Genomic DNA, 288,358 nt, shown 5'->3' with positions numbered 1-288,358 from the left:
TGCCTAATATGAATAGTACAGCATGCACTTAACTTGTCTAACTTTGGGCTCTATTCCCCAAGGGACGGTTGTGAAGAGCCTTGAGTTGAGAACTGCTGATTTAGAATGAAGTTAGTACAGTCTTGTGTTCAGAGATGAGAGCTCGGTCTGCCGAGTCTTGAGTCAGCACTCGTACAAACATTTTCTGTCTTGTTTGTCTCCTAATGATAAAGCAGAAAACATCTGATAGTTCTGAAGACCCAGACAGTAAAAAAAAAGCTTGTGGCACCCCAGCAACAGGTAGGCACCTTAGAGTTATTTTTAAAGATAGCTTATTAAAAGTGTAGCCTAAATTTAGTTGTTTTTGTTTTGTTTTTTTACAAAGAACAGCAACTGTTGTGCTACTAGAGGCTTAGACTCTGGGACAGATTCTGATCCAATTTACACTGGTATAATTCTGGGGCACCTTCCTTCACTGAACCTGATGGGGATGGACTAGCTTTACCCCTGTCTCTGTGTGTGTTTCTTTGCTTTATTACCTATGTAAATTTCATGGTGTTTTGGTTCACTTAAAAAAAAATCAAGGGGCTTTTGGAACACACAGGAAAATTAGTGTTGGTTTAAGTTGAATTTTTAAAAGTCTAAAAGATTTTTTTTTAACTTTGGAAGGAAATAGTAGCACTGGAATTCTGGCACCTTTGATATGGCTACTAGTTGTGAAAAGATTCAGAAAGGCAAAATCCCACTTCAGATCTTTCTGTCATATGCCCTGTGGTACCTACAAGCACTGCATGCCGGCCTTGCAGGTCTATCTGTTTACCAGAAAAACTATATGTGGGACCTGATCTCTTTTAAATTGTTGAATATTTTATTATCTTCTTGGGCCCTTCTGACTTCATTCTTTACATTGGAAAAGGGAGGTCTGCTGCATCACCTCATAACATGACTCCCCGAGATCACATGAGAAAGATGTCTATACTTGGGGAACAAGGGACGTTGGACGAAAAGCACTTATACCGATTAGCAAGTGGCATGGCAGCAGGAGGTAAGCTAGAACTAGAACTTTCCAAGACCGTGTTTAAAGTATTCACAATATGTATACAATACGTGAGGAATAATGTCTGACGGGTCTAATGTCCTGGAAAGATTCCCTCCAGATTCCTGACCAGGACTTGGGAAAAACTGAATAAATGGCTTACAAAAAGTTCACACCAAATTTTATATGGAGCCCAGTTTATGTTGGAGTGGATCTTTGGGAGTTTAAAGTTTGATTCTGAGAGGTGCTCTAGCACCTGGGAGGGCACTGCTCCTGTAACTCCCATAGATCTAGGGCTCAATCCTGGAAGGTGCTGGGTACTGAATGGAGCCCTGACCTTGCACCATTCAGTGGCAGCTTTGTCACTGACTTCAATAACTGTAGGATTGTCTCTTACAGGAGGCACTTATTACTTTGCAGGATCAAGTCTTTAGTCAACTATGAGCAAAACTGATCATTATGTTCCCCAATGCACAGTCTTTAACTTGGTTCAAGAAACTCCCAGAACGCTGGGACACTATAACAGGGCATGCACAAGCTGTGTGATACAAACTTAGCAGCACACGATGTGCATCTTTCTAACAACTTATGGTCATACAGGTGTTTTTTTTTATAATAAATATGCTATTAAATAACATTATGTTACTAAGATATTTTTGTTGGTTAATTTGCAGGGGGTAATAATTTTCCAGGGATATTAATCATATAATCTGAGGGGCAAATTTTCAAGGAATTGGTGTCTCCTATAGGTACACATTGTACTACACTCTGGGAATGGTGCCCATTTTCAAAAGCTCTGTGGAAAAACAGGCTGCTTACTGGTGAGCCCTATAAATGAAAAGACCAAGTCCTGGATATGTACAAATGAGGGAATTTTGAAAGGAGGGTCTGTGACTGTGCCTTTGCAGCCCCACCCTGGCAGACCTAAGAGCAGCAGAAGTGTCACTAAGTTGAATCTGTTCTCATCCTTGATTCTCTTTTGTTCCCAGACTGCTGGTGGGGAGCTTGAAGCTTACATCTGTTGGAACATGCCCCAAATGATACTCTGTATATAGGGCATTTGAACCAAATCAGACGTTAATGGTCCCACTTTATATTGGGGGTTATGTTTATAAAGGGTTAACAAATCATTAATAGATTTACATATACAATGATAGGGTCTAAATTAGCTGTTACCACTCAAGAAAGAGATCTTGGAGTCATTGTTGATAGTTCTCTGAAATCATCCACTCAATCTGCAGTGGCAGTCAAAAAATTGAACAGAATGTTGGGAATCATCAAGAAAAGGGTAGATAATACGACAGAAAATATCATATAAATCCTCTATATAAATCCATGGTACGCCTGCACCTTGAATACTGCATGCAGATGCGGTCACCCCATCTCAAAAGAGATATATTGGAGTTAGAAAAAGTTCAGAAAAGGGCAACAAAAATTATTAGGGGTATAGAACGGCTTCCGTATGAGGCGAGATTAATAAGACTGGGACTTTTCAGCTTGGGAAAAGAGGCAACTAAGGGGGGATATGATAGAGGTCTATAAAATCATGAGTGGTATAGAGAAAGTAAATAAGGAAGTGTTATTTACTCCTTCTCATAATACAAGAACAAGGGGCCACCAAATGAAATTAATAGGTAGCAGGTTTAAAACAAACACAAGAAAGTATTTTTTCACGCAACACACTGTCAACCTCTGGAACTCCTTGCCAGCGGGTGTTGTGAAGGCCAGTACTATAATGGGGTTCAAAAGGGAGCTAGACAGATTCATGGAAGATAGGTCCATCAATGGCTATTAGCCAGGATGGGCAGGAATGGTGTCCCTAGCCTCTGTTTGCCAGAAGCTGGGATTGGCTGACAGCGCATGGATCACCTGATGATAACCTGTCTGTTCATTCACTTTGGGGCACCTGGCACTGGTCTCTGTCGGAAGACAGGATACTGGGCTTGATGGACCTTTGGTCTGACCCAGGATGGTTGTTATTATGTTCTTATGTTATAAGCATGTCATAGACATGAGCAGTATATTATAGATGGTTATAAGCACATCGGTAGAAAGTGTGGAAGGTTTATAAGCCATGGTTATAAACAGCCTTTTGACCTGTTGGATTCTATAACAATTGATAACCATTTATTAAAACATCTATTAATAATTTACTAAACTTTTATAAACTATTACTCCAATGAAAGTGTGACCACTTTAATAGCACACTTCAATAGCTAGCACACTCTCAGGGTCTAAGGATGTTAAAGGTCCTTGGACCTGTGGAACTTTTAATTCATTCAAAATTTAAAAATAATTAAAAACAATCAAAACAAATAGTAAAAATATATTTCTCTTTTACCTCACTTCAGTGGAAGCCAAGGGTGCGCTGAAAATCAAGTACTTATGTCCTAATCCAAAACCCATTGAAACACACTGAAGCACAGAGAAGTCTTTCCATTGACTTCACTGAACTTTGGATCAGATTCTTATGAGATGCTCATATATGGAATTCTGTATTTAGCTTTCGACACCCAAATCTGAAATAATTCCTGACTCATAGCCCCATGCTCATTCCATTAGATTATGCTGTTTCATATCAGGACAGGGTGGCATTTTTCTTAAATAATTAGAGTCTTCCATTTTTTCATAGAAGTGCCCTATCACTAAAAATACAAATTTCCACAAACAGAGCACTTCCTATATGTCACTACTCCTTCACACTTTAATAGTGGTGAGGTATGCATCAATATGGACTGTATAAACTGTCACTGTGTTTACATGAGGCTCTGCACGTCTTGTTTATTTCTGGTGCAATTAAAGATTGTATAATATTAGGGCTGTCAGTTAATTGCAGTTAACTCATGTGATTAACTCAAAAAAATGAATTGCAATTAAAAAAATTAATCAGGATTAATCGCAGTTTTAATCACACTGTTAAACAATAGAACACCCAGTGGAATTTATTAAATATTTGTAGATGTTTTTCTACATTTTTCAAATATATTGATTTTAATTACAACACAGAATACAAAGTGTACAGTGCTCACTTTATATTATCATTTTGATTGCAAATATTTGCACTGTAAAAATGATAAATAAAAGAAATAGTATTTTTCAATTCACTTCATACAAGTACTGTGGTATAATTTCTTAATCATGAAAGTTGAAGTTATAAATGTAGAATTATGTACAAAAAAACCTGCATTCAAAAATAAAACAATGTAAAACTTTAGAGCCTGCTAGTCCACTCAGTCCTACTTCTTATTCAGCCAATCGCTAAGAGAAACAAGTTTGTTTACATTTGTGGAAAATAATGCTGCCTGCTTCTTGTTTACAAGTAGGACTGAGTGGACTAGCAGGCTCTAAAGTTTTACATTGTTTTATTTTTGAATGCAGGTTTTTTTGTACATAATTCTACATTTATAACTTCAACTTTCATGATTAAGAGATTACTCTACAGTACTTGTATTAGGTGAATTGAAAAATACTATTTCTTTTGGTTTTTACAGTGCAAATATTTATAATAAAAATGATAATATAAAGTGAGCACTGTACACTTTGTATTTTGTGTTGTAATTAAAATCAATATATTTGAAAAATGTAGAACACATCCAAAAATATTTAAATAAACGGTATTCTCTTATTGTTAACAGCGTGATGAGTCGCATGATTAATCACGATTAATTTTTTAATTGTCCAATTAATTGTGATTAATTTTTTAAATTACTTGCCAGCCCTATTATAATATGCTACATTGATCAATGAGATGCTCAGTGTAACTAAGGGGGGCTATATGGCTACATTTTTTTTAAGTGGCAAGTACTTTGTGTCTTATTTTCCTTTTTAACAGGTAGAATATAAAGAAAGATTATATGCTAACTAATTATTATATTTCTGGTAAGGTTCATACTGGATATAGAATCACCTACTGAACTTACAATAGAATTTTATATGCTTTGTGTTAGAACTGCGACAGCGACAAGAAATGCTAATGAGAAACCAGATGATGGCAGTAAACCCTCAGCTAATGGGAGCAGGCCAGCAGAGAATGCAGGCAATTCCTTCACAGTTTGAACCTCGCTTTGTAGACAGGTATTTCTCCCCACTTCTCCATTGCATTTAAAGAACAGCAGATCACCTTATATTTGTGAATATGTAGAGTTTTAAGATTTGAGATTATTTTTAACACTTTGGTCTCTAGTCTTTAAAATAGCCTTAATAACTAAGCTTATTAATAATAATGAATAATGAACTTAATAATGAAGCTGTGTGCGTCTCCTTAGCTCGCCCCATATATAAATTTAATATCCCTGTCTTTGGATACAGAATACTACATTGTTCCTGCTATGCTCCTATCCACCTTTGCACACAGCGCTAAGTTCCACATGGACAATTGCTGAGTCAACTGTCTAATACCAATTACTCTGCTCTGAAACATATTTATTAAGTCCCCCTCAAATCCTAAGGTGAACATAGAACATTTTCGGACATAACTGGATGTCCTATTCCATCAGTACCCAGAAAGACCGATATTGAAAAGACATGCAATTACTGACTCCTACTGCCAAGGACAGGAACGTTTAAGTTACTTCCCTAGGACGTAATGCCCTTTCTGACCACTATTGGTACAGACCAATCTGCCAGGAGAGATGTCCAAAGAGCCAATGGGCATCTAAACATTACACAAACAATATAAACCAAACAGGGCATTAATTTCTTTGACAAATGTCTGCAGCCACTAGTACCTTAGGCTGTGATCTATTCTAAGGAGACTTGTGGTATGTCTACATTGAGATAAAAAAACACCCTGGCACCAAGTCTCAGAGCCCAGGTCAGCTGATTTGGGCTTGCAAGGCTCAGGCTGCAGGGCTCTAAAATTGCACTGTAGGTGTTCTGGCTCAGGCTGGAGCCCGGACTCACCTAAGCCCAAATATCTACACTGACATTTTATAGCTCCGCAGCCCAATCCCTGTGGGCCTAAGTCAGCTGACCCTGGCCAGCTGTGGCTATCCCACGGGTCTTTCATTGCAGTGTAGACATATCTTTTTGAGAATCTAAAGAGAGTTGTGGCTAGTCAGTACTTGCATGGGAGACCTTGAAGAAATGCAGACTGTTGCTATATGTGGCAACATATAGTAGATTCAGTAGATCTTTCCTCTGAGTCACTTAAGAATCTGTGCTCGAGGGCAGGGTTCGGACACTGTGTTATTGGTGGTGCTGTTTTTAAGCTGAAAGGTAAAATTGAACGTGACCACTTGGGCTTGTAAAAAACCCCAAGGCCTTTTATATAAGAATTTAGGTGTTAATCTGAGTTATTTTATTACTTTATTACTTTTTAGCAAAATTTTTTGAGCAAATTCTGCAAATAGCATCCCAGTTCTGCCTCAGTCAAATGTGCCAGTCCTGTTAAAGTCAATGGGATTTGAACCAATGTAAGTGAGTGTAGAACATGACACGTTAAGTTAGAGCATATACTTTACATATCTAACTGTAATTTTCTGTCTTTCCCTAGAGATTTGTTGCCTTCTACTGAAATGATGGCACCAGCTGACCCAAGACAGATCCATGTAGCTTCCCACCTTGGACCTTCGGTCCCACAGCATGCAAACATGCCAAACATACTGCCCAATCGGGTTTACCCTGGTCCAGGTAACAGCCAGTTGAATGATCCTGTGAAGTAATAAGGTACTACTGAAAAAGTGGATACTCCTAGCTTTTCATCAGGTTTGTCACTGCTGATGAAATAAGCAGTGAATAAGTTTTACTGTATTTACCTTTGTAAAATAGCCGTGAGAAAGGGAGCAGCCTGCCTAGCAGAAATCTCAATCTGCATAAATATGAGACTTCAGACATGCAAATTAGAATTTATTAGGTACACTGGGCTTTCAAGATCCCGGTCCATCCTATATGCTCCCTCCCCTTGCTTTTGCATTTTCCAAATAGTATGGTATTGTCCATCTCTCTCCATGTAAACAGAATGTTCTAGCCAGCAACATTTATCTGACTGGCAATGTTCTTTGTATTACACACATTTAACTCTCTGTAATAGGATGTTTTTTCGTCTTAGCTGTTTTAAGGAGCTGTTTCACTGATCACTTTATTTGATCCTGTTGCCAGGACCCATGCTACCTGGATATAAATTTATTCCCATATAGGATGGCTACATATTTGTTTTAATAAAGTTTACATTTTGGAGCTCAGTCCTAAAGCAAGGGGTGGATACAGTAGCAAATTTCATGGCTGCAGAATTGTGCAACACATGTCATGCTGGGAATAAGAAGTTAATAATGGATCATTTCTTGAGGTTCTTACTCAGGTCTGAGTGAAAGCTGAGCAAGGACCCCATATTTGGTCTGAGATGAATAAAAGAGCACTCGAAGCCACGAAGATTCAGAAACAGGAACTTTTAGCTTCAGCTTCTCTCCCTTCTCTGGTTCTCTGCCTTTGATTTACATTTGGGTCTGAAACGGGTCTCAGAGAGGAAATGCTATTAAAAAATTATATGTAAGACCATGGCAGCCAGGCTGTAAATGGACTTTCAAGGAGTATACTTACATTTCTTTCCCTTTTTTAAACTATCAGTTATTATGTACTCAGTTGGCCCTGCATGTACTTCAAAGACAGAAGTCATCTCATAAATGTCACTGCTCTGCCTTGCCTTAGAAGTATCGATGGCACGTGTTCCTGACTAAGGTCCTGACCCTACAAACACTTGTTACTGGGCTTAGTTATTACTACTGTTAATCCCATTGAAAAGAGAAATGTTTGCAGCATCTGGCTTGAAGTTATACCAGTGACTCTGAAAAATATTCCACAGGCTACATTTTCAACAGGCCTTTTAACTGTTAACTTTTAACAATACTTTTAGGAGCATCCACCTACTTCAGGGCATGTGTGAAGTGTGAGTGCAATTCTAAGCCTTTCTAACCATATATATTTATTTTTTCTAGGATATAGTTTTCTCCAGCCAGAATCCATTGAAGCTGTGGCCAGAAGGCAAGAGTTGGTTCAAAAACAAAATATTGCCAGGTACCTGAATGTAAATTTGCACTGAGGTGAAGGCCTTTAGTGGGGAGAAAGGAGGCTGACTGGGATGCTTAAGCTGCAGATTTTGTAATACATAAATTTTGGTGCCCTGTTAAAAGTAATTGCAGTACTTGTTCAAACCATCCAGATCTGTAAAAAATCCTCTATGTTTCAGGAAGCCAGGGACACAGAAAAACTTTCTGCTTGTTTCACTCATTCTGCTTTTAGCTGTAAATAGCAGATTTAAGAGAGGTTTCAGGCCAAAGCTGGAACATCCAGAACTTGGTTAAAGATTGGATATGGATCTAGACTTTGCAGCTTGGAACTCTGGATTCAAATACCCTTGACCTTGGGAAAACTCAGAACCAGATCTGAACTTGGCAGCTTGGACCCATCACTCATAGTATTTTAAATTCTACAGCTGGAGTTCTGGGGAGGATTGGAAATCCCTACACCATGAACAGGATGACCAGATGTCCTGGTTTAGTGAAGCAGTTTTGGTGTCATGGATGATTATCTGGAAATCTGGTGATTTGTCCCAGTTTCAATGTAATCAGCTGGATTCCTTTTCCCATGTAGTGAACCCCTCACCTTAATCTTGAAAGAGGAACTTGAATCCAAACTAGGGTTACCATATTTCAAGTTCCCAAAAAGAGGACACTGCTGGAGAGGGGAGGGGAAACTGGGAGGGTTACAACTGGGGATGCTGGAGGGAGTACCTGTAGTGTGAGTACTCACTAGAGGTGGGAGGGGAGCCAGTCACAGCTTCCTGCTTCTGCACTGGCCTGTCCCTAAAGGATCTAATGCCAGGAGAGGACTGGCATCGCACAGTGGAGCTCTACCTCACCTTCAACATCTCCCTCCTTTCTCTGGCAAGCCACCCTATGCCAGATACTGTGTGGGGAAGCTGGCACAGGAATCTGTTCCATTGGCTTTAGGTCAGTGGGTAGTTCCCTCCACAAAGGTAATTCTCAGATTGTCATTTACTGCCAGAATACAGCCCTTTGCACCATCTAAGCATTAGACAGAGACCAAGGTGCATTGGAGAGTTGACCCAAGATCTTTACTTTCTGATGTTAACTGGCTCCGGCAGTATAGTCAAGGCCCCATATATAATACGATTATATTGCTGCATCAATTGCCACATAAGTGCCCTTTTTCAAGGTGGTATATAATTTTCTGCTTGGAATCTAAGCTTTTTAAGTCTCTAGCCCTTGTGGTTGTGACTTGAGTGTAACTGATGCAGGGATGCCTGTGTTATCAACTTACAAATCATGCTTTCGTCAGAAAATATTTCATCCCTTATTGTCACAAGCATAATATTTTTCTGGGGGTTTTCTTTTGTGCATTTGACAGCACTTTGTCTATAGTCACTTTCTCTGTTTCCTCTGTCATTCATATGGATCTTTCACACAAAGCAACATGGGAAAGAAACATTTTTCAATTTGTGTATTATATCATTCTAGTTTAATCTGTCATTGAAAAAGAAATGACTAGAGAACTGATCAGTCCTCACTGCTAATGCTCTGTTTACCTCTTAGGATGGAAATGGAAATGAGTGCTATTTTTCAACAAAAAGAAATTGAGAAAGCTCATCGTAAAGGGCTACTAAGTTTGGAAGCACCTTTCCTTTATCATGGAATCCCAGCTAGCCCAGTTGCTTTCCGTGGCAGGAACAGACTTCCCGAAGGTCACCTTCCTAGCGACGTATATGTTCATCGAACCACCCTTGATGACCTTCATGGCAACACCATGCTCATGGCAACCAGCCCGTATCCTCCTATCAGCAGTCTGCAAAGGGAGAGAGGCCGCCGGCCAGGGAGAAGAGCTGGGAATCACAAAACTAGTGATTGCAATGCCAATGGCGCCAAAAGCCAAGCTGAAGACAAAAATGCAGACTCTGCTTCCACCACTGCCGATGATGAGAAAGAGGACAAGAAAGAAACAGAGCTTGAGATGCTAAACAAACATGAGCAAAGCAAAACCCATGTTGAGCCATCTGCTACAGGTGTGAAAAGCTGTAAAGAGTATGAACACAGCCTGAGAAAAAGTTGTGCTACTCATGAAATTCCCACTGAAACAAATGGCTGCAGCAGTGCAAATGAGAAGGATCCCAGTAATTCTTGCACAGCCTTTGATGACAAGTACATGTATCCTCCTGCAATCCCATTCTCAGCACTGCCATATAGCTTCCCAGTATCCAGCAATCCATTACTGCCTCCAGGTTTGTCAAGTTGGCCTCTATTTTTTTTTTATTGATTAGCTTTCTCATCATCCTCTCCTTATTTAAACCCCACTTACAATGATAGAGTCAGGGTTTCAAAATGTGGACTTCATTAATCAGGGCATGTGCTACAGCTAACATAACCTGATAAGTACACGTCAGTGATGGCAAACATAGTTATTTCTCCCATTTATAGAGATCTTCACATGTTATTTGCTGGCATATGAAGGTTTCATTCTCTAAGACAGTGATGTTCAATCTTGGAGAACCACATGGGAAGTAGATGGAGTTACAGAGGAGCAAAGTCACAAAGTAACCTCCTGATGCAAACATCACAATAGTGTGTCATGCCATTATGTTGTTGCAAAATGATCTCATCACATGCTGATGGGATGCTAACACATGTATCATGTCAGGATAATGTGGTTCTCTGCAACCCCATTTGATGCTTTCTATCCTCCCATCTCCTCCAGGCTCCCTTGTGGGATCCTGGCAGCAACTGCCCATTTGAGCAACACTCCTATGCGTGTGTTGGGCAGCACAGGGAATCCTCACATCAGCTGCCCTCTGCTTGAGACCAATCCATGCCTCAGGTTTGCTATGTACACACTACAGCTTACATCGGTAGAAATTATGTCACTCAGGGTGTGAATAAGGACTTGTCTACACTACACAGTTTTGTTGACAAAAGTCAGCTTTTGTCAACAAAACAATGGAAGTTTACACGCTGAAATGTTTCTCTCACCAATGTAACTCCACTGTTATGCCAACATAATAAAACCACCTCAACAAGCGGCATAGAGCTTTTTGCAACGTAGTTAGAGTGACGCAGCGGCAGTGTAGACACCTCACTTGGTTATGTCACCCTAACTCACCTCCAGGAGGTGTTCCACAATGCCCATCATGACCACTCTGATAAGCAGTTCAAACTCTGCTACCTGAAGGTACACAGGTATGCAACCCTCCTCCGTTTAAAGGCCCGGGATTTTTTTAAATTCCTCTTCCTGTTTGCTCGGCATGAACAATTCACATAGCATCTTTCCAGCTGACCATGTTGGCTTTATGCAACAGACGTGCTTCCATGTGGAGTACACCAGAGCTGTTGGATCTGCTGAGTATATGGAGAGAGGAGGCTGTGCAGTTGCAGCTTCACACAAGCCATAGGAATTTCGATAGCTATGGACTGATTGCTGGTGGCATGCAGGAGAAGGGGCACGAAATGGACACACAGCAGTGTTGTGCTAAAATCAAGGAGCTGAGGCAGGTGTACCAGGAGGCCAACCATTGCTCTGGTGTGATGCCGAAGACATGCTGCTTCTATAAGGTGCTGCACGCCATCCTCAGTGGCGACCCCACCTTCACTGTCAACAGTCCCATGGATACTTCGAGGGGAATAGAGGCAGTGGCCAGCAGACTCAACTCCAATGAGGAAGTGGTGGATGAGGAGATGGAGATGGAGAACTATGTGGAGCACACGGTGGTGTTGTCTGGTGGTGTGATGTGTCAGGACCTCTTTTCCACTCCAGAGGGGTCTAGCAGGTCCCAGCACTCCAGCTCTGGAATGAAGGATGCAGGAGACGGGAGCTTGGGAAAGTGCTCATTTTGCTTTCATGCTTCATAGTGAGAGGAGATTGAGCTCTCATGTACTTTGTTATATGGTAGAGGAGGGATAAGGGACAGAAATTAACACCAGAGCTTGTCCATCTACGCAGTGGGGCTGTGGTGGAAAAGTTTGTTAATATACACGGGGATGTTTCTGGAATCCTCCATAGTGATCTTCAGGAAAATTTCCTGTAGGTATTCTGCAATCCTCTGCCAAAGGTTCTTTGGGAGGGCTGCCTTGTTTCTCCCCACATTGCAGGAAACTTTCCCATGCCGCCCGGCAATTATTTCTGCGGGGACCAATGCGGCACACAGACCAGCAGCATATGAAGCCAATCTGAAGCGACACGAATACAGGAGATACTCCCTGGCATCCTAGGTTACCCTTAAGAGTGAGATATCAGGTTTGATTGCCCTTGCCTGTGGAAACGAGTACCAAAATTCAGATTAGGTTCCTTACCACCTTATAATAACCCCCTTCACAAACCACCCTTTGTCCTTTCTTGCCCTTTCCGCCTTTCCCATCCCACCTCCCCGGGAACTCACCATAATTGAGACTTGCAGCAACCTGTGTGCTAGCCAAGGGGCTGTGAGAAAGAGGTGTGTGCGACTTTTTTGATTCAGAGGTGTGAGTGCACTCACAATACTGTCTTTCTTCACTGTTTCTTTGAGATCTGAAGATGTGCCCTTGAGAACACACTCCTCCACACCGGTAGAGTGCCTCCATCAGATAAGGCAGCAACCCAGGAGGAGTAAGGAGGATATGTTTCGTGAAATACTGCAGTCAACAGATTCAGCACACAGCAAAATAAGAGCATTGAGGGAGACAGTGAAAAACTGAGGCTGAAGAATAGCCAGGAAAGGACACAGGGGCAGGATCAGATGATAAAGCTCATGGAGGACCAGATGGAGATGTTGAAGTCCCTCATTAGCCTGCACTCAAAGCTATCTGTGCTCAACTCCCACTCCAGCCACTACAGAACTCCGATCCATGCCCTCCCTAAACTCCTGCACCGCATTCATTGAGTGTTCCTGATCCCCCACAGTACCCCGTGCGCTCCATGTCTGGGGACTGGTTTCCAATGAAAATGGGAATTTCACCCAGCTGTGAGAGCCGTAACCATGAGATGTTCCTCATTTTTGTCCCCTGTTTGTCCAAAAGTTTGTGTTTTATTTCTATATTAAACTTGAGTTTTTGAACTACAATGAGTCTTTATTTGTGAAATACATATATCACTCAGTGCTAACATTGAAACACAGTGGCTATAGGTAGGAATATTTGCTCCTTGCAGTTAATGCTCAAGAAGCAAGCGCTACAGGAGTAATTCATGGCAGTAAGTAAGCATTGCTTGGTCAAATGCATCACATACAGACACATTACTATGAATCATTGTTGATACATGGCTGTATTTTAAAAAATCCTTATTGAGGTTACAGGGACAAACCATCCCGATGTGTAGAAAGAACAGTAAATATGGCAGGCGACCAGCTTGGCTTAACAGTGAAATCCTTGCTGATCTTAAATACAAAAAAGAAGCTGACAAGAAGCGGAAGATTGGACAAATGACCAGGGATGAGTTTAAAAATATTGCTCGGGCATGCAGGAGTGAAATCAGGAAGGCCAAATCACACCTGGAGTTGCAGCTAGCAAGAGATGTTAAGAGTAACAAGAAGGGTTTCTTCAGGTATGTTAGCAACAAGAAGAAAGTCAAGGAAAGTGTGGGCCCCTTACTGAATGAGAGAGGCAACCTAGTGACAGAGGATGTGGAAAAAGCTAATGTACTCAATGCTTTTTTTGCCTCTGTCTTCACGAACAAGGTCAGCTCCCAGACTACTGCACTGGGCAGCACAGCATGGGGAGGAGGTGACCAGCCCTCTGTGGAGAAAGAAGTGGTTCAGGACTATTTAGAAAAGCTGGACATGCACAAGTCCATGGGGCTGGATGCGTTGCATCCGAGAGTGCTAAAGGAGTTGGCGGATGTGATTGCAGAGCCATTGGCCATTATCTTTGAAAACTCATGGCGATCGGGGGAAGTCCGGGACGACTGCAAAAAGGCTAATGTAGTGCCCATCTTTAAAAAAGGGAAGAAGAAGGATCCTGGGAACTACAGGCCAGTCAGCCGCACCTCAGTCCCTGGAAAAATCATGGAGCAGGTCCTCAAGGAATCAATTCTGAAGCACTTAGAGGAGAGGAAAGTGATCTGGAACAGTCAGCATGGATTCACCAAGGGCAAGTCATGCCTGACTAATCTAATTGCCTTCTATGACGAGATAACTGGTTGTGTGGATGAAGGGAAAGCAGTGGACGTGTTGTTCCTTGACTTTAGCAAAGCTTTTGACACTGTCTCCCACAGTATTCTTGCCAGCAAGTTAAAGAAGTATGGGCTGGATGAATGGACTATAAGGTGGATAGAAAGCTGGCTAGATTGTCGGGCTTAACGGGTAGTGATCAATGGCTCCATGTCTAGTTGGCAGCCGGTATCAAGTGGAGTGCCCCAAGGGTCGGTCCTGGGGCCGGTTTTGTTCAATATCTTCATAAATGATCTGGAGGATGGTGTGGATTGCACCCTCAGCAAGTTTGCAGATGACACTAAACTGGGAGGAGAGGTAGATACGCTGGAGGGTAGGGATAGGTTGCAGAGGGACCTAGACAAATTGGAGGATTGGGCCAAAAGAAATCTGATGAGGTTCAGCAAGGACAAGTGCAGAGTCCTGCACTTAGGACGGAAGAATCCAATGCACCGCTACAGACTAGGAACCGAATGGCTCGGCAGCAGATCTGCAGAAAAGGACCTAGGGGTGACAGTGGACGAGAAGCTGGATATGAGTCAACAGTGTGCCCTTGTTGCCAAGAAGGCCAATGGCATTTTGGGATGTATAAGTAGGGGCATTGCCAGCAGATCGAGGGACGTGATCGTTCCCCTCTATTCGACACTGGTGAGGCCTCATCTGGAGTACTGTGTCCAGTTTTGGGCCCCACACTACAAGAAGGATGTGGAAAATTTGGAAAGAGTCCAGTGGAGGGCAACAAAAATGATTAGGGGACTGGAACACATGACTTATGAGGAGAGGCTGAGGGAACTGGGGATGTTTAGTCTACGGAAGAGAAGAATGAGGGGGGATTTGATAGCTGCTTTCAACTACCTGAAAGGGAGTTCCAAAGAGGATGGCTCTAGACTGTTCTCAGTGGTAGCAGATGACAGAACAAGGAGTAATGGTCTCAAGTTGCAGTGGGGGAGGTTTAGGTTGGATATTAGGAAAAACTTTTTCACTAGGAGGGTGGTGAAACACTGGAATGCGTTACCTAGGGAGGTGGTAGAATCTCCTTCCTTAGAAGTTTTTAAGTCAGGCTTGACAAAGCCCTGGCTGGGATGATTTAATTGGGGATTGGTCCTGCTTTGAGCAGGGGGTTGGACTAGATGACCTCCTGAGGTCCCTTCCAACCCTGATATTCTATGATTCTATGATTGTCAAACTGCTCCTTCAAAGCCTCCACAATTTGAATTGCCTCCTGCGTGTCCCTCTAATTGCCCTTGTATCTGGCTGCTCAAAATCAGCTCTGCCAATCAGCCTCAGCAGCCCATCCCTTGGGAAACTTTTCCCCTTTTGATTCACAAATATTATGGAGAGTACAGCAGGCCGCAATGACCATTGGAATATTTTCCTCATTGAGGTCTAACCATCCAAAAAGACAGCCCCAGTGACCTTTTAATCGGCCAAAGGCACATTCAATGGTCATTCGGCACCTGCTGAGCCTGTTGTTACAGTGCTCCTTGCTGCTGTGTATTCCCAATGTAAAGCTTCATGAGCCATAGGAGCAAGGGGTATGCAGGGTCTCCAAGGATCACTATGATCATTTGCATATCCCTCATTGGAATCTTCTGGTTTGGAAAGAAAATCCCAGTGTGCTGCTTTCTACACAGTCCAACGTTCCGAAAGATGCGTGCATCACCTGACCACCCCTCATTGATATTAGTGAAATGGCCCTGGTGATCCACCAGTACCTGCAAGAGAAGTAGCACTTTTGGTTGATGTACTCTGTCGCAAGATGTTCGGGGGCCAAAATTGGGATATACATTCCATCTATTGCCCTGCAGCAGTTAGGGAATCCCATTGCCTCAAAGCCATCAATTATTTCCTAGACGACAGACCAGTAGCAGTCTGGAGTTGCCAGCTTCCACACACTGATTGCCACCTGCTTTTGCACAGTGAGGGCAGCTCTCACTCTGGTGTCCTTGCACTTCAGTACTGGCGCAAGCTCCGCACACAGTTCCAGGAAGGTGGCTTTGTGCATCCAAAAGTTCTGTAGTCACTGCTCGTCATCCCATACATGCATCACGATGCGATTCCCCACTCAGTGCTTGTTTCCCGAGCCCAATAACGATGGTCCACCATGGCAACCTGGTCCGTGAATGCCAGCAGCAATGTTGAATTGTTTCCAGGGCAGACAGAAAGGCAGGCATCGCCGATTCACTGTCTGTTTTGCAGCTCATGAAATACTGCAGGACCAACCGTATTGTGTTCATAATGCTCATCACCAGAATGGTCAGCAGCTCAAGATCCATGTTGTCCGGCAGAGATGGCGAGCACCCATTTTACAAGGGCTGCTGAAAAAAGGCACAAAACGAAGTAGGAAGCCCATGGAATGGTGGGATGGAAAGTACTGCATCACAGGATTACGAGCAAGTCCCCATGATGCACCGCAATCCGTTCCCAGAGCTCCCAGCAGCAGAGGGCGACAGAGATTGGCAAGTTTCACTGTGGGATAGCTACCCTTGATGCACTGCTCTCTCTATTGATGCAAGAGCAACGACTGTGGATGTGCTCAGCTGACACAAGGACCATTGTGTAGACGTCCTCCAATGATGTTATTAAAGAGACTTATGATTGTTGACAAAACTTAAGTTGACTTAACTCTGTAGTGTACACCACCTAAGCGCCGGCATGGACAGCGCCATGTTGGCGGGAGAGCTTCACAGGATCACTGTTCTAAAGTTTTGCAGCCATTGCTAAGTGCTCTAACAGCAATGGGTCCAATCCTGATAAAACTTCCATTCACTTAAATGGCAGCCAGTTCAGGTCTTTATCCTAAAACATCCAGAAATGCCAGTTTGTATTGCTGCAAAATGAATTAATTAGCTTGCAGACTTGCCTTACATGTTTGTTTCCTGTCTGCAAAATTAATGCAATGCCAAACAAAACAATACAAAAATTGTTGAAGTCTCTGAACTAGCCTATCTCTTCTGCCCATACCCTTTCTGCATGCCTTTACAGCAGATACTAGTTGCGATGGGCTGAATTTTGGTGCGTATATAATCTGTGTATAACTGCGGTTCTCAAACTTTGGGTCGGGACCCCAAAGTGGGTCATGACCCTGTTTTAATGGGGTTGCCAGAGCTGGTTTAGACTTGCTGGGACCCAGGCCAAAGCCAAAGCCTGAGGGCTTCAGCCCTGGGTGGCGGGGCTCAGGTTACAGGTTCCCTGCCTGGCGTTGAAGCCCTTGGGCTTCGGCCTTGGCCCACCGGCCTGGGCAGAGGGGCTTTGGCCCCTCCATCCGGGGTGCTGTGGCTTGGGCAGGCTCAGGCTTTGGTCCCCATTCCGGGGGTCCTGTAGCAATTTTTGTCAGAAGGGGGTTGCGGCGGAATAAAGTTTGAGAATCCCTGGTGTATAACATGCATTCTGACTTTGTTATATTTTTTTATGAAGTGCTATTTTGTCATTTTACAGAAGATGTCCCTAGTACAGTGCTTCACCTAGAGACTGATGTGCCTTCAAACAGTATAGAAGATGTTGCCTTTTAGTATTTACCTGGAGACTGACACACATCATGCAGTTCATGCTTCGTCAGTACCGTGATATGAATGAGTGTGACACAGAGCACTCTTATCGGCTTGTCTGTTTGTTCACTTGAAATATTAGTCAGTCAAGTTAAAATAGTGGTAAGGTATAACAAACTGAAAGCATCAGATAATGTAGTCTTTAGAGAAAATGCTGCGGTGTGGTAGGCATGTACAGTACCATCAGCAGAGAAAATAAAAGTAATTGAATAAAAGAAAAAACAAAACTCTTCAGAATTAGAAAGTGATGAGTGATTATTTAGTATGTTGCTTAGGACTATGCTATACATATGTGACCACATAGTATTGTTAGTATATGAAATAGGTCCTGTAGATGTGTATAAACTCTTACTTTTAATAAGGTTTTCCTATTGTTTTGCCTGTTGAGGTCATACAAACACAACATTCTTGTTTCCTTCTCAAAGGAGCGCATGGCCTGATTCTGAGTGGAGAAGATATTTCTTCCATTGAAGATATTCGCAAATGGACTGTTGATGATGTATACAATTTTATTATTAGCCTTCCAGGTTGTTCAGACTACGCACAGGTGACCATAAGTATTAATCATACTTACATTTTTAGATGTTTAAAGATACATGCCCTGGATTTAAAGTTCTGCTAACATTATTTTATCTACTGAAATTAAATTATTATTACTATTTATTATTTGCATTAGAGTAGTATCATGAGGCCCCTTTGTGCTAGCTAGGCAATGTACAACCATGCAGTAAAAGACAGCATACAATGTAGGTTAATGCTTGTTTGTGGTTGTATGCTGCAATACAGAGTGTTCTATCATGGCGTAATATGAAAATGTCAATAGGAAAGAAACTGTATAAGGAAGTGTTTTAATCGCCCACACTCTGCCAGTAGAGCACTTGTGCAACTTTCACACACGCAGAAGCAATTGCATGTTATTGTGATGTTAAGCAATGTTTTAAGCAATAGTGAAATTACTTCATTCAATTTCATGAAAAATCATAAGCAGTGTAAACAGGAGGCTGAAAATCTGCATATTCATGGATAAAGAATGAATGACTCAGATGTGAGCCTCCCTTTCATTGATCACTTTTGTTAAAATAAAACTAAATAATGTTGCAACATTACACAGCTGGAACTCTCTGAGAGCAACTGGATGTGCTGCAGGCACAGATGAAGACAGCCACATTCATCTGCTCTCAGATTAAAATAAAGCTGAATTACTTCCATGTTACTGTTTCCTGCCTTTATTGCCTGGGTATCAGGATTAAAATAGAAGACATAAAATAGTCTGTTTTAACAAGCCATTGTGTGCATTTTATTGTTTGACAAGATATTTAAAGATCATGCTATTGATGGAGAAACCCTGCCACTACTCACAGAAGAACATCTGTTGGACACAATGGGATTAAAACTTGGACCAGCACTAAAAATTCGATCTCAGGTACTGAAATGCTAAATGGAGGGAGAATGAAAGATTTGTGTTTCATGGGAAAGTGACAAAATTTTGTTGATTTTCTTTGAAGTTATATAACACTCTTTCACCCATAAAATATCTGAAATAGTATTGTGACAGGGTGCACTATCTAGTCCCAGTGGACAACACATTAACTCCAATTCAGCTTCCCTTTGCTTTTCAATAGTGCCCCGGGGAAGAACTATGAACAGCTGCTTGAGAGACACTGATGGAAGGGAATGCCTTTGGGAAGGTTGGGATCCATAGCCAGGGTCATAAGATTGGGTTGGAATTAGAAATGAGGAAGACTTGTCTGGTCAATTAGTCCATCTCCCCTATTTCCCTCCCTCCCCTGACCAATGGAGGATTGTTCTCTCCTGTAAATTCTCCAGTACTTTGACTTTTCCTTTAAAATAACGCAAGTGATGAAGCTTCCATCACTTTCCTTGGGACAGTATTCCACAGTGTTACAGGTCTCACTGACAAGAAGGTTTTCCTGCCCATCAGTTACAAATGTCCTGTTCTTAATTTCATCCACTGACTTCAAATTTGTTCTCATTTCTATTTGTCTCATCTATCTTTCTCCTAACCCATGTTCCTTTCCTTCTTCTTAACCCTTGTATATCTCTCATTCTCCTCTTATTAAAGCTATTTCTCTCTTTTCTTAATCATTTGTCTTATGTACCACCAATAGCCTGCATTATGCAGGCTAAAGCGCACCACCTACTGGGAAGGAAGGAATTTGTTGTTTAGATTCAACAGGGTGCTTGCTCCCCTGCCCCCACAGATTTTGCTGAGCACAGCCAAACCAATTCTGCAGAAGTTGGTAGTAGCTGAAACTGAGAGGCAGGGGCAGTGGAGGCCATTTCTGAACTTTTGCTAACCATCCTTAGATCTGGCCCTATGAGATGGCTGGAGGCCATACAACCTGAAGGCTCTGAGGCCATGTCCCCATCAGCCCTGTGGATAATCTGGACCTTACATTCAAATGTAAGGTTAAGATGAGCAATTAGTTAAATTGACATTATTTGAAGTAATTACTGTAATTGCTTATGTCTTTAAAGGTGAGTCGGCGGCTGGGCAATGTGTTCTACATGATGAATCTTCCTCTGCCCATGCCCCTTCCTTCTGCTACAAGCAAACCATCAGATCAGCCCGCCAACATGGCCTCCCCTGTGCACTGCAATAGCAGTGGTGATACACTGGGCAGTCCCTGCTCCCAGGACCCAGAAACTTCAAAAATAGTGGAGCAGACTGTTTCAGAAAACAGGGAAAATCCATGTGACACAGCTGGAGCCCAGGCTGACTTTCAGATGATCAATTTTCAGAAGAGCTGAGCTGGGTCCAACGTGCATAATGTTTTCAGTAATACAGTAGAACCCCTATGTTACAAATGGTTTCAAGGGACATCTGAAACCTTCATAAAACCAGGGATAGTGAAATAACCTTCAAATGCAGCAGGACTTAGTAAGGTATTTTTAAAAGCATTTTTTAAAAAGTGCAAATACACAGCAGTGCAATTAATTTCAAGTGCAATTCATACAAGTGAATATTAATGCAATTAAAGCCTAAATTTAAATCAAAACTCCAAAATTATCATTCGGAACTGTTAGGATTCAAAGAATACTGTCTTAGGGCTTGATCCCGCAGGCTGCTGAGTGCTGAGGAACAAGGTGTGAGAGGGAAAGGGATAGCACTGAACAATTGGCTTTTGCTCAGCATCTCTGTTGAGAGCCCAATTCTGTTTCCACAGAAGTCAATGGCAAAATTCATATGAAATTTAATGGGAGTATATGGGAAGAGTTTCAAACTATAGAGAACTTTGCTTAGTGCTCTGCAATTTGCGTAAATTTCAATGCCCTCCCTGAACTGAGCATTTTTGTGTAGTGGAGAAGTGGATGCAGGGTGTGAGTAGGGCAAACTGGTTAAATTCTGGACATTAAAATGATGCATGCAACTGTCATATTCATTATTCTGGGATACTCCTGCTGCTGCCCTTGAGTGGTGTTTTGCCTGATTGCACATATGAGCTGAGTTTAGGAGAAAGTGAGAGCAGAGTCTGTCACGAAGATGAGCCAAGAAAGAAATGTTTCCCAGTTCTTGCAGCTGCCTGGCTCAATGCCTCACAGTCACAACCAATGATGGGCTCAGAATTCCTGCTGGCCTATTGACCTGCAGCAGCACCCATTCCCCAAGTCTTGATTTACCTTATTAGACCACTTATTAAAAAGCACCATGCTCAGCAGCATACCTTTTGAGTATAACACATTTCAAGGGACATCACTCATTTTAATGCCAAAGTTATCTATGTTCTGCACTAATTTGGTGCCCCCTCACTTTTTCTGTTGAAAATGATTGACAACAGAACAAACAAGGATCATGAAACTGAGGTTTTAGAAAGGGATACATCTCTCAGCATTTGTGATGTTTCCTACATTAATTATTTTGTGTGTTCCTCACTGTAGGTTTTTGTCACACACTTTGTCCCACATTCAGGTCTTGGCAGGCTGAGAGGTACAGTCAGTAGCCTTAATGGTGCTCTGCAATGCTCTTTCCCAGTCTCATCTGCATCCCTGAAGGACTGAGCCCTTATGCCAGGAAACACACACATTTTTTGGATAAAATGGAGTTTTGTAAATTGAGTGTTGATAAATTGGGGTTTTACTGTATGTCATTAACAGAGAGTCTCTTTCCCCTACTCTAGTTGATATGGCCTTGAGTAATTAAACAAAAGGAAAACTGATGCTTAGGACACCTCTAAGTGTCTAAGTACGTTTTTAATTTACCATGGTTGTGGGGGGAAAGTAATTTAACATTTTAAATTATGGGCACCTGTTCTTTTGTTTTATCTTTAAGTAAATTATGTTATGTCTTTGGTCTTGTAGATCACACCTTTGTACATTAGATAACGTGTGACAAGATGCTAACAGCAGCAACTAAATGAAGATGCTTATCTTACTGTATTGTACTGTTCATATTGTGTGGCCTTTAGGAGTATTCTCTTTCTGAAACAGCAAAGTTTTGGGCTAAAAATTGTATGGGCCTGATTCTGCTTTCAATGGGAGTTCTGTTATTGACTTCTCTATTGGAGCAGGATTGGACTCTAATACTTTTGATATATTTGTGTATTTCTCTACATACTATAACTAGGGTTTCCGGTTTTAGGGCTAAATCAGTAAAACCCAATAAACCCTACTGATGCATATGTCTGATATATATATAACAAAACACCCCAAATTTGCCATTTTTGCAGTATTTAAAACTATTTATAGTGCCGAAGGACCCTAAAGTCCTCTCTCACGAAAGCCCCAATCCTAATCCTGTTGAAGTAAATGGGAGTCTTTCTATTGATTTAGGGTTTTAGATCAGCTCTTTGGAGATCATCCCTGGGAGTAAAGGGCTACAAAGGGGAACAATATTTGATATAATTCAAAGAAAACAATTGTTTAAACTGAGATAAAAAACCCCTCATATTGTTTACTCCTAAAATATGAGTCAAAAATTCCCTAAAAATAAACACCTATAATCAGGGAAAAAAAATAAAAATAAAAACCTGAAGCCGGAAAACCTAAGTATAACTCCGTAAGGTTCTCTACAAAACAAAACAAAGTAAGTAAGTGTTATTAAACTTAGAATGGCAATTAGTTTGCTGTTCAATTTTTCTCAGATAACTTTAGCAAGTATTGACCTCTACCCTTTTCATTAACTTTTCTGTATTTTTCACAGCTAAAAACTTTCTAAGAAAGAATTTTGGGTGTTTTTGTAAAATAATCAAAATTTACTTTTAAAACTTTTAGATAAATGGCCACTGTCAACTTAAAAATCACATTCTTCCTGAAACATCTTTACCTACTACTCTAGTCAGTAATGCCTATGATTACAAAAAGTGAAAGAGATTAGAGTAAAAAATTATTCTTCATTCTTTCATTTGTGCTCTTGACAGCTGTTTATTTGTAGTAAGTTTCACTGTAGTCACTTTCTCTTTTGTTTGTGTAGGTTTTCAACACAGCAACAGGGGAGACAATTTAAAAAAAAAATTCAATTGTAAAACCACAAAAATTGTCAGGGAGACTCAGGGATAGGTGTAGTACCTGAAGTTATTTTTAATTTTTTTTTTTTTTTTTTTTGTAAAATTGACTACATTTCCATTTGGCAGTGTCCCTTTGTCATATTAAAAACAATTAATGCAATGGTCTTCCAATTGCTCCCTTTCCTCTCATTGTATGGAACATTCCATTTGTGACTTAATTTTAAGTTGCAAGACTTTCAAACTTGTACCTTCATGAAAGCCTTGCTGTTTTTCTTTTTATATAAAAAGCGTTTATACAGTCCCCATGACATTCTCCTCCACATGGGAGGGTAGAGCTCTGCTATTCTCTCAGGTCAACTGGTCACAAGATGTCACTGCAAAGCTAAAAGAGGCTAAGGTGACATCTCTTTGCAGCTTAGCAGCACCTTTGCAGTATCTATTAAGGATAGGGATAGAAAGGAAGCCAGATTTATTTTTAAAGAAACCAGAGGGGAACTTAACACAATATATCCCGTACCCTAGAATAAGAAGATTTCAGATCCGGAGCTGAATTTTGTGGTTTAGGCCTATCTTTCTAAATGGGCTCAAATCTGAACAATTCATAGATTCATAGATATTAAGGTCAGAAGGGACCATTATGATCATCTAGTCTGACCTCCTGCACAATGCAGGCCACAGAATCTCACCCACCCACTCCTGCAATAAACCTCTCACCTATGTCTGAGCTATTGAAGTCCTCAAATCATGGTTTAAACACTTCAAGGTGCAGAGAATCCTCCAGCAAGTGACCCGTGCCCCATGCTACAGAGGAAGGTGAAAAACCTCCAGGGCCGCTGCCAATCTGCCCTGGAGGAAAATTCCTTCCCGACCCCAAATATGGCGATCTGCTGAACCCTGAGCATGCGGGCAAGATTCACCAGCCAGATACCCAGGAAAGAATTCTCTGAGGTAACTCAGATCCCACCCCATCTAACATCCCATCACAGGCCATTGGGCCTATTTACCATGAATAGTTAAAGATCAATTAATTGCCAAAATCATGTTATCCCATCATACCATCTCCTCCATAAACTTATCGAGTTTAATCTTGAAGCCAGATAGGTCTTTTGCCCCCACTGCTTCCCTTGGAAGGCTGTTCCAGAACTTCACTCCTCTGATGGTTAGAAACCTTCGTCTAATTTCAAGTCTAAACTTCCTGATGGCCAGTTTATATCCATTTGTTCTTGTGTCCACATTGGTACTGAGCTTAAATAATTCCTCTCCCTCTCTGGTATTTATCCCTCTGATATATTTATAGAGAGCAATCATATCTCCCCTCAGCCTTCTTTTGGTTAGGCTAAACAAGCCAAGCTCCTTGAGTCTCCTTTCATAAGACAGGTTTTCCATTCCTCGGATCATCCTAGTAGCCCTTCTCTGTACCTGTTCCAGTTTGAATTCATCCTTCTTAAACATGGGAGACCACAACTCCAAAAGGTGGGGAAAGTTGGGATCCAAACTTTGCAGCTTGGACTGTGAAAGAAACATGTGATCATTTTGCACACATGGGATTATTCTGCCCATAGCTGAAAAAATAATTATTTATTAGTTTTCTATGCCTGAGAAATTTCACTTAGGGCAGCCAAAATATAATGAACACAGGTTTGCAGTACGGAAATCTGTGGTGGGATGAAGTGGGAAGAAAGAGGATTCATATAAACAGACACATCCATTCTCTTTATATACAAGGAGAAACCTCTAGTGTTGAATGTTCTCTTTCAAGATTTCCCTACCAACTCCAGAAATAAGAATGAAAAGCAAAAAAATTCTTCACAGCACTACTAGACAGGGCCACATATTCAGCCCTTGCTGTGCTTTTCAGATTATTCTTATATATAAACATTAGAGGCCTTATTGATTCTCAATACCTGCATGTTCTTTCTATATTTTTAACAAATATTACAAGTTTCAGAGTAACAGCCGTGTTAGTCTGTATTCGCAAAAAGAAAAGGAGTACTTGTGGCACCTTAGAGACTAACCAATTTATTTGAGCATAAGCTTTCGTGAGCTACAGCTCACTTCATCGGATGCATACTGTGGAAAGTACAGAAGATCTTTTTATACACACAAAGCATGAAAAAATACCTCCCCCCACCCCACTCTCCTGCTGGTAATAGCTTATCTAAAGTGATCACTCTCCTTACAATGTGTATGATAATCAAGGTGGGCCATTTCCAGCACAAATCCAGGGTTTAACAAGAACGTCTGAGGGGGGAGGGGTAGGAAAAAACAAGGGGAAATAGGTTACCTTGCATAATGACTTAGCCACTCCCAGTCTCTATTCAAGCCTAAGTTAATTGTATCCAATTTGCAAATGAATTCCAATTCAGGAGAGTGGGTTGGGGGTGGGGGGGGGGAAGAGAAAACCTGGATTTGTGCTGGAAATGGCCCAACTTGATTATCATACACATTGTAAGGAGAGTGACCACTTTAGATAAGCTATTACCAGCAGGAGAGTGGGGTGGGGGGAGGTATTTTTTCATGCTTTGTGTGTATAAAAAGATCTTCTACACTTTCCACAGTATGCATCTGATGAAGTGAGCTGTAGCTCACGAAAGCTTATGCTCAAATAAATTGGTTAGTCTCTAAGGTGCCCCAAGTACTCCTTTTCTTTTTGCAAATATTACATGCTGCACCAGAGGTGTAACTAGCAGTCTCAAATATGTACCCATATTGGCTGAGCTTACTGGTGTTCCAGTGTCCATGCCACCTCTGTGTTCTTTTGTTCTGATGTGCCACTGAAATCACAGTGGAACACAGATGATGCACCTGAATACATGTGGTGGCACTGGAAATGATTTACTTAATATATCTGCCACATTCGGCAGCAGTGAAGCAGTTAATGAAGGGGAGTATGTATGTCTTATATGTGTCCAACTTATTTTGCCTGTGTCTGCACTAGATGTGTAAGCTGGGGCAGGGACTGTGACTTTTGTTTGTACAGAACCAAGCCCAATTACAAGGCTTAATAAATAAAGTTTAATACTGGATGTGTTGAAAATCAGTCTGTGCTAGGAATAACTGAATTAGAAATTCTTCTGACAAGAATTAAAAATAGAAGTTGGAAGGTCCATCAATACCAGTCTTCTCTCACCCCATATTGCAGAATTTTATTATGTGAACTATGCCCATATAGTCTTAATAGATATTCCATTCTTAATAGTCCAGAATAAGGTGAAAAATCTCAAAAGGAAACTCAGTATGATCAGTGAGAGGAATTCCCACCTGACCCTGAATCAGATAATTATTGTAATTCAGTGCATCAAAGAAAGAATTGCCAGTTAAGAATCACATACCACTGATGTTTCAGGCCATTTAGTGACCGAATAACTGCCCATTTAAAAAAAAAATCCTAGAATTGTGGAATAGTCTTCACAGGACAGAGAATTCAATATGTTAATTTTTTTGCGTGTGGAGGAGAAAATAGCATCTGAACTTTTTAACCTAAATTTATGTTTTCTGGGCTGTCCACATATTCTCTTACTATTGCTTAGTTCAAACAGATCCTCACCTAAACTTTTTAGGTCTCCTTTAAGTACTGTATTATGATCCCGATAAACTTCTCTACAAACTCTATAGGCTTCTGCTCACCAACCTGTTGTCACAGCTATGACCTAATATAACTTTTATCAGTTGAGCCGCTCTCCTTAGAATCTTCTCCAGAATTTGAGCATTCCCACAAACGTTTTACAGAAGGATACTGAAAACTGGACACAGCACTTCACATCGTACTTCCCTCAGATGCTGTACAATGGTATAATGGCTTCTCTTGTTTTGTTTGTAATATTTCTGATGCAGCTCAGGAACTGATTAGTCTTCTTTGCTGCAACTGAATAACACCTTCCCATACAGCTGACTTGAATCCCTATCAGCATAGGCAGCTGGTGGATCGGGCTAGAGGAGGTCAGTCCCCACAAATTGCTCTCTGCCAGGCGCACAGAATCTTGATGCTTCTCATCTCTGCCTCTGACCTGTTTCCCCCTGGACACAGGATCAGTCACAAGGGGCAGAGCCTGGGACTAGGAGCAGGAGTCCATGCACCAGATCGCAGTGTCACCCAAATTTGGTCTGGCTGTCCCTTCATCATGCCAGCAGGGAAGGGGGTCCGCCCTTACACCACTGAGCTCTGGTTACTGCCTCCCCTTGGCAGAGGTACACCTGTCCTGCCCACGATCACGCCCCATTGGTGGAAGTGTGCCCTGCCCTCTGCTGGTAGGGGACCCTGGTCATATTGGCTCAGCTCCCAAACAATCAGCCAATGCAGAGGTGCTAACTGGAGCAGGGTGGCATGGGACAGAGTTGGACTCAGTGCTGATGGGAAAACAGAGCTGAGCTGAATGGTCTGAGGCAGCAGCAGCTTCACTAAAAGAACGTGCCCCTCAGCACCCCTGCTCAATCTGGGGTTGTGACCCCCACCCCCTTACTTTAAGCACTTTCCTGGTGCTCAGATTTTGCTGGGCCTGGGTGCTAACAGGAATGGGCCATGTGGCTGTGGCTATCCCCTGCTCAGACCCAACCCCAAGAATATTTGCAACAGTCATCTATGCCTGTCAGTATATTCCAGCTCTTTACATGGCATCATACAGGTTGCTTTATGATTCTTAGAATCAAAATGCCTCACTTTATATATGCATACATTAAAATCCACCAATCGTTACTGTTTAAAGCTCATGGAATATACTACCAGTTTTACCATTGGTTGTATGTAAAATCTCACATATGGGATGTCACCCCCAATTCCTAGTACCTATTTACTGGTTTTTATATGTAAAATGTGCCCATCACATTGTGTCCAAGTGCAAATATAAAATGACTAAATTCATACACAATTTATTGACCAATATAAACAAAAGTAGAATAAATTTGCACCCCTACACTGTGAACTGTGTCCATCCCTCAAAATCAGATCCTTGAGATAAAAGCCTGTGAAAATCGATCCTAAAATGGTCAAAAAACTGTTTCTGTCAGACCAGCAGAAATATACATATTAGAAACAAAGGCCATGACTCCAGGTTCAAGATGTTTAAAGCTAATGAGGTACCTGGCTCACCTCAACATTCTAAATTACAAATAGCACAAGGTGTCATCTCAGTTAGGCAGATCCTAAACAGGAGTCATACACAGTTTTATAGATCATTGTCAATAACCTGAATTTCACTTGGAAGCAAATAGGAAGCAAAATCAGACTGGAAAACTGGTGTTAAGTTCTCCTTACAGTTGGTCAGCTGCTTTCTGCAGCTGTTGTAGCTTCTGAGTTGTTTCTTGAGGGTATCCCCTTAAGTTCATTGCAATAATTAATCTGGGAGAATGGGTAACAGTAGCAAGGCCTACACCACTGAAAATGGTTACAGTTTTAGTTTCCTAACCAGACTTGGATGAAAAAAAGCATTTTCGGCTGTAGATACCACTGAGAATTCAGGAGCAAAGTGGGATCCAAAAGTTTCCTCTGCCCAAACTGCAAACCACATTGACAAAATGTAGTCAATCCTCCTCAGTCACGGAGGCAGGTACCACTCCATCTTGCCTTCTGCTAGATGCTGCCCCATCCTACCAGCATCAACAACTTGTCTGGACTGAACTGCAACCACCCCACCCTATCCACATTCAATCTTAGCCAGGCACTGGAAAATCGATATACTACTCCATCTACGCTCAATAAAAATCAGATATAGAGCTGTGTGTCACCTGAACATTGATGGCAACATAGCCCTTCCTGCAATGGCCTCACATACTGTACACATTAACTTAAGCAGTGACCGAATAGTACTGGATCAGTGGATCCCATATGAGAGAACTTTTAGGCATTTTGAACAATTCTGTAACCCCACAATTTAGGATGTATTTGAGAAGAATAAAATCTTCCCATCTATCCTAGCCAGAATCTGCAGGTGTGTCAACAGAACTTCATGGGCACTGGTATCAAAAACTGCTGACAAATCTTTAAAAGAAAAGAAAAAAATGAAAAATCAGCTTCGACATGTACTTTGTCTATTTCTAGGACATCATCAGCCAATGAGACCACTCTTCCTGACATAATCAGGTCCAAAGCCAGACTGAAAGAGATCAAGGAAACTTGACACCAGGGGACACCAAAGTTGCCCAGCTATAACCTTCTTAATAACCTTCCTGGAAAGAGAAGGTTAAAGACTGGGCACGATAGAGTATAATTCACTTGCAGTCATGGTCTTCTCTTTGTATTTGATCTATACTTGTAATGCAATGCACGGTATGCATTTTAAAATATATTTCATGTTTTTTGGCAAATCTGCATTTATCACTTCAATATCAAATTGCACAAGGATTTTTTGTTTTAATATGGAGCATTACTGTTCATGTTGTCTGGATTCTCTGATTAAAGTCTCCCTTTCTATACACTGATGCAATACAGCTTTAAAACATCTGGTAAGGCTTAAAGTGCCAGTGATCTGCAGATTAAGTTGTCCCAAAGTATGTGTTACATGATGGACCATACTGGTTCCATTCTTTTGTCTGGGCCCTGTAGTGGGTTACTGAGTGACTTCTGAATTGTCCCTTTCAGTCAATTGTGTATTATTTGCCTGAAAGGATACAGAAAGCTGTGCTAGGATTTCCCTTAAAAAGAAAGCAGACCAGTTTGAAAGCAACTATGAAGCCAGGTTTATTTGCAATGTCCAGAGGAAGGAACTCCAGGCCTTATTGGAAATCCACATCTTCAAAGACTCATTGTCATTTTCTAATGGCCCATTAAGGCTGATTGCTTACTGTCTGATGGGCGTTTCCCAAGTATACATACAGATGTAATTGTTACGTAGTCAATATTTCTTACTTTAGATACAGAAATGATACATGCATACAAATTGGATAATCACATTCAGTAAATTATAACCTTTCCAATGATACCTTACATGAGCCATCTTGCATAAAATATATCTGTTATGCCATATTCATATCATAACCATATTTTTATGAAGAATATGGGGTGTAATGTCACAATAGCCATCTTGATTTTTAAGAGCAGCATCATCTGTAAAATCGGAGTATGAGAAACCAGTATCAGGGCTTGAAAAGACGTCTGTAAAGACTGCTTCCATAGTTGTGGATGACATTTTACAAAGACATTGTCTGTGCCCCATGCAACTTACTATCTAAATCAGATAGATACAATAAAGAACAATCTTGACTATTTGAACTTCACATATCCAAAACCCACTTTGTAAGCTGCTTGTATTCCCACTCTACTCCTAACACAATACACAAAATTCAGGACCTAATTCCTGAAGTCTTATGTTGCTGCCAGCAGATCCAGTCTCCTCCTTACCTACAACATTTCTCTTACTATGCCCTGTTGTCACACTCCAATGGCCCCCTCTCTCAAGTACCCTGGGGAGGCAGATCAGTATTGTATGTTGCTAACGTTGTTGCAGGCATTGCAAAGTATTTCGGAAACGGTTAAAGGTGTGAGTGTGAGTGAAAGGTTCCTTTGCAGGTTACAAGAGGCCAGAGGGGGAAGGAGGAAGAGAGCAGAGAACGGGTTAACTCGATACCCCAGCTCGCTCAGTCAGGAGATAAGGCACTGACTCCAGTTCAAGGCCACAGCTCACAGCTGACGCTTGGCTGCCTGCCGAAAAAGACGGGGTCTAGAATCCACCGACCAGCTGTGAGAAAGGAAGATGCAGCTGAACAGACCTATAGAGGCAGTGAAGGCCAGCAGGGAGGAAAACAAAGAGGACAACAAAGTCTAGCCCGTGTGTTTTGGGAAAGTTGAGGATACCACAGAAAGCCGGTTTGGACTGGTACAAAGAGCACCAGGAGCAGAGGTTGCTGAACAAAAAACCCCCAGTGGATCCCAAGACTTAAAAACCCTCCTGAGAGCTGGAGCAATTCAGAAATTAGCAGCGGACCCTGGACGACCTGTACGCACAGGACAGAACTCCTGTCCACCCCTCCCCCTCTTCTTCTTATGTTACACCCAGGCCAGGCCAGCCTTGGGTGGTGCGTGTGTGAGTATGAAAGTGGGTTAGGGCTTGGGGCACTAACGCTTTCTTCCTTCCTCTGAGTGACGTGGGGAGCACCCATCACTCTCCACTGTTATTTTATTATTTTATCAATCAAGCTTTAAAACTTAGACACTTGGTGTGTTCCATCATCTCCTCCCTTAACAATTCTGTGGCCTCAGCCTGATCACCTGACACTTCAGGCAGATTGGTAACAGAAATCTGTCATGCTATTCAAACTCCAGCAAGGCAAGAGCATGATCCCACTCTCCTAAAGACAATAGGCCATTGGAACAAGTGAGATACTCACATTATGAACTGACCCATCTGACTCTCTTAATAATAACTAAGTTATACATCTGGAATCCACATGGACACAGATCACCTTGAAAGGTTCTGCTACCTGCAATCACTCAGTTTTGACTAAGCCCTATCATACTAAAGTCTGGACACACCCCAACTCCATGAAGGTTCGTACTACCTCTTTCAGCTGCACTGGCACAGGAGGTCACCTGGCAGCACTAGACTTTGTGACATCTGTAAAACAACGTCTCTCCATGGTCAGGTTCCACCATGGGAAATAATTGTTTTATATGCCACATATCCACCACAATAGAAGGCAATTATAGGAAAGGCCAATAGGTCCCTCCTCGATTCTTGGTATGCATTCCTATTCCTATTTGGTTCATCCCTGGGAGTTCCAAAGTCCCTTCATTCTTCTCTGGGATGTCTCTACCACCTATCCAACTCCCCTTCAGTTCAAGGTTGTGGCCACAACAGTTCCTCTGTTTTGTTGGCCTTCAGGTAATCCTCTGTTTGTTGCATAGCCAAGTTCACCTAAGTTTGCATTCTTCCAGGCAGACTTTCCAAGTGCGGCTCCAATACCATGAATTTCCCTACTATACAGGTTTCCGAAATTGTGTAAGATGCCTTTTAATGAAAGGTCAGTATGTAGATTGAATTAAGAAACTGTGCTGTTCCACTTATTTAAATTCCTAATATGATGATGACTTAGTTAACAAGTCTGCTGTTTTAGCAGCAGAGACATGCTACCTCACACGCACAACAGAGAGATATGGCACCAGACATAGTTTGCTGTTCCAGGGAGTGAGAGCATTTTCTTCCTAAAGCATTTTGTGTGTGTATGAACCTGAGTAGCCAAAGCTTTCTTGCAGTATTAGCAGAAGGCTTCTCATAAGACAGATTTAAGCATTACATCACATGCCATTTGTCATTATTCTGCCTGTCAAGTCATGTTTCCACATCAGTGTCCTGGCATTCCACCACTTCTGTGCCAAGTAAAGTGTTGTTATCCTTGGTCATTCAGGAGATGGGCAAAACCTCTTCCGCAGGTAAGTTAAACCAACAGCCTCAATTTGCACCTGCTGTTTTGTCACTTCAACAGCTAAGCACATTATATAATTATTAAAAGGCTACTGTCAACTTAAAAATCACACTTCTGTCTGAATATACCTTACCCACTATTTTTAGAAGAAACACCTAATTTTACTCTATCTAAAATAGATTAAAACTTTATTTCCCTATATTTTCAGTTTGTGCATAAGTCCCCACTACAGTCTATGATGAGATAACTGGCTCTGTGGATATGGGGAAAGTAGTGGATGTGATATATCTTGACTTTAGCAAAGCATTTGATACTGTCTCCCACAGTATTCTTGCCAGCAGGTTAAAAAAGTATGGATTGGATGAATGAACTATAAGGTGGATAGAAAGCTGGCTAGATTGTTGGGCTCAACGGGTAGTGATCAACGGCTTGATGTCTAGTTCGCAGCCGGTATCAAGCGGTGCCCCAGGGGTCGGTCCTGGGTCCGGTTTTGTTCAACATCTTTATTAATGATCTGGATGATGGGATTAATTGCATCCTCAGCAAGTTTGTAGATGACACTAAGAAGGGAGGAGAGGTGGACACGATGGAGGGTAGGAATAGGGTCCAGAGTGACCTAGACAAATTGGAGGATTGGGCCAAAAGAAATCTGATGAGGTTCAACAAGGACAAGTGCAGAGTCCTGCACTTAGGAAGGAAGAATCCCATGCACCGCTACAGGCTGGGGACCAGCTGGCTAAGCAGCAGTTCTGCAGAAAAGGACCTGGGGATGACAGTGAACGAGAAGCAGGATATGAGTGTGCCCTTGTTGCCAAGAAGGCCAACGGCATATTGGGCTGTATTAGTAGGAGCAGCGCCAGCAGATCGAGGGAAGTGATTATTCCCCTCTATTCAACATTGGTGAGGCCACACCTGGAGTACTGCATTCAGTTTTGATCCCCACACTACAGAAGGGATGTGGACAGATTGGAGAGAGTCCAGTGGAGGGCAACGAAAATGATTAGGGCGCTGGGGCACATGACTTACGAGGAGAGGCTGAGGGAACTGGGGTTATTTAGTCTGCAGAAGAGTGAGGGGGGATTTGATAGCAGCCTTCAACTACCTGAAGAGTAGGGTTCCAAAGAGGATGGAGCTAGGCTGTTCTCAGTGTTGGCAGATGACAGAACAAGAAGCAATGGTCTCAACTTGCAGTGGGGGAGGTGCAGGCTGATATTAGGAAACATTATTTCACTAGGAGGGTGATGAAGCACTGGAATGGGTCACCTAGGGAGGTGGTGGAATCTCCATCCTTTGAGATTTTTAAGGCCTGGCTTGACAAAGCCTTGGCTGGGATGATTTAGTTGGTGTTGGTCCTGCTTTGAGCAGGGGATTGGACTAGATGACCTCCTGAGGTCTCTTCCAACCCTAATATTCTATGATTCTATGATACAATCAGTCAGATTAACTTGTAGCTGGTGTGGATCCGTTGTCCAGCAACAAGGGAAAGAAAAACATTTAAAAAAAAAAAAAGGAAACTGTGATTATAAAATCACAGAAGTGGGCAGGGTGATTCAGGGGCAAGTATAATATCTGAAACTATTTTAAACTTTTTTTTTCTGTCTGGTTTTCAGTTGAGAGTATAATTTTCATTTGCGCAGGAATACAAACTGAGACAGGCTGAGCGCTTCCAGATTAGCAGGAATAACCGCGTACAAGGTTTGGTGTGGGTTGCATATTCTGGCACAGAACTAAACATGCTTTCCTAATATATATGGCCTATTAGTAAAAGCATGTGGTGAAACAATCTCAGATAAAAAGGTATTTGATTTTTATGTAAGATGTATATCTGCACCTATTGCTTAAACTATGGGCAAGTGTCTGACTAACCTAAACAGGTACAATGCCTTCATGGACATATCAAAAGGCAACTACAAATAGAGGCACGGTGCATCAGCTATCTTTGTTTTGATCTAATCTCTCATCTAGGAATGCATAGTCAATTGTCCATCCTAAATGTATGTGCCTATATTAAAAAGAATGGGTTATTACTAATCTAGCTTTGCGGCAGACTTTCAAGAGAGAGAACAACATCTATGGCCATTTACGGATACTCTTTGGTTTGTTTAATCTATTGCCTGGCATAAAATAGTGTACCTGGCAGAATGTACCTGGAGTGCTGCCACACACATTTGGTGCACCGTGACGTGCTTTGTACTGTACATAAATAGAACACATGAACACAGTAGGCAGAGATGAAGAAAAACACCTGAGTAAATATAGATTTAGGAGCTTAACTTTGGACCTTCCGTTTAAAAATTCTGACCAAGGATTTTTAGCCTTTTGTATACAAATTCAGGACCTTTTAAAAACAGGATGCCTCTAGCCAATGTGCAAAAATGGATGCACAATTGGGCACCTACATTTGCGGGCTCATTTCAGGCAATTGTCCTAAATTGTGATAGCTGCATACATCAGTTTGTGTATGCTGACACAGAGTCGGAGTTGAAGGCCAAAAGAGAACATCCCATCAGGTTCTAGGCTGACCTCCTGTTTATCACGCAGTTATCCCTTGAATTGAACCCAATAATCTGGATTTTAGACTAAAGCATTACAGCTCTCAACAGACTAAACTAGTGTCAGAGTAGCAGCCGTGTTAGTCTGTATCCGCAAAAAGAAAAGGAGTACTTGTGGCACCTTAGAGACTAACACATTTATTTGAGCATAAGCTTTTGTGAGCTACAGCTCACTTCATCGGATGCACTCAGTGGAAAATACAGTGGGGAGATTTATATACATAGAGAACATGAAACAATGGGTGTTACCATACACACTGTAACGAGAGTGATCAGGTAAGGTGAGCTATTACCAGCAGGAGAGCGGGGGTGGGGAACCTTTTGTAGTGATAATCAAGGTGGGCCATTTCCAGCAGTTGACAAGAAAGTCTGAGGAACAGTGGCGGGCGGGGGGGGGAATAAACATGGGGAAATGGTTTTACTTTGTGTAATAACCCATCCACTCCCAGTCTTTATTCAAGCCTAAGTTAATTGTATCCAGTTTGCAAATTAATTCCAATTCAGCAGTCTCTCGTTGGAGTCTGTTTTTGAAGTTTTTTTGTTGAAGAATTGCAACTTTTAGGTCTGTAATCGAGTGACCAGAGAGATTGAAGTGTTCTCCGACTGGATTTTGAACGTTATAATTCTTGACGTCTGATTTGTGTCCATTTATTCTTTTACGTAGAGACTGTCCAGTTTGACCAACGTACATGGCAGAGGGGCATTGCTGGCACATGATGGCATGTATCACATTGGTAGATGTGCAGGTGAACGAGCCTCTGATAGTGTGGCTGATATGATTAGGCCCTATGATGGTGTCCCCTGAATAGTGTTTGTGGCACAGGTGGAGAATAGGAGGGCCTGAGGTGCACCAATGCCCCAAACTGGTGGTGACCCTGGTGATCATGACACACAAGGGTGAGAAAAGAACCCCAAGGATCTAGCCACACTTGAATGGTTAGTTAATTAACGTGTTATCTAACACTATTGTGAGCGCTAGTGTAGACACCCCACTAGCACCTACCATCGGCGTCTCGTCCAGGGGCGCTAGGTAAGATGCAGGGTACATTCCCCTCCCCTCAGGCGGGACAATGAGGGAGCAGGAGCGCGCTACTGAAGGGAGACGCGAGGGAGGCCGCCCAGCGGGGTGCTCGCCCTCGCCGCGCCGCGCCGGGCAGGGCAGGAGAAGCGCAGGGCACGTATCCTGGCTCGAGCCCCGCTCCCCGCCAGGACCCCGCCAAAACTGCCTCCCCCACCCTAGCCGGCGGAGAGAGGCGCTCTCCGCCCCGTCCCGCGAGCCGGCCCCTAACCCAGCCCCCACAGCACCTGTAACCCCTCCCACCAGTCGCGAGCCCCAACTTAACTACCAGCCCGCTCCGCCCCACTTACATAACGGCTCCCGCAGCCTCTCGCGAGACTCCCGCCTCCACGTCACCGGCAGACCAGACGGCGACAACATGGCGGAGCGGAGGAGACATAGGAAGCGGATCCAGGTAGGCAGCTTCCCCCGGGGACTCGTGGCGTCCTCCTGCCCTGTCTCTGCTCCCGCTCGAGCGCCCTGCGGCCGGCCCTGCTCCCCGCCCCCGACGCCTGGAGGCCCCGGCCTCCTGCCCACCCTCGGGCCCCCCACCAGCCTCTCGTCTCAGCCCCTGACTCCCTCCCGTAAGGCCCTGCCCGAGTGCCCCTCTCCTCCCTGGAGCACTCCCGCCTGGAGCCTGCGCGCCCCACCGCATACCCCGCTCCCCGCCCGCGTGCAAAGCCCAGCCCTGCGCACAGCCCACCTGTCCCATTGGCACCCTGCCTCATGTGACCACACACGGACCACGGCTGCATGCTACCCCTGTTGTGGTACCGTAGCAATACATCACCTCCGTGCTGGCCTGCGTGCCCCCGCCCAGCTCCTGTGCATGCTCACACAGCCTCCCCCACCGACACACCTGTGCAGAGGTGCACCCCCAGTGCGCTACACCTGTCGCAAAAGCGCAGCTGTGCGCTGGCCATTGAATTAATGGGAATAACCATTTTCTTCCTTTTGGAGGAGGTGACGGAAGGGGTTTCCACATTTAAAAGACCGTCTGAATTTCTCATACCTTCTTGCAGCTTAAAGACCTGTTCAGTTGTAAGCAAAAATATGTGGAAGGGATTTTCTTCATAATATGGCTTAAAACTTTTCATTATCTTTTCTTAAAGAGGCAAGGTGGGTGAGGTAATATCGTTTATTGTACCAACTTCTGTTGGTGAAAGAGATGAGCTTTTTTGAAATTTAGACAGATAAATGATTACTTTTGTGAATGGTGGGTGTCTTTTCAGGTACAGTAAATCATCCCTCCTACATCCCCCCCCACCCCTCAAAAAATCCTGTGGTCTTTAGATATTAAAAAGTTTATTTAGACAAATACTAATGAAATGGGGAGAAGCTGTTTTCAGTAAATATTCAAGTGGGGGAATAAAGTATTTATTACAGCTGGAGCAATAAAGGCATCTGTAGTTCAGGTTGCCAAAACATATTGGGTGGGATCCACAATGCTACTTAGGTTCTTAAATCCCAGTTTTGGTGCCACTGAGATCCATAAAACACCCACTAAATGCTGTAGGTGTCTAAACTCATTTGGTACCTAAGTTTTCAGGGTAAAAGTTCTCCTTTGTGCCTATGTTTATGTCTCTGAGAGTGTACATGTCTGCCTTCCTCAAGGGGTTGAGACACCATCTCCTGCCTAAACCCCAGAGCAATTCACAAGATCTGGAAACATAGGCATTTGGCTGCCTATCTCACATGCGTGGCCTAAACTGGTAGGTGGCCTCTGAATCTGCTTACCAGATTGGGTCCCATTCAGTATCTGGCCAGAGGAGGCGGTGTTCCCATCTTATAACTTTAGCCCCCTGGTTAGAGCATTCACCTGGGATCTGGGAGATTCCGGTTCAATTCCCCCTTCTCTAGCAGAGGGAGGATTTGGATGGGGTATCCCACATCTCTCAGGAGAGTGCCCTAATCACTAATGTTAGGTTCCCTCAATGTCTCCTGCTGAAGCTGGTCCACTGTGGATAAGTAATAAGTGAGTGGAGCAGAGAGACTGAAGCTGGGGTCTCTGATTTCCCAGGTGGATGCCTTACCCACTGTACTACAGTCATTCTCTCCCCCTGTTTCTGGCCCAACGACGATTTAATGATTTATCCACAGTGGAACAGTCATTGAGCGAGAGAGAGTTTGAGAATTTACAAGTTATTTTGTTAAGTTAGTTTAAGTTAAAAACAAACCTTTAAGAAATTAAGCAGCTATCAGTCTTTTCTTTGTCCAAATGATTTTAATAGTGGAATAATGCAGGCATTTCAGACTTCCCATACAGTTAAAATTAATTGAAATCTTGTGCAGGAGCACAGGGGGAACCCTGGAAGCACAGAGAGTCTCACCCTCCTTCACATATCACCAGTTTTGCTAATACAACCCTCTCTCTCACTTAATAAATCAATTGCAAATTAAGGGACAGATTCTGCAGTATGCTTAATTCTGCTCTAATGATGCTAAGCAGCTGTAAAACCATCTTAACTAGCTGACGTGCTCTGGCTGTACTGGTGAATTTGCCCCTAAATTTCAAAAAAAGATTTGAGGTTGATACTACAGATCTTCAAATAATTAGAAATGTTGTATGGTAATCTTCTTCTTAGGTTTCTTGTTTAGTATTCATGTATGAAAAAACCCTAGAGAAATTATGAGAGAAGAAACTGCATTAACATGGAATTAAGTTTGAGCATATATATATCAAATAATCAGTAACTTCCCAGTTGAAAACATTATAGAGAAGTTGTAATTATCCTAAAACCAAGCATTACAAACACAGAAAATGATGCCATGCAGGGAGGGGAATATGTAAAAAAATCTGTCTTTAGAAATAAATTTAATCTGGGATCACAAACTACATTACTTCAGGGCAGAGATAAGGTTGTTTAAATTTCTTCACCGTGTATTTTTTTTAACCTGAATATGTTTGGAGTTCTTTTAAATGTAACCTTAACTCTGAATTTCCTGGGTTTGTAATGTATCTTTTGGGAATAATTACACCATCCCTGTAATGTTTTATATTGTTACATTACTGATATATATTCCCTGGCAAAATATACTAAAATGAAGTTAAGGTTGAGAATGTGTGTGTGTGTGTGTGAGAACTCACGGAGGCAGTGTTCATGTAATGAATTGTAGAGTCGTACAGTTTGTGTATTTATTCACTTTGATCATCTCACGTGCCCTGTCCCCACTAATCTATCACACTGGGACTTATTCTAGCATGCCACGCCCATGATCAGTGTCAAACGGCCGCCATTAAAAAAAGAAAAAACGGTCAGAGAAATGTTTCTTCTTTCTTCCTCCCAATATGGAATTTTCTGGGGGAAAAAAATCATACCTGGTTTGGCCCAAGAAGGGCAGGATTCATTCTTGTGCTTGTGACCTGTTCTTTTTTTTAAAAACTTTAAAAAAAATTACTATTAAAAAAAGAAGAAACTGGAAAAAGCATAGTTAGAACAAGAAAATAATTAGGTGCTTACAAGTTAGAACTGCATCCATTGCAATAACAATTTAAAGATGACATTTAATGTCTGGTGTAATAACAACCTAAGGCTCCAATCCTGCAAAACTCATACGTGTATTTAAAACATTTAAGAAGTACTCCTGAATTTAACAGGACTACTCATATGCTTAAAGTTAAGTATGTGTATAAGAGTTGGCAGGACGGAGGCCTAAATTTGTAACACAAATATATAGATAAACATATGTTGCCTTCTTAGCAGTTTCTCCATCATATATCAAACAGAATGTAGGAGATGAGTCCACAAAGAGAGTACTCTTTAATTCGCAGAGTTCTTAATTGGCCAAAATGAGTCAGTTGTTTTTCTTAGCTTCTTGGACTGATTTGGCATAGTTCAAAAAGGAACACCAGTTTTCAAAGTAATACTGCAAGCTGCCTCTATTAAGGTAGTCAATTTTTCCATTATAAATGTATATCCGATTTTTCTGGAACCAAGGGTGAATCCATGAAGCAATGTAGGCTCCTAACTTCTATTGTAATCAGTGGAAGTTAGGAGCCTTAATATAAGTTAGGAGTCTACGTTGCTTTGTGGACTCCACCCTAACTGTTTATTATAGGCTGGTGTTTAAACTTCCAATCATTTGCCATCACTAAAAGTTTGCAGATGACACACACATTGGGGGAATGGTAAATATTGAGGACGGGTCACTAAAACACAGCAACCTGGATTGTTTGTTAAACTGGGCACAAACAAACAATATGCATTTTAGTATGGCTAACGTAAATGTATTCATCTAGGAACAAAGAATGCAGGCCATACTCACAAGAGAGGGGAACTCTATCCTGGAAAACAGTGACTCTGAAAAAGATTTGGTGTCGTGGTGGATTATCAGCTGAATATGATTTCCCAGTGTGATGCTGTGGCCAAAAGGACTAATACAATCCTTGGATGCATAAACAGGGGAATCTCGAGTAAAAGTGGAGAGGTTATTTTATCGTTGTATCTGGTACTGGTGCAACTGCTCCTGGAATACTGTGTCCAATTCTGGTGTCCACAATTCTAAAAGGATGTTGAAAAATTGGAGAAGGTTCAGAGAAGAGCCATGAGAATGATTAAAGGATTAGCAAACCTGCCTCATAGTGGTAGACTCCAGGAGCTCAATTTATTTAACTTAACAAAGAGATGGTAAAGGGGTGATTTGATTTCAGTCCACAAGTATCTACATGGGGAATACATATTTTTATAGTGGGTTTGTCCATCTAGCAGAGAGGTATAACACAATCCAATGGCTGGAAGTTGAAACTAGACAAATTCACACTGGAAATAAGGTGTAAATTTTTAACAATGAGAATTATTAACCACTGGTACAATTGATCAATATTCATGGTGGATTCTCCATCACTAGTAATTTTTAAATCAAGATTGGATGTTTTTCTAAACGATACGCTCTAGGAATTATTTTGGGGAAATTTTGTATCCTGTGCTATACAGGAGGTCAGACTAGATTACTACAGTTGTCGTTCTGGCCTTGGAATCTATGAATCTAGACCTAAAACAATGAAGGAGGTTAGCCTCTTGACTTAGGCAAAATAAGAAAAAAACCAAGTTTCTCATATCCCACCAGGATTTATTTCCTTTCCATAGTTATGTAGTCTCTCATTTTCCCCATATCTAGTTGTGTTGTTTCTCTCCCTCTTGAAATCCCACCCTCATCTCTTTTCCTTTTTACTCTGTTTCCACTCAGTGGTGTTTCCCTGCCACACAGCTCTCTTCTATGTAGTGTCCTGGCAACAAGGTGAAATTTACTAAAATTTGAAGGATCAATAAAAAGGATTTTGGAGGTAAAGATTCTAGTAAATCTTACTTGGGTGGCAGTTTAACTGAGGTAATAGGAAGAGCACCATATTAAACAAAATGTTGAAAAGAGAAAATCCTGAGGGAATCAGATTGCTAAAAATGGTGTGATACTTAGTGATATTGAGGTTTCTGAAGACCCAAGACTTTAATTTTTTGAGAAAGCTCTATCTGTGTGTGTATATATAAGGATGTATTTAAAAAAATAAAACTTTTCCTTTACAGTCTGCAGATTAACATCTGTTTAAAAAAGTCTAAATACATATGTTCAAAAAAGGTATGGGGGGGGGAGTTATTGTGTTTTTCTGTTACCCAAGAAACCTGATCCAAGGTGTTCTTTCATCTCGTTAACAAAACAAACATGTTTTATAACCTACAATGAAAGTATTCACTTAAACACAAAGTTGTCTTAGTCCAGTTCATTTGGACAGGTGTTCAGTTGAACATCACAGCTGGAACTGCACTGGCCAAATTCTAAAGTGGATAATTATATGGTGCCTACCTAAAATTGTGCTTATACTTGTATTTGGATAAATAATTAGTACTTATTAAATGCCTCATCTTAGTGTCACTGTATTTCACAAATATTAGTAAATATGACCACTATTACATAGATGGAGAAACTGAGGCAAAGATTGTGATTGGCCAATGCCTCAGTCCAAGTTGGTGGCAGACTTGGGAATAGAAATCCAGATTTCTTGATTTTTTCAGTCAGTTTCTCTAACTGCTATACACAGGTTTTTGGGATTCAACTAGATGAAAGATGTGTTGGTCATTATTTTTATGAAGCCGTTAACTTCATAATCCTACAGTTGGTTCTTCCACATTTGGGTTGGAATCTGTGGGTAGGACATTGTACAATAGCTTGCACCACTGTTTCTGTGGTTTACCCTTTCAGTGGATGAATAAAGGACTGGTCTTCAGAAGTGACAATAGAACACTTTTCACTAAAACTAAACCAACTTTCCCATTTGTTAGGGCTCTTTTCGGTTAGTTTCAGGGTGATTTTTTCAAAAAGGTCAGATGCTGGCTGGAGAGACGGAGGGAGAATGGCAAGAGGTAGAGAGGAGTGTATGCACAAGAGATGTCAGATAGTGGAGGAGGAAGAAAAGAAGAACAAGAAAAACAGGAGAAGTAGCAAAACAGGATATGAAGACAAAGATAATTTATTCCATGATAACAGCACTTACTGTCAGACAAGTAGTATGCTCTTCAAAAAATCCAAGTCAAGTGTGGGGAAGGGGCCAAATCACCTGGCATAAGGCTAGGAGAAAAAATTAGGCATGACCTTTGCTTTTAAAATGTTGTCCCCTCCTTCTATTTTGTCATTAATTATTAATTTTGAAATATGATACTTTTAGTTGTTGCACAACAAAATTAAAGCTATGACTGAATATAATAAAGGAAAAAATAGATGATTCTTTTTTAGTGAGAGATATTTATATGGGACACAATGTCAATGAGCAATAGTAGAGAGAGAGAAGGTGGGTGAGGTAATATCTTCAGTTGGACCAATAACAGATATTACCTCACCCATCTTGTCTCTCTATTTACCTGGGACCAATACGGCTACAAGAACACTGCAATGAGCAATATTGTTCATCTTTTTTCTTAAAGGATGCATTTCTTATGTTAAAATATAGTACCCCAGTAGTCTGGAAATCTTGCTTCTAGGCCTGGTTCTGCAACAGGCTTCCTTTGAGGGACCTCGGGTAACTCTCATATCAGTCACTTAGTCTAGAGCAGGGGTCGTCAATCTATTGCACGCGTGCCAAAGACGGCATGCGAGCCGGTTTTTAATGGCACGCTGCTATCTGCCAGGGACAGCAGCGTGCAATTAAAAATCCTGCCCGGCCTGGCCTACTCTTCTCCGCCCACTGCTGTCTCCTTGCAGGGCAGGCAAGCTTCCCCCTCCCTGTGGCCGATCAGCTGATGGCCCTCGTTATGGAAGGGGAGAGGGAAAAGCAGAGCCGCAGCAAGCTCTCTGCTCCGGTGATGTTGGGGAAGGGGGTGGAATCGGCATATCCCCTCCAGCCCCCTGCCGTGAGCCGCTCAGGGCAGGGGGCTGGGAGAACCCCCACAATCCCAGCCCTCTGCCCTGACCCCTGTACCTCCCTCAGACCCCCAGCCTTCTGCCCTGACCCATGAACCCTCCTCACAAACACCCAGCCCTCTGCCCTCAGCCCTGCAACCCCCACACACCCCAGCCTCATGCCCTGACCCCTGCACCCCCCCCCCCACACCCCGTGCCCTGACTCTTGCACATCCACACCCACGTTCCCACCTGCACCCCTTGCACCAAATGGGAGCTGCCCAGGTAAGCGCTCCACACCCAAACCTCCTGCCCCAACCCTGAGCCCCCTCCCTCATTCTAGCTCCTGGCCAGACCCTGCACCCCAACCCCCAGCCTGCTCCTTCACCCCCAGCCCTGTTCTCAGTGCACTCCCACCCTCATCTCAGAGAGAGGAAGAGAATGGGCCAGAACCAGGGAGAAAGTAGGTACCTACTCTGTGTGGACAGGGCCGGGACCCCAGACCGGCAGCGGGCCGAGGGGGGCCGGCAGCCAGGACCCTGGCTGGAAGGAGCCGGCGGACGGAACCCCAGACCGGCAGCGGGCTGAGCCGCTCAGCCCACTGCTGGTCTGGGGTCCTGGCCACCGGCCCCGCTCAGCCCACTGCCAGTCTGGGGTTCTGGCTGCTGCCCTTGCCAGTCGGGGTCCCGGCTGCCGGCCTAGGTGAACGGAACCCCGGGCCGGCAGCGGGCTGAGCGGACCGGCGGTATAAAATCAGCATTTTAATTTAATTTTAAATGAAGCTTCTTAAACATTTTGAAAACCTTGTTTACATACAACAATAGTTTAGTTATATAATATATAGACTTATAGAGAGACCTTCTAAAAAACGATAAAATATGGTATTGGTATGTGAAACCTTAAATTAAAGTGAATAAATGAAGACTTGCACACCACTTCTAAAAGGTTGCCGACCCCTGGTCTAGAGTTAGTCTTAGCTCATCACTTAGGGCTAGATTTTCAGGGGTATTTAGGTGCTTAAAGGTGGAGAGAGGCAGTTTTGTAAATCCCACTAAATACCTGAAGATGTAAGATAGACACCTAAATAATTCTGAAAATCTGACCCCTAGCCTTTGTACCTGAGTTTCCAATACTGACCTGCCTGTTAGATCTAAACTCTAATTAGATGCCTGTAAAGTGCTTTGAGATCCTTGGATGAGAGGTGTTTTAAAATAGCAAAGCTTTTTTGTTTTTTTTTCAGAGTGATATTTTTACTTTGACACATTTCTTAAATAAATGCTAAAGATGTTACACAAACCAACAAAGGCAAACAGAAAATAAATGTTCTCTCTCTAGGACACAGTGTAAGCTTTAATTTTTAATTTTGTTATTGTCTCCCATCTTTCATATGATTTAGTCAAGATAATTGAGTTTCACAAGCTTAGACATGCTGTGTGATTGAATTTTGTATAAAAATGTGTCCTGAATGAGTACATAATTTTTTGAAAGTGAAATTAGCTAGTTAAATATAAATAAATAAAAATTAACTCATAAGTGAAGCCTGTCCCAGGTTCTAGCACCATTGTCATCCATTAAAAACACTGATCAAATACAGTCCTTTTCAGACTAAACAGGAACACATTCTTTTCTCCACTAATGTCTCCCACCAGAAAGCAAAACATCTGGACAGGCAAGTGAGTGAAAACTGGGGTTTACCATAAACTCGGCAACTCACAACTGTAACTTGAGCCTGTACATCAGAGGTGGGCAAACATCCGGCTCGCGGTACCCTCCTGCCCGGCCCCTGAGCTCCTGGCCCGGGAGGCTAGCCCCGGCCCCTCCCCTGCTGTTCCCCCTCCCCCACAGCGTCAGCTCACTGTGCCGCCAGCAGTACAGCTGCAGAGCCATGGCCTGACCCGGTGCTCTGCTGCATGGTGGCATGGCTAGCTCCAGCTGGGTGGCATGGCTGCCTGTCCTGGTGTTCTGGGTGGTGCAGCTATAGCTCCGCCAGCCACCGGTGCTCCAGGCAGCGTGGTAAGGGGGAGGGAACAAGGGGTGGGGGGAGTTGGATAGAGGGCAGGGGAGTTCGGGGTGGTGGTCAGGGGGCAGGGGTGTGGATGGGGTTGGGGCAGTCGCAGGGCAGGGAACAGGGGGCATTGAATGGGTGCAGGGATCCTGGGGGGGCAGTCAGGAATGAGAGGAGGGGTTGGATGGGGCAGCGAGGGGCAGTCAGGTCCGGGGCTGGTCAGGGGACGGAGTGCGGGGGGGGGGGAGTGGATGAGGCAGGACTTCTGGGTGGGGGGGCTCATCAGGGGGCGAGAACCAGCCCTCTGGACAATTTTGGAAATCCGATGTGGTTTCCAAAAAGTTTGCCCGCCCCTGCTGTACATGCTTATTTACTTTTATAAAATATGCACTACCGTAACTCCTATTAGGAGACCCATCTTGAAATGATTAATAGCTTATCTAAATAAATTTATTTCAAATTCTTTCAAAATAGTACAGATCCTTAGCCCAAACTAAGTCCTATTTGTGCCACTACACTTAAGGATGTTGTGAAGGTGGAGTTGGGGAATACCTTGGTGACCCAGATCTGGTATAATAGAATGCTTGGGGGACTTTTGGGGGATAGCATGGTGCTGTACTCTGGTGATCCTATGTCAACAGAACAACCCCTGAGGACTGTGGCTGCTTTAATTTATGCCCCCCAAAGTGGGAGGAGGTGTTGGAAAGATAGTATAATGACACCTCTTGCCTCCTCCCTAGTATACACTGAATAGAGCTCTGGTGTGCCTTAGGATCCATCCCAATGTTTTGAGTGTAAAAACAGCATTTAACTAAAATAATTTTAACACAGTTGCAGTACTGTAATAATAAGAGAGGAGATGTTAGAACAAGGGACTGAGAGTCAGGCTCTATATCTGACTTCCCAGCTCCATCACTTGCTGTGTAACCTTGGACCAGTCACACAGGGCCTGTTTTTTCAGACTTACTGAACATCCACAAATCCCACTACAGTTAGTGGGACCTTTGAATGTCAAGCAGCTCTGAAAATGAAGCTTGTAAATTCTCTCATTTCCTCATTTGAAAATTGAGTAAAATATTTACTCTACTTCATAGATGTTTTCAGATGTTTTGAAATCCTGAGAAGGTGCTATAGAAGTACAAAGTATTATTACTAAATATTCATATGGATAAATTCAAAGATTATTTAGAAGTGTGATCACTTCTTTAGTGTTAGAAGGGCACCAAGATTCTTAATATTTTGTCTTCACATTAAATATCTTGTTAATGACAGTCCTCATTAGTTCTATTCTGTTTTTCCAGAAACTTTGTTTATGTTGTGACAGGGAAACATCCTATTTTAGGTCATGTCGATCATCTCACAAATGAGAAGAGCCCCAGTGAACAAGTCACACCTACGTGGGAACAAAAGAGAGAGAAGCTTAAGACCAGTGTAGCATGCACAGGTTTTAAAAACTTCAGAAGTTTTCAATTTGTCAAATATCTATAGCTCCGTTCTCTGTTTGGGTCCATGCAGAGCCATCATTAGCATCAATGGAAATTACAAATGCATGTTGAGGGGAGATTAGAGTACATAGGGTTAACGGTTTCATCTGGATCTTCACCAGGCCTCCATTTGCAGGAATAGTTTTGAACCTGCAATCATTTGAGGAAATAATTTAGGCTATTTGTGCTTGCAAATTACATACGTAATCTGTTATTTAGGCATTTAGATGACATAAAATGTGCCTACAAGAAAAGGAATGTGCATAAATGGAAATTAGGGCTGAAATTCTGGCCCTACTCAAGTTAATGGGAGTCGAAATATTTATTGTTTTGATATTCTTAGGTCTGAAATAAAGGTCTGTCAAATTGCATCTTTAAAAAGAGCAATATATTTAAGTTTCTGACACATTCTGTGTTTTGGTGCGGTTTTTTTGTTTTGTTTTTTAAATATATGCCCGTGTACACTTGGTGTCTGTCACTTCAGCTTTTTTCATTCAGCAGTCTATTTTAACATTGCAGTACAAATCTGGAACTACAAGCAATGGGATGAAACTGAGAGGGAAACATGTAGGCTAATTATCAGGAAAAACTTTCGAAGAGTAAGAGCTATTTAACTCTGGAATGGCCTCCCAAGGGAGAGCCCTATTGCTTAGAACACTGAAAACTAGACTGGACAGAACATTAGAAAATGCACTGTAGGTAGGGAACAATCCTGAACTGGCCGGATAACAGACAGGGGAAAAACATAAGCAAGACTAGCAGTAAAATTAAGCATTGATGGTAAATGTGAATGATGATAATTTTTCCAAGAGAGCAGTTCCATACTCTGCATTGTGAAATAAGGACATTTGTCCTGTAGGGAGCTATTGTACTAAATATAGGTTATTTGATAGGGTGGAAACTCACAAATATTACAAAAGCTTTAAGGGAAAATTAACCCATTGTATTTATTCCTCCGTATTTTTAACATCAGTATGCATGTCAAAGTATCAACACAATAGAGCGAGTCAGTTCATATCAATTATAGTTGAATAGTTATGTGTGGTGTTTGGGTATGTCTGTTTGTATAGATTTTTTGTTTATGCATTGCTATGTGATAGATTTACAAAGATTTCAAGTGAATATTTAGAAATCAAGTATGAGCATGGAGAAATGTTTCATTTTGCCTATATAAGGGCTAATGTACAATCATCCATTGTAATACAGTACAGGCATGTGTGTTCAACCTTACGTGTGTTGCATATATATGTGTGTACAAGATACATGCTCCAAAGGATTTAGTCTGGAAGATACTGGCATTCTGAGAATTACCCAGTACATTCTGTCATTTGGTAAAGTGTGTGTCATATGTTAAGTGTAATTTCCTTTTAAAGTTGTCCATTCAGATAGGAAAGGCAACAGCGTGCTCAGATGGGATGACCACTCATCAACCAATTTATTTTACAAGCTCTTCCTGTTTGTGTAAAAATTGTTTAATTTTGGTAATACCCTCTCACTCTGTCTAAAACTTTTCAGTTTGGTTTTAAAAAAATACTTGATCTTTGCATTTCCATTTAAAGTGTTTATTGCAGAATTAAAATGTATTGCTATAAGTGCAAGACCAGAAGTGGTTCATGACAGGCATGTTATGGATTAAAAATAACTAATACATCTATAGAGCATTCATATTCCATACTGCCATGTAAGTGACCCAGCCTGATCTAGTGCCATGCTCTGCAGTCCTGCAAAGCAAGCACAGGCACAGAGATGATACTTTCAGTTTCATGACATAGCATTATTCTGCAGTGACTGATCTCGGAGTGGTATTTGGGCTGCAGAGACACTCTAATATATTTGTAAGAATGTAAAGTGATATGTTCACACATGCAAAACAGCTAATCCTTCTCCTCAAATGCCCATTTTTGTGAGGATAACTGAGGTTTCTACATCTTAGCCCAGCACATTTTTGTCTTGTTACTTCCTTTCTCCAAACTGGTAGCATCTCTTCAATTGTTGTCTCAATTTCTGCTTGTAAAGTCATTCTTAAGTCATGTGGTATCACCTACAGCTACCAGTCATAAGATTCTGTAAGTGCCTCCCTACCTTTAAAGACTTCATCAGTTTCTACTCCTTTTCCACATTAGGTTCAAGCTTCTCATTGCATTAAAGGTTTTGTGCCACTCAGCTCTGCCAACATGTCTGCACATTTATCATCTGACAGTCTCTGACTCCTGGGTTCTCGATTTTGTCTCTTTCCACTCTCAACTTTATAATTTCTTTCATGCGGTCCTGTATGCTTAGAACAGCATACCACTTTCCATGTGCCAGGCGCCTTCCTTCTCCTCCTCAGTTCCTCCTTTAACTCACTCTTGCAAAGCCTTCAAGCTTTGATCTCATGACGTGGTCTTCAGACTATCTCAGAACTGAACTTTTGGCTCAGTTTGTCTTATGCAGACTGAAAGCTCTTTGGAGCAAGGACCATGCTGTTCATTATTTATATATTGCCAAAAAAAACTTGGTGCTTTTTAAAATAATTGAGATTTAAGTTAAAACGAAACTCTCTTGGCTGTGTTTAAACCAGTATTAATTTTATATTTTTATATTATAGGAAGTTGGTGAGCCGTTCAAAGAGGAGAAAGCTGTAGCCAAATACCTACGTTTCAATTGTCCAACAAAATCTACCAACATGATGGGCCACAGAGTTGATTATTTTATTGGTAAGATTATCTGTAACCAAATAATGATACTGCATATTTACTAATATTGTACTTTTTTTAAATTTAAGTTACTAGTATTTTTAATGAGTAAGCTGTGTAAGGTTTATAGCCCAGGAAAATTAACAAGGCACTTACTAGTCAGAAGATTACATTTACCAACCTGAAGCAGGTGCAGAAGACACAGTCAGGAAAGCAGAAGTGAGGTCCAGAGTAAGACACCCTGGTGAAAAGCCTGGTCTGTCTTCCACCCCTATCTGCTGGTAAGGGAGGAGGATTGAGATTTCTAACAGGCAGTTGTCCCTGCACCCTGCTTGGGGGCTCTAATGTTCACGTCGGTCACTGAGTAGTAGGTGTCTGATAAATCTGACACCACATCCCACCTCTAGCTGCTGAAAGGGAGCAGTAGCTTTCTGTCTCTTCCCCATCCTCTTGAGTATCCTGGTTGCTGTGAAAGGGACAGACTCTGCTACTTTACTTCCCCAGAGCCTTCAAGCTGCTGGGGGGGAAGTGGCAGCAAATTTCCACTACACAACCCCTCTCTTAGTCTCCAGTTTTTGGGTCTTTTTTCTCTGTGAATAAAGCCAGAGCTTTGTCAAACAGCAATAGCAGCATTAAATTAATATGATTAAAATTAATATGACCCCTCTGGGGTCTGAATGGAAGCAGGAAACTAACCAGAATCTTGTTAATTTAATTGTCTTGCTGCCTCTCTGAGCTATGAGGAGTAGCAGAGGTACTGTTTGCAGACTTTGCAAGACAATACTACATTGGCTATTCTGTTCTCATCCAGAAACTTATTTGTAATAAGGGGTATAAATTATCTTTTAATATGAAATTGATGGCGTAGTCTCTCATAATCACCAGGGAAAGCTTCCCATGTGCCATGGCCAGTGATTTTTTTTTTTTTCAAACTCTTATTTTTAGTTCACTTTTCATTATGAAGTAATGTTACAAAAATTGTGAGGGGTGGCGTTAGGACTTTGAGACAAGTCGTCCTACTTCTACTTCATACAGACTCCTTTCTGTAGCCTTGGACGAGCTTCTGAACCTTCCTGCTCTAGTTTCTCTATCTGTAAAATGGAAATGAAGGTAATTACATACCTCAGATGGGTGTAGTGAGGTTCAATTAAGCTTCATAGTGTTTTTCAGATATAAAGGGCTATGTAAGGGCTATATACTTGTATTATAACTTTCTTGGTAGTTTGAATGGTTATATTTTTCAATCACTTATTTTCCTTGTAACTTTTGGAGATGACATTGTATTACTGGTAAAATTTTATACAAAAATGGCAGTAATATAACAGCAAATTCCACTCTCATCAAATGAAGGCATTTCTTGCTTGAGTGTTCAGTAAGTCATGCTGGTGTTTAAAATATTTATGCTAATCATTTTGTTTTATTTTTTGAAGGGCGTCCATCACCTCCTTTCTCCACCCCTCTCCCATCCCACCCTTAAAAGGCCCAAGTTAAGGTGACCGTCCTGGCTGAAGGGGTTAAGGATACTACTTTCACTTGTACCCATCCCCTACTGGCTTAGGAGTAAGGCATGTGTGGTGTGGTATCAGGATTACTCCACCTGTATTTGGTATAATGGTGCTGTAATACTATAGTAGTTCAAAGTCTCAGTTTTGCCTGGTTAGAAAAAAAGTGCTCTATTGTGTATCCCTCAGTGTTGCAGGGAAACCTCAACATGGGCACCCCCCTGGTGCCGACATTGGTAGCACAGGCATAGCCCACGTCAGTTTCCATTTCAGCTGCCTATGCAAATGAATATTGTCTCTCTCAGCAGCAAATTCAAACCCTTTTATTCATATAAAGTGCCACAATCTTCAGATCCCTCATGGTAACAACAGTTTCTCCCAAAACAGAACACAGCATTCTTCCAGGTTACAACATAGAACTCTTCAATCCTGTTCAGAGGTCACCATTCTCTGGTTGCCCACCTGAGAGTTGTCAACCCTTCAACCCCAGTTTCTTTATCCCTGTTCTAGAATCCTCACTCTCCAGGGCATTCACCTGAGAGTTCACCTGAGACCAGTTTCTTTCCCACAAGTCGTCTTCTGTAGCCCCACATTAGATCCCTGCAGCATTCCACTCCCCAGACCTCCTTACCTATGAGTTTTACCTCTGGTCCTGGGGATCTTCTTCTAGAATCAACTCCTTGCATCTAGGTCTGGCTTGCACTGATCAGACTGGTTCTTTCCCTTGTTCCTAAGGCCTCTGCACAAGCTTTCCTGCAACTCATAAAGGTTCCCCAGCGCTAGTCAGTCCTCCCAACAGCTTTCCTCGGAACTCGTCACCAGCAGCTCACAGTTACTGTTTTCCTAGTGTTCTTTCTCTCTAGCCACTCTTTGCTACTCTTCTGTTTCTCCTCTGGTCTCAGGCTGCTCATGCCCCTTCCTGACTCTGACATGCTCATACTCTTTCTTTGTCTCAGTCTCCTCCTTGTGATATGGCCTTGCTCTGAAGCCCAATTGGGAGGCACCTGACCAGTCACAGGTGCAGTGGGCCCCTCTCTGTCTTAAAGGGGCAGGTTTCACTGTGACATCCAGAATACAGCCAAGATGATCAGTGTATTCCTAACTGTTTGTTTTTTTTCTTCTTCTTTTGCTTCAGGTTCTCCTTCTAAACCATTTGTCTTGTATTGATTAGGAAATAATTTAATTCTTACTGTGGGATATAAAACAGAATTGTAAATAGGATGAAATTCAAAAAGGACAAATGCAAAGTACTCCATTTAGGAAGGAGCAATCACTTGCGCACACACAAAATGGGAAATGACTGCCTAGGAAGGAGTACTGTGAAAAAGGATCTGGGGATCATAGTGGACCATAAATTAAAAGTGAGTCAACAGTGTAACCTTGTTGCAAAAAAAGTGAACATCATTCTGGGATGTATTAGCAGGAGAGTTGTAAGCAAGACACGAGAAGTAATTCTTCTGCTCTACTCTGCACTGATTAGCCTCAGCTGGAGTACAGTGTCCAGTTCTTGGCATCACATTTCAGGAAAGATGTGGACAAATTGGAGAAAGTCCAGAGAAGAGCAACAAAAATGATTAAAGGTCTAGAAAACATGACCTGTGAGGGAAGATTGAAAAAATTGGTTTTGTTTAGTCTGGAAAAGAGAAGACTGAGCTGGGACCTGATGATTTTCAAGTACATAAAAGGTTGTTACAAGGAGGAGGGAGAAAAATTTGTTCTTCTTAACCTCTGAAGATAGGACAAGAAGCAATGGGCTTAAATTTCAGCAGGGGAGGTTTAGATTAGACATTAGGAAAAAATTCCAAACTGTCATGGTGGTTAAACAGTGGAATAAATTGCTTAGGAAGGTTGTGGAATCTCCACCTGTCATAAATATAAAGGGAAGTGTAAACACCTTTAAAATCCCTCCTGGCCAGAGGAAAAATCCTTTCACCTGTAAAGGGTTAAGAAGCTAGGATAACCTTGCTGGCACCTGACCAAAATCTCCAATGAGGAGACAAGATACTTTCAAAAGCTGGGAGGAGGGAGAAAAACAAAGGGGTGTGTGTGTGTGTGAGAGAGAGAGAGAGAGAGGCTTTTGCTGGGGACAGAACAGGAATGGAGTCTTAGAATTTAGTAAGTAATCTAGCTAGATATGCGTTAGATTATGATTTCTTTAAATGGCTGAGAAATTAAGTTGTGCTGAATAGAATGGATATTCCTGTCTGTGTGTCTTTTTGTAACTTAAGGTTTTGCCTAGAGGAATTCTCTATGTTTTGAATCTAATTACCCTGTAAGGTATTTACCATCCTGATTTTACAGAGGTGATTCTTTTTTACTTTTTACTTCTTCTATTAAAATCCTTTTCAGAAACTGAATGCTTTTTCATTGTTAAGGTCTAAGGGTTTGGGTCTGTGGTCACCTATGCAAATTGGTGAGGATTTTTACCAAACCTTCCCCAGGAAGTGGGGTGCAAGGGTTGGGAGGATTTTGGAAGGAAAGATGTTTCCAAACAACGCTTTCCTAATAAATAAACCCAGATAAATGTTCGGTGGTGGCAGTGGAAGTCCAAGGGCAAAGGGTAAAATAGTTTGTACCTTGGAGAAGTTTTAACCTAAGCTGGTAAAAGTAAGCTTGGGAGGTTTTCATGCAGGTCCCCACATCTGTACCCTAGGGTTCAGAGTGGGGAAGGAACCTTGACACTATCTTTGGAGATTAAGAGCAGGTTAGACAAACACCTGTCAGGGATGGTCTAGATAATACTTAGTCCTGCCATGAGTGCAAGGGACTGGACTAGATGACCTCTCGAGGTCCCTTCCAGTCCTATGATTCTATGATTGAAAGAATAGTTCAGCAATATATTTTGCCATGAGGCTGTTCTAGAGTTCCAACAAACTTGAATTTGGAGTAAGAACTTAACTGTGTTCCATGTGATTGGACTGGATTTTGGAAGTGTTTTCATTAAGTTTACACTTTTCTGGTATGATGCTCTGGCATTGTACAGAGCATAGTTATGACATTGTTTTTTTTTAAAAAAAAAACCCTCAATAATAGGGATTGTAAAACAAAAATGTGTAATATGCCTGACTAAAGAGTGAAAAAATCCTAACTCTTTTCCTAGCTACACACACAAACAGCTGCGTTTGTGTTTTAAATTCATACAGCCTCGAAGTGGGAGATCACATGGTATAATCAATACCATTAATAGAATGCTTCAATAATGATTGGCTGAAAGCAAAGGCTTTCAGTTTGGAAGTGATATAATTGGAGTCCAGACCGGCAGCCTGTTTGTGCAATAGCTATTGCACAAAGTGTAAATATTAAAAAAGAAAGGAAAAAAGGATGTATCATCAGTTGTGCCAGAGCTCCAGTCAGTGCAGCTGAAGGGTTGGACAAAAGTAGTTCTCCTGTAAATTACCTTCTCACTAAACACCTGACTGCAGCGGCCCCCACAGAGCCATTTTGTAGCCAAGGAGTACCAGAGCACAGCAGCACTCCAGCCAGGCCTTGTGTCCCGAAAATGCCCTCTATGATGAGACTGGGAAGCAATGCTGTGGGACTGGCTACATTATCTTTCCACCACCTGAATATTCCACTATGCCAGAGAAATTCCCATATTCTGGTATCTGGTTAAGATGGCTTGAAGGCTGCATTGTACTACCAGGGCAGAGTAACTTTATTGGGGGCCAGGATCTGTCCTGGAGCCTTTAAACTTCTAAAGTAACTAATTGGATCTCTCAGAGTTCCGTTATGAGAGTTGAGGTTTTGTTTTGTTTTAAGCTTTAAAATCTTCGTTATGATTTCAGACACTCTTTCTGAGCCTGTATGCACATGCTTACACCTTCGTACATGTTTGGACATTTGGTGTCTGCAAGCCAGTTTATACAGAACGTGTGGGACAGCAATTTCAGGGGACAGGTTAATCAGAATTTTCCAGGATAAACGAATATCTCTACGCTTGTTCCTTTGATCTCATCTGCTCCATGATTAGTGTATTGCTGTTACTTTTACAGCCTGGACATAACAATCCATTTCATATTTTGTGCCATATTTTTGCTTTAGATAGTTACATGGCTCCCTTTCATAGAATTTGGCCAAGAATATTTAAAGATTTAACTGTCACGTTAAAAATAAAAAATCATGCCTTGAAATACATTTTTAAAATCTGACTTTTTTTAACTACTTACATGTTTTACTTCCTGCATTTCAGCTTAGATAGTAAAAATGGACTAATCAGTTTAACTTTTTTGATTTTCATTCACTAGCAGCACAAACTACTGTAGAGGATAATTTTTTTTTTTTTAAGGTTCCTTTGGAATTTCTTAAACAGAAAATCCCCACACCTTAGTTTTGGAATTATAACAAAATTCTTATTTAGGATAGGATTTGATCTTGCAATGTCCTGTTAAAATTGGTTTGTAATATAATATTGTAAAAAGTATGCATCTGAACCTGGATTCTTTATGTAGTCGAAGTTCCCATTGGCATCAGTGGGAGCTCTGTTGCAATAGTGTGGCCTATCTCTCTAAGAGTTGGGGGGGGGGGTTGTTTCATTATGCAGGTAGGATTTTTTTCCTGTATTTAGCAAAACTGAGAGAACTAATTACAGATTCTGTTTTTGTAGTATTTGGGTGGATCAAATATTGAAGTGGATCAAATATTCTATATTTTATCATAGGTTTGTTTTTCCTTTTTTCCTTTCAGCCTCAAAAGCTGTGGACTGCCTTTTGGATTCTAAGTGGGCAAAAGCCAAGAAGGGAGAAGAAGCCTTATTTACAACTCGAGAGTCTATAGTTGACTATTGCAACAGGTATGGCCTTTTAGTCAAGATAAATAGTCTTAATAACAAGTACAATTTTCAAAAGCATTAAAGTCCCATTTTCTGAAGGTCCTAAATCACTTGGGCCCTTTTGAAAATGGGACAGCTACTTTCAAAAATTATGTTTTCACTGTTTTTCTTATCCTTTTGTGTGTACATTATAGTTACTTAAAAAGAGACTGCTGAAGCAATGTATGATTAGAATGTTTGAAAAAATATTTGTGGTGTTGTATCAGTGACATAGAAATAATGTAGTTTAATAATGGTAATTATATAGTTGTTAACAATTAGAAGAACTTATTGGGCCCGATCCTGAAATAACTGGTGGCTTTGCCATTGGAGCAGCACCCCTGGAGGAAAAAGGAGACAGTAAAATAATAGCAAAGTGAAAGTATCTTTCTCCCAATTCCACAAACATTGTAATGTTTATCTAGCAGAATAGCTGCTCTTTCAGATGAAGAAAGTATTTTTTCACACAACACACAGTCAATCTGTGGAACTCTTTGCCAGAGGATGTTGTGAAGGTCAAGACTATAACAGGGTTCAAAAAAGAACTAGATAAATTCATAGAGGATAGGTCTATTAATGGCTATTAGCCAGGATGGGCAGGGATGGTATCCCTAGCCTCTGTTTGCCAAAAGGTGGGAATGGGCAACGGGATGGATCACTTGATGGTTACCTGTTTTGTTCATTCCCTCTGGGGCACCTGGCATTGGCCACGGTCAAAAGACAGGATACTGGGCTAGATGGACCTTTGGTCTGACCCAATATGGTTGTTCTTATGTAAGAATTCTTGTGGGACTGCTGCTCTGAAGGCCTGGGCTCTATAACCCACAAATATCCAGCAGCAGTCAATCAAGAAACTGTCAGCTGCATTGGCGGGCAGCAAAGATAGATTTTAAGTTTCTACTTCATGACTTGTAGGAGCAAAATGAACTTTCCAGTAAAGACTGAAATTGGGAGAAGCTTTAAATGCCTTATTGTTCTTCAAGTGATTGTCCACATGGATTCCACCTTATGCACACCGGATTGGATTTTTTTGGCCAGCAGTGCTTGTTGGGGGTGGGCCTGTGCTCTAGATGTCCTCCAGCCCCCACACTCAAGGGCATAAGGGCAGAGCGGGCCCAACAGTTCCTACTTATCAGTCACAGCCTTACTGGGCTGCCTGGTGTATGCAGCCGTATGCCCTCAAACCAGCATCCTCTGCCCTCACTTCTAGGATAAGATCACCTTCCCCTAAGAGGGAGGAGGCTTTAACAGGCAGGGGTAGAGGAACAGTTGATCCCGGCAACAATTTCCTCCTCCTCCTCTGATATGGCAGCCAATCTCTCTATGTTGTCCAGCAGATGACTTTAAGGCATTCCAAAACTGAAGAAATGTATCGCCAAGACCCTTGACATCCCGCAGAAATTAGTGCAAGAGAAATTGCAAAAGCTTCTAGACATTCTGCATCCTTCCATGTCCGGTAGACTCTATGCTTATTAACAAGGGATTATTAGAACTGCAGTGGACTAGTGGCGGGCTCCAGCATCGATACCTGCCACTTCCAAAAACGTGGATCGACAGTATGAAGTTCCTCCTAAGGGCTTCAGGTATTTTTATTTGCTTCTTAATAGGCATCAGGTTTAAAACAAATATAAGGAAGTTCTTCACACAACACACTGTCAACCTGTGGAACTCGTTGCCATGGGATGTGGTGAAGGCTAAAAGTATAACTGGGTTCAAAATAGAATTAGATATGTTCATGGAGGAGGGGTCCATCAATGGCTTTTAGCCAGGATGGTCAGGGATGCAACCCCATGCTCTGGGTGTCACTAAACCTCCAGCTGCCAGGCACTGGGACTGAATGACAGGAGATTGATCGCTCAGAATTGTCCTGTTCTGTTCATTCCCTCTAAAACATCTGGCGCTAGTCACTGCCAGAGACAGGTTATTGGGCTAGATGAACCATTGGTCTGACCCACTATGGCTGTTCCTGTAGTGCCAAATTCACTTGTCATAGTGGCTGTTACAGAAAGATCCAAGCAGAAAGGGCCTCCAAAAACATCACCAAGAAAAAGGACCCTAAGAAACTAGATTTGTTCAGCAGAAAAGTTGTCTTCTCTGCCAATCTCCCAACTATGACTATTTGAACTGGGACAGATTCTTTGTTTATGGAAAGACTGCTGCAGGAGCATAAGGAAGAATTAAAATCCTTCCTGCGAGAGAGGTAGCTGATAGCTTTAACTTCCCTGTAGGCTGCTTTGGATGTATCCGATATGTCCGCCTGCACCATGGTCACATTGGTGGTGGTTCAGAATTGGGGAGGTCCAAAACACTCATCAAAAACTGATGAGGCCCTCCCCTTGTTAAAGGACTCCTGAGTCACTTTGCGTTCTCTGGGTTTGTACACCTCAGCCCCAAGAAGAAAGCAAACCAGACCTCAAGATTCCTTCACACATAGTCGCTCTGCTCCATACTGTTATAACTTTCTGAGGACATTGGAGCCAGTAAGGGAGAAGCAGAGCTTCCAGAATAGAGAACCCACCGCCTCTTCCTCTGCTACAATGCACTCAACGTCTTCCTCTCAACAGCAGTTTTCATGCTATAGTTGGGCCCTTTTGGCAACTGCCTGTCTTTTTTCAGGGAAGCCTGGGCTGGGATCATTGTGGACCAGTGGATGTGAGAGATTGTCAGCAACAGGTATTGCATGCAGTTCCAGTTGCTTACTACCCTTCAGGTACCTTCCCCATTCCTCTTCTGAGACACTCTCACAAGATACTGTTGAAGAAAGAGGTGGTTTCTCTCCTGCATCTCTGAGCAGTGGAACGAGGTGCCCTTTGAGTTTGGGGGAAAGGAGTTCTTATTCACACTATATTTTCATTCCAAGGTGGCTGGCATCCCATTCTGGACCTTTGATGTCTCATCAACTTCATCCACCATTTCAGGTTCAGGATGGTGACTCGAGCCTCCATTAGATCCTCAAGACTTCCATGGCTCTAACCTTTCAAGACACCTATTTTCAGATATCCATACATCTGGCTCATCGGAAATACCTCAGATTCCTAGTAGGAACATCTCATTACCAGTACAGTCTTGTCTTCTGGTCTTTCCACAGCACTAGTACTGTTCATCAAGGACTTGGCAGATGTAGCAGCTCACGTAAGGAGAGAAGGGATCCAGGTCTACCAATATCCCAGTGACGGGTCGATCCAGGAAAGATCACCGCAACAAGTGACCAACTTGATTAAAGTAGCCTTAAAGTTCTTTGCCACACTGACTCAAAGCGGAGAGTTCACAAAAGTTTTGTTAGATTTCAGGTCAGCAAGAGCCATCTTCTTCCACAAAAAAGATTTTACACTATTTTGGTCCTCAACAACTCTCATTTCAACGAATTGGACAGTTTACTAGACCTGAAACAACTTTTGGCCTCCTATTATTTCCGTAAGGGTTTATCTAGCAATAATATCTGCACATCACCCTGCTATCCAGGACCAAACTGTATTTTTTCCATCCTGGAGTGGCTAGATTTCTTAAAGGCCCTATTCATTAGTTTTATTTTTTTTACCCCCTCCAGTTCAGGAGTCACCAGCCTCTTGGGACCTCAATATAGTTTTAACAGGATTGATGGGTCTCCTTTTAGAGTCTTTAGGTGGTGTAGGGAACAGGTTGCTATCAGTGAAAACTGCCTTTTTAGTTGCCATTACGTCAGCTCAAAGGGTTTGGGATTCAGACCCTTATTATGGGGACACTTATTCTTTGGCAGAGGCTTCCAGAATGGATGCCTATCTTGGTAGGACTGTCTTGCCATTTTTGTTTAAGTAGGATACCTACAAGCAAATGGATTGTTTGTTACTCACCAAGTGTAGAATCTGTGTGAACAATCACTGAAAGAAAGAGAGCTTACTTACCTTACAGTAACTGATTCTCTGAGATGTGTTGCCCAGGTGAATTCCACACCCTGCCCTACTTTCTTGCTATTAGAGTCGTATTCCTCTGGGATTCTGTTTTGGCGAAGGACCTGAAGGATGGTTGGGGTCGCTCCACCCTTATGCCTGAGGTGGGGGGGTGGATGGGAAGCAAGGAGATCTAGGGCACAGGTGCGGCCCCAATGGACACTGCTGGCCAAAAGAATCCAATCTTACAGGCATGAGGAACATGTGCACCAAGAGTGGAATCTATGTGGAAAACACATCCCAAAGAACTTCAGTTACTGTAAGGTAAGTAACTTTTTTTTTTTCTTTTGAATAAGGGATTGAGGACCTGAATCTGCTGCTATTTTGCATTAAATATTCCAACTGGCTTTAGTGGGAGTTTGTGTGTATAGGAACTGCAGGGTCAGGCTGAAAGCAATGCAGCTTAGGATCAGATTAGCAGAACTGGACTATTTTTCAAACATATTCTTACTAAAATTACTCTGCCTTAAAAAGGAAAAAAGAATGAAACCTTGCTTTTTTTTTTATCTGTTTAATTTGTTGTGCCTCCAGCTGTGTATGTTTTATTTTAATATCATTCTGCATATAGTTTTTCCAATGAAGTAGTTCAGCTGATTTCTTTCCCTGTAAAATATTTAGGTAAATTTAACATAAATAGCTCTGACAAAGACACCTGATCTACAATAATAATAGATAAATGAAAGGACAAGAATCAGTTACTGGGTGAAGATGGCAATAATTCAAACTAACTAGACCACAATGTAAGAGCCAGATTCTCTGGTGTTTTAATCCCTGCCTCCTGCAGCCCCTACCCTTGTAGTGGCAGAGGCCATGACCACAGTATTCTATGCTGTGGTTATCTCAGTTGGCATATGCTTGGTTTCTCAGATGTAAAAGTCTCCCCAACACTTTCCCCCTCACTTGGCACCAAGTTTATGCTTGGGACAGCACAGAATGTGGTTGTCTAAGTGTGTTACCTTGGTTTCAGTAGTACATCTTGGGTCAACCTACAGCTCTGAACCACATAGCCTGGAAAGTTGTATGTCCACTTCCCATGTCTCCTGCTGCTGTGGGAAATGTTGACATGTAATTAAAGAGAAATGTTGAAAGGAAGTGTAAGAAAAATTTAAATAATGGACCTGATTTTCCACTCTCTTGCTCCTGGTGTTGTTATCTACATCTCTGCAAAATGCAACCGAATCAGGAAGCTAGAGGTTTTACTTCCACTTTGCACAGGCTTACAAAGAAGGCACACAGGTGTGAGGCAGAGGAGAATCAGGCCCACTATGTTTATTAATAACTAGTCCTGCTTGGTGTGATATTGTCTTTGCATCATGCTGTCACAGATATCCAATAACATAACTGTGTTCTAAACATATAACCGCACCATTAACTCCGAATTGATTTCATAATATAACCTTTTTATTGTAAGACTTCTAAAGAAACAGTTCTTTCACCGAGCATTGAAAGTGATGAAAATGAAGCCTGATAAGGACACAAAAAAAGAAAAAGAGAAAGGAAAGACTGAGAGTGGGAAAGAGGATGAGAAAAAGAGCAAGAAGGAAAGTGGCAAAGATGAAAAGACTAAGAAGGAGAAAGAGAAGGAAAAGAGAAAGGATGGTGAGAAAGAAGAGTGCAAGAAGGTAAGTGCAACCCAAAAAGAAGACGGTCAAACCTATTAGCAGATACTACTAACTACTGCAAAAAACCTAGTTTTTAAAAGGGTAAGGTGGTTCGACCCAAAATTTAACCTACCATCTCCTTGCTATTCTGTTACTTACTTACTTACTTAAAATATCTGGATCTAAATTTTCCAAGGGAGCCCAACCTGGCCTCCAATTGTGCACCTCATCATTTTATCGTAATGACAGAGAAGATGGAATTTACGCTAACAAACAAAACACATTTGTCTTTGGTTGGAACATGCAGTGATCCTTTGTACCAATTGTGATGGGATCTCTGGGGTACAACCTGGAACTGGGGTACCACTGTGCCCCCTTAACTCTCCAGCCTGGGCTATCTCTCATATTGCTTTGATAGTGATAAGCAGCAAACCCCTCCAGGCACTATCATCACTTAGCACAACAGCATGTGGAGCCCCACACCCAGCTAATTGCATGAATGCTCCCTGAGCCACTCATGAATCACACAGAGAAAGGCCCAGCAAGTCTCCCAAGCCGCCAGCCTTGCACCCCCAGAATATACCGTCTTGCCCAAGTCAGAAGCCTGACCAGTGTAAGTTTATTACCCAGTCCACCCCTCCCTCGATGTGGAGAGGACACACACTAGCCTTTGTAAACTGAGCTGAGATTTCCCAAGCACTTCAAGCAAAATACATTGTTTTAGGTAAAATGTAAAACAGCTTTATTAACTACAGAAAGATAAATATTAAGTGATGATAATAAGTGGTAGGCAGAAAAGGTGAGAGATAGTTACCATTATTATTATTATTATTATTATTTTTTTTTTTTTTTTGGTAAATGCATGGTCTAAATCTTAGTAGACTAGGCAATATTTAGATTAAGCAGTTTTTCTGAAATCACTGGATGTTGCAGGTAGGTCACAGTTCGTAATACACAGGCCCCTCCTTTAAGCCTGAGACCAGTCTCTTCAGTTCAAGTCTTTGTCTTCACAGCTTTCAGAGTAACAGCCGTGTTAGTCTGTATTCGCAAAAAGAAAAGGAGTACTTGTGGCAATAAAATTGGTTAGTCTCTAAGGTGCCACAAGTACTCCTTTTCTTTTTGTCTTCACAGCGTTCTTGTTGCTTCCAGCGTAGGTGGGGGATGAGAGAGGTAGAAGCATGATGCCTCTCTCCCCTATTTGATATCCTCAGTCCATGTGCCTGGAAAACACTAGTCCAGATATGTCCTGGTGGGCTCTGCCGAGTCACAGAGTTGAGCAGTTCCCCATTGTGTGATGCTTGTGCAGCACTCTTACAGCATTGTAAACCCCTTGTTTACCTCTCCCCTGCTGATTAAAGGTCTCTTAACACCCTCCTGGGAGAGGATAACCTCCTTTGTTGTCACTGGAGAACTAGCACCCGACAACTCTCAGGGTATGTCTATATTGCCCACATTACAGTGCGGCCGCAGCAGCGCTGTGACGTGGGCAATATAGACACATTTTATCGCCGAGGGAGAGTTCTCCTGGCAATGAAAAAACCCACCCGAACGAGTGGTGGTGGCTTTATCATCAGGAGCACAGCTCCTGGCAATAAAGCAATGTCTATACTGGCACTTTTCAGTGCTAAAACTTGTTGCTCAATGGTGTGTTTTTTCACACCCCTGAACAACTTAAAGTTTTAGCGCTGAAAGTGGCCATGCAGACACAGCCTCAAACTTACAACATATTTCAGTAGCAACCATATAGCAAAATTACATAACTTCATACACACTAACAATATACATACTTTGATAGAACAGTCAGGTTCACCAGATTGTGACCTTTCATATGATATCTTACATGGCATGTTTTGTATGAAATATATCATAATTGATATGACCGGGGTGAATATGAGGGTTCCTGGGTGCTGCGTTGAGGTGCAGAGTGCTACACCGATATTTTAACATTTGTATATATGTAAGACAGTGCACCAAATTTGTGTGTGCTGTTGCATGTGTAGAAATGGAAGTCCTATTTTGAAATGTTGGCTAGTAATAGGGAGTGCTTCTGCAGTAGTGTTCTTGTTGTTCAGCACTCATAAGCAACTTTGTAATGAGGATATATGGATGCAGCCAAAATTTCAAAATGGAACCTATGAATCTGGAGCCTTTTACAGTCTCTAAATTCCTTTTTAATTATTCCTTCTGTTTCATGATTGATATGTTCTTAGGATGAGAGCCCAGGAACACCCAAGAAAAAGGAAACCAAGAGAAAATTTAAACTTGAGCCACATGAAGATCAAGTTTTTCTGGATGGAAATGAGGTGAGGTTTGTGTGTAACTTATATTTCTACACTTCCTACATTTATCGGTGACCAGTACATTGACAATAAAATACTGAGGCTGATTAATTTCTCCAGACTTTTTCCTTCTGCCCTTTTGATAGTTACCAGCATGGGTGGAAACCTTGCTGGCCTTTCTTGCTAGTAAAGTCATGCCATATTGAAGTATTTTTAAACAAAAGTTGGAGCTTCAAATTCAGTTACAGGGAAGGGAGTCCAAGGTGGCTGCCATCTAGAAGCCTCGTGGTCTGAACATGGGACTGGGAGTCAGGCACACCTGAATTCTAAACTAGGCTCTGCCACCAAATTTCTGTATGGCCTTAAGTTATTTAATCTCTCCGTGCCTCACTTGCCTCTTCTTTAAATCAGATGATTTAGTTCTCTAACGATATCAGACTGGATTCCTGCTCTTGCACTTATATCTTGAGACAAGAGGGAATTCCTGTACTTTTCAGTGATTTTGCCCATTTAAACAGAGGGAAATGTCTCATACATGGGCCAATGAGACACAGCAGTTGGTCTCTAGAATGTTTCCTTAAATTCCTTTCTGATGGAGGTCAGCAAAGGAGTGTCCCATTAGGACTGTGACTGTTATGACTGGTTCCAGTTCCCTGCCTATCCTACAGACTATACATCGAGAAAAACTTTCTTCACAAAATTGGTGAGCACCTACAGTAGTGGGTTTGTATATGTCTGGTATGCAGTTGACATAAGTCACCTTCTTTTCAGCTGTGAAGGTCACCAGTTACTGCTGTCAGGTACTTGGAGTCTTCACTACTAGACGAAGATGCTATCTGCGCTGACATTCATTAATCCTACTAGTTCAAAGTATATATTTTTTCCCTTTTGGGCACATGAGTTTGTTTTTTACTGGAAGTTATGGCTTCATGGCCAGTACCTCCAAAGCTCCATAAACACTGTGATTTAGTGTTATTTCTGATGCTCTTTCATTTCCATGAGTCTGTTACCTAATGTGAACTCCTGGAGAAAACATCTTTCATAAATTATTCTTAGCTAAAGCTTCTTTTAAGTAGTAACGCTTCTAGGAATCCATTCAGGAAAGTGATTTTTATGGCTTAAGAGAAGGGAAAATTATTTACCTGTAATTCTCTGAAGATATCCTTTGATGTGTTCCTACTTCCTTACAGTTGGGAGATGAACCCTTGATTTACCTTTTGTCCATTTAGCTATTTTTTTTTTGCTCACAAATGATTCTCAGAGGTTAGAGGGCTCCGTGCTTCCCACTTATTAAAGCATTACAAATGAATGCTCAAGTGGGACATTGAAGCACCACTGATTGGTCAGTAAATGAGACACAACTATCAGCACTGGAAAATGTTAGTCTTTGAGAGCTAGGGAAGTTTATTCCAGTCTCCATGCTAAACTTCAAGTAGAAATATACAGCTAAATGGTATTTTCAGCTAAGCCAGATGAAAGTAACTTTCCTTTCTTTACCTCTGGTGGAGCTATGAAGATTAATGTTTGTAAGATGCTGAAAGTGTAAAGGGCTATGTATTATTAATGGAAAATAATATACTCCTGTGGGAATTCTGCGCCACTGCACTTGCGCAGAATTTATATCCCCCTCAGTTTTCTTTGCTTCCCTGCAGCAAAATGACTTTCTGATGGCGAAGCCACAAGAGCAGTCATATGACCCTCCCCAGCAGTATGTTTTGAGTGCCCAGGGCAGCTGGCATAGAGGTAGATCACTGTGGGGCAAAGGGCAGGACTGGGGAAGACCTGGCTGGTGGCTCTTACCCTGCGCTGGGCTCAGCTGCTAGTCCCAGCTGGGCTGGGGAGGACGGGACTTCCTCTTCCCCTGCACGGTATCTGGGGCTGTGTCAGATCCACCCCCAGATTTCTCCCCTGGCTGTAGGAAGCTCTGCAAACTCCCCACTTCCTGCACCCATCACTCCTCAGCTGCAGCGGGAGGGATCACTGTACAAGGAGCTGCTCCCCCATCCACCCAACCCCCATGCATCTAGACCCTCTCATACCCAGACCCTCCTGCCAAGCCTCACTCTCCCCACACCCAGAACCCTGGCAAGCAACACTCCCCCTGCACCTGGACTACCCAAGCGAGCCACCTGCACCCAGATCCCCAACCTGCTGAGCCCCAACCACCTTCACCTGGACCCCCCTGCAGACTCCCATTACTGTTGGACCCAGATCCCACACAGAACCCTCTCAACCCACACCTGAATCCCCCCACACTAAGCCCCTCCACACTTGGATCCTGCCTTGCTGAGACTGCCTGCCTACACCTGGTGCACGTGGCACTGAGGGGCATGGTCCTGGGTTGTTTCTGGGGCAGGCCCAGTCCTTGAGCTGTGTCAGGGTTGGGTGCAGCCTCACTACTGAGTCACCTACACCTACTACAGGACAGGCCCAACAAAGAAAGTAACAGAACGCCACTAGCAGTGACCTTCAGCCCCGAACTAAAACCTCTCCAGCGCATCATCAAGGATCTACAACCTATCCTGAAGGACGATCCCTCACTCCCACAGATCTTGGGAGACAGGCCAGTCCTCGCTTACAGACAGCCCCCCAACCTGAAGCAAATACTCACCAGCAACCACACAACAAAAACACTAACCCAGGAACCTATCCTTGCAACAAAGCCCGTTGCCAACTCTGTCCACATATCTATTCAAGGGACACCATCATAGGACGTAATCACATCAGCCACACTATCAGAGGCTCATTCACCTGCACATCTACCAATGTGATATGCCATGATGTGCCAACAATGCCCCCCTACAATGTACATTGGCCAAACTGGACAGTCGCTACATAAAAGAATAAATGGACCCAAATCAGATGTCAAGAATTATAACATTTAAAAACCAGTCGGAGAACACTTCAACCTCCCTGGACACTCAATTACAGACCTAAAAGTCGCAATTATTCAACAAAAAAACTTCAAAAACCGATTAATGAGAAATTGCAGAACTGGAATTAATTTGCAAACTGGACACCATTAAATTAGGCTTGAATAAAGACTGGGAGTGGATGAGTCACTACACAAACTAAAAACTATTTCACCATGCTAATTCCCCCCCACACACACACTGTTACTCACACCTTCTTGTCAACTGTTTGAAATGGGCCATCCTGATTATCACTACAAAAATTTTTTTTTTCCTCCTGCTAGTAGCCCACCTTAATTGATTACTCTCATTAGAGTTGGTATGGCAACCCCCATTTTTGTCATGTTTTCTATATATTGTGACGGGGCAAGGCCAGATGGCTATAGAAAAGTAATGGGAGATAGATATATTAGCTCCAGGCTAAACAAATCCTCGGTACCAGGATAAGTGAAATGGCAGCTGCTCCAGTTCAATTAAGACACCTGGGGCCAATTAGGAACTTTCCAGAAGGCAGGGAGAATGCTAGGTTGATTGGGACACCTGGAGCCAATCAGGGGCTGGCTGAAACTAGTTAAAAGCCTCCCAGTCAGTCAGGTGGGTGTGCATGTCAGTAGCTGTGGGAGGAAGTTGCGCTGTTGGAGAGACTGAGTAGTACACACCATATCAGGCACAAGGAAGGAGGCCTTGAGGTAAGGGTGAAGTGGAGCTTGAGGAAGTGAGGGCTGCTGTGGGGGAAGTAGCCCGGGGAAGTAGCCTAGGGAATTGTACATGTCATGTTTCTAAAAGGTCAGCTACCATAGCTGATACTATTAGGGTCCCTGGGCTGGAGCCTGGAGTAGAGGGTGGGCCCGGGCTCTGCCCCCCCCCCCCTTTGCCCCCGATTAATCGCTGAGACTGGGAGACAACAGAGTCTGTGCAAGGAAGGATAACTTTTCCTCACCTCCCTCGCTGGCTTATGATGAAAATGGCTCAGTAGACTGTGACCCTTGTCTCTAGAAAGAGAAGAGTTACGTGGAGGGTCACAGTGAGCCTCTGAGGCTAGCGAAATCCACCAGGAAACGCAGGACCCACGGAGGCAAGGACAGAGTTTTGTCACAATATATATATCTTCCTACTGTATTTTCCACTGCATGCATCTGATGAAGTGGGCTTTAGCCCATGAAAGGCTTATGCTCAAATAAAGTTGTTAGTCTCTAAGGTGCCACAAGTACTCCTCGTTCTTTTTGCTGAAACAGACTAACATGGCTACCACTCTGAAAGACTACTGAGTTTGTGTCCCTGGGTGGGAGCTGCACAGTGATCTCCCACCTCTGTGCAGCCCGTGGCCTATGCTCCCCAATGCCAAGCTGGAGCCTCCACATTTATTTGACAAATAAAATTTGCAGAATTTTAAAATACTGTGCGCAGAATTTTTAATTTTTTGGCACAGAATGCCCTCGGGAGTAAATAATACTAGTAAGTCGTCAAAATCATTAAAATATTTTAAATAAAGGCACCAACACACACCAGGGTGTGAGCAATATATCCTAATAAAAGCATTTATCAGATGCTGGAAGCTCCCAGCCTTCATCCTTGTGCCTGACAAGATATGGCACCAGTGTAATATTTGTATTATACATCCTTCTCCAATAAAAGTATTATGCTTAGGCCTTCTGCTCACTGAGTCAGATTAAGGTCAGTGCATTGCTGAGGCAATTTGTGTAGGCTTAAAGGGGTGGTAGTCACAAGATTATATATCTGCTTCTGCAGCTACTTCACTGAGCAGAATTGGCATAAACCTTGGATTCATGTCTTATCCAAAAATACAGAACCTCCAACAATACAGTGCCCCCTCACCACAATGCTGTACTGTGGTTCAGTGCTGACTTGGAGGACAGAGTGGCACCTGGTGGTGAATGTAACCTAGTACTAGAGTAATATGGTAATACAGAAACATGCAGATGAGGAAACTAATCTGAAAGCTCTTACCAAAGATCTTTATTTTGGAATATAACTTGTTAATTTTAACCTGATTATTCTTACTGCAGGTGTATGTGTGGATCTATGACCCAGTTCATTTTAAAACATTTGCCATGGGACTTGTTCTTGGTAAGTAAGAATGGATGTTAATGTGTAGTATAGGCTATAGTACCAAACAGACACATCTGTTCCTTAAGACATCTGTTTCTTTCCCATAGACAAACTCCTTTTTATTCTCTCATATTCAGACACAGAATTAACATTTTTATCAATTTGCACCTCGCTTACAGTTACACCTGCTAACTGATCTGTAGATTTCAATTGCTCAGCACTAATAGATTGTGTCCTTACTAGGTAACTGAACACTCACAATTGATACCCTTTCCCTTCCACCTCCCAGTATTATTTATGTAGATCATTGGCCCGAGCAATTTTTTTTTAAGGTCTAGACCAATTTTAATGTTTACACACAGGTCTATTATTCTTTCTTAGATGCTGCTGTGTAAGGGGAAATGGAAAAAGTTAGGGCCTAAAAGGCACCCAACTTCCCTGAGTTTAAAAATCATGGTAGCACCTTTTTAGAGAATCCTGTTGACACTTTATGCCTAACCACTATGGTGATGGGCACCTTGGAAATACCTAAGGTAGATGGATAAATATTTTTGATCAGTATATAAAGGGCCTAACCATGCTACAACTAGTGGGGTTGTAGTGTACAGTATACTTTGTATATTGGGTTCTGTCTACACTTACCAGGGAATACTTACTACTTACATGGTGCTTTTTATCTTGAGAATTATACAGATCATCTTTTCAAACCATCTCTGAGGCAGGTAAATATTGTTTATTCCAATTATAAGATGAGGAAAACTGAGGCAGAGAGGTGAAGTGACTTGCCAAGGCAAGGCCACATGGGTAAGTCAGTGTCAGAGCTGGCATTAGAATGTAGGAGTTGCTGGCTCCCCGTTCCATGTTCATATCATTTCTCCATCAGCACAGTTCTCTAAGGAGATGATATAATTTATATGACCATGATATATTTAGGGCTTTGAAAGGTAATGTGCTTAGCTTCTAAGGTGGTGTTGGGAGCCAGTTATGTGATTACGCAATCTTGTAGACTTCAGCAAATAGCAGGAGGACAGAAACTGCACAACTCTATGGAAGACAAGGGGGGTGAGGGTGGGGACTGAAAAACAAGCAAAAAATGAAAGGGTGGGGATATTCACTTGCTTTCTAAACTTAAGCCTGTTCTACTGGGTTTTTATGGCCTAAGCTGGTCGTTTATATATGCGTCTTTGTGGGCCAAGAGAAATTGGACTCTGTTTCTGAATGGCAATCAAATAATGGGAATGCCTATTCAAAGTACTGTACAAACATTACTACAGACAACACCACCAGACCACTATTGCCCTTTAATTGGTAACTTATCCATGTTTCTCAAACTCTTCTCTTCATTTTTAGTGATTGCGGTTATAGCTGCAACTCTCTTCCCACTTTGGCCTGCAGAGATGCGAGTAGGTGTTTATTACCTCAGTGTAGGCGCAGGCTGTTTCGTAGCCAGTATTCTCCTCCTTGCTGTTGGTAAGTGTCATTTGTTTATCAATAGAAGTTACCTGAACAGGACAAGTAGGGTAAAATTTTCAGACATGTCTAAGTGACTTAGAACCCTGTCTAATCTGTAAAAGTGGAATAAGTACTTAGGCTCCTAAATCTGTCAACTTCACTTTTGAAAATTTTACCCCTATTCTTTAAAATAGCCATAGACCAGTGGTCCCCAGTCTGTGAGACATGCACCCCTTTGGGGAGCATGGAGGAATATCTGGGGGGGCCTTGGCCAGCTCCCATAGGGGAGTAAGTGCCGCCCAGCCCAACTCTGCCCTCAGCTCCGCTCCCGTCCAGTTTTGCTCCCGGCCCCGGCTTGACCTCCCCACCACAGCTTAACACCCTTCCCCCCTCACACACACACACAAACCGGCTTGATCTCCCCACCACAGCCCTGCTCCTGGCCAGGGGAGCATGAACACATTCCATTACTGGTAAAGGGGTGCGGTACGAGAGGAAAAGCTTGGGGACCACTGCCATAGACTTATCTTATGTGAGTAGTTCCTTAATGGCTACTAAATGTCACTATTGTGGCATTGGAAAAAAGTATTCCGCAGGGTCCATTTCAGGCTGCAGGCTTACACTAGCACGTGCAATCTGATTCTTGCACAGTGGAGATCGTAGTCCTTAGGACAGCACAAGCACTCTCTCCGATCAGAGCTCTCTGGTCCACTGTTCATGTTCGACCTCTCTTGCTGCTTCACTCTTGTTTTAGGCACTAGTGCTGCTGCTGCTATCTAATGTGAGATGTGTTAGTAAGATTGGGAGATAAGAGAGGTGCCCAAGGTGGTGGGGTATTTAAACTGGAGGAGAAACAGTGGCTAAGGTGAAGAGAAAAAATTTGAGACAACAGGGAGGGGGAAAGGACCATCATATACAAATTAGAGGCAGTGCTTCTTGTTGGCCAGAGAATGTGTGCTTCCTCCTGAAAAGCCAGTTCAGGCTTTGGGCAGAGGTGGAATCACCTTACCTAGAAACAGTGTGTTACTTATAAACTTATGGGCATTGCCTGTAGCTAGAATACAAAGGAAAGGAAAACCACTTGAGTCGCATTCAGGTATGTATTGCATCTTGATATCAGAGGCCTGCATTTTGGCCACCTGCCTTTCTTCTAGGCAGAATTAGATGCAGTGCCCTTAAGGAATAGCTCAGGACCAACACATAAGCACTTGCAAAAGAAATAAAACTGAGAATGTGGCTCACCTGTTAAGGATTTGGGCCCAGATCCTCAAATCTGAAATCAGTGGAAGTTAGGAGCCTAGCTACCTTTGAGGAGCTGGATGCAGGTAATCAAGCTTTCTTTTTGATTTGTATGGTGTGTAGCTGAGCAAAACAATGCTTAAAATGCAGGTGGGAGATCACTGACCCTCCTATTTTTCATGGAGATTTACAAACTGTAATAGAGAAAACTTGGTCTTTGGCTAAGATCAGATGATCATATCCCATTGCAAGGGAATAGACTCTTCTGTCTATTAGCTCTTTACTGTTTCTAACTTTTATCATCAGACTTTTATTTTTGGGAGGGAGTTGAAGCATGGCACCTTTTAATTCTCCCCCTTTCTTACTTCTCCATCACCACCATTAAGTATCAGAACATGCTGTTAGACCCATCCTTCCAGCCCAGAAATTTGGTTTCATTTGTATTTTGCGTGTTTTGTCTGTCCTCAACTTGATTTTGAGTGCAGCAGGGGAGAGGCAACTAATAAACACAGTTGTGTTATGTTGTAAATATTTATATATAATATTTGGGCTCTCTCCTCACAGCCCGCTGCATCCTCTTCCTTATTATTTGGCTGATAACTGGAGGAAGGCATCATTTCTGGTTTTTGCCAAATCTGACAGCAGACGTGGGTTTCATTGACTCCTTCAGGCCCTTGTACACACACGAATACAAGGGACCAAAAGCAGACTCAAGAAAAGAGGAGAAATCAGAGTCCAAAAAGCAGCTGAAGTCTGACAGTGAGGAGAAATCAGATAGTGAGAAAAAGGAAGATGAGGAAGGAAAAGTCGAAGCAACAGGCAACTCAGGAGCAGAAGGCTCTGGAGGAGAGCGGCATTCAGACACAGACAGTGATAGGCGTGAGGATGACAGATCCCAGCATAGTAGTGGAAATGGAAATGATTTTGAAATGATCACAAAAGAGGAACTTGAACAGCAAACAGATGAAGGAGATTGTGAGGAGGAGGAGGAAGAGGAAGAAGAAACTAGGTCTTTACATGAAAAATCCTAACTCACTGTAGTTTTGAGACTGAATATGTGTAAAACAATTGGATTTTCTTCATTGGCTGATCACCAAAATGTAGTTACAGTAACATTCTTTCCATTTGTTTGCTGAAATACATGTTATCCAAACAGTTTTATATCTAGTATCTTCATTTTTAAAAAACTATTAGCTTGATTACTTGGTACAATCTGAAGTCATTAATACACATTTACAAAAGTTTTGTCAATTTGACAAGTTTTCTGTCAGATCCTATGATTTGTCTAGATAGTCCTCAAACATACTGAAGAACATAGTTTCCCTATTGTCATTTTCTGATACTTGCATAACTTTTCAATAAGTATAGCCTACTCAAAATAGCTTTGTAAAATGGTAAAAGTTGAATGACCAAATCTCAGATTATTCCTAGTATATTCATTTAATAGCTAGTTAAGTAAAGCACTTCTTAGCTGATGGCTCTCTTGACATTCTTCCTGATTTTTATAAAATTGTAAGAGAGAACTTTAAGACAACTAGTTTTAGCAGAAGGTAATTTTAAAGTATTTTGCTAAAGACATACAAGCTGGTAGTGCTTATTTGGCTGCAGTGTTTTCAGTTGTGTACAAATTGTGTACCACCAACTTAAGAAATCCAAACTGTTTTGTACATCTGGTTCAGAGAAAGGTGTCATCTCGAGGAGGCAAAGGGAACAGCAGTTTGGAAACTCTGGCTGTTGTCTTTTCCCCCTCGCTTCCCCCGCCATCATAATTCAAGAAGAAATTTTTCTGTACATAATTTTAAAATAAAGCAACCCTTTTTATTTTAACTGTTACTTATTATTTAGAAGTTTTATCCAAATTTCAATTTGTATAATTGAAGCCATTTCAGGGTGTGTTTATTAGAGAAATGCAAGATGGAGGACCTCACAGAATCTGTACGTGATTGGTAGATTTGTCCCAGGAGCTTTTAGTTTCTTGCCAACATTCCATGTATTTGAGTGAGTAAATTGATCCTTTATTAAACAAAAGCAGATAACACAGCTGTCTGTATGCCTTAATGTTAATCTTAACATTTTCTATATTCAGAAACTGGAGTACTGTATTAACTGAGGAGTAGGCACTGCTTGAGAGTATTCACCTGTTCAGGAGTACAGATAACAAAAAAGCTAATTCAAAAGACAACCAAGATCAAATTGTTTTTAAAACTCCTGAAGCAGTTTGAATGTTCAGTTTGTCTCACACATCTCTTATTTGCTAGATTGTTGGAGGACATTTTGTTTAGTTATATAAGCATTTAAAAAGTTAAGATTTGACATTCTTCTGAATTGTTCAGTTTCAGACTGAAGTTGAAATAGTGAATACAGATGATATTCCTCCCTGACACCACTGTGAGGAAAGAATGCTAGATATTGCTTGAATTTTCAGTGGTTGACAGATCTTTCTTTTTTTCTTGAATTGCTCTTTTCCATCACCAGTGTTTTGAATGAAGATGTTAATTTTTCTGGTTGTGCAAATATATACATTTTACATGTGCATTGATAAGGTCTGATTTGCTTACTACTTCTGAATATTTATTATATGGGGAACAGAGATTGGATCTGTTATGCATTTTTCTGTTAATATGGAAGAAATTTTTATTAACCTGTTCCCTGGCAAACTTTGACATTTGTGTGTTGTTGCTGTTTACAGTGACTTGTTTTAACAGATCCGTCACTACCATCCACTACCTTATTAAGATGTGCATGTGTAATGGGATAGTACACTGGCTCAAAACTCTTCTCTCCACTCAGTTTAGCAATTATTTTGAACAACACACTGCCTTCAGGCAGAAGCTAAAATCTACCATGCTTGCAGTTCCAATCTCCGTTGCTAGCATTGGGAACTGACCTGCAATCCTTTGTGTACAACACTCTAGCTATTTGGTTCTGTGATGTAGCTCAGCACCACCCTAAACACCCAGTATTATCATATATAAAATGGTAGACATACATCCTCCTTTCAGCTGAGCAGGAACAGCACGGAACCCTTGCTTTTACTGTAAAATGCAGGGTGGTAAAACCATTTTGTAGTCGACGCTGAAGCTAAATCTTGTCTTTATTCAGGTGAAACTCCCATTGATTTCAGTGAGTTAAAATCAAGTCAGACTGACATTTGGCCTCTATCTAGTTTTTAAAAACCTGGAGAACAGAACCTGAGGTAGAAAGTGTGTAATACATAAGCTGAAGATGGTTTAACTAATATTTGAAAATAAGGTCCAGCATTTTTCCAAGAAAAAAACAATTAGGCTCCCCCAGTTTGAAGCCTTTAGGGCAATGTATTATATAGCTCTAGTTCCCCAGCTAAAATGAAATGACATCTTAATAATCTTGTTGAATATTAAGTTTAATCATTCTAAATTGGAATAATATTAAATACCTATTTAGTAAAGCTGTCACCTGCTGTCTGTGCAGTGACCTATTTGAAATGAGCTTGTGGTGGAAGTCCATTTCCTAGTAGACAGGTGTCTAGATCTCAAAACCCATACCAACCCTGGGGCAGGAGAGTTCATAGCTTAACTAGGCATGGAACTGGAACTATCCTCCAATCCACTGGCTCCCAAACTTTATTGGTTCACATATCACCTTTAAAAAAGAACTTGTGAAGTGGATGGAACATCCAGCTCATGTACACATTGAACCCCCGATTACCCTTAACCCTAAATTTGCAGTGATCAACTCAGACACAGTGACAGGGTAACTTGAGAAAGGGTGCACTATTGTTGGGAGCTGTTCTGTGGAGACACAAAGCATTTCACTGCCCAGTTCTATTAGATATTTCCACAAATCCTAAATTCACTGCACTTATTATAAAAATTATTTTAGGGTTAGATAGGAAATGAGTGGCTACAATTTGATATGCCAGCAACAACTAAAGAAAAAAAGGATCAGTGGACTTGTGACATTTTGCATATATTCTTCCAAAACAGACACAGGGTCCAAATAGAGATATGGACATAATGAAGGTACTGACCAGCATTCAGTTCTCAAGATATGTGGCTACTTTTTAAATCAAAGTATTTCAGAGTAAGTTGCTTCTACTCCCCTTACCGGTTTTGACTTAAACTTCATAACTTATATGCCTGTCTAGTAGGATGACTTTAATGGGAACAATTTTATTTATATTAGTGGAACATTTAAACAGTTACTCTATTAAAATTTCCTTATTGCAATACAATTTTAGTGGTCTCATTGATTTTTCTCCCTCTAGCTATATAACAAGTGTAATAAAGTTATTCTTTTCTGATAAAATGTGATTACCCTTAGTTTAACCAATTTTGAAAATAAATTATTAAAAATTTTAAACTTAAGCAGAAAACTATGCAGGTCAACATCTAGAGGAGATGTTATACTGAAACCTGCTCTGGGTACAGGGTAGACTAGAATTTTCAACCTAATTTCTCTATCAACTAGTGTACATTAATTTTTTTCAGATCTTTATCTGGTAATGTATACAAGACTCAAATATTCTTCAATCAACTCATTCTCAAATCTGTACTGTATGCATTAGAGAGTATGGCAGTGGGGAGGAGGCTACTAGTAGCTGTGGAAACTGAGCAAATATACGATTACTAGAAATTTAGTAGAATTAATACATATTAGACAAATGGGACCGTGACCATCCTGTAATGTGTGTATCAGATTTTCTCTCAGAAGTATTTTAAATATTAAAAAGTCTTTGTTATTGCCTCAGTTGAGGCCTGATCCAACTTCTAGTGAAGTCCATGGGAGTTAGATTAGATCCATAGAGTGTAATGTAGCTTCAAGGAGAGACAAAGGGGAAGGGGAATGACTCAAATGACTGGTAAATTATACTTTAGCCAGGAGACTTTATGTCTGATTAGGGAAAGAGCCTAATGGCAGAGATGCTGTAGGAATACAACGTGCTGACTCCCTGAACCTACGAGTTCATAATCCAGCTGTCTTGACTTGCCTCTTGAGACAGCTAAGTTACTTATCATGCATTTTACCATATTATGCTAAAATACAGAAACTTATTGCAAATTTAGTTGTATCTCAGCCACTCTACCTCCACCTTTGATGAAGGACAGTCAGTGAATGCTGCTTTATAATTGGTCAGATTAGTTCCAAAGCCCATTTCTCTTGGAGGCAGCATGTTCATTTGCTAATAAGTCCTAATTACTTGGTTGACTTGAGTTTCATATCTGATGCCTTTTAATACATCTTAACAGCAACCCCAGAAACACTTGCAGAGGTGCTGGAACAATTTTTATAGTATGGTGCTCCATCTCCATTGCTGGCATTGAGAACTGAACTGTAGGCTTTTGTGTTCAACATTTTTTATCCATATGGTACATTACTATTTAAAGCAGCTGTCAAACCTTTTGAATCCAGAACAAAGAGGGGATCAGTTCTATTCAATGTATAGAACTGGGAACTAGAAACCCCTGTATTCTAATCCCAGCTTTGATACTGACTCATTCTATGGCACCAGTCAAACCCATAGGGCCAAGTTCTTCTCTGTCAACCTATCCAACACCATTGCAAGTTGGAGGAATGACTTGCAACTCCATTCCAAGTCATATGACGGAAGGAGAATTTGAGTCTTAACCTCTCTGCAACATGAGAGTAATATAGTAGTTATTTACCTGCCATACAGGGGCATTGTGAAGATGTATGAATCATCCTTTGTAAAATACTTGGAAGTCAAAATTCGTTTTTATTGCTGTGCACATTTTTATTGCAGAGTTGGTATGTATGTGCCTTAGTGCTGAACTCAGTTTATCATTGATTTTGATCATGTGCCTTGAAAAGTTTGTGAGGAGAATGGCATAAAATGGTGCAAGGCTGTATTGTACACGGAGTTAGACTGTAGCTTTCTCATTTACAGACAGAGCAGGACAAAATAACCAAAGCAATGCAAATGAACGCTTGAGTCTGTTTTCAATATACTTCCTGGTATAATTTCACAGTTGCTTCTTGCTTTGCTTAATAAAAAACATTGGATGATTTTATTCATAATGTAGCAACTGAACAAACCCATGAAAACAAAAAGGTATAGCTCCTGGTTGTGTATGCAGCCCATTATTCCATGGGTTGACACAGTGGTCATTAGTGCTGAACTTATGTTTAGTTAGTGGAAAAAAGGATTTCATAAAACATTTATTCCCCCTGCAAAGAACTTCAGAAAAAGTGTTAGGGTTGGTGATGAGCATCATGCAAATAATTCCAGTATAAGTCTCAAGTAGAGAGGGGTGGGGAAAAGAAAAAAGAGTTCTGTGCAATTGTGTCCTGTTTCAGAGCTAGATCAAACCACTTCACAAAAGATCATAAATGTCATTATCCTTATTTCATAAGACGGGGGCCAAAGGCACATGGGGCAGATCCTTAGGTATTACCCCATTCAGCATTGCAATGCCTAAATCCTAGGCAATCTGCCACGCAGTGGAATTTTGAGCCCCAAGTGCAGCACCCTGGCTCCCCCCTACAATACACAGGAAGAGTTAGGCACCTACAGAAGGGATTTTTCACAAGCCAGCCAGCTGAGTGGGGAGCTACTGAAGTTAACCAGGAGTAAATTATTGAGGAGAGGGGTTTAGGCACTTATGTTGCTGACAGACCAGAGACAGACACCTCCCTCTATTTGGGATCTTCATCTGTGAACCCTATCTTAAAATAAGGCACCTAAGCAGCTGAATGGACTTAGAGACCAATGCCCTAACAGCTATTTCTCTCTCTGCTGCTCGCATTCGATACCTCTCTCACACCTGCCCTGTGTTTCCCTGTGCCCCCAGCTGTCTTCTGTGCAGTCCTCTGCTGTCCCTCTACCTATTAGTGGCCTGCCTCCACGCACTTGATGCAGTGGCTGGTCGATAACAGCTCGCAGGCATTCTCTGAGCATGCCTGCAGGGTCAGGCCCCTCTGGTGAGAAAGGCACTCCCCCACACCACTTTGTTTGAAGCTATAAGATCTCCTGGCCTTTGGCTTGTGGTTCTTGATATAGCCAGGTGCTTATGACAGACAGCAGAGAAATGTGCAGAATCATTTATAATGAACCCAGTTTGCTGAATCCCTTATTATATTTCCAAGATATGTGGTGCAAATCAGCCATGTATAATAAAACATAAAGTACACGTAGGACATTTCAGCCTATCTGCTATACATGCAAAATTCTCATGTGACGGTATTACTAAAGATTAGAAGACAATTCTCATTTGGATCAACAGACAACCCTGCCTTATACCAGTGAAGCACTGATTCTTCTTCGAGTGCTTGTTCTCGTGGATTCCAATCAGGTGTGTGTGTGCCGCATGCACAGTTGTCAGAAACTTTTCCCCTTAACCCCTCCCGTCAGGTTGGCTAGGGAGCCCCCTGGAGTGGCACCTTCATGGTGTTCAATATACAACCCTGCTGACCTGACCCCCCTTCGGTTCCTTCTTACTGTCCATGATGGCCGTTGGAACGGTGCTCAGCAAGTTCTCCCTTCGCTTCTCTTGTTGGTGTTTAGTTTTATTAGTAGTTTATTGGATATAGTTAGATAGTGGGTGTGGAACGGGGTACCTCCCCAATCCTTATCCCTTCCCTGGGCTCCGGGGCATGCTGCAAGCCCAAGGCTTTAAGCTGTGCAGCACTTGTAATAAGTCTATGCCAATAAGTGACCACACAACTTTTGCCTAAAGTGTCTGGGGGAGGCGTGCCAAACTGAAAGGTGCAGAATTTGTAAAGCTTTTCGGTCAAGAACAAAGAAAGAGAGCGTGACTTCCACCTGAAACAGCTTTTAATGGAGTCTGCTCTTCGCCTGCAACCGGCCGCAGAGCACCAGGATCCAGCACCAAGCATGTCGGTACAGAGTGCCCCGGCATCCGTACGCAACATGGGGCCAAGGAAGGACTCTAGCAGAAGAGACCCCCCAGCTCTGGCGCCACAACCAGGATCAGCGAGCCGGCACCGCTCAACTTCCCTGGTGCTGCACAAGAAGGCTGAAACGGGGCTCACTGGCCCCGAAAGCAGCAAGTCATTCAGGGGAGGTACAAGGGCACCCTAGAAAGGACCCAGTTCCAAGACAGTGCGAGTCACTGCCATCGACTTTGGTGCCCCAGACGGGACCACTGAGTCTAGCACGCAGCGACTCTCCAATAGACCAGTGCTAGGTGACAGAGCCACCCTCCACCCCGGATACTTCTGAAGCCGCCAGGGACTTGATAGAGATGATGGTGGCACAGCACCCAGCTTTAAGGGACAAGCCTCTGGTGCCAATGAGGCTGGTACTATCTAGAGGCAAGCCAGCTATGATGCGGCACTCCCAGTCCCTGGCTCAGCACCATCCTTGGCACTGCTTGCCCTCGCTGTGGTGCTGCTCCCTGGCACCAAGCCTGGCAACAGACTCACTAGCACCGGTGATGTGACGCCCCACCTCTCCAACACCACGGTCAGACTGACATCGATCCCCCACGCTAGGAGATGATCGGCACCGACCTACGGCACCAGGTCTTCGTCCGCCTTCGCTGGCACTGGACACGCAGTACTGGTCTCCGTCATTGGATTCCAGGCACCAGTCCCAAGCCCTTAACCTCAGGTTGTGGCCGAGACATCTCCGCCACAGGACCAGCCCCAGGTATCTACTGTAGTGGCCACAACAGTCTGTACTGACCAAGAGGAGGTCAGAGACTTAGAGGGACAGGAGGACCCAATACCTCCACTAGCCACCTCGTCTTCTTCCCCAGACAAAGCTGTAGCGGGGCATCCTTTGGGGCCACCTCCAATAGATCACAGGGCGCACCAAGACCTCCTCAGGCGAATCGCCCGCAACATGGGGTTGCAAGCGGAGGAGATTGTCGAGACCAAGAACCCCATTCTCGCCCCCAAAGGTCCATCACGGGCGGCTCTGCCCCTAATCAAGACAGTGCAGAACAATATAAAAACTCTGTGGCAAACCCCAGCCTTGATCCCGCTGACTGCTAGAGGCGTTGAGTATAAATACTTCGTCCCTTCCAAGGGATATGAGTATTTGTTCTCGCACCCACAACCATGCTTGCGAGTTGTGTTGGCGGTCAACAGGAAGGAGCATCAAGGACAGCAAGGGCCAACGCCCAAGTCCAAGGAGGCAAAAAGGATGGGCCTCTTCGGCAGAAAGGTCCATGCCACGGGCAGGCTACAACTGAGGATAGCCAATCAGCAGGCTATCCTCAATAGGTACAACTTCAATTCATGGACCGCCATGTTGAAGTTCAAAGACATGGTCCCGGCAGACTCCAGAATGGAATTCTCCACTATAGTTAAGGAAGGGAAAGTGGCTGCACGGATCAATCTGCAGGCGTCCCTGGACTTGGCAGATTCGGCCGCCCATACCCTCTCCTCAGGAATAGCCATGTGACAAACACCCTGATTCCATGCATCTGGGCTACCCCCGGAAGTGCAGCAAACCCTGCAGGACCTTCCCTTTGAGGGCGCAGGGCTTTTTTTGGAGCAGACTGACTCCAAGCTGCACAGCTTGAAAGATTCCAGGGCGACCATTAAGTCGTTGGGGATGTACACCCCTGCAACCCAATGCAAACACTTTAAGCAACAGCAACACCATATCATCCTTAGCCGAGGCAGGATTTTTATAGGCAAAGGGGCAGAAATCACAGGCGCGAGCCTTCAAACCCGCCTTCAGCGGAGGATCAGGGCCCAACCAAGCCATCGTTGGGCTCCAAACAAACAAAGTTTTTGAAGGGAAGCCCGAGGACGGTGTGCTCGCCAATATCCTGGATCCTGCCCCGTGCTTCCTGAATCGTCTGTCCCACTTCTACCATGCTTGGTCGCAAATAACATTGGACCACTGGGTGCTTCACAAGATAGAAGTGGAATATTCTCTCCTTCCCTCACTCCCTCCCACCCCCCTTCCCCATCCCTCTTCAGGGACCCTTCTCATGATCAACTCCTTATTCAGGGGGTTTAATCGCTCCTGGCCATAGGGGTAGAGGAGGAGGTTCCTCAGGAGCAAGGGATTCTACTCCAGATACTTCCTTATCCCCAAGGCGAAGGGAGGTCTCAGACCCATTTTAGACCTAAAAGGACTCAACAAGTTCATGTGAAGTTAAAGTTCCACGTGGTCTCCCTGAGCACAATCATACCTTCCCTGGATCCGGGAGACTGGTACGCCACCCTTGACATGAAAGATGCATACTTTCATATAGCCATTTGTCTGGGCCACAGACATTTCCTGAGGTTTCAGGTCAGCCACAAACACTACCACTTCATGGTGCTCCCATTTGATCTATTGACAGCCCCCCGAGTGGTCACCAAGTGCATGTTGACGGTTGTGGCCTTTCTCTGAAAGAGGGTACAGGTGTATCCCTACCTCAACGACTGGCTGCCGCAGGGGTTCTCCAGGGAGCAGGTGGAGTCCCAAGTCCGGTTAATCAGAGACACCTTTGAGACTTGGACTCCTCCTCAAAGTGAACAGGTCCACGCTTTCACCAACCCAAAGAATAGAATTAATCGGTACAGGCCAGAGCAATTCTGCCAGAGTCCAGATTTCTAGCAATGACAGGTGGTATACCACCACAACTGAAAGGGGATGCCGGAGTCTCCTCGGTCACATGGCATGCCAGACTGATGCTCAGGGTGCTCCAGGCATGGCTCGCCTCAACTTATTGCCCAGGTTGAGACAGCTTGGACCCAGGAGTGACAGTACCGGAGTGAGCTCTAGAATCCCTTCGCTGGTGGCTAGACCCTCGTGTGGTCCGTGAAGGAGTCCCATTCAGCACCCCTCAACCCTCTATGACCCTAGTAACAGATATGTCAGCTCTGGGTTGGGAGGCCACCTAGAAGACCTACAGATGCAGGGTTGGTGGTCGCAGGTCGAGCTCTCACTCCACATCAATATCAAGGAGCTCAGAGCTGTGTGTCTAGCCTGCCAGACCTTCCAGGCCAGAATGCAGGGTCAGTGCATGGCGGTGATGACCGACAATACCACCGCCGTGTTTTACATAAACAAGCAGGGTAGAGCCTGCTCCTTCCCTCTCTGTTGGGAAGCTCTCAGCTGTGGGATTTTTGTACAGCTCACTCCATTCACCTCCATTCCAGGCATCCTATCTCCCTGGAGTACGGAACAAGCCTGCAGACCACCTCAGCAGGTCGTTTCACAACCACGAGTAGTCCATCCATCCGGACATCAAACATTCCGTCTTCCAAAGGTGAGGGTTCCGCCCGGGTAGACCTATTTGCCATGAGGAACAACAAGAAGTGTCCAATGTTTTGCTCTTTCCAAAAACACAGTCCGGGCTCTCTCTCGGATGCGTTCATGCTACCCTGGGCAGACCGTCGAATGTATGCCTTCCCACTGATACCACTCATCCACAAGGTGCTGCTCAAGATCCACAGGGACAAAGTGGAGGTAATTCTGCTGGCCCCAGCATGGTCATGCCAACATTGGTACACGATGCTTCTGTAGCAGTCAGTGGATACCCCGATAACACTGCCGCTCTACCCCGATCTGATCACACAGGACCACGGTCACCTCCTTCACCCGGACCTCCAGTCCCTCCATCTCATGGCTTGGAAGCTTCATGGTTAAACCAACGGAGCTTCAATGCATGGAATCGGTGAGGAAGGTGCTGCTTGGTAGCAGGAGACCTTCCACCAGGGCTACTTACCTAGTTAAGTGGAAAAGGTTCTCATGCTGGTGTGAGCAGCGTCACGTACCTCCACGTCAGGCATCTATACCATTCAATCTGAAGCAATAAGGTTTGGCGGGATCATCCATCAGGGTACACCTTGCGGCCATCTCGGCATTCCACCGAAGAGAGTTGGGGCACTCGGTATTCACCAGCCCTATGGTGGGCCATTTCCTGAAAGGCATGGAACAGCTATATCCACAGTCCCAACCGCTGGTACCTGCTTGGGATCTCAATCTGGTCTTCTCTGAGCTAATGGGGGTCCCATTCGAACCACTGGCTACATGCTCCCTTCTTTATCTCTTGTGGAAGGTGGCATTCCTGGTTACCATCACATCAGCCAGGAGGGTGTCTGAGTTAAAAGTGCTAACTTCTGACCCCCACTACACAGTCTTCCATAAGGACAAAGTACAACTCAGGCTGCACCCAGCCTTCCTGCCCAAGGTGGTATCCCAATTTCACATTGGCCAAGACATTTTTCTACCAGTCTTCTATCCCAAGCTGCATGCTGATGCACAGGAACAGAGGCTTTACTCACTAGATGTCCAGAGAGCACTAGCATTCTACATTGAGTGCACAAAGCCTTTCAGGAAGTCGAACTAACTGTTTGTAGCAGTGGCAGACCGGATGAAGGGGCTTCTGATCTCCTTAACACATTTCTTCCTGGGACACGGACTGCATCCGTACCTGCTATGACCTCGACAAGGTCCCAGCCCCGGCTATTACAGCCCACTCAACACTAGCTCAAGCCTCTTCTGCCGCTTTCCTGGCCCAGGTGCCCATCCAGGAGATCTGCAGAGTGGCAAACTGGTCTTCGGTGCACACGCTTACCACCCATTATGCCATCACCCAGCATGCTAGAGAGGACAAAGCTTTCAGCAGGGTGGTTCTCCAATCAGTGATTCCTTAACTCCGACCCCACCTGTGGGGGAAAGCTTGGAAGTCATCTGATTGGAATCAACGTGAACAAGCACTCGAAGAAGAAAAAACGATTACCTTCTTATAACTGTTGTTCTTTGAGATGTGTTGTTCACATCCATTCCAATACCCGCCCTCCTTTCCCTCTGTCGGAGTAGCTGGCAATAAGGAACTGAAGCGGGGTTGGGTCGGCAGGGTCATATATTGAGCCCCATGAAGGTGCCACTCCAGGGGGCTCCCTAGCTGCCCCAATGGGAGCTGCTAAGGGAAAAAGTTTCTGACGACCATGCATGCGGCACACGCACACCTGCTTGGAATCGATGTGAACACCACATCTAGAAGAACGACAGTTACAAGAAGGTGAGTAATCATTTTTTCTGCTTGCAGTGGGTATAATGCACTAGATCTCAAACCAATCTCTCAGTTCATATATAGCACCCATCACCAGTCTGAGCAACTTCAGAAACAAACAAGGAGAGAAAAGTTATTGGTAAACAAGTTATTTGAGTTAATGCTCCAGCTGCTGAACAAACAGCATTATAAATAACTGCACCTCTCACTTAGGACTTGTCCGCCTGCTAGCTCCATCTGTGTTTACCAGTATGATTCTCATCGCAGGGGAGGCAGAGACTTACAGTATGTACCTCTGCCTATCCATCTACCAAACCTGTTACAACCAGATAAAGACAAGCAGAGAAAACTGCAGTGTCATAATATATAGAAGCAATGTTTACACTACAGATGGGGAAACATGCTGCAGTTATAAATGTTAAGGAAACTTGCTAGTTCAGTAAATGAAATACTGATCATGATTCAAGGCTGGATTTAATATCATTTGTGACCTGTGTGAAAGATGAGCTGCAACATGCAGCAGAAGAATACACCATTGTACAGTAGGGTTTACTGGTCTTCAACTGAGTATCTGGAAACAGATTACGACTAAGAGAAGCTTTTTGAATTAAAAGTTGACAAAGGAAATTGTTGAAGTATCTACTTAAGAAAAAACAATCCAGGAACAAATGGGAGGAAATGTGTCTGATCAGGAGCCCTAATTAATAGCAGTAAGGAATCCCTTAAGGGACAGATTATAAGAAACAGAAAACATCCTTTTAATGGAACAGTAGTGCAGTATTTTTCTTAGATGTAACAATTTTTTGTATAAACACATGGCTCTTTTTTTCTCAGTCAAATAAATAGTTTATTAAGTTTCCATTAATCCATTAAAACCTTTATCACCACATACTGTCTCAGCCCAACCGCTTTGTTTTGTTTTTTAAACATACTAGTTTCTCATACAATTCTCCTGACAGAAGTTCCTGCTACTCTCAGGTCCTTTCATTTCTCCCATACCTGCTTACATTATTAATCCCTTTGGAAGTTTGAAGCTTAGATATGCTTCTGATCACCATCTCTTGCTCCCTGAGGGTCAGATTATAAAACGTCCAACGGGGGGGAGAAGACTCTGTGAGCCTATGCAGAGGCCAGTCACAACTGCACTCACTGTTCTTTTCTGGGTGCAAGAACTGTTTTCAACTAGCCTCTTGAAGCACAAGACACCCCAAAAAGAGGGGATGGGAGAAGATGAGGCAGCTATGAGAAGAAAACAGCTTGCACCTTTCTAAAGCATGGCACTGCAGCTGGGCTCTTTAGGAAGTTTAAGGAGATGTAGGGTCATACTGCATGGAACTATTCATTACCTCCAATATACCCCAGTGCCTAATGAGAATAACCTGGCCTGAACCAGCCAGAGCTAGGGATGATGTGGATGCAGCACACAAACCTCTGATCATGGAAGCAGGGAGTCCATTCTGCTTTTCTGTGCTAGTCCTTCCAAGCAATTTCAGAACAGTCTCAATGAGCTGCAAATGGAATCTCATCAGACCATCTTTTACTGGAAAGTTGGAGTCTGCAATATAGAGCCTTGTTGGTGGAAGGGTTAAAGGATTGAAGACATGGAGGAGGAGGGTCACTGTTCCAGAGGAGGGGGCTCACTGGATAGACTTAAGTCTGTTTCTTTTCTGGGTGTTTTTCTTCCACTGGGGCTGCCTGCTGGTTTGTGATGGTAGGCTTGTTGGCCCTGAAGTGTTTGTTTAGTGGGTGGGGGACAAGGAAGCAAACAAACTCAAAGGACTGCATGAACAATGCAGAGAAAACCTTGACTGCATCCAAGACGGAAGGTAGAGTTCCCTGTCCATTCCCCAGCATAATCTCTAGTTCATTCCTGGGAGAGGAAGAAAAAGGAAGGAATCAGCAGTGGTGGGGAAGTAAAGTCTGTTTCTACACACTGGTCAACAGGAAGCTGATCAACCAACAAACCACAGCTTCTCTTGCAACAGCCTTTTGTGCTCTCTGCACTCATTGCAGGACAATGACGGTTTTTAAACCGCACAAATTTGAGGAAGCTGTGACATGAAACACACTAGGACCAGATTCACTGCAGAACCCAGGCTGCGAGCTCCCAGTAGCATGCTGTGCATGCTAACTCCAACCCTGGCTCTATCAGGGCCCTGCCTTGAGCCAGTGCAACAGTACCTGGATGATGCACTGATTCAGCCCATCCCCTACTCTGCAGCTAGAAGGGTATCTGCTATGAAGCTCCAGCCAACATTTAAAGCTGCTCTTCCCTGGCACCACTTCCTGCATGCCACAGTCCTGGGTGACTTCCCTCTCCTGCCCAGCTACGCTACCCCTAAGCAAATATAACTGCCACCACCCTAAAATGTTTCCACAGTTGCAAGCAGGTGTAAATGCCAACATCCTAAATCTGGAGGCTCAATCCAGCCCATTATTTACAAACCTTACTGATAGATTCTTAACAAAAAGCTTGTGGGCTTTGTTACATAGTTAAAATCAACATGGTGCTAAAAAAGAGATAGTGAAGAAGGGGCCAATCCTGTGCCGCACTTAGGGCTCTCAGCTCTCACTGCAATCAAAAGAGGCTGGCAGAGCTCAGCTCAGGACTTCACAGGATAGGGCCCAAAGTGACCTCTCTTCTCAAGTGCAAGGTATTTAATTTTTGAGAAATTTTATTCTACGTAATCTATTCGTTTGTTTTAAGCACTCAGACATGAGACTGCATTTGGAGTAATAGCAATTACTATATTAATTCAGAGGAGATTAAACAACAAGCAATAAACAAACTTTCAAGCACCTACCACACTGACTGTTGGGGAAAGGGATGGATAGGGAGGCATGGGAAGCAAAGTGGAAGCAGCCTTGAGGCTGCTGTAACCCATGCTTGGGCTATAGCACTTCCAAACAGCTCCAGAATACATGGAATGAAAAAGTGGCTTAAAGCCATCTTCCCCACGCCCCCAGCCACCAATCCATTTGTACACTCAGCACAGAGAAAAAACTGGGACCCAAGTCTCTTATGTAAGTTTTATAGCACTCAGATACCATGAGCTATGGTGATGCACACCTTCTAAATACCTATACAGGTCTCATGGATATTTCTAAGGCACCTGACCTTCATAGGCGCTGACTCCATGGGCTGGAGCACTCACAGGGAAAAATTGGTGGGTGCTCTGCACCCATTGGCAGCTCTCCAACCTGCCCCCCCACCCCAGCTCACCTCTGCTTCCGCTCCGCCTCCTCCCCTGAGTGCGCCGCCACGTCCTGTTTCTCCCCCTTCCCTCCCAGTGCTTGCACCTCGAAACAGCTGTTTCACACAGCAAGCACTGGGAGGGAGGGAGGGGGGGGAGGAGGAGGAACGTGGTGTGCTTGGGGAAGAGGCGGGGCCGGGGCGCGGATTTAGGGAGGGGTTCAATAGGGCAGGGAGGGGGCGGAGTCAGGGCGGGGCCGGGGCGGCACGAGCACCCACTGGTGCCAACGAAAGTTGGTGCCTGTGTCTGTCTCTGCAATACATAAGTGCCAGCTATATACAGTTAGTGCCCACCCAGAAAATCCTCATTTGATTCCCAACTCTGTCAATCTTCTAGTCCAGGTGCTGTGTCCCTATGCCCCTGTGATGCTCTCTACCTCGGGGGAACACCCTGCACCCCCATGTTCATCTTTATAAAATGATTATGTGGTATCCAATGCAAAGTTTGTCATGTTGGGTGTCTTCGGAAGGCTCATAATGCACTGAGCATGGTTGTTATATTGATGTTATAGTAATTGTTATATTAATGTCATAGTAAGGTTATAATTTTGTGTATATAGTTATGAGGCTGAAAATGTATCCTCATGGCTTAAAGCAAGCCCAGGCAAAAACTTTCCAAGAGCAGAGAGGCAGTTCACACCTCGGCAGGGCATGTATGGGACAAACCCAGCCCAGCCTCACAGGAACAATGGACTCTGGCTCAGGTAGCAACAAAAGATTCTGTTAGACCTTCGAGGGAGTCACCCCCTTCCTTTGGGCAGTTTGGGAGTGCAGTGAGGTAACGTTCACCTGACTTTGAAAGGGTGGGGGGGGGGCAAAGCCAAGAGGAAAGAAAGGACAGGATAAAAGGGAGAGACATTTTGCCATGCTCTCTCTCTTCCACCTGTGTCTACAGACACCACCACCACCACCACCACCACCAAGCGACTGAACCACTGATCAAAGGGGAGAGCCTGGCTGAAGAGCCAGCCCGTGGTGAGAAGCATCTAAGTTTGTAAGGGCACTGAAAGTATTAAGATCAGCTTAGAATGCATTTTGCTTTTATTTCATTTGACCAAATCTGACTTATTGTGCTTTGACTTATAATCACTTAAAAGTCATCTTTGTAGTTAATAAATCTGCTTGTTTATTCTACCTAAAGCAGTGTGTTTGGTTTGAAGTGTGCCAGAGACTCCCTTTGGGATAACAAGCCTGGTACATATCAATTTCTTTATTAAAGTGACAAACTTATATAAGCTTGCAGCGTCCAGTGGGCATAACTGGACACTGCAAAATGGAGTTTCCTAGGCTTGTCTCTGGGACCGGGGATACTGGCTAGTGTAATTCAATTGCAAATAGCTGGGAGCAGCTTACATGCCAGAGGCTGTGCGTGAACAGCCCAGGAGTGGGGTTCTGACAGCAGAGCAGGGTAAGGCTGGCTCCCAGAGTCAAGGATTGGAGTGGCCTAGCAGATCACTGGTCCAGATAACACCAGGGGAATGTCACAGTCCCCAGTATTATATTATCTTCCTTTACACAAATGACTGCAGCCTCTCCTAGCATGTAGGGCCCTACTTCATTCTTATGACGAGGCACCTATGAGCTAGATAGAGGGAGCCCAGCAGTTCTGTGTGGTTCCACAGAAATGCTGCCTACCAGAGCTCAGAGCCAGGGTATCAAGCTAGAAGCATTAAACTGTCAGAACATGCTTTGGCTGTGATTTCCCTGAAGATATCACACTTCTGCAAGCTGCCTGTGTAAAGCTGCGTAAGACATAGCCTTGAATAAATTAACCCTTTGAGATGTCACCTATGCCACATCAGACAGATCTAGAGACCCAGGAGAAAGAGGAGAGAGGAAAACAAAAATGTCCAATAGAACATTTGGGATTTTCACTTATACAGACAGGGACACTGAAAGGTCTGAATCTTCTCTTGATTCTGCACTGAGAAGAACCAGGTTTTAAAATAGGCTCCTATAAGTAGGGAAGATGTCTTGGTAGCTTCCCTGTTTAGGGAGATAGAGCCATTCACCTCCACCATTTCAGGAGACCTGTAAAAAATCCACATCCAATTTGTATAACATTGTTCCTGAGACATAACACTCAAAAGCTTTAAAGAGAACCCCAGAACCCTTATGAGATCAACAGAGGCTTCTATGGAAGCACATGGCCTACCTGGCGATAACCAGTTCTCACAATGACCTGAGTCTGCCCAGTTCAACTCACAATGCATGCATGAATGAGCAGAGAGGATAACTTTTCCAAGAGGTTATCCATTCAGATCTAAAAGGGAGATGGGTCAGTAAGAATCTAAGTGATCCTCAAGATTTCTTTCAATACAGGATCAATGCCTGACTGGAGGAGATGAGTAATGAGCCACTATCCAGAGACACAACTACGTTTAGTTTTTGTATTTTTCTAGGTCAAAGCCATCTTTCTTAGGTACATTCCTTGATTTCAGTCCTTCAATGACCTGAGCTCTCACCCCACAGCTCAATTAGATGCAAGGGACCCCCCTAAAGAAAAATCCAAAGAGCCACCCAATCAAAGAAAGAAAATCATTTTTGTTTTAAAGTATAAATAAATGCTTAAAAAAAAATCAAACATAAGAAACCAGTGGTTCTCACCTATGCTGCATTTTATTTCCCTAGGATGGGGCAACATCCCACGGTCTGTCCATTTTGAGAGCACAGTTGATCAAATGGGGATAGTAGATCAAGATAGTGAGTCATAGACAATGATAGTAAGACAGAGTGCAATATGAACTTGGTTCTCTTCCTTCACACACCAGTCCACACACATGCACACACCAGTCCAGCCAAGTAACTTGGAAGGAGGCATCTTCACTTGAGATTCTTTCTAAGGCAGGTTTTAAGTGCTTTCGTACTGAGAGGGAGGATTTTGCAACACATTCCAATGAGACAACTAAAATCTCACTCATTCCAATTGTCACAGTTCAACACAGTGGCACACGGGTCATATTGCATAAGAACCTAGTAAGTTATGATAAGATGGAGAATACATGTGGCATATCCATTGATCAGTTATGCTGGAAGGTGCCTTTCCCCTAACTCATTCCTCAGCGTACTGCTTTGTTATGTTTTGAGATTTGGTAATAGGAAGCAACAGGAAATGTCACAATGTAAATAAGTCAATGTTTCAGGTAACAACAAGAAAAGCCACACCACTTCATGAAAAGAAAATGTCACCTCACAAACTTCTTATGTAATTTGGTATGTTTTGTGAATTCAAGAATACAGAGAAAAAGAAACGGCGGTGAAGAGGTTTATTAACCTATCAGGGGATTTCAGCAATTTATTTATGTAAGCAGAGTCAGAATGAGCTCTACCTGAAATCTGGTGGTGAGCTGTGGAAAAGGACTTAAGGGGCTGATCTTGTTTGCATGGGCACACCCCCCCTGCCTAACATGATGGTCTGCCTGCCCGAATAGTCACTTTGGCTGCTGTGGGATCCCCAGTCTCTTTGTTATTGGGGCAGGAGTAATAAAGGTTGCTATCCTGGTTATGTGAATCAAGGACAGTAGAACTGTACTTGGCATGTTATGACAGAGGGACTCGCCCTCAACTAAGCAGCACTCACTAGGCAAGGGACATGGGTTCCAAAACCCAGTTAATTGAAAGAGGCTGGGGTCAGGTATTTATACCTGGTGGTATGGGCACTAAACACCAATTTCACCCTCTCCTTGCCCCACTGTGTAATATCAGAGCTAATTTTGATTCTATTAGGAGTCTGGTTACAGGCTGCTGAACTGAATTCACTTGGGGAAAATGGTGTACTAGCACTGAGGCTTCCCCTACTATGAGCTGAAATCACTAAAGAGCTAAAATTACTAAGAGCTGAAATCACTGAGTGCTGTTATATGGGAGGCCTGAAGACCAGTCGGTGAGTGGCTAGCAGGACATGGAGTGGAGCAGATAGCACGGAGACTGGTGGCAAGCATAGTGGATAGCACAGCGGCTGGCAGAGAGGAGCGGCAAGCAGGATGGCTGGCAGAGAGGTGCAGCTGGCGGTGAAGACTGCAGCAGAACCCATGGAGAGGCGTGGCACTCAGCCGTTGACCTGAGCAGCGGAGCATGTAAGATGCATCCCCATACCTCCCTCCACTTCCACCCAGGCTGGGAAGTGAACTCCGCAGATGAACTCCTGAACTCTGGGGGCTGCACTGACCAAGGTCAGAAACTGTGCGTGGGGTGACTGTTGGGTTGACGGACTTAAGACTCTAGGGGAAAGGGACATTGCCAAACTTACTTGGGGGTGGGTCTTTTGCTCATGGTTTGTGTTATGAATCCTGTTTGTGATGTTTCCCCAACATAATGCCACACTGTTTCCTTCCTTTATTAAAAGGATTTTTGCTACACTCAGACTCTGTGCTTGCGAGAGGGGAAGTATTGCCTCTTAGAGGCGCCGAGGGGGTGGTATGTAATTGTCCCAGGGGTGGGGCGGGTCTCAAGCCGGTTTTGCATTGTGTTATTGAAACGGAACCCCTCGATACCGAACCCAGCCCTCGTTGCTGCCAATTCCGATGGGCAGAAGGGCTACATTTACTTTCAGAGCTCTGATCACTGATGTCATCCAGGTGTGTGTGTGCAGCCAGTTACTTTCTAGCTGCTAACTTCAGGATATATGACTTGCTCTGGTTTGTATCTAATTGCAATTAAACCTGAAGCACAATATTAAACTCTATATCAGGGCCCTATCCTGCAAACTCTTACTTGTGGACAAAAAGTTTACTACCTCACAGCGTACAGCAACACCCAGTAGTAAGTGTGCTTGTTGCATGGGTACTTTTTGTAAGAGTCCCATGGAAATGGTGATCAGACACCTGACTCTCACTAGGCTAGCTTGTGGCATCTTTCCAAACTACAAGAGTGATCATCTTTTTAAAATAAAGAATTAGTGAATTTCTCATTTTTCACAAGTTTATTTAACCACAGAAATGAAACGAAACAGCAAACACAATAAAATTGAGCACTAATTCTTCTGAATTTACCTCCTGTGAGTGCCAGAACGTCACTTGCCATTGGTAGGTGCTCTACTGGCATTAAAAACTTTCCACACAGAGTAAAACATGGACTCTCGGGTCTAAAGTAATAAAGTCTCCATGAGACAGCAGGAGTGTTTCTCCATTCTAATAGGCTACACCAACACTGAGTAGGGTTGCCAGGTGTCCGGTTTTTGATCAGAGCGTCCAGTTGAAAAGGGACCTTGGTAGGACCCCTGCCCCAAGCGCTGGCCCACAGCTCCCATTGGCTGGGAATGGGAACCGCAGCCAATGGGAGCTGCAGGGGCAGCACCTGCGGACAGCGCACCACGCAGAGCTGCCTAGCCACACCTCTGTGTAGGAGATGGAGTAGGGACATGCCGCTGCTTCTGGGAGCTGCTTGAGGTAAGCGCTGCCCGGAGCCTGCACCCCTGACCCCTTTCTGTGCCCCAACCCCCTGTTCCAGCCCTGATCCCCCTCCAGCCCTCTGAACCCCTTGGTCCTAGCCCGGAGCACCCTCCTGCACCCCATCTCAGAGCCCGCATCCCCAGCCAGAGCCGTCACCCCCCCCGGACCCCAACCCAACCTCCAAACCGCTCAGTCCCAACCCAGAGCACCTTCCTACACCCCAAGCCCCTAGTGGTTAGGGTATCCTTGGGTCAAGTCCCCCTGCTCCGATCAGTCTCATTATTTCTCAACAATGATACAGCTTCAACAGGAGAGACTGAAGGACTGCCATATCAGACTCTCTTAGTTCAGTGGTTAGAGCACTCGCCTGAGAGCTGGGATTTGAACTGGGGACTCCCTTCTCCTGCTACTGCAAGGAGGGGGAAACTGAACCTGGGTCTCCCACATCCTAGGTGAGTACTCTAATCACTGGGCTAGAAGTTATAAGAGGACTGCCATCTCCTCCTCCTCTTCCTTTAGCTGACTTCTGAATGGGGCCCAATATGGTAGGCATACTCAGAGGGTACCTACCTGATGGGGCCCCAGTGGCAAGACTGGCAGTCGAATGCCTATCTTTTCCTGGTTCATGAATTGCCCTGGGGCTTAGGTGGGGGATAGGCATCCAGACACCTAGAGCGAAGCAGCCGTGCATAAGCCCAGAGGCAAAAACGTAGATGCCTATGGAATTTTCACTTCGAAAAAACTTAGGCAACAAGTGAACTTCGGTGCCTACAGCATTCAGCGAGAGTTTTGTGAGTTGCCGTGGGGGACTTAGGCCCCTAAATCCCATTTTTAGATGCTGAAGTATTTTTGTGGCTCCCACCCTGAGTTCTTAGAAATGTAAACCATCAGTACAGAAAAAGAAAAATACATAACAGTTTCATAGCTACATTCAACAGAGGCAACTGTCCTTGGAATTCACCATAAAGGACTGAGAGGGTATGTACATAGTATAGAAACAGCACATCCAAAAATCCATACAGCCTCAGGTGCTTGGACACTGAGTGAAGTTACTTAAGTACAGTAGTTAGGTGTAGCCTATAAACCTAGCTTAAAGGTAATTTATGTATCAGTAATGCAAGAAACCTACAGACCTACATCCTGCTAGCTTGAGCAGTTATCATAAAGCTTTGAGGCCTATGAGCCTTAGCATGAGTGAGTTACCAAACAGTGACCCTGAGTTCTTGGGGAACCGGGACTATTACGCTTAGGGGATTTTTTGTATAAAATGGAACCAGGTAAGCAAAGGAATATGAACTGATATAAGCTTTTTGATATTTTAAGATAGGAACATCCGCAGATATCTGATCACAAGAGTGCCATGGCAACTAATGGATGTATATTCTAATAAGCTTGAGGTACAACACCTAGTAACCTACGGAAGAAGGGCACTCCAACATTAGCACAGTGAAGAAAAAACAAACAAGGAAGGGTGGAGAACCCCCCCACTGAATGTGCATTAGGCATCCTGGTGTCAGCGTAACACATTATAAAAGTTGTATTCCAGCCCAGGTACTTTGGGAGGGAGAGATGTAGCCCTTGGGAGGTGCCAGGATGATGACCACTGGTGATGGTGATGAGGAAGGTGATGGTGATGAGAGAGATAATGTCTAACATTTCAGGTTGTTCTGCAAGGAATGGTGTGAGTATACGGATGTTCAAATGTACATTCTGTATTATCTCTATCTATCTTGCTGGTTAGAATGTTGGTGACTTAGCTAACTCTGTTAATACAACTATTACAGATACAGAAGGGTTTTTCTAAGTGTGAATGTTGCAACCGTACACATCAGGGTTCCCAAATGAACAGTAATTTTAATAATACTGGCCCTGATCTTGGGACAAAAACCTATCAAACCTCAGAGTGTTAACTGGAAAATCTTAAGATATCAATCTAATTAATGCACAATCCATATATCAGGCAACATACGTAAAATAACAGATTCAGTGCTGATTGCCAATAGGAAACAATGTGTAAAGTTAACCCCTCCCCCTGTACCACTCTCTACTCTGCCTCCAACCTGTTCCATCCCCAAATAGGAATCCCTATTCCAATGAAAGGCCCTCTCAGAGGATCAGGGACAAAGGTATGATGTTACAAAGGGAGCCAACTCCCTTATCTACACACTCCTGCTGGTTTTCTTCCTCTTCACAGGCAGAGGGGATAATTTGGCCCATTGTTATTTACACAGCACAGTAGACAGTGCTATAACACACATAAAAAGACCAGGTCCCAGCCCTATAGCATTTGTACTCTGACAAACATGATGTACCAGACATCTAACAACACACTCTTGTGTGTTATTCTAACAACACACTGCTCTCCTGTACTTAAGGAGGATTTCAAAGGGCATTTCAAGCATTAACTATTAGCTATGTAGGTTTCAGAGTAACAGCCGTGTTAGTCTGTATTCGCAAAAAGAAAAGGAGTACTTGTGGCACCTTAGAGACTAACCAATTTATTTGAGCATAAGCTTTCGTGAGCTACAGTGAGCATCACTTCATCGGATGCATACTGTGGAAAATAGAGAAGATGTTTTTATACACACAAACCATGAAAAAATGGGTGTTTATCACTATAAAAGGTTTTCTCTCCCCCCACCCTATGTAGCTTCACAACATCACTGTGAGATGAGTAAATATCACTATCCACCTCATGTAGTGGAAGAAATTGAGGAATGGAGTAGACTATTTATGTCCTATAGACCAACGTATAAGCATCCTATGATGAAATCAGCACACATTAACATCACAAATGAAGGCCAAGTAGGCAGGCCACCAACAAGAACCAAAACATCGACCACAAGCCCAATAAACCTCCTGCAACCTTCCTAATGACAAAAGTGGAAACAGTTAACGCAAGGACTAGGAAAGGAATGGGATTAATACATTTTTTTGGGGGAGGATCAGTGGGGGGAGGAAGGAAAAACACATGGGGAATCAAAAGCCAAATAGGGATGAACGTGAAATAGTACATAGGCTTTGCATAGTGCCCTAACATCAACCCTAAACTGAGAAAGCGCTGTTGTAGATTTGCTCCTAAGAACCAAAAGCCAGTCCCACCTAGCTGACTGTAACTTCAGGGCAGAGACATAGAACAAGAGACATTACTCAATTACTGAGGGCCTAGATTATGAAAGGCTGATTATAGCAGTACCAGAATTGCAAATTAAGTGACTAGAGGCATAAGGAGTACAGCTCCCAGTGAAGTCACAACAGGAGCAAATGTGGTTCACTAGAAAGCAACTCTCTTCCTAGGAGCAGTCAGTGTAGGTAGATTGACATCACCTCACTTTTCTTAATCAAAGGAATAGAACATCAGCATGTCAGCTTTCACAACAATGCAAAAATAGACACAGAGCTTAAACTACCTTTCCCATTTGAGTTCAGTGGAAAGATTCCCATTGACTTCAATAGACTTTGGATCAGACACAAACACAAGAGGGCATTGCTTGGTCCCAATGACAAGAAATTAACTCTAGCTCACCTTGTCTAGGTGTCCAAGGAAGATCTTAAACAGTGGCTTCTTGGGAACCGGAAGGAAGAGAATGCCTTGGGAATGTTGGGCTCCACAGCTGGAGTTTACAGGACCAAGCTGAACTCCAGGAAAGGGCACTTTTCTGTTTACTCTGATTAGATTAATCTAATTAACTTCAAGTGCTGAAGTTCATGCTGTAAATCAGTGGCAAAACTGGGACTAGAATACAGTCCTGGCTCTCAATTCCATTTCTTATCCTTCTTCATGTCAGCTAAATGTTCTCACTGCTAGCCCCTATCTCTCCCTTATCCTTCAACTTAGATAGTGATAGCCACTTGTTGGCCCTAGGTTTTGTAAATCTAACAGGATGATCATCCTCAAACAATTAGAAATTGCTAGTGACACCTGATACACTTGATCTCTGAGGGGTATTTCATTCATTTGAATAGTTCATACTTATGAAGGTCATTTATTAATATAAAACTCCTCAGCTACATCTTACATGCTGCAGTAATGCTCAGTTTGTTCTCCAGAAAAGATCAGAAAAGGCTTTTCAGAATAATGTGGAATTCTTGTGTGACATGCTTAGGGTACAATCACTTGAGGTCATTATACAACTAGAAATTCAGCTCATTGAGTTGTTGACAGTACAGCTATGAGAGAGGCTACAGGAGGATAAACTGAGTTATGACTAGAAGAGATTAAGAAAAAGAAGGGGGTCATGGATAACTTGACATGGGGAGATGGAACCTACTTGGCTCTGACCAGGTCAGCGTTAAACAAAACTGTAATGCTATTTATAAATAGACTCTGTATTGAATTCTTTACTGTCACTTTAACACAGTGAAATCTGAACCAGTGTCTCCATTTGCAGCTGAGAACAACAGGTGGTCAATCTAAAACTTGCAACTTCCTAATAATGGGCCAAATTCTTCCTTCTCTAGGAAGAAACTATACAGGAGAGGAAACTATACAAGGTCAACTACCTGCATCTATTCCAGAGGTGGGTAAACTACAGCCCATGGGACCGTCCTGCCTGGCCCTTGAGCTCCTGGCTGGGGAGGCTAGCCCCCAGACCCTCCTCTGCTGTCCCCCCTTCCCTCACAGCCTCATCTCTCTGTCCCGCCAGTGCTTTGGGCAACAGGGCTGTGAGCTCCTGCCGGGAAGCGTGGCAGTGTGGCTGGCTCCGGTCGGGAGGTGCAACTGCCAGTCCTGCTGCTCTGAGTGGCATAGTAAGGGGGCAGGGAGTGGGGAGGGGGGGTTGGATAAGGGGCAGAGGGTTCTGGGGGGCAATCAGGAGACAGGGAGCAGGGGGCAGTAGGATGGGGCAGAGGTTCTGGGGAGGGGCGGTCAGGGGATGGGGAACGGGGGGTGGGGAGTTGGATAGACGTGGGAGTCCCGGGGGGGCCTATCAGTAGGTGGGGGTGTGGATAGGGGTCGGGTCAGTCAGGGGACAGGGAGCAGAGGGGGTTGGATAGGGGGTGGGATCCCGGGGGGGCAGTTAGGGGTGGGGGGCCCTGGGAGGGGGCGGTGAGGGGACAAGGAGCAGGGGGGTTGGATGAGTCAGGGATTCTGAGGGGGGTGAGAAGTGGGAGGGGGACAGATGGGGGCGGGGGGGCCAGACTGTTTGGGGAGGTACAGCCTTCCCCACCCAGCCCTCCATACAGTTTCAGAACCTTGATGTGGCCCTCAGGTGAAAAAGTTTGCCCACCCCTGATCTATTCCCTTCCAGCTCAGCTGTGTGGTGATGATCTCCCGTTGGCATGAGGAAACGGAAAATGGCATTAGGACTTAAGTGAGTTTATCCTCTGCATCATAAGATAGTTTAAGGTTTCTATTTTGCAGTGTTGATGTGAAACCTGCCATAGTGATGTTTTTTCCTTAGGTTCAGAAAAATGAGGTAATCTCAGTGCAGCTAAACTGGTTGCTCCCAGGAAGAGAGAGCTAACAGTGATACCTGTAACTAGAAATCATGAGCCACACCTGCCCCTGCTATAAGCAGGCACAGCTTCCATTGATTTCACTGGGAGCTGTGATCCTTATTCCAGAGATGAATTTGGTCTAGTTTCCATAGTGTAGCAGTTTGAAAATTCACTGAGTATGAGATGTTACAAGAATGTTCCTTATTTGGTGCCTTATATTTTAGAGTGAAGCTCACTTGTCCCTTTTTATAAGGGATGTCCTTCGATGCCTAACATTTAGCATCAAGAACCAAATCAACTAGTGTAGATTGGTGTAGCTCCATTGGCTTCTACATATTTTCTGTATTTTAACAACAATCACGCAAAGAATCACATAATGATACAAATGTATGATTTTCTGCAATGGCTAAAACATTGTGTGGGGTTGCCTCTTTACAATTAAGCTTTGTCTCATGTCCCTTTTCCAGATGTTTTTTATTTCCTTGCGGGGTAAGAAGCTACTGTAGCAAAGAGAGGTAATGTAGCCAAGAATGCGTCAAGAATGGACTCATGCTTGCTTTCTAAAAGGGAAGAAGACCCTAATAAAGCTGGAAAATTCAGGAAGTCAGGTTAACTCAGGGCAAGAAACTTTCCATATTTATTCTACTGAGTTATGGGTATTTACATTAGCTGTGAGACCCAGGAAGAGGCAATCTGGGGCCCCTTATTTAATGTTGGAAATAATTTTTTCCTCCAAAAATGGGGAATGGAGAATATGGCTATGGGAAAATTTTAAATGGGAATTGGATCAGATGGCTTATAAACCAAATTCTGCTTGTTACGTTGGTGTTCAGTACCTGGATATTAAAGTCGGTGGGAGAACACATTGGGGTAATTATAACTGGCTTCACTGTGGCTGCACAAGGATGAGGGCAGAATTTGGCCCACAGCCTTTTAGAGATTCATGTGATTTTAGGGGAAGTCCCATCAGAAGGGTTTGAAAGGAACTACAAAGGTTTCCAGTCTGGCTGTTCACCCAGGGAGGGGTCTCTAACAGCTGTTTATCCTACTGTTGACAACATATTTGAACTGAAGAGTTAGATAATTGGTGATATAGGTCAGTGATTCTCAACCAGGGGTCTGGGACCCCCTGGGGAAGCGTGAGCAGGTTTCAAGGGGTCTGCCAAGCAGGGCCAGCATTAGGTTTCCTGGGGCAGAAAGACAAAGCCCCACCACAAGGGGCTGAAGCCTAGGGCCCCGAGCCCTGCCACCTAAGGATGAAGCTGAAGCCTGAGCAACTTAGCTTCGTGGGGCCCCAGGCAGTTGTCCTGCTTGCCACCCCCTAATGCTGGTCCTGGCTTTTATGTGCAGAATAACCTAAGGCACAAGTGGAGTTTTATACCATGTTGCGAGGGCCTCAGAAAGAAAAAGGTTGAGAACCCCTGATAGAGGTGACTGTGTCGAGAGTACCCAGGGCTCTCTTTATTTAATGGAATACAAGAAGTGATTGCAAGAGAAACTACCTACTTCAGCTAGATCTACATTCTGGAATGGTGTCAAGTTACTTAGCATCTGTTGAGATCAAGGACAATGCATTGCTGCCCAAGTAGCTTATGTATATAATCACAGACTGATTGTCTAAGTGCAGTGATATTCCTTGATCAGATATCTCGAAGGATTAGATAGGGGTCTTTCTGGAAGTCTAGCTTTGTAGCCCTTAATTCTAAAATACTTTGTTATTTCTGGTCAGGGGAGGGGGCAGTGCTTCTCCCTGCTATGCAAAAGAACTCCAGCATGACTGTAAAATGCCAACAGTGATAAACACTGCACATGAAGCAAAAAGAAAAGGAGTACTTGTGGCACCTTAGAGACTAACAAATTTATTTGAGCATAAGCTTTTGTGAGCTGCAGCTCACTTCATCGGATGCAAATGAAGGTGGGAAGAGACAGACAGTAATGCTATCTACCACTTAGGTCTTCTCTGACTTTGTGTGAGAGAAAGCAGCTAGGACACTTTCTTCGCCTGCTTTCCCAGCCACCCCACCTCCAGTCCCTTGCTGTGACCACATGCGATCCAACATGACTCCGTTAATAAACCATCATTGCTTCTCATAAAGCAGGTGTAGAAATGAAACTCTACTTGTGCTATGGAAAGTGAGAGAACCCTCATCCCTGAGACTGAGCACATTGTAGCTGCACTGTTCCTAGCTCTACCTACCCAGAGAAACAAGAAGCCAGATCTCAGAACAAAAGCCAGAGTTACGAGGGATATTCCATCAGCACGATACAGGCACGGGCAACAGCTCTTGAGGACACTAGTAAATTGGGAAGTCTATTTCAAGTCTAACATTCCTACATAGTTTTCTTTAAGGAAGTTTATTGAATGAAAATGGTTTGATTTGTTGCTAACCCAACAGTGTGGATAGTAGTGTGGCTTCAGCAGCTCTCCTCAGCCTGGTATAAAGGTTGGATAGACCACTGGCTCCAAATTGCCCCTCTGCTCCTGCCACTATTGGCCTAGGCGAGCCATTCTTTGTTCCAAAGTAAAATATGCAGATCAGTGTGAAGAGATGTGGGAGATGGAGACCAAACTATGGCAATTAGAATAAGGAAATGTCTCAAAATGCAATTTCCTTCATATCAGTGCTTGGTACTTGGAGAATTCTGGTAGGTGGAAGTGCCTCCTCCAGAAAGTGCAACTAAATGCTGCCAGGCAGGAATAAAAGAAATAAGTGGATTGTGCTAGAGATGATTACAGAGCAGCATCCTGAACCAGGGCACTGAAACCGACCACCTTCATAATAGACCAAGAAGTGGCAGCAGAATTTTCCTGAAAATAAACACACATGCATGCACACACAAATTCCAGATTCAAGGAATGTTTGACACAGGAAAAGGGCCGTGGAGTTAGTTAAAGGCATTCTTGTACAAGGTCATTTAATGGTTTCACCATGGAAGACACTTTGTCTAGTAGTGAGAGCACATGATTTAAAATGAGGTCGCAAGGAATCTATTCTGAATGCTGCCACTGATTTGCTAGCTGAATTTAGGCACAGAGAGATGGACTTTCCCAGGTTTCCCCAACTGTCAATTGGATTTAACAAGACTTGCCTATGTTGGTAAAATGCTTTGAGCTCCACAGGTGAGAGGTGTGACATTATTGACGTGCACTGTGACTGTATAGATCATTGTTGCAACCAAGGTCCTGTAGTTACACCAAATCTTGTACAAAGGAGGTCAAGTAAGGTGTCTATGGAAAGGTTGTAATTTGCTGGTTATGATTATGCTGTCTGTATGTGTGTATCATTTTTGTATTTGAAGTTATGAATATTGGCTATGTACTTATATCTCAATGTGTTTGATTCTAAGTAGCATCAGTGAAGCATTTGGTCAGCTTTCTGAGAAAGGACTATTCTGAGTAAATGCCCAATCAAGAAACACTTAACTGACAATGGACTTTGGGAGATGCCAATCCACATTTGAGCTTTCCTGGGAACATTCAAACTAACATGTAAACTATGGCGTCGGCTTGCAAAAAGCTGAATCATTCATGGACACGTGACTTGCCCAGATGGGAACATTCAAACTAACATGTAAACTATGGCGTCGGCTTGCAAAAAGCTGAATCATTCATGGACATGTGACTTGCCCAGATGGCTACAAACTCCATCTTGCTGCTGTGATTTTGCACAGAAGAACAAAGGGGTTTCCACCCACAAGAGAGAGAATATAAAAGGCCCAGGAAACCTCTCCATTTTGTCTTCAGCTGGCTCAAGAGATGGCCTCTCCACCCCAAAGAGATGCCTGAAAGAAATTGGAACAAAGGACTGTACCGACAGGGGTGTGAGTAATTGCTGGACCCAGGCCATAAGCCACAACGTTGGTCTGAAAAGGATTGGGCCCAGACTAGAAAGGAGTCTAATCTGTGAAAGAAGCTTATTGGGACATCTCTGAGGCTGAGATTTACCTGTATTCAGTTTCCTACTGTATTAGGCTTAGACTTGCATGTTTTGTTTTATTTTGCTTGGTAACTTACTTTATTCTGTCTGTTATTACTTGGAATCACTTAAATCCTACTTTTTATATTTAATAAAATCACTTTTGCTTACTAATTAACCCAGAGTAAGTAATTAATACCTGTAGGGAGCAAACAGCTGTGCATATCTCTCTGTGTTATAGAGGGTGGACAATTTGAGTTTACTCTGTATAAGCTTTATACAGAGTAAAACAGATTCATTTGGGGTTTAGGCTCCCAGAAAGACTGAATACTGGGTGCTGGGAAAGTCCCTGTTAACTGAGAAGCCCCTGGGCTAAGTGAATCTTAGTTTCTGTGAACTGCAGGGGGCCTGGCCCAACCTCTTGGTCTGTGCTGTAGCAGACTGGTGTGTCCAGCTCAGCAAGACAGGAGTGGAGAGAAGCCTTCTCTGGCAGGGAAGTTTGTTCTCAGTGGTATCCCAGCACATCTAGTGAAAGTCTTGAGGGAGTTTCTGTGACCAAACCCGTCACAAGATGTTCTATAAAAGTGCAAGGAGGTAGTTATTAGGCAGCAAATTGACAGGACTTTTTATCTTTAAAGGAGTTAAGTATTTGTAAACTTTCCTGAAAAATATTAATGTAATGGGCTAAAGGCTCAGCTTTTAGCTATACTAGAGCATGTTAAATAAGAGTTTGCGCTTAAAGAGAAGTCAAGGTTTCCATATGCACCGAAACAATCCCAAAAGACTTTATTTCTGAATTTCTATAGACACAATCGAAAATACCTTAATATCTTTAACATACCATTATCAGCAAGTGGCTTTAAAAGAATACAAAAGTCAATAGCTTGATCTGGAAACAGGAAGAACTTGGTTAAAGGAAGTTCTTAACTCCATTTAAAAAAAACAACAGAAGCTACACATCAAAGGTAAAATGTAATCAAAGTGAACTAGCTTTAAATCTGACACAGTTCCTTCCTGAAGCCATTCCAGAAGCTTTTGTTAATGTTCAAAACAAGCTACAATCTCCTAGCTTCATTACTAAAAGTCCTTAATCTCTCAGAACATCGAGGATGGGAAGAGGCAGCTTGCTTTTTGTTTTTAATACTAACCATTCCTCTTCTAAAGTTATTGTAAACTGACCTCTGAGTAGTTATTGTGTTATAATTTGAAATACTGTACAGTCGAGGGTCACCCCGTCCCAAAACCATTGACCAAGATTTAATAATGGTCTGTCACAGTGGTGGTATAATTTACTTGGCAGGTGAGAGCTGGGTGGGTGTTACACGGTGAAAAAAGATTTAATGGTAGGTAAGACAATACAACTTTTTTTTTTTTTTAAACAAACAAACCACGTAACAGGGATTTTATGTAAACCAGAACAACCAGAACTGGATTCTATCTACCTATAATAACATTAAATATATTAATAATATATATATAATAAAAATGATTTCAATACACACACAGTAACTTACTAAGTGTACTTAACTATATATAACCCAGTCCCTCAATATATATCTGTATACACAGGTTATTATTGTATAGATTATTATTAGTTCAAGGTTCCCCTTTTCCCAATCTTTCACTAGGTGCTGTCTAATGCCCAAATGAGTCTTTGAACCTCAAGGGCCTCTCAGAACTTCCTGCAGAGATGGACTTGACTCCAGTGGTGTTTGCTTACGGAGGTACACAGTAAACCAGACCCATGGGATCTGAAGGACCTTTGGTTCTCCTGTTCTGGAAGTCTGGGACAATATGAAGCAGTGATAGGAGATGACTGGATCCGATGCTCAAGGAACATGCCATCAAATATGGGCTGACTTGACCAGACAGCTCTAAAACTAAAGGGCCCCTCTCCTGCCCGTCTGTCTCTCTCCTGCCCAGTCTCAGCCTCTTCATCCACTCTTGGTTTCTCTCAGTCCCGGTTTCCCTCTGTCCATGCCCTCCCTTCACCCTCTTTCTCTCAGCTACTCCCAGACAGTTTCCTTGTGTCTCTCTCAGGCTTCCCCTGCTTGCCTCTGTCCCTCAACAGTCCCCATTTTCCTCCAACTCACTTCCCCTCCCTATGAGGGGAGGGGCCACCTCCCACTTTCCCAGAGGGAGGGGCTATGTCCTTTCCACAGAACAATGACATTGCATTTGTCCTGAACACACCCTAAATCGTATCTCCAGATAGAGTTGAATTTCTTTACCATATTTACATTCTGTTCAAAGAAAGATTCCTGGGGGAAATATCTTCTCACTTGTATACACAGTATTGTTACATGAAAGGGGTTACCAGCTCGATATGAAGTTCTCCTGTGAAAGAACAAATATGGTTATAAGATTAGATAATATTTGAGCTGTACTATGGATATGAAAACATTCAATAAAAGCACTATGTAATGTTAATAATTGTAATGCCATTGTAACCAGGACATTAGGCAGAACTCCCAAATTTGTTTCCTGGTTTTTAATCAGTCTTAAGTGTGCTAACATAGAATCATAGAATATCAGGGTTGGAAGGGACCTCAGGAGGTCATCTAGTCCAACCCCCTGCTCAAAGCAGGACCAATCCCCAATTAAATCATCCCAGCCAGGGCTTTGTCAAGCCTGACCTTAAAAACTTCTAAGGAAGGGGATTCCACCACCTCCCTAGGTAACGCATTCCAGTGTTTCACCACCCTCCTAGTGAAAAAGTTTTTCCTAATATCCAACATAAATCTCCCCCACTGCAACTTGAGACCACTACTCCTTGTTCTGTCATCTTCTAGCACTGAGAATAGTCTAGAACCATCCTCTTTGGAACCACCTCTCAGGTAGTTGAAAGCAGCTATCAAATCCCCCCTCATTCTTCTCTTCAGCAGACTAAACAATCCCAGTTCCCTCAGCTTCTCCTCATAAGTCATGTGTTCCAGTCCCCTAATCATTTTTGTTGCCCTTTGCTGGACTCTCTCCAATTTTTCCACATCCTTCTTGTAATGTGGGGCCCAAAACTGGACACAGTACTCCAGATGAGGCCTCACCAATGTCGAATAGAGGGGAACGATCACGTCCCTCGATCTGCTGGCTATGCCCCTGCTTATACATCCCAAAATGCCATTGGCCTTCTTGGCAACAAGGGCACACTGTTGACTCATATCCAGCTTCTCGTCCACTGTCACCCCTAGGTCCTTTTCCGCAGAACTGCTGCCTAGCTATTCGGTCCCTAGTCTGTAGCGGTGCATTGGATCTTCCGTCCTAAGTGCAGGACCCTGCACTTATCCTTGTTGAACCTCATCAGATTTCTTTTGGCCCAATCCTCCAATTTGTCTAGGTCCCTCTGTATCTTAACCCTACCTGCCACTGTATCTACCACTCCTCCAAGTTTAGTATCATCCGCAAATTTGCTGAGAGTGCAATCCACACCATCCTCCAGATCATTTATGAAGATATGGAACAAAACCGGCCCCAGGACCGACCCTTGGGGCACTCCACTTGATACCGGCTGCCAACTAGACATGGAGCCATTGATCACTACCCGTTGAGCCCGACAATCTAGCCAACTTTCTATCCACCTTATAGTCCATTCATCCAGCACATACTTCTTTAACTTGCTGGCAAGAATACTGTGGGAGACAGTGTCAAAAGCTTTGCTAAAGTCAAGAAACAATATATCCACTGCTTTCCCTTATATCTACAGAACCAGTAATCTCATCATAGAAGGCGATTAGATTAGTCAGGCATGACCTTCCCTTGGTGAATCCATGCTGACTGTTCCTGATCACTTTCCTCTCGTCTAAGTGCTTCAGGATTGATTCCTTGAGGACCTGCTCCATGATTTTTCCGGGGACTGAGGTGAGGCTGACTGGCCTGTAGTTCCCAGGATCCTCTTTCTTCCCTTTTTTAAAGATGGGCACTACATTAGCCTTTTTCCAGTCGTCCGGGACTTCCCCCGTTCGCCACGAGTTTTCAAAGATAATGGCCAATGGCTCCGCAATCACAGCCGCCAACTCCTTTAGCGCTCTCGGATGCAACGCATCCGGCCCCATGGACTTGTGCACGTCCAGCTTTTCTAAATAGTCCCTAACCACTTCTTTCTCCACAGAGGGCTGGCCACTACTCCCCATGCTGTGTTGCCCAGCGCAGCAGTCTGGGAGCTGACCTTGTTTGTGAAGACAGAGGCAAAAAAAGCATTGACTACATTAGCTTTTTCCACATCCTCTGTCGCTAGGTTGCCTCCCTCATTCAGTAAGGGGCCCACACTTTCCTTGGCTTTCTTCTTGTTGCCAACATACCTGAAGAAACCCTTCTTGTTACTCTTAACATCTCTTGCTAGCTGCAGCTCCAGGTGCGATTTGGCCCTCCTGATTTCATTCCTACATGCCCGAGCAATATTTTTATACTCTTCCCTGGTCATTTGTCCAATCTTCCACTTCTTGTAAGCTTCTTTTTTATGTTTAAGATCTGCAAGGATTTCACCGTTAAGCCAAGCTGGTCGCCTGCCATATTTACTATTCTTTCTACACATCGGGATGGTTTGTCCCTGTAACCTCAATAGGGATTCTTTGAAATACAGCTAGCTCTCCTGGACTCCTTTCCCCCTCATGCTATTCCCCCAGGGGATCCTATCCATCAGTTCCCTGAGGGAGTCGAAGTCTGCTTTCCTGAAGTCCAGGGTCCGTATTCTGCTGCTTACCTTTCTTCCCTGTGTCAGGATCCTGAACTCGACCAACTCATGGTCACTGCCTCCCAGATTCCCATCCACTTTTGCTTCCCCTACTAATTCTTCCCTGTTTGTGAGCAGCAGGTCAAGCAAAGCTCTCCCCCTTGTTGGCTCCTCCAGCACTTGCACCAGGAAATTGTCCCCTACATTTTCCAAAAACTTCCTGGATTGTCTGTGCACTGCTGTAGTGCTCTACCAGCAGATATCAGGATGATTAAAGTCGCCCAGGAGAACCAGGGCGTGCGATCTAGTAGCTTCTGCGAGTTGCTGAAGAAAGCCTCATCCACCTCATCCCCCTGGTCCGGTGGTCTATAGCAGACTCCCACCACTACATCACTCTTGTTGCTCACACTTCTAAACTTAATCCAGAGACATTCAGGTTTTTCTGCAGTTTCATACCGGAGCTCTGAGCAGTCATACTGCTCCCTTACACACAGTGCTACTCCCCCACCTTTTCTGCCCTGCCTGTCCTTCCTGAACAGTTTATAACCATCCATGACAGTACTCCAGTCATGTGAGTTATCCCACCAAGTCTCTGTTATTCCAATCACGTCATAATTCCTTGACTTCACCAGGACCTCCAGTTCTCTCTGCTTGTTTCCAAGGCTTTGTGCATTTGTATATAGGCACTTGAGATAACCTGCTGATCGCCCCTCATTCTCGGTATGAGGTAGGAGCCCTCCCCTCACAGACGTTCCTGCCTGTGCTTCCTCCCGGTATCCTGCTTGCCCACTTACCTCAGGGCTTTGGTCTCCTTCCCCTGGTGAACCTAGTTTAAAGCCCTCCTCACTAGGTCAGCCAGCCTGCTCGCAAAGATGCTCTTCCCTCTCTTCGTTAGGTGGTGCATGGTGCAAAAGGGTTGACTTGTCAAGTATTTGGAGGCTTTGCTCTGTAATGAGGAACAGACTCAGGGCCCAATCCTGCCCTCTAGTCCATGGGTCTAATTCCCATTGATTACACAAGAATGACAACCGTGACAACATCACTATCATGTAGGTCCAAATATATGAGGGGGGACCCAGTGTTATGCATTCTGGAACTCTTCAGTTAGATTTAGTTACAATTCCAACCCAACACTCTGTAGGAATAGAAGTCCCTGGCAGTGGAGCTAGTATGGTTCCCCTGTGCTGAGGGCAGAGCGGATGTGGAGAGTTCAAGAATGGGATAACCACGTCATGTGCCAGAAAGCCCAGCTCCGCAGGGCTTTCTGCATGCTGCCGCACAGGAGCTTGGGGTTTGAGCAGGCAGATTAATTGTTAATCACTAAGCAGATCCACTGGCCTTCCCCACTGTATACAGGCACCAGGGGTGGAGGTGCCACAGGGCCTACTCCAGTCCTGAGACTGGAGTAGAGGCTGAAGAATAGCTATGCTGCTGCTCTGTAGCTTTCAGGAGATAACGAGGAATCCTCATATCTGCCTTCAAGTAACTCTTAAATACACAGCTGTGTGCATGCGGCGTGTGTGTCACACTTTAGGCCAGGGATTGGCAACCTTTGGCATGCAGCCCGTCAGGGAAAGCCACTGGCGGGCCAGGACGGTTTGTTTACTTTCAGCTTCCTCAGGTTCGGCTGCTCGCAGCTCCCATTGGCTGTGGTTCACCGTTCCAGGCCAGTGGGGGCTACGGGAAGTGGTGGCCAGCACATCCCTCAGCCCATGCTGCTTCACGCAGCCCCCACTGGCCTGGGCCGGTAAACCCCGGCGAGTGGGAGCTGCAATCAGCCGAACCTGCGGACGCTGCAGGTAAACAAACCATCCCGGCCCACCAGTGGATTTCCCTGATAGGCCGCAAGCCAAAGGTTGCCGATCCCTGCTTTAGGTTTTCGTGTGGTTTATTGCATGCATATATCAGGGGAGTGTCAGTCAGACAGGCACACATGATGCCTATAGCAGGGGTATGGATGATTTATTATGCAAATATGGGGTAGTGTTAGTTTCAGGAATGAAACAGAGTCTAGTACACCTTTCACATGATCTGAGCACCTGTTATCACCTTTTAGAGTAACAGCCATGTTAGTCTGTATTCGCAAAAAGAAAAGGAGTACTTGTGGCACCTTAGAGACTAACCAATTTATTTGAGCATAAGCTTTCGTGAGCTACAGCTAACTTCATCGGATGCATACTGTGGAAAGTGTAGAAGATCTTTTTACACACACAAAGCATGAAAAAATACCTCCCCCCACGCCACTCTCCTGCTGGTAATAGCTTATCTAAAGTGATCACTCTCCTTACAATGTGTATGATAATCAAGGTGGGCCATTTCCAGCACAAATCCAGGGTTTAACAAGAAAGTCGGGGGGGGGGTGGGTAGGAAAAAACAAGGGGAAATAGGCTTGAATAGAGACTGGGAGTGGCTAAGTCATTATGCAAGGTAACCTAAGTTAATTGTATCCAATTTGCAAATTAATTCCAATTCAGCAGTCTCTTGCTGGAGTCTGGATTTGAAGTTTTTTTGTTGTAATATCACAACTTTCATGACTGTAATCGCGTGACCAGAGAGATTGAAGTGTTCTCCGACTGGTTTATGAATGTTATAATTCTTGACATCTGATTTGTGTCCATTTATTCTTTTACGTAGAGACTGTCCAGTTTGACCAATGTACATGGCAGAGGGGCATTGCTGGCACATGATGGCATATATCACATTGGTGGATGTGCAGGTGAACGAGCCTCTGATAGTGTGGCTGATGTTATTAGGCCCTGTGATGGTGTCCCCTGAATAGATATGTGGGCACAGTTGGCAACGGGCTTTGTTGCAAGGATAGGTTCCTGAGTTAGTGGTTCTGTTGTGTGGTATGTGGTTGCTGGTGAGTATTTGCTTCAGGTTGGAGGGCTGTCTGTAGGTAAGGACTGGCCTGTCTCCCAAGATTTGTGAGAGTGTTGGGTCATCCTTCAGGATAGGTTGTAGATCCTCAATAATGCATTGGATGGGTTTTAGTTGGGGGCTGAAGGTGACGACTAGTGGCGTTCTGTTATTTTCTTTGTTAGGCCTGTACTGTAGTAGGTGACTTCTGGGAACTCTTTTGGCTCTATCAATCTGTTTCTTCACTTCTGCAGACGGGTATTGTAGTTGTAAGAATGCTTGATAGAGATCTTGTAGGTGTTTGTCTCTGTCTGAGGGGTTGGAGCAAATGCGGTTGTATCGTAGAGCTTGGCTGTAGACAATGGATCGTGTGGTGTGGTCAGGGTGAAAGCTGGAGGCATGTAGGTAGGAATAGCGGTCAGTAGGTTTCCGGTATAGGGTGGTGTTTATGTGACCATCGTTTATTAGCACTGTAGTGTCCAGGAAGTGGATCTCTTGTGTGGACTGGACCAGGCTGAGGTTGATGGTGGGATGGAAATTGTTGAAATCATGGTGGAGTTCCTCAAGGGCTTCTTTTCCATGGGTCCAGATGATGAAGATGTCATCAATATAGCACAAGTAGAGTAGGGGCGTTAGGGGACGAGAGCTGAGGAAGCGTTGTTCTAAGTCAGCCATAAAAATGTTGGCATACTGTGGGGCCATGCGGGTACCCATAGCAGTGCCGCTGATTTGAAGGTATACATTGTCCCCAAATGTAAAATAGTTATGGGTAAGGACAAAGTCACAAAGTTCAGCCACCAGGTTAGCTGTGACATTATCGGGGATAGTGTTCTTGACGGCTTGTAGTCCACCTTTGTGTGGAATGTTGGTGTAGAGGGCTTCTACATCCATAGTGGCCAGGATGGTGTTATCAGGAAGATCACTGATGGACTGTAGTTTCCTCAGGAAGTCAGTGGTGTCTCGAAGGTAGCTGGGAGTGCTGGTAGCGTAGGGCCTGAGGAGGGAGTCTACATAGCCAGACAATCCTGCTGTCAGGGTGCCAATGCCTGAGATGATAAGGCGCCCAGGATTTCCAGGTTTATGGATCTTGGGTAATAGATAGAATATCCCAGGTCAGGGTTCCAGGGGTGTGTCTGTGCGGATTTGATCTTGTGCTTTTTCAGGGAGTTTCAGGGAGTTTCTATTCAGGCTTGAATAGAGACTGGGAGTGGCTAAGTCATTATGCAAGGTAACCTATTTCCCCTTGTTTTTTCCTACCCACCCCCTCCCAGACTTTCTTGTTAAACCCTGGATTTGTGCTGGAAATGGCCCAACTTGATTATCATACACATTGTAAGGAGAGTGATCACTTTAGATAAGCTATTACCAGCAGGAGAGTGGGGTGGGGGGAGGTATTTTTTCATGCTTTGTGTGTATAAAAAGATCTTCTACACTTTCCACAGTATGCATCCGATGAAGTGAGCTGTAGCTCACGAAAGCTTATGCTCAAATAAATTGGTTAGTCTCTAAGGTGCCACAAGTACTCCTTTTCTTGTTATCACCTTAAGAAGCATTAAAGTCACCGAGAGTTTATTCTTACACATTTTGGAATGTTACAAGTATTGTATACTCTCTTATCCAGCATTTAGTGGTCTTCACATACCTGAAACACATACCTATAGCAATTTCAACATGCTCTAAAGACTGTGTAAGTGCTGTAATGATACAAATTTAACAGGTTAACTTCCGTTTGAATATAGAAGACTTTATTTATGGCAACTTATTTTAAAAAGCACCTATTATGGGCTCTAGGTGCTAATATTTACCAGGGGGATGTTCTCCACTTTGATCAATCACTGTGGGATTTAAAATTAGTATTTTTTCCTTGCCTTCAATGGACTTTGGATCAGGTTCCTACTGCGCTTCAATAATTACACTTTCAGGACATGAAGCAGGTTTAACAACAGGGCAAGGGCCATTGAGAACTGTCTTTCCACTAAAAAGAAAAGGAGTACTTGTGGCACCTTAGCGACTAACCAATTTATTTGAGCATAAGCTTTCGTGAGCTACAGCTCACTTCATCGGATGCATACTGTGGAAAATACAGAAGATGTTTTTATACACACAGACCATGAAAAAATGGGTGTTTATCATTACAAAAGGTTTTCTCTCCCCCCACCCACTCTCCTGTTGGTAATAGCTTATCTAAAGTGATCATTCTCCTTACAATGTGTATGATAATCAAGGTGGGCCATTTCCAGCACAAATCCAGGTTTTCTCCCCCCGCCCCCAAAACCCACTCTCCTGTTGGTAATAGCTTATCTAAAGTGATCACTCTCCTTACAATGTGTATGATTATCAAGGTGGGCCATTTATTACCAACAGGAGGGGCCGGGGGGAGAAAACCTGGATTTGTGCTGGAAATGGCCCACCTTGATTATCATACACATTGTAAGGAGAGTGATCACTTTAGATAAGCTATTACCAGCAGGAGAGTGGGGTGGGGGGGAGAGAAAACCTTTTGTAGTGTTAAACACCCATTTTTTCATGGTCTGTGTGTATAAAAACATCTTCTGTATTTTTCACAGTATGCATCCGATGAAGTGAGCTGTAGCTCACGAAAGCTTATGCTCAAATAAATTGGTTAGTCTCTAAGGTGCCACAAGTACTCCTTTTCTTTTTACGAATACAGACTAACACGGCTGTTACTCTGAAACCTGTCTTTCCACTGTTTATGGCATTACAAAACTTTACACTGAAAACAAACATTGTTTCTTGCACATTCATCTGCTCTTACTACAGTATTTCTTTCCCATTTCAAGTTGGAATATTTTTGTTTCAAGGGAAACACCCAACCATCTGAAAATCATATAATTCTAACATCTGGATTATAAAATGCTTCCTAAAGTGTAAGCAAAGAGATTAGATGAAGGCTAATGGACACAGTTGACCTAGAGCAGACCTCACTTTTCTACAGACATGTTTCTAATAACAAATTGAAGATGTGCAGATGCCTACGTTGAGCAATTACAGGATTGCATTGCTTCATGTCTCATGAAGTGGAGCTGCTGGTCTGGTTCTGAGGAACTAGAGAGCTACCACAGGGCTGTTGTGGCTGTCAGGGATTGGCCAGTCCTAATGACTTTCTGACTACATGCCTTACGCTGGAAATCAGGAAAGAAGCAATGGGATTGGAGTTGCTACACTGGCCTTTATCTTTCGGTGATTTACCTGACTCTACTTACGTCAGCTTGTTTGCTTGCACTGCGAGAGCAAGGCTCTGGTCCCAGCTTTTTATCTGTAAGCAGTATTTGTAGCTTCATCTTTTTCATTCTATGGATCAATTTATAAAATAAATCTTCTTCTGGATCAGCATCCCCATCCCTCACTGTCTGGGTCGCAACATGTTTCACTGTCAACTGCTGGCAAATTGCCTGCAGTTTGCAAGCTAAGGATCACCATAACACAGTAGGAAATAGTATCCACACTCACCTGGAATTATCTTCTCTATCAGCTGAGTGCCTAGAAAAGGAATATAACAGCACACTAAACATTCAAACTCCAACAAAATCATTTCAAACCAAAATATGTACACTCCATATTCCAAATTTTAAAATTCCCAGAGCCTGATCCTATAGGTTGCTGATTTCACTTGGACTTGACTATTCACCGGCCCCATGACTGTCCCCTAGCTCACTGGTTCCCAAACTTTTTACTAAGGCAACCCCCCAACTGCAGTTTGTCTTTTATTGTGACCCAGCCAGGGTGGCCCAAAATCATAGGTCAATGTCCTTTGCCTACTCTCGCTCCTTGCCCCGTCCAGGGAGCATCCACCATGCACAACAGCACCCTGTGCCCCAGCACTGCAATCTTAATCCCAGCCCAGCACAGAGGGGAGGCCTCTGTATGTGGGGAAGGGCGGGGGAAGAAAGTGAGCTCATCCCAAAGCAGCACTCACTCAAATGTGGCCTGTTTGCCCCTTCATCATCACAGAGGGGCAGTGGTGTAACCTTGTGCTTCAGGTTGTAGTACCTGGAGTGGGGAGCAGGACCCAGACCTCAGGACTGGAGCCACTGCTATGGGATGAGTGCAGGGCAGTCTTATTCTATAACTCAACTCCCCTCCCAGCTCTCACCTCCTCACTGGGCCTCTGACAGGCTGCCTAGAGCCTTCTACAACCCACTGGTGGGTTAGGACCAACCATTTGGGAAACACTGCCCTAGACCATGGGTAGGAGCGCTTGGCTCCCATCTCCCACTCAGGGAGCACAAGCACAGTCCCCAGTCACTAACTTCAATCTACCCAATAATCCTTCCATCAGGTTCCTTTCACAATCTTCTCCTCCCCACCCCAGTAGCTCGGGCAATGGCTTAGGGTCTCCCCCAAAAGACTGCACCTACAGTGAACGCCTGTGCTTATTGCCACTGCCCCAATGGCCCTGGCTGGTCGGCGGAGAGAGGGGTCACCTCTACAAGGGGAGTGAAGCTCTAGAAGAGGCTTCCACGGGAGGCTGTGGAATCGCCATCGCTGGAGTTTTGAAGAGCAGGTTGGAGGAAACTCCTGGCGCACGGTTGGCGGAGGCTGAGCTGATTCTGTGGATGACTTCTCCAGGTCCCGGCCAGTCCTACAGGTCTCAGAAACAGGACAGCCCAACCCTCCCTGTCCCCAAAAAACCCCGTGCCCTACGCTCTGACCTTTGGCGCTCGCTGGGCCCTTCTCTGCTCCGGGGCCCTGAAGACGCGCACAACACGGTGAGAAAGTTGGGGGCCTGTTTTCCCAGCATGGGGCCCTGGACTGAGGAGGGGAGAAACTAAGCAAACTATCTTTCCAGTCTGGACTCCCGCTCGCTGGGGAACGGCGTGTGCTGGGGCCCCATCGCCGCCCGCGGGTGCAGGGGGCGTGCGGGGCCAGCCACCCCCCGGGGAGCGCAGAGGGGCCCCGCGGCGCGGCTGCCCCCTGTTCTCTGCGGACACAACCGGCTCTGCGGTCCCGCCCAGCGCCGGCGGCGCCAGGCAGGGCGGCGGTGTGTGCGCTGCTCCGCACCAGCAGTCCCCTCCCTGTGGGCGGCTACGCCTCTGCCAGGCCCGTCTCGCTTCCCAGGGCGGAGCCCGGCGGGAGCCCGCCAGCCGCAGCCGCCCCCCAGGGAGGCCGGGGGGAGCAACACGGAGCCCCCCGCGTAGCCAGAGCTGCACGGGGCAGCGCCGCCTGGGGAGCCGTGTGAGGCAGCCCCGTCCGGGGCTGGGGGGGCAGGAGCGCAGCAAGCCACTTCCCCCGGGCTGCCAGGCGAGGAGGCAGCGTCTGCAGCTGCAGGTGGGTTTGGCTCCTCCGAGCTCAGCGAGCGGGGGCTTCCCCCTCATCGCCAAACCGCCCGCCCCAGCCTTGGCAGCCCGTCTGCCTTCCCTGCCCCGGCCGGTTGCGGGAGAGACCCCCCCGCCTCCCTCCGAGACCTCACCTCACCCCACCCCACCCACGGGGGGAGATGCCCCTCCCCCTCCAACTCACCTGCTGTGGCCAGCTGTTCCCTCCTCTCTGTGCCTAGACCTCAGCTTATCCACTCTGAGAGGACCCCATCCCCCCCCCAACCCAACTCACCCAGCATGAGATGCCCCCTCCCCCCAGGTCCCAGCACACCCGCTGTGAGAGATGTCCCTTTCCCCTCCGCCCCCAGAAATTCTACTCACCAGCTGCAGGAGATGTCCCCCTACCTCTGCCATAGACTTCAACTCACCCTCTGTGGGAGATGCCCCCTACCCTTCTTGCCCCCTAGACTTCAAACTCACGTGGCTGTGGCAGATGTCCCCTCTCCCCCTCTGTTCCCAGACCTCAGCTCACCCACTATGAGGGAGGACCCCTACCCCTCCATGCACCTCTGCCCCAGCCCTCAGCTCACTTGCTATGGGGGATGCCCCCCTACCTACCACCTCCCCTCCAGATCCCACTTTCCCACTGTGGGAGATGTCCCCTCCACCCACCTCAACTCACTCCTTGTGGGAGATGCCTACTGTCTCTTCTCCCTGCACACACACTCACCCGCAACTCTCCTCTCTGTGAGCAAAGAGGGAGGAGAGCTCTCTGATCACCCTGGGCTTAGAGAAAGCAGGAGTGTGTCTGTCAGCCCCCAGCTGAGAGGATGGGCACAGGAGGGTGCAGCCTGGCGAGGAGAAGCATTGTGGGGTAGCAGGAGGGAAAACAGTGACACCAGGCAGAGAACAAACCCCCACCCAACACTGAGGCTTGTGGTGCTTCTGGGAACTGAAAGTTCAAGTTTAAGTCAGAAATGAAGCTGACTATCTGTGAGAGCAGGATGCCACCACCCTGAAGTTAGGGAACTTCAGAGCATAAACTCTGACTCCTGACCATTAAAGTAATATGAGATTATCAAGAAACACAGTATGTGGGGTAGCCCAGTGGTATAAAGTCTCATAAAATAATGTTTCCTATTCTCAGATCTGAGCTCCAGATTTTGGTCCAGTTTACTCATATAGCATGATAATAGATATATTGTCTCCTCTGTAACCTGTTTGGGTTTCAGAACTCAGTTATGCTGAAGACAGACAAATCCTCCACATTCCAGTCTGGGCTTCTTTCTTACAATGCTGGTTATTCGCTCTGGAAAAATTTGTCTCCTAGAATTGCAGATCCTTTGCCCCTCTTCATTATCCTCTGGCTGCACTTTCAGACACAGTCCATTTGTTTTGTTGTTTAAGGGGCAGCTGGCTTTAAAATCACACACAGAAAAATTTGTTTACCCATTTTATTTATAATACTCTAGATTATTAAAAGCAATTTTATAAATATTTATTTTTTACCATTTCTGCTGCTCTTTCATGCTTGTATTTCAGCTGAGACATGAAAATAGACTTGTCATTTCATCTACTGGTTCTAGGCTAGATCAAGGATGTCTGAGTGCCCAACTTGGCAGCAGAAAGTTTACAAAGTTTTAATTTAGTATCATGACTTTTTTGCATTAGGACTTGTAAAATATGTAATCTTCTTTGGTGGCACACACTTCAAGGGACTATTTGTTAATAAATTTAAAATTAAACATTTCTAGTGTCAGATTTTGAAAAAGATTCTTTTTACAAAACCTAAAGTTTGGTTGGTACATGGCTACAACATAGCTTAATTTATGTAGGGTAGAAAGGAACTGTTTCCCCACAACTGGCCTAAAACTTTGCTAAGTCATATTTGATAGCCAGGTTTGATTCACACTATGAATTATAACAGTGCTGTACCTTGTCACCTTAGTTCTATTTGTAGTGTAGATGGGACCTCAGAGCATTAAGGTAAGATGACAAGCCAAGCTCCTTGCCTTTGGGCTGAATTTGAGAGAGGCCCAGACACATACAGAGACAAGGAAACTCACTATTGTTTCTAACTTCCCTCCAATCTTTTTCTTTTGATGCTGATTTCTACCCCCACTCCTCCAAATGTGGCTGCATCTTTCCTAGTAAACTAAGATCTAATTCATCACCAGTACAGCTCCACCAATGATAGCGTTGGTGGAAGGTGTAGCCATGCGTAAAAACGCCTCAAGTCCTGTTGACTCTACAGTTTCTGCTATTGCAGAATTACAGCTACAAAGCTTGCTTGTGTAGATGCAGCCCTGAAGTCTCTGTCTCTACAGTATAGATGCAATACAAACTTTGTTTTGTACTTGTGCATCTATGCTGGACCACACTTTATAGATAGAGGGTAATTCCATCATCTGTGATTTCTAAGAGAAGGAATGTCAGAGCAGAATATGCAATGGAACTCCTGGGTTTTCCTCCCAGTTTTAATGTTGATTTTCTTCCGTGGCCAGTCACTTACCTATGGGTTGGTTAGTTCACCCATTGTTTCTTCCCTAAACACTTCTCTCCGACCCATTGCTCTCACCACAAGACCAAGAAAAAGAAAAGATGAAGTCTTCCTACTCAGTGCAACCCACTTACCTAGTGTCTAATATATCTTAACTGCCACCAAAACAAAGTTGTTTTTTATTATACAGTCAGATTTGTTTTAAAGTGTTTGGAAAACAAAATGTTATGACTTCATGAATTGAGTTTCACCCCACAGTGAACCTTTTAGGCCTTTTGAAAATAGTGGTTTATAATAGAAATGCTTACACAACTTAACTACTAGCTGGATAGTTGAAAATGATAGCAACAACATTTGGGGCAGGGGCTATCGGCAAAAGTTCTCTCTCTTTGAATAAAGGACTCTGGTATTATTGTTCAGGAGTTAATACTACTAACCCCTTTGATGCTGATTGTTCAGCAGGTGGGAGAATTGATGTATGCAGAATAGTATAAATTATTTTTTATCCATTCATAAGTGCTTTAATTTATATTGTATAATGTTTGCTGCTCTTTCCTACACACACACACCCAAAATTGCTCCTGCCCAACTTGTGCACATGCAACAGCCAGTACACAATTATAGAGTGAACTCTTGCATGATGTGCACTTTTGAAAATGTGAGCCATGTTGAACAGAGTAAATTGAGTTAAAGCCAAAAGCAAAAGGAGTTATACAGTGAAAGATGCTATGAGATGAGATTAGAAAAGAGGTGGAAAAGTTCATGAGGAGGAGTTATAGATCTATTTCAGATACCATGAACTGCAGTAGAAAAATCTCTTGCAACAAGAGTGGCCAGACAGGAAGAAACTGGTACTCAAAGAGCAGAGGAAATAGGAAGGGGAATTCAAAAGACAGACTGGGGCAGAACCATAATTCTAGAATCAAGAGCAATATGTTGCACCTGCGGTTCAAAACTGCTGAGCACCTGAAGTTCCCAGTGACTTCAGTGAGATTTATGGGTAATAAATAGGGCTGTCAATTAATTGCAGTTAACTCAAGTGATTAACACAAAACAAATTAACTAGATTAAAAAATAATTGTGGTTAATTGCAATTAATTATAATGATAGTTACAATGTTAACAATAATAGAATACCAATTTAAATTTATGATAAATATTTTTTGATATATTTCTACATTTTCAAATATATTGATTTCAATTACAACACAGAATACAAAGTACAGTATTCACTTTATAGTATTTTTATTACAAATATTTGCGCTGTACAAACCAAAAGAAATAGTATTTTTCAGTACACCTCATACAAGTACAGTAGTGCAGTCTCTTTATCATGAAAGTTCAACTTACAAATGTAGAATTTTTTTTTCTCATAAATGCACTCAAAAACAAAACAATGTAGAACTTTAGAGCCTACAAGTCCACTCAGTCCTACTTCTAATTGCTAAGACAAATAAGTTTGTTTACATTTATGGGAGATAATGCTGCCCGCTTCTTATTTACAACGTCTCTTGAAAGTGAGAATAGATGTTCGCAAGGCACTGTTGTAGCCAGTGGTGCAAGGTATTTATGTGCCAGATATGCTAAACCAGGGATGGCCAACCTGAGCCTGAGAAGGAGCCAGAATTTACCAATGTACATTGCCAAAGAGCCACAGTAATACGTAAGCAGCCTCCCATCAGCTCCTCTCCCTCCCTCTCCGGCTCCCAGTGCCTCCCACCCACCAGCAGCTCCACCGATCAGCACCTCCCCCTCCCTCCCGATCAGCTGTTTCCTGGTGTGCAGGAGGCTGGGGGAGAGGGAGGAGGGGGAGGAGCGAGGGCATGGCAGGCTCAGGGGAGGGGGCGGAGTGGGGGAAGGGCCTGTGGCAGAGCCAGGGGTTGAGCAGTGAGCATCCCCCGGCACACTGGAAAGTTGGAGCCTTTAGCTCCAGCCCCGGAGTCAGTGCTTATACAAGGAGCCGCATATTAACTTCTGAAGAGCCACACGTTGGCCATCCCTGTGCTAAACATTCACATGCCTCATCATGCTTCGACTTGTATATTGCGAATATTTGTAATAAAACATAATCTAAAGTGAGCACTGTACACTTTGTATTCTGTGTTTTAATTTAAAGCAATATATTTTTGACTGTAGAAAAATATTTATAATACATTTAAATTGGTATTCTATTGTTTAACAGTGCAATTAAAACTGTAATTAATTGTGATTTTTTAAAAATCTTGTGATTAATTGCAATTATTTTTTTAAATCATTTGACAGCCCTAGTAATAAACATTTCTGAAAATCAGGACAGTTATACTTAGGTGCCAAAGCATGGCTTTAGAGCATAACTTTAAGCACTCATCATTGAAAATTTTGATATGAAGGCTAAATTTTTCAATCGAGCCAGCCCTTCTCCTAATTTTGTGTGTGCAATTCTGAAAACACTATCACTTGTATGCACCAATGACTAAATTTGCACATGCAAACAACATTTATAGGTGCAAGTGATTGTGCAAACAAAATTAGGAGCCATTTGTTAGGCATGGACCTTTATTTGCCTCCTTATTTAGCAGTTTTTCCATTCACCTTTAAAGTATTTTCATTGCTGTTTGATTAAAGGTGGAAAGATCTGTCCAAGTGTAACCAGGTTAAATGTGTCCCAAACTTGACAATATGCTTTCAAATGTACAATTATTTAAAAAGTATAGTATAACTGTGTGTATAGTATATAGAAAGCCTTAGGGCCACCTTCTAACCTGAGGTATATATCCGCTAGCTATCATTAAAGTGGGAGACAGTAAAATTCAAGCTCCAGATAACCCTGTCTTCTCTTCCCATTGAGAGTAGTACTTAAATTACACCTAGCTCACAAATATTCTCTGTTTATGCAAAATGGTAACAAAATGTGGATGGAGATTTAAATACAAATAAATCAGGTATAAAAGAGAATGAAAGAATAATTCTTTCTTTATTTACCTTAATGGTCAGGGCTTGAGTTCTGGGCTTTCCCCCTGCAACAGTTGATCACACCACCCTAACACAGAGTGTATGCTGGCAGCTCTCTTTCACCTGAGGCAGGTGAAAAGACTGACAGACAGATCAGTGTTGTAAGAGGAACACAAAACCCTGACTAAAGTCTTGGCAGGTAAAAAGCTTTTCAGCTCCCCTGGAAAAAAAATTGTTGTTGGACAATAAATTTTTTTAACTTGTTAAAAATAGAATGCTGAAAGCAGAAGTTGGTCTGTAGAAGCTGAAAAAAATTGAGAACTGAAGCAGAAGCCCCTAAGGGGAGAATTGGGATAAGGAAGAAGAAAGGCAAAGTGTAGGGAAGAGGAATGAAAATGTTTAATGAAAATGCCTAGATCTGATATATGAAGTTATATTAAGATGATTATAAGTGTTATATTCATAGTATAATAGAGACAGCAAAGATTTTTTTATTTCTGGAAAAATGCAAACTGATCATTCTTACTGAATGAAAAGACAACTTATGTTCTCTCTCTCATAGGGCAGCTATGGACCATGCTTTCAAGAAACAGGAGGCTCTTTAATAATGATGGTGAAGTATTTAAAAAGCCTATTGCAGTTTAGTAATTCAGGATTAAGTTACAAAACTGCATATCTCAGTAACTGAAAACATGACAAATTAATGGGATCTTACATAGAATGGAGAATGGGATTGGATTAGTTACAATAGGGAGAATATAAAACAAAACAATCTTGGGAAAGTGGTATTTGATTATTGTGGAAAAGCTGAGAAAGATATGTTTAAAGATGAGTTTAACTATGGAAGTGGTAATATACAAGTTCTCTAAGGAAACAGAACCACTGTTATTAAAGGCCAAATCCTACTTACCTTACTCAAGTGAGTATTATTGAAGCTAATTCAACTAAAGGGCCCAATTCAAAATTAATTGAAATCAGTGGGAGTTTAATTGGAACCTCACTTGGTGAATATGGCAGACAGGATTCGGCATATGCCCACCATCGCTGCCTCAGTTTTTTAACACAGGAAGATGCCCACTTTCAAAATGGCCACAGCTTCCCACTGTTCTCCACAGGAGTGAAACCAAGATTCCCTCAGAGTGATGGTGGACCCTGACACCCTTGAGGACAGTTGGTGGCTTTAGTCTCTTAGCGAACAAAAGGAGGAGATGGCTGCCATTTTGAAAGAGGGCAATTCTTTGAGGAATTCTCTATAATGGAATATTACATTATCTCTCATAAATGTAAACAAACTTATTTGTCTTAGCAATTAGCTGAACTAGAAGTAGGACTGAGTGGACTTGTAGGCTCTAAAGTTTTACATTGTTTTGTTTTTGAGTGCATTTCTGAAGAGGAAACTTATGAAGAATAATGGCAAAAAAGTTACCATTCCCCCCAAAATTCTTCAAATGTAGCTGATGCACAAAATTTGAGTTTTAATTATTTGAAATGTCTTACTCTGTTCTGAAACCATTAGGCACAAAAAGTCTTGACACCCAATGCTAATATTTTACGGACCCACTTTTGATTATTTAATGGATTTAGTTGTAAATTCTCAGAAAATTAATTCTATATTCAAAGTACTGTAATTTAGGGAAGGATCCTCTTCTCTCGCTCTATTCTTCATATGTAACAAAGTAGTAGAACACTGGCTGAAAGTGAAAAACTTAACTCCACCTTAACTACAACTGGTACTTCCATACTACACATGCCTCTGTGCACAAGGTCCTAAGATTGCTCTAGACTTGGGCTGCTGCAATCTGCAAGGCTTCCTCAGCAGATCAGGAGGAGCTACTCCTGGGGAAACTGTGGCTGAAAGCACCCCACACCCAATTTTCTGCAAGAGGCAGGCAGAGAAGAAAGAAAGCAAGCAGACATCACCCACAGGGTTGTAGTGGCTTCTTTGTAGAAGATTGGATGAGGAGAGAAAGCCACTTTAAAAAAAAAAGAAAGTGATAGTTATTAGTTTTGTGGGATTAGGAAACAGATTTAAAAAATTATATTAGGTGGCAATCTAATTCATTTACTCTTATTCACTTCTTTAAACACACAGATAAGAACAGTTGATCTTACCACATCCTGGTTCTCTAGGAAAAATGGAGGAAAGCAAAATGACTTCTTCCAGAGGACAGCATAAGCATGAGGATGTTACCATGCCGATGCAGGTGAAGCAGCCATCCCAGGCTCATTTTGTATAGAAATGAACCTATGCAAACAAGTTATAAAAATAAACCCATAAAAATCCGAATGGAAAACAAAAAGTGAAATCACTCAGTAAAAAATAAAATCTAAATCTAAATTATTTAAGATGACAGATCTTTTAATTTACAAAACTAAGAACATGTATAGAAGATAAAGGAACTTGCTGTCAATAAAATGGTGTTTCATATAAGCTTTATACACAATCGAAGACTTGTGAAAATTTAAGTAGGAGTTTTATAACTGCTCGACTGATAACAAAGTTATGATTGTATGCAGTGTTGTTGTAGCCATGTTGGTCCCAGGAAATTAGAGAGACAAAGTGGGTCAGGTAATATTTTTTTTTGGATGAGTTTCTATTGGTGAGAGAGACAAGCTTTTGAGATTACACAGAGCTCTTCTTCAGGTATGGGAAATGTACTCAAGAGTGGCACAACTAAATACAAAGTGGAACAGATTGTTTAGCATAAGTGGATAACACATTTCAAGGGACCATTGAAAGTGAAGTGGCTCGTAACATCCCTTCCAGTGGGGAAGTTATGATTGGCAGGAGAGTTACAACAGTAATCAGTTAATATACTTTAAGACTGTCATTAACTCTCTTTTCAGGTATGAACCATTGTGTCCTGTAAGATTTATTTTGCTGGCTCTTATCCTTGAAGAATGGCTGCCATGTCTTGTGAAAATTGTTCCTTTCAATACTACAGCCAACTCAATCAACCTCTTGAAGCTAGCTGTATGCTGCTCCTGATTATGCTTGGAAAAGTGTCCCTCAATCTCTTCATGTTGGGAGTTAGAAGACGGGATGTAAAACAAAGTTTTATGGGATATTTCTGTATTTCACTGGCACTCCTTGACTTCACACTTCTGGTGAATATAGCTTTCATCTCCTATTTTGAGGACTTTGCACTTTGGGGTATGAGATTTACCAAGTACCACATTTGTCTATTCACTCAGATAATTTCCTTTACGTATGGTGTCTTGCATTACCCAGTTTGTCTTGTGTCTGTTCTAGATTATTACATGACTATAGCTCAAACCCCTAAACCTGCTAGCATAGGTCAAAGGCTATTTTATATACTTGCTGTGGTTTTTATATGGATTTCAGTCCTCTTTTATATTCTGAAAGTTCCAGCTGTCTCTGCAGAATTAGAAATACAGAACCACTTTTTTACATGCCCTTTCTACATCAGTGTTCAGAGCTACTGGCTATCATTAGCCATCGTGTTTGTCATATGTGTGGCTTTTGTGATTTGTTGGTCAGAAGTTATAACTATGGTGCGGTCTGTCAGGATTATTTCCTTTACAAGTGAGACTGTTTTAATCTTTTCATATGCATCTGACTGCAATTGTACAGTCTGTAAAAAGCAGCTTTTGACAAGACTCCTCATCTGCTTTCTTGGTACTTGGGCACCTTTTGTTTTCCTTCAGATGATCATCCTGTTGCTCGGTGCTCAGATTCCAGCCTACATGGAGATGAATGTCCCCTGGCTATACTTCATAAACAGCTTTCTAATCGCAACAGCATTCTGGTTTAGGTGTCATGACATTCGATTGACAGAGGGGACGTGGTCTGCAGATCCATTTGTCAGCTGGAAATTCTGCTTCATCCCATTTAACAATCAAAATACAGAGCAAGCTGAAAAGTCAGGCACAGTAATCATCTGTTAATGAACTGCTGTGTGAAAAGAATGCAAGTAAGTGCTGTGCATCCGAGGTGTCGGACAGTGCTATTTTGGGGTCCTCTGTGAACACGTGTAAATGGATTATATAAGGAAATTCCTCAAACTATAATCTGAAGAAAAATTCACAAAAATGCTCCAATATATAATGGAATATTGCACTACAATGTGGAATACTGCACGGTTTTCCAAGATAGACGTCAAACAAAAATGGGTGCTTAATGCACAAAATATTTTAATGGAATTGTGTTATATTTTCAAATATAGTTGAAAAATCTGGGTAAATAAAAATGTCCAATATTCTGCAAAAAACTGCCTGATTTTAACATTAAATGCTAATAAACAAAGTTGAGATTGTTTAAAATAAAGCAGGTCTGATGCATGAACTTCCATATTAAAAAAAAAAAAAAAGAGAGAGAGAGAGAGAGGAATAAAATCTTTAGCTAAACTTGAGACTTGTACAGCTGTGGATAGGGTGACCAGATAGCAACTGTGAAAAAATGGGACGGGGGTGGGGGGTAAATAGGCACCTATATAAGAAAAAGTCCCAAAAAATGGGACTGTCCCTATAAAAACAGGACATCTGGTCACCCTAACTATGGATTAGTATTATTTATTGTCAAACGTTTTAGCTTTAACTACCTCCTTTATAATTGATCAGTTCTAAAAAAGTTTAACTATTTCCTATTTAAAATGGAAGTTTCCCTCTTTGCTTAAGGAAAGAGAAACTGTCTAAAAGGAATGGATGTAACTTTTACTACCTTCTCCCCTCAAAAAGTAAATATCATGTAAACTATGTTTAAAACTGTCCACAAAAAAAGGAAAGGTGGGTGAGGTAATATCTTTTAGTGGACCAGCTTCTGTTGGTGAGAGACGAGCTTTCAACCCACACAGACCTGAAGAAGAGAGTGTCTCAAATCTTGTCTCTCTCACCAACAGAAGATGGTCCAATAAAGTATATTACCTCGCTCACCTTGTCTCTCTAATATATGGGACTGACACGGCTACAACTACACTGCATACACAAAAAAAAGAAAGACCAATAAGATGCACAATTACCAGGGTGACATTAAGTGTGACAGTTTAAACTTTTTGTAAGCACTGAATGTAACTTAGACATTCATAACATACAATTTGTACTGTAGAAGCAAGTGTTATTTATTTGTTACTTCCTTGCAGTCTTTACATTCTATATTTAGCGTTACACTAACTTTACCAGTAACATCAGAATGCAGTGGCTTTCCTTAGTGTACAAATAAATGTAAAATTTTACTTTAATGTCAAAGGTTATCTTGTTTTCCATACAGTTATTTGGTACAAATAAATTAAACTGCTGATAGTATCAAAAATGTGAAAGAATGACTTATCAAAATGTACAGGGTAGGTGTGAAAGATCTGCAGCTGTATGTAAATCTGTAGAAAGAATCAGTGGATAAAATATGAGCTTTAGCAGAAAAAATATTTTTCTGCATATTGTGTTGCTTAAGAAATTAGATGGCCAGTGAGAAAAGATAAATGGAATATCTTCACAGAACATTAATAAACACAAAATAGTGGTCATTGGATAAAACAAATGATTCACCACTATATTAAAGTAGTGCTTAATGATACCAGTGCTGATTGTTCCAGGCACTGTGCAAACACATAGTAGGCACTATGAAGAACATAGTCCAAATAGACTTCATGGACAAAGGAAGAAAGAGAGAGAAGTGACTTGGTTACAGTGACACAGTAGACCAATGGCATAGCAGATCCTTAGCTAATGTAAATGGTCAGAGTTCTGTAATTTACATTGGCTGAGGATCTGGCCTCTGGTGTCTTGGCTCCCAGTCTAGTGCTCAACCCACTGGATGTCACTGCTTCTTTGTACTCATGAGTAGAGTTGACATAGGAACTTTATTCTGCCTGTCCTTTACATGCACAGTATGTATGTATGGGATGCTGTTCTGGGAAGGAGGAGTGCTGGGAAAAGATGGGGTCCATCTAAGAAGGGGAAGAGCATCTTTGCATGGTGATTCACCAATCTAGTGAGAAGGGATGGTAAATTTCTACAGAGTCATATGAGCAACAGGATGGCATTAAGTGAAGGAATCTGCTCTACATCTTAGATGTATATACACAAATGCAAGGAGTATGGGGAACAAACAGGAAGACCTGGAAGTTTTAGTGCATAAGCTAAATTATGACTTACTTGGCATCACACATTGGTGGGATACATCTCATGAGGGGAATGCTGGTAAATAGGGGTATAGCTTGTTCAGGAAGGTCAGGCAGGATAAAAAGGAAGGAGGTGTTGCATTATACATCCCACAGAGTAGTTATCAGTGGTTCACAGTCATGCTGGAAGGGCATAATGAATGGGGTCCTGCAGGGATCAGTTCTGGTTCTGTCCAATATCTTCATCAATGTTTTAGATAATGGCATAGAGAGTACACTTATAAAGTTTGCAGACGATACCAAGCTGGGAGGGGTTGCAAGTGCTTTGGAAGATAGGATTAAAATTCAAAATGATCCGGACAAACTGGAGAAATGTTCTGAAGTAAATAGGATGAAATTCAATAAGGACAAATGCAAAGTACTCCACTTAGGATGGAACAATCAGTTGCACACATAAAAAATTGGAAATGACTGGCTAGGAAGGAGTACTGCGGAAAGGGATCTGGGGGTCATAGTGGATCACAAGCTAAATATGAGTCAACAGTGTAACTCTGTTGCAAAAAAAGCAAACATCATTCTGGGATGCATTAGCAACAGTATTGTAAGCAAGACACGAGAAGTAATTCTTCCACTCTACTCTGCGCTGATTAGGCCTCATCTGGAGTATTGTGCCCAGTTCTGGGCACCACATTTCAGGAAAGATGTGGACAAATTGGAGAAAGTCCAGAGAAGAGCAACAAAAATTATTAAAGGTCTAGAAAACATGACCTAGGAGGGAAGATTGAAAAAGTTGAGTTTGTTTAGTCTGGAGAAGAGAAGACAGAGGGGACATGATAACAGTTTTCAAGTATGTAAAAGGACGTGTGACAGGGCAAGGCCAGATGGCTACAAAAGTAGTGGGAGATAGATATATTAGCTCCAGGCTAAACATATCCCTAGTACCAGGATAAGTTAAATTAAGACACCTGGGGCCAATTAAGAGCTTTCCACAAGGCAGGGAGGAAGCTAGGTTGATTGGGACACCTGAAGCCAATCAGGGGCTGGCTGAAACTAGTTAAAAGTGCACACCCACCAGTTAGGTGGGTGTGCATGTCAGGAACTGTGGGAGGAAGTTGTGCTGTTGGAGAGACTGAGCAGTACACACCATATCAGGTATAAGGAAGGAGGCCCTGAGGTAAGGGTGAAGTGGAGCTTGAGGAAGTGGGGGCTGCTGTGGGGGAAGTACCAGGGAATTGTATTTGTCATGTTTCTAAAAGGTCAGCTACCATAGCGGATACTATTAGGGTCCCTGGGCTGGAGCCCGGAGTAGAGGGCAGGCCTGGGCTCCCCCCCACACACACCTTTGTCCCCCTGATTAATCACTGAGACTGGGAGACAACAGAGACTGTGCAAGGGAGGATAGCGTCTCTTCACCTCCCTTGCTGGCTTATGATGAAAATGGTTCCGTAAACTGACCCTTGTCTCTAGAGAGAGAAGGGTTATGTGGAGGGTCACAGTGAGCCTCTGAGGCTAGCGAAATCCGCCAGGAAACATGGAATCCAGGGAGGCAAGAACAGAGCTTTGTCACAGATGTTACAAGGAGGAGGGAAAAAAATTATTATTCTTAACCTCTGAGGATAGAACAAGAAGCAATGGGCTCAAGTTGCAGCAAGGGTGGTTTAGGTTGGACATTAGGAAAAACTTACTGTCAGAGTGGATAAGCATTAGAATAAATTGCCTACGGAGGTGGTTGAATCCCCATCATTGGGGATTTTTAAGAATAAGTTGGACAAACACCTGTCAGGGATGTCTACATAATACTTAGTCCTGCCTTGAGTGCAGGGGACTGTACTAGATGACCTCTTGAGGTCCTTTCCAGTTCTATGATTCTATGAAAACACAGAATTCCCAATAAGTTATTGGAATGTTTTGGGGATAACTTTTTGTTTCAGAAACTGGAGGAAGTAACATGGGGGATAGCCATTTTAGAATTGATTCTGACCCACAGGGAAGAATTAGTTGCAAATCTGAAGGTGGAGGATATTTTGGGTGGAAGTGATCATAAAATGACAGATTTAATGATCCTAAGGAAAGGAGGGAGTGAGAGCAGCAGCATAAAGACAAAGGACTTCAAAAAACACTTTGTAAAACTCAGTAAACTGGTAGGTATGATCCCATGTGAAAAAAATCTAAGGGACAAAGGAGTTCAGGAAAGCTGGCAGTTTCTGAAGGAGACAGTATTAGACATGACTGCAAACTATCCTGATGTGAAGGAAAAACAAGGAAGAATAGTAAGAGGCCAATATGGCTCCATCAGGAGCTCTTTAATGACAAGAAAATCAAAAAGGATCCTACAAAAAGTGGAAACAGAAAATTGTTAAGGAGTAGTGTAAAAGAATAGGACAAGCAGCAAGGGACAAAACCAGAAAGACTAAGGCTCAAAATGAGTTACACCTAGCAAGGGATATAAAAGGCAATAAGAAGAGGTTCTTTAAATGCATTCAGGTCAACAGAAAGATGAAGAAAAGTATAGATCCTCTATTTTGCAGGGAAAGAGAGTTAATAGTTGATAACATCAAGAAGGATGAGATGGTTAAATGCTCATTTTGCTTCAGTTTTCACTAAAAAGGTTAATGATGACCATATAGTCATATGTCATATATATAACATTAACAGCAAGGGGGAAGGAATGTAAGCTAAAATAGGGAAATAACATGTTAAATTATATTGAGGTAAGTAAGATGTATTCAAGTTGCCAGGGCCTGAAGAAATTCATCCTGCGGTACTAATTGAAGCCATCTTGGAACTGTTAGCAATTATCCCTGAGAATGCATAGACAATGGATGAGTGCCCTTCTTCAGTCTCCTGGGACAACATGGTACCTATCCTTAGAAAGGTGAACAAGAGGACAAGGGGAACTATAGATCAGTCAACCTAACTTCAATGGGGAAAATACTGGGACAAATTTTTAAACAATCAATTTGTAAGTAAGTACCTAGAGGATACCAGCGTTATGAAGAATAGGCAGCATGGATTTGTCAAGAATAAATCATGCCAAACCAACCTAATTTCCTTCTTTGACAGGGTTACTGGACTAGTAGATGGCAGGGAACAATAAATGTGACAACTTGATATTAGTAAGGCTTTTGACAACAGTCCCACATTACATCCTTGTAAGTTAGGGAAATGTGGTCTACATGATACTACTATAGGTGGGTTAAAAGACCACAAAGAATAGTTATCAGTGGTTCACTGCCAAACTGGGAGGGTGGCCCACAGGGGTCAGTACTAGGTCCAGTACTAGTCAATCCGAGACGATCCGCAAATGCTGATAGTCGGGGTGCAGAGTGAGGGCAGCTGGCTTCAGCAGTGTTACTGAAAATGCAAATCTGTGGGGGCATGTGATCCAGCATGTCCCCACCACCACCCGTCGCTTCTGTAGTCAATATTTTCATTAATGACTTAATAATGGTATGGAGGATATGTTTATAACATTTGCAGATGACACCAAGATGGAAGGGATTGCAAGCACTTTGGAGGACAGGATTAGAATTCAAAATGACCTTGACAAATCAGAGACTGATCTGAAATCACAAACATAAAATTCAATACAGACAAATGCAAAATACTTCACTTAAGAAGGAAACCTCAAATGCACAACTACAAAATGGTGAATAACTGGCTAGGCGGTAGTGCTGCTGAAAAGATCTGGGAGTTATAATGGATCAAAAATTCAATGAGTCAACAATTCTGAAAAAGGCTAGTGTTTTGCGATGTGTTAACAGGAGTGTTGTAAGTAAGACATGGGAGGTAATTGTCCCGCTCTACTCGGCATCAGTGAGGCCTCTCCTGGAGTACTATGTCCAGCTCTGGGTGCCGCATTTTAGGAAAGATGTGGATAAATTGGAGAGGTTCCTGAGGAGAGCCACAAATATGATGAAAGGCTTGGAAAACCTGACCTGTGAAGAAAAGTTTAAAAACAAAACAAAACTGGGCAGGTTGTCTTGAGAAAAGAAGACTGAGTGGGGACCTAACAACAGTTTTATGTTAAGGGCTGTTATAAAGAGATCAGAGATCAATTTTTCTCCATGTGCACTGAAGGTAGGACAAGAAGTAATTTGGCATAATCTGTGACAAGGGAGATTTAGGTTTGATAGTAGGAAAAGCTTTTGAACTATAAGTGTAGTTAAATTCTGGAATAGGCTTCCAAGAAAGGTTGTGGAATCCCCATTACTGGAGGTTTTTAAATAGGTAGGACAAACACCTGCCGGGGTGGTCGAGATTTACTTGATCCTGCCTCAGCACAGGGGCTGGACCTGATGACCTCCCAAGGTTTCCTTCAGCCCTACGTATATATGATTTTATAGATGTATTTTTTAAATACATCTATAAAATATTTATCAATATAGAATGGGATGCATAAAGGAATTGAACACAAATTAAAAGATTCTAATTAAGAATTAGAATAGGAGATTATTCCACAGTTGGAATGTTGTACATATCTTTAGATATTGATTTTACAGATATGGGGAAGGCAGGCAGGCTGATATAAGGATCTTGGTTGTACAGAATGGGTAAAGAAACTAGACCTGTGTTTTGTTATTTAAGCATTTTTTTAAAAAAAGATGCTCTCAGTGACATTTTAAAAATGTTTCATGATTTATTTGCCAAGATGTGTAAATATGCCTACTTTATACGCACCAAAAACGATACTGTATGTGCAAACATTTTAAAAAAAACTAAGTTGCAATCTGACAGCAGTCAGAAAGGACAGTTACTTCCTGGTTAAAGTGAGAGGTTTTTTTATAGTTGGAATACGAAAGCAAATGTTTTAACTAAAAATTATATTCCCTACATTAGTGGGAAAAATATTAACTTGTAACGGCTAACCCAACTCAAGTGAATAGATGTTGGTTGTTCTTCTCCTGTCCTTAAAGCTTTATGTAGCATTTGATTTCTAATTTTAAAGTGAAAAAATAAAACCGATTAAATAATCAAAGTAAACAAATGGAAGTAGCTTTTATTTTTGAAGCACTGAACTCACAATACAACATAGTATTGAAATATAATGATATAAATAAATGATGCTGTAGGTTGGCTAGTTTTCCACTTAGACCCACAGGGAGCAATGTTATCACACAAGAATGTTCAATAAGAAAAAATGTGCAGATAACAAAAGGTGCAATTACAAGCAAATTTAAGCAGCATAGTATAAGGTGCTTTGATTCAACACTTGTATAATCAGATTATCCATTCACAGACATGTTGTTAAAGGTAAATTTTACTTCACTCTGTTACAGACTAACAAATATGAGAATCTATAATTCATTCACATGCTGGTTAATAGGAAAGTGCTTTTTTCTTTAAAAATGATACACAAAGTGAAGATGATATTTTACATAGATCACTGTGCTCTTCAACAGTAAAATTTCTTTAACTTAATTTTGGATTAACATTTACATTATTACTTTAATTATAGACACTGATATTACACTTTAATTATAGACATTGATCTAGTTGCTGAATTTGATGCTACATATGCTAAAACTTCTTGGTAAAGAAGAATCCAGTATGATATCACTCCATGATAAGAACAAACACATATTATTCTCTTTTTATACATATATAAAAATCCAAATTTGTTTCTGCAAACAAAAGTTCAATTGTCAGTTTTAATACATGACTTTACCTTGCATAAAGCTTCTCTCATTCACCGTGTGCCACATCTTTCTGAGGTTTCAATAACCAAAGTGTCCTTTTCTAAGATGTAACCAAAAGGAGGAGCAAAAATTTAAACACATGCAAAATGGTTGGGGGAAGTACGGTTAAAAAGCAAGTGAAATGCCTATGGTGTCATTTGCTAAATTACCAATAAACAGTTGAATTTTAAGAACTAGTGCAAACAGGAAAAGGCAATATTTAACAATACGTAGTTTGAAATGTTTGGCACCACAATCACAGCTTCATCCCTTATGCTGGCTTACACAGCATGGAAACGGTATTGTATTTTATGTTAAAAATAGGAAAATAACGAATACCTTCAAGAACAACCCTGAAAAACACCAACCAATAAACTTAATTTCTAGTTACTATTTGAAAAGATATAGGGCAAACCCTGCCCTACCACGTTTCTGAACACTGTTTCTTCAGCCTATATAAACTGGATACACACCAAAAAGGGCTGATAAAATATTTACAAAAACCCAATGGAATTTAAAAATCAGCATATCTCAAATGTATTCATGCACCAGGCATTTAAAGATAATGAAATAAGTAAAACTTTACCTAATCCACAGGTTTATGTATGAAAATACTTCATGTTAACTTCATATGACAATAGGTGAAGATTATAAGGTTATGTCCTGTCACATCCATTTTAGCAGCTCCTGTTTAATGAGGTTAATCTAAACTCTAGTCCAATAAGAATTATGATACATCAACTTCTCAAATGGAACAGGAACTATAGATGAAATTTTAAAAAGTTAGATAAGGTTGCTAACATTGACAAGTCAGATTTGGCTTTTAAAATCTAGATCTAATAGTTCATTACATACTTTATCTGTCCTGAGATGGCAGCATTCTTAATATTTGCTGCAATCATTTTAAAGCTAATGGCAATTTTTACATGGAAATGCGACAAAGCAAATCAATTTCAATTCACAAACTTTATATTACAAAGAATACTTTTAAAGCAAGATTTAGAAAACTTTAAAATAGAATACTTTTTTTTTTTTTTTTTTTACCCACACACTTTGGGAAAAGGTATCAGATAGGATTTCAACCCTCAGGATGTCAATGTATCCATTGACTAGATAACAGCAGGAAGACCAGCTTCCACATACCATCCTCCTACTGTGCTTTAACCCAGTGTTGGAGGAACCATCTTTAAATATGAAATGGTAGTTTTCTCTTTATGCTCATTTAATCCTTGTTTTCTTATTTAAAGAAAGCAATTAGCATGTGGAAAAACTGTTCACTAAATCCTAGACTGAGATCATAGACTCATGTCATGTAGGATACCAGCTCGAGGATAACTATTTATTTTTTTTAAAATCATAGTTGAACCCCAGTGACCTATGGTAAAACTATCTGTATCCCATTACCCTTCCATAACCTATCTGTGTTCAAATAAAGGATCTTCTCGCTCTACCCCGTTTTCTTATCTTAGCTGATACTACAGTGAAGCTATAATGCTGCATCTTTGATATAACAATACAACTGCACACCATGATATGATTAACAGGATTACAGATTCACTGCAGAATCCAATATGTTGAGAAGGTGGTAACTGCAAATATTTCAAATACTGGCAAAATAATTATAGAAAAATCACTGCCAAATGTGCTTTGTGCATTAACTTATGTGCATGCTTGTGTCAGCATTAAAGTCCTCCTTTAACAGGCCACATGCCATCCAAATGCTGTATAGTCATCTAGCCATCATTATTATAAACACCCAATAAATTCATGAGGAAGGTGCTACCCTTATTAAGAACTTTCTGTATCCATCTCATCTTAGATTCCATTAAGAAACCAATGAATTGACTCAGAGGAGACCGTGTAAATCTGCTCTTTAATGAGAGATTTTATTTGCTTTTCAGCTCCAAATGGAAATATTAGGTCCTCTTATTAATCTTTTATTTTTCTTACTAATGCTAATTCACATCTCTCCTGGATCAAACTGGTTTCATCTGCAGAGCAGTTGTACATAATAAACCATTCTATACTTGTGTCAATTATATTTGTGCTTCTACTTCTACTTCCTCATCAGGAGACTGAAATATGCTGATTTATTATGTGTGAACAATGCTGTACTTTCCAACTGCAGCTATATAAGAATACAGTACTTTAAAAATGTTCATTAAGTATGAATTAAACATTGTACTTATTTAATATTTATTTACCATTGTACTAAGATATTTGTGCTCAAATTATAATTCATATAAAACTCTTCAAAAGGCTCTATTTCTAGATGTCTATTTTATATCTAGATGACATTTTGGATAATTTAGCAGCAAGTAGCTTGCATTGGAAGTCAGTCTGAAATTTTCACTCATCCTCTCAATTTCTCTTGAAATATATTCACCCCACTGATTCTTATGCATGTGCTTTTTAGGAAAAGCTGAATCCACATCTTTGTCAACTCCAAGTGAACTGCAAGCTTATTGAAAAATTTAAATAATATGCTGCTTATATATTACCTTTCTTCTCAGAATTTCACCATTTCAACATTAATTTGCCCCATAATAGCATCTGAGATGTATAAATATTATACAATTTATAGAAGGGTAAAAACTGAAGTGTAGAAAACGTAACCAAAGTTACATTGCGATTTTAACGTAAGAGACTTGAATAGAACTCTGAGAGCCTCGTTATCAGTCTCTTGTTCTAACCACTATACAAGAGGCACTGGTGCACACAGCCTACACTCATGATGTAAAAATCACATATTTTAATCTCTATGGTGATGCTTGGGGAGGAAATCTGGCATAGTTTAAAACTTCTCCTTAAGATGTGTGGTATGAGAAGACAGCACTATTTCTCTCACTCAGATATTATTATTTGCAATGCAATGAGAACACAAATTAAACAGAGTCAAATTCTTCTCTTCCATAAACAGGTGCAACTCTATAGAGTTGAATTTGCTTATGCCAGCACTAATTCCCTTAATCTTCCAAGACAAATATTAACTTGTCTAATTTTAGTCACTTTTTCCATTAAAAATAGTGAAACTCCCCTCTCTCTTTAAGAATATACTTGGCCATGTTCTCTAAATTACATTTAAAACAAAGAAGGGAAAATGAACTTTTAATCATGTTTACAAAGAAATTTTTGGCAAAACTGATAAAACGTTCTTACCTTGTGGCTCACACTTACCTGATAAGCACACTGCAAAATCTGGCTCAAACTATAACTTATTTCACTATAACTATATCTACACACATCTTCAATAAATAAGAGAAAAGACTTGCAAATACTACCAGTGAGATGTCTTGACTTAATTAAGATTATTTGGTAGTGCTCAGTTCAGTAGCACTTTCAGATACTTCTCTCTTTAGCTTCACTGAAGACCTGATCCAGCACCCATTGAAGTCAAGGGGAATCAACCTTCAAAGAGTGCTGGACCAGCCCCTAAAGGCCAAAAGCTTCATCCTTTTAGCAAAATAAAGCACAAAACAACTAACTCATAAGTTATTACAATAGTAAAACACAACGCTTGTAAAAACCCTACTATAATAACTGTACTCACAACTTGAATGTAGGTGTTGACAGGCCCTACTACATAATGAATAAAAATTAATATAAGAGTATGTCCAAAAGTGTATAGAGCCTTTAGAACACAAACATCTCTCCTCTGGTTCCACACAATTATTACACACTTAGGGCTCAATACAACTTCCCTTGTCTCCAGAGATCGTTGGATCAGGCCCTCTTACTCTTAAATCATTGGTATTCTAACACTTTAACTGTTTTCTGATGTACAGTGGGAAGGTTTTATTTCATGTGCATCCTACTGCTTTCAATCGAAATAACGGAGTTGACTTTTACAAGGCCTGGCACATGAGAAATCAATGAAGCTTTTCTTAGTATAAAGATGCAACAACACCTCTCAAACATGGGTCTAACATTTCAATGTATAGAAGAATCTGAAAATGATTAAACTTTTTAAAATGCCTCCAAATTTTCAAAGCAAACTGCAGGGATTTAGCCACACAGTCTACTGGCTCTAATGTAAGTCATATGACTTACACCAATACTAATTCCTTTGAATATGTAGATGTTTTATTCTATTTTAAATCTCTTTAAAATATTTCCAAACTGAAACTATAGCTCGTTGTGCAAAAGTGACTTTTTAAAAAATTACAATTACTTCTGTAGGAACAATAAATAACATCTAAGACTGAAAAAATATGAACTTAGAGCTCTGTTCAGCCCCATATCCCAATCAACATTCAATAGTAATAATTAAAAAAAAAACAAAATTCCAAGACCACACACATTAGAAAATCATAAGCTTCTCTTCCTTTTTGATCAACTAGTTTTGAAGCAGCATCAATTTAAAAAGTGATCTTACTGAATAAATTATGCCAGGAAAAGCTCCAGTGTGGATGCAGTTATACCAATATTAATTAATCTAATCCAAGATAGCTTATTTCACTTTGCCAAACCAGAATAAGCTATAGTTTTATAGTAATATAACTGTATCTACACTAGCTTTTTTGGTTGCACTGCTTTAATTATGTTAGCATAGTTAAAGCAGCAAAACTTTTAAGTGTGGACCAGGCCTACAATTCCAGTTCTCCAATCCATGATATTTTAAAGCATACATAGTGTTTTGTGGCTCTCCCAGCTCTATAAGGAATTATATATAAAGTGTAGCTCAGCAAAAGAGCCAGAATGAATGTGTACAGCAATCTGGGTTACTTTGAGCTCCTGGCAGTCTGTCAATAATTAGTCAACAAGGATTTATATATATTAAAGGCTAATATATATAAAAAATCCTTGTTGACATGCATATATATATTAGTCTTTATATACATATAACTGCTAACTATAGAAGTGTTTTTCTGAAAACTGTCCAACAATTCAAGATTAAAACAATAACCAAACTAACATGCATGTAACACTACAAACAACTGTAGATCTAGGCTATAAGCCTCACAATATAAGATCACACTGTCTAACATACTGTAATTAATTATCAATTCACATGTAACACATGTACTTTCTACATTGCCAAACAAAGAATAACACAGTAATCAGACAAAGATTAAAAAATTAGCCAATAGTATTTTTGTATACAAATAATTAACGCTCTCTAGTTTTGACAAATCCAAGAGATAAATATCAACATATCTTTAGTCTTCTACTAGCTTATCAAACGAGCACAGATAAGATAAAAAAAAAAAAAAAAGAAAGAAGCTAAGCAGAACCCAAAGTAGCCATTATTTTACCACTGAAATGAACACTGCCAACTATCTGCACAGTGCACTTTCAGCTAAGAAGTTTGATTTAACCACACTATGATTAGCCAGATTAGACTGTCTTCCCCACACCACTAGGTATACAGAAAAAAATAAATCTAAAAGTGCCTTGCAAAAAACCCCCAGCTTTTGGCTGTGTATTTTTCTAAATCTTTTGGTGCCCCACTGGGTGTTAAGCTCTCACCATACATTTTGCATTAAGTAGGTAACTTTGGGTAATCTTAACTTCCAGCTTCATAGGCTGACAGAAAATATCAGAACAGAATCTTTTGATACAGTCAGTTCAAGAAGTTATAATCCAGTGCAGTGGTTCTAATGCTGACCTCTGGTAGATAGAAACAAAGTGTTATGTCTAATGAAGGAAAGGGAACTACACCATTTTCTGCAGGTCCAATTTGCTCTTCAAGGTCATCTGTGAAATAGGAGCCAAATGTCAGCACACCTTTGACTAATTCCACTCTACCACTGCGAATGTTAGGGTTACGATGAACACCCTACATTTTACAGAATGCTTCCAAATGAAGAAAATACTACAATGGCCAACAGATAAGCTTTAGGCTGTAAGAAGAGGTTTGTTACAAATTCCCTTCAAATGATATGCTGAAGACGAAATGAAACTCAGAGAGTGTCTAAATGCATAGCATTTTACCATAATCAGTTCTTCCACAGACTTTGTGGACTCTTCTGTTATTCCATAGTCTAAAAAATGCTTGTGGGAAAATTTGTTTTTCTGAACATATGAACAAAATTCAAACGATGATCAGATTGTGTTAAAAAACCATTAACCTTGTATGATATAGACCATGGTTTTGGGTGTTTTTTTTTTTTTTTTTTTTTTTTGGGGGGGGGGGGAAGAGACTAGTATCATCTACCACAACATATTACGTTTTATATGTGCCACTCATCCTACCTCACCCTCTGCTTTATTCTAACAATTCCCAAGCATTGCTTATAAATTTGCTAATTACTGGAAGTTTTGGAGGATTATATGATACAGCCGGAGGAGTAAATTTTAAAGTCATTATGTGGGGGGAAAAAAGATATTTAGCAAAACATCACAGTAATAGGTATGCCATAGTATGTATCAGTCTGTTAGAGAGAAGCTACTGTCTACAGCTTCCCATTAGGATTCCTTCAATGAGTTGATGCGGGCACAAATTTTCAGTGCAGGTCCCAGCTTAATGTTCATTGCATTCATAAGGTGATCCTCTTTCAACAAGAGAAGGGCCTGTCCATCGATCTCTTGTGCTCTAAATTCATCTGCAATATCTTGACAACCTGCAGTGGAATAAGAAATAGTAGGTTAGAAATAAATGCTGACAGATGCAATGGCCTTGTATTCAGTGGAATTTTTCTGATTCATAATTCCCAATGGCTGTATTTTTCATTGGTGGAAGTTGTAGTGTTGATGAGAGTTAGACAACGATTGCAAGAGCTCCTGAATTCAGCTGAGTCCTATCTACATTACATCATCGACTGGTGCTACCACTGGTGCAACTGTGCCCATTAGAAATTAAAAATCCTAGTGTAAAACAAGGCAATTTTTTCCTATTTTGTTTACAAGAATGATTGCCATGATCTCAGAGTCCTTTGAAAGGATCTGAGATGCAGACTAAAGAAATACCTATTAAATAAAAACACAGAATCCATCTGGGTTCTCTCCGGCAAGAAAAGATGACATTAACATTCTGCAGGTGTGAACAGCTCAAATCTCAGAGGCTCAGAAAAAAACTACTTACCTATAATTTCTGAAATATCCCCGGTTTTTGGGTTCACATGTGCAACTCTGATTTAAATTTTCAGAATTTTTAGCTATGAAGTTTTATTAGAACTCCCCCAACAAAAATCATTAATATTACAGGCATTGATCGAAGGGCATACTCTATGTCTGAAGAAGGAAAGATAGAGGAACTCACCTCCATGTCAATGGAGGTGAGTTAAGGTAGTTGGGTGCCTTGTTTGAGGAGTACCATAATGCTGTGTTTCCCAGGTTTGTTTGTTTTTTTTCTTTCCTTAACTAACAAGGTAACAAGCATTCAGCTCACTGATACATGGTTGCAACTTTAACACAGAAAATTGGGATGTTCAATGGGAAAGACTGTTTCAAATAACCAACAATCTCTCCCACCGATTGACATTGGGGGAAAGAAAATGATTCTCTGAGAGATGTCCTGATGAACAGTTTTCCTAATCCCATTAAGTGGGGATTTCTGTTATATTTCAACCTGACCTGCAACATCCTTGCTATTTCAATGCCAGCCCAGGAATCTGTTAAGCAGAAACTGTCAATTATGCCAAATTGTATGGTAGTTGTATCCTATGGAGAATGTATAAATGTCCTCTAGCACCTAGAAGACCACTCATTTTCAGTTGTGACTTGAAGATTCTCCTTTCCCACTATACCTCATATTTTATATTAATTTAAAAACAATAACTTATTTTCTTAATCCACTTGTCTGGCACATTTCTTTTTATATCCTTTCAGATGTTTTCTCCCTTAACCTTCCACCCCCCATTCCTGATTTTAATTATTACTCAATAAGTTTTACTTTCTTGATTTCATTTAATGTTTTTGGCCTTTCCCTTTTATAAAGAATCTGTACAGTTATGGGGAAATCCTCCACATGGAGAAGTCCCTATTTGTGTTCCCAACAGAACTGGGCACCATTGTTCCTAGGATGAGAGCAAGTGACTAATTCTGGATCTCATTGTAACTTTATATTTAAATTCTATAAAAGAATGAATATTGTCCTCTTTTCAGTCTGATTTATAAATGAGCAAAGGACAGGCAAATAGAAAGTGGTGAAGAAGTGTTAGTTCAGCTTGAGTGGAGTGTCACTGCGTATGAAAGCAATAAAATTTATGAGCTGAAACAGGAAGCCCTCCATAAAGACTAAACCCACTTTCTATTTCCTTTTTAGTACTCTATACACAGATTTGGTTATATATCAAATCAATTGACAATTTATTAAGGAGATGAACGAGTTACAGTCCAGGGTGACACAGATTAGAGGACTGTTGAGCTAAATGGCTAGGAAACAGGAATGTCTTGATGGAGAATTCCATAGCATAAACTATGCCTTCAGGAACTTTAAGCTACAACTCAGTAACACATTAATTAACATAGCTACTGTAAAGCAGCAGATTGTCTTCTGTTAACTGTTGGTATAGCACCTACCACAATGGGGCCTTGATACCTGATTGGGGTTCCTGGACACTAACAAGTATAGTGGCATAAAAAGAGGAAAAGAAAAATTAAGCATCTCATAATGATCTATACACCCTGATAACACATCAGAGAAAGGATTACATATTCTATTATCAAAAAGAAAAGGAGTACTTGTGGCACCTTAGAGACTAACCAATTTATTTGAGCATAAGCTTTCGTGAGCTACAGCTCACTTCATCGGATGCATACTGTGGAAAATACAGAAGATGTTTTTATACACACAAACCATGAAAAAATGGGTGTTTATCACTACAAAAGGTTTTCTCTCCCCCCACCCTACTCTCCTGCTGGTAATAGCTTATCTAAAGTGATCACTCTCCTTACAATGTGTATGATAATCAAGGTGGGCCATTTCCAGCACAAATCCAGGTTTTCTCCCTCCCCTCCCCCCCCAACCCACTCTCCTGTTGGTAATAGCTTATCTAAAGAGTTTTACTTAGAAACCTGTTTTAAAGTCAGTTTTGGAAAATTGAGGGATTGGAGTTTGGATTATTTCAATTCCCTTACTCAAATATATACTAGCATTCACAACTGCCAAAAGAGTGAGTATACTGTATATACCTTGTATTGCACCCAGCTGGTAATGAGCATTTGGTGTTATATAAAGACCACTAACCTTGGAACAGTATATGTGAAAGTGGAACATCTCTGGAGGAGCATATGCCACAGCAGATCCAACAATTCTTCTTCTTCTCCAGGAGAAATTTGTGGCAGTAAAAATGTCACAGAAACCAACAGACCCTAAAAAAGCTCCCAGGGAATTCAGGAAAAGCTACGTATAGACACCAGATGAGGAGACCCTGTTCTGTGCTTAGATTTCAGTTCATGGATTCTATTTAGAAGGCTGTAAACCAAAGGTATCTAATGGATTACCAAAGACAGAAACTGACAAATCAATGTTGTATAACAAGACTGATGGCCTGTACGGCGTGCATTAGATTCATAATCCAAAATAATATATGCAGTCCAATTACTATCCTGATTCTTTTCTGTACAAAGGTCAATCACCTCTGCCAATTCTGTTAGTAATACAGGAGAACATTTTCTAGAATACTGCTTGAAAACATACTGAAGGTGTGACGAGAACCTGGAAGTGCCCAAAAAGATAAGAAATGTAGCCATATAGTAATAAGGAAGCTTTTTGGTATGGTTGGGGCCCATCATTTGGATATCTAGAAGATAAATAATTTCCAAGGAGGGCAGAAAACAAGACCTTAGACTGGATTGAAACCTAATGTTAACTGTAGAGAAATTTCTGAACAAGTCTCATTTAAATTCAGAAAGCAACATGTTTATCAAACATATATGAGGAACAGATTCAGTATCCTGTAGAAACTTCCTCAGGTAATTGTTTCAAAGTAGAGAACTATACATTAGGATTTTAAGAACAGTGTCCTTGTTTAGCACAGTTGCACAGGAATTTCTCATGCCTAGGCTGCTCTGCATGTTTTAAAAACGTACTGTAGGGTGATCCAAGGTAGATAATGCAGCTTAATATACATCCACATATTATAGTCACCAGAAGGAATGTACATCAAGGGTAATTTCTGTAGATTAAAATTTTCTACGTCTTTATAGAAGCATCACTTACTGTCAAATTAAATTCTTCTAAATTTGATTTACTTCATAAAAGACCAGTGGCAAAAAGGCAAGTTTTATCACCCAGGGATGAAGATACTTTCCCACAAAAAATCATCCTACTAAAATGTTTGTGTTTCAAGAGAAATTGTTTGCTATCACTATAAATCCCAGAAGCAGGTAAGCTAATAAGAACAGAGCCAACCTGAGTTTCAATGTGCAGAGATGTAAGTGGCATGTTTTGGTAAGAGAAGAATCTTTGATTGCTTCAGGTAGTGAGGTAGGCCTCATCACCAGAAAAGGGTAAGATATGTGCCTGAGCAAAACTACATTTCCCCAAGGGGGAAGCAGATATGGGAGCTAGTCACAGAAGAAAATGCCAAACAAATGTAAAATCACAACTATGAACACTGAGCTAAAAGAGAAAATATGTACATAACAAGACAGGAGACCCATCCTAGATATTAGAATGGAATATTACAATTGTCTGTACGATTTCCAATACATGCATCCTTAGAGGCTACATAGAAAAGGCTCTCTGTATTTCAGGTCCTCTGAAAAGCCATACAAACTGTGGATTTAATTTTATAAAGGAAAAAAAATGTAAAATCAGTCTTTTATATTATAAAAGATCTTTAATGTTAATCTTTCAATAATATATAAGGAAAGAAGAGCCCCTTTCTTGCTTTCTCTTTTAAATGAAGAATGAGTAAGGAGGGAAGAGATAGAAAGAGAAGCATAAAAGGGAGGAAGTGTGTCTGATTCAATCTCTCTACTGACCTCTTGAGAGAAATCAGACTGAAGGGAGGAACACCTTTACTCTCCATCAGCTGGGATGCCACAGCAGAGGTGGGACTAGTTCTATCGACATGGGGCTTGGAGGGGAAACCCGGTTGTGCTGAGGGAACAAGCAAGAGGAAACAAATCACATTCCAGCCTCTACTACCAATTAACTAGCATCTGAGTGCTGTTACAGTACCTCTCCCTCATAACCATGCTAAAAAAAAGCAAAGAGCTTTAATGTTCCAAAACTGTGTGTGTGGTTTTTTTTGTTTTTTGTTTTGTAAAGTGAAAGTATCTACATTACATACCAGGCAAAGAACGTATGAAGGCCCAAACTTCATCAACTGTCCACACTGATGGATCAGCTTGTACAGATGGTAGCAAGTCAACGTTCTCCGGCAGTTTTCTAACTTTTAGTTCCCTAAGTTCACGCTCTCTTTCCCTCTCACTTTGTCTTCGCAGACGAGTGGTCATGGCAGCTGGCACAGCATCATCATGAGAAGCCAAATCATCTTCTGCAGATGGATAAGTAATTGGAAGCTGGAAAATGTAATACAAAGAAACTACACTATTATATTTCTTTTGCAATTCCTAAAATAGTGCTCTAGTTTTAAGCAAGTATTCCACAGACCTGTCTAAGGAAATGCTCTCGTGATGCCCCATCAGAGCCACTTGGTCGACGCGCACGTCGTCCAAGACTTTGGCTATCTGACTTCCGATTCCAACGACTGTTCTTGTCTGATGTAAACAGCCCAAATTTTTTAGTGCAACTTACGTTGTGCCTAAAGAAACAAAATATATTCAAGAGTGTACTGATAACTCAGTAGAATTTTTTTTTAAATCAATATAAACAACATTTTATGCTTCCTATGGAAATGTAGTCTGCTTGGTGGAACATGTTTGTTCCAATCCTGTTTCCCTAGAAAAGTTGGGGAGCTGTAATAGCGCTTGGCCTGCATGCTAATACTGGTGTACTCCCTGAGCCAGCAGTACCCATTATGCAGATTATTCTTAATTTTTAGTAGGGGCAGAATGCCTATTGAGCCTGTACATATAATTGCTATTATACAGATTACAGGCACACACGAGCACTGATTTTTGCAGTGTGTACATTTTGGGGATAACTACACCACTTTTCCCTTCCTTATCAGAATTTGGCCATATTAATAAACAAAATATTTTGAACAGGTGGCACACACAGATCATGCCTTGACAGATTATGACCAAAAATAATAGGACAAGGTTACTTACCAGTAACTGAAGATCTCCAATATATTTTCTCTGCAGAGCCACACTGTAGGAGCCACAAACTTACTTCACAGATTATCAAACCATAACCAGCAGTAGCAAAAATCACCAGTGCTCAGTGCATTTCCCACCCAGAGATGTTCTGGCAGGTAAATCTTGTCTACACTGGGAAATTTATAAGATTAACACAAGTGGAAGAAGCCCCAGTACAGACAATCACTGTCTACACTGGGGCTCCAGCTGACACCGCCTTTGGTTTGAAAGGTCCTGCCCGCTAACTGTCCTTCTGTTTCTCTCAATTCAGAAGAGCCTAACACAAATTCTGAAGGTGGAGGGAAAATGTCTGGGTCTAGTATGGAGTGGCAGAGGTAATATAATTGGAGAACTTCTGTTACTATTATGAAATATACTTTTTTTTTCACCCCTCTCATGAAACCAGCTCCACAGAGCCCTATTCTGGAGCCAACAGAGGATCCTCAGGACAAGGGCTACATGGTACTACATGAACAGAGACAAAAGCACTGGTCCCCTCACATGAATATCCAACCTTGTCGCCAAATAGAGACAATTCTTTGTAAAAGCATGAACTGAACTTCAAAGGGCAGCCTTGCCAATTTTCACAAATGACGTTAGTTTAGCCAAAGACCAGTAGCTGCCATTCTTCCAGTGAAATGGGCTCTAATGAAAACATTGACTTTAAGGTGTGTCTTTCCTGTGGAGGTAAATGAATTAGACTCTCAAGTTGCTTCTCTTGAATTAGTTTAGCTTGAATAAGAGTAGCCAGACTGCAAAATTAATCTCAAGTTGTTGTGTCCATATTAGAATTGCACTCATTCATGTGTTGCACTAAGATTTGTAGAGGCATATCCTATGGTTCTTTGCACTGCAAAAAGCTGAGCTGCTCTGTGACTTCTTTCCCAAAGAATTGTGGGAGAACATGTCTATTTTTTCTGGGCACTGGAGGAAATTATGGGATGCCACTGAGGACTAGTGACACTGAAGTGCAGTATGGACTCAAACTAGCTCCAGAATGGTCATATTAGCAGCTGTTGTCCTAACTTGAGCTCTAGCAGGAACCCCTGATGAGCCAGCCAATTCAAGTGAAAAGCAGCACCACACTTGAATTAAGGAGTTTTGTGTTTGCGCGTGGATGGGAAATACTCGAGTTATAACTCAAATTAACGGCAGTGAAGACAAGTCCTAAGTCATTCTGGCACCGGAACACAACAAATCTGAATACATAACTTGATCCATTTTGATGATTTCTAAACTTCAACAGAGACTTTAGGTTTCCTCACCAATGCCACGAACAAATTAAGTGACTTACAGAAAGGTTTATATGTATCTAAATTTAAAAAGAGATACACAGCATCCTTGTAACATCTAACCAATGGATTCTGAATCTGGCCTCTCATCATAAATCACAAGTTCTAGGAAATTAAAGGTTACAAACTAAATAAATGGTTTGGGATGAAATTTCCTGTAAGGTGGCATAAAGAAGGATCAGCCACAAGGGCATGGATTTATTGAGTCTTATAGCCAAAGTAATGGCAATAAAAATGCAAGCTTCAAAGGATAATGGCGAAAGCAGTCACTTATCAGCAGAGCTGGTCAAAATAGTTCAAATTTTGATGAAAAATGGCAAAGAAATTGATTAAATGTTTGTGGTTCCTCCCCCCCCCCTTTTAAAAATAGCTCAATTTATCAGTACACAAAAGAGTTGGTCGGATCAGACTGAAATCCTGAAGACTTCTACAGTTAAAAATTAATAAATACAAGTGTGACAGCCCCTTAAACAGTTTTTCAGTCTCTTCTCACCCCTTTGTATAGTAACCCATAGGTGCATGGTAAACTTAAATGACTGCCAGATGTTCCTTAGACAGAAATCATACCATCTTTCTCATAAAGAGAGGGTAACCAAAAGTAACTGTGATTGGTCAATTAGCAGGATCAACATTTTCAGGACTTGACTACTCCTTTAAACATTTCCACTTCGAAGTATAACAATGCCTAGTGAAATGCTTTCTGGATTTCAAAATAAACTTTCCAACCTCTGTTCTATGCAGACTATGAATGACTAGATTGTAAAGAAAATTTAGCCAAACCCCTAAAGCAGATGCATAAGAAGTCTCATAAATGGCATTATGAAAGTGCGTGAAGCCATCAGTCCCACCACTGTAAACAGATGCTTACTGGGAAGTTCTAATACAACTGCCTTTTGTAGAATCAGCCTTGAACCAGACAAGCAGGGATCCTTCTGGAATCCAAAGAAGCTCCTATACATTGTAGCATTGGAGCTGGACTCAATACAGACTTTTTTACATGTATCCTCATTCCAAAAGGGTTGAAGCATGTTATCTTGCTGATGTGACTCACACCTGATCTGACAGAATTCTTATGAACCACTTGTCCAAATAAGGATACATCTGTGATCCTTAACAACAAGAACAGACAGCCACAACTGCTCAGATCACTAGGGTGAGGAGCAGAAGGCTTTGGAGCCTCCTCATCATGAGGCATTATCTGAGGTCAGCGGAATCAAGAGGTTGACAAATATTCCTCCATATTCCATTGCCTCTGGCTTGGGACATAAAAGCCCAGACAGACTGTAGAGTTATAGTGTGTATGCTCCTCACGCAGACACCAAGGATAGTAGTATGATCTAAACTGACACAAGAGAGAGGTGGAGGTCACATGGCAACCCCTGATGGCAGAAAAAGGAACAGAGGGATGGATGATTAGGAAGCAGGGCCTTTTACCCATATCGCTGTATTTCCAGAAAGTCTGGGGTACGTGTGCCCCTTAGTTTTTTTTCTACTGAAATGATTCTATGGCTTGTAAGACAAAGCAAGGCACTCCTAACAATGGGTATCTGCACAAGTAATTTCAGAAGGAGACCTTTCTGCTAAAATTTTGTTTTTCCTCACTGGCAAAAGCTTAGTGGGGCTCACCTCAGAAGCTTTTTGTGCATGTTCATATGAACCTTTTATCAGAATCTAAATAGAATGATAGATTTTTCCCATGTCTAATTTCAATCTCCCACCCAGTGTAGGACTATTCCCTACAGTACATATTCCAGTGCTTTATTCAATCTATTTTTAAGTAGCTCAAATACTGGGGCTTCATTCAGACCACCTTGGGAGACTATTCCACAGACCAACAAACCACTTGGTCAGGCTATTTCCCTTGACATTCAAGTTTTCTGTTTTACTTTGATCTTATGGTCCCTAACTATGCCCCCTTGAAGAACATCAAATGACTTGTCTGACTCTTTGGCCTTCAAATATCTGTAACAGTTCTATTATCTTCGTAGTCATGGGTTAGTTAGCCAAGCTATACATGTTTAGCTCTTTTAATATTTCATCATTAATCATTCTGGTCCAGCTCCTTAATTTTTGTTGCTCTTCTCTCATTTCTCTCAAATTTATCAATACTGTATCATTTTGGTAATGTGATGCTCAGAGTGTCCATTACTTCCTTGTTCCTCTGTGTACACAGCCCAAAAAGTGCATGGAACATTTTTCCTGCCACATCACATTTGTGAACTCATTTAATTTGGTTAATAAACCAAGTTCTCAATTTAGCCTAAAGGGTTCACCCTTGTTCCATTGCTTCAGAAGGCAGGTAAATAACGGGGAATGGACTTTTCTACTTTCAGCTCAACTATTAAAAAACAATCACTAACTGGAAAATTTAATTCTGAGTATTTTCATTAAATTCTTAATGCTCTCTACACAAAAAGCAGTTTAAATTCTTAGCATCATGCAAAAAAATCCTGCAGTATTGTAATATCTGTAGTTATAAATGGAAGATATTTAAGATCATCTAACATTTCCCTTATAAGTGAAGGATTGTTCCCTACATTATGGGTCAGATTCTCAGACAGTGTAATCCATGCAGCCTCATTGATTTCAGTTGAGCTACGTTGATTCACATGTACTGAGAATCTGGTCCTATATTTTCTAATCCAACAATCTCATGTTCTTTAGATGTAGGGTTGCCAACTTTCAGCTCGCATAAAACCGAACACCCTTGTCCCACCCCTTCTCTGAGGCCCCGCCCCCAGTCACTCAATCCCCCACTTCCCTCTGTTGCTCGTGCTCCCCACCCTCACTCATTTTCACCAGGCTGTGGCAGGAGGTTGGGATGCGGGAGCAGGTGAGGGCTCTGGACTGACGGTGTGGGTTCCAGGGTGGGGCCAGAAATGAGGGGTTCAGGGTGTGGGAGGGGGCTCCGGGCTGAGGCAGGAGGTTGGGGAGTGGGGGCGTTGAGGGTGAGGTCTCCCGCTGGGGGTGCAGGCTTTGGTGTGGAGCCAGGGATGAGGGATTTGGGGTGCAGGAGGTTGCTCCATGCTGTGGCTGAGAGGTTCGGAGTGTGGGAGGGGGCTCTGGGCTGGGACAGGGGCGCAGGCGGTGTGAGGGCTCCAGCTGGGGGTGTGGCCTCTGGGGATGAGGGATTTGGTGGATACAGGAGGGTGCTCTAGGCTGCGATTGAGCGGTTCAGAGGGTTGGAGGGGGATCAAGGCTGGGGCAAGGGGTTGGGGTGCAGGGGGTGTGTGAGGGCTCTGGCTGGGGGTGCAGGCTCTGGGGATGAGGGGTTTGGGGTGCAGGAGGGGGCTCCAGGTTTGGCAGAACTCAGGGCTAGGGCAGGGGGTTGGGCTTACCTTGGGTGGCTCCCCGTCAGCAGCGCAGTGGGGCTAAGGCAGGCTCCCTGCCTGTCCTGGCTCTGTGCTGTGCCCTGGAAGTGGCCAGCAGGTCTGGTTCCTGGGTGGGGGAGCCAGGAGGCTCCATGCACTGCTCTCGCCCACAGGCACCGTACCCCCACAGCTCCCATTGGCTGAGTTCCTGGCCAATGGGAGTGCGGAGCTGGTGCTTGGGGCAAGAGCAGTGCGCGGAGCCCCGTGGCCTCCCCACCTCGGAGCTAGACCTGCTGGCTGCTTCCGGTGTGCAGCGTGGTGCCAGCACAGGAAGGGATTAGCCTGTCTTAGCACCGCTGACCGGACTTTTAATGGCCCGGTCGGCAGTGCTGACCGGAGTTGCCAGGGTCCCTTTTCGACCGGGGCGTTCCAGTCTAAAGCCGGACACCTGGCAACCCTATTTAGATACCTCAGTGTCTGGAATCCTGAATTCACCAGAAATCAAAAAGAGTTTAAGTTCTAGTGTGATCACCAACATCAGCTCCGATGCACCTAGGAAAAGCAGAGTCACCAAATCTCATCTCTCCTTGGATCTATGGTACCTATGTCTAGCCTTGAGTTTAATAGATTCTATCTATTTACTCAACCAATTTGTGACAGAAACTGTCTGACTTTTTTACTCATAATGATCTCATTCAGTCTTCAACAATTTCAAAAGAAGATCAAATTAGAGAAAAATGACACATACTTTTCTGTTTTAGAATGGTCAGTGGATAAATCATGCTTTCCTCTCTATGCTCTGGAATTAATGAAAGCAGTTCTATGAAAACTGACAGTAAAATGAATTTAGCTTACTTTTTCATTCTAAATTAAAACTGATTTTAAACATTCAAACAAGCAAAAAACACAAGGTAAAACTTCTACAGCAAAAGACCACTAAAAGATTAATATCTCTAGTTAATTAAGTTAATGGTGTATCTGTAGACTTCAATATTAAATTTCTACCCCAGCAGCACTGACTAAAGAGCTCACAAATAAAAGTTTGATTTTTTTAAAAAACAAAGTCAAATATAATCAGACCACAGAAGGACCTGAAACCACCTGTTACTTTGTTAATTAAGTAAACAGGTAACTGCTGTACAGCTTGGTTTATTTGGAGCATCAGAGCAACTTTAGAAAACATCAACTTAACTATACTTGCTCATTACATTTTTTATTTCTCTTTTATGTATGTAAGTAAAGACTATTCCCACTCAGTCTAATAAAGATCTAAAGCCCTACCTATTCTGTGCAGCATTTCAGCTATGCCAGAACACATCACTCTGTTTTCTGAATTGCTTTTTAGTATATTACACTGTATTCCCTCATCACTGTAGATTGTAAAATCTTTGGGGCAAAGACCCTGTTTGTTATTTAGCATGGGTAGTTTAACTATTTTTCAGGGCAATATACAATTTAGTGTTATATCCTGATTAATAAATATACATCCATTAATAATAATAATGCAGAATACCTTTTGGCACAGGACATGGAGCAGAATCGCTTTGACCGTAGGAACTTATTAGCATATCCCATTTTTCCACAAAACTCACACTTCAGGAGATCATTTTCCATTTCATCTAGTCCCTCTAAAGGAAGGAGTGACACACACACAAGAAGTCAGTTTGAATGATTTAAACATGATGCCATTTAATTTCTCATCTCTTAAGGAGGTACTTAAACTAAAATTCAAATATCAATATCAACACATTTAACTGAATGCCTTTAAGAAGGTAAACAGACAACTGATGCCAAACCAGTAGATTATACAAATCATTGTTTGACTAGAGTGAAGTGTTAATTTATCTAATGAATTTAGCCTCTTTTGTTTTGTTTCATTTGCATACTTCCATGAACAGGTAATGTCCTCAAATGTAATCAACCTTGCCCCTGCCCCCGCCCCCCCCACAGACTGATCACAAACAGTTCACTGTGAGCATTTGACAATCCATATTCAAAATTCAAGCTCTGTCACTTAGCTGTAATATGTCACAACATTACACAGTACTATTTCTCTTCCACGAATGGATAAGAATAACTCTTATAATCAGGAGGAGGGTTGGAGAAGCCACTGAAGCACTGAATCTAATCTGTGGAACAGATAGCAATTTAAGAAGAGAATAAGCCTATAGAAAGGAAATTAATATTATTGAGATATTTTCCTTTCTAAGCCACACAGGCCATGCCCAAGCCAGGATTCCTAGAAATATTAGGCTACTGTAAGATGTATTGCCTATGTTTAGTTTATTTTTCCTTTTCAGATTGCATATTGTAGTGACATGTGTGATCAAATCTTTGTCAGGCTCCTTTGATTGTCTTTGTGCTCTGCCAAGTGGTTCAGGGAATCCTGTCCTCTCCTGTATTAAGCAGTGTTCCCCTCTTATATAAAATATACTTCATTTACTGTTTTAATAATATTACTTCACATATTTTATCTCCATAGTCAGTAATGCACACTGATCACCACACTCAGTGATATAATTATATGTGAATGCATGGTCCTGGTTACAAAGGAAGTGGTCAGAGCCACTAAATATTTTTCAGTACTATACTCTGATTAATTTCAACAGCAAATTTTCCAATTTACTGACACACAAGAAAACTTAAGGCATTGTACCCAACCATATCATATAACCCATAGAAATTATCCTTCAGCCTCCTGCCCTCTCACCTAGGAAACTTAATTCCCCAAAATATTATAAGAGAAATCAGACTATATATCGTGCCTGGAAAGTTAACAAATCCAGATTCTGCTGGAACCAGGAGGGAAGCAACTGCCAAAGATGAGGACCTGTCATGCTGTAGACACTGCTAGGTCGACCCAGCTACTGCCTCTCAAGGGGGTGCGTTTACTTAAGTGATGAAAAAATCCCTTCCATTGCTGTACCACGTGTTGCTGCAGCTGTGTTACTGTAGTCCTCGTAGTGCAGACATACTTAATGATGCAGTGACATCTGCCTGCTTCTGGAGAACTGGAAACAGCTTTTAGAGGTGCGGTCTGCCCCATTCATATCAACAGATGCTAACTTGGATGCCAGTGAGAATATTCTAAATGTCACATTGTTGTTAACTTCAGAGCATGTAAGAAAGGAAAGGAGAGGGGCTGATCATATTATGGGTAGCTGAACAATCTATTTTGACAGTTTATTTTGGTGCCACTTCTTCCCAACCAAAGAGGAGCTCAGCAGAGCCTCCGAGCCCCTCAAGGGGGAGCCAAGCTCAGGAAGCCCAGCAGGGCACACAAGCTTCATTGAGGGGAAAATAAGCCTGAGAAGCACAGTAGATCATGTGTTGTGCTGTGCAAATGGGTGTTTCCAAGTCCCACTGAAGAGGAGCCAAGACCAAGAAGCACAGATAGCATGCCTGGTCATATTTTGACCATCTGCACAATCTACTATGAGCAGCATCTTACCTGGGTGGAGCCGGAAAGAGTACCACCAGCTTTTTCCCCCCACTCCCCAATCTGACCCCTGGCCTCAGACAAGTTATCCTCATGCACAATTATTGAAATATAACACTACTGGTGCTAATGATCAAGAGAGCAAATTTAACATTTATATTCTGCACGCACTCATGTGAGTAAAGCTCAACTGCTTACAAAACGGGTGCAAGCATGTTCAAAACAAATTCATTTTAAAATGCAAGTGAACATATAAAGACAAGTTTTTTTGTTTTAGTTTCTGCCCCCCCCCCCGTTATTTAGCTATTCCCCCCCCCAAAATTAGGCAATTCACTGAATACATCTTACTTCTTGCTCTTTGTCCCTTTTCATTCATATTTAGTGACACAAAATTTCCACTTTGTTTGCAACTATGGTTGCTATTTTTTGGTTCTAGACTCTTCATGGAACTCTAATACTAGCTAACAAAGACTCTGGTATGGCAGTTTAACACAAGGGTCAGGTATCTGAACATTTAATATTCTGACTGGGTTATATTTACTCATGGAGAATCTTGCCCAATGCTCACTCTGCTACATTGTCAATAGGATAGCAAACTGGAAAGCACTATTTCAACAAGAAGAAATCAAACAATGCTGAATAGATTAATGTGGGAAAAAAACTTTGAGGTCCCAGAATCCTAATATATTATTAAAGCTAAACTCATTTTAAGAATGAAAATATTACCATGTTATATACCAGTTTTATAAACTCATACAGTATTACAACTGCAGTAACAATGGAGAAAGGACCTCAATCTCATCTGATTAAAAACTGGAAAATGCATCTCATCAACTTTGCAACTGAAGTAATGAAAACCACACAAATGTACCCTTAAAATCAATCTCTCTTCCTACGGGAAAAAGGAATATACTGATACAATTCAACCTAGATCATGCTACCTGCAAAAAGAAGAAGACCCTTAGAAGACTGCCGGGAAAATGGGTAAAAAAGAAACTGTTCTTTTGCATATGAAGCACTTCTTCCTTTTACCCACAGCTTAACTGTTGAATGATAGGAAAAGGGATTAAATTATTTGATCTTGGTGTTTGTGAATGGCTCTCAGTGCTGGGTAAACGTTTTCTGACTCATCAACTGAATAACTGTAGAATGTTTATGATACAACAACAAACCGTAAGAAATAATAACTACAATGAAAATGTTTGAACAGTGCTGTAAAATAGATAAACTGTCTGCCTGAAATCTGCTCAGGAACAAATGCTTATGGTTAAGGCTACGATTTAGTCATGGAATCCATGACTTCCAGTGACCTCTGTGACTTCAGCGGTCAGGCAGCCCCACAGCTCTTGCTGCCACAGGTGGTGGGGGGAACCCCCATGCTCCATGCGGGGTTGGAGAAACCCCCTGAGCTCCTGGCGCAGCAAGCCTCTGGAGCTGCGAGTGGTGGGGGTACCCTGCAGCTCCCAGCTGAGATGGCGGTGGGAGCACCCCAGAGCTCCTGACCCCCACAGGCAGCGGCGGCCCCCTGGAGCTGAGGTGGCAGGGGTACCTCACAGCCCTCAGCTGCTGCTGGCGGCTCCTAGCCCCTGTGCAGCTGCCTTACTTCAGGCGGTGTGGGGACCCACAGATTCCCATTTTGTCCTGGATATTTTTAGTAAAATCATGGACAGGTCACGACTTCCATAAATTTTTCTTTTTTGCCCGTGACCTTTTACTAAAAATATCCGTGACAAAATCTTAGCCTTACTTATTTGTTAGTACACAAAGAACACTGGAGGGTCCTGTGAAAAATGAAACAGTATTCAGTGGAACTACCAAATTTAAGATGACTTGCTAATTACTCCACTGAAACTGCAAATACTCTAAAGCATACACCAAAAGAAAGTAAAAGTCCTTAATATTTTTAAAATATCTCACATGAAGTAAAAAATTAGTAATTACCAATGAGTCAGGCAATTGCCATCTTGATAGTCTAATAGCTTAATATAAATCAAGAAGTAGAGTGCTCCACACACAAACATGAGGTAGGAGATTTACAAAGCTGTTGCAAGGTAAGTTTTGTCATTTATTAGTCTAGAAAGGTATTGTATATAGTATTGTTAAATTAACAAAAAAAGTCACAAGTAACAGAACTTACCACACATATAACAACTTTGAAAGCCTCCTGCCTCTCTTATGCTGTTCATGTCATCAGACTGTACTTCCTGCCGGAAGAATCAGTAAAATGGCAGCTCTCACTGAGAGACATCGGCATCATTCACAATTATGAAGACAATAAAACAATGATAGATAGTTCTAAAATATTTTGTAAAATATTCTGTCAGTTATCATCTTTTCCTTTACCATACTCCATATCCCTCAAATGTTAAGCAACATGCAAGCCAAGGAGTTAAGTAGCTTTCTCAGGGAAAAAGACAGGGCTCTGAAGAATCTTGCCTACATGCGATACGGAAAGGCCATGGGCTCAAATCTCATTGGTTGTACACATTATAGAGTACAGAATGTTCCACTGATGACTACCAAATAGCTGAACATGGTGAAATTGCTGTGTTTTTTCATTTTAAAATATGTAGGAAATGTAATTTAAAAAACTGCATTAAAAGAGTGTTACAGTTTCAAAGTGAAATCCTCAAACATCAGGAAATTACTAAGTTAAGGTTGTCCTTGCAAAATGCAAAAAAGGTTTTGGAGGACTTTTATGAGCCATACCAGCAGTTGTGATCTCTCAGACTAAAACAAGTCAGAAAACCCTGAACTGGAAGCTTAAAATTAATTTTGTATTTAATTTTTAGCTATCATCTCACATGTTTTGACTTGCAACAGGACTGCAAACTACTATATCCCATTTCAATAAAGTGTTTCCAAGATAAATAAGTTATCGATGTGTGTCTGTTCCAATGTGTTACTGAAATGAACTACTAAGATGAGAATTTACATCCATTTGAACCTCAAGGCATCTGGCCCCAAATAGCGTTTGAGCGGTGACCTGAAACTCAGCTTTAAATAAAAATCCAATAGTGATTAAATTTTCTATTATGTCAACATCAACAAATATTCCTCTTAGCTTCAGAACCGTAAGAAACACTATGCTTTTTCCCTCCCCAAAAACCTGCAATTCTTCTCTCTTAAGCAGTGGCAAACCATGATAGTAAAAACTATGTTCCAGAAGTTAATAATTAAATAGGTTGAATTCTGAGCTTGTTTGTCATTGAGATATACTATAAATACAGTATGTTTTCCCATCACTTCTATATCAGTTTCACTAGTGGGAGAACCGCAGACGTGAACAATTCCAATTGCTATAGAGGTCTCTGAGGCCCTTATGAGGAAAGATTAGAAAAAGATGTACATATGGTACAGCTTGGATAACGAACAACTCATTTGGATCAGGGGAGAGGACAAGCTAACAATATATGGATATTTGAAGAACAGAAAGGAATTATGGTACAAGGAGGTATAAACTAGAAGCTGAGGTGGAAAATTAAGAAAATCATAGTACCAAAACCAACTTCCTGACAGCGTCAGCTGTATTAGTCTGTGGAAGAGACCCCCAGAGGAGATGATGGAATTTGGGACTTTAAAATTAGACTGAAAATATATTAGAAAATGTAAGGTGGAGAATAATTCACCATTGACTGGGGCCTGGACTAGGAGGTCTAAATTTCTTCTCTATGATCTATGATGCTATCCATACTAAGGTTTGAACACAGGATTTTGATAAATTGGAGAGGGTTCAGAGAAGAGCAACAAGATTGGTTAAAGGATTGGAAATCATGCGTCAGTGATAAACTAAATAGACTGAACACCTGGAATCTAACAAAGAGAAGGCTCAAGGCTGACTTAATCACAGGCTACAAATACCTACCATGGGCAACAAATATTTGATAATGGGATCCTCAGTGTAGAAGACATAAGGTGTAACAGGATCCAATGGTGGGAAGTGGAAGCTATACAAATTCAGAGTGGAAATTCAGACTGGTTATTAATCATCGGAGTAAGTTAGCCAGGGTTGTAGTAGATTCATTCTTGATTTAAAATTTGCCAGTGATGGAGAATGTTTTTTTAAAAGATATGCTCTAATTCAAATAGAGCTTATTTTGTGGAAGTTCTATGGCTTGTGTTATGAAGATCAGACTAGATGATCACAGTGGTCCCGTCTGGCCTTTGAATCTATGAACCATAGTACTAAAATAATCCATGTTAAAAAAATGTTTGAAAACCAGGGTTCTAACAAAACTTTCTGTAACTGTTTTACAATGGAGCTACTGTCAGCATGGTCTCTTTTTTGAGAACTGTGCTAGCCCAAGCTATGCTATACTACTTAGGTAAGTCAACTGCATAGTTTCTTAAAACAGTGTGCATCCACACTGAACACCATTACAATTTGTGTTTGGCTATAACTGTTTGAAAATGGTTTCAAACATCATCAAAAGTGTCGAAAGGATCTAAGATAGAGAAACAGTACAGATGTACAGACTGCACAGACTATGCCATAGCATCGACTGGAATAATGTGTATTAAATTAAATCTACAAACCTTCTGTAATTATGTCCTCTATCTCTGTGTCTGAGGAGTTCTCTGCATGTTTTGTATTGTTCTGCAGCTCTGACTCAACACACACAACACTCATGACCTGACCCTCCATTAGGAGCCTTTTCTTCGCAGGTTGCTCAACCAGCAGAGATGAACGACTTACCTGTTATAATAAAAGCAGAGCAGTATGAAACAACAATTAGAAGAAAATGGCACATGGTATTTAGCACTTGTAGTTGAGCCACTACAACAGTGTTTGCATTCTTTATCCTGTTCATTGTTATGATACATAGTGCCACTCATGCACACATCATTTTATAGACAAATAAAAGGACAGGTTCCTGCCCTATGGATCTTACAATCAAAACTAGACTTAACACAGGAAGACGCTATAGTAAGCAAAAGGAGATGAGGAAGGTGAATGAGTCCATGAGAGTTATCCAGTAAAGTGATCAGCAATGCAGAAGACATCACACTTTTCAAAACTACAGACCCAGTAGTCTGGAACTGGCCATTTCTGGCTTTAAAAGTTTCCAGTGGTTAGCAACAATCTGCTCTTACAGGGCCAACTCCTGTCAGTGTTTTGTCAGTGACTTTAATGGGATCAAAGTTTGTCCAACACATCTTAACACCAAAATCATAGTATATGCAGAGCACCATCTCAGATATCTACATCAAGTAATTTTTCTATAAGATGGATAAAAATAAAACTAAATATTATAAACAATATTACTAAAACTATTTCATCTCACTATATACATGTTCTCACAAAAACATATATACTTTTAAATAGCCCTCTTTCCCGCTCCCCCAGAAAAATTCTCTGCTATGGTTCTATTAAAAACTAGTAACCTGCCATTCAATTATACAGCTGGACGAAAAAAGTAGCATGAATTCGAACTATGCACTTAAGATAAACCTGATTCACATATGCTGTAATACATGTAAATATGCAGATATAAAATATGCTGTAAAAGTGCTGTAACAAATTGGCTATAAAACAGAAGGAAAAGAGGGTCAATCCCAAAATTCTGAAAAGTTATTCAGAATACAAAGAACTTATCTATGTAATAGCCACAAATAACTGAACCAGATTTGTTTGCCTTTTAAAACATATATTAATAGCTTTTAACTTTTACACTTACAGGAAATGGCTCTAAACCCTCCTGAATCACAAAGCCCTCAATAACATGGGTCAGGATCTGTGGTTTAACAATAGCCTGTGGAGGTTTGTTTTCTAGGCTAGGAATGCTATTAGGCATTGATGTGATGTTACTCCTTGTGGCAGCTGCTGGAAGCAAAAGAGGAGGTGGTGGAATAGAGGCATGTGAAGGGTCTGATGGAGATTTAATTACTGAGGCACTGACTGATGATGCCATTGCAGGAAGTCCCACTTGTTCTGGAAAAAATAATTTAAAATAATATATTATACTTTTAATCAGTGTCCAGATATTTTCACAGAGTTATAGAAAGCAGAGATGGAAAACACCTACATTACTGCATTCCTGGTCTTGTCAATGCAGATTTTTTCCCTATGGTTTATATTATAAACTTTAAATTATACCAATGATAGGACAACTTTACTTTCCATGGAACAGTCTTCCAAGGAAAATAAAGTTATTCTAATAGCCTGCACCATTAGGCCATTTTTCCTGACATTCAACCTAAATCTCCCTTTGTTCAGTATCTCCCAGCTATACCCACCTTTGTCCACAACAAACATCTTTAAAATATTTGTATCATACAGTCCTTAGCCATCCATCTAGATTGTAAGTCCACGAGGCAGGAACAGAGACCAAACTTGGGAGTCTACAGCTAGGCTCCTAAAACCATATTGAAGCACTTCACTAGAAATGGTCTGTTTTCCAGTGGTCTCATTGGACAAACCCTGTTCCTACTGAGCTGCAAATTCATAAACTCATTAGAAAGTCAGGGCATTTCTATTTAGATGCCTAAATATGGATACAGGAGCCCAGCTGTAGGCACCCAGATTTGAAAATTTTGGCCTGTGTATCCTAGTGGCCATCTAAGATGTCATGCACACTGTGACGGGGAAAGGCCAGATGGCTATAGAAAAGCAGTGGGAGATAGATATATTAGCTCCAGGCTAAACAAATCCCTGGTACCAGGATAAGTGAAATGGCAGCTGCTCCAGCTCAATTAAGACACCTGGGGCCAATTAAGAACTTTCTAGAAGGCACGGAGAATGCTAGGTTGATTGGGACACCTGAAGCCAATCAGGGGCTGGCTGAAACTAGTTAAAAGCCTCCCAGTTAGTCAGGTGGGTGTGCATGTCAGGAGCTGTGGGAAGAAGTTGTGCTGTTGGAGAGACTGAGCAGTACACACCATATCAGGTATAAGGAAAGAGGCCCTGAGGTAAGGGTGAAGTGGTGCTTGAGGAAGTGAGGGCTGCTGTGGGGGAAGTAGCCCAGGGAATTGTACATGTCACGTTTCTAAAAGGTCAGCTACCATAGCTGATACTATTAGGGTCCCTGGGCTGGAGCCTGGAGTAGAGGGTGGGCCCAGGCTCCCCTCCCCCCCACCTTTGCCCCCTGATTAATTGCTGAGACTGGGAGACAACAGAGACTGTGCAAGGAAGGATAACTTCTCCTCACCTCCCTCGCTGGCTTATGATGAAAATGGCTCAGTAGACTGTGACCCTTGTCTCTACAGAGAGAAGGGTTATGTGGAGGGTCACAGTGAGCCTCTGAGGCTAGTGAAATCTGCCAGGAAACATGGGACCCATGGAGGCAAGGACAGAGCTTTGTCACAACACTTATGGTATATAAATAAATCCACTATTATTCTAATCTTCATCTCAGCGGGTTAATTATTTGTTACAGTGCATCAATAATATTCACTTCTTGTCTTTTATTTTATACAAAAAACCTGCAAAACCAACAAGGTCTGCATATGCCTTAAACGGAAAAACCACAAGTGTACTGCTGTTTCCTTTGTCCTTCCATGCCCTAGTCCCTCTTTACTTGCTGTCACACACACACATTCAGAGGTGTAATGGTCCCCTTGCCAGATACTTCCTCTCATCTTTCCAGCCCAAGAAGCTGATTGGACTGATACAAATCTCTTAAGAGGACTTAATTAAAATAGTAGAATAACTTGCAGTTAGAGATTTGTAAATGTGTAATATATATTAGGATTTTTAATTTACTCTGTGTTTAGAATAAAAGTGTTTGCTCTGAAGTTTCTCATCAAAACAAATGAGAGCCTGGGATAAGATAGGGGTTGAAAGTAACAGGAATTAAGTTAGGCATTCTGTAGTGTAGAATACTGACACCTGGTTTGATACTTTTTGAGGTTCTACAGCGGCTCTATGCTAGAAATAGATCTGTGGCTCTGAGGAAGAACACAAAGAAATAGCTGAAGGGTTGGAACCTTCTGAATGAGTGGCACTGCAGGTTTGCTTATGTAATTAACTCTTCTGTTTGCTGAAACTTGAAAAACACATATCTGAGACCATTTTTTTTGGACTCCCCCAACAGACTCAGGTATGTCTGGGTTGTTTCATGACAATTACTAATAACAGTTATACAATACACACAAAGGGCGCTCTAGCTGGAGTGGGAGCAAAACAACAATAGTGGAGTCTGTGCAAAATGATTTCTTCAGTCCAGGCAGAATCCCTCCTAGCCTTCCAGGAGGGCATAATAAGCTGGCTCCTCCAGGCTGGAGTAAAGTATACTTGTACCTGATGTTGGCTAATATTTGCTTTTGACTGAGTATATACGGTCACTGATCCTGATACTAGTCAGCATTCTCTCCTGGCATGTGAAGGCAATAAATAAATCCTGTCCTGCTGTCTGAGGGAAGAGACTTTCTTATGCTTTCTTCTCCCTGGTCTATTCCAGGACCTGATCCTACAATGTGCGGAGCACCTCCTGTGATGATCAAAATGCTCTGAACTCCCTCTGATTTAGAAAGGAATTGAAGGTACTCAGCACCTCATAGGAGTACTCATCTACCTGCAGGATCAGGACCTAGTGCAACAGAATGGAAGATACAGACAAAGAATATTCTCTATAATTAAACTAAATATATTTACTGGTTCCTTTTGTCTCACAATATGCCATTCTCATGACCTACCAAAAATTGAAGTGAATTGGAATAATTACAATGCAGCTGATATCCTTATAGCATTTTCCAGATCAGCTTGTATGATCAGGGCGGCAGTATGTTGGGGGCAGTTCACAAACCAATGAAGATTACTACTGTTATTAATTAACAAATTAATTGTGGTAGTGCCTAATGGCCCCAATCAAGACAGGTGTTCCATTTGCTAGGTGCTATACAAGCAAATATGGAAGCAGAATTGCTGCCACAGAGACCTTGTGTCTAAGAGGTCAAATGATATACAAGCTGTATGTCATTTATCTTTTTGTTTGTTTTTAATATAAAAATCAATTAAAATTAATCAAAAAGCATATTCTCTCTATATAAATAGCTTTCTTAAAATTAAAAATTTTTTTCATATATTTCTTTATAACTGAATACATCATTCTATCATCCTGCCTTCTAGTATATTTCATGAAGCTTCATTAACTTAGAGAACTATCCCATTAAACTGTAAAAACAGGTGAAAGTCACATACTTTTGCTTTAAACATTTCAAGCTAGGAAAGTTACCTGATCAGAAAGAGATTCAGGCAGAAAAGCTGACCTAATTCCACCAGTCTCTGCACTTGCACTCACCTGACAAAGGCTCCTCTGAAGCAAGCTCCTCGCCATTCCCTAAGGTTATAACTGGTGGAGACAAGGTTGGTGGGGTCGGGGTTCTAACCATACGGACGCATTCGGACTCCTCTGGCATCTCTTCCTCACACACGTTCTCCACTTGGTAAATCTGCATTGAACAGATCACTGGTTTAAGAAAGATTTCCATTCTTCCATAGCACCCCAAAACAGATACATGAATGTAATCTTGACAAACAAATTACCAATTGATTTTTAAAAATATATTATCACCTGTTAATAATATACTTCCATTTTTCCACACTACAGACACGCCCCTCCCCCCCATCTATCCATGAGTGGATTCTGATGGCATAGTAATAATGAGAGCAAAACTATCAGCCAAATTCTAAGACATGTATACCATTCTCTTCACAGACAGGTGGTCCAGAGAACTTAACTGGCCCTCCCAATCTCTAATCTCTCTAGTCTTCCATGTTTTATTATATATATTTAAAGACTACCACTAGATTTAAGCAATAAAACAGAATGGCAATCTCAGTAAAGAGGACATGGATTGAAATCGCAACACTTTACATTATAAGATCCCTATTTTCATTTGTTTATAATTTTGCCAAACTAACTGTTTCAGCTGAAATTTAATGTGCCAAGTGTGTCTGCCTCATACTGAATGTTTTTGGAAAGTTTCAGCAAACACTGTACACCGATTTCTCAGAATGCGTTTAGGGGAAAATGCAATGTTTTGCCCATGTTAAAAAAAAATCTTATAACTCTTTCATTGAGAAGTTCTATCGTCCCCATGCTTTGGACCAGAAGTACTTGAAATTTGGCAGGCGGGGTCACCTGGGAATGAGGGATGTGACTTTTAACATCCTCATGAAAGTCCACCCAAGTTTGGTCAGGTTATAAACCTTTGAAAATTGCAGTTTGCACATGGCCAGTGGAGATTTGTTGGAGTTAGGCAGCTAAATTCTCTGAAGATTGTCTGTACTGAGCATGCGCCATCCTGGGTCTGCAGGGTCTGAGTGAGACCTTCCCATCAATTTCTCCTCCCAGCTGTTGGGGCACCAGGCACAGGAACTGAGAGCAGGATAACTATCTCTCCTGTGCTCACAATGCTCGCCCTGCTGGCGTTCAGGATGCATAGAAAAGGAGGGGTCATACGGGAAAAATGTGAGATCATTCCATTAAACACTATCATAATGCATACGCACAAGGGGGTCAAATTAAAGATGGCACAGGCAACCTTAATTCTGCCATTTCCTAACTTCTGAGTGTTTGACTTTGCAAACTTAACATTCTTTTAATGTCATTTTTTAATACAATCTTAGGTAAAGAGTTTACAAATTATACCTTTTCATTAAAAATACAGAGATTCACAGTATCCAACAAAAAAGGCTTCATGTTAATAGGGGAAGTTATATTTTACAATCAATATTTCTGAACTGAGAGCAAGAATCAATTCAGTTTGGAGTCTTTAATGTACAAGGTCTCCAAAATTATGTGCAAACACCAGAGTGCTTTCCTTCTCATACAGCTGCATACTACAGTAAGCAAAACAAGGATTTCAAGAGAACATGCCAAGTTTGTCAGCTAAAGTTGTTATAAATGATTTTCTCCAAAACTATAATGTACATTGAAGTGATTTACTGACAGTCAACTCAGCAGATTAGGGAGTTCAACTCTAAGCTGTCAAGAGACACCTTGCTTCCATCCCCAGGCCTTGTCCCTGCCTAAACTAACAGGGGACTGGGATTAACATTACCTTCCAAATGCAGATCAAACAATAACTACAGTAGTATTTTCCTCAGTCTGGTGATAGCCTGAAACAAAGCTTATGAAAGCTGCGAATTCCCCTGCACCATTAATCTCATTGGGGTGTTTTGTCTAAAGCCTAATGATAGTGCTTTAAATGTCAGCATTAGCTATTTCACAACTGATCATTTTAGTAGATGGTGAGAGTGAAGATCATGAGGGTAGAACAGAGCTGCTGCAGAGATGAAATCCAGAAGAAAGAAAGAGAGACAGAGTTGCAGATGGAGAAGAGAGAAAGAACAAAAAAAAAAAAAAAGGAGGACAGAGAAGATAGAGAAACAAAAAGGAAGGAACACCTGTGGTCCTGAATACATAATACTAAATAACATAATAAATAATGATAATTGGTAGCCATCCTCTGATAACATCCTTAGAACAGGACCTTACTCTACAAGTAGTCCTGTTAAAATCAATGGGACTGCTCATCATGAGAAAGGGCACCAAAATCAAGTCCTAAAAGTTTACTGCTATATAAAGGTCATATTCTACACTTGATATTTGTGCAAACCTCCCATTCACATCAGGGAGTTCCACTGAGGGTAGTATACAGTCCTAAATGTATACTCTGGCCCACAGATTATAATTAAAAATGGAATTCAGTTCTCCACATGGAAAGAGTTTGATACCCCTGTTCTGCTTCAGGAATATTAAGCACGGTCATACGGACAGCCAATAGTCCTTTTCCACATAAAAGGTCTGTAAGAAATATGCATATAGTTTCCAAGTATTTGTGCTCAGGGAAGAGGGGAAGAATTTAGAAGTCGTCCACTGTATAAATAATACATGTCTGAATACATCAGAATAAAAGATCAGAAGCAAATAATACATAATCTTGTTCACATTACAGTTAGAACTGTTGATTAATCGCAGTTAACTCATGTGATTAACTTAAAAAAATTAATCACAATTAATCGCAGTTAAACAATAGAATACCAATTGAAATTTATTAAATATTTTTGGATGTTGTTCTACATTTTCAAATATATTGATTTCTATTGCAACACAGAAAAGCAAGTGTACAGTGATCACTTTGTATTATTTTTTATTACGAATATTTGCACTGTAAAAATGATAGAGAGTATTTTCCAATTCACTTCATACAAGTACTATAGTGCAATCTCTTTATCATGAAAGTGTACCTTACAAATATAGATTTTTTTTGTTACATAACTGCACTCAAAACCAAAACAACGTAAAACTTTAGAGCCTACAAGTCCACTCAGTCCTACTTCTTGTTCAGGCAATCGCTAAGACAAACAAGTTGTTTATATTTACAGGAGATACTTCTGCCTGCTTCTTATTTACAACGTCACCTGAAAGCAAGAACAGGCGTTTGCATGGCACTTTTGGAGCTGGCGTTGCAAGGTATTTACGTGCCAGATATGCTAAACATTGGTATGACCCTTCATGCTTCAGCCACCATTCCAGAGGACATGCTTCCATGCTGATAATGCTCGTTAAAAAAAAATGTGTTAATTAAATTTGTGACTGAACTCCTTGGGGGGGGAGAATTGTGTCTCTCCTGTTCTGTTTTACCTGCATTCTGTCATATATTTCATGTTATAGCAGTCTTGGATGATGACCCAACACATGTTCGTTTTAAGAACACTTTCACAGCAGATTTGACAAAACGCAAAGAAGGTACCAATGTGAGATTTCTAAAAATAGCTACAGCACTTGACCCAAGGTTTAAGAATCTGAAGTGCCATCCAAAATCTGAGATGGACAAGGTGTGGAGCATGCTTTCAGAAGTCTTAAAACAGCAACCCGTCGATGCAGAAACTACAAAACCCGAAGCACCCAAAAAGAAAATCAAACTTCTGCTGGTGGCATCTGACTCAGATGATGAAAATGAACATGCGACGGTCCACTCTGCTTTGGATCGTTATCGAGCAGAACCTGTCATCAGCATGGACAAGTGTCCGCTGGAATGATGGTTGAAGCATCAAGGGACATATGAATATTTAGCACATCTGGCATGTAAATATCTTGTGACTCCTGCTACAACAGTGCCATGCCAACGCCTGTTCTCACTTTCCGGTGACATTGTGAACAAGAAGCAAACAGCATTATCTTCTGCAAATTGTAACTAAACTTGTTTGTCTGAGTGATTGGCTGAAGTAGGACTGAGTGGACTTGTAGGCTCTAAAGTTTTACACTGTTTTATTTTTGAATGCAGGTTTTTTTGGTACATAACTCTACATTTGTAAATTCAACTTTCATGATAAAGAGATTGCACTACAGTACTTGTATTATGTGAATTGAAAAATACTATTTCTTTTGTTTTTTACGGTGCAAATATCTGTAATAAAAAATAAAGTGAGCATTGTACACTTTGTATTCTGTGTTGTAACTGAAATGAATATATTTGAAAAGGTAGAAAACAACCAAAAATATTTAAATAAATGGTATTCTATTATTGTTTAACAGCGCGATTAATTTTTGTAATCGCTTACATCCCTAATTATAGTAGCACTAACTCTCTTTGGAAATGTTCTTTGGAACAGATACAGTTAAATTGCTGGCCCATCAGAACTCAAGCTGTGATGGATACAAGAGACCCCTACTGAGCTTATGAAAAACAGCTGGTCACAGAATAGGAAACTGGGGTGGGGGCAGGGGAAGGACATCTTATTTTTGTATGTATATTGAAATATAATCCTGTACAATCCAAAGAAATTAAACACACTTCTGGTTCAAGTCAAATATTTTTCACAAGCTCATTGGGGATGATCCCAGCTGGCTGGCTGAACAGTGATTTATACTCTGCCTCTCTCACATATAATATTTAAAAGGTAATGAAGATGTCACAGTGTTTCCCTTATGTATTTTCACCATTTTTTTCAAGTCTAAATAAGCTTAGGCGCATTATTTATCTAATAAACCTTCTCTAAATTATCTTCCCTCCTCCACCATTATGTGAGCATAGAGGGCTTATTCATTTTCCTTGTGTGTACTGATAAGTATAGATGTTTGATTTCCATTCTTAGTTTTTCACCTTTGATGCTCTTTTCGGTGTAAATTCTCGCCTGTTTAATATTTCTTTAATTTTAATATTTCTAAATGTTTCTAATATTTCCAGTTTGAAACATAACACCACCCTTTCAATATTTAATAGATGGACACATGCAACACCGCAAAGAACATATAGTGTGTGAGGAAATAAATGTATTTATGAATATATAAGAAAATATGCCTGAATGAAAAATAATATTTTGTCAGTGTGAATGAGTGAAAAAATCAATGGAAATGCATAGGTGGATGGTGAATGGATAAGTGCTTTAATTATAGGTTTCAGAGTAACAGCCGAGTTAGTCTGTATTCGCAAAAAGAAAAGGAGTACTTGTGGCACCTTAGAGACTAACCAATTTATTTGAGCATAAGCTTTCATGAGCTACAGCTCACTTCATCGATGAAGTGAGCTGTAGCTCACGAAAGCTTATGCTCAAATAAATTGGTTAGTCTCTAAGGTGCCACAAGTACTCCTTTTCTTTTTGCTTTAATTATGACAGCAATAGGAGCTGTCAAGTAGGCGCACATCAGGAAAACCAGATGACAAAGGCTCTAATCCAGCAAAACACTTAAGCATAGTCTTATCTTTAAACATGTGAGTAATTCCACTGTCTTAAATGGGACTACTCATGCTTACTGTTAAGTGCTTTGCCGAATCAAGGTCAAAATGAGTGAGCCACAACTGAAAACAACAACTAAAAAATAATAAGAGCTAAGACTAGCAAAGAACAACTTAATTAGGGCAGTGGCTGTGAACACAAAGTGGGCATAAACATTCCCTAAATCTCTCTTGGTGGAGAGGCTTTTCAGTTACAGTACCAACTGAACTATCCAAAATTCAGTTACCCATAACTTGCTTTTATGTTCCCTGATGTCTATTATATTGAAAATTCCCAAAGCCTTAATTAGACAAATGTATCTGAATATTAAAATTGCACTGTATTTAATATAGAGGGCCAAAATTTCATAGTCCAGAGGGGAACTTTCCACTGGCATAAACCTGGTGGAGACAGCTCTTGCACCAACTGTTCACCACTCCGGCATAAGGGAAAGAAGGGATTATGCTAATGACATTCCACGGGTATGGGGGAGCTATTGATTCCCTGAGGGACCTTATGACAGTGGTGTAAGTTACAGCTGCTCCTGTGCAGTTCTCTGTGAACCTCCATCTCCTTCAAATGAACTCAAGTAGAACTTGTGGTAGGATGCAGAATATGCCCCAAAAGGCTGTCTGGCATTTGGCTCATATTCCTGGGCTTCACTCAGTTTTCACTTGGTTTTGAACAACAACAAAACATTTTCTTCAAAGGATATGGTTTCAAAATGGAAAAGTCAGTTCTGCAAAGAGAGTAATATTACTTGCTTATACAACAATAAAATGAGTGTCAGACTGGGAGCCAGCTTTTCAACACACCACTTTGTTCAGATGCCATACAGTAATGCCAGTTTTACCAAACCTGTAAATGATTTTGAGAACAGATTCTTCTTTCCTTACACACACAAGAGATTTTTGTCATCTATGGCCATAATAGAATGTTGTTGGAAAAAGGGTTTTTCACTTTCAGTTAAACATCAAAACCAAAAAGAAAATTTCTGAGGGCTTACCACAGGGGTTTCAACAGGTACCGATGGTTGTACTTGAAGGTTTACTGCAACAGTCTGTGGTGGTGGAAGAGTCTGAAATGGCAGCTGGACCAAAGCTTCTGCAGCAGGAAGCTCCTCCTCAGAAACCAAAGTATTTTGCACCAAAACCTGGCCTTGAGATAGAATTTCAGGCTGCATTTGTAAAGACTGCACAGACTGCAAGGGCAGTTGCTGAATCTGGGTTGGAGATGTTGACAGATGTGGAGGGGTTGCAACTGGGATTGGCACGGACTGTAAGGTTGGATATTGCTGGTGTGGTGTTGGAGACACTATCTGCTGGCCCGGGGATATCAAGTTCGGCTGATCTACTGGTCCAATGTGTACTACTGGGGAAGGTGGAACTGTAAGATGGGATGGAAGATTAAGGTGTTGTGCTACTGGTCGTACTGGACTAGTAGTGGGCTGCTGTGGGTTTTGCTCTGACTGTAGAGCTGATGGCATAAGAGGATGTGGTTGTGACTGAATAAGTGCTTGTGGATGAATAATTATGGTGGGTGACTGACTAGGTGAGTGTGCAGGTGTAGGAGACACCACTACTGACTGCTGAGCTGACTGGGACGGAGTAGGAGATATTGTTAAAGGAGGAGGATGTATGTGAACAGGTGAGCAGTGTTGTGACTGGACACTATTGGGAACCGGAGGAAGACCATGGCTTTGGAGTGGAACATAGTGCTGTGATGGAGATGGTTCCTGATTGGGAGGAGTCTGAAGTGTGATTGGCTGAACTTGCTGCTGTTGTAATATCAGCTGATGATGGGAAATCTTTGGAGGTGGTGAATGAAGAGGTATCTGCTGATGTTTTATTAGAGAATGAGGTTGAATTGCAGAATATGAAGCTGTGAGGGGAAAAAAATGACCATCAGTATTTGTTTACTTAAGTTCCAAGAACATTACAATAAATATTTAAATGAGGAAAATTTTCACATCAGATGACTAAAGTCAGCACAGAACTTGACCAAGCCTTTCAGATGAGCACAACTTAGAAATACATTAGAAGATACCCTCTTCAATCATATACTGTGTCTCAAATATAACACATGAACATAATGCATTTATTTTGGTAAATTCCAAAGTGAAATACAGAATGAACAATTAAACAACATGTTTTAGATACATTAATGCTTTTATAGAAAGACATCTATCTTTCTGCCACCAGTTCTAAGACTATTGTTAATAAGACTTCTTTTAGTTAAAAAATACCATCCTCAACTTTGAAAAGAACAGCGTTTACCTGCTTTAAAATAATTATAATATAAAAGAGGTAAGTACTTTAGAGTCAATAAGGTTTGATTAAAATTGCTAACTTAATGTCGGTCAGTGCTATTTAAAAATAGGTTTTTAAAAATATTGGACTGAAAGAGTTTTAATTTAGAACATTTAGACTAAGCCTGTAAAAACTAAGTGCCTAAGGTTATGCAACTAATTAATAATTAGGAACCTAAAAAGTGGCCTCATTTTCAGAGATGTACTTCCCTTCCTCACAAAGGAGCCAGTGACTCCTTGTCATAACTGCCTACACTGGGAAATTGAAATGCCTGAGATTTTCCTCTGGGGCATACCCTTCCTTTTCTCCATACCTCTTCCCAGCCCTACCTGTTTTCTCTTTCATTTAAAAAATAAATTTTAAAAAAATTAGATATCAAATGATAAAGTAGGGGATAGGTTACTTTCCTGACTGACAACAATGGGGGTCAAAAATTCAAGAGCTGTCTGCCTTGCAGCCTCTCTCTCTCTCTCAAGAAGCCTGAAATTAAGCAGGTCTGGCTCACCAGCCCCACTCAGCCCACTTACCATGGCAAAATTTCTACTCTTTGAACCAGCCGGAATTATTAAATTATGCAATAGCCAACCTAAGTGCATAGTCTTAGCTTGGTTAACCTCATCCTCTAGCTCCCCACTTTTTTTCGTCACGCTCATTTTCTTGACTTCTTGTAAACTAGATTATAAACTCTCTGAGGCAGGCACAGGTCTACCTATGAAGTTCATGCATTGTTGAGCACAATGGTGTCCTGATGATTGGACCTTTGGGTGCTAATGCAACAGAAATATCGTAACTACCACCACCCTGGATAATACACACACACACAATCACGCTTCTTTTTGAATTCTTTTTCTCTCTCTCCTGCCCTTCTCTGTGAAGGCATAGAGAATTCTCAGATACAAATATTTTAAGCACCACTGAAAGTAATTATTCATCTCCAAGTGATTTAAGACCTCAAACATTCAATGAATATTTGAGACATTAGACACTTGCTTGTGGGCTCTAAATGACAGGGTGAACTTTAACAACCTTTTAAAAGCTAAAGCTTAATCACACCTGGTGTTATTAATTGATGTATACTTGATGTCCGTGTGACAGATGTACTTCGACACTCAGAAGTTGGGCTCTCTCCTTTTCTGTTGCTGTCTGGAGAATCCAGTTGGCTGGCCTTGGTACCAGTTACAGTTTTATTAGTACACAGAGCCAATGACTGAGCTTGACTACTGCTCTTTGGTGGGCCATTCTGTGAACTACACAATACACCCAACTTCTGACTGCGCAATGTTAAGTTCTGAACCTGAGAAAAGAACCAAATATGAAAAGTATAGCTACAAATCTAATACATTAAAGACAAAGACAATAATAGTTATTTACTTTATATGATGCATTTCATCAAATGATACCAAGATATCTGTAAAAAAAAAAAAAAAACTACACAAGTTAGTATCAAGGTATTTTACAAATCACATAATTTCAGGTAAGTAAGAAGACTACCATTCAATTCAGCTTTAAACTGATGACAAAGGAAATATCTTCAAAGTGCTGATCTTTACAAGCTTTATGGCAAAGGCCTCCATTCTTTCCAGTCTTTTGAAAAGAAACTGTAATGGTTGGAAAACAACTTTACTCTGATTTGATTTGGAGTCTGACAAATTGCTCCAATATTGCTGTTTCTTTACAATTTAAAGAGATACATTACTGCATTTTCTCAATACTGTAAAGACACAATCACCAACATGTGTATATTAAGAGAGGCTGTTTAACTTTAGTCAGGGTCCTGTGTCACAAAACAGGACCATATTCTTCTGAAAGCACCCTTAAATTCAGTGGCAAGCCCTCTAATTGTGCAACAACGTTAATTTATTCTGTCACAATGAAACACCCTTTATTCCCATCCTGATCCACAATATACATAACTATGTCTCATGGAACATAAAATTAGTCAATGATTACTTTCAAAAATGATTATTTTTGACAATGGATTTTTCTGTTATGTTCTTTAGGTGGCCCGGTCTCTACCCCGATCTCAGCTCCCACAATGTTATCCAGGCAATCTAGCTCAGAAGCTCTTTCATTGCAATTCGTGCTGGAGAAAGGAGAGTTGGTAGCCAGTTTCAGTAACTCACATCTCCAGCTCTCCAGTTGTTGGTTGCTGTGCCATTCTCCAGGCAACCCAGCCTAATGCTCCCTGATTGTAAAAAGAAAAGGAGTACTTGTGGCACCTTAGAGACTAACCAATTTATTTGAGCATGAGCTTTCGTGAGCTACAGCTCACTTCATCGGATGCTCCTTTTCTTTTTGCGAATACAGACTAACACGGCTGTTACTCTGAACCCTGATTGTAAACTGGACTAACCTGTTTCCTATATCCCTGGCTGCCTGGATACATGCAACAATGCAAGGAGTGTATTCTGTAATCCAGAGGGAAAGCTGGAAATCAAGAGGCAACTACAGGAAGGTCTAGGCATGGCTGTGAGACAGAACAATACATGAGGCACATGGCTAGAACAAAGTGGCCAATTCCATGACAAAAATGCCAAATTTTGTGGCATCTTGGAAAAATATCTGACTCTAAGGCTACAAAATTAGGTCGAATTTATAGAAGTCAGCTTTGTAGAAAGCATTTTTACACAGTCGATTGTGTGTGTCCCCACACAAATGCTCTAAGTGCATTTAGTCGGCAGAGTGCGTCCACAGTACCGAGGCAACCGTCGACTTCCAGAGCGTTGTACTGTGGGTAGCTATTCCACAGTTCCCACAGTCTCTGCCGCCCATTTGAATTCTGTGAAGAAATCTCAGTGCCTGATGGGGCAAAAACATTGTCGCGGATGGTTCTGGGTACATACTGTCAGGCCCCCCTCTTCCCTCCCTCTCTCCGTGAAAGTAACGGCAGACAATTGTTTCGTGCCTTTTTTCCTGTGTTACACGTGCAGACGCCATACCATGGCAAGCATGGAGCCGGCTCAGCTCACCGTATGTCTCCTGGGTGCTGGCAGATGTGGTACTGCATTGTTACACCCAGGGAGGGGTGATGGAGGAGGGAAGCACCGGATGGGGTGGTGGAGGAGGGAAGGACAAGGCCACACAGCACTTGAAAACTTTAAAAATTATTGAATGCCAGTCTTCTGTTGCTTGGGCAATCCTCTGGGGTGGAGTGGCTGGGTGGCCGGAGGCCCCCCCACCGTGTTCTTGGGCGTCTAGGTGAGGAGGCTATGGAACTTGGGGAGGAGGGCAGTTGGTTACACTGGGGCTGTAGTGGCGGTCTGTGCTCCTGCTGCCTTTCCTGCAGCTCAGCCATACGCTGGAGCATATGAGTTTGATCCTCCAGCAGCCTGAGCATTGACTCCTGCCTTCTTTCAGGAAGCCGACGCCACCTGCCATCTTCAGCACACCACCTCTCCTCGCGGTCATATTGTATTTTCCTGCATTCTGAGATTGTCTGCCTCCACGTATTTTGCTGTGCTCTGTCAGTGTGGGAGGACAGCATGAGGTCAGAGAACATTTCATTGCGAGTGTGTTTTTTCCGCCTTCTATTCTTTGCTAGCCTCTGGGAAGGAGAAACATATGCAGCTGGTGAAGGGAAAAAAAAAAAGTGAGAGTGGTAGTTAAAAAGAAACTTTTATAGAACAATGGGTACACTTTTTCAAGGTAAACCTTGCTGTTAACATTACATAGCACATTGCATTTCATTTCAAGGTTGCATTTTGCCTCTTATTGAGGGTATGCCGGTTTGGTGTGAGAGATCTCTCATGCAGGGCTGGGCAACAGAATTCGGCTTGCAGGCAGCCATGTAAGCCACAGTCTTTTGGCTTCTTTAACCTTCATAACATGTGGGAATGGCTTCAAATAGCAGCGCCCTCATTTCCCATACGAAGTAGCCATTGGGTTAGCCATTAAAAATGGGTTGGCAATTTTAAAAGGAGGGGCTGCGGTTTCCGGGTTCATGTGCAGCAGAAACCCAACTAACCCCCTTCTCCCCTGCCCATACACACCCAATTCTCTGGGATGATGGCTTCACCCCTCCTCCCGCTGCGTGGCTAACAGCGGGGAAGATTTCTGTTCAGCCACAGGCAAACTGCCAGCAGGACTGGGCACCTCTGAATGTCCGCTTACTAAAACCACCCTATTTCAACCAGGTGACCATGAATGATATCACTCTCCTGAGGGTAATACAGAGAGATAAAGAACGGATGTTGTTTGAATGCCAGCAAACACCGGGACCATTCGCTGCAATGCTTTGTTCTGCAATGATTCCTGACTACGTGCTACTGGCCTGGCGTGGTAAAGTGTCCTACCATGGAGAACGGAATAAGACTGCCCTCCCCAGAAACATTTTGCAAAGGCTTTGGGAGTACATCCAGGAGAGCTTTATGGAGATATCCCTGGAGGATTTCCACTCCATTCCCAGACACGTTAAACAGATTTTTCCAGTAGCTGTACTGGCCGCGAATACTAGGGCAAATTAATCATTAAACACGCTTGCTTTTAAACAATGTATAATATTTACAAAGGTACACTCACCAGAGATCCCTTCTCTGCCTTCAAAGTCCAGGAGTCCGCCTTGGGTGGGTTCAGGGGGAACTGGGTCCAGGTCCAGGGTGATAAACAGATCCTGGCTGCTGGGGAAACTGGTTCACACTTCCTTGCTGTGAGCTATCTACAACCTTCTCCTCATCATCAACTTCCTCGCCCGCAAAACCCGCTTCCATATTGCCTCTCACTCCTTGGACAGAGTCAAAGTATAGGGTTGGGGTAGTGGTGGCTGCACCCCCTAGAATGGCATGCAGCTCATCATAGAAGCAGCATGTCTGGGGCTCTGAACCGGAGCAGCCATTTGCCTCTCTGGTTTTTTGGTAGGCTTGCCTGAGCTCCTTAATTTTCAAGAGGCACTGCTGCGGGTCCCTGTTATAGCCTCTGTCCTTCATGCCATTGGAGATTTTTTCAAATATTTCGTCTTTTCGAACAGCGTTCTGCCTGCACCGATTCGTCTCCCCATACAGCAATCAGATCCTGTACCTCCCGTTTGGTCCATGCTGGAGCTCTTAGGCGACTCTGGGACTGCATGGTCTCCTGTGATGATGGACTCTGCATGGTGACCTGTGCAGGTGAGCTCGCCACGCTGGCCAAACAGGAAATGAGATTCAAAAGTTCGCGGGCCTTTTCCTGTATACCTGGCTAGTGCATCTGAGTTGAGAGCGCTGTCCAGAGCGGTCACAACTAAGCAATCTGGGATAGCTCCTGGAGGCCAATACTGTCGAATTGCGTCCACAGTACCCCAAATTAGACCCAGCAAGGCCGATTTCAGCACTAATCCCTTCATCGGGGGTGGAGTAAAGAAATTGACTTTAAGAGCACTTTAAGAAATCGACTTTAACTATTTACTGTTTTTGCAACCACGAGGGACAGAAACCATTTTTAAAAAACGAAGACAGATTCTGGAGCACAATGCAGCAAATGCCACATCTGCAGAACTGCAACCTTCATTCAGCCTTCTTGTGCATATGCATTACACTACACTCTTTAATTACGTGACCACATACTATTTTTCTCCAGGAACCTGTTTCATTCAGTGCACAGGATAGATGGCACTCAGTTAATGAGCAGCCTTTCAATATTTTTTTTCTTCTCATTATTCATTGTGTGGCCCCATGTCTTAGTTATTGCACACTATTCTAACCCTGCTCTGAAGACAGAATTATTAATTTCCTCCTGGGCTTTTCTATGGTGTTCATCACTATATTATCTGCATGCTTCACAAATAATTATTCAGTCTTCACAACACCCCTGTGAGGTGAGGAGGTGGTATTATCCCCATTTTACAGGTGAGGAACTGAGGTACAAAGAGATTAAGTGAAAAGTTTCCATTCATTTTGGGTGCCCAATTTGACACACTTAGGAGTTGTGGTGTCAGGACCCAGCCCTACCCACAGCAACACCCCAGTCCAGATTTCCCCCTTCTACTCTGCTTGGAGCAAGAAGACTCTTTGGGGAATTTAGCTGATAAGCTCTGGCAAGTCTCTAGTGAGAACGTGAAAACTGATTATTTTTCCAAAGGTTTATATTTTGGTCAAATTTCAGTGGATTTTCACAGGGATAGCAAAAGGTACATCCCTGATATAAAGATTACCTCCTTTCAATTCTCTGCTCCAAAGCATGTGTACTCTAGAGCTTCTCAAAGGAAATATTTCTCAAGAATTTTTTTACCAGGGCAAACCAACATATTTTTCTTGGAAATGACAACCATTTGGACTGAGATTTCAACAAACACAAACAGAGATAGAAAGAGAGTGCTTGGGGCAGACACCCAGCATGGAAAATTTCAACTTAAATGGTAAAAGTTTTGCAAAAATTATAAGCTACTGAAAACAGGGTCTTACAATGGGAAGTGTCATGCAACCTTAATCAGAGGCAACACTACATCCCCACCAGTAATATTCAATCCTTTTGTGAATCCTATAAAGTCCTTAGCATCAATGATATCTCATAGCAATTTTGAAGTATTTTCTTTTACACATTTCAAATGTGATCTTTTTAATTCCATCTCATGTCTCCTTGTTCACATATTACAAGAAAGAATAAACAGACACGCCCAGTTTATCTTTGATACACTGTCACTATTTTATACATCTCCATGTTCTCTACTATTCTTCTCTAAACAATCCCAAACTTTTCAATCTCTCATCCTTCCACAAACACTTCCATGCCTGCAGTCAATTTGGTTGCTCATCTCTGAACCCCTTCTGCTCCTGTTTTGAGATTCATTATGAGAACTAAACACAATATCCCAAACAATTAGATCACTTTTACCTGGATACCTGTGCCTAGCTTCAGGCAACCAAATTTTATCAGTTTGACATCAACCTAAAATGGATATATGCATGGTTACCAGGCAATGAGAGGCATTTTCTACATACCCAGTGAACTAAGGTATCAAAGAAAAGAGAAAAAAAAATACTATTTCTAAATATAAATGATACTTTAAATTATTTAATTTCAGAGAGTATTCAGTTATGTTAGTGGTCCCAGAATTTTGCCAGCATTTAATTCTTATGGAAGCTTTTATTTTTTTATCCCCTGGGCCTAAATGACTCTACTACCTGTACTTGACCAGGATACCCCACTTTTTCTGCATATCTTACACCTGTTATCTGTCAAATGAACTATAATCTACATATTTAGTTGGTATCTGGTACTATATACTAATTAGTTGTGAAATATTGGGCAATATTTTTGTACATATGTTTTATACAATTATGTTGTAGGCAATAACAAAGGCAAACTGAGCTGGAAAAAAACCCACATAATGGAAAGAAAATTGCCGCTGTTATGAGTATTACACAAAATACTCAACTGCTGTCAGTGACAGATATGTATGTATGTAATTATTATTTGTAGTATAATCATACCTAGAGGACCCAACATAGATTGGAGTCCCATTGTGCGAGGCATGGTACATATATGTAGTAAGACACAGTCCCGAAGAGCTTACTATCCAACTTGTCAAGACAGGCAAAAGGTGAAAGAAAGGAAGAGTTATCCCCAATTTACAGATGGGGAACTGGGAATTAAGAATCAGACTGGTTAAGTGACTTGCCCATGATCTAACAGGAGATCTGTGGTAAAGCTGAGAACTGAACCTAGATCTCCCGAGTACCAGTGCAGTGATTTAACAAGACCATCCATTCTTTCCAGACCTACAAGGTATGCAATAATCTACAAACAGAAATGTCATCAGGGAGATTTAATATTAATCTCACAAACCTATGGTAAATATTTTATTAGGGAACAATCCTGCACTGGCAGAGAGATAGATCAGATGACAAAAAGTCTTTCTCAATATAATTCCTACGATTTTATGATTTTTCAATCATCTGACAATAGGGGGATTAGGAGCTAGTTTGGTTTTATAATCTCAGTCACACTCCCCGTGTTTCGATTTAAAGATTTTATTTTATTTCAGAGTAGAGGAAAAAAGAAAGATACACAGGCTAGTCCTAAGAAAAAAAAGGAAGGAAGAAGACAAAAGGAAAAGAGGGGAAGAGAAAAGGAGAATGAGAAAAAAAGTGGGGAATGGAAAGAGAAATAAGACACTTTTCAAGTCTAGAGGTTTTTTGTTCAGCTATTATTGGTGAGCACTGATCTTTGTGATGTCACCACCTCAGGGAGAACACCATGAGACTACCACCATCTTCATTCCCTCTTCTAATCAAAAGATAACCTCTGTCTTATACTATCAATATATTCACAGTATATCCAGAAAATGCAGCTTAATGCAAGTTTCTTTGTTAAGTGGTGCTGACTCCTTGTTTGATTATGTTTACGAAAAAATGTTTTTGTTTATACGGAAAACAAAACACAAAGAGTCTCCATTCCCTCAGCGCACCTATCGGAAAACACCCTCCAAACCCAAAGGACACAGGTTTAATACAGGCTAAAGGAAAAAAAAAAATGTATAGCCGTCCACTGCTAAAGCATTGCCAACGCATCATTGGTTGTTGGTGAAACTGGTTCTTTGTGATGTCACTGCTGCTATAGAAACCATGAGTCAACACAGGTGAAGATCCCATCTGGCAGTAGAAGAGCATGGAAAGCTGAGAGAGGAGGCAACATCTCGAGTCTGGCAGGGTCATCACAGCAGCTCAACTGAAAAAAGAACACTCTACGGTCCTGGGTACGGTCCTGGGTACGGTCCTTTTATCAACCTGCAAAGATGTCTCAGGAAGTTGACTGGTTACACAGCCAGGCAGGTGTGTGTAAAGTAGACCTCTACAACCCTGATGAACAGAAGGACCAGGACCGGAAAGTGATCTGTTTTGTAGATGTCTCCAGCCTGAATGTAAAAGACAAAGATTCAAAAGCAAAGAAAGCTTCTAGCCAGTCCAGCAGCATGTCTGAACCTTCAAATGAACTTGATCTGGGCAATCTGGAGGAAAAAGAAGTCATTGTAATAAAGGACAATGAGAAGCATGATCATTCTAAAACTGAAGGAGCAGTATGTCTTTTCAAACAAGGTTCAACTGATGAACTCAGCGTTGTGAGCTGGCTCAACAATGACCTTCAGAAATATGCAGTTGGATTCCAGCATGCACTGACCCCTTCAGATGCCCCTCAGAAACGCAAAGTTAGCCAAACCTTCAATGATCCATCGTTGTCCCAGAACAGTGACACATCTTTAAAGTCTGCCGGTGCCCAAAAGGGAAAGAGAGATCCAGATGATGTTTCATACTATGTAAATAAGCTCTGTTCTCTGGTTGTTCAAATGGCACGTAAAGAGATCACAGATAAATTGGAAGGCACTGCCAGTAAGTTTATACGTCAGGGGATTCATGGTTCAGGGAAAAATAACAATTCCCGTGGTTCTGTGAGCAAAATCGCATCACAAATGGTGAATGAAGCTGTTGAAGCAAGCACACAGGACCCCCAGGGTAAACTATCATCCCCCAGACCATCTCAAGAAAAGACTACCAAGAGGGAGGATACTTCAGGTTCTAATAGAACATCGCTCTTCTATGGTGAGATGTCTAATCAAAATGGTTATAAACAGGGAGGAAAACCTGGAGATAAACAAATGTGTCAGCAAGCAAAACAGTCTGGGCAGGATGATTCTGGTACTTCTGTAAGCAAAGGGTTAATGGTTTATGCAAATCAGGTTGCTTCAGACATGATGTTCTCATTTATGAAGACCATGAAAGTCCAAAGGAAGGATGGTAAGACAACCCCAGCTTGTGTAGTTTTGAAGAAAGTAATCCTCAAACATACCAAAGATGTCATATCAGACTTGATAGACTCAACCATGAAAAATCTGCATAATGTCACAGGGGTGCTCATGACAGACTCTGATTTCGTTTCCACAGTGAAGAAAAATCTTTTCAACATAGGAAGTCAAAAGTCTACTGAAATTTTGGAAGCAATGGTGAAACGCCTGTTTAAAGCCCTAGCAGGGGATGATAAGCAGTCCAGGTCTCAAAGCCTAGCATACACATCACTTAAAACAGGCTCCCAAGACAGCAAATCTCAAGGCATGCAATTTACAGCAATGAAAAGTGAAATGCATAATCAAGGGAAGGACAAAGACCGAGGAGCCAGCAAGGGTCAATCATCATCAAACAAAGCTTCAGAAAAGCATTGCTCAATGGATAAGTACGCAAAAGACCTCATTGTGACTGCATTAATGTTGATACAACAACATCTATTACAACAGACGAATGGCAAAGACTCAGCATGTGAATCAGGTGCCAGTTCGTTTGGATATGTTTCTCGTGATTCTCATTTTGAAAAGGCTGGGAGCAGCCATAGTTCCAAGTCCCTTTCAATGGCTGCTGGATCAAGGCACTCAGGGGCAAAGAATGACCACCACCAACTTGACTCCCAAAAGGGGGACATATCAAGTATCCTGTTATCAATCATCCAGAAGGTCTTATGTGAGGCTGGTTTCAATATAGATGACAATTCCAGTGAAACAAACAAGAATTATAAAGAGGCTGCCACCAATGATAGCAAGTGCAGCAAAAAGGCCTTATCTAAACAGCCCAATTCAGCCATGGATCAGTTTGACAATATGGATCAGATGAACAAGCAATTTATTGATCAACTGGTGGAATCTGTAATGAAGTTGTGTCTATTCATGGCCAAAAACAACAGCCCAGATTTAGCTATAGGTGACCTGTTGGACGAACAAAATGCATATGGTGCTTCATCCTCAAAAACACCAGCAGCACCCAGGAGAAATTCACAGTCCAAGGGTAATGGAAAACAGCTATCAGGTTCATCATCTGGTTCTGAAGTGATAGTGAACAACCAGAATACCAACAGCAGCACACTGAACAAAGAACTCCAGGCTATCCTCCAGTGGATGGCTGCTTCCCACTTCAACGTGCCCAACCTGTCATTCATGAATGAAAATGAAGGGGATTTGAAGAAGCTTCCTCTGTTGGCTGAAAAAGCAGCCAAGAAGAACTGTAGTGTTGGGGATATTCTCCAAGAGGTAATGAGGTACTTTGAAAAACAACAGATGGATGCCGCTGTGGGAAACATGCCTCGTAGTGGGCTGATGGACTGGTTGCTTGCTAACCTGTAAGCAAGTGCCGACTCTTCCTCCCTCTCATGTTACTTTGACCCAGCCCAAGCGCCTAAATCAAATCTTTGCTGGCGCAACAAATAAGAACATCACAACCCATTTGCAAGAGACAACACTGCATTGAATTCAACAGGTTGTCATACACTAGCTGGGCAAGATCATCAATAAAAAAATTTTAAAAAGGAAGACTATTTTATTAAGCACTTCAACAGAGTGTGAGAAATACAAGGCACTAGTCAGACCAATAAACCTGCTTCCCCACAGGTAGATATGAAAACTAGAGTGGGGTGAGGAGGAAATTAAAAGATGGGAGGCAAAGTGGAGCAGTAAGGGGGGTGGGGGGTGGGGTCCATCAGAGAGGTTCCTTGTTAGAAGCCTTTCTAGAGTATCTTGGAAAGGATAGGTGGTGTGATTTCTACCAGGGTGTTGTCTCTGGACACTGCTTGGACATTTTATCTTTCATATCAATCTTTGACTAGTTGGTTCTGATAGATTGGAAACTCCACCCCCATCTTGGACAGAAAAGGAGCTTTCTGTGTCTTCTCCCTTTCAAAGATTACTAGCTCCTGCAAGGAATAAGGGAAAAATGTCTCCACTTCTGTCACTCTGCCAGGCTATTTTTAAAATCTTCCTTCACAGTGAATAACCCCAGTGCTTGCCTGTGCTGTTACTCAGAGCTTCCTCAAGCAGCATTACATTAAGATCATTTTTGCCAATTTTACTGCTGTCCACTGTCTTCCAAATAGCAGTAGTGAAACTGACCATAGTCTTATTAATTTCACTCTGGTACTGTTTAGCAAAGTAGATGTCTTCAAAACTTTTAAGGGCTAGAAATTTCATTATTTGAAAAAAAAAAGTTTAGATTCTGTGGAAGACGGTATAGATCCCTTCACAGTAAGCTTCCCACTTGCCCTGGTGAGTCTCTATTTCAAAGTTCTTACTTCTGTAGACAGCATGTATTGTAAAACACGGCAAAAATGGAGTTTAGAAACACATCTGTATATTGGGAGAGTGGAGAGATGAGAGGATGCAGTAACCAATTACTACAAATCTTTGAAGATTTCCCAAGTAGGAAATAATGCAAAATAAGGATTAGTTCTTGCCTTGACTTTTATAAGCAACAGTACAAAACTAGTTCATCAGATGCTTTCTAAATACTGTTCCCCACCCTGACTACCGCCTTCAAAAATCCCTTCCACTGTTAAAGCTTTTTTGTGTCCAATTAACATTTTCTTAGCACCAGAATTTCTCATTAGATAATTACACAATGGATATCTAGTAGGCATCCAACTGGAATAAACCTGGAATACAGGTTTTGCTTCCATCTTTTTGAACATTGTATAGTTGATATTTAGGAATGAAATTAGCCTATACAATTTATATTGTCTATTATTATTTATACTGAGTGAGTAGAAATTAGCTACTTGCCACAGGTTCCTGGACTGGGACCTGGAGAAGAGGGAGGGTCTGGGTTTCCCTACTGGTTCACTGGAAAAGGTGGTACAGAAACACCCTGGTGCTAAGGGGAGGAGGACTACTGAGTTTGGAGCTGGGCCCCCTAGGATGCATTGCTCTGCACCCTGCAGAGCCTGGGAAAGGGTGAAGAGTCTGCAGGGGATGTGCCCAGACAGAGGAGAAGAGTTATATTATATTTCTTTGAGTTTACTGGACTCTGTTTACCCTGGAAGGGTCAAACTAAACATGGACAGAGGGCTGAGTCATGAGAAGAGGCAAACCACCGCAAGGCCAAAGCAGCTGTTGGCAGGGGTGGAAGCCTACATTGTCACTCCCAGCCACAAGGGGGTGCACCAGCAGTTAAGTCCATACCTCCACACTCCTCAACTTCCCTCTCACAAGTGCCCAACATAATGTCCAGTACCCTTATGCCCTTTCTCTCCACACAAACAAGCAATTCACCCCTAAGATAAATAGATGAAAAAACAGTTGAGATGATGTAATATCTTGTAAGTACTGTGAAAAAAGTGGGACTTCTGGAAGGATTTAAATGAGGAAAGGGGTGGTGCTCAGGAGAGAGGTTCCATATATAGCGGCAGACATGGAAGTTTTAACTCCCCACCTGCCCCCAATGGGCAGTGTATCTTTAACAATTACCTTTTAAAATTATAGGAATCATATGCAACTGCAAGCACCATACAAAAGTTTTAGGAAAATGACAAGACAACTGCCTACCGGACCCTGGTTTCATAACAAATTCCTTTATTAAAGCAATAGAATATTGACAATGTTCTCTTCTGCCTGAGAGATATCAAACCGTATAATGTGGCAAAACCATTAACTTTATCACCTGAGAATCAAAGGAAACACTCTCTCGAGCCTAACAACCATAGGTTTATCTCTGTAAATATGATTCTTATAACATTTAAACTCTTAACAGAGATTCAAAGGAGAGATGCTAAGGGAAAACTGTCCTGGAATTTAAGGTATTTTTCAGACCCATAAACCAGGATTTTAGGACAAGTAAACAATATATTAACATTCATCTGAAAACTAATGTAAAATGAAATAGTTTTTAAAAGGTTGCCGTTTAAAAGCTTTTCAAATCTTTATACCAAAGGCATACTTTCTTCCCAAACTTTCAGAACTACCATCTCCCTGCTCCCCACAATAATTTCAAGTAAATTACACAAGTTTGCTTTGGTTCTGACAAGTTACACTAGTATCACCATTAATTTAACACTGTACTTAAACTACTAATTGTCATTTGGAAAGATATCCAGAATAGCACTGTTTAGAGATGTTACATATGAGGAATAGTTAGCAATCATATTAATAAATGTTGTTTAACTTTTTGATACATTTTTGTTCAAGACTTTTAATCCTACTTTAAACAGAAAATATCCCTATTTTATTAACTCTTTTTATTCTCATCTTTACATTGCAGCATGAGTTGCTTTTTTGAATTGCAGGGAAAGAGGAAGAGCAACAGTAACAACATTTAATACAGCAAAAGCTCTTAGTTACACATTAAGCTGTATTTTCAAAATGTCTGCACACTTAAAAAAATACAAAACATAAGTGGGAAGTATATCCACCGAACATTTTCAAAGAGAAGTACAACCAGAGTGCAGTCAGCAGCATCTGGCCAAACATGCGCTCACTAGGAAGGAAAGGACAGGTAAAAACATTGCAATGAGCTTCCTACTTACTGACCACTCCAAATCACCTGCCTTTCAGTGGTTTATTAGACTAGCTATTTTACACACAAGCCAGACACACAGTCATTTGAAAGCACATCATGGCTGCTGGGCACAGCACCAGCAATATCCTTACAGCTCACATATGGTCCAATCCCTAACAGGACCAGGAAAGGAAGCAGAGATGAAAACTCTCAGGTCTTGTATTTTGAAGAACATACAACTAAACTCCTAGCAAGAGTCACCAAACACAAGGAAGTAGAAATAAAACCAGTTAAACTGCCATTTTGAGTTTCCAGGGGATGGGGAGACACATAAAGGATTTATGCTGTGCCAGTCAGGGGGAGGAGAGGAGAGGAGCCATCGCCATATGTAGATAGTGATGTGAAATATGACTAATATGTGTAACTAGATGGGAATTTGCAAGAAACACTGTTGGCATCAGAAACCATTTTATTTCCTTCATCTGTCTAGAACAGTTCAGGAGTTATAGTCCAAACATATCAATTTATTAGGGGAAGTGTCTCTCTCTCAAAAAAAGTGAAGTCCAGAGAGAGTAAACTCATAGTGCAGAGTGGCCAATCGGTCCCAGGTGACACAAACTAAATTCATTTTTGCATCAGGAGACTTTTCAAGGACTGAGGAAACCTATGGGAGCAGGAAAGGGCTATGATCTATGAATGTATAGCACTCTTGCAACACTAAACACCCAACACAGAAGCAATGGCACAGATAACTAGGAGCATGTCATGAGTAGAAAGCTCTCAAAAGGTAGACACTGTCATGGCAGTTGAACACCAGGGTGGGAGGGTCTGAAAGCTGATTAATACAATGGACTATAGTCACAGTAGAATCCTTATATGGGATACCACTGGGAACAGTTCACCTCAGAAGTGAAATGATGCACAAGACACTGCTCATCCTTTAAAAACTGTGATAATTACTGTTGAATCACATTTTCCCCCCCAAAAAGAGTAATTCTGCAATTCCACATACTGTGCAGTTCAACAACCCAATACTCTGGCTAGCTGCTATGTTTTGTCCAGAGGTTTCTATGCCAGAAGTGAGACCAGGCCATTGTGGGCTGCTGCCTGGCCTGTTAGAAGGGATTCTGACTACTTCTGTGGGGACTTGCTAGCTATTTGAGTTGCCTGCTGTTCCCTGAGATATATTTCTCATAGAGGATCCCTCACTCAACACCTACTAGCCCTTACTCCCCATATCTCTTGAGTGGCAGTTTTTCCTGGGTCTTTCTTTCAAGTATGTCCATATTTGTTCTGTGGTCTCTGGGGTCCCTTCCTTTCAAGTTCACCCTCTTCCACTGTACAGGAGGGAGAAATGGTTAAACTATGTGGAAGGTAGAAATGTAAAAAAAAAATATAAAACTTGTAAGTCACCCCAATATTCCCCTCAAAACTGAGGCAACAGCTGGTGCTGTGCCCTACAACAATGTACTGAAATAAAAGTATTTGTGGCTTGTGTAAATGAACTCCTTTAGAGGGATGTCGAAAGCAGTCTCACCACTTATGAACCCAGACCAATTTTTAAGCTCTCAAATACAAGTAGCCTGATATTCAGAGGTACTGAGCATTCACAGCTCACAATGATGACAGTGAGAATTGCTCAGCATCTCTAAGAATTAGGCCACTTTTATTTGAGTGCCTATACACGGATTTAGGTGCCTACATTTAGTTCTATCATTTTGGCCTCTGTCACTAAGATTCATGCATACATGGTCACCAGGCAGTTAGAGTCATTTCCCATTTTAACCAGTTAACTAAGGTTGCAGAAAAAAAAGAAAGAATACCATTTCAAAATATAAAATAATGCTTTCCACTATATTATTTCAGTGATGTGGGCTAGTAATGAGCACTGCACTGGGGGCTAGGAATATTGAATTCTAATCCTGGCTCAAAGACACACTCCCTTAGTGGCCTGGGTTGTCCAGGCTAAAAACAGAAATAATACCTACCCTTTCCAAAGAGCTTGAGCAAAGGGAGAAGCATCCGGGAGGTCAGGGAGACAAATCTGAAGGTCTGGATAAATACTAAACTCTTGGTGCCTATCTAAACTGAATCACATAGCCTTCTGAGGTTCATAGACTGCTATGTTAAAGCTTAAGTGGGGACAGAAGAACATTCATACTATTAGTATTACTAAACATTACAAAGAGCCTCACATGTTTTACTGACATATTACTAACGAGTATTAATAGTTAAACAAAGGCACAGCTGAACCACTACTGAACAAAAATTGTTTACCAATAACTCCCAATGCAGTGTATTTAGTCTAGTGAAATATCACCTCCTCAAGGAAAAAGGAATGTTTTCATCCTTGTGAGAATGTGGCTTTGAGCAGAAAACTGGTAAGCACGTAGACTGATTCAGGTGGAAATCAGATACTACATTTGACAGAAACTTAGGGTGTAGCCTAACCAGACTATGTCTCTCTAGAGCATGTAGTCCCCTCACTCTCCTGCTGAGGTGATGGCCACTAAAAAGGCTAACTTCGCTGACAGGTGCAAAAGCAAGCAGGAGGCTTAAGACTTGCATGGAGGGCCCATACGAGCAGACAAAACTAAATTCAAATTCCTGGTGCACTTGAACCTGAGCAGACAGGAACAATCTATTCAGGAATCTTGTCATCGTAGGATTAGTAAAAACAGTTCTACCATCAATTTGAGGGTGAAGTGTAGCGATTGCAGTCAGATGCATCCTAGTTGGGCTGAGGGCTAAAGCAAATGCTAAGATATAAAGTAGGGCTGTAGATTAAATCGCAGTTAACTCACACGATTAACTCAAAAAAATTAACTGTGCTTAAAAAAATTGATTACAATTAATCGCAGTTTTAATTGCACTGTTAAATAATAGAATTCCAATTAAAATTTATTAAATATTTTGGATGTTTTTCTACATTTTCATATATATTGTATTCTGTGTTGTAATTGAAATCAAAGTGTATATTATTTTTATTACAAATATTTGCACTTTAAAAATTATAAACAAAAGAAATAGTATTTTTCAATTCACCTCATACAAGTACTGTAGTGCAATCTCTTTCTCGTGAAAGTGCAACTTACAAATTTAGATTTTTTTTTGTTATATAACCCCACTCAAAAACAAAACAATGTACAACTTCAGAGCCTACAAGTCCACTCAATCCTACTTCTTATTCAGCCAATCACTAAGACAAACAAGTTTGTTTACATTTACAGAAGATAATGCTGCCCTCTTCTTATTTACAATGTCACCAGAAAGTGAGAACAGGCATTTGTATGGCACTTTTGAGGCTGGCATTGCAAGGTATTTATGTGCCAGATTTAAACATTTCATTAAAGTGAATGTTAAAATTTTATAAATACAGAGGTTGAGAAAAGAGTGTCTGTACATCTGGGTATAGTGCTTAGATTATCCACAAATATAAAGTTTGTTTTTAAAAATCATATGATACATATAGTACATAATCAGCAATAACCCAAATTTAGGTGAATTAATTTAAGAATACAGTTTAGATATTGGCATCCAAGTATTCGGGTACATCACACATGAAAAGTTGTAGAGATTTTGTTGTAGAAAGCAAAATATATCAATGAGTGAAGATTGTCCCTCAGTAATTGAGCATTTAGAGATTGTTGTCCATTTAGAAGACACAAAAAGTATTTCAGTTACTTTCCTGACTGCGCTTCTCATAGGCACTCCAGCTTCTCTCTCCTGGTATTACCCATGTCCGGTGATGTGTTCTATGTAGATGTCCCTCGACCACCTGATGAAATCTGACACCACGAGTTGCCGCATCAGCTGAGCGTCGTGTCGACTGATTCCGCATTCTCTCAACACTCGCTCGTTACTGGAGTCCCATGAGCCCATGGCTCCGATGATCAGCACGTGTATCTGAACCTGGTAAACCCAGCTCTCAAGGTTTCAGCCAGAGGGGAGTATTTCTCCTCCTTTCGAGCTTGGGCATTGTGGAGGGCTGGGGTCCTGTTTTCGAGGGCACTGTGACGTCCACCATGATGATCTTCTTCTGGTCCTCATTGGTCATGACGATGTCTGGTCACATTTGGCTGTCGATTACAGGGATGGTGGAGTTCATGGCAACCCTTCCTACAGGTGGTGGGATGGCTCTGATCAGGCGATCTTGGATGGCGTTGTGTCGCCGCTCCCAGGCTCTGGAATGGGGCTTGCAGCTACACAGGAGGTGGGACACTGTCTGTTGGCATAGCCGCACTTCTTACATCGTCTGTCCTGATTGCCGTGGCGGACAGCTCTGTTCAGTTGAGCCGGACCCTGTGGATGAACCGCTAGTTGGCAAATCAGGTGAAGCTGCCGCCAGAGAGGAAGTGGTTGTTGGCATCCCACTTGCACGTCACCTTGAACGCCTTGCCCTGGTCCAGCTTTTCTACATACTGGCAGCAGACGGCATCCTTCAGGGTCCTCTCCAGCATGGTTCTAGTTTTCAGAGTGAGGATTATATGGTCTGTGTTCTTCACCTGTGGCACCAGGAGTCCCAGTTCCTGGTATTCCTCGCACCACATCCAGCGGCAGCCAATATGCTTCTCCAGTCGTCACGTAGCGTTGCGGACACAAGTCCAGAGTGAAGCAAAGTCTCCCCCATCTCTTCCAAATTCACCTTCCAGTGAGCCGCTCAGGTAGGTGGCAAGATCTTTGTTGGAGGGGGTCCTGGCAGTTCGCTTTTTGATTACATCCTGCAGGGCACTTTCTGTGATGTTCCTCACCATGGCATCTGGGCACATCAGAAGATAGAAGGTGTGAGTGATCACCGCAATGTTGTACAGATCACCCATACAAGGGATGTTGGTGCTGCTCTGCCGGTGTGAGATGTACACCAGTTCATTGCTGGCTCTCTGGGGAAGAAACATCCACTTCTTCACTAGCTGCCTGATGGTTTTGTCTGCCTTGTTCAGAGGTACCTTCACCATGGCAGATTCCCTCAGGATGAATGAGATATGGGGATCAGGAAGGTGTTCAAGGCATTGATCTTCTGCCATGGTGTCAGTAGGGAGGAGCTGATCCTGGCCACATCTCGTAGAATCTCCGTGATGGTATCCTCAGGTGTCTGCTGGACGTGGAACCTGTGGGCGTGCCGAGACGTTGGTATGCTTGCCCATCCTTGGGGAAGATCATAGGTTCACCCTGGACCTGAAAAGGCATCGCCTAGACAGAGTCCCCTCTACTGCCATCAATATGCAGGGATGCGCACTTCCTAGCACTGAAGTGGAGTCCCATCCAGTTAGCAGCCTGGCTGGTGATGTCGAGCTTTTGTTGGAGATACTCGAGGATGTCTGCGATCAGGACCAGATTGTCTGTGTAGCCCAGGATATTCACACTGTTGCCATACAGGTCAAAACTGCCTAGACCACTGGAGATGGCTCGAATGAGCGGCTCCATGGCTAAGTTGAAAACAATGGGGCTGAGGGGACAATCTTGCTTCACACTGCTACGGATAGGAATTTTAGGCGTCTCTCCTTCTATGGAGCAGATGGTCGTGGTGCAGCCTTCAAAAAGTTCCCGGATCAGTTGGAGAAAGTTTTCAGGCATCCCAAACTCTTGCAGCGTGGCAAAAATGTGCTTGTGGGGTATCGATCCAAATGCATTAAGCAGGTCGATCCATGCTATGGCACATTGCCTCCATGCTCTTCTGGCCATGTGGATGACAGTCTGAAGGACAAAGTTGTGTTTGTAACAGCCTTCACAAGACATGAAGCCTGTCTGGATGGAGCTGATGGCTCCTCAGTTCACAGACCAGATGCTAAACATTCGTATGCCCCTTCATGTTTCGGCCAGCATTCCAGAGGATATGCTTCCATGCTGATGCTCATTAAAAAAATAATGCATTAATTAAATTTGTGACTGAACTCCTTGGGGAGAATTGTATGTCCCCTGCTCTGTTTTACCCGTATTCTGCCATATATTTCATGTTATAGAAGTCTCGGATGATGACCCAGCACATGTTGTTCATTTTAAGAACACTTTCACTGCAGATTTGACAAAACGCAAAGAAGGTACCAATGTGAGATTTCTAAAGATAGTTACAGCACTCGACCCAAGGTTTAAGAATCTGAAGTGCCTTCCAAAATCTGAGAGGGACGAGGTGTAGAGCATGCTTTCAGAAGTCTTAAAAGAGCAACACTCCGATACGGAAACTACTGAACCTGAACCACCAAGAAAGAAAATCAACCTTTTGCTGGTGGCATCTGACTCAGATAATGAAAATGAACATTGTCGGTCCACACTGCTTTGGATTGTTATCGAGCAGAATCCATCATCAGCATGGATGCATGTCCCCTGGAATGATGGTTGAAGCATGAAGGGACATGTGAATCTTTAGCGTATCTGGCATATAAATATTTTGTGACGCTGGCTACAACAGTCCCATGAGAACACCTGTTCTCACTTTCAGGTGACACTGTAAACAAGAAGCAGGCAACATTATCTCCTGTCAATGTAAACAAACTTGTTTGTCTGAGTGATTGGCTGAACAAGAAGTAGGACTGAGTGAACTTGCAGGCTCTAAAATTTTACATTGTTTTATTTTTGAATGCAGTTTTTTTATACATAATTCTACATTTGTAAGTTCTACTTTCATGATAAAGAGATTGCACTATAGTACTTGTATTAGGTGAACTGAAAAATACTACTTTGTTTTTTATAGTGCAAATACTTGTAATCAAAAATAAATATAAAGTGAGCACTGTACACTTTGTATTCTGTGTTGTAATTGAAATCAATATATTGAAAATTTGGAAAACATCCCAAAATATTTAAATAAATGGTAATCTATTATTAACAGTGTGATTAATTGTGATTAATTTTTTTAATCACGCAATTAATCAAGATTAATTTTTTTTAATCACTTGACAGCCCTAATAAAGAAGTAGTCCAGAATTCTTTGAATCATAGTTTGAGTATGCGGGATATTATGCGTAACTGCCCAGATGGAGGATTACCTACTCTTGTTTTCTACTATTAAGGAGGACATTCTGGACTGCCACTGAACAGTATGTGTCCTCTGTAGTCAGCCACTGATAAACCATGCTGAGAGGTGTAGCACCTGAGGATTTGGGTGCAGCACACACCTGGTTAGTGACAATAGCAAGGGTTACCTGGGCTAGACAGCTTTTGTAGATCACAATACCAGGGCTGCCTGAGCTACAAGAATCAATTTGCCTCAATCTTGTTTCAACTTGACAATGACTCTGGGAATCAGGGGCACTGGTGGATATGCATACATAGAAACAGGAAACCATTCAAAATTGACCCAGGGCTATGACCTACTCTGGAACAGAACTGGAGAAATGTCCTGTTCTACTGAGTCACAAACAGGTCCACCTTCAGAAATCACCATACAAAAAACACTCAAGCTAGAACCACTGTGTTGAGAGACCATCTGTGGTCTAATTTGAAGTATCTGCTCAAGCTGTCCACCAGGCCATTTGAACACCTAGCAAGTGAGAGGCCCTGAGACTGACCAAGCTCCAACATGCAGAAATTCCACAACTTGACTGCCTCCTGGCACAGGCTGTCTGACCTAGCGCGCATAAAATACCACAGTAATGTTGTTAGAGAACCTGGACAGTCCTGCCCTGAATGTGAGGCAGGAATTGCTCACAGGCACAGAATATTGCACACAACTCAAGAACATATGTGTAAGGTGGCCTCGTGGGCAGTCCACAAACCCTGAGCCTGAAGATCTCCCAAATGTGTTCCCCACTCATGGCTGAAGCGCTGTTATCAAAGTGATTGAAGGGAAAGGTTGAGAAAAAGAGACATCCCTCTCCCCCATGTAGTCTTGGCTCATCCACCAGTTCAGAGACAGCTACATGTCTAGAATGCATACCAGCCTGTCCAGATACTGAATCTGAGAGTGACAAACTCACATTAGCCATGTCTACTTTTCCCTGAGGTAGAGCTGGGCATGAGGGGTCACATAAGTACTGCTGCCATGTGACCTATGAGCCTGAGGCAATTCCTTACTGTGGTTCCTGGCTGATCCTTGAGCAATGTATAGAGGGCCAATATGATCTGGATTCTGGGGAAAGGCAGGAAAGCCCTGGCAAAAATTTAATCCAGGACCACTCTAATGAACTCTATTCTTTGTAGAGGTGATAATGTTGACTTTTCTGTGTTTTCTGTCTTCAGGGCCAGGGTGCTGTATGTTCAGAGAGTGCGATGGATAACAGCCTCTACTTGGTGTCTGGAGTGATCTCAAAGCAACAAATCACCCAAGTAGGGTTACACAGACATCTGGCTGGCAGAGACAGGCAGCTACCACCATACGCACCACCATGCTGTAAACCCGCAGTGCTGATGATAGACAAAAGGACAGAACAGAATGGTGAACTGTAATGATCTCATATCACGAACCTTAGGAACTTCCTGTGACTCGGGTGGATCACCACATAGAAGTAGGTGTCTTGTAAAGTTGAGAGTACCACACCAGTCTGCTGAAACTAGGGAAGGGATAACAATAGCAAGGGATATCATACGGAACTTTTACTTCTTGCTGTATTTATTTAGGTTCAGAAGATCTAGAATGGGTCTGAGACTCCCTTCTGGCTTTGGGTATTGGAAAGTATCAGGAATAAAAAACGCTGCACCAAAGAACATAGTATCTTGCACTTGTTGTCTTAGTAGAGACTCGTGAGAGGGGGCCATGAAGAGGGAGTGGGAAGAGGGAATAGAAAGGAATTTCAGATATATCTCAATACCACTGTGCATAGCAGGCTGAGTTAAATCCAGTAATGCTGAGTCAAAAGGTAGACTGGTACCGAGCATCACTAGCATCTCTCATACATGATCTGCTCCTGTGAGAGAGTGGAAATATTGATTTGTATGATGGGGGCATTCCCCAAGGCATTCAATACAGTCAGTGAGGAGGCTGGTATGGCCCCAGACCGCAGTTGTGTCTGCACCAATTGTCCTAATCTCTGGCTCTAATCTCCTCATATCTCCTTTTGTGGGTATGAGAACAGGGTCTGAAGGAAACCCTAGACTGTCAATAGCGTGAGATCCAAGAGCCCACTTCGGATTCTGACAAAGAAGTGGAATATTCTGAGAGCCAACGTGGTGCAGTACTGGGAGCAGCTGTTGGAGACTGTGACCAGGATCTATTCCGGGAACGTGGTACCAGAGAAAGCATGGACATTCCTAGCTGCTGGTATTGTGTGACAAAACAGAGATAATACAGCAGTGGAGGAGCCTGAAGAAAGGGTAGCAGGCCTGTGGTTGATGTGCCCACAGCAAACTGCCAGAGCTGATGAGTACGGTACCTGGAATGGTGCTGGATGGGGGTTTTCACCCTGAATTAACAGCAACAGTGGCCTCAAAGGCGTAATAGGTCTCTCTCTGCCACACAGGCCTCCAGCATTGTCAGTACCAATAAAGGCAGATGTCCCACCATGATCAGAGATGTCTGATATAGTGTCAAAACAGAGGAAGTCGCCAGTCTCAACGGTCCCTTGGAGGACACCAGAGTTAACGTCTCAGGTCAATGAGAGTCAGTATGAACCAATAACAGAAAGTGGGGAGCCAAAGGGCATGCTCTACCATTGGCACCAGAACGAACCTCCATGGAGGAATCTTTCACTGCAAATGTCAAAGAGCCCAATACCAACTTCTTCTTATCCTTCTGAGGCTGGAATTGGTCTGATGTCTTTGACCTTGAAGAAGATGGTCCCAGTGGTGGGGATCTCCTATGGCTCCTATTTGCCAGTAAAATGGGGAGTACTCTGGAAAGGAGTTGTCAATGAAATCCCCTTGGAGAACAAAGGGGTTTCAGATACTGGTCTAAGGGAAACCTCCATTAGAATATATCAAAGGTGCTCTTCCTGCAGCTTCTTTGTCCTGGTCTTGAAGCCCTGGCAAATGGAGCACCTGTCTCTTACACGGCCATCATCCAAGCACTTTAGATAGCAGGAATGAGGATCACTGCCAGGCATCAGCTTTCAGCAACCAGAACAAGGCTTGAAACCTGGGGACGTTGGCATGGGATCCCTTGGTACAGGGCACCGCCTGAAGCTTGCCTTACTCAGAAAAATTGACAGAAAACTTCTAACAAAAAGGAAAATAAGAAAAATGTGCAATGAACAAAAACAGTACCACTAGGAAGAATAAGTATGTATCCATAACTCTGTTCCCAAAGAATGAGACGGTAAACACAGACTGCTCTGACTACAAACCATAAGAAGGAACTGAAGGAGTGGAAGGGTGTCACCATCCTTTACCGTCCGTTTGGAATACAAGGAGCCGTGCTGTGGGTGGGGCTGCGTCTGTGGCTACCGTTAGGGGAAACTCTGGCACAGGTACACAAGACATGTAAATACCTCCAGTGTAATGGACATATGCAAGCACTGAAAGAAAGTTTATCGTATTGCACAACATATGCGTGTACCAAAGACAAATTGGGTTGGAAAAATAGTAAAATAAAAGGAAAATACTGCAGTATGATATATAATACTTAACAGAAGTACAAAAGGGGTTATTGATATACAAGAATTTTTTAATTCTGGGCATCTCAGAATCTGGAAGAATACTGACAAATTGGAAGGAGTTCAGAAAAGAGCAAATTATTGGAAGGCTGAAAGAAATGATTTATGAGGAAAGATTAAAAGCACTAAATATGTATCTCTTGGCTACATTAGACATAAGAGGAACATGTCGTATGCAGTGTAGTTGTAGCCATGTTGGTCCCAGACACAAGGTGGGTGAGATAATATACCTTTTATTGGACCAACTTCTGTTGGTGAAAAAGAAAAGCTTTTAGACCTGAAGAAGAGCTCTGTGTGGCTCGAAAGCTTGTCTCTCTCACCAACAGAAGTTGGTCCAATAAAAGATATTACCTGACCCATCTTGTCTCTGTAATCAGAAGAACATAACAGCTTAAGTGTAAGAGTGTCAACATCAACAAATGGAGAGGAATTATTTAGTGCGATACAGTGCAGACTGGAAGGGATAGATTTTAAGAACTGCCCTAGATTACAGTTTTTGGTTGTACTGCAACTCGAATTAATTGATTCCAGCTAACTCAAATTAGCATTGTAAATGCTAGTCTAGACACTCACAAATATTTGTTTTTGGTTAACCTGAGTTACATCACAAACAAAACTGCAGTTTAGACAAACCGTGGAAATAAATGGATAAAATTAATAAAGGAAAACTCTAGTCAGATAACTAACTCCCTGACAGTGGCAGGTATTAGAATATGGAGAAGTATGTATCCTAAGCTAAGTGGTAGAAGCCACAGCATTTGCGACATTTAAAATTGAAGAAAGCACTATAATCAATAAGGAACAATCATGCATTGACAAAGGAAAGAACTAGATGATTGAATAGGTTTTGACTATCTGAGATTGCTTGATTTATTGCACCAAAAATATAACTTCACCAAGAGTCACAATCTTCCTTAGGTTATGTCTACATAGCAGCTGGGAGATGCGAATCCCAGCTTGGGTTAACATACCTGTACTAGCTCTTCTTGAACTAGTATGCTAAAAATAGCAGTGTGACCACGATGGCCATGGCAGTAGCTCCAACTAGCCACCTGAGTACAAACCTGTCTGACGTTCTAGATACGTACTTGAGTTGCTAACCCAGGGGTGGGAAAACTTTTTGGCCCAAGGACCACATCGGGGAATAGAAATTGTATGGCAGGCCATGAATGCTCACAAAATCGGGGTTGGGGTGCGGCAGGGGGTGGAGGCGCTGGGGTGGGGCTGGGGATGAGGAGTTTGGGGTGTAGAAAGGTGCTCTGGGCTGGGACCAAGAGGTTCAGAGTGTGGGAGGGGGATCAGAGCTGGGGCGGGGTACAGGAAGGGGTGCAGGTTCCAGCTGGGGGTGCGGGCTCTGGGGTGGGGCTGTGGATGAGAGGTTTGGGGTGCAGGAGGGTGCTCCAGTCTGGGATCAAGGGGTTTGAAGAGTGGGAGGAGGATCAGGGCTGGGGCAGGAGGTTTGGGCGTGGGGAGAGGCTCAGGGGTTCAGGCTCTGAGCGGCGCTTACCTCAAGCGGCTCCTGGAAGCAGTGGCATGTCCCTTCTCGGCTCCTATGTAGAGGCGCAGCCAGGCGGCTCTGCACGCTGCCCCATCCACAGGCACCGCCCCTGCAGCTCCCATTGGTGCTCACAGGAGCCGGAGCAGGGCCATGCCATGGCTTCTGGGAGCCACGTGGTGCGGCCCCCAACCCAGCGTCCTGGCCGGAGCGAGGCCGAGCCATGTGGTCCAGCCCCCAACCCAGTGCCCCGGCCGGAGCACTGAAGTGGGGCTGAGCTGTGTGGTGCGGCTCATGGGCCGGCTTAGAACAGCTTGCGGGCCATAGTTTGCCCACCCCTGAGCTAACCAAAGCTGTCACCTGTGCTGCCATGGCCACACTTCTATTTTTACTGTACTAGTTTGCGCAGAGCTAGCACATGTATGTCTACCTGATCTGAGAATCACACCTCCCAGCCGCCATGTCGACATACCCTTAGACTTTTTAGGAGACCAGAACTTGATGAGCCAGACATTTCTGAAAAAACTAGGGAAGACATAGCTGTTCATTGTAACTGGGTTCACTGTTGCCATGATCACTAAGAAACCAAATCATCTAACTCCCAATGATCTTATGTCATTGTCAAGGTTCCTCCCCCACCCTGAACTCTAGGGTACAGATGTGGGGACCTGCATGAAAACCTCCTAAGCTTACTTTTACCAGCTTAGGTTAAAACTTCCCCAAGGTACAAATTAATTTTATCCTTTGTCCTTGGAATATCCACTGCCACAACCAAACTCTAACTGGGTTTACTGGGAAACATAGTTTGGACACGTCTTTCCCCCCAAAATCCTCCAAACCCTTGCACCCCACTTCCTGGAAAAGGTTTGGTAAAAATCCTCACCAATTTGCATAGATGACCACAGACCCAAACCCTTGGATCTGAGAACAATGAAAAAGCATTCCATTTTCTTACAAGAAGACTTTTAATAGAAATAGAAGTAAACAGAAGTAAAGGAATCACCCCTATAAAATCAGGATGGTAGATACCTTACAGGGTAATTAGATTCAAAACATAGAGAATCCCTCTAGGCAAAATCTTAAGTTACAAAAAAGGCACACAGACAGAAATAGTCATTCTATTCAGCACAGTTCTTTCCTCAGCCATTTAAAGAAATCATAATCTAACACATACCTAGCTAGATTACTTACTAAAAGTTCTAAGACTCCATTCCTGTTCTATCCCCGGCAAAAGCAGCATACCAACAGACACAGACCCTTTGTTTCTCTCCCTCCTCCCAGCTTTTGAAAGTATCTTGTCTCCTCATTGGTCATTTTGGTCAGGTGCCAGCGAGGTTACCTTTAGCTTCTTAACCCTTTACAGGTGAGAGGATTTTTCCTCTGGCCAGGAGGAATTTTAAAGGAGTTTACCCTTTCCTTTATATTTATCACAGTCATAAAGCCAAATCTAACAGGAACTGGGCTCCCTGCTGGTGATCTAATGAAGTCAGCCATGATAATCATCGTCCTCTCTATGATGAAGGGAGCAGATTACTTTCTTGCCTTACTGTTGCTTTGTATTGTATTGTAGGGTGGCATGGGTAAAGACTGAGTAGCAAAATTCTCTAACACGGTGAAGAGGAAGAGCCACAATAGCTTCAGCAATTCCACAACAAATTTAGTTTCATGTTGGGCATGTCAATTCAGAAGAAAGTAAGTGCAAGTTGCTGTGTCACGGTCAGCATCATGTGCTATTTTGTCTCCGCAGCTGTAGTTCTGCAGTGGTAATGGGAGCTGGGATACTTTCTCACATCCTGTTGTTCGCTTTACTCACTCTGGCATCACTCAAAACACTACAGTATTTACCTTATGTCACTGAGAAATTGTTAGGACTTGAGGATTGAGATCTAAGGATATGACAAAGGGTTTTTACAGTTGCAGTTTAGCTAATACATGGGTTGAAAGAGCCACATACCTTTGGGCACCATTACAAAGAGTTTTCAAAAATTGTGAGAATATTTTATCTTGTAAAAACAAATAAATGAAAGTCTGAAGGATGCTGCCAACATGCTGTGGCCTGTATGGAGGGAAACAGTATTGAATCATAGAATATCAGGGTTGGAAGGGACCTCAAGAAGTGATCTAATCCAACCCCCTGCTCAAAGCAGGACCAATCCCCAACTAAATCATTCCAGCCAGGGCTTTGTCAAGCCTGACCTTAAAAACTTCTAAGGAAGGAGATTCTACCACCTCCCTAGGTAATGCATTCCAGTGTTTCAGCACCCTCCTAGTGAAAAAGTTTTTCCTAATATCCAACCTAAACCTCCCACACTGCAACTTGAGACCATTACTCCTTGTCCTGTCATCTTCTACCACTGAGAATAGTCTAGAACCATCCTCTTTGGAACCCCCTTTCAGGTAGTTGAAAGCAGCTATCAAATCCCCCCTCTTTCTTCTCTTCCGCAGACTAAACAATCCCAGTTCCCTCAGCCTCTCCTCATAAGTCATGTGTTCCAGTCCCCTAATCATTTTTGCTTCCCTCCACTGGACGTTTTCCAATTTTGCCACATCCTTCTTGTAGTGTGGGGCCCAAAACTGGACACAGTACTCCAGATGAGGCCTCACCAATGTCGAACAGAGGGGAACGATCACGTCCCTCGATCTGCTGGCAATGCCCCTACTTATACATCCCAAAATGCCATTGGCCTTCTTGGCAATAACGGCACACTGTTGACTCATATCCAGCTTCTCGTCCACTGTCACCCCTAGGTCCTTTTCCGAAGAACTGCTGCCTAGCCATTCGGTCCCTAGTCTGTAGCGGTGCATGGGATTCTTCCATCCTAAGTGCAGGACTCTGCACTTGTTCTAGTTGAACCTCATCAGATTTCTTTTGGCTCAGTCCTCCAATTTATCTAGGGCCCTCTGTATCCTATCCCTACCCTCCAGCATATTTACCTCTCCTCCCAGTTTAGTGTCATCTGCAAACTTGCTGAGGGTGCAATCCACACCAACCTCCAGATCATTAATGAAGATATCGAACAAAACCGGCCCCAGGACCAACCCTTGGGGCACTCCACTTGATACCGGTGGCCAACTAGACATGGAGCCATTGATCATTACCCGTTGAGCCCGACAATCTAGCCAGCTTTCTATCCACCTTATAGTCCATTCATCCAGCCCATACTTCTTTAACTTGCTGGCAAGAATACTGTGGGAGACTATGTCAAAAGCTTTGCTAAAGTCAAGGAACAACATGTCCACTGCTTTCCCCTCATCCACAGAACCAGTTCTCTCATCATAAAAGGCAATTAGATTAGTCAGGCATGACTTGCCCTTGGTGAATCCATGCTGACTGTTCCGGATCACTTTCCTCTCCTCTAAGTGCTTCAGAATTGATTCCTTGAGGACTGCTCCATGATTTTTCAGGCACTGAGGGGAGGCTGACTGGCCTGTAGTTCCCAGGATACTCCTTCTTCCCTTTTTTAAAGATGGGCACTACATTAGCCTTTTGCCAGTCGTCTGGGACCTCCCCGGGATGATTGAGTCATAGGCCTCCAACAGAAAAGGCCAAGACTTCTGTTTGTGCAAGATTTTTAATGTGGGAACAGGGGCAGCTAATAAACTCTGTCTTGTTTTTCTGCAGAAAGAAGTAAAGTGGTATACAAGGGAGGAAGCTAGAAGGAAGGAGAGAAGAGAAATGAGAAAAAGGACCAAATAGCCACTGTGCCAACTGGAGAGTCCTACAATGGGCAGCAGCAGGACGGGCAGAACCACCTGAGTGATGCATCATGGTCTACAGTCTACAAGGAGAGTCAGCAACAAGAGTCTCTGGACCACCCAGCCCTTTTTCTCCACAAGGACAGCCACTAACACAATGCATCTCAGGCTGTGCCCAAAGAGAAGCTGAAAAAAAGAGTACCAGACTTGTACTGTGTCTTCAGATGTATACTACCAAGAAGAAGAGGACCTGAAGCAGTGGCAGGCAACTCCAGCTACCATCACACCCTACAGGAGCGAGCTAACAGATCCTCAAACATTTGCGCTGCTGTACTCTATCTGGAGCACTGCTGAGCAGTTGGTGGATGAAGTCTATTAGAGAAGGAGAGGTATGTTTTTTACATATTAAATAAAAAAGGGAATAGTGGATTTAGTGGATGAAATTAATGTAGTAAATGTAATATATCTGGATTTTATACAGTTAAACAATCATGGATTTGATCTATTCTCTCCTGAATTCATACTCAGAAAATTATGAATATTAGTTTGCAACAGACAGTAAAAATGGTGGAATTTGGTACTGGACACTCAAAAACATCAAACTATAAAGATATAAATAGCTAAATAGCTCTGATGAGACTGCTAAATTCTGCACTCGGTATTGAAAAGATATTGACAAACTAGAAGGATTTAGGAAAAGAGCAACAGCAATGAATAGAGGACTAAAGGGAGAGGTTTATGAGGAAAGATTAAAACAATTTAATGTACATAATTTGGCTAAACAACGATTAAAAAGGGTAAATAATAAGGATATAGATTTTCTTGCATAAATATAACTAAAAGAAATTAGATGAAATTAAAAGAGAAAATGAGGACACAAACACTTCCTGCTAGTTAAATGATCTTACAAGGGAAATATGGGAAGCCACATAATCTGAGAGATTAAAAATTATCCTGGACAAAGCCCTGGAAAATGTTTTGAGGGATCAATCCTATTTTGACAGAAAAACGGACCAGATGACATCATCTCCACCTCTGACATTTGTTTCTATGACTTTTCAATAGTCTGATAATAGATATCTAGAGAATAAGATTATTTAGTATAATGTCCCAGTCATTGTTCCTCCTTCCCTTTAACATGTTTTAATTTTATATTGCCAGATTAAAATATAGAGTGTAGACAATGGAATTGCATTGTTCAGGCCAAGGAAATTTCTCTGAGATGTTATATTTGAGGTGTTGGATAAGGCACTCTGTCCACTCAGAGTGTGCCTTCATTGATGAAAGGAAGAAAAAAAAAAGTGTGTTCTTAACTTGGATTAGCTAACCAACCAACTCAGGTTTAAAACAGCAGTGAAGACATGGCAACTCTGCTTTTAACTTGGGTTAGCAACTCAAGTTCCATCCCAGGCTCCCATATAGGTATTAACTCAAGCTGCTAACTTGAGTTAAAAACAGAGTCACCATATCTTCACTACTACTGTAACCCGGGTTAGCTAACCTGAGTTGGTTAAGAACATACTCGCCTCCACAAAATGAAGACATACCCTAAGAATCAGGTTTTTCTAAGATGTCTCACTCTGTGTATCATCATCATTTATTGGTGTTTGTGTTTCCCCAGGCAATAAACCAGGAAAAAGATAGGGATAAAGAACTTGACCAAGAAAGCTTTCCAAGAATGGATGACATCAGGTCTGTGGATGGAGAACTGAGACACGGAATATTCAAGGAAATGGGGGATCAAATCATCTAAGTTGAGAGGTTCCTAAGCATGTGCTATAACTCCCAACATGAGCAACAAGAAAAAGAGGTCAGTTCAAGCCACACAGGAACATCCCCATCACCCTTCAAGGAAGAATGCTCATAGGATATAAATGAGGGGCACATCCCTCCTAAAGAACAGGAAAATCACCCAGGCTCTCCAACATCAGCCTAATGGAGCCAAGGGGGGAAGCTTGTTGCACTTTCCCGCCACCTAACTTCTTTTCTGGTCTGTCAGAGCAACCCAATGATGCCCTGAGGCAAACAGGATTAATCACCTCACCAAAACACAGCCCGCTGATCCCATTCCACAAAATTTAGCTCTTTTAGTTCCAATACTCATTGGCACATCTTTCACTTTTAATGGCAATCTACAATAGCTATTCAAATGACACTTGCTGTTCCCAAATCTGCCTCAAGACAACCTCAACAGCGCTGTATTAGTTAGATAACCAACTCAGATCTCATAATTACAACCCTGTTGAATTTATAAAAATTAACTACTTTCTTAAAAATCAGATAAATATGTGACTGGAAATGTTGTGATCTGGATACATGATAGTGCTTGTTAAACAGTATTCAGAGCATTGCAAGCCCATCAAATATTGGCTCTTCTTTGGTTCTTGGTTCATGAAGCATTCATGAACCAATCTCAATTTTTTTCATATCTGTTCACTTGAAAATATTTTGCAAATATTACAAACAATTGAGTTTACAGATTATTTACAAAATCTCTTTGGTCATCATTGGTAATTCACTTCAGTTAGCAGAGTTTGGGTCTGGTCCGTGATTGAATGACCTACCTTTTACAAATTGGAGCCATGCCTCCAGAACTCATTGTAGCTTTGATTCTCTCAGGTAGAGGATGGACTCTGGGTGGAATACTTCTCTTGCTGTTGTCAATATTGAATACCACAGTAGCTTCTGACCACCACCACTACATTCAATGCCATCAAATTGGGCACCTACCAATAGTCTATTGGCACTTGTGCATGCATAATGTTTTCCAGTTATATTATAATGGTGCCTCTGCCTCTTACATGTTCAACTGTGTGCTCCGTAAGTCCAACTGTTGCTACTGTAAGGCAGGTGTCTGGCCTTGTTTTTCTGGTTTAAACTCAACTATGTATATTATTTAGTTCAGGGATATTCAGACTGAGGCATTGGAGCTGCAAGTGGCTCTTTAATGTGTCTCCTGCAGCTCTTTGCTGCACATATTAAAAAACTGTGTGATTTAATTATTAACCAGTCCAAGTTATTAACCAATCAGGATGCTTTTACTATGTTATTAACCAATTGTCGAATAGTGGGTCAGTCATTTTTCTGTGAATATATAGTAAATGAAACAATGAATTCACACTACTAGGGCTTTTTTGTGTAATATTGATCACTAATTTGGCTCCTGAACCACTACGGTCTGAGTATCATTGATTTAGTTAATGATTTTGAATTGCACAGTATTTTCTGACCATCACCACTATGGTATTCAATAGTGACTGTCATCTCTAAATCTATCTGCCACATACCAATAGCTACCACTATCTATGGTGGTTCCCAGCATTGAGTAGGGTGGGAGGAGAATTTTCGCCCATGCCTATGTCTGCCTTGGTAGTGTCTACATTAAATAACTGTATCTTTCACTGCCAACCAGAGGATTAACTCTCTGCTTTGTAGCTTAACTAAAGTATTGTTCCCATAAAAAAAAATAAATTAATTATTGGTGATCGTATCAACACCTAAGCCACATCATGACTAGAAAAGTGTTCAGTGGAGGAAAGAAGGATTCTGTTGCCACAAAGACAACGTAATGATACCATGCAGAAGACCACGGCCATTTGTAACATGGACACCACCAGCTTAGTAGTACAGTCATCCTCACAAGCAAGTACTGCTGCTGCAAGGAGTAGACTGCAGCAAACAAGCAAAACAAACACTACACCACCACAGCAATTTCTGGATACAGTGACAGAAGATAAAGTAGAAAGACTGAGGAGAGAGCATATGGTGAACTCCCAAATCCAGTCCTCAAACAAGATGAATAAAGAGTATTCAGATGTATTTGATTTTTATCTAAACAAGATCAGATAAACATGCACTAGGGCCTGCTACTGAAGACCATATGCTCAACATTTTGTATTTGCATGCTTTTTGTATCTGCCATATTTTGTTTATTTTAATGAATGGCTGTCTCGCCACACGGCCTATGAAGAAGCAAGTATGCCTATCAGCAAGGACAGAATCCACAGCACTGCAAAGCCATTCAATATACACACTAGGGCCCCAAATCAGCAAAACTTAAGCACACGGGTAACTTTACACACAAATAATCCCATTGACTTCAGTGGGACTATCCATGGGCTTAAAGTTAAGCTCTTGTTTAACCAGGTACCTAGAGCAGCAATCATCTCGGTGGTGGAAAATTGTGGTAAGTGAGGCTAGCTACTCACATCTTTTCAAATGCCAGCATAGGGTTTGTATTGGCAGATATCACCTAGTGTTATGCATATCCCTTCAGCACCCATGAGGCCTTAGACTTGTCATCCATGAGGCTGTCACAGCATTAGGCACACCAAATGCATTTGGTGAATGAGGGTAAATATCACTTTATGAGAGAAATAATTTATAACATCATATTAGTGTTATAACCTTGGCTTTTCTAACACACATAGATGTCCTTTGTGATTCAGGTTGCATCTGCAAATACACATTTTTACATTTTGACAGTATATGAGAAATGCAGTGAGAAATCACTGAGTGCTATTATACCTTGCACATATTTTCTTTAGATTGCGACTGCTTCTGCAAATGCAGCCTGCATCACAAAGGGCATTTATGAGACTTGTGTTATTCCTTATGAGGTTATTATAAATCCCACATAATGTAATTCACTATTATTCAGCAAATGCACACTGTGTGTGTACATGTTGCTGCTGCTGGCATCAGAGATATGCACCCTGTGATCAGGTGAAAGGAGGGTGCTCATTTTCTGTTGCCAATGTGTTTCACTGCAGCACTCAGGCCATTCCACATAGTGTAAGAGGCTCTGTCGGGACTCTGCAGTTATCACGCAATATATCATATCATTCAGAAAACATGTCACTATGTATGTGGGAGTTGCTGTTGCTTCCTGCAGCACTGTGCCATCCTGTATAAGTGATGACATTGTTTCAGGCTTGTATAATAAAAATTTTGACTTTTTCAGACAGGAAAAAAAAGGTATGTCAGAAAATTGTTCATCATTTCATCATCCCCACTTACAAATGAAGTGTGTATCACAGTGAATGAATGTTTAAGACTACACACACCATATGAACCCTGTAAACAACAAACCCATGTATTTCTGGATGTACACTGATGAAAATTAATTGACCATTACCTTCTATCCAGATGATAGTCATTGGTGTGTATTGCATAAAAGAGAATAAAAGTATATTCTGGGTGTGCTACAGTCTTTCCCCTACCAAAAGCTCGACCCTTTTAAAACATTTAATTTCATAACACACTGTATTAAGAATAAGATATTGCATAGCTGTGGCCAATGGCAAACTTTATACATCAAAATTTAACTGGCACTTTGTCTTTATGTACTCTGCAGAGAGTACCTTCCCTCAGCTGTACCTATAGAACACATGAAAAAGCAGACTGGTCAAGCCATCAGTAGTATGAGATGAGGCATACCCCATCACAAGGAAAATCCTTGCCAAAATCTCCACTAGCAGCTACAGCACGCGCCTCAGCCAACTGTGTCTCAGTCTGAACAGGTGCATCCATGGCATGGTCTTCCTCCCCAGCCACATCATGAACAGGAGATTCTCACCCAAAATCAGAAGCAACCTATTCTTCCAAAAACCCAACTGAAGAAGGAAATTTGTCAGCACAGTGTTAAGGAACAATGGCTGACCATTGACAGAAACATTCAAATAATCCAGAAATGCCTCTGACTGGTCATCTCTATCTATACTTCCCCACTGCCTGATATCTTCAGCCAGCAATTTCTGTTTCCTCTCTATTTGCTGACTGGCATTGGAAGCCACCTGAAGTCTGCACTTCAAGCTGTGCTGCTGCCTTGCAAAGTAGCTATTCAGAGATATGCTATGTAATATGATCACTCCACATACACATCAAATTATGGTCCCAGAAGTTGATGGAAATGTCATCACCTAGGCAACATCTAGCCTCAATCCTCCTCTTGACTACTGATCAGTATGTGTCTGCTGTATGAAACTGAGTGACAAAGAAGTACACTAATTAGTCACAGGAAGAATTTCTTCCAGTCTCCCATAAAAACTTCCTATTTAAGTAACCTTCCTACTCCCATACTGTTCTTAGATAAAGACTGTATATATACAGGGTGGCAGGAACAGGACTTCTCAGCAATAATAAAATGAATATGTTCATATGTAAACAAACATATGTATAGTCATACTGAATCTATTCATGCATACTTGCATTCATTTAAAATAATATTGTTTCCTTTCAGAAATTTATATATTCATGACAACTAAAGGGCACTGATTCTGTTGAAATGAACCAACTTTAGTATTGGTAAAGGACATATTTTAATATTGGCTCAGCTCTATAGGAAGTCTGTTCTATCTAAAAAGAGCACCTTCTTAATTAACAGATAAGCCTGTGTGTCTATTCAGTCATATCATCTGACTTCAGTGAAAAAAGTAAAGGTTTGAAGGGTTGGGGTTTTCTTTTTGTGTCACCCCCCTCTCCTCCCAGCTTTTTACACATACACTCCATAGCCTTGCAAAGGCAACATAACTAAGAATAAAGATTCCAAATGTAAATACCCCAACTGATTTTAACAGGATTTGACTCAGACCCCATGTTATCTTGTTCATCATTATAATTGTTAACTAAATTCAAAACAGCTACACCTGTGCAATCACTAAAGGCAGAGAGGCTGCATAAGGCATAATGTAAAGATTATGGGGTTACACAAGCACCACAGAACATAATTGACATTTATTGCTAGTTGTGGTGATCAGGAAGGAAAGTAATCAGCCTATCAGATTCTAGACTCGTTGCAGGACAGGCAGTTAGGAAAAAGCTTTTTACCTGAAAATTGAGCACATTTAATCTAGAATGAAAGTAAAACAAGAAATATAGAATCCCATAATCCCAGAATGACAAAATACATTTTCAGAGTTGAAACAGATATTAATAATACATGGTTGTTCACAATGTATTTTAAGGTAGATAAAATGAAAGCTTGTGTTTGAACATGCCAAAGTGCTAGCATGTCTCATGAACATCTATCCTTTCAATACATATAGAAAAATCCCTAAATATTATTATCCATACAACTGCCTCCCTGTTCGCACCAAAACTACCACAGCAACTATACTGTCATGGGCACTTGTTCTAGCCCCCATTCCCCAATGAGTAGAGTAAGTAACAAAGAGAGAAGTTAATTTTGCTTTGGTTTTTCGGACTAATAAAAAAAAATTTAGGATTGGACAGGACAACAGCATATGTCACACATTTTAAAACATATTTTTCTGGAAGACATCCTGAGACTATCTCAAAGGTGTTTGTCTCCAGAGGTATCTTCTTTAAAGCTGAACTCTGTGTTGTATGATCAATATACAGATCTCTCTCTCAGGTGAAAGTATGAATATTTCCAGCAAAAATGCAGCTTAATGCTTTATTTGTCAAGTCGTAGGTTGCCTTTATTCTTGGTTATGGTTATGAGAAGTGCTTCTGTTTATATGATGAAATAGACAAAGACACCACCCTCTTCTCTTGCACCTCCTGTATCTAAATCCAACTTCCCCACAATGCAGGACAGACTTCTCACAAGCTAAAAAGGAAATAAAAATTATAGCAAGTCCGTGTTAAATAATTGGAAACACACCACTAGTTGTTGGCAAAAATCTCTTCTTTATGATGTCACCACTACTATAGAAACGATGTGTTAACAAAGGTGAAGATACCATCTGGCAGTAGAAGACCATGGCAAGTTGAGAGAGGAGGCAACATCTCGAGTCTGGCAGGGTCATCACAGCAGCTCATCTAACACAAGAACACTGGTTACAGTTCTACTTTTAACCTGTAAAGATGTCTCAGGAAGTTGACTGGTTACATAGCCAAGCAGGTGTGTGTAAAGTAGACCTCTACAACCCTGATGAACAGAAGGACCAGGACCGGAAAGTGATCTGTTTTGTAGATGTCTCCAGCCTGAATGTAAAGGGCAAAGATTCAAAAGCAAAGAAAGCTGCTAGCCAGTACAGTAACATCTCTGAACCTTCAAATGAACTTGATCTGGGCAATCTGGAGGAAAAAGAAGTCATTGTAATAAAGGACAACGAGAAGCAAAATCATTCTAAAACTGAAGGAGCAGTATGTCTTTTCAAACAAGGTTCAACTGATGAACTCAGCGTTGTGAGCTGGCTCAACAATGACCTTCAGAAATATGCAGCTGGACTCCAGCATGCACTGACCCCTTCAGATACCCCTCAGAAACACAAAGACAGCAACACCTTCGTTGAATCATCGTTGTCCCAGAACAGTGACACATCTTTAAAGTCTGCCGGTGCCCAAAAGGGAAAGAGAGATCCAGATAATGTTTCATGCTATGTAAATAAGCTCTGTTCTTTGGTTTTTCAAATGGCACGTAAAGAGATCGCAGATAAATTGGAAGGTGCTGCCAGTAAGTGTATACACCAAGTAATTCATGAAAATAACAATCCCCCTGGTTCTGTGAACAAAACTTCATCACAAACAGTGAATGAATCCACTGCAGCAAGCACACAGAAACCGCAGGGTAAACTACCATCCCCCAGGCCATCTCAAGAAAAGACTACCAAGAAGGAAGATACTCCAGGTTCTAAGAGAACATCACTCTTCTATGGTGAGATGTCTAATCAAAGTGGCTGTAGACAGGGGGAAAAGTCTGGAGATAAACAAATGTGTCAGCAAGTAAAACAGTCTGGGCAGGATGATTCTGGTACTTCTGTGAGCAAGGGGTTAGTGGTTTATGCAAATCAGGTTGCTTCAGACATGATGTTCTCATTTATGAAGACCATGAAAGTTCAAAGGAAGGATGGTAAGACACTCCCAGCTTGTGTAGTTTTGAAGAGAGTAATCCTCAAACACACCAAAGACATCATATCAGACTTGATAGACTCAACCATGAAAAATCTGCATAATGTCACAGGGGTGCTCATGACAGACTCTGACTTTGCTTCAACAGTGAAGAAGAATCTATATAACATGGGAAGCCAGAAATCTATTGAAATTTTGGAAGTAATGGTAAGACGGCTGTATAATGTCCTTGTAGCAGAGCAAAACGATAAGGGACAGTCCAAGTCTCACAGTCTAGCATATTCCATACTGAAAACGGCATTCCCATCAGACTCAAAATCTCAAAGAATGCAGTTTGCAACACTGAAAACTCAAACACAAAAGAAGGATAGGGAAAAACCAAAGCCAAAGATGTATACCTGTGCTGAGAAAGTAAGTGAGCACATAATTAAGGAGGGACTAACCATGTTGCATTCCAAACAAACTGCAAGCAAAGCTCCAGAAAAGGTAAGAGGGAATCAGGAAAAAAAGCCAGAAAAGGTCAGCACCTCAATAGAGTCACTAGCAAAAGACCTCACTGTGACAGCATTAATGTTGATACAACAGCACTTAATCCAACAGACAAACAGTGGCAGAGATTCAACCGCTCATGATTCGGGCACTTCTTCACTTGGGTTTGTTTCTCGTGAATCTCATTTTGAAAAGGCTGGGAAAAGCCAAAGCTCCAAGTCTCTTGCAATGGCTGCTGGGTCAAGGAATATTCCCCAAGAGCTCAACTCCCAAAAGGATGATATATCAAGTATCCTCTTATCCATCATCCAGAAGGTCTTACGTGAGGCCGGTTTCAATATAGATGACAATTCCAGTGAGACAAACAAGAGTTTTAAACAGGTTGCCACTACTGATAGTGAGTCCAGCAAAAAGGCCTTATCTACACAGCCCAGTTCAGCCATAGATCAGTTTGACAACATGGATCAGGTAAACAAGAAATTTATTGACCAACTGGTGGAATCTGTGATGAACTTGTGTTTATTCATGACTAAATGCAACAATTCCGATTTAGCGATAGGTGACCTATCAGATGAGCAAAATGCAGCTGGTGCCTCATTCTCAAGAAACAAATCCACAGCTTTTGATAAAGAAGGGTCAAGGGAAGCTTCACAAGTGAAGTCAAGTGGAAAACAGCTATCAGATTTATCATCCGGTTCTGAAGTGATAGTGAACAACCAGAATACCAACAGCAGCACACAGAACAAGGAGCTCCAGGCTATCCTCCAGTGGATGGCTGCTTCCCACTTCAATGTGCCCAATCTGTCATTCATGAATGAAGAGGAAGGGAATTTGAAAAAGCTTCCTCTGTTGGCTGAAAAAGCAGCAAAGAAGGGCTGCAGCGTGGGGGATATTATCCAGGAGGTAATGAGGTACTTTGAAAAACAACAGATTGATGCCGCTGTGGGAAACGTGTCTTGTTATGGATTGTTGGACTGGCTGCTTGCTAACCTGTGAACAATTGCCAACTCTTCCCTCTCATGTTACTTCAGCCCAGCTAAATGCCCATCTTAACTCCCTGCTGGAATAACAAGAACAATACAACTGATTTTCCTGAGACAACACTGCACTGAATTCCTCGGGTTGTTACGCACTAGCTGAGCAATATCATCAATAAAAAAAATACCACCCCTATTGCCATTAATTCTTTTATTAAGCACTTCATCAGACATTTAAAAATTGCCACACACATACTAGCCTGAGGACAGTACTGGAACAAAGGTAGATAAGATAGATAAAGCGAGGAAGGTATCCACCAGCAAGATGCAGAGGCAATGCCATAATGAGAAACCTAGCTCCCCTGCCATAAGCTGTTGGAAGTGGAAGGGTACTGGAGTTTTGGCTAGGGTGTTGATCATGGGCCCTGCTCACAGGTTTGTCTTTCATATCATCCTCTGACTAGCAGGTGTCAGATAAAAACTTATCTCCATCGTCCATTAGTTGCTGGAAAGAGCTTTTTGTCTCTTCTCCCTCCTCAGAACCTTCTGGATGCTGCAGGGAGTAGAGGGTGGGATTGAAGAGATCTGTGTTCCTGTAGCTACTTCCCAGTCACATTTGTGTGTCCTCCCCAGTGAGTTTGCCTCTGCTCCTACTTAAGAGCCTTCTAAAACAGCTGTAGCATAGAATTAACACAATTCTTGTCAGTTCTGCTATCCACAGGGTTCAGAACAGTAGCAGTAAAAATGAGCAGAGTCTTGTTAATTTTACACTGCTGCTGTTTGGCAAAGTTACCAACAGCAGCAGAAGCACTGGAGCCATCTCTTTGCAAAAAGATGAAGCAACATTAATTTATGCTCTGTTCATATTTGGAAGGTTTTTTTCAAAACCAGAAAGGCTAAAAAGGTTGGAAATTTTAAAATCAAAATTTAGATTCTGCAGAGGTTAATGGATCCTCCTTGCCCAGAGTGAGTATATTTTTCAAGCCCCATACTTCAAGGGACACAGTCAACTTAAAATTAAAAAGCATACATGTATCTGTAAATATATATGTAATATTACAATAACTGAAAGTTTAGAGATTTTTTTTCCAATTTATTTACCTTAACTGTACAAAAATGGCTGTCAAATGAAGTTTCACTATAGCAGTTTCCCATTTGTTTAGATACAATGTAGTTGTAAAACCTCAAACAAGCAGGGTGGCACAAAGACAAATGTGGTCCCTAACATTACTTTTAACTTTCTTTTCCCCTAAACCAGTGTTTCCCAAACTTGGGACGCTGCTTGTTCAGGGAAAGACCCTGGCAGGCCCGGCCGGTTTGTTTACCTGCCGCGTTCACAGGTTCGGCCGATCGCGGCTCCCACTGGCTGCGGTTCGCTGTGCCCGGCCCATGGGGACTGCGGGAAGTGGTGCGGGCCGAGGGACGTATTGGCCGCCGCTTCCCACAGCCCCCATTGGCCGGGCACAGCAAACCGCGGCCAGTGGGAGACGCGATCGGCCAAACCTGTGAATGTGGCAGGTAAACAAACCGGTCAGGCCAGCCAAGGGCTTTCCCTGAACAAGCAGCGTCCCAAGTTTGGAAAACACTGCCCTAAACAATTAATTGATTTCAAGTTGACACTGTCCCTTTAAAGCAATAAGGATATTTGCCCTGAGATATACACCAAACTGAAAAGAGAGATAGGGACTATTACGCCCAGTCTCACTTCTTCTCATGATACTATATACCATACATGAATATCAAAGGAAACATTCCCCATGTCAGAGACAACAGGCTATCACAGAGGAGATATTAGGGAGTTTAATCCCGGAATTTAGGATCTCCAGGTATTTTTAGTCCTATAATCCCAGGATTTCAGGAAAAATGAGAGATAAATAACTATTGTGCAGCTGAAAACTGATCACAAAGAAAATAAGTTCATGAAGGGTTTTCTTTACAAACGTATCACGTTTCCAAGCATTTATAGCAATGGCCTCAATTCTTCCAAATCTTTTGGACAGAGAATAACTTTCCACATTTACTGTGGGGGTTTACAAATTACTTCAATTTTGTTGTTTCTTTATGACAAAATATTAACATAAATGTAGTTTCCTTCAAAAAAAGGATTCAGAATTGCATTATGTACAGATACTTCAATGTTGCATTTTAATGTTTAATTTGGATTAGTATAGGCACAGGTCGTAGCACCATCTATTATTAAGGTTGCCCAGCAGTTGCATTATAAATACCTTATTTTGAGTTGCATGTAACTTTGTCAAACTTTGAACAGTTTGAGCTAAATTTTTCAATGCCAGATGTCTACCTCTGACTTTTGTTTTGTTTTGTTTTTGAAAATTTTAGCCAAAATGGTTCAGCCACTTCTGAAAGAAAGCCTAGGGGAAAATACATTGTTTTGCCCAAGTTAAAAAATTCTGGCAGCTTTTTCTTGGAAAAACTCTAATGTCTCTGTGCTTTGGAGCAGACACATGAAATTTGGCTGGAGAGTGAACTTTGTTTCAGGGTTGTGCCTTGTGCCCAAATTTGACCAATTTACAAGCCTCTGGAAAAAAATGACAGTTTACACATGCTCAGCTGACACACCTTAGATTTTAGCAGCTAAATTCCCCAAAGATTCCATAGACACTGGGCATACTCCAGCCCAGGGCTGAGTTGTAATTACGGCACAGGTATAGCTCTGGACTGCTGCAGGTTATGCCAGGTCCAGATCCGAGCACCTGAGCTGAAAGCAGGGAGACTGTCTCTCCTGCACTGTCACTGACTCACCTGCTGGGTCCAGGCAAGCTGGAGGAATAAGTTGCCTGGCTCAAATGCAGAGGGGACAAGAGCCAGACCTGCAGGAGGACCGAGGGAAGAGACTGGAATAAGGAGCCTGTGGGTGAGGGGACAGAAACTGGGACAGACTGAGAAAGGTGGGGGAAGGAGATGAAGACAGATCTCACAAGGATGGTGAGGAAAGAATTGGGACTGGCTGGACAAGGAGCTGAGGGAGGGCATTCAGACTAAATCAAGAGCCCAGGGAGGGAGAATGGGACTAGGAGCCAGTGGGAATGGTAGAATGGAAACTAGGACTGGGAGTGTGAGATGAGAAACCTGAGGAGTGGGATGAGAAGCCTGAGGAGCAGAGTTTGGGACTGGCTAGGTGATGAGAATGAAACTGGAACAAGGAGCCCAGGGGGTAGGAAGAAACTGAACTGAAACAGTGAGAGAGTTTAGAGAGGATGGGGCAGAAGGGGTCCCAGTGAGGAGGGGATCAGAATCTGTGCCCACTGAGGCACATTCACGTCCAGAGCCTGGAACAGAATCCAAGATCCCACTGCAGTCAGCAACTATCTAAGAATCCCTCCCCTTCTAGTGCTGCTCCACATAGAGGATGACAACCTATTACAGCTATCAGTTACTACTTAGCTCAACTGACAGAGATTTGTGTGGTGAATCTAAAAGTTCCATCCCTGCTGACCACCAATGTGGGTGTCAATATGATGCCAAATGATGGAATTTTTTTCCAGTCTATTTTTTTAAAAAAAAACTAGGAAATTACATGCACAAACTACATTAAAAGAACATTAGGTTTGCAAAATCAAGCACTCAAGTTAAAAAATGCCACTATTAAGGTTGCCTATGCAACCTTAATTCAGCCACCTTGTGCACATGCATTCTGAGAGTCTTTAATTACTTGATCACATACCATTTTTTCCAAAGGACTCATTCAGTACACAGAATGGGCCTGCTCTGGGGATGGAGCAGAGTTGTGAAGTGAAGGAGACTGTTGAGGCAGGCATCCTACATACGTTTGTTGCAAAACTAGGAAGGTGCATTGTGAATGAGACAGGGAAGTGCAGGAAGAGAAAGGATGGTCTCATGATTAAGGCAGCTGAATGCTGCCCTACAGAAATAAAGTTGATACCTGCCTCGACCACAGAGTTCCTATGTGATGCCAATCAAATCACTTAAACTGTACTTTTCACAGGTGGTCACTAGTTGTGTGTTCCTCATTTTCTGAGTGCCGGACTTAAGACCCTGCAGTCTGATCTGCAGAAGTGCGGAGCACTCTCAGCTGCAAGTGAAGTTAATAGGAGCTGTGCTTCGAACATATGAAGTGCTATATAATCAGGCCTGGCAGAAACTGATTTTTTTATCATTTTAATGGACATATCAATGTTTATTTTTAAAGCAACTTTTTCAATTATCATCTATTTAAATTTTGACAGTTGAGGAAATTATACGGTGGGTCTGATAATTATTTAATGTCAGTAGATGTTGAAATTCAAAATGTTAAAAAGCTATATAATCATTAAAACACAAATTCTCAGCATATGATGTCAAAATGTACAATGTAAGTACCCTTAAATCACACTCAGTCTAATAAATTCTCAAGCAACATTTTTCTTACTTTGGTTACCTGTAAATTCCAATTACCAATATAAATATTTTTGTTGGTTTGTGTGTGTATAGTGAAATTGACATTTACCAATAAAAATTTAATCCTTCCAAGCCTTATTAGAATGCTAAGCATTCTGAAAAATATTACTGACTAGCCAGTTATTCCTCATTTTGTAACTGTGCGTTTGATTTTTTCTTAAGTGCAGTACTTTGCACTTGTCTTTATTCAATTTCTTTTGTTAATCTCAGACCAACTCTCTAATTTCTCAAGGTCATTTTGAATTCTAATCCTGTCCTTCAAATTGCTAGCGAACACTCATTGCTTCATGTCCCCTGCAAATTTTATAAACACACTCTCCTCTCCACTCCATTATCCAATCATTAAGAAAAATGTTGAACAGTACCACACTCAGAACTGACCCCTGCAGAACACCATTAGATATGTCCCCACAGTTTGACAGCAAGCCACTGATAACTTTGAATATGGTCTGTGAACCAGATTTGCACCCACCTTATAGTAGCTTAATCTAGACCACATTTCCTTCATTTACTTTTAAGAATGTCATGTGTGACTGTGTCAAAAGTGTTACTAAAAATCAAGATATATCTATTGCTTCTACCCATCCACCTTTCACCTGCCACACCTCACACCAGAGAGGAGCAGAATCATAGAATATCAGGGTTTGAAGGGACCTCAGGAGGTCATCTAGTTCAACCCCCTGCTCAAAGCAGGACGAATCCCCAACTAAATCATCCCAGCCAGGGCTTTATCAAGCCTGACCTTAAAAACCTCAAAGGAAGGAGATTCCACCACCTCCCTAGGTAACGCATTCCAGAAGAAAAGTCCTCCAAGTGACCTGGAGTGGATGCAGGGGAAGCAGCCAATCAGAGGGGCTGCAAGAGTGGCCAGTCAGGGGCCAGGAGAGCCATATAAAAAGGAGTTGCAGAGACAAAGGCAGACAGTTGTTGCAGGAGCTGGAAGAGAGAGGACCATGTTCCTGGCTGGCTGAAAGAGCAGCAGGACCATGGACAGTTCAGTGCAGGGACCAGGGGCTCCTGGCTGGCTGTGGGGATTGAGCCAGAACTGAGCCCAGGTAGGGCTGCAGGAAAACAGAGTCTCCCAGGAAGAAGCCCTGGGGAAGGTACGGCCCCATACCAGAGCCAGAAGAAGGTAAAGACTGTATATTCTGGAAGGGGTTTGTTCTGTTCCACCTACAGACAGTGTGTGTGTGTGTGACTCAGCCGCAGGGCTGAGTCACTGAAGACCCACTGAAGAAACCATTGATCAAGGACAGGAGGCACTCACAAGATCTGGGTGCCACCCCGGTCCACAAACTGCAGGCGCATGCACTTGACCAGGGAGGGCCCCTTCTGTGAGGTGAGTGATGACCCTGTTACAGTAAATTAATCATTTTCAGGGCTTGAGTTCTGTACAGTAAATAAGACACAGGCCACACACTGAACAGTGAGCAGAAAATAAAATATTGAATCACTGCTCATTAAGTGAGTATTATCCACTAAAGACTGTATTATAATACATACACATGCGGGCTGAATTAAAGTTACACAGGCAACAAGTAACCTTAAATTGTGGCATTTGCTAACCTTTGCTTGATTGAATCTGGCACCTTTAATGTTCTTCTCACATAATCTTGTGTGTGCAAAAGGTTTATATAATTTTTTTCCCAACCTTTAATGAGCTTGAATTGTACACAATGCACAGAATGAGTGTTACATATCCCCAAGGACAAAAGCCTTGGAGTAGCTGTGCTTCCACATTCTTTATCATTGTATTCTGAGCGTAAGTTGTGGGGGGTTTTTTGAGTCTGAAAAGGTCATTGTGGCAAGTCCAATGCAACATCAGAATATTCTGTAATTGAAAATAAGCCTTTCTTGACTATTGTTGAAACCTGAATTTCTATTTCAGAGTAGCAGCCGTGTTAGTCTGTATTCGCAAAAAGAAAAGGAGTACTTGTGGCATCTTAGACTAACCAATTTATTTGAGCATAAGCTTTCGTGAGCTACAGCTCACTTCATCGGATGCATAAAAGTGGAAAATGCAGTGAGGATGTTTTTATACAAACAGATCATGAAAAAATGGGTGTTTATCATTACAAAAGGTTTTCTCTCCTCCCACCCCACTCTCCTGCTGGTAATAGCTTATCTAAAGTGATCACTCTCCTTACAATGTGTATGATAATCAAGGTGGGCCATTTGAACCTTTTGAAGTGATAAACACCCACTTTTTCATGATCTGTGTGTATAAAAACATCCTCACTGCATCTTCCACTTTTATGCATCTGATGAAGTGAGCTGTAGCTCACGAAAGCTTATGCTCAAATAAATTGGTTAGTCTCTAAGGTGCCACAAGTACTGAATTTCTATGTTCATTGTATGGTAAAATTACATCTAGCCACCCCTCAACAGAATAGCCTGGCCCCAAACAATAAATCTACCACCATGCAAGCAAGATCTTCTGGACATTTTCTCCAACCTGTTAGTAATACCTCCACCTTATCCAAGATCAGTTTCAATCAGCTCTCCCATGAACTCATCAACCTTGATCAGACAGGGAGAGGGTACTGAAACTGAATCCTGGGATCTGAAAGGATGGTCCGAATAGATCCAGGTTCTATTAACATACTGACATTACTGAAAACCCTGCCACTTTTCAATTCTGTGGCTTCATACACATTGAATAATAACACATGCCAATATGTAAATTCATCTTTGTAAGATGTAGTAATCCTTTCTACTAAATTACTTTTTTTATAAATTAGGTCAAAAAACAATGGAACTATATGAAGAACTGTCATAAATGTAAAACATGAGAACCAAACAGTAAGGTCTTGATCTTTAAAGGAATGCATCTGCCTCATAGCAAAGCAAGACATACAATGTAACCTACAAAATAACTATTGCTAGGTGAGTTGTGGAAGACTGCCATTAACTAATTATTACTGTAACAAAAAATGTATCTATGGTTTGTAACATCTGAAAGCCAAATATTCCATGTATTATGTTACGACATTAAAGAGAGCACATTAAGGACTTATAGATACTATTATAATATAAACATTGAAAACATATACACATTGATATTTCACGTAGGGCTCTAGCTCAGTGAAATGGAGATACAGCGAATCCAGGCAAGCTCACCTGAGTAGCTGCAGACTGACAGGAAGAGGAGGAAGATGATGAGACAACAGGAATATCAGACTGGACAGCAGCCACAGTGGTAGCAGGAGTAAAAATCAGCTGGGAAGACAGAAAAGGAAAACTGAAGAAAACACAATTTACAGATAAAGTAGTCAGGTAACAGTAAAACCTTGAAATTTATGAAAGAAAATGTTTTATAGTAGGGAGTAAAATGTGTTACACTTAAGGATGCATGAATTCTAATTTAAATTTGTTTAACTCAACTTTTTTTTTTTAAAGCAAATGTTTATGGTATCTCAAACTATACACTATATAAACAAAAGTATTTTTAAAAAAATTGTTCTGCATTTTAAGAATAATAATACTTTCGTACTTATAGGTTGCCTTCCATCCGATTGCCTCAAAAGAGGCTTACTTAATCTTTCTTCCATTTTACAGAGCAAGGGGGTGAACAGAGACACAAAGTCAAGCAACCAGAGTCAGATAAAGATATGGAATGAAGCAGCAACAGAACCAGACATATCTTGACTCCCAATAGTCTGCTCAGACAACTGGACTACAGTGTCTCAAAATGAATTTTCAAATTAGAGAATATCATGTTTAGTAACACAAAGAAGTGACTCTTTTTTCAAGTATACACTAAGTGTTTTGTGGGGAAAAAACTGTCACAGCTAGAGACTGAAATCCTCTGTTCATTAAGATAACATGCCATACAGATAACACCAATGGAAGCTTCCCCACAAAGCACCACCAGTATGTCTCAGTCATGACCTGCAAGGACTTTCTCTAGGGACAGTTCAGACTCTGTCCATTCTATCCTCTCTAGAGCCAGGTGCTGAGATTGCCAACAAGACTGCAAATGAGTTCTAATGGTGGTGGGGGTTTGGTGTTGTATATTGTCAACATTGTTTTAAAAATATTTCAGTTCATCCACTGCAAGAGACAGAATAATTTGTAGGTATAATACTAGAATTCCTCAGAATTATTCTTGCAAAAAAGGCAAGAAAGAATGCTTTTAAAGGATAACCAAAGAGGTTGAGGAGGATATCCACTCTGAACTAAGCAGACTACATGTCTGTTAAAATGAGACCATGGAACAGTTAATTCAACAAACAAGGTTTCATAAAAAATAAAAACATAATGGCCTAAACCCAAGGTTATTATTCAGGAAAAAGTCTTCAAGATTGGGCCCTGTAACAGAGGCCTGTCCCTTTAAGGCCAAAGGAAGTAATGTGAGAGACCAGTCACCCCATTCCATGTGTCTGGGGATGGCAGAGAAAGGCTGAAGGAAACCCAAACAGCCACTGGGTCAGAGGAAGATAGTGTCTGAAGGGGGCAGGGATAGGAAAAACCCAGGTCATTGCTCTCTATGGCAGCAGGAAGGCCCAGGCCCAGGAGCAAGGCTCCCTACCCAGGTGTTTAGGATAATTAGACCCACATGGGAAGGGTCAAGGGAGTGGTCAGATGATGGGGATGGATGACTCAAAAAAACAAGGTTCCAAGCCCAGTCAGGGAGAGCTTGCTGAAGGGAGGATTTAAAGGACACAGTCCAACAAGGAAGGTTGTGAAAAGCCCTGAACTAAACAGGGGAGTCTGCAGATGGAGGATGCCAGCACTTGAAGCACACAGTCCCAGAAAGGAGGACTTGGGGGACCCTGAACCTAGGGTTGGATGAAAAGGCAGCTCTTTTGAGAGCTAGGTTAATGTTTAATAAATTAGAACCCAAAAGAGTGAGAATATTGTTCCTAAAGACTTTGGAGTGTAAATGAATTATATCTGGAAACTGAGGTAGGGGACTGCAGTGACATGCCACACTGCATGAGGGTGTGCTTGGAGACTGCACTCTCCTACAGGTCTTAAATATAGTATTTTATATTATAAAGAGAACTGTATCATAACTAAAGAGACATGAAAGCGTATCTTCTGCACTTTCCACATCACATCTGAATCTCCCAAGACTCAGTAAATAGCTGCTCTCAAATATCTAAAAGGGAACTGAAATGAAAAACTACTGATATTGTATTACTGCTGTACACTACAATACCTTACATTATTTACTTGAATTGAGTGTCAAATGTTGAAATACCAATATCACTGGCATTGGGGGTGAAAAAATCTGAGTAAATTAGCTGTTCACACTAGCTAGACAACACATACTGAAAAGTTAAATAGATATACATGTTGTGACATTATCTGATTAAAATATGACCATGCAAATCATTGTTGCTACCACTGTCGTATAATTGCAGCAAATCTTATACAAAGTGTGACACGTGGCCAGAAAGGGTTAAGCATTCTATAGGCTAAATGACCCAGAGTCAACCTGTAGAGACATGTTAGAAAAGTATGTGAATGGTAATTAGGGCCACTCCATGCTAGATAGGCTAGAACTTTGAAATGCAAACCTGTATTGTTAAGAATTGGATGTGCCCCATTCTTTGCAGTACACCCTAATTGAGTAACTCCAGTGTGGCTTCCCTGGGACTCTGGTCACACAGGTATATATTGTGACTTTTTCCATCCTATTCAATACATTAGGTATCCACCATTAGCTTTATACATCAGTCTCTTTGAAACTCCCTTTATTTATTTTTTGCAAATTGGAGACAGCTCCTTCCAAATGTCCACAATACACTGGTAGCATATACTAGATTGCTGCATCTATGGTTTTAACTACTTTCTCAATAAGTATGTAGGAAATTTAATAGGATAAGAAAAAGCTCTACCAGGGTGTACCTATATTGTTTTACAAATCTCAGGGGGACGAGAGGCTTTTTCCTAAATTATAGGTCCCAATCGTGCAAGTCTTAGGCATGTACACCGAACCCTCACTAGAACGCGGGATTTGGGATCCATGCGTGGTATCATGTTATAGCGGGGACCACGTTAAAATGAATTGCAATTAAAGTAATTCAATTTGGGATCCATGGCTGCAACCGTGTTGTATGTGAATTCGCGCGAGGGTCCGGTGTACTTAACTTCATGCACTGTGAGTAATCCCACTAATATCAAGAACCCCTATTATGGAATGAGATCTGAAGTCGATGGGGAGTACTCAGTGCACAAAGCACATGCATAAGTCCTTGCAGGACCTGGGCCATAGCTTGCATGCAAACAGAAATATCTCTGTCCCCACACCAGCACTGAATACCACCTGGATGGATCTGTGCACTTGTGCAGAGCCCCAGTGCCTTCGGTGAGGCTCCGCACGAGGGCAGGGGTCTGCCCATACAAAGCTCATTGCAGGACAGGAGTTTGTGTTTGCACTGTGAACAGCATTAAATTTTTTAAATCTTCATAATTAAGGTTTTACAACAGTCATTTTCTTTTACTGTAGAATTATTCAAACTTTGAAAATTACCCTGTTTAAAAACATGAAAATACAACACTGACAGGAAATTGCAAAAATCAAATGAATCCCATATGAATCTTAACAGAATGAAATCTATAGACCCAAGTCAGTCTCCAGAGGCAATACTCCATTGAAGCATATTCTTAGTTAAATGTGAGAAAGCTTTAATCAAGAGCCTGTGAACTCTGATGTTAGAAACACATTAGAACAATCTGCTGGGAATACAGACAGCTACTGTATGTCTAGTCATATATCCACTAAACAAGGACAGATGTTCTCGTCCTATTTTACAAATGTTCAATCATCTCATCAAATAACATTGAGCTGTTCTAAAGCAGAATTTCTTTTTTCTGCTCTCAAAGGACTAAACAGTCCCTTTGTCTCTGTGGCTCACATTGCTCTAAGATAGGGGTGGGCAAACTTTTTGGCCCAAGGGACACATCGGGATGCGAAAATGTATGGAGGGCCGGGTAGGGAAGGTTGTGCATCCCTAAACAGCCTAGCCCCAGCCCCCTACCCAACCCCTCCCACTTCCCACTCCCTGACTTCCCCCCTCAGAACCGCCGACCCATCCAATCCCCCCTGCTCCTTGCCCCCTGACCACCCCTTCCCGGGACCCCCCGCCCCAACCGCCCCCCCAGGACCCCACCCCCTATCCAATCCCCCTTGTTCCCCCCCCCAAACTTCTGCTCCATCCAACCATCCCCTGCTCCCTGTCCCGACTGCCTCCCGAGACTCCCTGCCCCATATCCAACCCCCCGGCCCCGGTCCCCTTACCATGCCGCTCAGAGCAGCATGTCTGGAGCCGCACTGCTCGGCCGGAGCCAGACGCACTGCCCTGCATAAGCGCGCAGCCCCGCCACGCACAGCACTGCCAGTGCAGCGGCATGGCTGCGGGGGAGGAGGGACAGCAGGGTAGGGGGTCGGGGGCTAGCCTCCCCAGCCAGGAGCTCAGGGGCCGGGCAGGACGGTCCCGCGGGCCGTAGTTTGTCCACCTCTGCTCTAAGAACTATTTATGTACAAAAATAAGCTACCAAATTCCCAACACTGCCTGAAGCTAAAGATACCTGAACCATTTACAAACAAACAAACAAACCAGTAAAACTTTCAAAAATTAACTGTGAACACGGCAACTTGTGAAACTTACCATTTGTGCTCGGAGGTACATTTGAGCCTGGCTTGCACTCAGGGTAGGAGAAGTGCTCCCCAGCAACATAGTCTGTTGGGTTATACTGCTGCTAGTAGTGTTGGAGGTCTGTGAACGGCTTATTAATTGTGGAGGTGTAGGAGAGGTGGAAAGGTTAATCTAAGGAAGTAAAAATGTTACTTTGGTCATGGCCCTTCATCCTAGGTTTTAAAGTCAATCAGCGTTACCAAATACATCAAGGCAGTTGTAGCATCCAAGCTGTAAAGACTTCAGCAATATTTTGATCTAAAAAGTGTATGACTGCTACAGATTCTCATCAAAATAAGTCAGCTACTGTGTGAATGCTCATGCAGTACCATTTTTTATAAGTAGCAATATTAATGTGGCAGTATTATACATTTTCGTTATAATAATGCAATTTACATGCAGCCACGCTTGGGCAGTTCAATCCATGAATTGAAGAGTTACTTGTCACCATAAGTTTTATTTTTAGTTTTGCATTGAACATGAAACAGAAATAGCTAAAGCATATACAATACAGAAATGTGTGGTCTGTCACTAATTTAAGGCACCAATTCAAATCAGTGGTATCAATAATCCACACTGCAACACGATCTACTCCTTTTCTCACACCTTCATATTCATGCGCTGCCCCTGTCTAAATTAGGATGGAAAACAAGGAGTTATTTACATATCACTTCAGAGGTGCATGTTTATTTAAATGAAGTAAACAACAAAAGAGTTCACACAGGTAAATTTTCAAATGAAGAAATTCACAATATTTTCGTGAAATTGTAAACTAGTGAAGATAAAGAAGAATGTGAAAATGTTAGCTTAAATTTCACAGGTGCAGAGATAACTGGCTTCAAAGAATTGTGCATTGGCATAATTCACCCGGATACAGGTTCTAAATAATTAATGATTCGTGTGTACATAAAAAAAAAAAAAGTAAATGTGGGGCTTAGGTTGCATGAATGTCATTTGGAGGAACACAAGGCCATTACAAACAAATCCTTAAATATCATTGCCAATTTAAAATTTACACTGTGCATTGTATTCTTCACATAAAAATGCATAATTCCCAATAATGAATGTTTGGTTTAATGTAAGTATTCTTAATGAATGATAAACTGTCATTGTTGGATCAATAGGTGTTTTTGTGAGTTGTGAATGGAAGTTCTAGCTAAAGAATGAATGCACTGGAGAAGACAGCAATTAATTTATTATAGTTGAACAGAAACAAAAACTAATTAATGAAAAGGTTATTTAACTATGGATAATTTACCAGAGTTACCATGAAATGAAGAAAAGATAACATAGTTTTCATCTGATGATGCCAGTTGTTTGTACTATCCAAAGAATTATACTTATTTTATGCTAAATGGCCATAGAACGTCAAAAGTCAAAGACTTAGTGTGAAGTGTAGTTGTAGCTGCGTCAATCCCAGGATATTTAGAGAGACAAGGTTGGTCTCTCTAAATACTTAGTAGTCTATTATAATTGTTAGTAATCCAACCAATTATTATAAATTAGTTTACTATAAAGTGAGTTACTACAAAGTAAAAAATAAGATTAGCAGCTCAGAATTAAGCTCACAACTAGGAAAAACATTAGGATACAAATATTTTGCAAGCATAGTAATCTGTCACATCTAGTTTTTCAAAGCTATTCCATTATACAATATTCAAAAGTGGAACCTATTGAAACAGTTAAATCTGTCTTCCTGAGACTTACGATGTTTTGACTTTGAAGATATTCCACTTCCCGGCATCGCCACATTAAAATTTTGCTATGCTTGTACTGGTTTTCAAGGAATCAGAATCTTCAAATTATGTGTAATCGCTTGTCTGATTTCTGTATACAGTTATCATGAATGCATACACAAACCAAGTATCTATATGAGAAGATGACCAGATATACTTAATTGGCCAATTTGTATACCTAAATGTCATTGTGCATTTAAATTGAACAATGACAATACCTAGTGTTACAAAATTAGAAATGTGAAATTTGATGCAACAGTGAGCTTCTGAGATTTTGAAAAATTAAACCTTATGTTTACTTTAATCTGTTCCTCAGCATTTCCAATTAACAGATGCAAGTTAACAGACTGACAAGCACTTCTGTAATAGCTCCCTACTAAACACATGTATTTTATGAGACCATAACTGCAAAAAGCCTTATGTCATACAAATAAGGTGTGGCATTTTAAAGGAACAGCATTGAAAATCTGTAATTGTAGAGGCCAAACAAAGTGTTTCTATTTTTGCACTGCACCAGTGATTTTCAACCGCTGGGGTTCCACAGACTATGTCTAAGGGCTCCGCGAAAGGCTGCGGTCACCATTCAACAGTGGTTTTCAACCTGGGATCCGCAGACTGTCTAAGACTTCCAAATGGATCCACACCACCATTTGAAATTTTTTTAAGGGTCCGCAAATGAAAAAAGGTTGAAAATGACTGCACTAAACACAGTGGCCTGTAATTCATAAATAACAATTGGGTATTTGTGTACTTTAACACTGTGCCTCAATCAGAATCTGAAACAATAATTAGTATAAAGGGTAATATTGTGGAAACTGATTAATCTGAACAGCTACCACAAATAGATACTTACTGAATGTGGTACAAGCCAGCAATTAATATTTTAAGAAAAATATTAACATTTGGGTGTCTAAAGTTAAGTGCCTAAATCCATATTTAGGCATGACTAAAAGTGGTCTACTCTTTTAAGGTGCTAACTACCCACAGCTTGCTCAGCAGCTCTGAAGATCAAGCTACCTTTATTTAACTACCCACATATGGGTTTAGGTGCCTAATTTTAGATTTTCAAATTTGAAAATTTTGTCCAATAACTGTAAAATATTATGCAACTTAATGTTAAATTATGCTTCCTAGAAATTGTACTTAGTATTTTCTTAAGATAAAGGTTGAGATTTTCAAAGGGGAATTGGGCAACTAACTATCTTGGATTCCTTTGAAAATCCCAGACTAATTGGGGTACTAGTTTAAACACATGATGTCCTTTTAGAGGAGTGTATCTTACATTAATTAATGATTCTATGATCTAATACATCTTTTTTACCTCTAACTACTACAGTCTCATTATGTATCTACTTCTCATTATGTTGCAATAATTTTAGTCAGATTTATTTATTTTAAACATGAAAAATGTTTTCTTTACAAGAAGTTGCATTAAAGCCATTGAAGGCTAGGATGGGATATAGAACCTTGTTTGATTACATACCGAGGTCTGTGACATGCTTGACTGCTGAGTGACGCTCCCAGTAGGTGATGCACACTGCCTTCCACCCGACAGGCTTGCCTAAATAGCAAGAATATATGTTAAATATGTCAGCTAAGCGAAAATAAAAAATGTTTAAACAACAGATATTATTACATGAGCCAACAGAAACCCATCTCTAGTTTTACCCTTTCTCTGAATTACCAGTAAAAATAAATAAATTTTACCCAGTAGAGTTAGGGATATGTTTACAGCACAGTGCACTCCAGACTATGGGTCCTAAAGTGCCCAGTGTCCTCAGTTCTCTCTATTGTTGGCTACCTTTGAATCTGTTTAAAAATATTCGCTTTTATTTGCATGGCAATCTTGTTTTCCTTTTGGGGGTGAGAGCAGGGTTACCTGCAATGTGGATAACAGCCTAAAACATATCTGAACATCAAGGAAACAGGATCCACTTTCTAATTAAGAATGCAATCCCACTATGCTTACTCAGATGAGACATCCCCCATACATTTTAATATGTACTCACATGAGTAAGGATTACCAGGTCAAGTCCTGTGTGGATTATATTTAATTGTTTTAAATTCAAGGTCCTTTATTGAACATGGATGCAACATCAGCTACCTTCATCTGAGTCATCTCAATTATAGGTTGAGATCATATGACTATCTCAGGCAATCAGCATGATCCAGTGGAAGAGGTACACGACTGTGATCCAGCAACTCCCGAGTCCTAATCCTATGTCTGATAAAATAAAGCTATATAGCCTTGAGGTCTTTAACTCTTCATGTCTCAGCCTCTCCACGTGTAAAATGACAATTACCTCTCTCACCAGGGTACTGTTCCCTTTCCAATAACCACTGAGGTCAATGGAAGTCTTTCCACTGACTTTAATGAGCATTGGAGAAGGCTTCTTGTGATGATTAATGCTAAAGCCTCTGTAAATGGGAACAGAACATGGCATTGTCTCGTACTTTCTTTTCCAATTTCAGAATTACAACTAAGGTTTATTGTAACTTATTATGTACCCATATTCCTCGGCATGATTCACTAAAATTAAGTACCAAAATAAAATATAAAACACTAATTATTTTTATTTTATCTGTATTAAGGACTATTATGTTCCTTCCCCTGCATCCATATCTTGGAAAGGGGGTTGAGGGTTGGAGAAGTTTGGATTTTTCCTGTTAACATCATTATGTCCTTTATTTTACCAAAATACACTATACAGATAATTATATAATATATGTAATGGACACCCAGAGCATAGGATAGGCACCTACTGAGATTCTTACAAAACTAAAGATATTCAAGTGGGTTTGCAGTCCACACAGAGACAATTAAAAGAATAAAGTCACTAAAATACTACAATGAATTATTGTGAGATATTTAGACATGCACAGTAAAGCTGTTGTTTATGTTTGATAATGGTTTACGTTTTTCATCCTAGAGTATTAGTTTTACACATGTGACCCTGGGAGCCCTCATTGCCAACTGGCAGAGGGCCCATCATACTGTAGTTCATATCAGGCCTCACAAACACAGTACCCACAATGAACTGGTGTCATAATACGTATCTAAATGGTGTCTTGTAAGGCATTATATGCAAACTGATGACACGCTGGTTCCAAAATCATTGTGTGATATGTACAGTTTGTGTACAAAGAGTTGTGTGTGTGCTGGAAATATGGGCTTGGGAGGCAGTGCATACACTAAACAAAGGAACGTGGATTTGCCTGTCTCACCATCTTGATTGCAGGCAAAGGACAATGAAAGTAAATTTACGTATAAGGTAAACAAAGCCATCAAGCTAACAAATGGAAGGAGGAGGTTAGTGAGCTCACCAGGGGACAGAACCTGTACCTAGGATGCGTTCCTGGCTCTTAAGGCAGAGACAATGGGCTTTGGGTAACATAAGGGGAGCAAAAAGACTTTTAAACTATCCATTATTTAAGGGACATAGCGTACAGTACCCTTTCAGCCTGTGAAAGTTGGATCCTGTCATCCGAAAGGTTGGGGATGCTGGTAACCTGATATAAGTAAGAAAACTGCTTAGGCAAAGATTGTATCCTGCTAAAATTAAGTTTTAGCCAATATAAAGTATGTTTTGTATATAACCATACCTGTCTCCCTCTCCTGCTTAGAATATCACTAAAATCTCTTCTTTGTTAATAAAAACTTTTTCTAAGTTTTACTATGAATCATCTCAGTGCCATTATACTGAAGTAAATGAAAGTCTTCAGCTAAGTAAACAGGCTAATATGTACACTGTCTCTTTGGAGGAAGAAAACTTAATTTAACAATTTCTGTGAGTGTCTAGTGAGAGAGACCACACACTGAGGGAGGAACTCAGGAACTGAGGTTCATTGATTATTACCTGCAAGGCAAGATTAACGCTGGCAGAGTCTTGAGGAGTTTGCTGGTGAAGCAGACAAGTTGCTTTGGCAGGGAGCGGGGACACAGTTTAATCTCCAGCAAAACTCACTCTTGCTGAGGGGCAGGGGGGTAACATGGTGGCTCACAGTTCTGGCTGTCCTAAGCAGAACATCACAACATATTTAAGTCTCACCTGTGGAACAGCTGCCAGACTCTGAAACTGGGTACTGCTTAAGTGCTGCTGTTGTAGAGCAGCAGTCTGCAGCATTAAATGCTGCTGTTGGGCTGCATACATCTGCTGAAGATACTGAGCAGCTGAGCTAGGGGGACGATGCAAGGCCTGTTGAATAACCTGCAATATACCATTACATAACAAATCACAATTACAAAATATTGGGGCTGTCAAGCGATTAAAATAATTAATTACGATTAATCACACTGTTAAACAATAATAGAAAACCATTTATTTAAATATTTTCGGATGTTTTCTCCATTTTCAAATATATTCATTTCAGTTACAACACGGAATACTAACTGTAGAGTGCTCACTTTATATTTTTTATTACAAATATTTGCACTGTAAAAAACAAAAGAAATAGTATTTTTCAATTCACCTAATACAAGTTGTCATAAATATAAAGGGAAGGGTAAACCCCTTTAAAATCCCTCCTGGCCAGAGGAAAAATCCTCTCACCTGTAAAGGGTTAAGAAGCTAAAGGTAACCTCGCTGGCACCTGACCAAAATGACCAATGAGGAGACAAGATACTTTCAAAAGCTGGGAGGAGGGAGAGAAACAAAGGGTCTGTGGCTATCTGTATGCTGCTTTTGCCGGGGATAGAACAGGAATGGAGTCTTAGAACTTTTAGTAAGTAATCTAGCTAGGTATGTGTTAGATTATGATTTCTTTAAATGGCTGAGAAAGGAACTGTGCTGAATAGAATGACTATTCCTGTCTGTGTGTCTTTTTTGTAACTTAAGGTTTTGCCTAGAGGGATTCTCTATGTTTTGAATCTAATTACCCTGTAAGGTATCTACCATCCTGATTTTACAGAGGGGATTTCTTTACTTCTATTAAAAGTCTTCTTGTAAGAAAACTGAATGCTTTTTCATTGTTCTCAGATCCAAGGGTTTGGGTCTGTGGTCACCTATGCAAATTGGTGAGGATTTTTACCAAACCTTTCCCAGGAAGTGGGGTGCAAGGGTTGGGAGGATTTTGGGGGCAAAGACGTGTCCAAACTACGTTTCCCAGTAAACCCAGTTAGAGTTTGGTGGTGGCAGTGGAGATCCAAGGACAAAGGATAAAATTAATTTGTACCTTGGGGAAGTTTTAACCTAAGCTGGTGAAAGTAAGCTTAGGAGGTTTTCATGCAGGTCCCCACATCTGTACCCTAGGGTTCAGAGTGGGGGAGGAACCTTGACACAAGTACTGTAGTGCAATCTCTATCATGAAAGTTGAACTTACAAATGTAGAATTATGTACAAAAAAACTGCATTCAAAAATAAAACAATGTAAAACTTTAGAGCCTACACGTCCACTCAGTCCTACTTCAGCCAATCGCTCAGATAAACAAGTTTAGTTACAATTTGCAGGAAATAATGTTGCTCACTTTTTGTTTACAATGTCACCTGAAAGTGAGACCAGGGGTTCTCATGGCACTGTTGTAGCCAGTGTTGCAAGATATTTTCATGCCAGATATGATAAATATTCATACGTCCCTTGATGCTTCAACCACCATTCCAGAGGACATGCACACATGCTGATGATGGGTTCTGCTCGATAACAATCGAAAACAGCGTGGACCGACGCATGTTCATTTTCATTATCTGAGTCAGATACCACCAGCAGAAGGTTGATTTTCTCTTTTGTGGTTCAGGTTCTGTAGTTTCTGCATAGGAATGCTGCACTTTTAAGACTTCTGAAAGCATGCTCCACACCTCGTCCCTCTCAGATTTTGGAAGGCACTTCAGATTCTTAAACCTTGGGTCGAGTGCTGTAACTATCTTTAGAAATCTCACATTGATACCTTCTTTGCATTTTGTCAAATCTGCACTGAAAATGTTCTTAAAATGAACATGTGCTGGGTCATCATCCAAGACTGCACTAACGATAAATATATGGCAGAATGCACGTAAAACAGAACAGGAGATATACTATTCTCCCCCAAAGAGTTCAGTTACAAATTTAATTAACGCATTTTTTTTTTAATGAGCGTCATCAGCATGGAAGCTTGTCCTCTGGAATGGTGGCTGAAGCATGAAGGGGCATATGAATGTTTAGCATACCTGGTACGCAAATACCTTGCAATGCCAGCTACAAAAGTGCCATGCAAATGCCTGTTCTCACTCTCTGGTGACATTGTAAATAAGAAGAGAACAGCATTATCTCCTGTCAACGTAAACAAACTTGTTTGTCTGCGTGATTGGCTGAACAACAAGTAGGACTGAGTGGACTTGTAGGCTCTGAAGTTTTACATTGTTTTTGAGTGCAGTTATGTAACAAAAAAAACCCCCACAAAACTACATTTGTAAGTTGCACTTTCACTACAAAGATTGCACTACAGTGCTTGTATGTGGTGAACTGAAAAATACTATTTCTTTTGTTTATAATTTTTTCAGTGCAAATATTTGTAATCAAAAATAATGTACGCTCTGATTTTAATTACAACACAGAATATAATATATATGAAAATGTAGAAAAAATCCAAAATATTTAATAAATGTCAATTGGTATTCTATTGCTTAACAGTGCAATTAAAACTGGTATTAATCGTGATTAATTTTTTTGAGTTAATTGCGTGAGTTAACTGCGATTAATTGACAGCCCTACAAAATACTCAACTATTTTAATCTTGTTAGTGTTATAATGGAAGTTCACCATTGCAAGAAAATAAGAAACACACAAACACTCCCCCACTCCCTGAACACCTGCATAACACTAAACTTCCTACATAATCAATGTTCAAGTGAATTATAGATTGTAACTAACATACACTTTCTGGTCTACAGTATAAGCCTGTTCTTTGACAATCCACATTATATAGCACCTTTCAGCTCAGTTGTTCCCAAATCACTTTACAGATAAAATACATACTATACAGCGCTACTGAAATGCTGGCTCTTCTGAGGTAAATGACAGATAAGCAAATAACTGGCACTAAGAAACGTTGCACAATAGCCGGGATTAGAGAGAAAAGACTGGCAAGAATGCTGGGGCAACCTTCTACACCTACTCTTCAAAAACGTGTCACAGGACCTTTGGGATAAAATTCTAGCTCCAATGAAGTCAATGGGAGTTTTACCACTGACTTCAATGAAGCCAAGATTTCATCATTAATGTCTATGCACAGTGGTTTTTAAAGGTCTCATCAGAAAAACCTCACATACAACCTTACAAAATACATGGTACACAATTTATCTATGCAAAAGACCAGAGAGCTGAGCTGACCCTTGTCATGACAAGGCTGTGGTTCCAGGGAATCTAGATATTTCATCCACTCTACTACTTATGATCGTGATAACAAAACTAGTCTGTATAGTGCAAGATTCAAGTCAGCAGCACAGTTTCTACCACTGAAAGTTTTTTGTAAACAATCAATATTTCATGAAAACACTCAAACAACCCAGACAGTGAGAACCAGAAGAGAAAGAATGAAACTTTTAACTTACTAGCATGCAGCACTGCCCGATTTATTTTTATAAGCCAGTATGTTGCCTATGTTTGAGTTTTTAATCAGTAAACTTTGTTTATGAAATTCTTTCTATTTCTCTCTACACTACATCAGAGGTTCTCAACCTTCTGAGGCCCCCCCAACATGCTATAAAAACTCCCTGGCCCACCTGTGCCACACAACTGTTTTTTTACATATCCAGTAGATTAAAAGCCACGGCCAGCGTTAGGGGGTAGCAAGCAGGGCAGGGGCAGGGGGCCCAAGTTGCTCGGGCTTCGGCTTCAGCCTCGCATGGCAAGGCTCAGGCTTCGGCTTTCTGCCCTGGGCTCCTGCAAGTCTAACATTGGCTTTGCTCTCTTATTTTGGAGGCCCCCCTGAAACCTGCTCGTGGCCCCCAGGGGGCCCCGGATCCCTGGTTGAGAACCTCTGCTCTACGTCACAGCCCAGTACCTGTACAGCATGTCGGTCAGAGCCACTGTAGACAGATATCTGTGGTGGTTGTGTCCGAGAGGAGGAGGTGGTGGTGATGGTAGTTGTACATGCGGAACACGTTGTTGCATTGGATTCATTCTCCATAGCAGTGCAATGTTCTTTCAGTCTGGCAGGAAATTCAAGCAGTTCATTTATACTAGTACATGATGTACTGAATTTAAAGAAAAAAAAAATCTAAAATTATTCCAAAGAAATAATCATGGACAATTTATGTTAATTCCTAAGAAAAGGACTCATTGTATATCACTTGTGGACAGGCAGACATAGTTTTAAGCTTGTAAAGGTATTCTATTTCAAATTATTAGGTATAATACACTTAAGCTACATCAAAAACTCCTAAAGTAGTAGTTTACTGATGTAATTACCGTCAAAACTGAATACCACCAAGCTACACATTATATCACCATCCTGCAAAGAAGCACAGTGGGAAAGCCACTGCCTACTCACATCATGCACCTGCACCAAGATAAAGATTCTGAAAAAAAAATCATTGGTGGTTCACTTTTGCCCTCAGGAGACAAGACTGTGGGAAAATTGCTTTTACTTCTCTGCTGCTTTTTGCAGAAGAGCAGTGTTGTACGAAGGGAATCTTCTTATCTATTCTGGCCTCTCTTTACCCACCATCTGAAATACAGATTCCATTCACTTAATGTAGATCTCCTCAGCTTTCCTAACCAACCTTTCTTTCTTTCTTCTGTAGAAGATGACTTCTCTTCATAGAAGCCGTGTTTAAAATTTAAGTAAACTCACTATGAGTTTCTGGTGGAGTTAACATTTTTGTTCGATTTTCTGTTTCAGTATGGTCAGAGCAACAATAAACAGCAGGACTACTATTTTTGGAGGGAGTAGGATCATAGGAGAACATACTTTTTCTTTTACTTTATGTTTTTAAGAGAAGGTAGCAGAGCACAGAAAGCAGTCCTTTAGAAAGTTGCAGTATACTGCAGACGAACAGCATTGCTAAGAGCATAACAAAGCTCTGTAGAGTGCTATCTTACAGTACATAACTTGTAATAATCAATAAATTCTAACAAACATGTGACAATCTAGGACTTCACACTTGTCACTATGCTACTTGCCATGGCCATTGGGAACCTCATTGCAGTAGTGGGAAAATAACTCAGAATTCTTGCTCCAAAAGCATAGGCCTCCTACCACTTGAACTGAAAGAGAATCTCCAGCTGTAAAATGGGAATAATGATACTTGTTTGCAAAGTGCTTAGAGATCTACTAATGAAAAATGATATGTAAGAGTTAGGTACAGTATCATCATCATTAGGTGTTATGTATACGGCTTATGGTACAAAGCTGATCAGTTCTGATACTCTCCAGCAGAGGACAACACCCCTATGTGCACGTCAGTATCATTCAATATTAAGAAAAAAATGTAACAGGTAAGAAGGCAATTAAGATAGAGGCAAACTTTACAGTATTGTATCTCCCTCCTGTGCAGGATCTTGGGTGCGCTTCAATGAAACATTTACATTTAAAATTTCTCTTTCCGATTTGAGCAGAATCTTGTGTAATTCAACTAAGTTATTAATATAGGGAATCACTCTGGATGTTTAATTTTCATAATTGATAAATATTTTGAAGGTACAACACTGGCTATGTGTGTGATGCATCCGCCTCCAGTGGCTGATCCACAAGAGGCCAACAGGCTATGATTTCTGCAAGATTAAGAGTTACTCCTTTAGCTTAAATGGTCCCACTTGCTCAAAAAGACCTTTATTACGCTCCCAACTTTCCCAAGCATTCATTTGTAGAACATTAATGCAATAATTATATGAAGAAAATATACTATAATTATGCAGAGTTTTTGTTATGTTTGAGATCCAGTCTTAAACCCCTTGGGTGCATAACTCACTCAAATCAACCCTGCTCTTGTGTTTTTTGCCACTGATTATGTGGACAGGGCTTAACAGAACAGGGTCCTTCATTGGTGGCACCTAGGTGCTACCACAGTACAAACAATAGTAATGGAAGCAACATGTGGACATTTTATGTGTGTGTGAAAGAAAAAGAGAACATTATCTTCTCTATTAATTGGCTTCAACGTAGAAAGAACTACAGGTATTTTATTAGCTGACAGATAACATGATCTTTTGTTAGCTCAAGTGACAGAGACCTACCATTTTTGAGAAATTTGTATTTTGGGGGCTGAAGAGCCTGGAATCCAGAATCAGTTCAGCAGGTGGGTGATGATTTATGACACAGAGGATAACCTCTCCATATTGAAGGTTGAAACCAAAGTCCCTTTATAGGACTGACTTGATCCCATTGGCATAGAGCTGCTACACAAGAGATTTTACAGTGGCACAGCTGCCTTGGTACAAGCTCTCTAGTGTAGACATAGCCTTAGACTAGAATTTGGAGCAACCCAAGCAACTAAGCGAACCCATAAAATTACCAGATGACAGAGACATCAAACACCAAGAATCAGTAGAACGATAGGTTTCAAACAACAGTTTCAGCCGTGTTAGTCTGTATCGGCAAAAAGAACAAGAGTACTTGTGGCACCTTAGAGACTAACAAATTTATTTGAGCATAAGCTTTTGTGGGCTACAGCCCACTTCATTGGATGCATGCAGTGGAAAATACAGTAGGATGACTTTATATACACAGAGAACGTGAAACAATGAGTGTTACCATGCACACTATACTATAAGGAGAGTGATCAGTTAAGGTGAGCTATTACCAGCAGGAGAGAAAAAAAAAAAAAACCTTTTGTAGTGATAATAAGATGGACCATTTCCAGCAGTTGACAAGAACGCATGAGGAACCCGGGGGGGGGAAGAGAATAAACATGGGGAAATCGTTTTACTTTGTGTAATGACACATCCACTCCCAGTCTTTATTCAAGCCTAATTTAAATGGTGTCCAGTTTGCAAATTAATTCCAATTCAGCAGTCTCTCATTGGAGTCTGTTTTTGAAGTTTAATCACAAACCCAAGTAAGCTTAGCAGAGTCCATGAAACTGCCTGATGAGGCCTAGCCACCCCAGCAGTCTCCACCCTCCCCAATCCCCAGGCCGTGCCCTCAGCAGACTGCCCTGTGGTAGAAACAACCCTCCCCCGCGCTCCTGCCACTGCCCTCTCCGTGCCACCACACACCTTAAGACAACCACGCTGCTGCCCCAAGACACCCACCCCACGACCCCCAGCGCTATACAGCCTCCCACCACGGTACTGCCACCTCTGGGCCAGGCCACCGCATCCCACCTCAGGCCAGGTCACCGCCCCCTCAGGACACCCACTGTGCCACCGCCCCCACAGTGCTGTCCTGTGGGGCGGGCTGGCCAAGACGGGCCCCCGGTGGGGGCAGCGCGGCAGGCAGGAGCCCTTGAGCCAGGAGGTGCCCGTGGCCCAGCGCCCGGCGATGCCCTGCCTGGCACCCGCTGTCAGACGGGAGAGGGGAACGGCTCCCTGCATGAGGCTAGCCCAAGGTCGCCGCGTTATCAGGTCCCAGTTCCCGGCCCGGCCCCGCCCGCTTTCCCCTCCCCCATCCAGCCGAGCGGGACCGGATTCGCCTCGAACGAATTACTCACTCCGCTTCCGCCATCTTCTCTCCTCCCTCACGGGGAGGCATTGCGCATGCGCTCCGCCGCCGGGAGGTCGGAGTCGGGGGGAAATGGGGAGTTGTGAGCCCCCGGCTCCAGACGTCCGGCCCCACTGCTGCAGGTACCTCACCTAGCACCGCGGTCCTGCTTGGAGCTGTGTGGGCGCCACAGTGCGGCAGACAGCCGCTGCTCCGCGTCCTACGTCCCTCACGCTGCCCAGCCCACACCGCTTGTGTTGTCAATACGCTGCTCCTAAGTCGCCACAGACTTAAAGCGGGAGTGGGAGGCGGAGGGCTAATAGCCGTGGCCCAGGGTCGTGAGAGTTTCGAGGGGACTGTTACCATTTTAATCAAGTCCCGTATCCCAAAATTGCCTCCGGCCAGGGCCCATGAAAGGTTATCACGGGTCATGGTAAAATGGTGGCCGCGCTTTAGCCCAACACAATGGCACTCCCTCCAGTCCCCCTGCCCAGTGTTTGTTTTTGGAAAAATCTAAAGCGTGCACAGGACACAGGCTGGTCAGAATTAGAGGGTAACTAGACCACGGCGCTGAGAGAAAGGGAAACCTGGATTCCCTGCCGTGCTTGGATCACACCGTGCAGGTCACTTAAGGCCGGATTTTCAGGGGTACCAGCCTTCACATCTCCCCCAGAAATTAATGAGACCTGCAAGAGGTCGACAACTCTGAAATCTTTGCTCTCAGTTTCCCCCTCGTTAAATCTGTATAATTAAATGTTTCTCTCAGAGATGTTGTGAGGGCTAAATTAGTTAACATTTGTAAATCACTTTAATCTGTAAGTATTTTAAGATCCTTGGATAGAAGACACTATAGAAATGCAGCTAATTTATTTTTAGTGTTGAACAAATATATATCATATATTAATTTCCCCTTTGATACCACACATTCAATGATGATGTTGTGACTCATGACCACATTGGGTTGTGTTGTGACATTTTCACACCAAGATAATGACTGTATAGCAACAAAAGGTCATCACCTTGCGTAGTGACATGCTAACTCAGTGATCAAGTTAATTCCACCAATCACATTCAAAAAAACAAGTTTCAGAGTAACAGCCGTGTTAGTCTGTATTCGCAAAAAGAAAAGTACTTGTGGCACCTTAGAGACTAACCAATTTATTTGAGCATAAGCTTTCGTGAGCTACAGCTCACTTCATCGGATGCGTACTGTGGAAAATACAGAAGATGTTTTTATACACACAGACTATGAAAAAATGGGTGTTTATCACTACAGAAGGTTTTCTCTCCCCCCACCCCACTCTCCTGCTGGTAATAGCTTATCTAAAGTGATCACTCTCCTTACAATGTGTATGATAATCAAGGTGGGCCATTTCCAGCACAAATCCAGGGTTTAACAAGAACGTCTGAGGAACAGTGGGGGGGGGGGGGCGCGGGGGGAAGGAATAAAACAAGGGAAAATAGGTTACTTTTTATAATGAATCAGCCATTCCCAGTCTCTGTTCAAGCCTAAGTTAATTGTATCCAATTTGCAAATTAATTCCAATTCAGCAGTCTCTTGTTGGAGTCTGTTTTTGAAGTTTTTTTGTTGAAGGATAGTCACTTTGAGATCAGAAATTGAGTGACCAGAGAGATTGAAGTGTTCTCCGACTGGTTTATGAATGTTATAATTCTTGACATCTGATTTGTGTCCATTTGTGTCTGGACAGTCTCTACGTAAAAGAATAAATTGCCTAACTGTTTGTAGGATTGGGACCAATATAAGGTAGTTACTCAAGATATGTCTATGCAGCAAAGAAAAACCCATGGCTGGCCCATGCTAGCTGACTTGGGCTCATGGAGGCTTGGGCTGGAGCCCGGGCTTTATAGGGTGACCAGATAGCAAGTGTGAAAAATTGGGACGGGGTGGGGGGCAATAGGAGCCCATATAAAAAAAAGCCCCAAATATCGGGACTACCGCTATAAAAAATGGGAACATCTGGTCACCCTAGGGCTTTAGGACCCTGCAGGGTGGCAGGGTCCCAGAACTCTGGCTTCAGACTGAGCCAATAAATCTACACAGCAATGAAACAGCCTGGCAGCTTGAGCCCAGTGAGCACAAGTCAGCTGGCATAGGCCAGCCACAGGTTTTTCTTTGCTCTGTAGACACACCCTCACTGTCCTGCAGAGAACAGTGAGTGCAGCCATTTATGGACTGTGTAAAATTATAGGGTGAAGAAGTTAAAAAAAAATACCCTTCATATTTTCAGTAAATACTTTGTGAAAATTTTAAAAATCAGTTCTTTTAAAAAACTTTAAAATGACATTTTAGAATTTTTAAGAAAATGTCCATATTTTTAGCAGGTATAGTGGTACCGTATCTATCAAATCTGTGCATGATTTTAATCACTGTCTGCTGCCAGAGAACTGTCTTTCATTCTGAGCCTGATCATGCAAAGTGCTAAACATCTACAGATTCCAAGAGCCCTCAGTTCTCACTGGGTGAAATCCAGATGCCATTGAAGTCAATGGGAGTTTTGCCATTTATGTCAATGGGGTCAGGATTTCATCCATTCACTTCAAAGGAAGTTGAGGGTATTCAGTACTTTCTAGGAGGTGCTTAGCACCTCACAGGATATGGGCCTGATTTTGTATCCACTGATGTCAAGGATGAGAAGGGTCTTTTCATTGACTTCAGTGGAAGCCTGAATGGGCCATAGCCACTCTGAGAATGCCACACTTAGGGCAGACTGCAAGAAATACGGCAGACAATCCCCCAAACTGGCAGTTTATAATTTTATTAGCCAAGCCAGTAACAAAACAGCTTCTGCAATGCCACACTGGGTAACAAGAAGCCAACCATAGTCACATTTTGGCAATCCTGGATCGCATATAGACAGCCAAGTCGAGTATAGAGAGGGGTTACTGAAAACCTGATTCACCCTATGGGAGATTGGTCCTTTTGGATTGGTTAGACACTTATCCCCAGGTCAATATGAGTCTCACTAATCATGCTGGTGCCAATCTTTTAGTATCGAAAGCTAAAGATTTAACAATAAAAGGAAAAAGAAAGAAGAGGGTTACAAATGGTTAAAAGATCAATATACATACAAGTGACTTCCAGTGTTCAGAGTTCAGGATCACAGCAGTGATGGAATAAATTGCTGGCTTGTAAAAGTCTCTCTGGAATCTTCCCAACAGGTCGGAATCGAAAGGCAGCTTAGATGTAAAGTCTGTTGAAGTCTTTCCATGCATTTTCCAGAGTATTCCAAATAATTATTTGGAAGATCTCCATCTGACAACTTATACTTTCCTTGTTCAAAGTTTAAGCAGACTCGACATGGCAGGATCAAGCTCATGGCCATGGAAAATGTGTCACGGACCGTGAAATAAGCCCTGCCCCATGAAGTCTGATCTTCTCATGCTGCTGGGAGTGCCCTCACTTCTGTGCTTTAGCAGCTTCAGGACTTGGCCCAGGGCTTTCACCCTGATGGCTTCTGCCCAGGCTCGGAGCTTCCACACCCCCCTCCCCACTCCTGCCAGGGCTCTGGGCACCTGGGCTTGGGGCTTCTGGACCCCATGGCTGTAGCTGGAGCTTCATCACGCATTTGGGGGCCCCCAAATTGGCCAGGGCCCCTGCGTTAATCTGCCAGTGGACTAGTAGTTAGGAGCCCCCAGCTGAGGTGCTCCCAGCAGTTGGGACCCAGCTCTGGGAACCTCCTCTAGCTTCAGGAAGGTTGGTAGCTACTGTCTTCAGAGCCCAGCTCTGAAGGCAGCATAGAAGTGAGGGTGGCAATCCTGTGACAACCCTACAACAATTTTCAAGCCCCCCCACCCCAATTATCCCATTTTGGGTTGGATGTAAACATCTGAAATTGTTAAATTGACTAATTTTTAAACCCTCTGGTCGTGAAATTGACCAAAATGGTCCCTGAATTTGGTAGGGCCCTATTTATAGCTTTTCTAGCAGGTTGACAAACCTCCTAACAGAAATTGTCATGGCAGGGCCTTCCCCCGAGAAAGAATAGGTCATGCATATATTATGTGGACCATTTCTTTGAAGCTAGTCTTCTACTTCCTATGCATACCCAGGTAAACTAGTTACACTTATTCACATAAAGCAATTAGCTGGTCCTTCATTATAACTAGGGCTCTCAAGCGATTAAAAAAATTAACCGTGATTAATTTTTTTAATCGCGCAATTAATCGTGATTAATCGCACTGTTAAACAATAATAGAATACCATTTATTTAAATAGTTTTGGATGTTTTCTACATTTTCAAATATATTGATTTCAATTACAACACAGAATACAAAGTGTACAGTGCTCACTTTATATTTATTTTTATTACAAATATTTGCACTGTAAAAAAACAAAAGAAATAGTATTTTTCAATTCACCTAATACAAGTACTGTAGTGCAATCTCTTTAGCTTGAAAGTTGAACTTACAAATGTAGAATTATGTACAAAAAAACTGCATTCAAAAATAAAACAATGTAAAATTGTAGAGCCTGCAAGTCCACTCAGTCCTACTTCAGTCAATCACTAAGACAAACAAGTTTTGTTACAATTTTCAGGGGATAATGCTGCCTGCTTCTTGTTTACAATGTCACCTGAAAGTGACAACAGGTGTTCGCATGGCATTGTTGTAGCCAACGTTGCAAGATATTTACATGCTAGATGCGCTAAAGATTCATATGTCCATTCATACTTCAACCACCGTTTCAGTGGACATGCATCCATGCAGATGACGGGTTGTGCTCAATAACAATCCAAAGCAATCCAAACCAATACATGTTCATTTTCATCATCTGAGTCAGATCCCAGCAGCAGAAGGTTGATTTTCTTTTTTGGTAGTTCGGGTTCTGTAGTTTCCGCATCAGATTGTTGATCTTTTAAGACTTCTGAAAGCATGCTCCGCACTTTATCCCTCTCAGATTTTGGAAGGCACTTCAGATTCTTAAACCTTGGGTTGGTTAGAAATCTCACATTGGTACCATCTTTGCATTTGTGAAATCTACAGTGAAAGTGTTCTTAAAATGAACATGTGCTGAGTCATCATTCAGTGGGAGCCACGATCGGCTGAACCTGCGGACGCGGCAGGTAAACAAACTGATCTGGCGCACCAGGGGCTACAAGCTACTACAAGCTAATCTGGTTACATTGTTAAACTTATAACAAGATATAGGTAAACACAGACAAATATATTTGGCATCTACCTTTGATTTCTTTTACTACAAATGAATTAGTTGATGATGGCTAGTCTACTACAGCATTTCTCAAATGCAGCCACCAGAGGCTTTTCTAGTGGCCACAGCCGCTTAGGCAGTGACTGGGGGGTGGGGGTCAGGTGCAAAGCAGTGGCCCTTCCCCCAGGGCCATCAACAGGGGTTTGGCACTTCCCTCCGCCTGGAGCCACAAACGCCACAGGAACAGGCAGCTGGTGTGAGTTCCCCACCTTCCCAGGGGCAGTGAGGCTTGGGCTTCAGTCCTGGGGTGGGGGGCAGCAGGCTCTGGTCGTGGGGGTTTAGGCTCCAGCCCTGGACCCTGGCTGTGGGTGCCAGTCCTCGGCTCACCCCCCACCACACACACACACACACACCCCCACACACCGCCTCCGACCCCCACTGCCTCCCCTGCTCCCCATCCATTGCCCTTGGCCCCGCTGTTTCCCTAATAACCTTCCCATCCAGGGCTTAATTTGTCCCCTGGCTTGCCTGGGCTGAGTAAGTCTGCTGTGAAAATTGATATTTTATGTTTGTTAATATCACTTTTCACAGCCTCCCAGCTAGCTAGTAAATCTGCTGTGGAAATTGATATACAAATTTATAACAAATTGATAACAAATATTACTTTTCACAGCAGCAGACTTACTAGCTAGCAAGTTTTTTAAAAAAGCAACCAAAAAGCAAAAGAAACAACAACAAAAGAGACAAGAATGTGCAAAACGCCTTATTTGTGTTTCTATTCTGTTTAGGTCTAGTAAAGAATAGAGACAACTGTACATTATTTTTAATAATTGAGTCTGCAAAAAAACCTCTACAAAAATAAATTTACAATGATTTGGACATGTATATGTGCATATTTATTTGTTTTTCCTAAAGTTAAGTATTGTAGGAAAAATTGTCAGAACAGCCACTCGCAAGAGTTGATGGCTGTACTCTGAGGCCACCAAAAAATGTATTTTGAGAACCCTTGGTCTAGTACATCTCCTTGAAATTTACATACAAGTAGATTGACTTGATTACAATTGTAATGCCTTCTGTTAAATTGTTATGGATCATACAATATGGGTCATCAGGTTGGTTGGTCTGTCAGCGATACAGTAACAGAGTGGGATAATTTAAGATTTTGCATTACAGAAGCATCGCAGGCTGATACATTTTGTCTGATGCCTGGCAAGCCAAGGGTTAAAATCTTGTTCCAGGTAGTTAGCAACTAGATTTGTAATAATTTCCCAGGAAACAACTGTTTTCTTATCAAAGCTGATTGGCTGCAGTCACTTGATTCCCCTCACAGGTAAGGTAGTAAATTAACAATAGAGAATGAACTAGAAAATAACATATTGGGAGCTGGAAGAAGCAGTAGATGAAGCACGTGTTTGACTAAATTACAGGTATTGTTACCCTATATTATTTGATCTCTAGTAAATGCAAGTCTTAGGGTATGGCTATACTACAGAGACTATGCCAGCATAGCTATGTTGCTGTAGCTGTGCTGGTATTACCCCATAATGTAGATGCAGCCTATACCGAGGGAACAGATTTTTCCCGTTGGTGTAGGACACGACCTCTCCGAACAATAGTAGCTACATTGACAGAGGAAGACATAACTGTGTCTACACTCGCAGTTAGGTCAGCATAGCTACATCAGTCATGGATTGTTCACACCCTTGACCAACGTAGCAATGTTGACCTAATTTTTAAGTGTAGACCACGCCTTATTCCTTTGTTTAATGCTGGTGAATGGAAGTTCAAAATTACGTTAGGTCCAGATCTGAATGTGTGGATTCCCCCCCCCTTTTTTTTTTCTGGAGGTGATTAACAAGTGCACTGACCAGCTTGTCACAAACTGTTGTATTATCCTATAATATTTCACTCCACCGACCTAAAAGCAGTGACAGCAGGAACAAGGTCTGTAGCCGATTGTCAGGAAAAAAAAAACAGATCTAGAAACTTCTAATTGTATAAAGAAAAGGAGTACTTGTGGCACCTTAGAGACTAACCAATTTATTTGTTATTAGTCTCTAAGGTGCCACAAGTACTCCTTTTCGTTTTGCGAATACAGACTAACACGGCTGTTACTCTGAAACCTTCTAACTGTATGATTGCTTAAAAGAAATAATTTAGACAAAGAACTACCATAGCTCTATGTTTCCTTCTGGTAAATTACTGATGATCTGTTTTGCTGCCTACAGAAACAGGTTTAAAATTACACCCATATTAGTGGATATAGGGGAAAAAATGAGAATAGATCACCCAGGCTTCCTGAGTATTCTACATTACTGCAGAATGCTCCTCACCAAATTACTTGTCTCCCTTGAAAAATGGAGTAGATTGTCCTAGCAAATTATTGATGACACTTTATCCTGTTGCACCTGAATGCTGTAGTGAACAGTGTAGTGCATGCAGGTTTCAATCATTTGTTGAATTCAAACCTGTTAATTAATCATAACCTCAAAACAGTGGTAAATCACATCAGTGTGCTAAAAAAGGATTTTTGCAGTGAGTTTTAGCAAATGCTGCTCTAGTTGTCACTTCTGCTCCCAAAACAACTGATATATTACCATTAAAATACCTCACCCCCCATGTATTTCTCTATGTAACATCTTTTATTGGACCAATTTGTTAGTGAGAGAGAGTGAGCTTTCAAACTTACACAGAGCTTGACTCTCTCACCAACAGAAGTTGGTCCAATGGAAAATGTTACCTCACTCACCTCGTCTCTGTAATATTCTGGGACCAACAAAGCTACAATGACACTGCATTAAAACAGGAATTGGATTAGGCTCAAATCCAGCAAAGCATTCAAGCACGTGGACAACTTCAAAAAAAAAAAAGAAAAGGAGTACTTGTGGCACCTTAGAGACTAACCAATTTATTTGAGCATGAGCTTTCGTGAGCTACAGCTCACTTCATCGGATGCATTCTGTAGTTCACGAAAGCTCATGCTCAAATAAATTGGTTAGTCTCTAAGGTGCCACAAGTACTCCTTTTCTTTGCGAATACAGACTAACACGGCTGTTACTCTGAAACCTGTCAAAAAAAAAAAAAGTGCTCTCCTTGATTTCACACACCACGTGAGGGAGGAGGCGGAAGTAGCAGTTGTGCTGGTACAACCCACCAAAGGTAGCAAGCTCCCCATCCTTAACTCCTCGAAGTGAAGAAACCTCTGCCAGACACTTCTATTTCACCCTAGGCAGATCCTTCCCTATAAAATTCCAACACCCTCTATGCCTTCACCCACACATACTACTCAACTATGGCAAGGGTAGAGAACAGCAGCAGCGCATGCCCCCTGATTCTGAACCTTAGTGACTACAAGCCCCAGCATTCCGTATGGCTTTGCCCATTCCCGGTGTAATAGCCCCCTCCCCAGAAAGCTATGGACTGTACCAACTGCGGATAACAGATCACTGCTGTTGCACACCTTCACTTTACAGGATACGAGAGAAGGTGGTGGCAGTTCCTATCTTTTTCTGCACAGTTTGTCTCCGGATAAATCGCTCTGGTGCCCGTTTAAGGAGATTGGTGTTTGTTTCCCCCCGTTCCTTCCTCAGAGCGTAGACCAATCTCCTCAACAGGTGCGCACTGGAGGAGACCAAGGAGGCAATTGATAGGGAGATTGGGTGGGTGGTCCCCTTGCTGCTCTCGCCGGAAGTAGTGGTGTGTCGCCCCCCTCCCCCATTGCTGTGGAGTGTAGGCTGATCCCGCCTCTTCCCCTCACCGGACTGGTTTGTCCTCATCTTGCTTCCCTCCAAGAAGTGGTTTGTCCCTGCCTCCCGGCATGGGCCCTGGGCTCTGCCCGTCACGGGCGGGGCTGACTCTGAGGCGCTCGTAGCGGCTGGCCGGAGGCGGGGCTGAAGAGCTTCCTGAAGCCTGGGCGCTGCGGCGCTTGTGCCACTACAGGGGCCGCTCTCGAAGTCGCTCGTTTCCTCCCTTCCTGCTCCTCTGGTCGCCTCGCGGGGCCGGGGAGATGCCGACTCAGCGGGACAGTAGCGGCGGCAGCAGCAGCACCACCACCATCATGTCCCACCCGACGCTGGGCGGGAGTAGCCTCGGCGGGGAGAGCGCCCACCAGGTCCGGGTGAAAGCCTACTACAAAGGGTGAGTGAGACGGCCTGGGCGGGGTGCCTGGCGGACGGGAGCTGGGTGGCGGGGGGGGGGGGGGTACTCGAGTGCGGGGTGGGGAGCACGGGGTGGGAGTGGAGTCTAGGGGCCAGGGGGTTCATTGGGGGGAGGGTGGTGCCGGGGCGGTGCGGGGCGGTTGCGGGGAAGCGTAGGTACCGGAGTGGATGGGGGCGGGAGCGGGGCAGCGGCCTGTGAGGGGGGGAGAGAATCATAGAATCATAGAATATCAAGGTTGGAAGGGACCTCAGGAGGTCATCTAGTCCAACCCCTGCTCAAAGCAGGACTGATCCCCAATTTTTGCCCCAGATCCCTAAACGGCCCCCTCAAGGATTGAACTCACAACCCTGGGTTTAGCAGGCCAATGCTCAAACCACTGAGCTATCCCTCTCCCCCTGAGGGATAGAGCTGAGGGACAGCAGTGGTAGGTGATATTTGTAGGGCCGTGGGGTGGCGGCTACCGGCACTGAATGGGCAGGTAATGGAGCAAGGCCTCAGGGGAGAGGGTGAGCCTACAGGAGGGGCGGGGGTACCGGCAGTCTCTGCAGCAGCTTGGCGCTAGGGGAAATCTGGGGTTTCAGCCAGTGCCTGCAGTGATTATGGGGGGATTCCAGAGTTGCATTAGAATGGGAAATCAGAGGAAGCAGGAAGCAGTATTTGCTGAAGCTGAACGGGATCTAAGGGAGATGGGGCTTTGCTGGGGGTGGGGCACCCTCGTGTAAGTTAGGAGAGAACTATCATGCTGACTAGATAATGTGAACTTTTGGGCTGGCGGACTTTATAAGTCAGTGATTTGAAAATACTCATGTATTCTCCCTAATGGTGAAATAATGGGAATGCCCCATTTTTTGGAATGTTGTTCTTGGCTGGGTGGGAGGGAGGGGAGTGTGAATTCTGCCTATGCTGTTGCTTTTAACAATGTTCGGGGTGGTTTTTGATGCTAAATTTCTGTTCCTTAGCTTATGCAATACATCTATAGACAGTGTTAAACTGTGCTTCAGGAAGCGCTGCCAGTTGCTCCAAAACTTGCCAGTTGCAGTATTTTTCAGAAATGGTTCTTAAGCACTCTTTTGAACACAGTTGGAACTAACAGGGATTGTGCTCCAGGGAACATCTTGGGGGTGGTGGGTGGTGTCAGGTTTCATGAAACTGCTTGTGGGAAGAGGCACTCAGGGGAGAAGTGAAGAGATGAACCCATTCTGGCTCCAGATCATCAGCTGTGCTCATTACAGTGGCATTACTCACAAATATGAATTTACCTGGGATAACTTTTCCCTCTTCCCTCCCAGATAGTCTAATCCATTTTTCAGCAGCTGACAACTGTTCAGAATGAGCACATTCTGCTTGATTTACTTACAGTATTTTTAGAAAGATTTGAATTTATGTACTAAGGTAGTGCGTAGGGTCACAATCTCTGTTGGGACCTATTGTGCTAAACAGTGAACAGATACCTAGGAAGAGACAGCATGTGCCCTGAAGAAATCACAATCCAAATAGCTAAAACATCGGTGAAAGTTCATTTCAGATAGAGGTACACATGTAGAGACCATCACATTTCTTGACAGAAAGTTGGATGAAGGTATAGCAGCAATTTTACTAAGTTTGTAGTGCTTGCCATTCAATAATAGTGAATATTTAAGGCATGTCTGCAGTTTCATAATTTTAGAGGAAAGTTAAAAAGCCATGTGTAGACTGAGCACCATAAACCTTTTCTGCGTTTGATCGTTGTCACTCAATTTCATTCCTGACCTAATGTGTAAAGAAGTCTGTTTCTGGGCTTCTCTTGAGCAAGGTCTGTCTCAATTATGCCAATCGGTGTGATTATTTGAATTGGCATCACTCAAAAATAATTGTTAATGTCTCGTTTATTTACTCTACCTGAGTGGTGTTAATGCAGTCAGTAGTTCATTACTAAATATGGAACTAAAATGACTCACACAGGAAGTTGGTTATAAACAAGCTATCTGACTGGAATGCCTTAGTCATGATTTGTATTAAGGTCTTACATTTTGACAGGGTTTTTTTCATCATGGGATCCCCTATTTTGATTTCTGCTTCCCTGCAGTCAAAATACTTTCAGCAAACCTGCACGCTTGCAGACTTTTCACCTTGCACCATTGAGAAACTGTTAGTGTGCAAGATATTCCCTACTCCTATTCCAGGCCTCTACAGGCTTCGGAGCTGAAACTCTGAACCCCTGTGTGCAGCATAGCTTTCTTCAGCAGTGACAGTAACTCAAGATAAAACAGATCTTTTACTCAAACACTTACTTGCTAGAGTGGTCATTGCAGTTAGAGCATAAAATAAATTCCTAAGAGTGGGAGTTGGCAAGAGATATAACTGTTGCTAATAGGACTATTTGGCTATGTTAGGCACCTTACCCATATTCTTATTTACTTACTAGTAAAAAAATTTTTTACATGGTACTTGCACAGTGACATTAATAAAGAGTTCAGCAACAACAAATTAAAAGAGCCAGCACCCATTGGTATAAGCATGTGAGCTCTCGTGTACATTTTCACCACTTTGTGATTGGAAGTTCGTTGTGATGGGCCCATACTTTAGTGTACTTAACCGATTGTGTGATACCAGTTATCCGTGCTGTACAATAATAAAGCTATATGATCTCAATACTGTAGAAGTAGAGGAATAAATTATTAGTGGCATGGTTTAGAACAGCTAGAAATAGGTCATGCAATAATTATGCTGTTGTATGCAATGATGAATCCTGTAGATCTATCATTGTTAAAGGCAAGTCCTGAGGAGGAACCATTATCCATCCAGGTTAAGATGAGACTGCAGGAAGTGCTGAGTAGTGCTTACCTTTAATGATTGGCGTAGATGGAGTGTCAGAAAATTCTTTACCTATTTTTCAACAGCATAAGCTCTAATTTAGACCAGGCTTAGAGGACAGGTAGATGACAGGATAAAGATGCTTCGGCCCCCTCAACAGTATAACTTATGCCAGTGATGAAAAGTTAAATTCCCAGGAAAATTAGTAGTCTGTTTATAATAGATCATGAAGATATCCTAAGTGAATGCATAGTAAAATAAACGGAATTCTTGTTCTAGTATCAAGACTAATTCATCATTAAATATACTGGGGATAACGAAGGACCACAGAGCATAAATAGTCTTGTCCCAAGAACAAGCAAGAAAATATCTGTATCATGAGCTTCGTGGGATGTTAACTTGCCTTTTCTTTTTTACATTAATATAGCAGCGTTGAGTAGGAAAGGGAAATAACTGTTTAATATATAACCAAGGAGCCAAAACATAACTCAGCAGACACTTGAATTTGATTTGTTGTGTATCTTCATTTTAGAATTCTTTTCTGGATTATAGTGGTATTGGGCAAATTATAGCACATGAGTTAATATGAAGTTAGTAGAGCAGAAGTTTTTCTCCTCTGTCTTGACCAAACTTCTTACGGTCTTCTGTGGAGGAATATCTTAAGAGGAGTAAACCTTTTACTCTTTTTTTCATAAATTATCTGTTGGTGCTGTAAATACTTCACTGTAAAAATTAATCTAGGTAGGAGGATGACTGGGTCTTCAGGCATGGTGAGCAATTAAATCTCACTGTGCAGGAGTACGTGATCTCCAGACCTTGAAGCATCCATTATGAGAAGGGTCACTTTAAATCATGCTCTAAAGAGTTCCGACTTAGTACTGGATGAGAATATTTAAATAGCAGACTGATTCTGGGAGTCTTATATTGTGACTTTCTGAATGATGTAATTAGACCTCCTCAAAAGCATGAATGTTTGATGTGGGAGCATGATAAATGCATGGAGGAGTTTTTTTCCAAAGCATCTAGATGTAAGATTCTAAAGAATTTAGTCTCTATCCCCACTGTGCATAGTAGTTAATCTTAGGCTTCCGTGGGAGACCAGTGGTATAATAAACAATGGAATAAATGTATCCATTAGATAAAAAAAAATTTTAAATCCGTTAAAGGTAATCAAAGGCTGTATATAAAATGACCGTTAAGGATAATGAAGAAAAGCCATTTGATCTCGATTGAAAAGTGGGAGGGCAGCAACAAGGTGTACAGCATCCCTTTTTAGATACAATAACAAATCAGTCTGTTTTGAGTCTTGACTGCACTGAATTCCAGGAAAGACAATAGTGATAAACACAATTTTGGTGTAGCTCATGATTTACTAACTCTGTTGGAGAGGCTACTCATGTGAAATGTTGCTTTAAGTTTTTTCTTCCAGGGGTGGAGCAGGCCTCTTTTATTTACTGAAGAAGGATCCTATTCATCTTAAATGTTTACAAAGAGAGCTTTTGAATATTTGTTTTAAATGCAAGGTATTCAGGCCATGGTCTCTCTCTGACTGTATTTGTACAGGTCCTTGTAAAATAAGGCCTTGATTTGGGCTCTGAAATTAAAATAATAAAATCTGAAAAATAGTTTTTATAGTGGAGGTGTTTACACCACCATTAAGAGTTAGCAAATAATAGAAATGTAGGCCTCGAAAGGGACCTTGAGAAGTCATCAAGTCGTGGCAGGACCAGAAACCTAGACCAGTGGTCACCACCCAGTCGATCGCGATCTCCAGCAGTGTAGCTGGGCTGCCACTAAGGCAGGCTTGCTCCCTGCCTGCCCTGGCCCCACACCGCTTCTGGAAGCAGCCAGCATGGCCTCGGGGGCAGGGTGGCAGGGGTCTCCCTCTGCATGCTGCTCCTGCCTGCAAGCACAGCCCCTGCAGCTCCCATTGGCCACAGTTCCCCGTTCCTGGCCAATGGGAGCTCCGGGGGCGGTGCTTGCAGAGAGGGGCAGTGCACAGAGCCATGTGCCCCCACATCCCCTCCCCAGGGGCAGCAGGGGTGCATGGCCCCTTCTGGGCGCGGCATGGGGCCAGGGTAGGCAGAGAGGCTGCCTTAGTGGCAGCCACACTGCGCCACCAACTGAGAGCCGCCAGAGGTAAGTGCTGCCTGGCAGGAGGTCTCACCCCAGCCCATAGCCCCCTCCCAGAGCCTGCACCCCATACCCCCTCCTGCACCCCAAGCTGTAGCCGTGACCCCTGTCCCAGAACCAGCACCCTGCACCCCAACACTCTGTCCCAACTCAGAGCCCCCTCCTGCACCCAAACTCCATCCCAGAGCCTGCAGCCCCTGCCACACCCCAACACTCTGCCCCAGCCCGGAGCCTACATTCACTTTTTGGTGTAACTGTCATTAATGGTGGCAGGATTAGTTAGAGCAGGTTGGAAGATTTCACTCCTGCACAGTGGGGGTGTGGGTGTTTGTTTTAGGAATACCTTGTTTAAATTTGGACCAATAATCCTCTTGTTGGGTAACAGCAGAGGGAAGGGGACTTACCCTACTCTGCCATAAGCCACTGCAAATGTCAGGACAATCCAAACTGGCATATGGATTTCAGAGGCTTAGAATAGTTGTCTTCTGAAACATAGTTGACTCTCAGTCTTAATTATGGCAGAAGCTGCCTCTCCTTTATGACAGAACAGCGCTGTGTTACAAAGTCTGAAGGTAAATACAGGCAATACCACTGAGTGTCCCATTCATCTCCACGGGGTGTTTGCTTTGACTCTTTGCTTTATAGAAGGGTTTACAGGCTCCAGCTAAGGGCTTGTCTATATAAGAGATGTCTGTATGAGGTATTTCCGGTTATACTAGTATAAACTATTATGGTTATACCCACGGCTTAAATTCTCAGAGTATTTCCCAGAGCTCCCTTTCCGCCTACCAGATAGACAAAAAGCTGCTTGAGGAGACTCCACAGCTGTATCAAGTTGTTTTCATACTTTATTTTCTTCTCTGACTGTACTCCTGAGATCAGTTGCAGGGTGTCTTCCTTTCCTGACCTAGGATCTCGCATATGGCTCAGCATTGAACATTGTGAGAGACAGTCCTACCAAGCTAATGAAAAGTAGTGTTGATATGGTCTGCGCTTTCAGAGATGATCGCAAAGGAGTCATGATTATATTCATGTGCGAGAAACCCCATTCACTTGATGTTATCAGTAGATATTGATGCACTTTACAAGAGATTTTACAGGACCTGGCATTGCCTTCTGGTGACTGTACTTTTACTCTCTGAACCCACATGCTACCACTTTCTTATCCAGTTGCAATCTATAGCAGGGAGCGTGGACTTCACATTCTCCACGGAGTATGTTGGCATGCTGCGGCTAGTTCCTAGGCTATAGAAATTTAACATCAGCAGCAAATTGCTCATCCGTTTTGTCTATGAGCCTATGCTGCAAACTTCTGTAGAATTGGGATTGGTTGGTTGATGTGATGTCTTGAAATTCCATCACAGCTTCAGCTTCTCAGGCAAGCCTCTCTTGCTCCCCTGGTGCTTGCAGTCTCTGCTCAAAAACACAAATCTACCTCAGAGTTTTGTCTTGTGCAGTCTGGATGTTGATTTCCATGGACTGTAGCTCAAGTGACAGTTCCACAAACTCTTGTAGAGCGTCAGAAAATATGCCCAGGTTGAGTACAAATTATGTAGATGTCAAGTATTTCTGGAGTCTGCTGAGCGTGTCTTTTTTTTCCTTTACTTTGTGCTTCTGCTGCTCTAAGTGAAAAAAGAGACTGTAATTCTTCCAGATCGCTTTCACTGCACGGCTACTTGATGCAACCCACCATGTTCCCAGAACGGGCCCAATTTTCAAGATTTCTACATGCAAAGTTGCCGCACATTCTTGAAGTTCCTTTGCACTTTTAGGGGGGGCATAGTAGAGAGTACAGTTTGTCCATAAACACTTTAAAGTGGTTGACTCCATGAATATCCGGCACGGCGATGTGAACAGAGTGTTCAGGGCAGGGCAGAGCAGTGCAAGACAATTCAGGAAAATGCAGCTGTATCAGAGTAGCCACTCCACTTTTCTGACCTAGCATAACTGCAGCTCCATCACAAGCAAGAGCCATCAAGTGCTCCTTTAGGTAAGCCTCTGTGAATCCCACTGCATCCAATTTTTGGAGTAAGATTCTGGCAATGGTTGAGGCATCAGTGGCTAGAAGCTCAATTAGGTCAACAAAACACATTCATAGGCTGCTCCATCTCCTCTGTTGCAAATCATATGTAGATGCTAACAGTGTAAGCTTGGCTCAAAGTAGTTGACTCATCAATCATTACTGCGATTTTTGAACTTACAAGATACTATATTTTAAAATATTTTTTCTTCATTTCCTCCACAACGTGCTGCTGTATGCTAATGCAGGTGACATTTGAATGGAGAATTTGCCCCATATTTAGTCTGTTTAACTTCTGCAGGTCAATTTGTTTCAGAATTATAGGAGGGACAATTTTGTTTTACCAGTTTGTACGCAGTATGGAATACTTTGCAAGTTGGTTCAGTATGTTGCGACTGCCCTTGCACTTGGCATGCTATCAATTTATCTTTCTCTGCCTCACTGTGAATACTTTCTTTGACTTTGTGACTGAGACTTTGAGGAAAAAGATATGAGCACAGAGGCTTCATTTGTTTTAATTTTCTGTCCCCATAGCTTGAAATATAAGAATTAGCCCAATCTTCAAGCCATGATTTCTGCTCATAGCTCTGAAAACTGTACTTTTGTTTAGATGCTGCAACCCAGTTAATCTTTTTTCTAACATTTCGTCATGGGTTTATCCTCCCCTCCCCAATTCTTTCTCTTGGCTGTCTAACCAACACAGCGATAGGTCACTCCTGCCCCATTCCTGTGCGTCATAGTGTTGTTCTTGCTCTTCAGGGATACTCTGTGCTGTTTCTTCATCTTGATGAACAACTTCCCCACTCTCCTCCTAATCAGACAGTTTCCTCTTTCTTGTAGAAAAATATAGTGCGTTTATTTTTTTTGATTCATGTTGGAAAATTGAGTACTGTACACAGATATTAACCACACATGCAAGTCAGATGCGATTACCCACTGACTTTTGCCCTCATTGATTACATCAGAAAGGTGTGGTAGTTTACATTCTGTCAGCCACCCATATCTGTGGTCTGCCAGCCTATGAAGGGCTCCTCCTGCTCTCCATGTACAGTATATAACTGTTAATTTGTCATAATTACCATGAAAATAAATTGTTGCATAATTTTTATTAAAGATGCATTTTGTATTGCTTATACCAGGGGTTCTCAATCTTTTTCTTTTTGAGACTCTCTGTCCCACACTCCAACATGCTATTAAAAACTCCAGGGCCCACTGGTGTCAGGGTGGCCTCCGGGTTTCAGCTGCTGGGCTGGAGGAGAGGGGGGCTAAGGGCTCCTGCCCTGTGGTGGAGCTCCGGGCTTCAACTATGGGGCAGCGGGGCTCTGGGCTTCTGCCCCATGGCCCCCTGAAACTGGCTCATGGACCCCAAGAGGGCCGCAGATTGAGAAGCGCTGGTTTACACCACACAGCATCAGGCTGGAGTTAAGGTTTGAAAATATTTACTGGAGCTGCGCTTCGAACAGCTCTGGCTGAATTTAAGTCCTGGTTATATCAGTATAGATCTGAACTGAAAAAAGCCAGTCTTATTCTAGAGTACTTTAAACTGCTTCTGAAAGGACATAACTTTAAACCAAAAAAGGGCACACTGTTTTATACCAGAGTAAGTGTGTCCACTCAAGCAATTATACCGGCATAAGTTCATTGGTAAATACACACCCTACTTTGTAACAGTATAACTTTTCTGGGGAGACAAGCCCTCAGACTAGGGCCACGTTGTGCTAAGTACCATAGATTGTTCCCATCGTGAAGAGTTTAAGGTCTAAACAAGGCAGAAAAAGGGTGGCAGAAGGTGATGGCTTAAAAAGGTCATGTTAGATCATTAATATATAGAAACCATCAACCACAAACATAAATTGTGGCGGTGCTATTAGCTGCTTGTCATTTTAATAAAAATACTTGGCTTCTCTGGGATTGCATGTAGAGCTTTGTTATGGTACCACCATTGTTTCCTACCCCTGTTCTTCACTGTCAATGGCTCATGTAATTTTTTTCTTTCTTCTTTTTCCTGCTACTCCCCTTTCTCCCGAAACACACTTTTTTTTTTTTTTTTTTGTTCCTCCATCTGTGTTCCTGTTCTTTGCTTCACTGCTTCATGCTCTCTTCCCCCCCCTCTCCCCCCCCCCCGCTGCTTCCAATAGTTGGAGCTGGTTTCCCACCTATTTGATAGATTATCCATTTCAGATACCTTCTTAGAACCCACTTACTTCATGAATCCTTCCTTTGCTGGCCTCCTGCCCAGTTATTACTGGAACTGTTAATGTTTTGTTTCATCTGTCAGTATTAGCTCAAAAAGGGGGCAATGATTTCTTCTGTCTTGTCAATTGCTATGTACATATACAGACTATATGAAGATTTCATAGCTTGTTGCACATTTGTTGCAGAAAGAATTATTTGATTTTATTTCACTATAATATACATTCATGAAACAAAAAAGCTTCTTATGTACTGCTTAACTAACCTTAACAGAATTTTTTTTCTTTCTAGCTATAAATTGTAGCATTTCCCTCTTCCCAGAGCTTCTCTTGGTACTGGTTACTTGCATATATAGCTAAAATCTGTCCTGTTGATAAGTGATTGGTGTTTTCATGATGTAGCATGCATGTTGGAATGATGTAGCATAGGGCCATACATCTTAATCTTTCAAAAGTAGATGATTACTCTTCCAGTTTTCAAACAGGTAATAAAATCATTTGAAGCCCAGGTTCTAAATTGCAGAAAATAAACTGGAGTGCTTATTAATTCTGTTTTAATGGCTTACAAAGGCCAAATTATTTCCCTAGCACTGGTGTATTCATGTTACACATGGATTAAAACAGATAAGAGTACAAGGAAGTACTTTAGGATGATGAACTTTTTTTGGAAGACTTTTTTTGGCATTGGCAAACCAAGCAGTAGAGTTCAGGAAATGAATAACTCTGTAGTCCTGCATACAACATTGTAGTTTCTGAGTTTGAATAATTTTGTTAAATTTATTTCTCATTCAGGGACATCATGATAACCTATTTTGAACCTTCCATCTCATTTGAAGGACTGTGTAATAAGGTTCGAGACCTGTGCTTCTTTGACAATGAACAACTCTTCACTATGAAATGGATTGATGAAGAAGGTAAAGTGACATCATATAGTTTTGTCTTGTGGTAATTTAGATTTCCATCCTTCTCCTACATAAATTGAGAAGGTGTAACTGAGTTCAGACGACAACCAGTCCTCCCTTTTCTCTGTAAACTTATTTTCTTACTGAAAGTATTTATTTATAAAACATCCATAATGGTGGTATCTGGATTCTATACTAAATAATTAGTTCAAAACAAAAAACATAGTAACCTTATTCATAGCTACCACTAGAGTCAAATGTTGCAGAACCTACCCACCCTTCCTTCCTCCAACCCTAGTCTTAAACTATGGAAATGCACTTAAGCATCTTATTCACACTATCTTAATGCAACATATCAAATCCTATTGAAGTGACCCCCCCCATTGTTTTCTGTGAGCTGTCAGTCAGACCCCTTGATTCAAAACCTTATTTCTTCAGGGGAGAAGAGTGGTGCTGTAGAAGGAAGGAACAGTAGTAACAGTTCAGCACATACATCTTTCCGAGGAGCCGACTTGTAGAGGAGTAGTATACCTTTACCATTATACTGATGTGGAAAGTTTGTTACGAGTGCATGCTGGGGATGGACACTAGTGACTATGACTACAAATAATTTTCTGTTTTCTTTTTAAAGAGAAACTGACTCTGTGCACAAATATCTACAGCTGTATGTACAAACTAAATAGATGATATTTCCGTTTTGAAGAGAGGGCCTATAAAACCGTAATTTTTCTTTTTTTTTTGAAATGTGCAAAGGGAATAGTTTAACTTCTGCATATAAGGAATTTTCTTGGAACTTAATTTTTGTACTCAATCTGAATTGTAATATCGGTATTTTCTGCCAGCGGTCTTTTGCCCTATCCTAAGTTAGAGAAGGGTGAAAAATTGGGCTTATTAATAGTGCTGTGGTTATGTTGAAATCTTTTAGTTTCATATGGTGGGATTTTTTCAAAAGCATTCAGCATTGGCCTGACCACTGACTTCACTGGGAGCAAAGTTCATCCCATGCTGATTGCGTTTGAAAATCCCACCCATATGTACTAAGTATAGCTCTTCAGTATACATTGTTTGCCTGCCTGCCTGCCAAAGAAAACCCTTAGTCAGGTTAGTTTTCCTAGAAACTTGTAATTTAGTTTATTGCACAAAAATTCCTTTCCCAAAGCTTTTTTTAAAATATCCTCAATACAGCTTGTTTATACTACTAGTATGTAAACTGACAGCTTATAATGCACATGCTTTTAGTTTCAATTATTTTAGAAAAAAGAAAAGGACTTGTGACACCTTAGAGACTAACTAATTTATTTGAGCATAAGCTTTCGTGGGCTACAGCTCACTAGACTAAATTATTCGTGCTTCTTGGGAATATAATACAGGAAATATGGCGTTTAATAAGCAAGCAGTGAAACTATGGCTTAAAACTGCCTGAGTAAACAGTTTTGAGTCACACTCTCTTATGTGATTTTTCCTTTGTTTGTTACTAGGTCTAATTTTTTTAGCGCTTGTAAAATAAAAAGCTTGATGTATTGTAACTTCTGTGTTTTTCACACATGCATACTATTATACAATTCATTACTTCCAACTTTCTTTGAATGCATGCAAAACAGCAAATGTTGATGTTACTCCTGAAAGGATACTTGCTGCTTATTCCCTGTAAAATCCATCTCCTTTTTTTCCTCCCTTTATGGCTTTGTTCATGTGCTCTTACGAGATTTCCTCTATTTATCTAATAGCACTTAATTGAATAACCTGCCATGATTCTTAATGTTGGGAGCGCACAGCTGAAATGTGTAGGTCATGTCAGAGCTAGCATAATTTTTCAGAAAAATTTACTCACTGTTAATGCTCTGTTAGCCTCTCACTCTAGACCTTGGGTGTATACAAGTGGATGGGTGACCTATTTATGTTGTGGTGCAGTAAGTCGCTATGCTCTTTTGTGAATAAACATTTTTATTGTTCATCTTAAAGTTTAAAGGAAAGATTGTGTGTGAATGTGGTGGGGAGAACAGCACGTATTTTCCTGGCACACCTAGAAAAAGCTATTAGTACAGGTTTTGAGAATGAAACATTTACCATCTATCAGAAGCATTATAGGCATTAAATCTCCTTAGAGATATTTAATAGCATCTGCCCATTCTCTTCTTGTATTTTTGAAACCTGTGCCACAGTTCTCTGTTCCTGTTTGGTGGTAGAAAAACTGGTTTGGTTTGATATTGCAGCACAATTGAATAAAAATAGTTCCTTTTTTTAAGCCTCTGGAGCACATGCATTTATGCATGTCCCACAAAGGAACTAATTTCTCACATTGGATGTAGTGAGACGTGACAATCTGGCTTTAAAGAGAATATAAATTATTTTAGTCTTGACAAATCATAGCTGGCAGGAAAGAGGAAGTTTATACCTGGTGCCAAAACATTTTAGTAGGTGATCATCTAACAACAAAAATTGCGAAGGGTTGGAACGTTACATGCGATATCAGTGATAAAATCACATGATCATGAGAACGAAAATTAAAATATAGTCAAATCCACATTTTCTGTAGGTAAATGTAAGGTAAAAAATGGTCAGGTCTGTTATGACATCCCCATTCAGCTGTGATTCATGCTGCAAAAGTTAGGGCGAATAGTCCCTTGTGGGCCAAGGGGTAGGGGGGAGAGGAGAACAACTACATATTTATCATCCTTCAGATTTTGAGTTTAAGACTATCATTCGTTTTATATCTTTATCCAGGTTAATTTGAGGAAAGTACTAGAGTATTAGCTGCCTTTTTTTTCCTCTTCACTTTAAGGTTTTGTGTCTGGTAGGAAGGATGGAGAAAATATAAAGGCAAAGTGAACCCAGTTTTAACATTGTGCATTTATGAAATATTAGAATGTGTGTGAAATCTTGAGCGAAATCTTAATAATCTCATGTGGTGAAGTAGTACCTACTCAGGCTCATGAACCCCAAAACCACTCAATATTTGAGAGCTTTAGTGTGCCTGCCTCTTACTGGGCATCCCTTTTGAGGCTGAGGCAGTCCTGATTCTGATGGAAGTTGGAAGTGCACATACCTGCTGTAGGAGAATCTTCTTTTTTTCCAGATTGAACTAATTTGTTGAAGAAAGATTTAGAGATAGCAGACAGCCTTCCCATGCGATTCATAGCTCCCTTGAAAGTAATGCTGTGCTACAACTACAATAATCTTTTCTAGCATCATAGATACTAGATGTATGTGCAAGAACAGCATGATGTTTAGAAAGAAGTTTGTCTACACAGTGCCAGTGCTGTTTGAAACATGACTACATCAGTGCACACTAGGGAACTTTTTAGTGCACAACAGCAGGGCCCACATGTACACTTAGTGCATGACACACTGGTGCACACTGAAGTTTTCATCCCAGCTGGTACGCACTAATGCATAGTGTAGACACGCCCTTAGATCTGTAGCTCACATTTAGTCCTACCCAGTCTAAATTGGTGTGATAACAGGTCATATGTGTAAAGACTTGTAAATCAAAATAGTTACTGAGTAAAAAGGTCTTGTCGTCGTCTTTATCCTGGAGGGAGTTCAGATGGTGTCTCTGGAATATGATTCTTTCAGGATGACTGTTGATTAATATTAGCAGCCTCAATATTAATATTTCTAGATACTAGCATAAATATTCATAGTATTACTGTGATTTAAAATTAAGTGTCGCTAGTCTTGGGAGGACTCCGTCACAATGCTGTATTCTCAAATTGAATTGATTCTTTTTTTAGGAGACCCATGCACAGTTTCTTCTCAGCTGGAGTTAGAGGAAGCCTTTCGGTTGTATGAACTAAACAAGGATTCAGAGCTTCTAATTCATGGTAGGATAGAACTTTCTGTCTTTCTCCTTACACCCATGGGCCAGTACATATTTTTTTTCTGTATACGTTGATACTTTATGGCCTATCTCATAATATCTGAATATTGAGGATCCTTCTCTATTTTGCACTTTTTTCTCTGTCTCTCCATCCCAAACATCAAAGCCTCATATGGCAAAAAACATTCAGTGGCCTCATGGCAAAAAAACTGCCCCAGACTCCCATCGTAGTATGTCAGCACTTCCTTAATTGGAGGATACATACTTCTCCTTGTATTACATTAAATACACCAAAATGAAGGATGGAAGGGTCTGGCCATCACCACTGCTTGCCTGTTTATAGTCACAGGAGACTGAGAGATGTATATCATGCAATGTCCTAACATATGTTTCCTGTTCAGTGCTTTAGAGTAGGGGTTGTATTATTAGGAAAAACAAATTTCACTTAGTTTGGGACTGTGGATGGAGCTATCTTTTTGTTAAACTTGAAATTCTTCGGAAAGTGATGGGTCACCAGAGAAACGATGATAGTGTGTGCCACAGAATATTTGGCCCGTGCTTCAGTGAAAGTGAGACAGCCCCAAAATTCAGTGCCAGTCTGCTTGGAAGGAGGGGAAAATACCTTCACAGTCCTGGATTTGGGAATCAATTTATTTCTGTGCACATGAGCAAGAATCATAACTTCTAACTCCAGTCATACTTGGTTATTGCTGTTGACCTAATTACTGTTTCGTTTTTCAAGATTCCTAAAATGATGGATCTTTCTACCTCCTAGGACAGAATTCCTAATGTTAACTATCTTCACTGTGGGAAGGCATGGGGGAAGAGCGAAAATTCCATGTATTTAATGTAGTATCTGGCATTCACTTCTGAGAGTGTCTGTAGGCCAAGAAGTAATGGGCTTAATCTGCAGCAAGGGAATTTTTGGTTAGCTATTAGGAAATTGCGAACCATAAGTGTAGTTAAGCTCTGGAATAGGCTTCTGGGGAAGTTGTGGAATCCCCATCATTGACGGTTTTTAAGAAACTTTCAGGGATGGTCTAGGTTTAATTAGTCCTGCCTGAATGTAAAGAGCTGGACTTGAGGACTTCTCCGGATCCCTTCTAGTTTCTACTTAGTTCAAATAGATCATTACCCAAGTCTTTGCATACATGGTGACATACTGTAATACAATGGCTCTCATCCTTTCCAGACTACTGTACTCTTTTTCAGGAGTCTGATTTATCTTGGGTACTCCCGAGTTTCACCTCACTTAAACTACTTGCTTACAAAATAAAACATAAAAATACAAAAGTGTCTCAGCACACTATTACTGAAAAATTGCTTACTTTCTCATTTTTATCATATAATTATAAAATCAATTGGCATAAATATTGTACTTACAATTTCACTATATAGTATATGGAGCAATATAAACAAGTCAGTATAAAATTTTAGTTTGTACTGACTTCACTAGTACTTTTTATGTAGCCTGTTGTAAAACTAGGCAGATACCTAGATGAGATGGCATACCCCCAGAAGTACATGTATCCCTGGTTGAGAACCACTGCCGTAATATGCTTTCACTTCTGCCTTGACTCCATTTCAGTTGTGACAGGTTGAAGTGATTTAAACTAGCACCATGTCTAACTCTACTCAGTGGTCTACACTAGTGCTTCCTCTGTTACTATTTCCAGTGGAGAGTCCTGGGCGCTAGGCAAACTGTGAAAAGTACTAGTGTAGGCAAGACCATAAATGCCTGGTTATTAAAGCACCATAGGGTGAACTGTCAGGCTGGAAGGAGGTTACTAGTGGAGTTCCTCAGGGATTGGTTTTGGGACCAATCTTATTTAATCTTTTTATTACTGACCTTGGCACAAAAAGTGGGAATGTGCTAACAAAGTTTGTGGATGACACAAAGCTGGGAGGTATTGCCAATACAGAGAAGGACCGGGATATCATACAGGAAGATCTGGATGACCTTGTAAACTGGACTAATAGTAATAGGATGAAATTTAATAGTGAAAAGTACAAGGTCATGCATTTAGGGATTAATAACAAAAAATTTTTGTTATAAGCTGGGGATGCATCACTTGGAAGTAACAGAGGACGAGAAGGACCTCGGAGTATTGGTTTATCACAGGATGACTATGAGCCACCAATGTGATATGGCTGTGAAAAAAGCAATGTGGTCTTGGGATGCATCAGGCGAGGTATTTCCAGTAGAGATAAGGAGGTGTTAGTACCGTTATACAAGGCAGGGGTGAGACCTCATCTGGAATATTGTGTGCAGTTCTGGTCTCCGATGTTTAAGAAGGATGAATTCAAATTGGAACAGGTACAGAGAAGGGTTACCAGGATGATCTGAGGAATAGGAAACCTGTCTTATGAAAGGCGACTCAAAGAGCTTGGCTTGTTTAGCCTAACCAAAAGAAGGCTGAGGGGAGATTTGATTGCTCTCTATAAATATATCAGCGGAGGGAGAGGAATTATTTAAGCTCAGTAACAATGTGGACACAAGAACAAATGGATATAAACTCACCACCAGGAAGTTTAGACTTGAAATTAGACAAAGGTTTCTAACCATCAGAGGGGTGAAGTTCTGGAACAGCCTTCCAAGGGGAGCAGTGGGGGCAAAAGACCTATCTGGCTTCAAGACTAAGCTTGATACGTTTATGGAGGAGATGGTATGATGGGATAGCCTAATTTTGGCAATTGATCTTTGACTATTAGCAGTAAATATGCCCAATGGCCTGTGATGGGATGTTAGATGGGGTGGGATCTGAAAATTCTTTCCTGGGTGTCTGGCTGGTAAGTCTTGCCCACCTGCTCAGGGTTTAGCTGATTGCCATATTTGGGGTCTGGAAGGAATTTTCCTCCACGGCAGATTGGCAGAGGCCCTGAGGGTTTTTCGCCTTCCTCTGCAGCGTGGGGCATGGATCACTTGCTGGAGGATTCTCTGCACCTTGAAGTCTTTAAACCACAATTTGAGGACTTTAGTAGCTCAGACATAGGTTAGGGGTTTGTTGCAGGAGTGGGTGGGTGAGATTCTTTGGCCTGTATTGTGCAGGAGGTTAAGCTAGATGATCATAATGGTCTCGTCTGACCTTAAAGTCTATGATTCTATAACGTGGGGTATTTATGGTTGAGGTCCCTGAGCTCGGGTCCGTGGCCTGCGGGTGGTCTTTAGAGAGCTTGCTGGTTACATGGTGCTGGCTTTTCAGTTACTGTTGCTCAGTTACCTTATTTGACATGTAAAAATACACTAAACAATTTCATAATATTACTTTGCCATGTAGGCAACTGCTGTAGCTGTCACATGGACGCTATGACTAAAAATGAGTTGAGAAGTAGCCATCAAAAATGTTAAAATGTACTTAATCTTATAGAAAAAGTCTGATCTATAGATTTGGTAGCAATAAAGCTCTTCTGATGAGTACTTGAAGCCAGTTTTTGTGTCCGTGATAATAATCAGATGAACAAACTTGCATTAATCATTCATGTTCTTGTGAGAAGTATCGTAATCCACATTTTACATGCGGAAATGAAGCCAGAATTCTTATTATTTGCCGAAGGTCACAGAAGAAGTCAGGATAGTCTTAGAATGTGGGAGTTCCTGTCTCCAGTTCTTTGTTTAAGCCTAGCCTCTAGCATAGCAAGAGGTCTGCAGTGAACTAATTCAGTACAGGTTGGCTTATGGAATGCAGGAGACCTCTTGAGCAGCTGTTTAAAAGAACCTTTTTCAAGGAACCTCATTGGCTTTACATCATAGATCTTTCATTGACCTTGACATCTGCTTTCTTCCCAGATGATACAAGTGCTTTTCGTATCTGTTGTATATTTTGAAAATGTATCTTTATATCTGAAGTAAAAGATCAATCTGAAGCATTACTCTTTACCTTACAGTGTTCCCTTGTGTACCAGAAAGGCCTGGCATGCCTTGTCCAGGAGAAGATAGTAAGTAGGCATTTTTGTAAAGGAAATACTTTCTGTAAATGGTCATTGTATGGTTATCCCAGAACATAAGCTGAACTGATTAAAATAGTAGCTTTTTATTTTTCTCTTGATAAGCTTTGATATAGAACCTAAGAAATTGAAACGGAAATGTGGCTATTACTCTTCTCGACAGGCTATCCGGTTTTCCGCAAAGGTGGATAGCCATGATGACTAACAGTGCTGTCCAATCTTATTAGCTGAAATGGCCAAAAATCAAACTACTTTTCAGGCACCTTTCAGGTCTCCCGTTGCTGTCTTTCCATGGACTCTGAAAACTGTATATGGTGCTGAAAATGCTTTACAATTCAATGAAATAGTGGAAGACGGAATTACTGTTTACCTCTTAAATTATACTCTTGGGAATTCCTCGTCGTGCCAATTGAAATTAATATTTTGATTAAGATTGGATTTGCCCAGATAACTTTTGAATGGATTATGCAACTGAGGCTTTCCTTCCCCATGCTCCCCAATATATTTGATTTTACAATGGTTTGCATTCAACCGCTGCTCTTAAATTAAGGTTGCAGACCTGCCCATTCATCCTTGGATGTGGTCCCACCAGATCAGGCTTGTCATGTTCATAAGGCAGTGTGAGGAATCTTGCAGTGTTGGTATGTGAGATACCTTTTCTCTGACACCACAGAAGACAAGTCTCCCAGAGGTTGGGACTTTCAAACACATTCCTACGCAGATTACAGAAAACTAAGAGTTTCTGGTATTTTGCAATTAGCTTCCTGTGCTGAGAAAATCTCATGAGAACCAATTCAGACCCTTACAACAGAAGTAAACCCACTTGATGCAAGTTGCGTGTTTTCATCCAACATGAACTTGTTCAAATTTTTGTGCTGGAAGGCACATTGAGTTAATATTGTAGGTCTTGCTACACTCAAAGTTGTGCTGTATTTTGTCACTCCTGGATAAGAATTTACCTCATTTGTAACCACTCATGCCTCTTTGTATTACTCGCTCCAGCTTGCCCCCTAACATGACAATTTTCTTTCACATGTCAGCTTCTCCTGGACAGTTACCAATTTGCTGGTTGAATATTGTAGGTGGATCTTTGGAGTCCTTGTCACCAGTAATGAAGTGTCTTTTTTTTTTTTTTTTTTTTGTCTTCCTGGGTACAGCAGTGGTTGTCAATTTATAGATTCAATTCAGCTCCTGCTCTTGAAATTTGAGGTCATGTTACCCAAGTGTTAATTGTTAGTTCTCTACTAGTTCTTAAGAAAAGCCTCAGCTTTAACTTGGGTGCTTAAAGCTATAAAAAAGCATACTATTGGTATGAATGAAACCCATTTAAAATTTATTTGATTTGCTTGACCATACACATGGAGGGTAAGTGTGACATCACTCAGATTTTTAGAAACTGGCATTCCCAAACGTAAGTGGATTTGAAAAACAACTTAAGATGCAGTTCTGTGTCGTTCAGTGTGGTCCTAATGTGGTACTGCCAGTGCAAAATGCATTGTGTGATGGCAGCTGTGGGCCTAAAATATCAGGGGATTATAGTGCAGCAAACAAAGTGTAAATCAGGGCACTCCTCTTTATTCTTTCAATTTAAATAAAATAGTTGCTTTTTTATTCAAATATTTGTAATACCTGGACAGTCTCCATTCTCTTGGCTCAGTCTTGAATGCTTTTAGGCAATAGCAATTATTTGTAATTACCATCAGTGTTTGGAGGTTTTGGTTGGTGGGGGCAGCACTCACGTCAGTGAAGAGGTTTTAGATTCCTAAATTGTAGTTTCTGTTCATGGCAAGACATTCCCATTGACATCAAATTCTGCTGGAGTAGAGACTTACAGGATTGGGCCCTTTATTTGTAAATTAGTGTATAAAGTGTCCATGAATGTGTTATGGTGTAATGTTCACACTTGCATGGATATAATTGTATTTTACTTATCTTAGAATCTATTTATCGTCGCGGTGCCCGGCGGTGGCGGAAGCTCTATTGTGCAAATGGTCATACTTTCCAAGCTAAGCGATTTAACAGGGTAAGACTTTCCGTGGGTAGTTGAATGGAATGTTAAAACCTTGATGCACTGGCCTTCTCTTCTGTAGTTGTACTATTACTGCCTCCAAAGATTAAAATGTTGATTGTCTAAAGAAAATGGACTTTGCCCTCAGTGTATCAAATAAGGTGGTTCCTTTTATGTAAGTTCTGATAACCACAAAGTATACAGAAGTAACTCAAGTTTACATTTCTGGCTTCAACACCTCTCATTTCTTTGTTTATAGTGTAAGTAGTTTTTTTGGTTAATCTCTAGTATTTGGTCTTTTGATAACCCTGTGCTTTCAGTAAAATTTGCCACTTGGGCTATTTAAATGTTACACACTTAAATAGGTAAATTATAACCCAAATTCACTGATTATTTTTTTTAATCCAAAGCACACCAAAAAATTTTATTTCAACAGTACGTAACACCAATATTCTTTTAATTTTGTTTGCAGAGGTTAGATGCCAGCACTAATTTTAAATGGCTGTGAGCTGGCAGAGCACTCTGGGTACTGAGCTACCAATAGGCATTGTCAGTGTTTTGAACTCTAGGAACAAACAAGTTTGAGTCACTTGTGTTACAGGGATTTCTCTTTATGGTTTTCCAGTAAGAACTAAGGTGTTCAGCGAGCCCAGCCTCCATATGCTGGAGTAAGAGGAATCAAAAGTAACAAGCATGTATTTGTCATGTTAACTGTAAGAAATTATTTACTTTTTAGGTACTTTTTTCAGACTTGTTTAAAACATTTAAACATGGTGTAAGAAAATCTGCAATGTGTAATGAGTAGTATTTGTATAATACAGGTCCATAGACAATATATCTTCTCCCCTTCACCACTGGACTCAAACACATGGAATTTCTCTCCAACTCCCTCCTTGACCCTCTCCAAGTCTGGTTTCTGCTCTTTGTTCCACTGAAGCAGCTCTTTCCAAAGTGTCTTGAGTGACCTCTAACTAGCCTCCTCTATGGTTGTTTGTCCCCAGTTGCTTTGTTAGTGTTCATTTTGTGGATTGTCCTATTCCTGTTTCTACCAGAGGGTATTGCCCAAAGCTCAGTTTGTGAGGCCCTCCTACACACACCTCTAAGTGTACTGAAACTGCTGCTTATGTTAATAGCTTTATTACTACCTTGTGCTCCTCATCTATTATATCCATTTAACTCCTGGGGGAATTCTTCACCAAAAATAATTCTGCACACAATATTTTAAAATTCTGCATATTTTGTTTGTCAAAATAACACAATACAATGTCAGTTTCAATTATTTTGGTAATTTATTTCAGAATACCTGTCAACAAATAGGTCTGTAATAATACAGACAACAAAAATTCAGGAAATGTTTTTTGTCAGTTTCCTTACTAGGCATATTAATACAGAACTTTGAGTAGTAATTCCTTTAAACTGTAGTACAGAAACGTATTTCCTGCACCCCTCAAAAGCAGTGCAAAGGGAGTCAAGGATAATGAAGGAGCTAAGGGAGTAGAGTTGCCAATTTTCTGTTTGCAGAAAGCCGAACATTCTTGTCCCACCCCTTCTTCAAGGCCCCGCCCTCCGTTCACTTCTCCTCCCCCACCCCCAGTCACTCACTCATTTTCACCAGACTGGGGCAGGGGGTTGGGGTGCAAGAGGAGGTGAGGGCTCTGGCTAGGGGTGTGGTCCCTGGGATGGGGCCAGAGATGAGGGGTGCAGGAGGGGGCTAGCGGTTGGGGCTGAGGGGTTGAGTGTGGGAGGGGGCTCCAGGCTAGGGCAGGGGGTTGGGGTGTGGAAGGGGAGGTATGGGCTGGGGGTGTAGGCTCCGGAGTGGGGCCAGAAATGAGGGGTTCAGGGTGCAGGAGGGGGCTCCCAGCTGGGGCAGCAGATTGGGGTGCAGGAGGGGGTGAGGGCTCTAGGGTGGGGCCTGGGATGAGGGGTTTGGAGTAGTAGGGGGCTCTGGGCTGGGGCAGAGGGGGTTCAGGGTGTGGGAGGGGGCTCCAGGCTGGGGCAAGGGGTTGGAGTACAGGAGGGGGTGTGGGCTCTGGGAGCAAGTTTGGGTGTGGGACAGAGCTGAGGTCTGGGGCAGGGGGTTGAGGTGTTGGAGGGAGTTTAGGGTGTGGGCTCCCGGCAGTGTTTACTTCAGGCAGCTCCCGTAAACTGCCAGCATCTTCCTCTGTCTCCTAAGCATAGTGGTGCAGAATTCCTCCAGGAGTATCACTTGTTTTCTCTTGTCATATATGTAGATTGAAAGCAATTTGTTGCAGAGACCATCTTTTTTTAAGGGTACAGTGGCAAGTATGATGGGGCCCTAATTGGAGTTTGTGTTCTACTGCACAGGCTCCCAACCTTTTTCTTTCTGAGCCCCCTTCCCTCCCGCCCCACAACGTGCTATAAAAACTCCACTGCCCACCTGTCATAACTATTTATTTTTTTCTGCATATAAATGTCAGGGCCAGTGTTAGGGGTAGCAAACAGGGCAGTTGCCCTGAGCCCCATCCCACAGGGGCCCCCACAAAGCTACATTGCTCAGGCTTCTGCTTCAGACCTGGGTGCAGGACTCAGGGCCCCAGGCTTCAGCCCCATGCAGTGGGGCTTAGGCTTTCTGTCCTGGGCCCCAGCAAGTCTAATGCTGGCCCTGCTTGGCAGACCCCCTGAAATCTGCTCACAGCCCCCCCGCGGGGGCCTGGACTCCTGGTTGAGAACCACTGTTCTACTGTAATATAAACAATGAAAATGCTGCTGGTTGTTTTCCTGTTTCTAGTGTTCATTTTTAATCTGAATTTTGTTGATTTGTCATCTTAGCGAGCTCATTGTGCCATCTGCACTGACCGAATTTGGGGCCTGGGGCGTCAGGGATATAAGTGTATCAACTGTAAACTCCTTGTTCACAAGAAGTGCCACAAACTTGTCAACATTGAATGTGGCCGCCATGCACTACAACCAGTAAGTGAAATTATCTAGTAACTATTCTGAAATAAAACTTCATAGCATAGTGGAATGGTAACTAGGGAAATGGTCCCCAAACTCTGCAATGCTGAGGACCTCAGTGGCAATTGGACAGGAGCCTGATACCTGCACCCAACTTGCATATCTATGTATCAAAAATAAATGTACATCCCTGCCTGTTGCTTGTATCTGTATTTAATTGATGCTACTTGTATAATGCTCTACATCTTCAAATGCCATGGGGGGAAAAAAATGGTTCCTCACATATCACTGTTGAGTGGGAAAGTAGATCTCCAGTTTTACAGATGGGAAAATCTGGGGCCCAGAAGTTGCAGTTTGGCCAAAGCCACACAGCAAGTCAACTATGTTTAGCCCATAATATCATGATAACTAGGATTACCTGTCAGACATCATCAAAACATTGCAGATCAGTTTGTCTTCACCCTGCAATTAAAAAGGAGACAACTACAGCCACATCTTAAGAATTCAACAGGCTGTATTTTGGGAATCCCTGAACTAGTCAAATGACTAGTAAGGCCATTTGAACTTTTCTTGTCTATCCCATTCCCACTGCTCTATTTTTTTTCTCTACTGGAGTGGGTTGCGATTTCAGTATCTGTCTGAAGTATGAATAAATCTGGATCTATGTAGAATTAATAGAATAGTTCCCAAATAGTTGCCGCCTTCATGCATTTCTGATGTACTTTTTTTATAGTGAGGATAATTAACCATTCAAACAATTTATCAAGATTCATTGTAGATTCTTCATCACTGACAATTTTTAATCAAGATTGGATTTTTTTCCTAAAATATATGGTCTTGGAATTATTTTGAGGGTGTTCTATGGCTTGTGTGAACAAGAGATCAGACTAGATCACAATGGTCCCTTGTGCAATCTGTGATAACTATTTGAATTATGCCAATATGGATGCTGCTTAGTCTAACTTTTAAATTTTAACTAGAATATGTTAATCAGATAAAGATCATATATGATAGTCAGTCTGGTTTTTTTTTTTAAGTAAAATGTGAAAGGAGTAGGAACTGGAGTCCCCTAGTTAAACTTGGCTCTGTCTGAAAAGGAGTCTGAGTCTTGGACTTAAAGGGACAAATGCCTCTGCTCTTCCATTTTCAGTCCTAAAGATATAGTTAATTGTTACAAACTGTAATAGGCAAGAAATGAACCATTACTGTGAACATTTTGTAGGAGCCTGTAATACCTATGGATCAATCATCAGTGCACCCAGATAACATAGAACCAGGTAAGATGAATGAATAAATGTATTTTTATATAAAGTTTCTGCAATTTCAAGTACTTTAAACTGAATTAATATATTATTTCAGAGTTAATTATGATTTGTTAAATAATTTAAAACATTTCATGTGAACAAACAGAATAATTTTATGTAGTGTTGTTGCCATGTTGATCCCAAGATATTAGAGACACAAGGTAGGTGAGGTAATATTTTTTTTATTGGACTAACTTCTGTTGCTGAGAGACAGGCTTTCAAGCTACACAGAGTTCTTCCTCAGGTATGGGAAAGGTACTTAGGGATTGTCTTCATGAACAGCAGCACAGCTACACCAGTGCACCTGCACCACTGTAGCGCTTTAGTGAAGATGCTACTATGCCTATGGGAAAGTTTCTCCCGTCAGCGTAGTTAATCCATCTCCCTGAGAGGTGGTAGCTATGCTGATGGGAGAAGCTCTCCCATCAACATAGCACGGTCTACACAGGGGGTTATGTTGTATAACTACATTGCACAGGGGTGTGGATTTTTCACATCCCTGAGCGAAGTAGTTATACCGATTGTAGGTCTGTAGTGTAGAGCTGGCCTTAGAATGTTACAGCTAAATACAAGATCAAACAGATAGTGTACCATAAGTGGTTAGCACATATTCTAAGGGACCATTGAAGGTGAAGTGGCCTATTAACACCCCTGTAGTTATAGGACAAAAAAGGAGGGTTAACTAGTTACAGGTTGTTGCAATAAGCCATAAATCTGCTGTCTTAAAACCATGCGTTTTTGTTTTTTTTTTTTTTTTCCCAAAACGTCTAGCAAAGTTATGAATTTAAGCTCCCAGGCTTGTCTTTTGAAAATGTTGTGCAGGCTTTCCATTCAGGATGAGGCCTGATAGGTCAGAGTGATCAATTTCTGAATTGTTCACCCACTTAGGTGATATGGTGTGTGTTGTCTTTTATCATTTCCTGTGATAGTTCATTTGAGATCAGTGATTGTTTGGTTTCACCCGAGTAGTTGTTGTTGGGGCATTTAGTGCACTGGATGAGGTGTGTCATGTTGTGATAGGCATGTGTAGGACCCATGGACCTTGAAAGGTGTGTTGGGGGTGGGGGTGATATCTGCAGGTTTTGCATCTGTTCTGGCAGGGCCTGGTGCAGCTTTGACTTAGTGTGTCATGGTCTGTGGAGAGCTTGCTTCTGATGAGGTTGGGGCATTGTTTGAAGGCCAGAAGAGGAGGTTCAGGAAAGAGATTTTTTTTTCAGGATGGGATTCCCATCATATATGGGTTTTAGCTGTTTGATTTCCCCATATGGGTTCAAGTGTGGGGTGGAAGGTGACAACTAGGGGTGTGCATTCGGAAGGGTTTTTTATTTCTGAATTGAAGCAGGTTGTCTTGGGGTATTTCAGTGGAGTGTCCTTGTTTTTGGTAAAGGTAGTTTTGAGTGTATTAAGGTGTATTCCCTGGATTTTCTCCTCAGAGCGTATTCTGTGGTATGAGTGCCTGGGTGTAGATAACAGATTTCTTGGTATGTTTGGGTTGGTTACTGACTCTATGAAGGTAGGTCTGGTGATCTGAGGGTTTCTTGTATATAGCTGTCTGTATGGTTCCGTTGTTGAAGCTCATTGAGTTTTCCAAGAACTTGATGCTAGTGTGGGAGTGTTCCAGAGAGAGTTTAGTGGATGTGTGGTGGTGGTTGAAGTTGTGGTGGAAATTTGAGGGAGTTTGTCATCTGTCCAGAGCACAAAAATATCATCCATGTATATCAGGTGTATCTCTGGCTTCATGGTACATTTGTGTGAGGTATCATAGCTTGTAGTCTGATACTTGATGGGGACCCCATTTTGAAAAGCTAAGGAAAACATCCCTTACTCTCTTCTGTTTAGGGAAAGAGGCCTGTTTTTAAGCCTGTTTATTTAATGCACGTGCACAGATCTTTGTACTACACCTTAATCTCCTATCCTGCTGTTCAAATCAAAAGTTTAAAGATGGAGAACAAATATTTCCCCATGTTTTAGGTTTATACCTCTCTGCAAATAGGGTAGCTCTTCAAAAGAATGTGGTGGGTGTGGTTTGATTTCTACAAAAATAGGGAGAGAATAAAGTTAACTAGTAGTTAGCATCATGGCAATGTCTTTTATACAAAAATCAAGTTGGAGGGGTATCTTCACTTTCAAACTTGGATCTAGTCACTATTCTTACCAGTAAAACCAGAATTTAACAGACGCTCCATCTTTTTCTCTCTTTAACATTCTCTGTCTTCAGAAATCACTGCATGAGATCAGCCTAGATAATGCAAACTATCCTATGTTTTAGAGATTCAAATTTTTAACTTGGAGTCTTGTATTAATTATGAATGAGAGATTCTTCAACAATGTGGCGGTGAAATAGTGTCCAAAGCTTTTTAGCTGGTAAACCAACTTTTAAATCAGTATACTCTATTTTTCTTAGAATATTTGCTGAAATCTTTTCTGCTACACTGTAATCCTCTATTTTTGTGCACGGAAGTTTAAAAAATAGAGAATATCTGTCTGTCTTTCATTTAATAGAGTGAACACCTTCATTTTTTTTTGCTTGCTCTTTTAGTGATTCCATATAATCCTTCTAGTCATGAGAGCTTGGACCATGTTGGTGAAGAAAAAGAGGTAAAGTGTTTTAGAGCAGTACACCTAACTATTCAAAGGTCTGGAAATGTATATCAGTACTAACTTTAAAATCTTAGCACAAAGCGACCTACATACAGATTACCTAATTTATCTCATGTACAAACTCAAGTTAGTCCACACAAAGTTTGTGTTCAGACACAGAATTCAATATGCAGGAAAAACTTCAATATGAAACTGAAAGGAGAGATTAAGCATTTTAAACTACAAAGCTGTTCTTTAATAATTATCGCCCCCCACCCCTCTTTTTATTACTGCTGCAGCACAGTAAATAAGCTATTTGAACCCCCAATATTAAAAAAAAAAAAAAATCTGCAGTTACCAATGTATTATTATAATGGCAAGGTTGCTTAGTTGTGTTTAAAATCTTTATTTATAGGCGATGAGTATTAGAGAAAGTGGCAAACCTTCCTCCAGTCTGGGCCTTCAAGATTTTGATTTGCTCCGAGTTATAGGAAGAGGTAGTTATGCTAAAGTGCTACTGGTTCGATTAAAGAAAACTGAACGCATTTATGCAATGAAGGTTGTGAAAAAAGAACTAGTCAATGATGATGAGGTAAGCAATGTTTCTATCAATGGACTAAATAATACTTCATTTAGAAAGAACTTGCACACAGTATCCATAAGAACTAGATTTGCAACCTTACTATAATAACACTATATATTATGCATAAGGCTGCAAGTTTGTCATGGAGGTAAATTGATACAAGTCTGTCTTAATTTATCCTGAAACTAGATGCAAGATGTAAACATTTCAGTGTGTCTGACTGATACAGTTTTAAATAGTATTTGACCTAAGAAATGCAAAGAAGAACACTGTTTTCTAAGCTTGCGATGTTTTTATAAATAGGATATTGATTGGGTACAGACGGAAAAACACGTCTTTGAACAGGCTTCAAATCATCCTTTCCTTGTTGGACTACACTCTTGCTTCCAGACAGAAAGCAGGTAAGGTCAGAAACTATTTGTGACACTTCATGATATTTTTCATACTGGTAGGTATTCCAAAGGGCTATCCAAATATTGAATGCAGAATAATGACTAAAAACTATAGCACCATAAACGTCTGTGGTGTTTTGTAAACAAAAGGATTCTGAGAAGAAGGGAATTTGAAGGAGGGATGCTTCGTGAAGAAGGAAACTGTCCTAAGCATAGGAGACAGTATGATAGAAGAAAAAGCCCAATATGGGAGAAAAGAAGTAGGAACATAGAGAATGAGAGGGAGTATGAAGAAATGAGAACAGATGTAATGTGGGGGGGGGAGTGATGTTACATGGGGCCTCGAAGAGGGAAAGGAGCTTGAATATGATGCTGTTAAATAGGAAATGAATGAAGGAATTCAAAAAGGAGTGGTGAGGTGGCAGAAGAGATTACTTTAGTAGTGGTATTTGATAGCTTGGATATGAGAGAGAAGGTTAAAAATAATAAAGGCAAAAGATGGCCAAGATGGCTTAAGCAGCAAGGATAGTGAGAAAATTGCATTTTGTTTATGTTGTATTAGAGGGACCTTGTGGGCGACTGGGTATATGGGTGGGGAGAAGTCAAATACAACACTGGATAAATGAAGGATAGTTGGGTTGTCAGTGATGGAAATCATGAGGAAACATAAGTTCAGCTTTAAAGTTTGTGATAACTTTTGAGATGTGTCAGGCAATGAGAGGCACAGCTGGACTAAATGGTGGGATTGGGTGTATAGAGGTCGATTTGGGAACCATTCACATTATTGGGCGTGGGTAGTTCAGACAGAGCATTGGTTGTTCAGTGGTAGGATTCTTAATTCAAAAGGAATTATTTTGGGAAAGGTCTACAGGAGGTCAGACTGGATGCTCACAATGTTCCCTTCTGGCCTTGGAATCTATGTAATTGTTTTTGTATAACACTTATAAATGTTGTTAAAGAAACTTAGAAATCCTGGTGGTTTGGGAGAATGGGAAGAGTTAATTACCTTCCTTTAGTAATAAAGAAAGCCTCAGGACAAATTCTGTTTGTTTGGCTATTGAGAGAAGCCCTGAAATATGGAGACATGAACATAAGATGTTGGAATGGGAGTAACCCATTCTAATCCATATTCTGAGAGAGAGAGAAGGAGAATCCTTGCTAGACCCTTTCAGTTCTTCTGTTCAGAAGTTATCAAGCTCCAAGAACTGTGAGGGTAAAAAAGATCAAATGAAAAGTTGAAACAATCAATTTTTGCATAATATACCTTTGTGTGTTTCAGATTATTTTTTGTGATAGAGTACGTAAATGGAGGTGATTTAATGTTTCATATGCAGCGGCAGAGGAAACTGCCCGAGGAGCATGCCAGGTATGTTTAATCTGAGAGAATATTGTTCACATGAAATCTGTGTTTCTGACATGATGCAGCAGTGCAAAGTTTATGTTGACACTGGCCTCCCAACTCTTGCATCCTCCAAATGGAAAGGAGCTAAGAGATGGTGATATTTGTCTAAAAAAATTCTCCTTTTTCTGTGAGATGAGTTCCTATAAGTAGCTATTTAATTTTTAGTGCTTTAAGCTACAGATACCTTTTAAAGTCAGAATAAAGACCGTAATATTAACCAGAAGTCCTGTTCACACTAGAATCACCCTGAAGTCTAAAGAGTGACTTAGTAATTTTAAATTACAGAGAATAGAATTGGAGAAATGTAGTGCTGGAAAGGACCTTGAGAGGTCATCTAGTCCAGCCCCCTATGCTGAGGCAGGACCCAGTAAACCTAGATCACATCTGTTTGTCCAACCTGTTCTTAAAAACCTACAAAGATGGGGATTTCACAGCCTCCCTTGGAAACCTATTCCAGTGCTTAACTGATTTTAAAATTACATAGTTTTCCCTTATATCTAACCTCAATCACTACTTGTCCTATCTTCAGTGGACACTGAGAACAGTCAATCATCGTCGTCTTTGTAACAGTCTTCAAATATGTTAAGAGCTATCATCCGCTCCCCCTTTGTGTTTCTTTTCTCAAGACTAAACATACCCATTTTTTAACCTCCTCTCTTACATCAGATTTGTCTAAACCTTATCGGTTTTTTGCTCTGCTCTGGGCTCTCTCCAATTTGTCCACATCACTCCTAAAGTGTGATGCCCAGAATTGGACACAGTAGTGCAGGTAAGACCTCATCAGTTCCAAGTAGAGCGTGACAGTTACTTTGTCTCTTAAACCCCTGAATATTAGCCTTTTCTGCAACTGCGTCACGTTGTTGACTCTCATTCAGTTTGTGATGCACTATGATTCTCAGATCCTTTTCACAGTACTATCACCTAGCCAGTTATTCCCCATTTTGTAGTTGTGCATTTGATTTTTTTTTTTTCCCCTTCCTATGTGAAGTACATTGCACTTGACTTTATTGAATTTCATCTTATTTATTTCGGATCAATTCTCTAATTTGTCAATGTCATTTTGAATTCTAATCCTGTCCTCCAAAGTGCTAGCAACTGCTCCCAGCTTCATATAATCTTCAAATGTTACGTGTGTACTCTCCACCCTATTATCCAAGTCACTAATGAAAATATTGAATAGTACCAGACCCAGAACTGACCCCAGTGGGTCCCACTCAGTACACCCTCCCAGTTTAACAGTGTACCATATAGATTGTATATTGATAACAGATAAATAAAGAGGTGTGTGTGTGTGTGTGTATATATATATATATATATATATATATATATATATATATATATAAATCTTCCTAACTTCCATCTCTGCAAACTATTTCTGTGATCTGAGGGTTCAACTGAGTTCTTTCTATTTATGTATCATTACTACTAAGAAAATTCTTCAGCCCCAATTTACATCTGTGCAGCTTCAGTGGGGTCACAAGTGTGACTGAGGTCAGACTTTGTCACTGCAGCATGAACTTGGTGAACAATTCTGATGTGCAAAAAGGAACAGAATCCTATTCTCTCTTAGATGTATTGGCTCTGCAGGGCTATCAGCAGTGAACGTATTTTTGTACTTATAAGCATCTATGACTGAATAAACAGTATTGGTTTTCAGAGTAGAATTACACGAAGGACACTTTATTGCTGCACTATTTATTATGCTGTAGTTGTAAATCTGTTTTGAAAAACTGAGGGACCTTGTGTCATCAATGTATCTTACTTCATTCTAGGTTTTATTCTGCAGAAATCAGTCTAGCATTGAACTATCTTCATGAGCGAGGGATAATCTACAGAGACTTGAAACTGGACAATGTGTTACTGGATTCTGAGGGGCACATTAAACTCACAGACTATGGCATGTGCAAGGTGAGGGAGAATTATTTCCAAATAGATAAAATGTGAAACTTCCTGCTTGGGTACCTTGTAACTTATGGTAGCTTATTAACTGACTAAGTCTGTTATCAACTTATATACAGCTCATGTGGAAACAAAAGGCTTTATCCCATCTGAAATTAAAAGGAGGAAGGAAGAACAAGAAATGCTGAACTACTCGGACGTGTAAACACTCCTGCCTACAACCCACTGTATATTGGGATCTAAAGCTAATCGCAGAATGTAGCAGGATAAAATAATAAACTGAAAATGGAAAAACACAAAATGAGCGTATTACCCCAACCCTCTGGCTGTGAATGTTTCAGCCTTGTGTTATTTTAAACAGATGAACCCAAACACATTAATTCTATGTACACGCAGATGGGAGTAACAGCTTCTTGTGTCTCCTAGCCAGGAGATGTGTCCACTCAGTCTTCTGAGAATGGGAAAGAAGTCCAATTCTATAAAGGACCTTGGCCGCCTCTCCCATATCCCAGCATGCCCCAGCCCAAACAGAAGGAACAGCCTTTTGATACCTGTCTCGGAGGCAGGTTAGGAGCAAGGCCAGGAGCAAGGCCCTTTCTAAAATGGTCATCACTGGGCTGCTGGGCGTGGCTTCCGCACCACAAGAGAACTGCCTTGCTTAGTTTTTCCCCACATCTTCCAGAGGAGTTAAATATTCAGACCAGACTGAAGATAATTCCAGGGAAAAAAATTAAGGCACTACTTTGCTTACAGGCAAAGCAGACAGAAAGGTATGCTTGGGCTACAGAATGAGGATAACAATTCTTTCAGACACTAGAGGGGGGAGAGAGGTCTCACCCTAAAAATAGCCACGGAAAATAGGTCATGTAAGGAATATCAGCATGTTTCTTAAAGACTGCGTTACTCTCCCCTTTCCAAAATAGCATTGTCCACTTTCATGCTGTGGATGTAATACTGAAACATGAACTTGTCTTTGCTTGTTGTGCACTTTTCAGTTGTAAGCTGGTTGTTGGGCACTGGAGAAAAATAAGTTGCATAGCAGGTGCTTGCCAGGGAAATACAATCACAACTTGTGTGTGGAATTCAGCTTTCAAAATGGTCTAGTTTACTTCTGATTTAAATGATGTTCTTATAACATGCTTAGGATCGAAAGCCTGCGTCTGCTTGCATGAATTCGCTCATTCAATTAAAATGATTGGCAATTAGAATTTCCTCATTGACCACCATTCTGGGTCCATTCCCCTAAACTGGATCCTCATCTCAGAAAGTTTTATTTGTGCTTTTCAGGTGCTTCAGTTTTACAGGGTAGAGCATTCAAGTTTCAGTTATCTTATTAAAGCCCAGGAATGGAGCTCTGCATATGTGCCACTTAAGCTGGGCTCTGTGTGTGTGTTTTTCAGGGAGGAGTAAGAACTACATTGTCTTAAACATAGTGCTAAAAGCTTTTAAGCATTTTGTCATTCCAAATCCATGGCAGTTTATAAAAAAGTATTTTTTGGCTGCCTAATCATTGTTTATGGGGAATGTCTCTTTCTGTAGTGGGTCTATTTAATGTATATAGAAGCAAGTTTTCAGTCTTAGGGTTTTTCCTTAAGGTTATTGGATGCCCAAATAGCCATGGCAGCAAAAAACACCCTATCCATATGTCACTGACCAGAGGATTGTGCTCCAATCTATTGGACAGAAATCTGGACATGGCAATCAGAGCTGTTGCTTTCAAAATCCTGAAAAAACACTACTTTTTTCCTTTTTGCTGTTTTTCCTCGGGAAAATAAAAGGCTTTATGAAGTGAAACCCAACATGCTATGACTTAATGCCATACATTTATTCATTAAAGGTAAAAATGCTCACACTTTCTGAAACAAAACATAGTTCCCAGTCTATTAACTAGTTAGATCTGCCACTCTGCTGTATCAGCCCTTGGATACCAGTACTTTTCTATTTACTTGTTCAAGCAGTAGGCTGTTAGGGTCACCCAAATCAAGACAAATGTGCTAAAAGCACACTCTGTTGCGGAACTGGCTGGAGAACAGTGCAGGTCTTTTTAAAACAGTCAAAATTCTGAATTCAGTGGTGGTGTGGTCAGGAACGTCACGTCTACGATTTCCCACCATTTTGATGCAACCAATTGTGATACATCACTTCTGCAAACAAAGGTTTGGGATAGGAATCTGGAGTCTGTTTTAAATGCTAAAAAAAAAAAAAAGAAAGAAAGAAACTTGTTACTTTCCCTCAGCCATACTTCAACATTTTCTGCCTGTCCTGGGCTTAACCTCTGACCTTCATTGTTGGGATCAGTCATGTTGGCTAGTAATAGGAACAGAAGCTTCTCTGAATTGTGTTTTGTCTGTCATTTTGTGGTTTTTAGCTTTTTAGGTTAGATGAAGCCAGATTTCCACTGACACTGCAATTGCTTTAAATTGTTTTAGATCTATGTGGTGCCTTGCATGCCATGGGAAAGCACTGCAATCCATTATACCTTAAACACACATTTCTGACTGGTAATTAAGATAGTGTTGCCTAAAACATGATTTGGTTTTTTTAATGCATTCAACATAGTGTTTTTGTAACTTAAACATCTAGTGTTTTAGAAAGGGAATATTTAATTTCATTCTTTGACCATTATTAGAAAACAGTGACAGGTGCAATGAAGACAGAGCTTTTCTTAGTGCACTGTACACTCTGCATACAGATCTATTTTTATAGAAGAAATGCATGTAATCTGCATACAAAGCACTCTATAAGTCTAGTAACTTATTTTGGTATGGGTCACTACACAAAGTATAGTTGTTTTATATAGTAAACAGAAGGAATTTTTAGCAAATGGTATAAAACTTTCCCCTCTGTTTTCCTTTCCTTTTTTTTTAGGAAGGATTAAGGCCTGGAGACACAACCAGCACTTTCTGTGGAACTCCCAACTATATTGCTCCTGAGATTTTGCGAGGAGAAGATTATGGTAATTTGATTTATTTCAGTGCTGCATCATAAAATACATGAGCTGTAATGCATTTCTGTTAACTTCCTTGTAAAATGATTTGTGGAAGAAAATAAGAATCGCCATACTAGATCAGACCCATGGTCCAGCATCTTGTTTCCAGCAGTGGTCGGCACTAGATGTTTCACAGGAAGGGGCAAGATATCTCATTTTAGGCAGATGTGGAATAGTCTCCACACTCTTTCCCACCCCCCGTTAGCTAGTGGTTTAATCCCTTATAATTAGCATTAAACCCTGAAGCATGAGGTTTTAATATCTTCCACAGTTTATTAACATTAGCTATTATAACTCTGGATTGTTATCCATATAAATGTCCAGTTAGTCCCTTTTTCAATCTTGTTAACTTCTTGGCCTCAATGACGTTCTGGGACAGAATTCCATGGTTTAGTTATGCATTTTGTGAGGGGAAGGGGGGAATTCCGTTTTGAATTTGCTACCCTTTAATTTCATAGAATGTTCTCTTGTGTCATGAGACAAGGAACAGAAACTCCTAATCTCCCTTCTCTATACTATTCATTATGTATTTTCGTCATGTCTCGTCTTATTCATCTTCCTTCTAAGGTAAAGAATCATTCTTTTCGGGGTCCGAGATAAATTTGCCTCTCTCCTGTCTCAGTGGTAAAGCATTTGTTAGCTTAGAACTTGATCATTTGCTCCCTTTTTCACTGTAGCTCTCTCTTATAAACCTAAGTATTGGGTCACAGATACTATCAAGTAAACAGGTACTTAAGCATTTTAAAATGCTTTATCCATATAAACGTAAGTAAAATGTATCTAGTGACCTGTAATAGCTACTAAAATTTATACAAACACAGTATGTACAAGTTCTATTGTAGGTGTAACACTTTTTTTTTCTTTCAGGATTAACTTGGCCACTTTTATAGTTATACAAATGCAAAAGGGTATTTTGCTAGTCGCAGACATTTCTGGAACATTGCATTACTTGCATCTTATGTTTTTGGCAAAAGCCTGAGGCTTACCCTATAACCTATCACACTTGCCTTCCTTCCAGAAGAGGGAGATGGCTTAGTATTGTCTTGTTAGGTATGCTTAATTTTCAGTGACACAAGGCCCTTCCTCTTTTCTGCCAGATTCTCCCCAGGCTAAGCAGGCTATCTTTATAGCAGTCCCAGCCTTGAGGAGAATCAAGATACTAGAACTGTTAATTGATCCCTGTCTTCAGCAGTGAACAATAGAATATGTGATGTCACCTGCGTAAATAACCATTGTTGTTTATTGCAGTGTTTGACACAAATATCTGTGTAACCTTCCACCAAAAAATGCTGTTAATACACAGCTGAGACTGAGAGTTTTTTATTCCCCCTCAAATACTAAAATTACTACTTAAAGTTGAGAACCTAATCTTTAAGGTTCCAGCACCAACCTTTTAAGTCTCCATTCCTTCTCCTTCCCGAGTACTGCCTTCCATCCTGCACATAATGAACCAGAGGACTTCTGTTGCCATTGTCACGCCCACCTTAAATGTACAGTAGTCTTTAGGTCATAACTTAACCATTGCATGCCTTTCTGACTATCAAGACGTCCAATTATTCATTTGTAAAATATATCTTGTTCTTCATATAGTTAGCATTGATACTTATTAAAATTAAGTCCTCCCTGATAAAATAGTGCTTATTCTGATTTTTTTTTAAATCCTAGGCTTCAGTGTTGACTGGTGGGCATTAGGTGTACTTATGTTTGAAATGATGGCTGGCAGATCCCCATTTGATATTGTTGGAAGCTCCGATAACCCCGATCAGAACACAGAAGATTATCTCTTTCAAGGTGAGTAGTGGTGAGGTTTTAACGTATAATAGATTCTGCTTATTGGCAATCCTTTGGCTGACAGCAAAAAGTTACCATTATCTGGCAGTTGCCAAAAAGCAAAAGTTAGGTTTGTAGGGCTGCAGCTGGAAGCACTGGAAAGTGCCTTACCTGGCTGCAGCCCTGCAAATCTATCTGTGGGGAGGATGGGTGCAGCTCAGATGCCAGGGCCCTCCCTGAGGAGGGAAAACTGTGGCCAGGGCAGCAGTGGGGGTGCTAGAGGACCACTGAACTGCACAGTACCTATCTCCACTGCTGTCCTGCCGACAGCCTCCTCTCCCAGTCGGCAGCACTGGGTCTCTAGCAGGGTTTCCCCCATTGGGCGTGGATGCAGGCGTCTCTGTCCCTTACCTCCTGTGCAGTCCCTAGGCACAAGCAGGTTTGTGGGATTGCAGCCACGAAAGGAAGCGCTGGTACATGGCAGCACCAGCTACACACAGGTTTTTGGGGTTGCAGCCAGGAAAGGCATTGTCCAGTGTTTCCTTCCTGGCTGCAGCCCCACAAACCTGCCTGTGGCTATGGCCCCCCCCTCCCCCCCCCCCCAAAAAAAAAAAAAAAGTTCAACAAGTGGCTTGCCACTGCCAGTATCCTTAATGTTAGTTAATGGGATGGGATTGGTTCCTGACAAAATGTTGCTGTTAACAGGAAGTTGTTTATATTAGCGTTGCTATTAAGCGGCATCCACTTTATTTAGCGGTTTTTGTTGTCTCTACAAAACATTGTTTTACAAAGAAAAGAAACTTTAACCATACGAAGTTCTGATGTCTTAAATTCTCGATTCTTCTAGTCATTTTGGAAAAACAAATCCGTATTCCACGATCCCTTTCTGTTAAAGCAGCAAGTGTTCTAAAAAGTTTTCTTAACAAGGTAAGATCTAAAGCCCTATATTTGGACTAAGGTTTTTCAAGAGTTCCCATTGTCAACTTACACTTACGAGGATATAACTGAAATTAAAATTGCCCTTGAGCTGAAGCTCTGCAGACAAGGTCTGAGACTGTTCTAAAACAGAATTCTTAATAGATGGAACTGACCTACGTTTGGCTGCTTTTTTTTTAACTGTTTAAAAAACCTGAAACTTTGCAAATATTCAGACCTAATGGGTAAACCACAAAATAAAAGACCTAGAAATGCACAGAATAGCCATATTAACCAGGCATTGAGGAAACAGATACTTTTACCATAATTTTTGAAACATCACTTCTGAAATTCTGTGGTACTTATGGTCTGCTAGATCATAATCATTCTGAATGATTGGAAGTAGGTGGACTTGATGCGTGTGGAATTTTGCATTGAAACAGTATGGCCAGAATATTTCAGAAGGGAACTTCTGAGAGATCACTTAAGACTTCTTATTTCAGAACAAAATGTCTCCCCCCATGTTAGTTAATGAAGGTCTTGAATGCAAGTTTCTGGGCTTGACAAACTTCACTTTCAAATGTGATGACAAAGACCATGTCATTTAATGTCTTTGGTATTTAAAAAACAATTTGCTTGGAAAATTGACATGAACTGGCGGCAAATGCTTATCAACTTTTTCAATAAGTTAAACTTGTGTTACAGCAGTGGTCACCAACTGGTCAATCGCGATCAACAGATTGATCCTAGAGGATCTCTCAATCGATCGCGCTCTCCGGTGGCGCAGTGTGGCTGCCACTAAGGCAGACTCCCTGCCTACCCCAACCCCATGCCGCTCCTAGGAGCGGCCAGCACAGTCCGGGGGCAGGGGTCTCTCTCTGCACACTGCTCCTGCTTGCAAGCACTGCCCCCGCAGCTCTCATTGGCTGGGAGAGCTGCGGGGGGCGGTGCTTGCAGAGAGGGGCAGTGTGCAGAGCCATGTGTCCCCTGCCCCCTCCCCTCTAGGGGCTGCAGAGGCATGTTGGGCCCCTTCCGGGAGAGGCATGGGGGCAGGGGTAGGCAGGGAGCCTACCTTAGCCTCACTGCGCCCACTGCCGACCAGGAGCCACTGGAGATAAGTGTTACCCGGCAGGAGGCCGCACACCAACCCCCATCCCTGAGCCCCTCCCAGAGCCAGCACCCCAAGCCCCCTCCTGCACCCCAGACCTGAGCCCCTCCCGGAGCCAGCACCCTAAGCCCCAGCCCTGACCCCCCTCCCAGAGCCCACACCCCCTCTTGCACCCCAATACACTGCCCCAGCCCAGGGCTCTCTCCTGCACCCAAACTCCCTCTTAGAGCTTTCACACTTCACCCCTTTCTGCACCCCAACCGTCTGCCCCAGGTTCAACTTGGGGTCTTCTAATGGGGTTGCCTGGGATTGTCAGACATTCTCCACCAATGAAAATTCCCATATTAAATCCAGTTGTGACCTGGTCAGTATAGGTCTCAAGCATGCAATATATTTTGATATTTGCACATCTTAACTAAAAAAGGGGGGGGGGGCATATAACCAAATACAGAAGCTTGTAACTGAATTACAGCGTATATTAGGCAATTCTTCCTGTTTCTGAAGGCAGAGTAAAACAGTTGCAGATTTAAATTTGAGAATAGGGCTACTTTGGCCAGTGCGTTAGGCTAATACACTTGCAGCTTTGACATTAGTGTGTCTTATGAAATCTACAATGAGTAACTTTAGCCTTTTATGCTCAAGGTCACATATTCTCCAAATAATTTTTCACTTTGAAACATTTTCTTTTTTCCATAGGATCCAAAGGAACGTTTAGGCTGCCATCCTCAAACAGGATTTGCAGATATTCAGGGACATCCATTCTTCCGCAATGTTGATTGGGATCTGGTATGTAAACACTGGGTTTGTCTCTTCTGTTATGTGCAGTATAACTCTGAAAGTTTGTCTTAACTGAAAGTTAAAAGGGATGCCTAATTTTTTTTAACTGTTTTAAACTATACTGTGAAGAGAGGACATAGATTCCATTAACCCTTTTACACACTAATCATATTAATTTATTTAATTAATTTGCTGGAATATTTGTAAGAGACATGAGAAATTTAAGTAATGTTTTCAGAACTCAGTCCTTTTTTAAACATAAATATAATCTGTCTGATAGGCTGTTACTCATACATACTTTAAATTATTTCTAGATGGAACAAAAACAGGTGGTTCCTCCATTTAAACCAAATATATCAGGTGAATTTGGTCTGGATAACTTTGATTCCCAGTTCACTAATGAACCTGTCCAGCTCACTCCAGATGACGAGTAAGTAACTCAAACTTAACAAAACCTTTTTAAAAAAAGTTAGTAAATTATAATGGTGCAAGATCAGTTTGATTGGCTTCATAAAAGATGTACCTACAGGGTTTTTATTGCAGTCTGCTGCTAGGGTGTGGGAACTTCCATTCAGTGTGGTTCTCTCTAGACTTGGAAAAAGTGAACCGAATTTTACACCAAGGCATCATTACAAAAACTTTGGGAGTGAAAAAGATGCTCTCAAAGTGTTTAAAATTTTTATGGAGACAGACAATGAGTGCTCTTTTGGAGGTGGAGGCTTGAGGGTATCCTCTTCAAAGAGACCTTTTGCTAACACAAGCACAGGTGTTGATTTTTCAGTGTGCTGGGGCTTGCTCGACCCTTAGCTCTGCTCCAGACCCTGCCCCCACTCCACCCCTTCTTCCAAGGCCCTGCCCCCTCCCCCAGCACGTCTCGCTCTTCCCCATCCCTCCCAAAACCTCCTGCACGCTGTGAAACAGCTGATTGTGGTGGGGAGGGAGTGAGAGGCACTGATCAGCAGGACCTGCTGGCAGGTGGCAGACACTGAGGGGGCAGGGAGGGAGCTGACAGGGGGGCTGCTCAGTACCCACTGTTTTTCCCCCGGGGGTGCTTTAATCCCGGAGCATCCTCTGAGTTGGTGCTTATGAACACACGCCATATTTGCAGTCTGGTAGATCTTTAACCAAGATTTGGGGGTTTTAATTTCATCATTTGATTTCTTGGGATGCTGCAGTCTTAAGGGTACATCTATACTACCCGCTGGATTGGCGGGTAGCGATCAATCTATTGGATTGATTTATCGAGTCTAGTGTAGATGCGATAAATCGATCCCCGATCGCTCTGCCGTAGACTCCTGTAATCAGCCTAAACCAGACTGCTCTCTTTATTTTAGGAGCTTGAGGGCTTTCTATAGTATTTAATGAAATAACTTTGGAACATTATGCATGAGTAACTTGTAAGCACTACCAGCCGATAAAAATGTTCCATACCCTCACTTATTGTAAATAAGTATCTTGCTTGAGATAGTTGAGTGAAGATACACTGAGAGGAGTAGTAACTAATTTCTTAATTTTTTTAAGACACCATCCATTCTAGAAGGGTTTAACCTAACAGACCTGTAGAGAGTGCTGTGCCAGGAGGACCTAAGGACAGGAGAAGCCAAGTCAGCTCTCATAAATGGAGCCAGCCTCGTACCTCTGTATGCAGTAAGAAAAGGAGGACTTGTGGCACATTAGAGACTAACAAATTTATTTGAGAATAAGCTTTTGAGAGCTACAGCTCGCTTCATCGGATGGATTCAGTGGAAAATCTCCCCACTGTATTTTCCACTGAATGCATCCGATGAAGTGAGCTGTAGCTCTCAAAAGCTTATGCTCAGATAAATTGGTTGGTCTCTAAGGTGCCACAAGTCCTCCTTTTCTTTTTGTGGATACAGACTAACACAGCTGCTAGTCTGAAATCTGTATGGAGTGTTCAGCCCCCACCTCTCTTTGGTAAAGAGCAGAGACAGCAGCAGCCATTGGGAGGGCAGAATGTGGTATGAAGCCAGAAGTCTCTTTGTGTTTAGAGGCTGGCAGAGAAATAAGTTTGTGTGAGGATTTTGCTGCACTGAGATGGAGTGGCTGGGCATACTTTGGTGCCTGGATGAAGACCAGAACAGGGCTGTTGCCTGTTCTCTTATGCACCTGTTCGTTGCTTGCTTCCCTGCAACTTCTTGACTCCTGTTCCTCAGAGGACTACAGAAGAAAGCCCTCCTTAGGGTTCTAAAGTTTAAGACCAACTCTTTATGGTTTAGTTTCCTCATCCTTTTTATACAACTTTGATACTCTTAGTTGAGTAATATTGCAAGTAGCAATTTTGTGTTAACTCAAGATACTAACTAGTTTTTATTTTAACAGTGATATTGTGAAGAAGATTGACCAATCTGAATTTGAAGGCTTTGAATATATTAATCCTCTTTTGATGTCAGCTGAGGAATGTGTCTGATCTTTCGTTTCTGGACTGTGCCATATATTGCACCTATCACTTGTTTTCTGCATGGATAAACAAAATGCCATTTGGTTGCACTTGCATCAAATGAAAAACATTTTACCCTTGCCACCAGCTGTGGAGTCAGATTTTTAATCTTGGTTGTTACAACTTGCTATCATGCTGAACTTTGTGTTAGGCTGCAGAAATTTTTTGAAATGTTAATCTTCCAACAATCTTGCCAAAGTCTAATTTTAATATAGAAGCAGCCATTGGTTGCTAACTCTCAGCTAGTGATTTTTCTGTTTAAACGGCTGTAAGTAATGTAGCTGTCTGCTTAAGGAAAAATCTTCTTACTGCTTTAAGAGCATGTGTTGCATTAGGGCACATAACGAAACAGCATTAAAAGCCATTAATACTTGCATTTTAACAGCAAGACTGACAAGACTTTAGCCCTGGTAACTTCTAAAGCCTCTCTCCAACCTTGTTATGTACATGGATCTTTTCAGGTTTACAGTTGAAGCTGTAGTGTTGCCCCCATACACTCAAATGACAGTAGGACAGCAGTTCTTTAAAATGGGTAGAGTGAAGGAGAGTGGCTGCTTTCTTGGACTAGGGAACATTGATTCTGTTCCAAGAGAAGATTATGCTCGTGTAATTAAATGAATAGATTCCACTCCTGAGCTACTTCTGATTGATAACTGGGGGTAACTCTCTCTCTCTCTCTCTCTCTCTCACACACACACTTTGCTATGTGAAAAGTGAGTGCCTTTCCAAGCCTCTCCCTTTCAGCAAGGGCTGTAAGTGATGTAAAGTGTCAGTTTAAATGAGTGGAACTCACTTCATACTTTTTTTTTTTAAAGGAAAAAATCTGCATAGAGAATTCTTTTTAGCAGAAATTGGCAGCTAATATTCAAGAATGTAGGACCTCATGTTATTTATTCCTTAAGTTTTGGTAGATCTGAAATGGTTATATTATAGCTACAGCCTAGCTAAGGAGAAGACAGTAAAATTAATAGAATCTTATTGCCATGCTGTTGGAAAAGCGTTCACTCTTCCCAGTGGAAAAAAGAGTGCATGTTTTTTATTCATGTAACCCAGTATCTGAAAAGTGGAAGGGCTAGCCACAGTGACTCCTGAACTTTTTTGGTGTTTTTCAATTATGAATAAGCTCTTCCAAATCTTAGGTGTCCACAATGGACTTAAACTAACTGACAGAAAAATTGGAATAAATGGAAATAATTTAAACAAGAAGTGACTTGACCGGAAGTGTGATTCTTATAAATGTCCTTATGGATACCTAAATATTCAAACTTTTTTTTTTTGAATCTTTGAGGGATATATTGGCTGAAGAGATGCCAAATATATTTTATGCTTGGTTTTAAAATATTTTTAAGTAAAAGGGATATTAAGAGACAGTCAAATCTATATAAATTCTCCTCTAAAAGGCTTAAGCTAAACTGCTAAGTTTAGTAAAAGCAGAGTTAATAGAACACTATTCTGAAAACACAACATATCTTAGGGCTTGTCTACACTGTGCTGGCAAAGCACATCAGGGGTGGGATTTGTAGAGTGCACTAATATTCTGTACTGGGTACACCCTGCTGGTGTGCTCTAAAAAGTACCTAGTTTGCATTGATGTAATTGCAAACGCCATGTAAACAAGCCTTTAGCAAGAGTTACCTAAGGTTAATGAGCTTCCCCTCTGCTGCTGTTTTCCCTTGAAAGCTATAGTGCATTGACACTATAATTTCAGTCTTGGTGATGTGAATTACCTTCATTTGTACACTTAAACTGTTTCATACACTGACTTAGTAGCTTTAATAAGAGAGGTTGACACTACTTGGTTCACGCCCATAGTACAGTACCTAGCTCACTTTTGTTTACAAGATACATTGTAAGACTAATCTTTTAAAAAATTTATTAGGCTACATTTTCAAAACTGACAAGCTGTTTTGGGTGCCTCAACTTTTGGGAAGTACTGAGCCTGGCCCCCCTAGTCTCATGAAAATAATGCTCCTGTAAGATGTCTCAAGTTGGGCCCTTAAAATCAGAAGCTGCTCTTTACGCTTTAATCTATTTAAATCTTAAGGTTTTTTTCCACTACACAAGTTAAATTTGGGATAATCTTGAAGTATTTAGCCTTTGACTTGTAAAGTCGTCATCTGTATAGAAGTCTGGAATTTGTTGGTATTAAACTCGGAGGCTGCTATCCATGAGGAATGGACTGGACTCTGTACAGTGACTCAAATTCATAGGATATTCAGTGGAAAACAGTTTCATATAGGAAGTGCATTTTCAGATTTTCATCATGCACATAAAGATGAATGGAATTCTCACTTTGAAGTTTTTGTGCTTCATGCAAAAACTTTTTTATAGATAATGTTACAGAAGTTATGCATTTTTTATTTATGTATTTTAACCTTAAGATCTGCCTTCTGTTTTAGTATCAACTTAGTTAACAAAAAAAGTGATAAATATTTTAAACAGTTGTCACTGCAAGTCTATTTTTTACTTTCTCTTCTAAACTCTAAGTGCCATGACATTAACTGTTAATTTTTTTAAGTTGTTAAATGTGTAGAGGCTGTCTTAGCATATTCAGCAGGGAAATCAGGCATGGACAGTCAAGTACAGTAGGTTATTATATCTTGTAAAGATAAACTGTCTACATCAGGATCATGTGTTTATGTGGAGTAACCTCATTTCTGTATACAAATTGGACTCTGGGTGCTCTTCTAGTTGAATACTGTTGCTACTGTATTTTTCTGCTTTACCTAGAACACTGTTTTGAACATTATACTGTGTAATCATTTCCTGTATTTGTGCACACTTTTTTTTACTTGTCTTTAAATAAAACATTTATATTAGGGCTCTGAATATTGTATTAACACCAGTATAACACACTCAGGGGATGATGGATAGTTTCATGTAACTGGATTGTATGCTGTAGTTGGAACCTCTACAGTTTTATCCAAGTCTCTTCTGCAAGCAGTCCCACAGCACACTGACTTGCATTTCATAATTATGTAGCCATAGACCTTCACTCAGGGAAGTCCTGAAATAGTGACCCAACAAAAGAATCAAGTTTGTGTGCAAGAGAAAGGAGCAAGGCTTAGGAGTACTTAG

The 288,358-nt window shown here is 41.7% G+C and overlaps 7 protein-coding genes and 3 long non-coding RNA genes across 27 annotated transcripts; 7 read left to right on the top strand and 3 right to left on the bottom strand.

Annotated features, from left to right (window-relative positions):
* The first annotated feature begins 921 nt into the window (after nucleotides 1-921).
* Nucleotides 922-20,458, top strand: SAMD7 (sterile alpha motif domain containing 7). Its single transcript, XM_007055514.3, has 8 exons — nucleotides 922-1,024; nucleotides 4,963-5,089; nucleotides 6,510-6,646; nucleotides 7,948-8,026; nucleotides 9,565-10,247; nucleotides 18,112-18,233; nucleotides 18,999-19,109; nucleotides 20,186-20,458. Exons 1-8 carry the CDS (start codon nucleotides 922-924, stop codon nucleotides 20,456-20,458), a joined length of 1,635 nt encoding a protein of 544 aa, XP_007055576.1.
* Nucleotides 20,459-36,397: 15,939 nt separating this feature from the next.
* SEC62 (SEC62 homolog, preprotein translocation factor) lies at nucleotides 36,398-75,307 on the top strand. Of its 2 annotated transcripts, XM_037909627.2 has the most exons (8): nucleotides 36,398-36,529; nucleotides 49,520-49,628; nucleotides 55,793-55,898; nucleotides 61,254-61,464; nucleotides 63,654-63,746; nucleotides 68,662-68,722; nucleotides 70,055-70,174; nucleotides 71,960-75,307. In XM_037909627.2, the coding sequence occupies exons 1-8, from the start codon at nucleotides 36,494-36,496 to the stop codon at nucleotides 72,424-72,426; spliced, it is 1,203 nt and encodes a 400-aa protein (XP_037765555.1). In that variant the 5' UTR covers nucleotides 36,398-36,493; the 3' UTR covers nucleotides 72,427-75,307. The 2 variants fall into 2 exon arrangements, with proteins under 2 accessions (XP_037765555.1, XP_037765556.1); XM_037909628.2 differs by lacking the exons at nucleotides 36,398-36,529; nucleotides 49,520-49,628; nucleotides 55,793-55,898 and adding an exon at nucleotides 59,871-60,106.
* LOC122461805 lies at nucleotides 60,353-60,990 on the bottom strand. Its single transcript, XR_006283996.1, has 2 exons — nucleotides 60,799-60,990; nucleotides 60,353-60,445 (listed from the first exon to the last, which is right to left on the bottom strand). It is a non-coding gene; the product is annotated as an uncharacterized LOC122461805 (long non-coding RNA).
* Nucleotides 75,308-103,089: 27,782 nt separating the features above from the next.
* Nucleotides 103,090-114,866, bottom strand: LOC114018396. Its single transcript, XR_003563756.3, has 4 exons — nucleotides 114,519-114,866; nucleotides 113,317-113,346; nucleotides 107,781-107,932; nucleotides 103,090-104,657 (listed from the first exon to the last, which is right to left on the bottom strand). It is a non-coding gene; the product is annotated as an uncharacterized LOC114018396 (long non-coding RNA).
* A 73-nt stretch (nucleotides 114,867-114,939) lies between these two features.
* GPR160 (G protein-coupled receptor 160) lies at nucleotides 114,940-125,755 on the top strand. Of its 4 annotated transcripts, XM_037908894.2 has the most exons (4): nucleotides 114,940-115,134; nucleotides 121,117-121,167; nucleotides 122,647-122,758; nucleotides 123,402-125,755. In XM_037908894.2, the coding sequence occupies exon 4, from the start codon at nucleotides 123,456-123,458 to the stop codon at nucleotides 124,461-124,463; it is 1,008 nt and encodes a 335-aa protein (XP_037764822.1). In that variant the 5' UTR covers nucleotides 114,940-115,134; nucleotides 121,117-121,167; nucleotides 122,647-122,758; nucleotides 123,402-123,455; the 3' UTR covers nucleotides 124,464-125,755. The 4 variants fall into 4 exon arrangements, with proteins under 4 accessions (XP_037764822.1, XP_037764825.1, XP_037764823.1 ...); XM_037908897.2 differs by lacking the exon at nucleotides 121,117-121,167; XM_037908895.2 differs by lacking the exon at nucleotides 122,647-122,758.
* A 5,849-nt stretch (nucleotides 125,756-131,604) lies between these two features.
* Nucleotides 131,605-235,377, bottom strand: PHC3 (polyhomeotic homolog 3). 14 transcript variants are annotated; one of them, XM_037908385.2, is made up of 17 exons: nucleotides 235,057-235,370; nucleotides 231,468-231,660; nucleotides 227,542-227,700; nucleotides 226,946-227,002; nucleotides 224,976-225,053; nucleotides 221,730-221,888; nucleotides 217,231-217,329; nucleotides 170,535-170,775; nucleotides 168,179-169,053; nucleotides 161,747-161,897; nucleotides 158,186-158,439; nucleotides 157,044-157,203; nucleotides 150,582-150,696; nucleotides 143,816-143,966; nucleotides 143,493-143,724; nucleotides 143,182-143,299; nucleotides 131,605-138,872 (listed from the first exon to the last, which is right to left on the bottom strand). In XM_037908385.2, the coding sequence occupies exons 1-17, from the start codon at nucleotides 235,095-235,097 to the stop codon at nucleotides 138,851-138,853; spliced, it is 3,105 nt and encodes a 1,034-aa protein (XP_037764313.1). In that variant the 5' UTR covers nucleotides 235,098-235,370; the 3' UTR covers nucleotides 131,605-138,850. The 14 variants fall into 14 exon arrangements, with proteins under 14 accessions (XP_037764313.1, XP_037764312.1, XP_043378849.1 ...); XM_037908384.2 differs by lacking the exon at nucleotides 143,182-143,299 and having other exon boundaries at nucleotides 235,057-235,369; XM_043522914.1 differs by lacking the exon at nucleotides 226,946-227,002 and having other exon boundaries at nucleotides 235,057-235,368.
* LOC102946526 (A-kinase anchor protein 4) lies at nucleotides 178,189-180,555 on the top strand. Its single transcript, XM_007055513.2, has one exon. It carries the CDS (start codon nucleotides 178,189-178,191, stop codon nucleotides 180,553-180,555), a length of 2,367 nt encoding a protein of 788 aa, XP_007055575.2.
* LOC102946299 (A-kinase anchor protein 4) lies at nucleotides 207,239-209,710 on the top strand. Its single transcript, XM_043522921.1, has 2 exons — nucleotides 207,239-208,636; nucleotides 208,736-209,710. Exons 1-2 carry the CDS (start codon nucleotides 207,239-207,241, stop codon nucleotides 209,708-209,710), a joined length of 2,373 nt encoding a protein of 790 aa, XP_043378856.1.
* LOC122461804 lies at nucleotides 215,036-219,581 on the top strand. The gene is made up of 4 exons (XR_006283995.1): nucleotides 215,036-215,449; nucleotides 216,852-216,996; nucleotides 217,183-217,386; nucleotides 217,669-219,581. It is a non-coding gene; the product is annotated as an uncharacterized LOC122461804 (long non-coding RNA).
* Nucleotides 235,378-243,835: 8,458 nt separating the features above from the next.
* On the top strand, nucleotides 243,836-288,101 carry PRKCI (protein kinase C iota). The gene is made up of 18 exons (XM_037908423.2): nucleotides 243,836-244,353; nucleotides 254,305-254,426; nucleotides 258,149-258,238; nucleotides 262,120-262,170; nucleotides 264,117-264,202; nucleotides 266,978-267,118; nucleotides 268,326-268,380; nucleotides 270,947-271,005; nucleotides 271,403-271,579; nucleotides 271,874-271,971; nucleotides 273,242-273,328; nucleotides 275,137-275,272; nucleotides 278,132-278,219; nucleotides 279,918-280,043; nucleotides 280,870-280,949; nucleotides 282,742-282,831; nucleotides 283,137-283,252; nucleotides 285,163-288,101. Exons 1-18 carry the CDS (start codon nucleotides 244,223-244,225, stop codon nucleotides 285,248-285,250), a joined length of 1,821 nt encoding a protein of 606 aa, XP_037764351.1. The 5' UTR covers nucleotides 243,836-244,222; the 3' UTR covers nucleotides 285,251-288,101.
* Nucleotides 288,102-288,358: the final 257 nt, after the last annotated feature.

Source organism: Chelonia mydas, chromosome 9 (assembly GCF_015237465.2).
Source record: "Chelonia mydas isolate rCheMyd1 chromosome 9, rCheMyd1.pri.v2, whole genome shotgun sequence".
Taxonomy (NCBI): Eukaryota; Metazoa; Chordata; order Testudines; family Cheloniidae; genus Chelonia; species Chelonia mydas.
This window is presented reverse-complemented; position numbering and strand designations above follow the sequence as displayed.

Bases quoted from the DNA above. Each gene is read 5' to 3' on its own strand.
- SAMD7 (XM_007055514.3), top strand. From the start codon at position 922: ATGACTCCCCGAGATCACATGAGAAAGATGTCTATACTTGGGGAACAA. The intron at 8,027-9,564 runs GTACCTGAATGT...TTTACCTCTTAG, and splicing joins CAAAAACAAAATATTGCCAG to GATGGAAATGGAAATGAGTG. The intron at 10,248-18,111 runs GTTTGTCAAGTT...TCCTTCTCAAAG, and splicing joins CAATCCATTACTGCCTCCAG to GAGCGCATGGCCTGATTCTG.
- SEC62 (XM_037909627.2), top strand. From the start codon at position 36,494: ATGGCGGAGCGGAGGAGACATAGGAAGCGGATCCAG. The intron at 36,530-49,519 runs GTAGGCAGCTTC...TTTATATTATAG, and splicing joins GACATAGGAAGCGGATCCAG to GAAGTTGGTGAGCCGTTCAA. The intron at 49,629-55,792 runs GTAAGATTATCT...TTTTCCTTTCAG, and splicing joins CAGAGTTGATTATTTTATTG to CCTCAAAAGCTGTGGACTGC.
- GPR160 (XM_037908898.2), top strand. From the start codon at position 123,456: ATGGCTGCCATGTCTTGTGAAAATTGTTCCTTTCAATACTACAGCCAA.
- LOC102946526 (XM_007055513.2), top strand. From the start codon at position 178,189: ATGTCTCAGGAAGTTGACTGGTTACACAGCCAGGCAGGTGTGTGTAAA.
- LOC102946299 (XM_043522921.1), top strand. From the start codon at position 207,239: ATGTCTCAGGAAGTTGACTGGTTACATAGCCAAGCAGGTGTGTGTAAA. The intron at 208,637-208,735 runs GTAAGTGAGCAC...CAGGAAAAAAAG, and splicing joins TGTATACCTGTGCTGAGAAA to CCAGAAAAGGTCAGCACCTC.
- PHC3 (XM_037908384.2), bottom strand. From the start codon at position 235,097: ATGCCTCCCCGTGAGGGAGGAGAGAAGATGGCGGAAGCGGA. The intron at 227,003-227,541 runs GTGAGACTTAAA...TACTTATATCAG, and splicing joins GTCTGGCAGCTGTTCCACAG to GTTACCAGCATCCCCAACCT. The intron at 157,204-158,185 runs GTAAGTGTAAAA...TTATTATAACAG, and splicing joins AGGGTTTAGAGCCATTTCCT to GTAAGTCGTTCATCTCTGCT.
- PRKCI (XM_037908423.2), top strand. From the start codon at position 244,223: ATGCCGACTCAGCGGGACAGTAGCGGCGGCAGCAGCAGCACCACCACC. The intron at 244,354-254,304 runs GTGAGTGAGACG...TTTCTCATTCAG, and splicing joins GTGAAAGCCTACTACAAAGG to GGACATCATGATAACCTATT. The intron at 275,273-278,131 runs GTGAGGGAGAAT...CTTTTTTTTTAG, and splicing joins CAGACTATGGCATGTGCAAG to GAAGGATTAAGGCCTGGAGA.